General features: G+C 49.1%; 18 protein-coding genes, 2 long non-coding RNA genes and 2 pseudogenes across 82 annotated transcripts; 11 read left to right on the forward strand and 11 right to left on the reverse strand.

Moving 5' to 3' along the window:
* Positions 1-7562: 7562 nt before the first annotated feature.
* Positions 7563-49064, reverse strand: SPDYC (speedy/RINGO cell cycle regulator family member C). 5 transcript variants are annotated; one of them, XM_049096945.1, is made up of 9 exons: positions 48743-49064; positions 13899-14064; positions 10491-10886; positions 9557-9738; positions 9230-9288; positions 8685-8770; positions 8436-8583; positions 7987-8329; positions 7563-7794 (listed from the first exon to the last, which is right to left on the reverse strand). In XM_049096945.1, the coding sequence occupies exons 4-9, from the start codon at positions 9696-9698 to the stop codon at positions 7760-7762; spliced, it is 813 nt and encodes a 270-aa protein (XP_048952902.1). In that variant the 5' UTR covers positions 9699-9738; positions 10491-10886; positions 13899-14064; positions 48743-49064; the 3' UTR covers positions 7563-7759. The 5 variants fall into 5 exon arrangements, with proteins under 5 accessions (XP_048952902.1, XP_048952898.1, XP_048952901.1 ...); XM_049096941.1 differs by having other exon boundaries at positions 8412-8583; XM_049096944.1 differs by lacking the exon at positions 48743-49064 and adding an exon at positions 30241-30264 and having other exon boundaries at positions 8412-8583.
* Positions 49065-49251: 187 nt separating this feature from the next.
* Positions 49252-56612, forward strand: SYVN1 (synoviolin 1). Of its 12 annotated transcripts, none has more exons than XM_049096933.1 (16): positions 49252-49399; positions 50249-50400; positions 50632-50724; positions 50815-50967; positions 51109-51157; positions 51593-51696; positions 52502-52628; positions 52718-52817; positions 52905-52970; positions 53066-53182; positions 53277-53440; positions 53725-53853; positions 53937-54092; positions 54170-54371; positions 55148-55299; positions 55357-56612. In XM_049096933.1, exons 1-16 carry the CDS (start codon positions 49252-49254, stop codon positions 55524-55526), a joined length of 2082 nt encoding a protein of 693 aa, XP_048952890.1. In that variant the 3' UTR covers positions 55527-56612. The 12 variants fall into 12 exon arrangements, with proteins under 12 accessions (XP_048952890.1, XP_025301598.1, XP_048952894.1 ...); XM_025445813.3 differs by having other exon boundaries at positions 55383-56612; XM_049096937.1 differs by having other exon boundaries at positions 54170-54356.
* On the reverse strand, positions 56525-60613 carry MRPL49 (mitochondrial ribosomal protein L49). Its single transcript, XM_025445833.3, has 4 exons — positions 60458-60613; positions 59110-59260; positions 57957-58081; positions 56525-57829 (listed from the first exon to the last, which is right to left on the reverse strand). Exons 1-4 carry the CDS (start codon positions 60533-60535, stop codon positions 57683-57685), a joined length of 501 nt encoding a protein of 166 aa, XP_025301618.1. The 5' UTR covers positions 60536-60613; the 3' UTR covers positions 56525-57682.
* Positions 60614-60698: 85 nt separating this feature from the next.
* Positions 60699-62285, forward strand: FAU (FAU ubiquitin like and ribosomal protein S30 fusion). 3 transcript variants are annotated; one of them, XM_049096947.1, is made up of 5 exons: positions 60699-60794; positions 61057-61152; positions 61268-61402; positions 61832-61887; positions 62112-62285. In XM_049096947.1, exons 2-5 carry the CDS (start codon positions 61065-61067, stop codon positions 62235-62237), a joined length of 405 nt encoding a protein of 134 aa, XP_048952904.1. In that variant the 5' UTR covers positions 60699-60794; positions 61057-61064; the 3' UTR covers positions 62238-62285. The 3 variants fall into 3 exon arrangements, with proteins under 3 accessions (XP_048952904.1, XP_048952903.1, XP_025301620.1); XM_049096946.1 differs by having other exon boundaries at positions 60743-60794; positions 61057-61139; positions 61258-61402; positions 61832-61891; XM_025445835.3 differs by having other exon boundaries at positions 60743-60794; positions 61057-61139; positions 61258-61402.
* Positions 62286-65821: 3536 nt separating this feature from the next.
* ZNHIT2 (zinc finger HIT-type containing 2) lies at positions 65822-67172 on the forward strand. Its single transcript, XM_025445822.3, has one exon. It carries the CDS (start codon positions 65936-65938, stop codon positions 67127-67129), a length of 1194 nt encoding a protein of 397 aa, XP_025301607.2. The 5' UTR covers positions 65822-65935; the 3' UTR covers positions 67130-67172.
* A 144-nt stretch (positions 67173-67316) lies between these two features.
* Positions 67317-71708, reverse strand: TM7SF2 (transmembrane 7 superfamily member 2). 3 transcript variants are annotated; one of them, XM_025445821.3, is made up of 10 exons: positions 71502-71708; positions 70932-71128; positions 70766-70820; positions 70215-70364; positions 70032-70135; positions 68720-68839; positions 68464-68632; positions 68153-68233; positions 67946-68068; positions 67317-67671 (listed from the first exon to the last, which is right to left on the reverse strand). In XM_025445821.3, the coding sequence occupies exons 1-10, from the start codon at positions 71551-71553 to the stop codon at positions 67511-67513; spliced, it is 1212 nt and encodes a 403-aa protein (XP_025301606.1). In that variant the 5' UTR covers positions 71554-71708; the 3' UTR covers positions 67317-67510. The 3 variants fall into 3 exon arrangements, with proteins under 3 accessions (XP_025301606.1, XP_025301605.1, XP_035557566.1); XM_025445820.3 differs by having other exon boundaries at positions 70215-70409; XM_035701673.2 differs by lacking the exon at positions 70215-70364.
* A 139-nt stretch (positions 71709-71847) lies between these two features.
* Positions 71848-94006, reverse strand: VPS51 (VPS51 subunit of GARP complex). The gene is made up of 10 exons (XM_025445807.3): positions 93697-94006; positions 93077-93206; positions 75925-76071; positions 75625-75844; positions 74753-75470; positions 74185-74400; positions 73767-73985; positions 73222-73343; positions 73041-73128; positions 71848-72237 (listed from the first exon to the last, which is right to left on the reverse strand). The coding sequence occupies exons 1-10, from the start codon at positions 93919-93921 to the stop codon at positions 71977-71979; spliced, it is 2346 nt and encodes a 781-aa protein (XP_025301592.3). The 5' UTR covers positions 93922-94006; the 3' UTR covers positions 71848-71976.
* Positions 94007-96593: 2587 nt separating this feature from the next.
* TMEM262 (transmembrane protein 262) lies at positions 96594-99023 on the forward strand. Its single transcript, XM_025445837.3, has 3 exons — positions 96594-98556; positions 98662-98761; positions 98871-99023. Exons 1-3 carry the CDS (start codon positions 98383-98385, stop codon positions 98945-98947), a joined length of 351 nt encoding a protein of 116 aa, XP_025301622.1. The 5' UTR covers positions 96594-98382; the 3' UTR covers positions 98948-99023.
* ZFPL1 (zinc finger protein like 1) lies at positions 98994-103049 on the reverse strand. 3 transcript variants are annotated; one of them, XM_025445824.3, is made up of 8 exons: positions 102890-103049; positions 102416-102525; positions 102023-102134; positions 100730-100923; positions 100549-100621; positions 100331-100477; positions 99958-100081; positions 98994-99445 (listed from the first exon to the last, which is right to left on the reverse strand). In XM_025445824.3, exons 2-8 carry the CDS (start codon positions 102515-102517, stop codon positions 99259-99261), a joined length of 939 nt encoding a protein of 312 aa, XP_025301609.1. In that variant the 5' UTR covers positions 102518-102525; positions 102890-103049; the 3' UTR covers positions 98994-99258. The 3 variants fall into 3 exon arrangements, with proteins under 3 accessions (XP_025301609.1, XP_048952897.1, XP_025301608.1); XM_049096940.1 differs by having other exon boundaries at positions 98994-99501; XM_025445823.3 differs by having other exon boundaries at positions 102874-103033.
* A 74-nt stretch (positions 103050-103123) lies between these two features.
* On the forward strand, positions 103124-116898 carry CDCA5 (cell division cycle associated 5). 4 transcript variants are annotated; one of them, XM_025445816.3, is made up of 10 exons: positions 103124-103286; positions 103498-103592; positions 103670-103735; positions 103815-103850; positions 107864-108295; positions 114564-114677; positions 114886-114992; positions 115198-115296; positions 116314-116380; positions 116516-116898. In XM_025445816.3, the coding sequence occupies exons 1-10, from the start codon at positions 103241-103243 to the stop codon at positions 116828-116830; spliced, it is 1377 nt and encodes a 458-aa protein (XP_025301601.3). In that variant the 5' UTR covers positions 103124-103240; the 3' UTR covers positions 116831-116898. The 4 variants fall into 4 exon arrangements, with proteins under 4 accessions (XP_025301601.3, XP_025301603.1, XP_025301602.3 ...); XM_025445817.3 differs by lacking the exons at positions 103124-103286; positions 103498-103592; positions 103670-103735 and having other exon boundaries at positions 103817-103956; XM_025445818.3 differs by lacking the exons at positions 114564-114677; positions 114886-114992; positions 115198-115296; positions 116314-116380; positions 116516-116898 and adding an exon at positions 108460-110154 and having other exon boundaries at positions 103125-103286.
* Positions 116899-123959: 7061 nt separating this feature from the next.
* On the forward strand, positions 123960-136279 carry NAALADL1 (N-acetylated alpha-linked acidic dipeptidase like 1). Its single transcript, XM_025445993.3, has 18 exons — positions 123960-124258; positions 124350-124522; positions 124604-124725; positions 125056-125178; positions 126941-127224; positions 127310-127414; positions 129049-129134; positions 129263-129382; positions 133370-133455; positions 133538-133601; positions 133682-133749; positions 133995-134086; positions 134173-134263; positions 134831-134912; positions 134996-135169; positions 135245-135332; positions 135443-135535; positions 136071-136279. Exons 1-18 carry the CDS (start codon positions 124065-124067, stop codon positions 136255-136257), a joined length of 2232 nt encoding a protein of 743 aa, XP_025301778.3. The 5' UTR covers positions 123960-124064; the 3' UTR covers positions 136258-136279.
* Positions 136280-136492: 213 nt separating this feature from the next.
* On the reverse strand, positions 136493-139765 carry SAC3D1 (SAC3 domain containing 1). Of its 2 annotated transcripts, XM_049096948.1 has the most exons (3): positions 139661-139765; positions 138852-139432; positions 136493-137102 (listed from the first exon to the last, which is right to left on the reverse strand). In XM_049096948.1, the coding sequence occupies exons 2-3, from the start codon at positions 139423-139425 to the stop codon at positions 136600-136602; spliced, it is 1077 nt and encodes a 358-aa protein (XP_048952905.1). In that variant the 5' UTR covers positions 139426-139432; positions 139661-139765; the 3' UTR covers positions 136493-136599. The 2 variants fall into 2 exon arrangements, with proteins under 2 accessions (XP_048952905.1, XP_025301776.1); XM_025445991.3 differs by lacking the exon at positions 139661-139765 and having other exon boundaries at positions 138852-139576.
* Positions 139766-140391: 626 nt separating this feature from the next.
* SNX15 (sorting nexin 15) lies at positions 140392-152875 on the reverse strand. 3 transcript variants are annotated; one of them, XM_025445988.3, is made up of 8 exons: positions 152634-152875; positions 145773-145808; positions 145437-145557; positions 144031-144146; positions 143778-143925; positions 143316-143459; positions 140957-141214; positions 140392-140662 (listed from the first exon to the last, which is right to left on the reverse strand). In XM_025445988.3, exons 1-8 carry the CDS (start codon positions 152730-152732, stop codon positions 140556-140558), a joined length of 1029 nt encoding a protein of 342 aa, XP_025301773.1. In that variant the 5' UTR covers positions 152733-152875; the 3' UTR covers positions 140392-140555. The 3 variants fall into 3 exon arrangements, with proteins under 3 accessions (XP_025301773.1, XP_025301772.1, XP_025301775.1); XM_025445987.3 differs by having other exon boundaries at positions 140957-141310; XM_025445990.3 differs by lacking the exon at positions 144031-144146 and having other exon boundaries at positions 140957-141310; positions 152634-152747.
* LOC112659554 (U6 spliceosomal RNA) lies at positions 146057-146154 on the reverse strand (annotated as a pseudogene).
* On the forward strand, positions 152799-154879 carry LOC125752989 (uncharacterized). Its single transcript, XR_007403753.1, has 2 exons — positions 152799-152935; positions 153177-154879. It is a non-coding gene; the product is annotated as an uncharacterized LOC125752989 (long non-coding RNA).
* Positions 154880-156795: 1916 nt separating this feature from the next.
* ARL2 (ADP ribosylation factor like GTPase 2) lies at positions 156796-163532 on the reverse strand. 3 transcript variants are annotated; one of them, XM_025446078.3, is made up of 5 exons: positions 163164-163532; positions 159971-160081; positions 159713-159875; positions 158152-158232; positions 156796-157288 (listed from the first exon to the last, which is right to left on the reverse strand). In XM_025446078.3, exons 1-5 carry the CDS (start codon positions 163226-163228, stop codon positions 157154-157156), a joined length of 555 nt encoding a protein of 184 aa, XP_025301863.1. In that variant the 5' UTR covers positions 163229-163532; the 3' UTR covers positions 156796-157153. The 3 variants fall into 3 exon arrangements, with proteins under 3 accessions (XP_025301863.1, XP_025301862.1, XP_048952907.1); XM_025446077.3 differs by lacking the exon at positions 163164-163532 and adding an exon at positions 161836-162098 and having other exon boundaries at positions 159971-160117; XM_049096950.1 differs by lacking the exons at positions 156796-157288; positions 163164-163532 and adding an exon at positions 161836-162117 and having other exon boundaries at positions 159658-159875; positions 159971-160117.
* A 1190-nt stretch (positions 163533-164722) lies between these two features.
* Positions 164723-183898, forward strand: BATF2 (basic leucine zipper ATF-like transcription factor 2). Of its 4 annotated transcripts, none has more exons than XM_049096949.1 (4): positions 164723-165465; positions 177562-177842; positions 179088-179189; positions 182260-183898. In XM_049096949.1, exons 2-4 carry the CDS (start codon positions 177804-177806, stop codon positions 182935-182937), a joined length of 819 nt encoding a protein of 272 aa, XP_048952906.1. In that variant the 5' UTR covers positions 164723-165465; positions 177562-177803; the 3' UTR covers positions 182938-183898. The 4 variants fall into 4 exon arrangements, with proteins under 4 accessions (XP_048952906.1, XP_025301816.1, XP_025301818.1 ...); XM_025446031.3 differs by lacking the exon at positions 164723-165465 and adding an exon at positions 169966-170961; XM_025446033.3 differs by lacking the exon at positions 164723-165465 and having other exon boundaries at positions 172328-177842; positions 182263-183898.
* A 6362-nt stretch (positions 183899-190260) lies between these two features.
* On the reverse strand, positions 190261-192376 carry LOC112659480 (nucleoside diphosphate kinase A-like; annotated as a pseudogene).
* Positions 192377-198949: 6573 nt separating this feature from the next.
* GPHA2 (glycoprotein hormone subunit alpha 2) lies at positions 198950-231762 on the forward strand. 31 transcript variants are annotated; one of them, XM_049096962.1, is made up of 14 exons: positions 198950-199152; positions 201926-202046; positions 203108-203280; positions 208098-208215; positions 211927-212035; positions 217007-217052; positions 219950-220025; positions 220196-220321; positions 221155-221186; positions 221505-221596; positions 222769-222832; positions 230880-230982; positions 231145-231329; positions 231441-231762. In XM_049096962.1, exons 8-14 carry the CDS (start codon positions 220291-220293, stop codon positions 231540-231542), a joined length of 609 nt encoding a protein of 202 aa, XP_048952919.1. In that variant the 5' UTR covers positions 198950-199152; positions 201926-202046; positions 203108-203280; positions 208098-208215; positions 211927-212035; positions 217007-217052; positions 219950-220025; positions 220196-220290; the 3' UTR covers positions 231543-231762. The 31 variants fall into 31 exon arrangements, with proteins under 31 accessions (XP_048952919.1, XP_048952910.1, XP_035557569.2 ...); XM_049096953.1 differs by lacking the exons at positions 217007-217052; positions 231441-231762 and adding exons at positions 226390-226462; positions 227212-227329 and having other exon boundaries at positions 231145-231300; XM_035701676.2 differs by lacking the exons at positions 211927-212035; positions 231441-231762 and adding exons at positions 226390-226462; positions 227212-227329 and having other exon boundaries at positions 231145-231300.
* On the reverse strand, positions 231756-240258 carry PPP2R5B (protein phosphatase 2 regulatory subunit B'beta). The gene is made up of 14 exons (XM_025445958.3): positions 239913-240258; positions 238985-239440; positions 238038-238234; positions 237343-237444; positions 237112-237204; positions 236852-236982; positions 235742-235801; positions 235533-235641; positions 234940-234993; positions 234817-234867; positions 234574-234693; positions 233593-233720; positions 233266-233367; positions 231756-232549 (listed from the first exon to the last, which is right to left on the reverse strand). Exons 2-14 carry the CDS (start codon positions 239181-239183, stop codon positions 232402-232404), a joined length of 1494 nt encoding a protein of 497 aa, XP_025301743.1. The 5' UTR covers positions 239184-239440; positions 239913-240258; the 3' UTR covers positions 231756-232401.
* Positions 240259-245490: 5232 nt separating this feature from the next.
* ATG2A (autophagy related 2A) lies at positions 245491-265377 on the forward strand. The gene is given in 42 exon segments (XM_025445953.3): positions 245491-245777; positions 247957-248119; positions 248234-248386; positions 248541-248643; positions 249046-249181; positions 249320-249418; positions 249695-249791; positions 249880-250044; positions 250151-250291; positions 250813-251050; positions 251134-251278; positions 251375-251467; positions 251899-252057; positions 252162-252405; positions 252759-252855; positions 252979-253138; positions 253788-253930; positions 254036-254175; positions 254342-254502; positions 255180-255330; positions 255425-255624; positions 255728-255808; positions 256017-256123; positions 256205-256297; positions 257302-257372; positions 257585-257661; positions 258195-258365; positions 258502-258628; positions 258715-258843; positions 258846-258925; positions 259469-259677; positions 259939-260074; positions 261375-261581; positions 261778-261879; positions 261964-262048; positions 262139-262271; positions 262357-262429; positions 262641-262723; positions 262978-263099; positions 263249-263403; positions 264473-264625; positions 264705-265377. Coding segments are annotated over 42 exon segments (5790 nt in total). The 5' UTR covers positions 245491-245606; the 3' UTR covers positions 264942-265377.
* A 1239-nt stretch (positions 265378-266616) lies between these two features.
* On the forward strand, positions 266617-269565 carry LOC112659498 (uncharacterized). Its single transcript, XR_003136356.3, has 3 exons — positions 266617-266666; positions 266991-267654; positions 269315-269565. It is a non-coding gene; the product is annotated as an uncharacterized LOC112659498 (long non-coding RNA).
* Positions 269566-271186: the final 1621 nt, after the last annotated feature.

Consider the following 271186-nt stretch of genomic DNA (forward strand, 5'->3'; position numbering starts at 1 on the left):
ACCATGGGAGTTTCCATTTTATTCTATGTGGGGTAGAAGGCTGCTCAGATTTGTACAGATGAAGAAGGAGGCTGCAAAGGAGTGGGGTAAGGGGAAAATAGAGGAAGCAGGGAGTGCAGATAAAAGACCAGGGAGAGTGGTGGCTCAAGCTAGGGAAGTGGTAGGTGGGAGAGACAAGTAGATGGATCTGATAACCATTTAGGACACATCATCAAACTCTAACTCGGGTTAAACACCTAAATATAAACCCTAAAACTATAAAACTTCCAGAAGAAAGCACAGGAAAAATTTGATGATCTTAGGTTTAGCAAAGATTTCTTAAACACGACACAAAACACCACAAACAATAAGAGAAAAAATTAAATTGAATTCATCAGAATAAAACACTTTTGTTCTTTCAGAGGAACTATTTATGGAAATGAAAAGACAAGCCACAGACTAGGAGGAAATTATTTCAAAAATTGTATCTGATGAGGAACTAGTATTTAGAATATATGAAGAACTTCTACAACTTAAAAAATAATCCAGTAAAAGTGGGTGAAAGACTTGAACACTTTGCCAAAGAAGATATACAAATGGCAAATAAGACATGAAAAAATGCTCAACACATTAATTATTCACTGGGAAAATGCAAATTAAAACAACCCAAAGGACCACCACTACACATTTACTAAAACAGTAAAATGAAAAAGACTGACCATGTTGGCAAGGATGTGGAGGAGCCAAAACTGTCAAATGCTGCTGGTGGGAATTCAGAATAAAACCATTACTTTGGGAAACAGTTTGACAGTTTCTTAAAAAGCTAAGCATATATTTAGCAATAAATATAAATGATCTATCAAGCTACAGAAAGATGATGGAATCTCAAATGCCTATTGATCAGTAAAAGAAGCCAGGAAAAAAACTATATAGTGTATGATTTCAACTATATAACATTCTGTAAAAGGCAAAACTAGAGACAGTAAAAAAAAAAAAAATCAGAGGTTTGGGGATGAGGGGTGCTGAATAGATAAAAGACAAGGGCATTTTTAGGGCAATGAAACTTCTGTATGACACTATAATGGCAGGAACATGACATTATGCATTTGTCAAAACCCAAAGAATGTACAGCATTAATGAGTAAATCCTAATGTAAACTATGGACTCTAGTTAATAACACTAATATATTCATATTGGTTTATCAACTGCAACAAATATACCACACTTGTGCAAGATACTTATTAATAGGAGAATCAATGTGAGGAATGGGAGGACAAATGCGAATTCCCTATATTTTCTGAATCATTTTTCTGTAAACTCAAAACTGCTCTAAAAAAAGTCTCTTAAAAAAAGGAAAAGTAGGGATCCCTGGGTGGCGCAGCGGTTTAGCGACTGCCTTTGGCCCAGGGCATGATTCTGGAGACCCAGGATCAAGTCCCACATCGGGCTCCCGATGCATGGAGCCTGCTTCTCCCTCTGCCTGTGTCTCTGCCTCTCTCTCTCTCTCTCTCTGTGACTATCATAAATAAATAAATAAATAAATAAATAAATAAATAAATAAATAAATAAATAAAAGGAAAAGTTAAACATACACTTACCTGCCATATATGACCCATTATTCCACTCCTAGGCATTTACCCAAGAGAAACAAAAGCACATGTCCACACAAAGACTTGTGTGTGAATATTCATGAATTTGTGTGTGTGTGTGGTCAAATGATCCTTTCTTGAAATCTTCTACTTTGTGGCTGGGCATTCCACTGCACCACTGCTGATGTCATCTATGGTGTCATGAAATTGACAGCCACCAACAGCAGCCCACAGACTGGGCAATCCCCACAATCTGTTTAATGGTTCCTGAGAGCTCTAAAGATCAGTGGGGTATCTGTCCAGCAATGTTGACCATCTTTTCAAAAGTGAGGTTTCTACTGTGCTTAATGTTTTTCTGCTCTGTCTCTTGGTGGTTCCTTGAGGGTTTTGATGATCAGGGCAAAGGCAAAAGGTACCACCCCAACCAATGAGCAAAGGAATATCATAGCCTGATTTGAATTATTACATATATCTTACTAAATTAAATAAAATTTATTTTATGCCAAAATAAAAAGGAACGTACCACTTAAATTTGGTCCTTTCTGTTGACGGTCATCCTCAGTCCCTTGTAATCACCAGTTGCTTTTAGCAATGTCATCTCCAGTCCTTTTGGGGGACAGACCCAAGGGACCAGTTTTAGGGGGCAGGGCTGACATGGCACTGACCACCTGCCACTGTATCTCAGGTATACGATTTTGACCTCCTTGGGGTCAAACTTAGGCAGCATGATGAAGGTGGCTGGTGCCAGATGAAGCCAGATTCAGGACTAGCAGAGAAGTTGAACTGGGGCCTCCTCAGAGCAGAGACCTGAAAGCTATTCATAGCAATTTTAGTTGTAGCAACCCAAACTGGAACCAATCAAATGTTCATGCACACATTATGAATGGATAAACAAATGGTGGTATACATATACAATAGAACACTACCTAGTAGTAAAAAGGAACAATAGATGAATATCAGAATAATTATAACAAATGTAAGAAGCCAAACAAGAGTATGTACTATATAATTCCACTTACATGAAAAGTCTGGAGAAAAAGATGCCAATTTAGTGATAGAAAGCAAATCATTGGTTACCTGGGGGTGGGGCGGGGAGCTGGCAAATGGTAAAGGGTGGGAGGGAAGGATCACCAAGGAGCTTAAGGAAACTTTTTGGGGTGATGGATATGTACATTATCTTGATTATGGTAATGGTTTCATGGGTATATACATGTCAAAACAAAATGTACACTTTAAGTATATTTGGTTTATTGTATGTCAACTGGACCTCAATAAAGCTGTTAAAAACAGGGACACCTGGGTGGCTCAGTGGTTGAGCGTCTATCTGCCTTTGGCTCAGGGGATGGTCCTGGGGTTCCGGGATCAAGTCCCACATCGGGCTCCCTGTGTGGGAGCCTGCTTCTCCCTCTGCCTGTGTCTCTGCCATTCTCTCTCTGTCTCTCATGAATGAATAAATAAAATCTTTTAAAAAAAATAAATTAAATAAAGCTATTAAAAACACACAGAGGAAAAAAAAAAAACAAAAAAACACCCAGAGGTGTGACTCTTGATCTTGGGGTTGTAAGTTCAAGCCCCACATGGAGTGTAGAGATTACTTAAAAAATAAAAATCTTTTTAAAAAATCAGCCTAAAAAAAACACCACCACCACCAATAGGACTTAATTACTGGTTAGATATGGCTCTTGGAACACAGGAGGGTGTCAAAAACAACTCTAAACCTTGACCTGGCTTGACCACCTGAGTGGATTAATGAAGCAGAAGGGACTCAGCAAGCTGGTGGGGGATAGTGGAAGACCTTTGGGAACACTTTCTCCAAGCAGAGAAGCCCAAGGAGGGAACAGTTCTCAGAACAGAGGTATAAATTTGGGAGTCACTGGCCATTGGTACCACCTGAAAGAAGCAGAAGTCAGGGACAGACACTATTCTGGATGCCAACATACTTCTTAAAGATGTCCATTCTCCTTAAAGCAATCTATAGATATAGCACAATTAATATTTTAACTGATTGGAGGGGTGGCTAGAAAGGTTTTAAGGTTCGTGTGGCAAATTAAATAAGCAAGAATACCCAGAAAACTTCTGAAAACAAAGAGAAGTCATTGGAGACTAAATGACTCCAGATATTAAAACACAATAAATCAAAAAAAAAAATAAATAAAATAAAATAAAACACAATAAATCCATAAAAACACAATAAATCCAAAATAATTCGATGTAATAATTAAGGAGGGGTACTGATGCATGTAAGATCATTGGAAGTTAGAAAAATCTAGAAGTAGGTGGTGCCTAAGTAGCTCAGTCAGGGAAGTGTCCAACTCTTGATCTCAGCTCAGGTCTTGATCTCAGGGTTGTGAGTTCAAGTCCCACATTGGGTTCCACACTGGGAGTGGAGCCTACTTAAAAAAAAGAAAAAAAGAAAAATCTAGAAGTAGATCCAAATGCACAGAGGGATTTAATATATAACAAAAGTAGTATTTCAAATCTGTTGAGAAAGAGCTTTTATTTTTTTTAAAGATTTTATTTATTTATGAGAGACAGAGAGAGAGAGGGAAAAGTAGCAGGAGAAGCAGTCTCCATGCAGGGAGCCCGACATGGGACTTGATCCCAGGTCTCCAGGATCAGGTCCTGGGCTGGAGGCGGCACTAAACCACTGAGCCACCCAGGCTGCCCCGGAAAGAGCTTTTAAATAAAAGGCATTAGGAAAATGGGAAGGAATTTTGCACATGATAAATTCCAGATGAACTCAAAATTTGAATGTAAAAAATGAAAATAAAAATGTAGCCAAAGCTAAGGAAGATTTAGTCATCTCAGTGTGGAAAGTTCTTTTTAACAATGACACAAAACCCAGAAGCCACAAAAAAAGCTTATTTTGCTGCATTAAAAAGTCTGCACAGAGAAGTAAGCCATAAGCTGAAGAAAATACTTACAATTGACATCTCAAAGGGCTTTTTTTCCTGCAAACCCTTATATGCCAATCAGAAACCAAAAATGAGAGAAATGGGCAAAGAATAGGGTTGTTCACAGAAAAGAAAACAAACAGTTCTCTTAAAAATATGAACTTGAATTCACTCAAAAGAAGAAGAAATGCAAATTAGAACTTCACTAAGAGATCATTTTCCACTTAGCAGTTTGGCAAAGATAAAAAATCTGGTATGTCACTGATTGGTGAATGTTCTGGAAAACAGTCTTCACATATACTGGAGGAGGGGCCGGTATGATCTTGGCCTCTATAGAGGGACATTTGGCAAAAATTGTAGAAATGCCTATTTTGATGTGGCCTTGGGGCAATTCTTCTAGGAATTCATACTATAGATATCTTTTCACATTTGAATAATGATGTCTTTACAAAGTCTTAGTGACTCTCTGTAGTACTGTTAGGAAGAGCAGAACTCTGGAAGCAATTAAAATGTCAACAGAAAATAAATAAATAAATAAATAAATAAATAAATAAATAAATAAATAAATAAAATGTCAACAGATAAGAAACAAGTTACATTTTGGTACATCCATGAAGAGGAATACCATACAATTGTCAAAAGAAATGTATGGATAAGAAACCATCTTTAGATCTGGGGTGCCCACAACCCCCTCCTCGGGTTGTTAATTTGGTAGAAGACTCACAGAACTCAGGAATGTGCTTTACTTATGAGCTTTATTTTAAAGGATACAACTTGGGGCGCCTGGGTGGCTCAGCAGTTGAGTGTCTGCCTTCCTCTCAGGGTGTGTGATCCCAGTCTGGAGATTGAGTCTCCTATCGGGCTCCCTGCATGGAGCCTGCTTCTCCTTCTGTCTGTGTCTCTGCCTCTCTCTCTCTGTCTCTCATGAATAAATAAATAAAACCTTTTTAAAAATAATAAAATAAAGGATACAACCCTGGGCCACCTGGATGGCTCATTCAGTTGAGCATCTGCTTTTGGCTCAGGTCATGATCTCAGCATCTTGGAATCAAGCGCTGTGCTGGGCTCCCTGCTCAGTGGAAAGTTTACTCCTCCCTCCCCCTGCTCTCTCTTTCTCTCTCAAATAAATATATACAATCTTAAAAAAATAATAAAGGATACAACTCTGAAACACCCAAAGAGAAGAAATGCATAAGACAAGGCATTGCAGGGAAGGGTGCAGAGCTCCAGTGCCCTCTCTAGGTGGGCCACCCTCCCAGCACATCTGTGTCCAGAAATACTCCAATCTCCAGGCCTCCTCTCCTCCCCAGAGGTGGTGGGGAAGCTGAAAGTCCCCACTCTTGACTGATCTTCCTAGTGACCAGACACCACTCTGAAGCTAAGTAGGGGACCCACCCTGAGTCACCTCATTAGCATAAAGTCAGGTGTGGCTTGAAGGGGCTCATTGTGAATAACAAAATTCACCCCTATGACTCAGAAGGGTTTTAGTAACTCTGTGCGGGGAACCAGGGACAAAGACCAAACACATATTTTTTTATCATACCGCATTTGGTTATGTATGCTTATATTCTTTCTCTGGAAGGACATAAACTATTAGTTTTATTGCTTCCAGGAAAGGTAGCCAGGGGTAGGAGGTGACTCTTGGTTCAAAACTTAAAATGTACACGTGAACATATTCCCTATTTGAAGAACAAATTAAAAATACTTTTAGCCCTTGTCTTGGCTTCTAATGTCTGCTATCTCCCAGCTTTTTTACTTCCATGCTTCTTGGGAGCCACTCATAGAGCATGCATAGGAAGGGTGCCCAGATTCCCCTCTCTGACCCATGTGGACTTCAGCTTCAGCTCCAGCCACTCCCCAAACACACCCTTCCCTCCAGACCATCCCTAGGCAGCCATTTCCTCTACCAGGAACACGCAGGCCTCACATCTGAGCTCTGTTCTTGAGATTGTTCTTTTCTTTTTTCAAGATTCTATTTATTTATTCATGAGAGAGAGAGAGGCAAAGACATAGGCAGAGGGAGAAGCAGGCTCCATGCAGGGAGCCTGATGTGGGACTTGATCCCGGGTCTCTAGGATCATGCCCTGGGCTGAAGGCAGCGCTAAACCCCTGACTCACCCAGGCTGCCCGAGACTGTTGTAAACACTTCTAGGATTAATGCATTCGAATCTCACAACACCCAATTTAAGTATAATATCCATTTTGTGGATGACGCTATGGCGATTAAGTAATATGACAAGGTCACATAGAAACCTAGAAGTTAGATAGAAGCTGTCTGGCATCAGAGACCAAGTCTAATCTATTCCTCTGGAATAATCTTCTAGAATAGCCTACCTCATGACTTCTGCCCCTCCATGGGCAAACTTGACATTGGTCAAGGCCCAGCTCTAATGCCACCTCCTCTGGAAAGCCTTCTCTGCTCCCTCATTGACAAATTTCCTCTTGGGGACAGGGGACAAGTATTATAATAATTGCATTATATTTTATTGCAGCCCAGCGAAGGGACCAGGTCTTATTCCTAAGCAGACCTGGCCCTTGCAGGTATGTCTAGGCTAACTCTAGGGGGCTTCACCATTTAAGCTTTTTTTGTCCTAGAGGTTCCAGGGCCTCTTGTAAGGGCTGCATATACTTTTTCTCATTCAACTTCATCCACACTGTGTAGATTTCATCATTTATGGGTGACATTATAGAGGGGAAACATATAGAGGCCCAGTGAAATAGCAGTTCAGGATGACTGGTCATCAATGGAAAGGGGTCATCAATGGAAAGGGGAATTGTTATTACAGAGCCCGTGCTCACGAGTCTCAATCACTGGTACCTAAACCCGGCAGGATTCCCTCTCCAGGGATCCCTGGGTGGCACAATGGTTTGGCATCTGCCTTTGGCCCAGGGCGCGATCCTGGAGACCCGGGATCGAATCCCACGTCGGGCTCCCGGTGCATGGAGCCTGCTTCTCCCTCTGCCTATGTCTCTGCCTCTCTCTCTCTCTCTCTCTGTGACTATCATAAATAAATAAAAATTAAAAAAAAAAAAAAAAAAAAGGATTCCCTCTCCAATTTCGTCCCTACCCCGACCCTGGGTCAAGGAGCCAGGCCAGGGCCTAAGCACAGTTGGTGTCCTATAGACACGAGTTTATTAGAGGGGCCAGGGTCAGAGTGCATACAGTTGGGAGGAGGTGACAGGGGACCTGGGCAGCACTGCCAGCCTGAAGCCAATAAGACAGAAGGCCAGGGGGCCACAGCCAGTGGGGCTTAGGTCAGCAGGCAAGGAGGTGGGCTGCTCTTCACTCTGCACATGTCAGTGCCCAGGGCATGGTGGAGGCTTCGGGAGGACTAGAGAGAAAGGACAAAGAGAGGCTCAGAGAGGACACTTAGCAAAAGCAAACAAGTAGGAGTTGGCAAAGGTGGGACAGGTGCCCAGGCCTGCTGGACCCCAGGCCCTATGCCCCTCCTTCCCATTCTGTCAAGCCCCACACCCACCTCCCAGGCTCCTAAGCCCACCCCCAGCTGCTGTCCCCAACTCACTATAGAGAGTGTAGGTGCCTGGCTCTAGTTGCAGTTGGGGGGGCAGGATGATGAGGAAGCCCCCCCCCAAGGGGTCTCCAGCCACCGAAAGACAAGCTTGCGGGTCAGGGCAGTGTCGCTCAGGGTTTGGGGAAGGACACTTGAACAAGACAGGCAAGGGGTGGGGCTGGTGGCTGCAGTGGCTGGGGGAAGAGGGCAAACTACAGAGGGAACAGGCAGGTGGTGAGAGGCCGGGGCCCCCGGGGAGGGCAACTCGGGGTTTTGTGCAGCCCCTCTGAGCCCCACCGTGGTGGGGACGCCGCTCTCGAGTCCAGGCCCAGTGGGACGGCTCCTTGGCCATGACCTGGCATGAGTAGAGTACACAGTAAGTGGGGGTGGGAAGTCCAACCTTGTTTCCCCAACCCGGGTTGATGGTAGGGCCTCACCTCCTCACAGCACTGGCGGCTCACCATGGCCCGGAAGCCCATCCGGGCCCACAGCTTATCCCTTTGATGTAGGAAGTCTGCTACCCGACAACGCCAATCTTTTCCCAGGGCCCACAGGAAAATCACACATTTAGGGTCCTCAAGATCCTCCTCCATGTCGTTTGCAAGAAACCTAGTCATGGAGACAGCAGGCAGAGAGCAGAGGCCATAAGCACCTGCACTGCCCCATCCTACAACTCCTTATGAATGTCCCCACCACCCAGGGCCACTCACAGGGCCAAGAACAAGTTGCTATGGGTGTACTCGCTGAGCTTCAGGTTGGCACGCCGAAAGTAGACCAGCACCATGGCCAGGAGATACTGCAGACACAGAAAGGGGGAGAGGTTACAGTGAGGCCTGCAGGAGAGGGGACTGTGCCAGGCCCATTTACACCCAAGGAAGCCGCGGTGTGGGTCAGAAAACCCAGGGGAAGTGGTCAGGTAAAAACAGACTTAAAAGAGAGATGCTCAGGACTCCTGGGTGGCTCAGTGTTTGAGCATCTGCCTTTGGCTCAGGTCGTGATCCCAGGGTCCTGGGATTAAGTCCTGCATCAGGCTCCCCATAGGAAGCCTGCTTCTCCCTCTGCCTATGTCTCTGCCTCTCTCAGTGACTCTCATGAATAAATATATAAAATCTTAAAAAAAAAAAAAGAAAAAGAAAAAGAAAAAGAAATGCTCCCAGTACCAGACCAGGAGGCCCAGTGAAATAGCAGCATTCAAGCTCCACTAATTCAGACCGCCCCAGGTGACTCCCAGCCTCTGTTCCCAGTGTCACCTCACCTTATCCGAAATCTGGAAACAGGGATCTCTGGAAAGGAATTCCTGGAGGAAACTGTGCTCTGGAGTAGAGAAGAGGAATGGTGGACTGGGGTTACCACCAGCCCCCACGAGACAAGAGTGGCATCAGAGTTCCAAAGCTCAAACCTCCACTGAACCCACATTCTGACAGGACCCCTCCCCTCCCCTTGCCAAACTGGAGTCACCTGAGAAGGGAAGGGACAGAGATTGCTGATACTTGCATGGCGGGTGAATGTCCCCCCCACCTTCACTTCAGTTTCACACTTGGTCCTCACAGATGCTTCCACGCCAGTCCCTGAGTGAACTCACCCAGAAGGTTGAGAAAAGCCTGGAGCTCCTGGTGCCGGCGTGGATGAACAGACCCACTACCCCCACCTTGATGGCTCCAGCCCCCCAGCTTCACCTGGGTGGCAACCACTGGGAAAGTGGCAAAGTCTTGAGCGTCACTCATCTCCTAGGGGATGGGGACGGGTGGGGTGGGGCAGGATGGCCTGTAGAGAAAGTAGCCTCAGGATTAGCACCTACCCCCTCGCTCCCCACAAATCAAGGGGGTTTTTGAGGCTGGCCTGACAAAAGACCTCCAGGAAGTGGTGAGATGAGCATGGAGACTTGGGAGGGTGGGAGTGCAGTGCTCGGAGCAGACTAGAAATGGGCATACGTGTGGGGTGAGGAGACCAGAGAAGCAGCAGAATTCCTGGAGGCTGCAGCTCCCCCCACCCCATCCTGGGGCCCCAGGCCAAGCTGGAGAGTAAGCATAGCAGCAACAGCCACCACTGAGGGCTTCCTAAGTGCCTGGAGCTGTGCTCAATTCTTTGAGGGCATTATCTCACTTCATCCGGGTAGGTGGGTATAGGCCAATACTCATTTTGCAAACCCCGAAGCTGAAGCGTGTCAGTCTCACGGCCACTTAAAGGTTGGGCCTGCCTGACCTCCAAGAGCCAGAGTTTAATTGCTCCTCTTGCCCCCCAACTCCCAAATACCCCCTCACCCCACACCCAAGCGGCACACTTGGAAGGACCACCAACCCTCCTTCATGGAGAGGAAGCTGAGGCCCAGAGTGGGGATGTTATTAGACAAATGCCGGATTTAGAGTAAGGTTAGGTGGGGCCACCTTACCCTTTGCAAGCTACGGAAAGAGATGCCAACTACGGGGCTCAGAAGTTGCTGCTCAGCATCCTGCGGCCAACCTGGGGGCCTCCACCTACGCTCCCACAGACGCCCACCCTCCTCCAAAGTGTCTTACCTGAGCTAGGGGACGACCTACAGCGCAACTCCCCCGCGCTGGAGGGACTGCGCTTATATAGCCATGGCGCTGCCCCGCCCCCTCGCCCTTCACCAATCAGCGCCCTTTCCGGGAAGGGGGTGGGGCTTTGCGCCCTCTCCGCTCCCCCAGGTAGGAGCTTCTCCAAAGCTGCATCATCTGCAAGAGGGATAAAGCAGGCCGGAGGGACCCCAGGGCCTGAATGATGACACCGCCCGGGCCCCTCCCCACTTCCTCACAAAGGTGGAGCCAAGGTTGCGGGCCGGAAACGAGCCCTGGGCCCGATTCACCGGATTCACCGGATTCACCACCAGGGCCTTGGTGGGGCAGGGTCATTGGCAGTGTCTGTGTTTGTTTAGGATCCAGGAACCTCAAAACCTAGGAGCCGGAGAGGAGAGTGTCTTGGCATGAGAAATCCCAGAGTCTGCATCCCCCTCCCAAGATCCTTTAGCGGTAGGGGGAGCCTAGCCAGGGGCTCCAAGGTGGGAGACGGGGAGGCCTTTCCCAAAGACCACCAAGCCCCTTTCACTGCACCCCCCACCCCCCCACCCAACTCCCACCCTCAGCCCCAGCAGACCTTTCCGTCTTCACTGGCTCATTTACTCTGTCTACAATCCTATGGGACAGTCAGCACCTGCATTACTTTCCATATTTGACAGGTGACACTCTTCCCTCCTTTTTTTTTTTTTTTTTAATCGTGGCAAAATACACATAATGTACAATTTACTACCTTAGCCATTTTTAAGTTGATTATTTTTAAGTACATTCATATTGTTGTGCAACCATCGCTACCGTTCATCTCTGAAACTCTTCATCTTGCAAAACTTGGTGTCTAGGGGCACCTGGATGTCTCACTGGTTGAGCATCTGCCTTTGGCTCAGGTTGTGATCCCGGAGTCCTAGAATCGAGTCTGGCACCTGGCTCCCTGTGGGGAGTCTGCTTCTCCCTCTGCCTATGTCTCTGCCTCTCAGGAATAAATAAAATATTAAAAAAAAAAAAAAACCCTGGGTGTCTATAGCTATTAAATAGTCACTACCCATTTCCCCTCTTCTGGTGCAAAGCAACCAGCATTCTGCTTTCTGTGTCTGTGAATTCAGCTACTCTCGGGACCTCCTACAAGTGGAATCACACAGTAGTTGTCTTTTTTGTAATGGGCTTATTTCATTTAGTATGTCTTCAAGCTTTTTTTGTTTTAAAGATTTTATCTATTCATGAGAGACACAGAGAGAGGCACAGAGACACAGGCAGAGGGAGAAGCAGGCTCTATACAGGGAGCCCAATGCAGGACTTGATCCCAGGACTCGATTCAGGGACTCCAGGGTCACGCCCTGGGCCGAAGGCAGGTGCTAAACCGCTGAGCCACCCAGGAATTCCCATGTCTTCAAGGTTTATTCATCCCTAACATATGGCAGGATTTCCTTCCCTTTTGAAGGCCAAATAATATTCCATTCTGTGTAGAGACCACAGTTTGCTTATCCATTCATCCACTGATGAATCCATTGATGGACACCTAGGCTGTTTCCATATCTCGGCTATGGTGAATGAGGCAGCTATAAACAAGTATACAAATATCTCGAGATCTTGCTTTCACTTCTTTCAATTTCTTTTCTATACACCGAGAAGGGGAATTGCTGGGTCAGGGAGTAATTCTATGTTTAATTTTTTTGGGAAACACCAAACTGTTTTCTACAGTGATGGCCCCATTTCATGGTCCTGTAAACAGTGGGCAAGGGTTCTAACTTCTTCACATTATTGTCAACACTTGTGATTTTCTGTTTTGTTGATAGTAGCCATCCTAATGAGTGTGCAGTAATGACGGGTGACTTTTAAAATACATTTTTTGATAGAAATGGAGACCAGAAAGAAGTTGAATCACTTATGTTCCAAGTCCCACCACTGGTGACGACAGAAGTGGGCTCAAGTCACATGACCAACACATCTGCCCCACCCTCCCCACCCCCCAGTAGGTAGGTTTTGTGATTCTCATTGCCATTTTTCAGAGGGGACACTGAGGCTCAGGACCTCAACCTGCTGACATTTGAATGAAAGAAGAAGGAAATGTGGCTGAGCCAGGTGGGTGGTGAGCACGGAGCCAGGTTTGGAGACCAGGTCTGGGGAACCTAAGATGCAGACTCCTCCCTGTGGCCCAATTCATCTTCACTGGTTGGACACCCAGCAGCTGTGTCTGCTCCCAGTGTCAGGGCTTTGACTCTGGCTACCAGTGTAAATTTTCATTCCCTGGGACTGCCCCTCCTGCACTGTGCCCACCTCCCCATCCCTGTTGGTTTCTGAGTCCCTTAATCTCTTGATCTCTCTCTATTTCTCAATCTCCCCACATTTCTGGGTATCTGGGTATTTCTCAGAGTTTCTTGGTGTTTCTGGATCTCTCCAGGTCTCCAAGCCTCTAGACATATATAAAATCTCTTATATCTCTAGTCTTTTGGCATCTCTGGGTCTGTGGGTCTTTTTGGTGCTCTAGGTCTTTTTGGCTCTCTCAGGCTGTCTTTTCCTCTCTGGATCTCTCTCAGTCTCTGGGTCTCCCTGAATCTTTGTATCTCCCTCAGTCTCTGGGTCTCTATATGAATCTCTGAATCTCTTGGTCACTCTGGGCCTCTGGACGTCTTTCTATTTCTTGGTGCCTTAGAATCTCTAGGTTTCTGAGTCTCTATGAATGTCTGAATCTCGTCGTTTCTTGGTCTCTCGGTCTCTCTGGGTTTCATGCTCTCTTTGGGGCACCTCTCATGCTCCCTGAGGCTGCTGAGCCTTTCCCTGACTACTAGGTCTTCATCAGGCCACCCTGCTTGTATATGTGTATGTGTGGGGGGAGGGGTATATGTGTTTCCTTTTGTGTATTTTTTCTTGGCTTCCCCCAGAAAGGAAAGTGTGACCCCCATGGTCTCCACAGCAAACCCTCAAAACGTGTCACTAAAGAGTCTGTAATTGAATCAGCTCACATGTTCATGACTACCCTACAAAGTGGATAGTTAGTTGCTTCATTTTACCAAGGAGAACTACAACTAAACCACCGAGTTTGGGTGGTCTCTGAGAGGTTAAGTGACTCACAGTTAGCCACGCAGCTAGTGAGTGAAGGGCCACATTTTCAGCCTGGCTGTCTGGCCCAGGCCCCACGTTGAAGCGTAAGACAGGGAGCCTGGCTATTTGCTCTACTGCTGTTTCTGGACAGATCCTGACACACAGAGGGTATTCAGAACAAATGAATGAATGAATCCTGCAGACCAACTGTGTTGTGGACCTTTCCCCCTCAGTAAGTGAGTACAAAAAAATCTGTTGGGGGCTTCAGGCCCATTCCATCCATGCCAGCCTTGGGCTGCTACACTATATTTAAGAGAACTTTTTCATTTTTTATTTTGAAAGAATTTAGACTCTCACAGATGTCGCTTTAAAAAGTATGGAGCCTGGGTGTCTCAGTCGGTTTGCATCCAACTCTTCATTCCAACCTGGGTCATGATCTCAGAGTCATGAGATTGAGCCCCGCATGGAGACTGCTTAGGATTCTCTCTCTTCCCTCCGTCTCTCCCCAACTCCTGGTGCCTCTCTGAAAAAAGGGAAGTATGGAAAGTTTTTGTGTCCCTTTCGCCCAGCTTCCCCCAATGGTAACATCTTACATAATCAGAGAACAGTTAGAACCAGGAAATTGACATTGGTACAACATCACTATGATTTCATCAGTTTTCACAAGCACTCACTTTTTTTTTTTTTTTTTGGTGTCTAGTTCTATAATGTCATTATACACATGGATTGACATATCTACCATTTCAAGCAGGATACACAACTATTCCATCACCCAAAGCAACTCCCTCATGACTCCTTTAGAATCACACCCTCCTTCCCACCCCACCCCCCGCCTCTGGCAACCATTCATCTGTGCTCTGTCTCTATAATTTATCACATTAAGAACATTACATAATTGGAATTGTACTGTATGTTACCTTCTGAGGCTGGCTTTTTCACCCAACATAATGCCCTTGAGACCCATCCAGGTTGTTGCATGTATCAATGGTTCTTTCCTTTTTATCACCACATATTTTTATTACCACGTAGTATTCCACGGTATGGAATAGGTTGTCTCCAGTATGAGCTATTTCTAACAAAGCTACTACGAACATTTGTATACAGGTTTTTACATGGACATAATTTTTTTTCTCTAGGATAAACACCTAGGAGGAATCAGATGGTAAATGTATAAGAGACTGGAAAACTGTTTTTCAGAGTGGCTATTTTTCAGAGACAATTTTAGTATTGTCAGTATTCTTTATTTTAGTCCTATGGTTTATTTTCTTTTTTTTCACCCCTTCCTAGCTATTTCTACCTACAAGTGAATATAGACCTTCTCTACCATTTTTAAAAATTATTCTGACACCATCTACACATAAACTTTTGATAATTGGATTTCGTTTTTTTATGGTGAAAATATTGCATTTAGATTTATAGCCGACTAGACTCCGTTTAGATTATCCTAATTTTGTTGGCCACATCCAAAGCATGATAGGAGCCAGTCGAACATATGCTTTCTCCTCTCCATCAGGCCTGATTAAGGTGTTGACCTTGGCCACATCAATGTCATAGAGCTTCTTCACAGCCTGTTTGATCTGGTGCTTATTGGCCTTGACATTCACAATGAACACAAGTGTGTTGTTGTCTTCTATTTTCTTCACGGCTGACTCAGTAGTCAGGGGGAACTTGATGATGGCATAGTGATCAAGCTTGTTTCTCCTGGGGGCGCTCTTTCGAGGATATTTGGGCTGCCTCCGGAGATGCAGGGTCTTGGGTTGTTGGAATGTAGGTGATGTATGGATCTTTTTTTGTGTGACTGTTCACGTCTTTTAGCACTGCTTTCTTAGCTTTCAAAGCCTTTGCTTTGGCTTCAGCTTTGGGAGGGGCAGGGGCTTCCTTCTTCTCCTTCGCTCTTCCTTCTCCTTCTCCCTCTGCCTGTGTCTGCAATCCCTTTGTGAAAGGGATTCGATAATTGGATTTCTAAGCAACAAATTTTAATTAAACAATCTTTACTGGAATTCTTTGTGTAATGTGTTATATACTTCTGTGTCTAACTATATTTATTTTTTTGGTTTCCTTAGTCGTGTGGTTTTAATTTGCATTTCCCTAATGGCTAACAATATTGAACATGTCTTCACATGCTCATTTTCAGTTGTGGAGTGTTATTATTGTCCCCCTACTCCTGCAAAAGATATATTAGTCACCCCTCCCTCCACCATTTCCTGTGAATGTGAGGTCATTTGGAAATAGGATCTCTGCAGATGTAATCAAGTAAAGATGAGGTCATACTTGATTAGGGTAAATCCTAGTCCAATATGACTGTTGTCCTTAGAAGGGAAGAGACACAGAGACAGACACATAGAGGAGAATACCCAGTGAAGACAAACACGCAGTGCCCCTGGGTGGCTCACTCAGTTAAACATCTGACTCTTGGCTTTAGTTCAGGTCATGATCTCAGGGTTGTGAGTTTGAGCCCCATGTCTTGCTTTCCACTCAGTGGGGAGTCTGCTGGGGATTCTCTCTCTCCCCACTCCGCATCGTGCGCATGCTCACATGCATGCACTCTTTCATAAATAAATAAATAAATAAATAAATAAATAAATAAATAAATAAATAAATAAATAAATAAATAAGACACCCAGAGGGAAGATAGCCGTGTAACATCAGAGGCGGAGATTGGAGTGTTGTAGCTGCAAGCCAAGGAACATCAGGGATTGCCTGCACCCTTCAAAGAGGCAGCATGGCCGCACTAACACCTTGATTTTGGACTCCCAGCCTCCAGCACCTAGAGAGAAAGAGGCTTTCTCTTTGAAGCCCTCCAGTTCGTGGTACTTTGTTACTTGGCAGCCCTAGGACATGCATACGTTTTGCATCCGGGGGTCTTCTCTGGAGAAAGTCTGTTGCCTCTTTGTTAATTAGATCATTAGTTTTCTTACTGTTAGGTTTAGAGAGTTCTTTACATAGCCTAGATACAAGCTTTTGTCAGATGTATGATTGGTAAATATTTTCTCCCAAGCTATAGCTCATCTTTTCACTCTGTTAACATTGTCTTTCACAGAGTCTTCCATTTGGATGATGTTCAATCATCAGTTATTGTTAATAGATTGGGGGATTTCAAAGGTCAGGATTCTCCCATTCAAGGGCTTCAAGATGCCCCAGAGAGAGACAAAAGCCAGAGAGGAGAGAGGCAGCCAAAGGCCGACCGCTCTAGAAGAAGCCAGAAGCTGGCGGCTGAAAGCTGCCCTGGTTGGCTGTGTAGGAGGCAGCGCATTATCTGCCCCCCACCCCCAATCTGTTCCTTCCTCCGGTTCCCCATCTACTTACCAGTAGTTGCTCTAAATTAACATAGCAATGACAGAAAAGTAGGAATCATTGTTTTTAAGTAAATTTGTTATTGCAGCGCAGCAGCCACATAGAGAAGTACAGAGAACAGAAATGAGTGATGTGATGAATTTTCAGAACACACCTGTGTGGTCAGGGGCCCCACGTGCCCTGCCCAGTCTCTAATCCCCCCACCACCACCACCTCCCCCCACAGGCTAATCACTATTCTGGATTCTATCCTCATAGGTTAGTTTTGCCTGTTTTTAACTTTATGTAAATAGGAAGCACAGAGTAGGTTTGCTTTGGGATAAGATTCATCATCCTCCTTCTTCATTCCCCTTGCTGGACCCTGTTCTCTTGGGGAAGAATTTGGAAGTATTTTTACTTTCTTTCACACCCCCAATATCCAATTCATCACTAAATCTTGGGGACTCTAGCTTAAAAATCTCTCCCTAGTTCATGCTCCCCTCTCCCCCACTGCCTCCCTGGCCATCCCTCCTGCCTGACTCCACCAGTGGTCTGCTGAATGGTCTCTGCCTTTCTGTGCTCTTGGCCCTCTCTAGAGCTGCAGTGATCTTTATTAAATAGTCCTTTTGGGGCACCTGGGTGGCTCAGTTCAGCTCAGGTTATGATCCTGGTGTCCTGGGATCGAGTCCCACATCAGGCTCCCCACAGGGAGCCTGCTTCTCCCTCTGCCTGTGTCTCTGCCTCTCTACGTGTCTCTTATGAACAAATAAATAAAATCTTAAAAAAAATTAAAAATAAAAATAGTTCTTTTAATAAAATACAAACTTTCCCTTAACTGTGGTACCTTTGTGATCACTGATCCCATTGTCCCGCAATCCTCTCTCTTCCTTGTTACTGCCCACTAGGTCAATACCTTCAGATCGGGAAACTTGTCTGTCCCCAGATTTCCAGCCATGACTCAGAGCCTACTGTGTAAGCACTCTGCTCACATTTACTGGATTAATGGATGGTTCACCAGGCCCTACACCATCCGGTCTTGCTCCAATCTCCAACCACACCCCTGGCCCTGCCCTTGGGCCATTCTCCAGCCAGACCAGCTTCTTTCTGTTCTTCTGTCAACTACGTCCTCCACTCCTTGCCCCAGGGCCTTTATACATGCTAGTCCCTCCCCAAAAAGACAGGTGTCTTTCCTCTGGGACAACTCTACTCCCTACCCCATTTTATACTTTCCTGGGTGGCTTGCTTCAGTTAATGGAATCTGAGCATAAATGCTTTATATGCCACATCTAAGCAGAAGCTGTAAGAGCCCCAAGGAGGGCTCTTGCTCTTTCTTTTCCATCTGCACCGGGTGCCCTCCCTAGCCTGGAGTCTGGAATAAAGGAGACAGGAAACAGATCCAGAGCTAACCTGTAAATGGCAAATAATGTGAGCAAGAGATAAACTTTTGTTTTTGAAAGCCACTGAGATTTTGGAGTTGCTTATTATTGTATTGGATCTCTATTTGCTGCTGTGACAAGTTGCCACAAATGTAGTGGCTTTAAACAATACAAATTTATTATCTTACAGTTCTGGAGGTCAGAAGTCACTCTGCTAAAGTCAAGGTGACAGTAAGGTTGCATCCCGTGTGGAAGCAGCCTGCATTCCTTGATTTATGGCCTCCCCCTTCTATCTTCACAGATAACAGCACAGTGTATTTAAATCTCTAACTCTGACCCCACTTCTACTTGTAAGGACCCTTATGATTACATTGGGCCCACCTGGATGATCCAGAGTAATCTCTCCATCTCAAGATCCTAGACTTAATCATATCTGCAAAGTACCCTTTGCCATGTGAAGTTCACAGTCTCCAGGAATTGGGATGTGGACATCTTTGAGAAGTCATTATTCTGCCCACTACATTTATCACAGCATAATTTATGCTATGCTAACGAATCTACTATTTATAAAACCATATATTAGCACTGCATGCTATTTATAAAAGATACACATAAAACAGAAGGATATAGGGGTGCCTGGGTGCCTTAGTCAGTTGGGCTGCCGACTCTTGATTTCTTTTTGGTTCAGGTCATGATCTCAGGGCCATGAAATCAAGCCCCTCTGCCCCTTCCCCCATTGGTCCTGTGCTGTCTCTCTCTCTCTCAAAAAAAAAAGGATATAAAAAATTTGGAAGTACAAGGCAAGGATAGAGAAAAAATAAGGCAAATGCTAAAAGAAAGCTGAAATAGCTATATTAGTATCAGAAAAAAAAATCCATGTTAAAAGCATTACTAGACAGGGTCTTACGTAATGATTTTTAAAATATATAGCAATTTAAAATGTATTTATTATTAAAAATAAAGTCCATGGGGTGTCTGGGGCTCAGTTGGTGAAGCATCTACCTTGGGCTCAGGTCATGGTCCTGGGGTCCTGGGATCAAGCCCCGTGTCAGGCTCCCTGCTCAGTGGGGAGACTGCTTCTTCCTCTCCCTCTACCCCTCGTCTCACTGGCTCATTCTCTCTGTCTCAAATAAATAAATAAAAATATTTAGAAAAAATCTTTTTTTAAAAGATTTTATTTATTTTTTTTAAGATTTTATTTATTTATTCGAGAGAGAGAGAGAGAGAGAGAGAGGCAGAGACACAGGCAGAGGGAGAAGCAGGCTCCATGCAGGGAGCCGGATGTGGGACTTGATCCCAGGTCTCCAGGATCCCAGGCTGAAGGTGGCGCTAAACCGCTGAGCCACCGGGCTGCCCTTGAAAAAATCTTTGAACAAAAAAAGTCCATAAGCAATAAAGATATGTAAATATATACATATACATAGGTAGGTAGAACCACAAGGAAAAATAAATAGCAATAAAGCAATAAAAATATGTCAATGGATACTACATATATGGATAGAACCACAAGGAAAAACAGACAAATCACAGTTGTAGATCTGATGGCACATGCAGGAAAAAAATTGCCAAAGGTATAAAAGACGTGAAGAATGTGGTTAATGAACTTGACCTAGTGGATAAATACAGAGCATTGGACCTAAATGCAGAAAAACGTGCACAGAACATTTTCCAATAAATGGATTAAATTCTCAACCATAATGCAACTCAACTAATTTCAGAATATTAAAATAATTGTATTTTTTTTACCGCAATGCAATTAAGTTAAACATCACCAACAAACAGATAAATAGAAAGGGGGAGGGAGTATGTATTTGGAAACTAAGAAATATTTGATGAAATTTCTGGGCTAAGGAAAAAGAAAACACAACAAAAGTTAGAAAATAAATAGATTTGTGTTGTTTTAGATTGCAAGTCATGGTCAAAATATCATCTATCCAAATTAGAGAACAAGTAATAATTCTGAGACAGAAATTTATGACCTCGAATGCAAATATTAGGAACTAAGAAAGGGTAAAACCTAATGAGGGGTGCCTGGGTGGATCAGTTGGTTAAGCAACCGTATCTATTTGCTTTATTTATTTGAGAGAGAGCATGTGAGGGGAGAGGCAGAGGGAGAGGGAGAATCTTAAGCCCAGTCTGTGCTGCCCTGGAGTCCATCCCCCACCCATTCCGGCATCCAACCCAGGACCCTGAAGATCAAGACCTGAGCCGAAATCAAAGGTGAGCTGCGTAACCAACTGAGCCACCCAGGTGCCCCAATAAATAAGCCTTAAAAAAAATTTTTTTAAAGCTAATGAACAAAACCCTGAGTTAGAAAGTTACAAAACAAGAGCCGGGAGTCTCTCCGTTAGCTGAGGACCAGAGCAGCTGCCTGGGACCCCATTTCTCAATGTTTCCTCTCAAAACAAATCAGAATAAGAAGAGTGGGACTGACACTGCTGAAACCACAGCCTCAATGTAACTTAAAAGTAGAGTGTCCAATCTTCAAAATAACTAAATAAAAACAAAGCACACCAACTCACCCCGCCCACTAGCAGGCTTTGTGCCCAGAAAAACAGGAGGGGGCGGGGGCTGGCAGCTGGGCTCAAAGTGGATTTAGAACCTCCGTGGGAAAGACCTTCCATAACCTGAAAATACTAGGAGAATGTCTGAGGAGTTCAGAGCTTGCACCACAGGCAAGGTAAGTTCCTTGTGAGTAGGATATGAGGCATCAGTCTTTAGAATGCATAGGTTCTGGGGTGCCTGGCTAGCTCAGTCCCTGGAACATGTGACTCTTGATCCTCAGGTCATGAATTCAAGCCCCTTCTTGAGCACAGAGCTTACTTAAATAAAATAAAATATAAAATAAAACACATAGGTTCTGGAAGAAGAAAAAAGGCCAAAATTAGCAAGAGGTGTCCTTGAGCAATTGAGTAGTGGAGGGGGCAAAAAACAGAAGAAGAAAATTTAGGATCTTACAACACAAAAAAGAAAGAAACAAATTGGAAGCCTCCAACCCTTCCCCCACCAAACAAACAAATGAAAATCCACTAAACTGTGGACTTTGCTCTATTGGTATAAGTGTGCTATTGAACTAGAAATCTTGTAAAACACCCAATACCACAAAAATGAAAAAAGATTATTAGCAGATCTGTATGGAGCTATTATTAAAACCAAAAGGTTTGGGGGGCTCCTTGCCTGACTCAGTTGGTAGATCATGCAACTGTATATCTCAGGGTCATGAATTCAAGTCCCACGTTTTGCGTGGAGCCTACTAACTACAAAAATATGTACATACATACATATCCGCCCTACCAAAAATCAGAAAATAAAACACATCAACTGAAGAAGTCTCCTACTGAAAAAACAACCATGAATCCAAAGAAAAGTATCATTAAAATGAAAGAATGGAAAGAAATGAATATAATTCCCAGCTCAAAACTAGAGAAAGAGACACAAAGTAAACCCAAACAAAGCACAAATGGGGGCAGCCTGGGTGCCTCTACGGTTTAGCGCCGCCTTCAGCCCAGGGCCTGATCCTGGAGACCTGGGATCCAGCCCCACATCAGGCTCCCAGTGGGGAGCCTGCTTCTCCCTCTGCCTGTGTCTCTGCCTCTCTCTCTCTCTGTGTCTCTCATAAATAAATAAAATGGTAGAAGGGGAGGAGGGCGGGGAGTGGGAGTGAATGGGTGATGGCACTGGGGGTTATTCTGTATGTTAGTAAATTGAACACCAATAAAAAATAAATTAAAAAAAAAAGATAAAAAATAAATAAATAAATAAAATCTTAAAAAAAAAGCACAAATGGGAAAACAATTTAAAAAAATGAATAGACTAGAGAATAAAAATTAGACTTGGATTTTCGTAAAAATTAACAAACAAAAAGTATCAGCTCACTTATTTAAGAAAAGGGGGAGAGAAAACAAGTATAACAAATAAGAAATGACAAGAGGAAAACCATAGACCAAGAAATATTTTTAAATCTTAAGGTTGAGGGATCCCTGGGTGGCGCAGCGGTTTGGCGCCTGCCTTTGGCCCAGGGCGCGATCCTGGAGATCCAGGATCGAATCCCACGTCAGGCTCCCGGTGCATGGAGCCTGCTTCTCCCTCTGCCTATGCCTCTGCCTCTCTCTCTCTCTCTCTGTGACTATCATAAATAAATAAAAAAAATAAATAAATAAATAAATAAATCTTAAGGTTGATTTCCAAAATGTCAGAGTGAGGAGCTCAGTAGACTTCCCAGTGAAACAACCATTTCACTGGGAAAAAAATAGTTTTGAAAACCCAACTATTTAATGTCTGGAAATTATCCTACAGGCATATCCAGCGAATGTAGAATTCATTCAAGGAAATCTTAGTAAGAACAGTGAGAGCTTGTAGCATTTGAGCCACAGCCCACTCCTTTCTCTTCCCACCTCGTCCCCCTTCTTTTTTTTTTTTTTAAGATTTATTTATTTATTTATTTATGATAGATAGAGAGAGGCAGAGACACAGGCAGAGGGAGAAGCAGGCTCCATGCAGGGAGCCCAACGCGGGACTCAATTCCGGGACTCCAGGATCACGCCCTGGGCCAAAGGCAGGTGCCAAACCACTGAGCCATCCAGGGATCTCCCTCGTCCCCCTCCTGTCTTCTGGAAGACAGGCTGTGCAGCCAAGAAAACAAGGGCCTCTTTCTCTCACTCTATTCCCCATTTCTCAGTATAGAGCTAACGTCTCACTCCAGGAGGGGCAAGCCATTAATGTTTGTCATCCCCCTGTCAAGGAAGCTCTCTCTATTCCAGAAAGGTGCAGCAAAAAAAGAAACAGGCATCTTTTCCCCACACACAACCCGCACTTGTAGGGAAGAAGCTCTAGGCCGGGCATGACAGGCCTAAATTACTGGAACCCCATGACTGGAACCCCAGCTCTCTCCCAGGACAGATATTCCATGCCAGGAGGGAAAATCAAGAAGACCATGGGCTACTATCCCCCGCCCCCCCACCAGGTTATAGGGCAGAGACGTCACTCAATGATAATGGGCTGCTTTCCCCCTAGTTCCCACAGGGTGAGGCAGAAGTTCTGCCCAGGTGGAAAGACAGGCCATAAGGACGAAGAGCTCCATAGTTCTGCCTGGAGAAACTGATATTATTTGGGCCAATACCAGCCTGTGGCTTGTCTTCTCATTCCCAGCTCCTAGGTTATAAAAACTGAGGTTTCCATCTTGGGCCTTCCTCACCTTCCCTCTCTTGGATCAGTTATTCTGAGGAAAACCATGCTATGAGCAGTCCCACAGAGAGGCCATGCGGCAAGGAACTGACGTCTCCAGCCAGGGAGGAGCTGAGGCCTGCCCACAACCATGTGAGTGAGCTTAGAAGGTGACTCTTTGGGCCTCGGCCTCTGTGGAGTCTTGAGTTGACTGCAGCCTTGCCTACAGCTAGATTAGCTCATGAGAGACGGAGAGCCAGAGTCCTCAACTAGGTTGCTCCCAGATTCCTGTTGCCCACAAAAGCTAGAATATGGGAGATAACACAACAGATAGCTAGACAGAGGACCAGTCCTAGCAGACATTAAAACAAGTATAAAGCTTCTGTAATTAACACAGCATGGTAGTGTTACAAGAATAGACAAACCAGCAGAATAGAAGAGAAAACCTAACCCAAGTACAGTGGAAACTTGGTATAGGGCAGGAGGCATCTCAATTCCACTAGGGAATAGGTGACCTTTATAATATATGGTGTGGGACAACCCAGTAACCATTAGGATCAAGAAAAAAAAATAGACCTATACACTTCAGGTGGACAAGAATCTAAATGTAAAATATAAAACCATAGAAGCACTGGAGGAAAATTTGAGTGAATTCCTCATTAACCTATGTAGAAAAGGTCTTTCCAACTCTGATTCAAAAATCCTGAGACGGGGCATCTGGCTGGCTCAGTGGTTGAGCATCTGCCTTCGGCTCAGGTCATGGTTCTGGGGTCCTGGGATCGAGTCCTGCATCGGGCTCCCCACAGGAATCCTGTTTCTCCCTCTGCCCATGTCTCTGCCTCTCTCTCTCTCTCTCTCTCTCTCTCTGCATCTCTCATGAATAAATTTTTTAAAAGTTCCAGAGACAGTAAAAGAGAAGATTAATAAATTTGACTACCTCACATGAAGAAAAGATTTTTTTTTGCATGGCACAAACACCATAAACAAGCTGTGACAGTCATTTTAGGACCCTGAAAGGACAGGTAAGGAGACAAAAATCAACACACTGAAAACGTCTGAGAAGAAAGATAAGAAAATGCTAGACCTCTGATGACATCATTGAATCACTTAATTACTAGAAGAATTCACCACCTACTCAAACTTCTTGTTATATGAAATAATAAATGTCCTTTATTTTAAAGCCTTTAGAAGATGAACCATTTACTTGTTGAAATTATCACATGTTAATACTTGATCCTCATAAAACATTCCAGCAATAGAAAAATTGTGTATAAAATAGAAAACAAAAGCTCCCCACAGCTTCTAAACTAAGACAACTGACAAATCAGAAAAATTTTCAACCTGTATCCTTAATATAGAAAGAACTATTACAATTGAGAGACAAAAGACCAAAACCTAGATTTTTAAAAATGGGGAAAAGATCTGAACAGAAAATTCATAGAATAAAAGACATAAAAATCGTTTTCAAACATACGAAAAAATGTTTAAACCTAAATAAATTAAATCAACACCAAAACACCTATCAGATTGGTAAAAGTAAACAGTGCAATGACATATTTTGTTGGTGAGGCTGTGGTGAAACAGACCTCATGTTGCCAATTGAAACAGGAACTGGTATAAACTTTCTTCTTTTTTTTTTTTTTAAGATTTTATTTATTTATTCATGAGAGACACACAGAGAGGCAGAGACACAGGCAGAGGGAGAAGCAGGCTCCATGCAGGGAGCCTGATGTAAGACTTGATCCGCAGACTCTGGGATCACACCCTGGGCCAAAGGCAGAGGCTCAACCGTTGCGCCACCCAGGCATCCCAGTATAAACTTTCTGTAGGAAAATTTGTCAATATCTAACAAAGCTACATATGTACTTACTTTGTGACCCAGCGATGCCACTTCTAGGAATTTCCCCTGATGATACACCTCCAATGATATGAAAATATATACTCACAAGATTATTTATTGAAGCATTGTTTGTCATTGCAAATAACTGAAACAAGCTCTACATACTGCATCATACATGGGAGATGGATGAAGGGATTTAGTACATCCAGACAATAGAGTACTATGCAGCTGTTAAAGGGGAAAAGAAGGGGGCGCCTGGGTGGCTCAGCTGGTTGAGTGACCAACTCTTTATTTCAGCTCAGGTCATGATCTCAGGCTCATGAGATCAAATCCCGCATTGGGCTCTGCTCCCAACATGCAGTCTGTTTGAGATTCTCTCTTTCCCTCTTCCCCTATCCCGCCTCTCCCCACTTGCTCACTCTCTCTCTCCCCCAAATAAATAAGTAAATAAAAAAAAAGGAGGAAAATCTCTATGAACTACAAGGGAGTAATTTCCAGCAGCATATAGGATGCTATCGTTTATGTAAGAAGGAAGAGACTGTAAGAAGATATACCTATATCTATTCATTGTGCAAAAAGAAACACAAGAAGGATAAACCAGAACTAATGACATTTATTATCTTTATGGAGTAGGTGGGAATAGGTGAGAAAGAACCCAAGAATGGAACTGGCCTAGAAGGGGTTAGGGAAGAGTGACACTTCTCTGCGTATAGTTTTTTCTGTAGTGCTGACTCTTAGGCTCATATTAATGTTTTACCTACCCACCAAACAATAAATAAATAAATAAAAGTCAACTTGAATATGTGGGGGGTACCCCAAAAAGAAAATAAGCAGTGAGACGTGAACTTCACTGCATTAAAAATGAGTAACATAACCACACTAAAGGGAGTAGGGAAGATAAAAACTCACCTAGGTCACTTTGGATGCCAGTATTTTGACTACATACTTTAAGGCAAAAGACAGGTACTGAACAACACAGGTATTGCACTCAAATTACAGTATTTGTTTTTCAGAGGGTTATTGGTTAGAAATTCTGAAACTATCTGAGTATATACTTGTAGTAAGCATGTAAGTAATACACGATGGATTATGAGAACCAGATTTCTCACTGTTGAAATAAAGAGTTACAGATAAGGAAGAGGGTAGTGTTGGATTGGAATCAAAAGCATTAGTATAAACTTATCATCTGCCTATATGTTAAACACATATATGACGTGACACATATAACACATGCACACATATATACACACAGAGGGATAGATCCTACTGTACACCTTGAGAGGGCCTAGAGACAAAGACATCCCAGCAACAATGAACACAGCCAATACCCAGATCTTGGTTCTTAAATTCCATGCTCCAATAAAAGTAATCACGGCTCTTCGGAGATATGGTTCATTTCCAGGCTAGGGCAGAGATGAAACAAGATGAGTCTAGAACATCATGCAGTGACAGAAAGTAATGGAGTGCTCAAAAAATGATGGGGGCATTTCAGAAAAACAAGAGTCAACATGAAGGAGCTTCCAAGGGCCAAATCTGGGACAATTTGAGTAATTCAATGAATAGTGATAGTGTATTAGTCAGAGTTCTCCAAAGAAATAGAACCAATGAGCACCTGGGTGGTTCAGTTGGTTTAGCGTATGCCTTCGGCTCAGGTAATGATTCCAAGGTCCTGGGACTAAGCCTCACCTTGGGCTTCCTGCTCAGCAGGGAGTCCACTTCTCCCTCTGTCCCTCCACCCACTGGTGCTCTCTCTTAAATAAACAAACAAACAAATAAATAAATAAAACCTTTAAAAAAAAGAAAGAAACAGAATCACCAGGATATATATGTGAAGAGATTTATTAACAAGAATTGGCTTATGCAATTATGGAGACCATAAAGTCCCACAGTCTGCCATGTGCATGCTGGAGATCCAGGAGAGCCATGGTATAATTCCATCAGAGTCTGAAAACCTGAGAACCAGAAGCACTAAGAGCAGAAGATTGATGTCCGCTTCAAGCAATCAGGCAGGAAGGGGCAAATTCTTCCCCCTCCCCTACAACTTTTTGTTCTCTTCAGACCCCCAATGGATTGGATGATGCCCACTCACATTTGGGACAGCTAACCACTTCAAAGTCCACTGATTGATGAAATGTCTGTTTCATCCAGGAACACCCCCACAGATACACCCCAAAATATCACTTAACCAAATATCAGCATTCCTTGATCTAGTCAAGTTGACACAAAAAAAATATACGACAGATACTAATAATTACCTATAAATAAAATAAAGGTTCATGAGTCTATTCTAATATAAATAAGTAAATGGGGGAGAAGAGACATCTCTTCCTTACTGTAGGATTCTAATAAGTAAATATAGAAGGAATGATAGAAATAGAAAATCATCATTAAGCAAATTGCACAGTAATAATTGTTGCAGGCATGACTCATTGATAGATGTTAAAATTAATGGGATCCCTGGGTGGCGCAGCAGTTTAGCGCCTGCCTTTGGCCCAGGGCGCGATCCCCTCAGACCCGGGGTCGAATCCCACGTCAGGCTCCCGGTGCATGGAGCCTGCTTCTCCCTCTGCCTGTGTCTCTGCCTCTCTCTCTCTCTCTCTGTGACTATCATAAATAAATAAAAATTAAAAAAATAATAATAAAAAAAAATTAAAAAAAAATAAAGACATTTAAAAAAAAAAAAAAGATGTTAAAATTAATAAGTAAGAGGAGCCTGGCTGACTCAGTCAGTAGAGCATGTGACTCTTGATCTCGGGGTTGTGAGTTTGAGCCATGTTGGGTATAGATATTACTTTAAAAAAGGGCACCCCAGTGGCTTAGCAGTTTAGTGCTGTCTTCGGCCCAAGGCCTGATCCTGGAGACCCGGGATCGAGTTCCACGTCGGACTCCAGTTCCACGTCGGGCTCCAGTCCCACATCGGGCTCCCTGCATGGAGCCTGCTTCTCCTTCCGCCTGTGTCTCTGCCTCTCTCTCTCTGTGTCTTTCACGAATAAATAAATAAAATCCTAAAAAAAAAAAAAAAAGAATCATGATAAAAAAAAGACGTTACTTAAAAAAATAAAATATTTAAAAAGAAAAATCATATCTAAAAAAATTAGTAAGTAAAAGTATGATGAGAAACAAGATATCTGCATAAATTCAAAGTCTCTCTTCACGAATGTTTACTAATTACAAAGAGAAAAAGTGTAACCTCACAGTGGAGAAACCTAGAACACACTACCTTACCCAAGTGATCGAAGTTTACATGACCATTTATTTATTTTTAAGATTTTTGTTTTACTTATCCATAAGAGAGAGGTGGAGACATAGGCAGAGGGAGAAGCAGGCTCCTTACAGAGAGGCTGATACAGGATTCGATCCCCGGACCAGGATCACACCCTGAGCCAAAGACAGACACCCAACCACTAAGCCACCCAGGTGTCCCAACATGACCATTTATAAGACATACCAACATCATGTACCATCTAATATGAAGCACTTAGAAGAGCACTTCACTTCTGTAGTATTCTTACCCAAAGAATAGCCTCAAAGGAATCATTACAAAACATCAAAATATCCAAACTGAGGGATATCCTAGAAAACAACTGGTTAGTTACAACTCTAAAAAAAAATGTCAGGTTCATGGAAGAAAAATTAATCTGAGAAATTGTCCCAGATTGAAGACCAAGGAGACATGACAAGTATGGTAGCCAGCCTCCAAAATGGCCTCTGAGTGATGCTGCTGTCATGGAAGAGGGCTGACCCATGGGTATCAATAGGATATTGTGGAAATGACACAGGGTGATTTCTGGAGCTAGGTCAGGAGGACTTTGCAACATCAGCCTTACTTTCTTTGGGTGAAGCCAGCTGACATGTCATTAGGCCATTCAAGCAACACCATGGAGAGACCCACAAGGCAACGAACTGAAGCCTCCAGTATTTATGTAAATAGGCTATCTTGAAAACAGATCCCCAGTCCTAGTCAAGACATTATATAACCACAGTCCTGGCTGACATCATGAGTGAAAAGTCATCAGAGACCCTGAGCAAGAACTACCCACCTGGGACACCTGGGTGGCTCAGCGGTTGAACATTTGCCTTTGACTCAGAGCATGATCCCAGGGTCCCAGGATGGAGGCCTGCATCTGGCTTCCCACAGGGAGCCTGTTTATCCCTCTGCCTATGTCTCTGCCTCCCTCTCTCTGTTTCTCATGAATAAATATATACAATCTTCAAAACAAAACAAAACAAAACTACCCACCTAAAAGCAGCTCCCAAATTCCTGACCCATAGAAACTATGAAACAATAAGTGTTTGTTGTTTTAAGCTACTAACTTTTAGCATAATTGTTACATAACAATAAGTAAGGGATCCCTGGATGGCTCAGCGGTTTAGCGCCTGCCTTTGGCCCGGGGCGCGATTCTGGAGTCCCGGATCGAGTCCAGTGTCAGGCTCCCGGCATGGAGCCTGCTTCTCCCTCCTCCTGTCTCTGCTTCTCTCTCTCTCTCTCATGAATAAATAAATAAATCTTTAAAAAAAAAAACAATAAATAATATACCAGTGATATGCAATTTGGAAACATACATGTAAAAACCCTAAGCAAATTAATTATTAGTAATAATAATTACTGAATCTAGAAGTATATCGAAAAGGGGCACCTGGGTGGCTCAACAGTTGAGCATATGCCTTTGACTCAGGTCCTGATCCCGGGGTCCTGGGATCAAGCCCTGCATTGGGCTCCCCACAGGAACCCTGTTTCTCCCTCTGCCTATGTCTCTGCCTCTCTCTCTGTGTCTCTCATGAATAAATAAATAAAATATTTTTTAAAGTTATACAGAAAAGATAACACACTGTGCCTAAATTGTATTTATTCTAAAAAGGCCAGGTTAGGGCCACCTGGGAGGCTCAGTTGGTTAAGCATCTGACTCTTGATCTCAGCTCAGTTCTTGATCTCAAGGTCTCTTGAGTTCAGGCCCTGTGTTAGGCTCCGAGCTGCTCACAGAGCCTACTTAAAATCAATCACTCAATCAGCCAGGTTAGAGATGAGAAATTTAATGAATGCAACTTACCCCTTTAGTAGATGAGAGGAGAAAATTTGCACCATCTCAATGAATGCATAAAGTGCATCTTGCTGGGGATCCCTGGGTGGCGCAGCGGTTTGGCGCCTGCCTTTGGCCCAGGGCGCGATCCTGGAGACCCAGGATCGAATCCCACATCAGGCTCCCGGTGCATGGAGCCTGCTTCTCCCTCTGCCTGTGTCTCTGCCTCTCTCTCTCTCTGTGTATGACTATCATAAATAAATAAAAATTAAAAAAAATTAAAAAAAAAAAAAAGTGCATCTTGCTGGGCCCAGTGAAGTGTACCCCATAGGGCCCACTGCATCAATAGGGGATGTGTGGCCAAGAGCAACAGGAGAGTCAATGTCTGGGCAGAAAGTTTGATCCAAAAAAAAAAAAAAGAAAGTTTGATCCAAATGTTAAATAGGATCTAGATATTCGGAGGTTTATTGGGCATGCAGTCTGTTTTATACTGAAAAAGCAAACCCTTGCAATTCTTAACTGGAACATTTTGGTAAGTGTATTTATAATAAAATAGTCACTCATGTTTATGAGAGAAATGAAAGCAAGGTAATGAGTTTTAAAATATTATAAATTAGAGTTGTGGGGGTCAGGGAGATGTGTTGGGAGGAAGAAATGGGGGAAACGGCAATGTTGCTAATGTTCTGTTTTTCAAGCTAGGTGTCTAATTTATTATTTCACTCCATTGCTTGTGTATATTTGACATCAATTATTTTGTACATATCCAACAGTTCATAATTTTATTTTTTTATTTTTATTTTTTTATTTTTTCAGTTCATAATTTTAAAAGGTGAACTCATCAGGCTGCCTCTAAACCTGCAGTCTCCCATTATTCCCCATAGAGAATAATTCTTTCATACAGAAGCCTGGGGCTACTTAGCTTCCCCCACATTCACTCAAATACTGCATCCTGGCCCCCTCTATCCCTTCAGGGTGTCTGTCCACCCTGCACAAACCAGAGCAGGCTGTTTCTATCTCTGAGTGCTGCATCAGCTTCCTGACCACTCTTCCTGCTCCCGCTGGAGCCCCTCCCTCCTCCCTCTATGGTAGCCATGACGATATTTCCCAGTGCCAATCTGCTCTTCCATCTCCAGCTTAAACTCTGCAGCATCTTCCCACTGACTCTGGTATAAAGCTGGCTGTTTACAAGGCCGGATGTGCTCAGTCTCCACTCACCTCTACAGACTCATGTTCAGCCATTCTCAGCCTCACTCCTCGAGCTCATCACTCAGGGAGTCTCATTGTTTCCTAAAATACATCTGCACTTTCAGGCCAGGGGAGTCTTCCTACTGATGCTGTTTCTTTTTCCTGTCCTCCCGCCCTATGCTCTAATCATCTTCTGGTTCCATCCTAAATGTCACTTCCTCATCCCATTTTTCTTTTTTTTTTTTTTTATTATTCATTAGCAAGCATGACCTTTGAAAACCTCCCTAACAATCTCTCTCACTTTCTTTATCTGTGACTTCCAGCCCAATGCAGATCTCCAGGGAGCTCCAAGGGCTCCAGGGGATGGCCAAGTCGCAAGATAGAGGGAGCCCGGGTTCTTGCATAACTGGGTGGGAGCCTGTCCTCCGATTGCTCGTCACAATCAAAGATACCTGCTATATTAGTTATCTGTTGCTGTATAAAAATTACCCCAGAACTTTGGTTTAAATAAAAAAAACAACTTACCACTTCACTGTTCCATGGGTTAGGAAATTTAGGAGCGGGGATCCCTGGGTGGCGCAGCGGTTTGGCGCCTGCCTTTGGCCTGGGGCGCGATCCTGGAGACCTGGGATCGAATCCCACGTCAGGCTCCCTGCATGGAGCCTGCTTCTCCCTCTGCCTGTGTCTCTGCCTCTCTGTCTCCCTCTGTGTGACTATCATGAATAAATAAATAAAATCTTTAAAAAAAAAAAAAAAAGGAAATTTAGGAGCAACAGAGCTAGGAAGTTCTGACTCACCATTTTTCATGAGGTTTGCAGTTAAGATGTCAACCAGAGCTACTGTATCTGAAGGCTCGGTAGGGGCCAGAGGCTTTCAGGTCCCCCTCCCTGGGGACTCATTCACATGGCTGTGGGCTACAGGGCCTCCACCCCATACCATGTGGTCCTGTCCAGAGGGCTGCTCCAGTCTTCCTGCCATGGCATCTGGCTGCCCCCAGAGTCAGAGAGCCAGCAGGAAGCTAAAGTGCTGTTTGTGACCAAGTCTCACAAGTCACACCATTGCTTTTGTTTTAATCTGCTCTTTAGACACAAATTACTGAGACCAGTTTACACTCACAGAGAGGAGAACTAGGGGCACCTCTTGAAAAGAGGAGTATTGGGGCACCTGGGTGGCTGAGTGGTTGAGTGTCTGGCTTTGGCTCAGTTCATGATCCCTGGGTCTTGACCTGAGCCAGCCTCTGTCTGTGTCTCTGCCTCTCTGTGTCTCTCATGAATAAATAAATAAAATCTTAAAAAAAAAAAAAAAAAAGAGTATCAAGGGCACATGGATGCATCCTAGGAGCAGCCCACCCTGGCTGAACCCATTCATTTGCCTGTGTATTTCCGGCACCTGAGGGCTGCCTCACAGTGGACTTGGGCCGTGGGGTCCCTGGGCTCCCACCTTCTGGAATTCTCCTGTGTTTCTGTACTCAGATCCCACTCCTCTTTCTTTCTTTCTTTCTTTCTTTCTTTCTTTCTTTCTTTCTTTCTTTCTTTCTTTCTCTTTCTTTCTTTCTTTCTTTCTTTCTTTCTTTCTTTCTTTCTTTCTCTTTCTTTTCTTCCTTTCTTTCCTTTCTTTCTTTTAAAGACTTTATTTATTTATTCATGAGAGAGGCAGAAACACAGGCAGAGGGAGAAGCAGGCTCCATGCAGGGAGCCCAACGTGGGACTCGACCCTAGGTCTCCAGGATCAGGCCCTGAGCTGAAGGTGGTGCTAAACCGCTGAGCCACTGGGCTGCCCCCAACTCCCCTTTCTGATGTAACTGGGTGTGACATCTCATTGCTCCTCCCACTTCCCACACTCACTCCCTTGTCCTGGTCCTGTATCTACCTGAGCCCACATCTGTGCATACCTCCTGCAGAGAGAGGACTGTCCTCCCTTCACTTTGGGTCCTTCTCACCTGCTCCACCTCCCTTCCCTTCTTGATTTCCCAAAGTCAACACTTCTCTGTGTGTTCCCTTGTTTATTTGTTGTCTATTGACTGGAAGCTCCGGGAACAGGGAATTTTTTTTTAAGGATTTTTTTTTTTAATTTAAAATATTTTATTTTTTATTTATCCCTGAGAGACACAGAGAGAAGCGGAGACATAGACAGAGGAGAAGCAGGCTCCTCACAGGGAGCCCAATGTGGGACTCGATCCCCAGACCAGTATCACGGCCTGAGCCAAAGGCAGACGCTAATCTGCTGAGCCACCCAGACATCCTAAGATTTTATCATTATTGGAAAGAGAGACAGCACAAGCTAGGGGAGCTGCAGGCAGAGGGAGAGGAAGAAGCAGGCTCCCTGCTGAGCAGGAAGCCCAGCCCAGGGCTCCATCCCAGGACCCTGAGATCATGACCTGTGCTGAAGTTAGACACTTCACTGACTGAGCCACCCAGCTGCCCCAGAACAGGGATTTTTATGTTTTGCTCACTAATGCATTCTTTACACTTAGCATAAGGGCTGGCTCATGGTGGGCATGCAGGAAATACTTGCTGGATAAAGAAATGACTGAATCAGGGACACCTGGGGGGCTCAGTCAGTGAAGCGTATGCCTTTGGCTCAGGTCATGATCCTGGGGTCTTAGGATCAAGCCCCACATCGGGCTCCCTGCTCAGCAGGGAGCGGGATCCCTGCTCCCTCCTGCTTCTGCCTCTCTTGCTTGTGCTCTCTCTCTCTCAAAGAAATAGTCTTTTAAAAAAAAAAACTGAATCAGTGGCAGGAGGGAAACTCCATCCATTCTAATGGGAAAGAGGCAGGAGGAAAAGTGTGTGTCCCACATTTCCTGCACCAAGCAAGAAGGCTCATGAGGCCACAAAGTATCATTTTGGTCTCTACTGAGTCCCCAGCACACAGCCCTGTGCCTGGCACATAACAGGCCCTATAAGCTAATGTGTTGATTGGCCAAGTGCTGATTATCCAAGCCAGTAACTTATTGCCCCCAACACCTTTCTTTGTAATACACTTGGGTAACAGGTGCTGTCCCTGTCCCTGTATTCTGTGTCCCTTTCATAGATGTCCTCAGGTTCCATGTTCAGAGTTATGACCTGGCCTCACTCCTGGCCACCTGCTCCTTGCAGCGGTCAGAGACTTGGGTTCCCTGTCCCTGCTTTGTCCCTCCAAAGACACGCAGGTTGTCTAGCTCAGTGGTGATTCTTCCCTGGCTTTGCCCAGAGACTATGGGGAATGGCTGAGGCCCAGATACTCCTGGAGTTGAGAGTGGAACTCACCACAGGTCCTGGGGAGTTGGTGCACAAGAAGTGCAACTAGGGAATGTTGGGGAACCAGTGTCCTAGCTTGGCCACTCTCCAGCAGGGTGACTCCGCTAAGTTCCCTAGCCTCTCTGAGCTTCAACTTTCTCATCAGTAAAATGGCAACTTGGGGCACCTGACTAGCTCAGTCAGTAGAGCATGCAACTCTTGAACTTTGGGTCATGGGTTCAAGCCCCACGTTGGGCTTAGAGCTTACTTTAGAAAAACTGGCAATTTGTCATAGGAATTGAGAAGATGGATGTGTTACAAAGTAAAGAGGGTGAGAGTGGGGCTGTGGGGCTACCCTGCCTGGGTTTCAGTCCTGAGTTTGTCTTTCCCTATTAGTTGTGCAAACCTCAGGCAAGTTATCTAATCTTTCTGTACCTTAGTTTCCCCATTTATGAAAGAAGCATGATAATAGTACCTGGCTTATGGGATTGTTCTGATCCAGTCATACAATCAGAACTCAACACACACGGGCTGTGTGATCATCCTTACAGCTTACATCACACACATAGGAGTTATTATTATTATTCCGAACTTTGCGCTGACAGAGGTCACAGACACAGGAACAATTGCAATACAGCATTAGATGAGACTGTGTTCACATCGGCTCAATGCCACCATCAACAAGGGAGGGAGAGATTCGTTTAGGTTTACAGCTGATGCCTGAGAGTGTCTTTGGATGTGCACTAAGCATTTTCCGGGCAAACAGGAGGAGGAAAGTGTCTTACACAAAGGAAAAGCAAAAGAGAAGAAAGTTATGCTGAAGAGATGAGCAGAGTTTGAGGGAGGAGGACAAGTGAAGGTTGGCCACAACACAAAGTGCATGAGGGATGGCGGGGAGGCAGCAGGTCACGTAAGGATCCAAATGCCCAGTGAGAGCAGTGAGTGGATGCGGGTGTAGCCATCTGGCTCACCTGGCATCTGTCCCAGCCTCCTCCCAGCTTCCTTCTTGGACTGCAGAGTTTGTATTGGGGAAAAAAAAAAAACATGTTCCAGCTGTTCAATTGCAATCATGTGAGACTTAACTCTGGAACTGAGTGAAATGGAGGGCCACCCCTGACCCCCAGGCATTCCTTCTGCTGGTGTGACTCCAGCAAGCATGGTGTGGCTCTGGAACCACTGCACTGGGGAAGCTTCCAGGTCCCTGGATGGCAGTTATCACCTCACCAGGACAGCTGTCTTTGCACTGCCTGTGATATGTCACCTTCAGTGGCTCTGACTGAAACCTTGCCCAGGAAATGATTTAGAACAATTCCAAAAGAAACTGTCCCTTCAATCCTCCACGAAGCTGCTGTCTTGTGTCCCTGATTCTGCCAGAAACTACCACGCCAGGGCTGTCAGGCCTGAGTCAATGCCATTATCTACCCATCTATTCATCATCCAAATGTTTATTTATTCACTTTTTCAATATTCACTGAACTCTTGTTTTGTACCAGGCCCTGGGGCTGGGAACCATGAGATAAACCAGACATTATGCCCACTGTTGGAGTTATCTATTGCTATGAAACAAACCACCCTAAAATGTAAAGTTTTACAACAATAGCCACCATTTATTTCTTTACAACTTTGCAACTGGGGCAAGGTCTCAAGTGGAGAGCTCTTTTCTCCTGCATACAGCATCATCTGGAGCAGCTGGTTGTTTTACCAGCAAAAGCTAAAGATGGGTTTATTCGGGAACTGCTGAGAATTACAACCTGGAAGCTACAAGGAAGTTCCAGCAAAACCACAGGTAAGTAACTCCCTGAACAAAGAGAGGACCACTCTTTAATAAAGGAAAAAGGGGAGTTGGGAGTTATAAATTAAAAATCTATTGGAGTAAACTGGGAACTTGAACTATAGTGGCTTATAAATTAAAAATCTGGGGATAGTAGCTCAGCAGTTTAGTGCCTGCCTTTGGCTCAGGGCGTGATCCTGGAGTCCCGGGACTGAGTCCCACATCGGGCTCCCTGCATGGAGCCTGCTTCTCTCTCTGCCTGTGTCTCTGCCTCTGTGTGTGTGTCTCTCATGAGTAAATAAATAAATTTAAAAAAAATAAAAATCTATTAGAGTAAACTGGGAGCTTGAAGTATAGTGGCTTCTCAATGGCTGAACTGTGACTGTCTTTGACTGTTGCTGGGGCAGGAAGAAATTTTCCTTCCTCCCACTGGGATAGCACAGAAGTATCTACTTGCAGGATCCCACTCTTCCCTTTGGGTCTGCGGTAGACCCCTAGTGCTGGGCTTGAGAGCTCCCCCTGCTGGCCTCCTAGCTCCATCCTAAATGAGATTTCCTTTTATTGATTTTCACACCAGCATGAGCTTTGTCTAGAGAAGAAACAGAATGTAATAAGTATGTCAGATAAATGATGGGACAAATTCCTGGTGTGTGCCCCTGGAGCCAATACCCAGCTGAATTAGGAGTGGGCATGGCTGCTCAAGGAGTGCCAAGAATGTCTCCATTTCAATGTGTGCCCCATGCAACAAAGCTTATGTCCACAGAACTGGGACAGGTAACGAGCAGGAGTGACCTTGGCTGCTGGAACTGGAAAGCACTGGCCCCATCTAAGCAGCTCTAATCAGGAAGTTGGACTCAGTGGGGCCACACAGCCAAGTTTCCTGGAGAAGCCAGGCATCCTTACCTCTTATGTGAAATCTTATACATTTTAAGCAATGACAATTGATAAAAATTATCAGTGCTGTGCAGGTCTAACAAAACTCAACCATCTAGCTGGATGTGCCTATGGGCAGACAGCTGAGGTCTCTGATCTGAAGGCTATTTGTCCTCCAGAATACCAACGGTGCCCTCCTCCATGAAGCCTCAGGCTTACTCTGCCACGCAGCTCCCAACAACCCAGAATTACTGCTGTCTTTATTTTTAAATCCTTACTTTTCTGTTTATGAAAGGAATCCTCTTTCTTGGTGAAAAATTCAAACCTTACAGAATTTTTTTTTTTTTTAGAAATTTCTAATATAACCTATGAACACGGACCTAGTCCTACCTCTACCTTTCCACCTGATAGTTGGTGAATATTCCTTCAGATATTCTAAGAATCTTTTTTCCAGTTCACAAAATTGAAATCTTACTGAATAACCACTTTATAAACTTTTTTTATAATAACATAGGATGAACAACTTTTCATGGCAGTGGCATTGATCTAAATTCAATCTTCTTGGGATGCCTGGGTGGCTCAACAGTTGAGCATCTGCCTTTGCTCAGGGCATGATCCCAGTTTAGGGATCGAGTCCCACATCAGGATCCCTGTGAGGAGCCTGCTTCTCCTTCTGCCTATGTCTCTGTCTCTCTCTGTGTCTCCCATGAATAAATAAATAAAATCTTTTTAAAAATAAATAAAAATAAATAAATTCATCTTTCTTTTTTTTTTTTTTTAAATTTTTTTTTTTTTATTTATTTATGATAGTCACAGAGAGAGAGAGAGAGGCAGAGACATAGGCAGAGGGAGAAGCAGGCTCCATGCACCGGGAGACTGACGTGGGATTCGATCCTGGGTCTCCAGGATCGCGCCCTGGGCCAAAGGCAGGCGCTAAACCACTGCGCCACCCAGGGATCCCTAAATTCATCTTTCTTAATGCCTGTGTTTAGGAGACACAGTGGTCAAGGTGAATGATTGTGAAATCAGATAGACCCAAGTTCAAAGCCTATGTCTAAATAACTGATCAAATGGCTCAACCTCTCTGAGACTCCATTTCCTCATCTATAAAATGAGAGAAAAAATGGTGTCTACCTTGCAAGGATTAAGTGAAAACATGAATGTAGGGTCTTGTACATATTATGCATTTGATGAACTTTAGCTACTACTATAGCATTCTACTGTATGGTTATATAATTTCACCATTGATGGTCATGTAGGTTGTTTCTAAATTTTCTCTATTACAAATTGTGCTTCAGTGAATTCTTTGTCAAGATGGATTCCTAGATTGAAATTGCTGGGTCATGGGTATCTGCATTTTTTTTTTTTTTGACTTACTGAAATTCTCAAAATCATTTTATAAACGATCACACAAGTAATAGATGAATACATTCCCTTTCATATGGTTTTAAGCTGCTCATAGGTATGCAGGGTAAAACACAGCCATCTCTCTTCACAACACTCCTCTCTCCATCCCACCTCCTCTTCTTTTTCCTAGAGATGTCCCCTTTATTTTTTTAATTTTTTTTTTTTTAAGTAGACTAACATAAGGCTTGAACTCACAACCCTGAGATCAAGACCTGAGCTGAAAAAAAAAAAGACCTGAGCTGAGATCAGACACTTAACCAACTGAGTAACTCAGGTGCCACTAGTCATCCCCTTTAAAAGTGTATTCTTAATAGATGCATGTAATACGTAGTATGTATATAAATACACACAGCTTTTTTCTTTACATCAATGAAATCATACTTCTAACATTTAAGTTACTTTTTTAACCTAATAAAATGTCTGTAAGTTACTTTTTTAACCTAATAAAATGTCTTAGAAATTTCTCTACATTAGAGACTTACCTCATTCTTATTATTTAAGGAAATATTCCAGAACACAAAAAGAGAAAACTATAGGGTGCCTGGCTGATTCAGTGAAGCATGAGAGTCTTGATCTTAGGGTTGTGGGTTCGAGCCCCACATTGGGTGTAGAGATTGCTTTAAAATAAAGTCTTTTTTAAAAATCTAAATGCCTTATACATCATATACTATATATATATATAAATATATATGTGTGTGTGTGTGTTTATATCACTTTAAAAAAAATACTTGGTATTGGGGCACCTGGATGGCTCAGTCGGTGAAACATGGAACTCTTGATCTTGGGGTTGTGAGTTTGAGCCCTTCATTGGGTGTGGAGATTGCCTTAAAATAAAATCTTAAAAAAAAAAAAGTAGACACACCTATGTACCCTCCACCAGTTTAGGAAAGGAAGCATTTGTTTTTGTTTTTGTTTTGTTTTTTAAGATTTTATTTATTTAGAGAGAGTGGGAGAGAAGGGTAGAGAGAGCAGGAGAGAAAGAATCTCAAGCAGACTCCTCGCTGAGCTGGGAGCCCAATGCTGGGTTTGATCCCATGACCCTGAGATCATGACCTGAGCCAAAACCAGAGTTGAATGCTCAAAGGACTGAGCCAGGTTCCCCACATTTTTATAAAGTTTTATTTATTTAAATAGTTTCTACATTCAGCCTGAGGCTCAAACTCACAACCCCGAGATCAAGAGTTGCATGCTCTTCCAACTGAGCCAGCCAAGCGCCCCCATATATAGCTACATTTGAAAATAAACTCTAATGTTCCATGAAAAACTGTTTTTATCTAGATTGAAATGTTAGGTCAATTTGGAGGAGAACTGACATTTCCTGCCAGAAATACATGAAGGTACCAATACCTCTACATCCTTGCTAACATTTGCTATTGTTGGTCTTTTTGTGTACGTCTTTTTTTATTATAACCATCCTAGTGGATGTGAAGTGATCTCAGCGTGGTTTGGATTTGCATTATTTTCATGGGACTATTGGCCATTTAAAGAAATTTCTGCTGAGTGAAGTAAGCCAGTCGGAGAAGGACAAACATTATATGTTCTCATTCCTTTGGGGAATATAAATAATAGTGTAAGGGAATATAAGGGAAGGGGGAAGAAATGTGTGGGAAATATCAGAAAGGGAGACAGAACGTAAAGACTGCTAACTCTGGGAAACGAACTAGGGGTGTTGGAAGGGGAGGAAGGCGGGGGGTGGGAGTGAATGGGTGACGGGCACTGGGGGTTATTCTGTATGTTAGTAAGTTGAACACCAATAAAAAAATATATATATATATATAAAAAAAAAAGAAATGGGGAAAAAAAATAAAAAATAAAATAAAATTGGTGATGGAAAAAAAAAATAAAAAAAAATAAAGAAATTTCTGTTCAAATCCTTTGCTATTTTTGAATTGGGTTGTCTTTTTATTTCTGAGTTGTAAGAGTTCTTTTTATATTCTAGATACAAGTCTTTTATCAAATATATGATTTGCAAATGTTTTCTTCTGTGAGTTGTCTCTTCAATTTTTGGATGATTCTTTTGAAACACAAAAGTTTTAAATTTTAACGATGTCTGATTTTTTAAAAATATTTATTTATTTATTTATTTATTTATTTATTTATTTATTTATTTATTCATGAGAGACACACAGAAAGAGAGGCAGAGACACAGGCAGGGGGAGAAGCAGGCTCCTCACAGGGAGCCCAATGCAGGACTCAGTCCCCCAACCGGGGATCATGCCCTGAGCCCAAGGCAGACACTCAACCGCTGAGCCACCCAGGCGTCCCAATGATGTCTGATTTATCTAGTTTTTCTGACATTGCTGTGCTTTTGCTGTCATAGCCAAGAAATCATCATCTAACCGAAGGTCATGAAAATTTATGGCTGGTTTATTTCTAAGATTTTCATAGTTTTAGGTCTTACATTTAGGTCTTTGATCCACTTTGAACTAATTTTTTGTGTATGATGTGAGGTGGGGTTCCTAGCACCATTTGTTGACAAGACTATTTTCCCCCCACTGCATTATGTTGGCACTCTTGATGATAATCAATTGACTATAGGATGCCTGGGTGGCTCAGTGGTTGAGCATCTGCCTTGGGCTCAGGGTGTGATCCCAGTTGGGGGACTGAGTCCTGCATCGGGCTCCCTGTGAGGAGCCTGCTTCTCTGTGCTAATGTCTCTGCCTCTCTGTTTCTCATGAATAAATAAATAAAATCTTAAAAAAAAAAAAAAGGAAATAACCAATTGACCATAAATGTCTATGCTTATTTCTGGACTTTTTTTTTTAAGATTTTTATTTATTGGGCAGCCCCGGTGGCGCAGCAGTTTGGTGCCGCCTTCAGCCCAGGGCCCGATCCTGGAGAGCCAGGATCGAGTCCCACGTTGGGCTCCCTGCATGGAGCCTGCTTCTCCCTCTGCCTGTGTCTCTGCCTCTCTCTGTGTGTGTCTCTCATGAATAAATAAAATCTTTTAAAAATAATTTTAAAAAATAAATATAAAATCAGGAAGTGGGATCCCTGGGTGGCGCAGCGGTTTGGCACTTGCCTTTGGCCCAGGGCGCCATCCTGGAGACCCGGGATTGAATCCCACGTCGGGCTCCCGGTGCATGGAGCCTGCTTCTCCCTCTGCCTGTGTCTCTGCGCCTCTCTCTCTCTCTCTGTGACTATCATAAATAAATAAAAATTTTAAAAAATAAATAAAAAAAATAAAAATAAAATCAGGAAGTATGAGTACTCCAACTTTCTTCTACCTTTTCAAGAATGTTTTCTCTCTTCTGAGTTTCATGCATTTCCACATGAATTTGAAGATAATCACCTCGTCAATTTTTGCAATGAAGGCAGCAGGGATTTTGACAGGGATTGTTGAATTTTTAGATCAATTTTGGGGACTATGCCACCTAACAATATTAAGTCCTATAATCCATAGATATGAGATATTTTCCCATTAATTTAGATGTTTAATTTCTATCAACAATGTTTTATAATATTCAGTGTACCAGTCTTATATTTCTCTTGTTTAATATATTCATAAGCATTTTATTCTTTTCATTGCATTGTAAATGGAATTTTCTTGATCTTATTTGTGGCTTGTTCATTGCTAGTGAATAAAAATACAATTGAGTTTTGAATACTGATCTTCTATCCTGCAACCTTGCTGAACTCATTTACTAACTCTAGTATTTTTTGATGGATTCCTTAGGATTTTCTGTAGAAGATCCTACCATTTGCAAGCAGAGATACTTTGATTTCTTCCTTTCTAACTAGATGTCTTTTATTTCTTTTCTTACTTAATTACCCTCGCTAAAACTTTCAGTATAATACTGATTAGAAGTGATAAGGGTGGACATTCTTTTCTTGAATCTGATCTTAGAGGGAAAGCATTCAGTCTTGTACTGTTATGTAAAATGTTAGCTGTGCTAACACATGGCTGCGTGATAAATACCATTTATCAGGTCCAGGAAGTTTCAGTAGATTCCTACTTTGGGTTATTTTTTAAAAGATTTTATTTATTTGAGAGAGAGAAAGAGAGAGCACAAGCAGGGGGAGGGGCAGAGGGAGAGAGAGAAGCAGACTCTCCACTGAGTTTGGTGCTCGACAGAGGCTCCACTCTAGGACCATGAGATCATGACCTGAGCTGAAATCAGACACTTAACTGACTGAGCCACCCAGGTGCCCCTAGTTTTGGTTATTTTAAAAATTATTTTTATTTATTTTTATTAAGTTTTAACTTTTAATTACAATATAGTTAACTTACGGTGTTCTGTTTCATGTGTACAATATAGTGATTCAACAATACATTACTCATGCTTATCATGATAAGTGTACTCTAAATCCCCTTCATCTATTTAACCCATCCCCCTGCCCACCTTCCCTCTGGTAACCCTCTGTTCTCTATAGTTAAAAGTCTGTTTGTCTCCTTTTTTCCCCCTTTGTTTTTTTTTTTTTTTTTTTTTTTTTTTTACTTATTTATGATAGTCACAGAGACAGAGAGAGAGAGGCAGAGACATAGGCAGAGGGAGAAGCAGGCTCCATGCACCGGGAGCCCGATGTGGGATTCGATCCTGGGTCTCCAGGATCGCGCCCTGGGCCAAAGGCAGGCGCCAAACCGCTGCACCACCCAGGGATCCCTTTTCCCCCTTTGTTCGTTTGTTTTGCTTCTTGAATTCCAAATATGAGTGCAATCATGTGGTATTTGTCTTTCTCTGACTTATTTCACTTAGCATTATACTCTCTAGCTCCATCCATGTTGTTGCAAATGGCAATATTTCATTCTTTTTAAGGCTAATACTCCATTCTGTATATATACCACATCTTCTTTATCCATTCATCTATCAAGGGACATTTGGGCTGCTTCCATGACTTGGCTATTGTAAATATGCTGCAGTAAACATAGGGACGCATGTGTCCTTTTGAATCAAGTTTTCATATTCTTTGGATAAATACCCAGTAGTGTGATTACTGGATCATAGGGTAGTTCTATTTCTTTTTTTAAGATTTTATTTATTTGACAGAGGGAGAGAGAGAGAGAGAGAGAGAGAGCAAGCGAGCACAAGCCGGGGGAGCCACAGGCAGAGGAAAAGGGAAAAGCTCAGCGGGGAGCCCAATGTGGGGCTCAATCCCAAGACCCTGGGATCATGACCTGAGCCAAAGTCAGATGTTTAACTGACCGAGCCACTCAGGTGCCCCTATTTTTTTATGGACCTCCATACTGTTTTTCACAGTGGCTGCAGTTCGCATTCCCGCCAATAGTGCATTGTGGGTTCCTTTTTTCTACATCCTCGCCAACACTTGCTGTTTCTTATGTTTTTTTTTTTTTTTTTTTTTTTTTTTTAGCCATTCTGACAGGTGTGATGTGATATCTCATGATGGTGATTTTGAATTGCATTTCTCTGATGATGAGTGATGATAGCTCCCTGTGCTCTCTTCTAGGATTTTTACGGTTTCAGGATTCACATTTAGGTCTTTAATCCATTTCAAGTTTTTTTGTGTGTGTGTGGTGTAAGAAAGTGGTCCAGTTTTCCCAAAACCATTTATTGAAGAGACTTTTTCAATTGTATACTCTTGTCTCTTGTCAAAAATTAATTGATCATGTAATTAATTGATCATATAAAGGATGTTCACTCTCACCACTGGGTTTGTTTCCAGACTTTCTATCCTGTTCTGTTGATCGATGTGTCCGGTTTTAAAATAAGATTTTATTTATTTGAAAGCACCAGCAGGGGGAGGGGCAGAGGGAAAGGGAGAAGCAGACTTCCCACTAAGCAGGGAGCCTGATGTGGGGCTCAATCTCAGAATCCTGGGATCATGACCTAAGCCGAAGGCAGGCACTTTAACCAACTAAGCCACCCAGGTGCCCCTCATGTGTGTATTTTTGTGCCAGTACCATACTGTTTTGATTACTACAGCTTTGCAGTATAACTTAAAACCTGGACTTGTGATACCTCCAGCTTTGGGTTTTTTTTTTTTTTTTTCTTTTTCAATATTATGTTGGATATTTGGGGTGTTTTGTCATTCCATACAAATTTTAGGATTGTTTGTTCTAATTCTGTGATAGGAATTACATTATGTTTGTAGATTGCTTTGGGTAGTATGGACATTTTAACAATATATATTCTTTACAACCCCTGAGCATAAAATATCTTTCCATTTGAATCATTTTCAATGTCTTTTAAAAAAGACTTATTTATTTATTTATTTATTTATTTATTTATTTATTTATTCATGAGAGACACAGAGAGAGAGAGAAAGAGAGAGAGAGAGAGAGAGAGAGAGAGGTAGAGGGAGAAGTAGGCTCCCTGCAGAGAGCCTGATGTGGGACTCCATCCCAGATCCCAGGATCAGGCCCTGAGCTGAAGGCAGATGCTCAACCGCTGAGTATCCCTAAATCATCCTCAATGTCTTTCATCAATGTCTCATAGTTTTCAGAGTACAGGTCTTTCACTTCTTTACTTAAGTTTATTCCTATGTATTTTATTATTTTTGGCACAATTGTAAATAAGATTGCTTTCCTAATTTCTCTTTGTGCTTAATTTCTCATTATTGGTGTATAGGAATGCAGTGGGTTTCTGTACATTGATTTTATATGCTTTGACCTTAGTAAATTCATTTATCAGAGACTTCCTCCTAAGATGAGGAACAAGACAAGGATGTCCACTCTCACCACTTTTATTCAACATAGTTCTGGAAGTCCTGGCCACAGCAATCAGATAAGAAAAGGGAATATGGGATCCCTGGGTGGCGCAGCGGTTTGGTGCCTGCCTTTGGCCCAGGGCGCGATCCTGGAGACCCGGGATCAAATCCCACGTCGGGCTCCCTGCATGGAGCCTGCTTCTCCCTCTGCCTATGTCTCTGCCTCTCTCTCTCTCTCTTTGTGACTATCATGAATAAATAAATAAAATATTAAAAAAAAATTAAAAAAAAAGAAAAGGGAATAAAAGGCATCCAAATTGGTAAAGAATAAATAAAACTTTCACTATTTGAAGATGACATTATGGGGATCCCTGGGTGGCTCAGTGGTTTAGCGCCTGCCTTTGGCCCAGGGCATGATCCTGGAGTCCCAGGATCGAGTCCCGCGTTGGGCTCCCTGCATGGAGCCTGCTTCTCCCTCTGCCTGTGTCTCTGTCTCTGTCTCTCTCTCTCTCTGTGTCTCTCATGAATAAATAAAACCTTAAAAAAAAAGATGACATTATATTATATATAGAAAACCCTATAGTTATTTTTAATCATGCAAGTGTTTGATATTCTTTTAAATCTTTCTTTTTTTATTTTAAATATTTTATTTATTTATTCATGAGAGAGAGAGAGAGAGAGAGAAGCAGAGACACAGGCAGAGGGAGAAGCAGGCTCCATGCAGGGAGCTGGGTGTAGGATTCGATCCTGGGACTCCAGGATCACGCCCTGGGCGTAAAGGCAGGCACTAAACTGCTAAGCCACCCAGGGATCCCCTAAATCTGCCTTTCTAATGGATTAAACGTTATTGCAATAGATGGATCTAACCATTCTCTTCCTAATGGACATGTGGGGATTTTTTTTCTTTCCTATCATATCTTCTTCCCATTTTACATGTTATTATATGCAGTATTTTAATTTTTTTTATCCTCACTTATTAAAAATCTAATTTGTGGGGCATCTGGGTGGCGCCATCAGTTAAGTGTCTGACTCTTGGTTTCAGCTGAGGTCATGATCTCAGGGTCATATGATCAAGCCTCATGATAGGCTCTGCACTGTGTGTAGAATCCTCTTGAGTCTCTCTCTCCCTCTCCTGTCCACTCCCCCCCAAAATCTAATTTGTGATGAATTTATTTAGTTTTGAAAGAAATATGATTTGGTAAAGATACATTTTTACCTTTTTTTGTATTTATAATACATCTGGGGTCCCCACAAACAGAGCATATGCCTGATTGTAGGGAGTGGAGGCAAGGTGTGACCTGAGGTGTCAGAGGATCTTTCTGGCCACTGTGGGGACAATAAGCAGACAGTAGAGTATAGGAAAAGAGATCAGTTGGGTGGCTGTTAAACTGGCCCACGCAGGGGCACCTGCATGGCTCAGTTAGTTAAGCATCTGCCTTTGGCTCAGGTCATGACATGGAGTCCTGGGATTGAGACCCGTGCCAGGCATCCTGATCAAGAGAGTCTGCTTCTCCCCATCCCTGTGCCCCCTCCCTCCTGCTCGTGCACTCACGTGCATGCTGTCACACACACTCTCTCTCTCAAATAAATAAAATATTTAAAATAAAATGGCCTGAGCATGAAATGATGATGATGGACTGAAGATGGAAAAGAAAGAATGAATTCTGGAGATACTTTGGATATAGAATCAACAGGACTTCATCTCTTGTGTAATATATTGTAAGAGCCTCCTAACTGGTTTCCCTGCACCCCAGACTACTACATTCAGTAACACAGGTGCTAGGGTGACCCTTTTAGACCTAAGTAGAGCATGTTCACCTCTACTCAGCATCCTCCAGTGCCTCCTCATATCACTCAGAGTAAAAGCTAAAGCCCTTGTAATGGCTAAGGCCATCTGGTTTTGCCACCTCCTCCTCCTTACCCTTTTGCTATTTCCACTCCAGCCACACTCACCTCCTCCCAACAAACCAGGACAGGTCGACTCTTACCTAGCTCCAGCTCTTTACCCAGACATCCTTTGACTCACGCCCCTACCTCCTTCTCATCTTTGTTCAGCTTCTCACTGATACTACAACCTGCTTCAAGCACCCAACCAACACTCCTGATCCTTTTTTGTTCTGCCCTTTTTGCCTATAGCACTTATTACCTACTTATTATCTGTCAACATAGTAGATAATTCACTTACATTCTGTATATTGTTTATCACCCATCACACCCACTAGGATAAAACTTCACAGAGATTGTTATTTGTTCACGGACATCCTAATTTCCTAGAACAGGCTCCATCTGACACATATTTGTAGACAACTGGATAAATGATTTAATTACCAGTTTTATGTGGGGACAGATGGAGGGAGAGGGTGAACAAGATGCCCAGGTTTCTGAAGCTAGGGTAGGGCTGGAGGAGTAGGAACACTGAAATATTTTCCAAACAGGAGATATTCCAGCTGAAGACCTCTTGGGGGGCAGCCCGGTGGTGCAGCGGTTTGGCGCTGCCTGCAGCCCAGGGTGTGATCCTGGAGACCCGGGATGGAGTCCCTTGTCTGGCTCCCTGTGTGGAGCCTGCTTCTCCCTCTGCCTGTGTCTCTGCCTCTCTCTGTGTGTCTCTATGAATAAATAAATAAATAAAATCTTAAAAAAAAAAAAAAAAGACCTCTTGGGTTAGGGGTGTGGAACCCACAGGAGCAAAGAAAGAAAAGGAGAGGCCTGTGGGATTACAGAAGCCCAGGGAGGAGACTTATTAGAAGAGGAGAGAGGTCAGGTCAGGCAATAACTGAAGCTGACTACTGGATGGAATCACTAGAAAGTAATACCTGGCCTGGGGGAGCCAACTCTGTGACAGGTTACAAGCTAAATTGGTCAGGCCAATTCAGAGGGAAGTGAAGGTGGCTGAAGCCAACAGGACGGGAATTTAGAGTCGCACAGACCATATGCCAATCCTAGAACAGGTCCTGTTAAATCTCTGAACCTCAGCTGTCCCAGGTAAATAAGCAGAGCACCTCCTCGCCCATTAACCTTGATGCTTGATTGCCAAATGAGAAAGAGGAAAACGCAAGATGCAATTTGGGCGTATTGTCTTCATTCTGTCAATGCGCAGACTGGCTTGGCTGCGACTGCGTCATCAACTGAAATACTGGGCAGCCCAAGGCCAGTGGGAGCTGCGCTTACCGCGGGGGACTGGACAACACGAGGAGGGCAGAGCTGTAGGCCCAGGGAAGCTGAAGTCAATCCCTTTGCACAGAACACCATCCCAAGATTAGCCGGAATTAAAGGTCTGCCTTCCTAGTCCTACACACACCAGCCCGCCCTCCCTCTCGTGGCGCAGCAAACGCTGCGGCTGGGCAGGCACACAGCACCCGCCCACGGACTGCGCCCCCCCCCCCCCTTTCCCTCTCTCTCCGCCAGCTGTCCGCCCACTGGGCTTGGACCTAGACCTAGGCAACGCCGCCTCTCGTCCCTAGCAACCACTCACCTGCTTCTCCCTTTCCGTTGGCCGGCAAATTTCCCTTTTTTATTGGTCCGCGTAACTCTATTCGGCCAATTAGTAGCAGCCACGGGGACCCAACACACTCCCACACAATTTGGGGGTGATCGTGGAGGAGCAAATTTTTCTTTTCCGAATTTATTTGTTAATTCGTTGTGAAATATCCTGGAATGAGACTCTAAAACATCTAATTTCTGTTAAGCCTGTGGCGTCTGGCCCTTGCACGCGCCCCCCTCCAAGTGGTACGGGCCGCACAGGTCCCGCCTTCCTCCCCGCGGGGGAGCCGGAGTCCTTCGCTGGGTTGAGTCGCCTCGGAGACCGAGACGATACCATCCGGGGCGAATGCGCGGGGGGACCCCAACTACCTCCCTCGCTGCCCTATTCCACTCTGACCGCCTCTCGCATCTCCTGCTCCGGCAGTGGGCACGACGCCTGGATACGGTGGTGGGACTACGCTCCCGGCGCCACGGAGGGTGCGTGGTGCGGCCGAAGGAAGGATGCACTTGGTACGGTCCACACGGCGCCCCGCCGGAAGTGAGGTGTCTCACCCCCGAAGTTCCGGCTCGCAGGGGGTGGGGAGTGTCGTTAACCGAAGTCGCCTCCGCAGTCTCGGGGATCGAGCTGGCTCGCTGCGGTGGGCTCCTGGTGAGTCGAACGGGGTCGGGGTCGGGGTCGGGCCCGGGTAGTGGTTGGAGTCGGGACCTGGGTCCTCCCCTTGAGGGCTCCGGGGTCGGCGCGCCCCCTCAGCCCGGCTCGCGGCTTGTCAGTTGTCCGTCGACCGCGGGTGCCCGCGCGGCTGCTCTCCAGAGGCCGGGCCCCGCCTGCGACAGTCGCAGCTCCTGGCCATCACAGGTGCGGGGACGACCCGGGTCCCTCTCCCTGCCGCCGTGCATCGCGGAGATCGTCCGTTTCTCCGCTGCCCCCGAGTGGACCCTGCCCCGGGGGTTGGGGGACGCCAGGGATCCAGACTGACGTACCCCGCCCGCTCCCGCGGGGCGCGTGTCGCAGCTGCCCACCCTGGCCGAGCTGTCACCGTCGCTGTCGCCTGCCCGGCTGCGCCCCCCAGCGCCCCCCAGCGCCCAGCTTCTCCTAGTCCAGGCGGCACGTTCCTGCTTCCGGAGGTTTCTGCGTGTGCATCCTCCGCATCACCTTTTAAGAGGCTGTGGTAGTGGTTCCCCTTCCTCCAGCACGGTTGCCTCTCCTCGTAGCTCCCTAGAGGCGGCGGCATGGAAAGCCCTAGATTTGAAACAAGACTGATCCGGGCTCCAGGCTTTGCGTCATTGCGATCGCTTAACCCCTTTGAGTCTCCATTTTCTTATTTGTAAAATGGGGGAGCGTACGCTATTCTTGACGTCTTGCTATTCTTGATTATGAGGGTGAGGTGAGGCGAGTCTTTTTTTTTCCCCCTCCTGTGTAATGACACTGCGTTTCGGGCGCTGTGCTCCGTCTGCACGGTGCACGCATCACCCGGGTTATTCCTTCGCTCTCCCCAAGCAGGTCTCCAGGCCGGGGCGATGTTCCGCACCGCAGTGATGATGGCGGCCAGCCTGGCTCTGACCGGGGCCGTAGTGGCTCATGCCTACTACCTCAAGCACCAGTTCTACCCCACTGTGGTGTACTTGACCAAGTCCAGCCCCAGCATGGCAGTGAGTACAGACAGGGCTCAGGGTGGGAGGAACGCCCTGGGAGGGGAGGAGGCGTTTGCTTGAGGCAGGGGCGGAGCTAGAGGTCAGGTAAGTAGACTAGAAGTGAAGAAGCTGCTAGCTGTCGTATTTTGAACTAATTGTGATGGGGACATAGGGAGGTTCCCGGGTGATGAACCCCAGACATAGCAGAGCAGAAAGTGACCTCAAACCATAGTCTCTTCTCACTCCTAGGTCCTCTACATCCAGGCCTTTGTACTTGTCTTTCTCTTGGGCAAAGTGATGGGCAAAGTGTTCTTTGGACAGCTGAGGGCAGCAGAGATGGAGGTAAGATGTTCATGACTCCAAAAGTGAGGGGCAGGGGGCTGGGCAAGCAGAATGTCTTGTGTTCCTCATCATTCCTTATTCACCCCCCAGCACCTTCTGGAACGTTCCTGGTATGCTGTCACTGAGACTTGTCTGGCCTTCACTGTCTTTCGGGACGACTTCAGCCCCCGCTTTGTTGCACTCTTCACTCTTCTTCTCTTCCTCAAGTGTTTCCACTGGCTGGCTGAGGACCGTGTGGACTTTGTGAGTTGGGTCAGAGGGTTCTCTGAAGCAGATGGGAGCCAAGGAGTGGCTTGGTGGGTAGGCTTGTGCAGTGAAGGCTGGGTTGGGGATGTGGGGTGAGCCCCAGCCTTCCTGATGGGCCCCCTTTCTGCTCTGCCTCAGATGGAACGCAGCCCCAATATCTCCTGGCTCTTTCACTGCCGCATTGTCTGTGAGTGAGATCCATGGGAGGGGATGGAGGGAGCTGGAGGGAGAAGAGACACCATGGAGGACTGGAACATGGAACATGGAAAGTCACTAACCGTGGACCTGTACACTAGAGCACAGGCATCCCCCCTCAACCCACAGCTGTACAGGAAAGATAAATTGGGAAGTTAATTTGCATCATCTCTGCCCGGTTCCACTCCAGGGCTTCTCAACTGCCCAGCCCCTTAGCTCTTGGCCTCCTCACCTGGAGCTTGGGCCGCTCTGATACCCTCCTAGGCAAAATTGGGAGTTCCCAGGGGGCTGGGTTCAATGGAGTGTGCCACCTGACTAGATGGCTAGGGCCATGATGGGCTGGAGGGTAGCAGGGAGGGCTCTTAAACCAGGAAGTGGCTGTCAGACCCTAGGCTGACCCAACCAACCCATTTGGGGGTCCCCACAGCCCTCATGTTCCTCCTGGGCATCCTGGACTTCCTCTTCGTCAGCCATGCCTATCACAGCATCCTGACCCGTGGGGCCTCTGTGCAGCTGGTGTTTGGCTTTGAGGTAAAACTGGCTTGGGAGGTTGGGAGGGCAAGCCTGAGGTGGCAGTGAACATGCCTTGAATAACACGATAAACCCTTCCTGAGCACCTGTTCTGGGGTCAGGCCTGTGCAGGCCACCAGGGAGCAGCCATCAGCCAGTCTCGGCTCCTGCCTTCTACATGCTCACACCTGGGAGAGTGGGGGGAGCACAGAAAGAGGCATGTGTGGAGGAGGAGCCCTGACCTGGCACTCAGGGAAAACGTCCTCAAAGTTGACGCCAGGGGAGCTGGCTATTGATGGATTAAGGAATTGGCTGACAGGGATCCCTGGGTGGCACAGTGGGTTAGCGCCTGCCTTTGGCCCAGGGCGCGATCCTGGAGACCCGGGATCGAATCCCACATCAGGCTCTCGGTGCATGGAGCCTGCTTCTCCCTCTGCCCCTCTCTCTCTGTGTGACTATCATAAATAAATAAAAATTAAAAAAAAAAAAAAGGAATTGGCTGACAGCTAAGGAGGTGTGTTTGGTGATAACAGCTCACATTTGTTGAGTGCTAGCTGTATGCTAGACCCTGTACTGAGCGCTTGACTTGTATCTTTTCATTGGCAAAACAGTGTCATTACAAAGGGATAGTTAATTCTGTCACTTAACAGGCCGACAGGGTTGGAGGGGTCTGGTGAGTTGCCAGAAGTTGCAGGAGCTCGTGAGTGGAGGAGCTAGGAGGACGCCATTGTGTCCGAGCCCATGCTGGTATCACTGCACTGGCAGAGGGTGACTGCAGGAGGGGGTACTGTGTCTTACGGCCCCCCACCCCCTCGTCCTCCTCTAGTATGCGATCCTGATGACTATGGTGCTCACCATCTTCATCAAGTATGTCCTGCACTCCGTGGACCTCCAGAGTGAGAACCCCTGGGATAACAAGGCTGTGTACATGCTCTACACAGAGCTGTTTACAGGTGAGAAGAGCCCAGGCCTCCCCTGACCTGGATCGACATCCCCAGCCTTGCCTCCCAGGCCCTGTGACTGCACCTCCCCTTGCCCCCAGGCTTCATCAAGGTTTTGCTGTACATGGCTTTCATGACCATCATGATCAAGGTGCACACGTTCCCTCTCTTTGCTATCCGGCCTATGTACCTGGCCATGAGGTAAGCCCAGCTCAGCCCAGCCCAGCCTGCCTGACCCATACCTAATCCTACCCCATCACTCAACTTTCACTGAAACTGTCCTTTCAGACAGTTCAAGAAGGCTGTGACAGATGCCATCATGTCTCGCCGAGCTATCCGCAACATGAACACACTGTAAGTGGGCCGCTTTAGTGGTTCTCCCAAGCTCTGCCCCAGGTTCTCCCATCTCTGCCTCTGGTCTTGACATATCCTTGGACCATCCTAATTAGGTATCCAGATGCCACCCCAGAGGAACTCCAGGCAATGGACAATGTCTGCATCATCTGCCGAGAAGAGATGGTGACTGGTGCCAAGAGACTGCCCTGCAACCACATTTTCCACACCAGGTAGGAGGGGGCCCGGGGAGCCTGACACCAAGGAATACGGTGTGGAAGGCAGGCCCCCAGGGACCGCTGACCATTGCCTGGTCTTGACTCCCAGCTGCCTGCGTTCCTGGTTCCAACGGCAGCAGACCTGCCCTACCTGCCGTATGGACGTCCTTCGGGCATCACTGCCAACCCAGTCACCACCGCCTCCTGAACCTGCGGATCAGGGGCCACCAGCGGCTGCTCACCCCCCACCACTCCTGCCCCAGCCCCCCAACTGTGAGTGGCCCCCTCATTTGGCCATTCAACACACTCCGTTGAGTACTTGCCCTGAGCTGGGTATGGGAAATGCTGACGTGAATCAGACTCCCTGTTCTTCAGCCCAGTCTAGGTGGGGGAGAGGGTCATAGAGAGGAACATCAGTGGCTTGTAATCACGTGCTGAGCTCAGAGAGGCCTGTGAGAGCAGGGATAGAGTTCCTAAAGTTCCTAACAGTCAGCCCCTTGCATATATTTGCATTGATCTCACTTTGGACCTCTTCTCACTGCCCCGTTCTCTCGCAGTCCCACAGGGCCTCCTGCCTCCCTTTCCTCCAGGCATGTTCCCGCTGTGGCCCCCCATGGGCCCCTTCCCACCTGTCCCACCTCCCCCCAGCTCAGGAGAGCCTGTGGCCCCACCATCTACCAGTGCAGGTGAGTCCTTTGGGTACTGAGACAGCCAAGGGGTGGCAGGAATGGAAGCAGAGGTCTCTTAACTTCCTATTCTTACTCTCCAGCAGCCCTTTCTCGGCCCAATGGAGCAGCCACAACCACAGCTGCTTCTGCTGCCTCTGCCTCGGCCCCTGGCTCTGCCCCCACCCCTGAGGCTGGCCCCACCCCAGGCTTCCCCTTCCCTCCACCCTGGATGGGCATGCCGCTGCCTCCACCCTTTGGTGAGCTGAGCCACTCTCAGGGTTAATCTGGAGGGTAGGGGGTGTTAGGCCCAGGCTGAGCCTCTGCCTCTCTCCAGCCTTCCCCCCAATGCCCGTGCCCCCTGCGGGCTTTGCTGGGCTGACCCCGGAGGAGCTGCGGGCTCTGGAAGGCCATGAGCGGCAGCACCTGGAGGCTCGGCTGCAGAGCCTGCGCAACATCCACACACTGCTGGATGCCGCCATGCTGCAGATCAACCAGTACCTCACTGTGCTCGCCTCCTTGGGGTATGTCTGTTCCAGGTACGGGGGGCGGGGGGGGGGGGGTGGGCGACGGCAGCGTAGAGCTGCCAACAGAAGGCCCCTGGCCAGGGTTCTCGGTCTTTTTCTTTTCTGCCACTCCGTGACGCCTATGGATTCAGGCCAACCTATCTGTAGACAGACTAGGATCCCCAGGTTCTTGAGGCCTCTGTCACAGGACTGATGTTCATTAGAGAGCTAATTTTGAGTTTTGCTCCTTTATATTTTTCTAAAGTCAAATTACTCCTAATTCTCAGTGCTTTAGTTCATCATGCGTACGCTTCTCACATATGGTGACCCTGTGCCTGGGAACAAATGCCCCTGATCTGAGACAGTATATAAAAAAGTTGCCCAGAGCCAGCCTGGCCAAAGTTCAAGTCGTGGTCCCACCACTCACTTGTTTGGTGACCACTATCACCTTAGTTGAATAGATGGGTTCTAAGTCCTGTGCACAGGTCACATGCACAGAGTGCCTGGCACACAGCAGTGACGGCACAGCCTGGGAGGGGAGCTTGAGTCTGAGATTTGAGTGTGTACAGAGCCCGGCACCCCATTAGAAATGGCAGTTTAATAGTGAACGAGGCCTGCAAGTGGTCTACAGTCCATCTGTAGTATGGAATCACGAGAACTCACACATATTCTTGTGTCTGCTGCTAAGTCAGGCTGCAGAGGTACATCAGTGCTGACTCTACCCTACAATGCTCACAAGGGACCAAAAAGTATGCCCAGTTGTGCCTGGATATCAAGGCCTCACCTGCTTCTACCTCTTCTCTTCCTAGTCCACCCCGGCTGGCCACCTCAGTCAGCCCCACTGAGGAGCCTGCCCCTGTGGTTGTCACTGCTGCCTCCCCCACCAGCATCCCCAGCTCGGAGGCCACCACACCATCCCCAGGAGCTTCCTCACCAACCCCTGAGCCTGAAAAGCCTCCAGGTAGCCTGAGTCAGCCTCGGAAGCGGGGGGTAGGGAGTGGGGAAGGAACTTCTGTAGGTTCCACTTCTGAACTCTGTCACCAGCTCCTGAGTCAATGGGCACAGAGGAGCTGCTTGAGGATGGGGAGCCTGATGCAGCAGAGCTCCGCCGCCGCCGCCTGCAAAAGTTGGAGTCCCCTGTTGCCCACTGACACTACCCTGGTCCCACCCCTGCCTCCACTCTCCTGAGCAGCCCTTGCTGTAACATGTCCTGCCACCAAGTGCCCACTCCCTCTATCTGCACCAGGGAGTAAGAACCCCAAGCTCTGAGACAAAGGAGGCAGCATCCCCTAGGCCAAATGGAAAGAAGCCTGAGGCCCCAGTTGACTCCAGCCCTTCCAGTCCCAGGCAGCCATGGGGACCTCGGGTTAGTCCCAGCCTTTCTCTCCCACCCTTCAGCCTGTCCTGCTGGGGCCGTGAAGGCAGAGAGGCATAGTCTCTGAGAAGCCCCCTACACCCTCACTCCTCTCTGGGAGAAGGGGTTGCTCCTCCAAGCCTCACTTTTGTGTGTGCGTGTGTGTGTGTGAAGTCGCTTCAGTGCTAAAACAGTATTAGCTCCCCAATCCCATGTGTGAACTTCAGGAGCTGGAGGCAGACCAGGAACTTGCTCCCTGGGCCACCCACCAAGACTGGTACTGACGTCCCTTTTGACTCTAAACTCCCTATGAGCCCTTTGTGATGGTGGCTGTGTCACTTCTGCCCTGTGGTGTTTCCGTGTCTTACAACTGCACAGCTCAGGGAAAGGAGTGCTGGGGGTGGAGGAGCAGGTGGGCAGCCTTGAGGCACCCTGCCCTTCCCCCCAGGTCCCTCTCTCCCTGCAGTTTATAAAGTGAGACTGTTCCTAGTCTCACCCAGCAACCACTGCCCGGCCTCACTCCAGGCTGAGGGCTCATGTCTGCTCCTGAACCACTGCAAGCCTGAGAATCTGTGGAAGGTCACTTCTCAACTACAGAAATTTGAGTTTTGAAGAATTGGAATTACTTCCTTGCTGTTGTTTTTTGGCTTAAATTTTTGTCTTTGAACTTGAAATCTTGACCCTAAGAAAGAGGAGCAGGAGTGTCAGGCTCCTCCTGGTCTTTCCAGTTTAGAAAAGGCACTGGGCCAGGTAGGGACCACAGGAGCCGAGGTCTGCCTGCCCCTGTCTTTTTTTACCCTCGGTTCTGTGTTACAAGAGTTGCTGGAGACAGTTTCAGATGATTATTTAATTTGTAAATATTGTACAAATTTTAATAGCTTAAATTGTATATACAGCCTAATAAAGACTCGCATTAACAACTGGTGGAGCTGGTGTCATGGGATCAGTGTGCCAGGCTGCTTTTTCTTGCTCAGGCTGCAGACTTGAGAATCCCCAGGAACGTGGATTTAGACAAGCCATTAAACAATTGTGAAGATGTCCCCATTTTCCATATGAAGAAACTGAGCCCCAAGTCATAGAACAAGTAGGGGAGCCATGCTTTGAACCTTGTTCCTAACTAGTTTGAGGGTGGGCACTCAGGCCTCTGACCTTTGTAACTCCCAAGGGTGGGGCAAGTGTGAAGGATCATTGGCTGGGGTGGAATGGGATGGCAGGGGCAAACGGCCAGCATCTTTCTTCCTGCAAAGCCCCTGTCCAGCCTTGATAAAGAGGCCAGCAAGCTGGAAAGGCAGGCTGGGAGCTCCCAGGCACCCCCTTGTGGACACAACAGCTAAAGCTAATCACAGCTTCCCGGGGCTAGAAATACTGTCAGGCCCAAATCCTGCCTAGAATGGCAGAGGTGACTGGGCCTTCTACTCCACGGGTAAAAAGAATGAGCCCAGGGGCTGCCATGGGCGTTCTATGTCTGTACCAGCATTGCACTTGGAACTGAAGATCTCTGGGACCCAGGCCTGAGTCCTCTGTGTTCTCCATAGCCTCTACCAAACCAGGTCTGACCTGGAGCCTCAGGAATGTCTGCAGCAGTGAGGGTCTGAGGGACTAAGAAGGAATGTGCTCAGTGGGTTTACCCTGTGCTACCCTCCCCTAAACAGGGTTGGGCTATTACTTCCACTAGAGGGGCAGTTGTCAACCTCCAGAATTTGAACAGCAGAACCCAATGAGCTCTGATGAAGGCAGGGTCACCAATGTCACACAGCCCTCTCCCACTGCTGGCACCTGTGAAGAGAGTCCCATTACCCCTTAATATGAGCAAGGCCTGCTCTGAAGCTCTGAAGCCCTTTAGCCTAACTTCCTCTGCCCTGCCCAAGCTCTTAGGCCTGGCGTTTATACCTCCTGTCCTAATTGCTCCAACAGCCATCCCCCTCCTTCCAAGACACCCCTAAACTCTAGTCTGTGGGGGATGCTATTATTCAGGCTGCTCAGCTGAGCCTCAGAAGCCCTTCTCCAGGAGCCAGGCTTTGAGCTGCTGGTCAAAGTAGCCTTTGACCCGTAAGGTACCTGTCACCTCATTGATCTGGGTGACAGGTGTCTTCCCCAGCAGTAGACTCAGAAAATCTTCCACATCCTTCTGCAGGGCCTGGAGAGGGAGAGTGGAGGAAGGGGAGATGACAAATCAAACCTGGTCAGTTCATCCCCTCTAGTAGACCCCCATTCCTTCAGCCTTGAAAACGTCAAAATCAGACCTGACCCATGCCCTCACTTACCCAGATGTCTCCCTCCACCTTTCGGATCACAGTCATCTGGCGGTTGCCATGTGTGATGTCCTTGTAGACAGGGATGTTGTGCATTCGAGAGCGCCGCACAAAGTAGGGCAGGTTGGGTGGGGGGTCTGTTATATGGAAGAATGACAAGTCAAATCTTCCCAGGCCCACCTTAGCAAACACCCTTCCCCTCAGTCTACAGAGAATCCGCGCACCCAATGGTAAAGCCACCTCTAGATCTCATGAAGACCTGCTCTTTCGGGGGATCCCTGGGTGGCTCAGCAGTTTAGCACCTGCCTTTGGCCCAGGGTGTGATCCTGGAGACCCAGGATTGAGTCTCATGTCAGGCTCCCTGCATGGAGCCTGCTTCTCCCTCTGCCTGTGTCTCTGCCTCTCTCTCCCCATGTCTATCATGAATTAAAAAAAAAAAAAAAAAAGAAAAAAGACCTGCTCTTTCCCTAAATTTAGAGCCAGGACCAGCTGCTGGTTCACCCCGGTAACCTCACAGGCCCAGTGCCGGGTGTGACAGCAGAAGGTGCTCAAGAAAAAATGAAGTTAGGGCCATGCCTCCATGGATCTTTAGGTCCTTCATCTGGGACCAATCCTTGTACTTCTCCCCTGGGTCATGGAGGCTAATACCAATCTCCAACACAAAGAAATGGGGATTTACAGCACTGAACACCTACTACCACATACAGGGCTCTGTGCTAAGTGCTTTATGTACTGTGCAGATTATCTCCATTTTGCTGAAACTGAGGTTGGGAGAAGCTAAGTGACTAACTCATGATCACACTGACAATGAACAGCAGAGCCAAATTCGAACCCAGAATTGCCCAACTCCCAAGCTCTGTTCCCAATTACGCTATAAGGCCTACTGGGGTAGGGGTGGGGTCGAACCTCTTAGGTGTTCTCTCTATGCTTCATTTTTCCTGAATGGGAAGACCTCATCCTGGCAGTGTGAATGGACCGGTACTAGTGAAACAGGGCTGCATTCCCAGGCCCGCCCTTGAACATGAGACAGATGCTAAGCCCTTAGAGACCTCAACACAAATCCTGAACCCACTGTGGAATCCCAGAGCCTCAACTGGTGAGGTAGACCACTAGGGAGGGGGAGGTTTTCCTGTAAACTTCATGCCATCACCATTGCCCAGCTCACCTCTGGGTGGCTGCCAACCACTAGGAGTGGGATAATGTTCGTGCTTCGGGGGCTCCGGGATGCTGGTAGGGGGTAACAGGCGTTCCACAAACTGGTATTCATCCACAGACTCCACAAAGCTGGGGTAATCAGGAGGCCCCTGGGTCTGGCTCTGAGGCCAAAAACAAGAATAAGCAACCATTGCTCCCATCAGCCCATCCACCACACACCCACCCCACACAGAAGAGGGAGAACTTAAGTAAAAAAAAAAGAAACACTACAGGTGCAAAGAATGGCATAAATAAAAGCCTGGAGGTAGGAAAGCATCAGACTTAAGTTTGCCAGGGTAGAGGTGAGACTGGAAAAATTCAAGCACTCGGAAGAGCCCTCCTCTCTTGGGATTTCTCTGGGTCTCAAAAGCCAAAGCCAATTTACTGTAAGTCTGACCAATATACCATTTTTCAGTATCTTAAAGTCTCCTCTAAACATCCTACACAGGGATCCCTGGGTGGTGCAGCGGTTTAGCGCCTGCCTTTGGCCCACGGCTCGATCTGGAGACCCGGGATCGAGTCCCACGTCGGGCTCCCGGTGCATGGAGCCTGCTTCTCCCTCTGCCTGTGTCTCTGCCTCTCTCTCTCTCTCTCTCTCTCTCTCTCTCTTTGACTATCATAAATAAATAAAATTTTTTTTTAAAGTTTAAAAAAAATAAACATCCTACACAAATATTATAGTTCTGGATTGGACACTTCAGCAACCGTGATAACTTCAGCAAGTCACAATCATCCGATGTGACCCTCGCTTTTCTGGAACATTTTGGCCTCGTATAAACACCACTAAGCACTGGACTACAAGTATTAAGGGTACAGTTTTGACTTGATTTTTACAATGAATACAAGTTAGGTATTTTATTACTCCCTTTTTCCATCTAAAATAAAATAAGACATTAATAATCTACCTAGGGTAACTCTCCGCAATCCGTCCTCCCATCCTCCAGCCTGAAGATCCTTCTTGGACATTTCTCCCAAAAGATACCCTGGAGTCCTGACAGGCCCCGGAGTAACGAGAAGAGGGAAGCGGGATGAAGTAGCCTGTACATCATGAACTCTAGGTTCCCATTAGTGTCGCCAATGATCTGGGGTCGACCCCTACCTAACCTGTGGAACAGTAGCCCTTTTAAAAAATTAGCAGGAGTTAACGCTGCCCCTCCCAGTTCTGACTAACCTACGTTGTCCACCAATCAGGTTCTACGCCCCACACACCGAAACGCGCTGCAGGCTTTGCCTCTATCTTGTATCAGAGCTCCAGAGTTACAGGAATAACAAGACTGAAAGCAGCCCTCGTCCTCCACCTCCCGGCTGAGCGTTCTCACCAGCCGCCGTAGCCTGCAGCCCGGCGGGACGCCGGTTCTCCACCCTCTCAGCGTAGCGCGGAACACGGCCGCGGCCATCTTGAACTGCTCCCGTACACTGGCCGCCTGCGCGCGCAACCAGCTACGTCCCGCCCCTTCCTGGGCGCACCGCCTGGGACCGAAAGAACGCCTGCGCAGGCGTGAAGAGGCGGAGCTAAGCCCGCACAAAAACCTAAGGCCCTAGCGGTCGCTCCACAGTGACGTGGCACGCAGCAGACGGTGAGGACGTACGCGCCCTTGCCCCTTCCTCTTTCTCGACTCCATCTTCGCGGTAGCTGTTGCGGTGTCCGCGGTTCAGGTAATATTTCGGCCGTTGCTGGATCTGTAGGGCTTAATACCAGGTCGGCCGCGAGGTCAGAGAGCGCGGTGAAAATAGAGGGAGAGGATCTGCTTTGAGAGTCAGCTTCCGGTCCTCAGCCGACCTCACTGGCAGGCCCGGCCTTATCCACGTGAGATCCCGCGACCACCTACATCCCAGCGCGATCGGTCCCTGCCTGCCACCTTCCCCCAACCCCTTCTCTGCCAGAGCGTTCGTCTCTTACAAGCCTTTCCTTCTTCAGTCGCCGACATGCAGCTCTTTGTCCGCGCCCAGGAGCTACACACCCTCGAGGTGACCGGCCAGGAGACGGTCGCCCAAATCAAGGTAAGGCTGCGTGGTGCTTCCCGGGCATCGCCCTCTGGGGGGACGATGAAGAAGCCTTCCTGAGTTCTTCAGTCTCGCCCCCCGCGGGATCGCCGATGAGTCCTATTTTTCCCCGTAGGCTCATGTAGCCTCGCTGGAGGGCATCGCCCCGGAAGATCAAGTCCTGCTCCTGGCAGGCTCGCCTCTAGAGGATGAGGCTACCCTAGGTCAGTGTGGAGTGGAGGCTCTGACCACCCTGGAGGTAGCCGGCCGCATGCTTGGAGGTGAGTTGGGGAGCATAGTCCTTGGAAATGTTTGTAAGCCCATAATGAGTGTGGAGTGTGGAGTTCAGTATCCTCAACTCAGGGTGGTTCTTCCTGTTTACCTCCCTCATTGAGAGGTCCTTGGGAGACTGAGCCAGAGTGTAGTTTTATTTCAGTTACTTACCCTGTTTTCTCACAAAAATCAAGTCAGACTAGATTCCTGGAAGTGTTTTTCACTTCTTGTGTTTAAAGTCAGGGGCTTGAAGATCCTGAACTGAAACCTTGGAATGTACCATAGAAAACACTCTCGGCCAGAGGTTATATCTCTACAACTTTGTTCTCATTCCTTGTTGGTCTGGTTTCTTTAAAGACTTGAGTTGAGGAAGAAAGGATTCTGCCGGGCGGGTCCTTCTTGCACTCCTAACTGTCCTTTGACTGTTCCCACCCCAGGTAAAGTCCATGGTTCCCTGGCCCGTGCTGGGAAAGTAAGAGGGCAGACTCCCAAGGTAGGTGAAAGTATTAGCGGGGTGTTTAGACTTTGGGTTTTGTTGTTGTTGTTGTTGTTGTGTTTTGTTTATTTGTGAGGGGTTTTTATGCATTTTGTTTTAAATCAAAGCTAAGCCAAGCAAGACCTTTGGTCTTTCCTCTGTCTGTCTTCTCCCTCTAGAATTAAGACTGAGGGAATGCATGAAAGGTCAGCCAAGGTTTGATCATCCCTCCCTTTTCCCAGGTGGCCAAACAGGAGAAAAAGAAGAAGAAGACAGGCCGAGCCAAGCGACGAATGCAGTACAACCGACGCTTTGTCAATGTTGTGCCCACCTTTGGCAAGAAGAAGGGCCCCAATGCCAACTCTTAAGTCCGTTGTAATCCTGGCTCTCCCCAATAAAGCCACTTGGTTCAGTCATCTCATTGTTTCATCTTCACACGCAGAGCCTCAGGAAGATACACAGATACACGGTTTCTAGGGCTGGTGTGTTCATTAGAACATTGAGGCCTGAATCTTAATTCTTGCCACTGTCAAGTTGGAAGATGCAGGGGCTCTTGGCTAGGATGGAGAAGAAATGATAAACTCCATAAGAAAAGGCTTACCATGAGAATTGGTAATCCAAAGATAGTAACTTAAAGATATATTTACTTGAGGGAGGGGCAGAGGAAGAAAATCTAAAAGCAGACCCCCATCTGAGCATGGGGTTGGACACAGTTCCATCTCAAGATCTGAGCTGAAACCCAGAGTAAGACGTTTAAACAACTGAGCTGCCCAGGCACCCTGTTCTTGTTCTTTAAACAGACTAACAATTCTCAGGAGGATTATGAAGACATCAGTAGAGGAGTTTGAGTAAAAAGACCTATCAGGGAAGGCTAATCTGACCTTTCCTGAACTTGAGACCAGCTATGACTTTAATGGAGTCCAGGGCAGGGATCTAGTCTGTACCTATTTGGGAAAGTGTGGGCCAACCCTATTGGGTAGAGGCCAGTGCCAGCCCTAAAAGAGTTTGCCTAGGGCAGAACAAAAGAAATACACAGGTTGAATACTCTGGAGGGGGGGGGATCCCTGGGTGGTGGCGTCAGAGGAGAGACTTTCTGCCAGGAGGTAGTGGGATGGCCTGTAGTTAAGGGAGAGGGGTGGAGTTAGGGGAATGTGTGGAACTTTTAGTAGCTATCCCTTGTAAGCAGCTCATTGGTCAGCTAGGGCTATGGTGATGTGGATTGCTAATGGGCCTATTTTGGCCCGGTGGTCACTATGGGCCCTTCTACCTTATCCGGGCTTCCATTGCTCAAGCCTGTTGCCTAAAAGTAGTCTCTAGAATGTTGCCTGCCTGATTATGTTAACACTAAGCTTGTTTGTACCTCCACCTGACTAGCTAGCTTCCTTAACCTAATCACAGCTTAGGATGGTGGGTTGGTTAGTTGAGTGTTCTGGGAGTGGAATTCTCTGGGACTCGTGAGGTTCCCCTAGTAACATGGATCTCCTCTCATTTTGCTAAATTTTTTATGCTGCTGATTCTTGAAATACAGTGTAACATAAGTAAACACCTTAGATCCGGGCTTGGACTGCCTTGAATTTGAATCCTTCCTTCTGATTTTCTGACCTTAAACAACTTACTTGATTTCTGCCATCACAGCTTGAGAGTTGCTGTGAAGAATAAAAGATATGAAGGGCTTAGATTCAGAATCCTCCAGCTAGCAAATGTGCAAACATATAGCCTATTTTTATCTCTAGTAATCTTTTTAAAAAGAGACCTGGTGGGCAGCCCCAGTGGCCCAGCAGTTTAGCGCTGCCTTCAGCCTGGGGTTTGATCCTGGAGACCCGGGGTTAAGTCCCACATCCGGTTCCCTGCATGGAGCCTGCTTCTCCCTCTGCCTGTCTCTCTGCCTCTCTATGTCGTGAATTAAAAAAAAAAAAAAGATTGAAATATTAATGGTGGTACAATGAAAGGGACTGTGGAGTTGGACAGACATCCTAGGGAAGGCCTCTGAATCTGGGGTGTATGAGGCCTGAAACCTATCAGATAATGGAAGAGGTCCAGCCCAGGGGACTGTGTGCAGAGCTGTGTGGTTCATCAGACATGGAGAGGAGGAGTTCAGGTCTGAGTCCAAGTGCAATGAAGAGTTACCAAGTACAGGGAAGGGTTTAAGCCAGGGCCTGATGTGATCATGTGATCTGACTGGTGATCCAATTTGTGGCTGATTTTTCTGAACAGCTGGCAAGAAAGGGAGCCAGTTAAGGGACTAGTAGCTGAGACTGGTAATGGGGATGTAGAAAATGAAGGGACTTGAAGGTCATCAAATCCATCCAGATCTTTTTTTTTTTTTTAACTTTTATTTATTTATGATAGTCACAGAGAGAGAGAGAGAGGCAGAGACCTAGGCAGAGGGAGAAGCAGGCTCCAAGCACCGGGAGCCCAACGTGGGATTCGATCCTGGGTCTCCAGGATCGTGCCCTGGGCCAAAGGCAGGCGCTAAACCGCTGTGCCACCCAGGGATCTCCATCCAGATCTTGATAAATAGATGATCCATGTAGAAATAACGACAAGGTATTATGAAGGTCGAACTTACTGGGATGGGACTGTTGTGCCCAAGATTGTGAATCCGAGAAAACCACCAAGGAGCTGACACGGATGCAAGCACATAAGGGTTTATTAACAAGCTTGAGCTTGGGTCCAAGTATACCTGACACAGTGAAGCAGGGACTTGGACCCTGAGGTGGGTTACAGCTGGGTTTCTATGGGCTGGTCTAGGGGTAAGGGGGGGGGTTTCAGTAAGGGTGGGGGTGTGAGAATCTCCAGTAAAGAGGTCTCACAAGCTCTTGCTTCCTTATTCTTTTTTTTTTTTTTAATTTTTATGTATTTATGATAGTCATCAGAGAGAGAGAGAGAGAGGCAGAGACACAGGCAGAGCGAGAAGCAGGCCCCATGCACCGGGAGCCCGACGTGGGATTCAATCCCGGGTCTCCAGGATCGCGCCCTGGGCCAAAGGCAGGCGCCAAACCGCTGCGCCACCCAGGGATCCCTTGCTTCCTTATTCTGATAAGGGCATGCTTTGTGGTTTTTTTCTGTAGCTGGGGTAGAGTTCAGTACCTGGTCACAGTGGCCTGAGATGGCTGCCCAAGGTGCAATGGCTGTACTTGTGCCAATGTTAAACTTGAATGGCCCTAATTTTCTCGGCCTCCACAGGACTAGATGTGAGGGACTAAAGAACCAGAGCTCACTTCCCCGGGTGCCATGGATCAAGGCCTCAAACGAAGTTCCATCAGGCGAGGGATCCCATCTCTGCTCCTCGTGTTTTGGCACATAGCATGGATTCGGTACTAAAAGTCGGATGAACCGGGGCAGCCGGGCTGGCTCAGCGGTTTAGCGCCGCCTTCAGCCCAGGGCGTGATCCTGGAGACCCGGGATCTAGTCCCACGTCGGGCTCCCTGCATGGAGCCTGCTTCTCCCCCGCCCCCCCCGTATCTGTCTCTCATAAATAAATAAATAAACAAACAAATAAATAAATAACATCTTTAAAAAAAATAAAGGTCGGATGAACCATGGATTTGGAGGGGAAACCAAACAGGAGCTCAGTTACCTGTTCTTTCTTCTCAAGAGGGGAAACACCTCCAAAAACAGAGTCTCGGCCACGTAGTCCATATTCACCCTATTTCTACATCTCGCTTTACTGGTCTCTGTCCCGTAGGAGAACGGCTGCCCCTCAGCTCAACACGCCTCCTTCCCCAGGGCCCTGCGCAATTAGTGGCCCGAGTAGGGCCTCACGAAGATCGACTCCCCAAGGGCGTTTTATAGCGCTCAAAAAGGAGCCACTGGGGGGCGGGCGGGCACCAGCGGAGCTCCGGCTGCGCACCAGCCCCCTCGACCCACGCCGGCGCCGGCTCGAGCGCTACTAGATAGAGGGGTGGGGCTTGGCCACCGAGCAGGGGCGGAAGTTGCCGAGAGTCCTCGGGGGCTTTGACCACGCCCCGTCGGCCTTGCCCGGAGGCGGAAGTAGCCGGTTAGCGCCGGAAGTTGCCCCGCGCGGCCTGAGAGCGTTCGTAAGCGGCGCGGGGCGCCCGTTGCCATGGAGCCGGCCGGGCCGTGCGGTTTTTGCCCGGCCGGGGAGGCCCAGCCCGCGCGCTACACCTGTCCTCGCTGTAATGTGCCCTACTGCTCCCTGCGCTGCTACCGGGCGCATGGCACCTGCGCCGAAGACTTCTACCGGGACCAGGTGCTGGGAGAGCTTCGCGGCCGCAGCGCCTCGCCCAGCCGTCTGGCCAGCGCCCTACGCCGGCTGCGTCGGCAACGCGAGACCGAGGACGACCCCGAGGACGCAGGCCTGAGGCCTGGCCCGGCGCCAGGCGGGCCCTCCAGACTCTGGGAGCTACTGGCCCCGGCAGAGAAGGTGGCCTTCGAGCGGCTGCTGAATCGTGGCGAGGCCGGGCGGCTGCTGCCCCCATGGAGGCCGTGGTGGTGGGGCCGCGGGGCTGGGCCGCGGCTTCTGGAGGAGGTGGGTGATGCTGCGGACCGTGACCCTGCGGAGCTGGAGCCCACCCCCGCGAGGACGCCCCCGGAACCCGTGAAGGAGGCCGCCGCTGAGCCGTTTCTCGAAGACCCTCCCGAGGCCTGCGCGCCCGCCGTGCCCACCCGGATCCCCGTGCTGGCCAGTCTGAGCCGCGGCCGGGCCTCGCCGCTCGTGCGCTTCCAGCTGCCCAACGTGCTGTTCGCCTATGCGCACACTCTCGTCTTGTATCACGGCGGCGACGAAGCACTGCTCTCTGACTTCTGTGCCACACTGCTCGGCGTTTCCGGAGCCCTGGGTGCGCAGCAGGTCTTCGCCTCTGCTGAGGAAGCCCTGCAGGCCGCAGCCCAGGTGCTGGAAGCGGGCGAGCATCCGCCTGGGCCCCTGGGCACACGGGGTGCCATGCGCGAAGCCGCCCGCATCCTGATGGGTGAAAGCCCCGCCAACCGGAAAGGCTACACGCTGGCAGCCCTGGGGCACCTGGCACAGACCCTGAGCCAGGCCCGGAAGCAAGCTGTGGCTACGGAAGAGCGAGATCGCCTCTATCGGGCGCGGAAGAAGTGCCAGTTCCTGCTGGCTTGGAGCAATGAAAATGAGGCGGCCCTCACATCCCTGGCTCTAGATTGTACAAGGGCCCATCGAGCCCATGCTGTGGCGGCCGAGGAGGTGGTAGCCCTCACCGAGGAGTTGGAGCAGCTTTGGGGAGGACCCCTGCCACCTGCTCCAAGAATTCTCATTGAGGAGCTCCCTGGCTGAACTGGGATCTCTTTGTCATTAATAAAGCTGGTCTTCCCTGTCAGCAGTGCCTGTTTCTGAGGAACAGCTCTTGCCCACCCCACCCCCAGACTCTTGGGCCCATAGACCACTTCAGCTTTTCCTGGATCAGAGCTTACCTAGAAAGTTTTAAACGCCCTGGCCCCAGAAAGGGAGGGAAGTGGTACCATGGTTTCTAGATGTTTATCCAAGGAGAAAGAACAGCCCCTCCACTCCATTTTTGGGCACTGGCTTCATTTCTCCTTGCTCCAGAGCACCTCTCCCGGGCTGTTCATCCCTGCTTGTTGGAGCTTGGAGCAGGGTAGGAGTCCAGTCTCCTGGTGCTGAGTGCACATGCCCCAGTCTGGGGTGAGTGGAGCTGCTTCAGTAGATGTAGGGCAGGATTCGGTAAGGCACACGCCGACAGTATTCATGCCAGGCCAGGCCATACTTCTGCAGGCACTGCTGCTCATCCCGAGCCTCACGGTGTACCAGTAGTGCCGTGAAGTAGAGGAGGTAGAAGTAGGGTAGCAGGTGAGACACTCCTGTGGGGAAGTAGAGGCTGTGATCGCTCAGCAGCCCCTCCAGTTCACAAAGACTTCCACATCTAATGGCTCATAGGACATTGGGGCTGTGGTGAAAGGTCCAGGCTCTGCAGCAAGGTGCTGGCACAGCTACGCAGTCCATTCCCAGCCTCCTGACTGCTCCCTCTACTAGGGTGTATCCCTGTTCTCCATTCCACACCCAGACTGAGCATCCTGTGATCACCACCTCTGTCCCTGACGTGGTCCCTGTTCTGTGCCCACCCATGCCACTCACCACAAGGCAAGGACCAGGCCAGAGCCATGATGAGGTCTCCAAGGTAGTTGGGATGGCGGACCATACCCCACCACCCAGACACCAGCAGCTGTCGCCCGGTGGCTGTGGGGATGGTCTCAAGGTCTGAGGAAAGACAGGTAATGGGATGAGGGAACCTGTAGGAAGCCCTGCTGCACCACCTCGTAGCACCCTAGAAACCCAGCTCACCAGCCACTCTGGGGTCAGAAGGATTCTTTCGGAAGGTGTTCTTCTGGGAATTAGCTCCTCGGAAGATGTAGTAACCAACAGCTAAGGGAAAGCGTGAACAAGTGGTCAGGGTTAAGGTTTTTAGCCTACTACCTGACTGACCATCCACCCACAGCCCAGATTCAGTTGGCCTGGAGACCCAGGACCCAGTCCTCCCCGCCCCCCACACACCTCCACCCCTTCTTAAGGAAATGCCTGAGGCTTAGTACCTACCGGGTACTGAATAAACAACATGAATGAATGAAAGGGGTAGGAGCCCCTTCATGACTGACCATTGATGAGGCAGATGACTGAGGCCACAGGCAACCCCAGGGGCTGTGGGTGGTGCAGCAGGAATTGGGCCTGCAGGCTGTAAGTGAAGGGTACCCAGGCTAGGTCCCCAAAGGCCAGCATGAAGCCAAACCCATCATGTGTGATGTCCATGGTGGTGAGAACAGCTTCCTGCAGGGATGAGACCCAGAAACACTAGCTTAGTCCCCATGAGGTCCTCAAACACCCTCCCTGCCTCTTCACCCCATCCAGCCTCACCTCATGCCAGAGAGCATCACCCACATAGAGTAGCTGGAAGCCATTGACCAGCCACATGGCCAGTGAGGGACTCCCCCGAAGTTCTGCTTCCTGCATCAGCATGGCCAGGTTGATGAGGACCTGGGGTTGTGGGAGAGGGAGGACAGGGCAGTCTGTCCCCAGCCTATCTCCACAGAGGTGGCAGCACCTAGATGGGGCAGTGGCTTATCTGTCTTGGTTCTCAGTCACCAAGTCCTGGGCCCTTTATTGAATGGATCCAGCCCCTGTACAAAGACCAACAGATGCTTCCAGAGGTGCAACCTCCTGTTGGCTCTTGCCTTGTCCAGTAATGTTCCTTTGGGGAGAGCAACATAGAAAGCCACTGGACATTTTAGGCTTGAGGATGAAAACAGACCTGGTCTTAAATCTCAGCTCTGCCACTTCGGCAAGTAGCTTACCCTCTCCAAAGACACTTTTCCCCCATCCCATGTGGGAAATGAAAATAATCATGGACCTGCATCACAGAGCTGAGGACTCATTGACATGATGCATGGGCAGCACGAAACATGATGTGTCCAGCACATACTCATGATTAGCCAGAGGCCAGCCTCCATTCTGATATCAGTGGGTTTGGTGCTGTCATTAATACGACCACTTCTGATCCTCACAAGAACCTTCACAGGAAGGTCTGATCCCATTTCACACATGGGGAAATCACCTCAGAGGCCAGGATGCAGATCCATGGTGGATACTTGGCTCCTCTCACCTCTAGTTTCTAGGATGACATGAGCACCTTGCCCAAGAGACCCTTGGGAAATCTTGACCACAGTCCAGCCTGGGTGGTGTTAACCCAAAACCACAGTTGGCATGACATCAAGGCCACTAGTGATGGACAGCTTGCTATGCCCAGTGATCTGTCTCAGGTTCTGCACTGCTAGAACGAGCGGGCAGCATAGCATGAGCTCTCCTGTCCTCAAAATAGATTTTGAGCTGATTTATTTAAAGTTGCACCTGTTCACCTAACTCCCTCCATACTTTTTCTTCCTAGCACTTAGCATCCCCTGCCATGCTATATATATTTTATTTTTGTCTATCTTTCCCAATAGAAAGTAGGTTGAGAACAGATTTTTTTTTTACTATGCTTTCCTGTAACTTTTTTCTCTTTTGTCTCCTTGTACCTAGAGCAGTGCCCAGGGCACAGAGTGGACTCAACAAATATTTGTCGGATGAATGAATGATTAATGGTTTACATCTGTGCAATAGTGCCCTGCCCAAGCACTACTTACTCATCCCACCCCCCTCCTTCTGGCCCATGTAGCCATGCCCAGCATACCCAGCCGATGAGGCCAGGCCGCAGTTCACAGAAATATTTGAAGTCAAAGGACCAGACGCGCGGGTTGAGCTCCCGTCCCAGGAAGAAGTCGTAAATGGGATTGCCTGGAGAATAATGGAGGCTGAAGATTCAAGCGAGCACCCCCATCTACTCCTGTCTGCACCCTCCTGGAACCCCTCTCACCTGAGTTCCCCCCAGGTGCCAGGGCCGAGGCAGGGGCCACCAGGGCCTTCAGATAGAGAAAGAGGCTGAAAATGAAGGTGGTGAAGGTGGCCGCAAATGCCAAGGGCAGGAGCATTTCGGGGAGCGCCCCCAGAGGCAGACCTGCCAACACTGCCAAGCCCACCAACAGGGCTGTCAGCATCAGGGCCTGGAAGCCTGAATTGCAGTACACAATGAGTCCTGGGGGCTGCGTCCCTACACCTCTGCCCTTCCACTCCACTGCACCCCCCTCCATAACACACACAGTCCAAAGCCCAGGGAGGTCAAGGATCTTGCCCTTGGCTTTCAGTGGGTCACCACTGTTCTGGTGCATAGAGTAGTAGTAAATGCTGTGGGTAGGGATGTAGAAACAAAAGATGTGAAGAGGGAAAGTGAGATCCCCCAAGGCTACCCTGGGCACATAGCGTAAAATAGGCATCTAACGGAGCTTGGGGTTGGGGGCTAATCTCCACTGGGCCCAGACCTCCACCCCCAGCCACGACTCCAGCGAAAGGATCCATCCCCCCAAGCACCGTTAATGGGATAGAGCAGACGACTCTTGTCCTTCAGTTCCTGTCCCTCAGCAACCTGCAGGCACAAAGGGGGTCCGATAAGGGGTGAAAGTGTCTTCGTCTGGCGGAGCCGCCTCCCTCGGCCTGCTCCCCCCGAGCCCGCGAGCCCCGCGAGCCGAGTCTGCACCTTGCGCGCAGGCAATAGGTAGAGAGCCGCTTGCAGGCCGAGCCAGGTGAGCCACAGCAGTAGCATCCTCGGGCTCCACAGCACTTGGAGTCCCGGCAGGTAGGGGGGTGGGCCCAGGAGGCGCGCGGGGCCCGAGCGGACCACCAAGAGCAGGTGGAACATGGTGGCAGGGAGCAGCAGCATCAGCGCCGCCGCGCCTGGGGGCCGGGGACGATCGCATCGGGCGTCCGCTCCGCAACTGCCCTCCGAACCCCTCACCAGGCGCCCCGTGGTCTCCAGGGCCCCTTCGGCGTTCCCCCTGCCCTCCATGTCCCGGTCTCCGCCCTCAGTCCCTGCCCGGACTTCCATCCTGGCCCCCGCCTCCACGCTCCCCCAAAGACCTTCCTGCTGCTCTCGGTACAATCCTCCACTCAGCGCCTCCCGCCTCACCCCCGATCTCTCGGCCTCGGGAGACCATTCACAGGCTTCCATTCTCAGATCCTGCTCCTCAGTATCCCTCCCCACCCCCGCCGCCTGCGGTTCACCCGCCTTCGCTGAGCCTGACCCCAGATTCCACCCTCTCCCCATTACCCAGGGGTCCCCCGAATTCCAGCGGAGCCCGGGATCCCTGAGGAGAGGCCATGGTTTCCGCTCCACCGGGGGTGGGGGTACACAACAGTCGGTCAAAGAAACACAGTCCACCTCATCCCCCGGGACACGAGCTTGGTGATGCGGATCAGACCAGCACTGGAACCTGCTCGGTCTGAGCTCAGACTACTACCCACTCGATCCGGAGATCTCTAAGTGGACCCACCCCCGGCCCATCATGGGCCCAGCAATCCAGCCAATCGGCTCTGGGGGGTGGGCCTGACGCAGGCACCTCGGGAGCCTCCTCACAACCTCAACCCCAGCAAGCCCCGCCCCTGGGAGCCAGAGGAAGAGAACAACACGTCTTTATTGGCGGGTCTGGAGGCCGGAGGGGAAAGGCCAGCGGGCGGGAGACCAGGGGATGGGGAGGTTGGGGCGACCAACGGCGCAAGCGGGTGCGTGCATGGCAGCGGCTGGCCTAGCCACGCTCGCAGATGACCTCGACAACACTGGGTTCCATGGGCACTGGGTCTGGGCAGCGCAGGGCAGCTGAGGCCACCACTTCATCCAACAGCAGGTGCACAAGCTCCTCGTCCGCCACGAAGCGCCACAGGTAGAGCTGCAGGAAGTGACAGTCCACCTGCACCTGCTGCAAGCCGAAGCGACCAAAGGTGCGCAACCGCACACACTCCAGCAGCGTCTTCAGGCTGATCTTGATGATGCCAGTCAGCACCGAGACCTGTGGGCAAGGAACAGGAATATAGCTCTGGGCCAGCAGGTGCTGGGAGGGGGCACTGGGTCCCTGAAGGCATCCAGTTCTGGGCAGGGGCTACACAGAGAGTAAGAGGCCAGGAGCTGCAATGGGGTGTACAAGTCCCAGGACTCCCATAGATACAATGTTGGCACCATTATCTGGAGAACAGAGGGAGAAGGCCTAACAATCAGAAGCAGAGATGGGAGTCAGCACTGACATAGGGGAGCAGAGAGGCTTGCTGAGTCAGAGACAAAAGAACGCCAGGTCCCAATCGCTTGGGTGGCTAAGTAGTTGAGCTTCTGCCTTGGCTCAAGTTGTGATCCTGGGATCGAGTCCCACATCTGCATTGGGCTCCCTACAGGGAGCCTGCTTCTCCCTCTGCCTATGTCTCTACCTCTCTGTGTGTCTCATGAATAAATAAGTAACAACTAACTTAAAAAAAAAAAAAAGACCACCAAGTCCTGGCGTATGGGCTGGGTTGGGGCAGAGACTATGGTATGGACAGGAATCCTTGGGGAGGACCCAGGACTACTCTGATGACGAGGACAAGAGCAAAAGAGGCATTCTAGATCTACATCCAGACCCAGGCTGGGAACACACCAAGGTCAGGGCAGAGGGCCATGGCATACGGTGATGGTGGGGTTCCGGCTGACCATTTACTCCTAGAAACAGCCCACAGAGGCAGAGCCTGGGTGAGGACAGAGTCCTAGGCTTCCTGACTCTGTGGGACTGCTTCAGCCAACCTTCTCAAGGGCCCCTGGAAGTTGGTGTCATGGGGGACTTCAGACCTTGTTGAACTCCACAGGGCTGAACACATCAATACGTTCAGAGAACAGTTTCTGGATGTTGCTCAAGAGATTAGTGTCCATTGGGGCACTGGATGGGGGGGGAAGACAAGCAATCAGAACCCACCCTGGACCTCCATCCTCCTTTGTCCATTCCCCCTGGGGTTCCCCTGGCCAGCCAGACCTGGGTGTATAGCTGGGTGCATAGCGGCCCTGCTGGCGAGAGCTGCTATACACAGAGAAGGTCCTTTTGCTGGAGTCACTGCTCTGAGCCTTGCGGACACCCTCTTCATACAGAAGACCCACCTGGTAGTGGAAGAAAGCACTGCAAGGAGGCCAGAGCAAGGGGAGCCTCCAAGCCCATCAGGTGCCCAGGGTGAGGCCCAAGGACATGCTAAATTACAAACCCATTTGTGACAAGAATCACAGGATAGTGGGGACCTGGTAATGGGGACTTGGTACCTGGTCACTATTTATAGGTCTGGTGGAATGGGCAAAGGTGGGACATGAAACTTCGCACTGAGGCCCAAACTTCAGTGCTAGCCCGGCCCTGATTCCCTGGTTGACTCTAGACCTCAGCCTCATTGTAAGTAAAATGGGGGCAACAATGCCTTGAGCCAGGGCTGAGGAGGAACAAGCCACAGGCACTGGTGTCTTGATCCTCTGAGGACTGCTCCCCTCACACCCATAGCCTGCATCAGGACCCCCTGGCCAGCCCAAGGGTAGCACCTGCACGTCAATAGCCGTCGTGTCCTCCACCACCCGCTTCATGACAGCACGCACATTCCGGGGCTCCAGGGTACTGAGCCAGTCCCGTGTCTCGACACTCTTGCGCAGCATCTGTGATATGACCAGGCCCTGCACCTTCACATAGTGGGTCAATAACCGCCGTGCTGTCTCCCTGGCCTCTGCACACAGTGTGCTTACAGGTGTCACTGGAGACTGGTCCTGAGCCAGGGGTGCAGAGGACAGAGAGACAGTGAGTGCTGGAAGGGCCACTGCCAAGCAGGAGCTGGGCACAGGCTGGGCAAGGCAGAGGCTGGGCAGGGCATAAGCAGCTGGCCTGGGTCTGACCATGACAGCTCAGCCCAGCCTCCGGGATTCCCAGTACCACCATCCCCTACCCTGCTATGAGCTAGTGGTTCACCTGCACGAGAAACTGTTCATCGGTGAGGGTGAGGATGTAGGAGATGGTGGCTGTCTCATAGTCCAAGCAAAGGCGGGAGAGTAGCAGGAGCAGAGCAGGCGGTGTGGCACCCCCCTTCTCCCCAGGGCTGTCACAAAAGCTCTGAGCTGTCTGGCACATGGAGCGGATGAAGCCCACGATGAGGCCCTCACGAACACCTTGGCTGCAGAACTCGCCCTGTGAGGAGGAGGGTCACAGATACATAGCAGGTCCCCTCTTCCAGGCATGGGCTGCTAGCCACCCTCTATTTCTAAATGCCCTAGACCCTCTCCAAGGACAGCTTTATCCTGCATTCCAGGACCCAAGAGCAGCTCCCTTGCTTGGAGGAGGGAGTGCAAAGGAACAAAGCCAGCACTGGGGATCCCACTTGCAGATGCCCTCACAGCCTTCCTCATGACAGCCTGAAACCACATCCAGAGTGCCTGAGCAAGGACTGTGTGCTCTGATAGCTGCCAAACTGTAGGATGAATAAAAGAATGCCCAGGATTAAGGGGGAGGGGGGAATGGGAGGCCCAAAGATAGGTCATACCCGGAAGTAAGGCTTGTTGGAGAAAGACACCTCCTTGGCGGTGAAGAGGTGCACAGCTGCCAGGGAGGCTTTGATGTGGCTCAGGATGGAACTGGCCACATTGGCCAGCAACTCCGCCAGGCCTGGGCCTTCCTTTCCAGCCAGACGAGGTGCAGCCAATGCCTGCCTCACATCGGTCAGGCAACCCAGGAAGGCAGCCCGCAGGCCCTGCAGGTGGTGGCCTAGGCGCTCCCGGGCCACTCGCTCCACAATCTCCGTGGCAGCCTCAGCCAGCCCCGCAGCGGCCAGCAGAGCCCCAGGCGCCCGCAGGCGCCGATGGAAGCGGTCCAGTGCCCGCACCAGCAGCGAGTTGTCCCCGCTACCCTGCTCCTGAGCCAGCCGCCGCTCTACTAGCGCAAAGTAGCGGCCACCCAGCTCCTGGGCGAAGGCTGTGAGCTTCTCGGCACCCGCCGCGCCCTGGGCTGCAAACAGCTCCTGGTAGGCAGAGGCCACTTGGCAGAGGCCACCCACGAAGCCACTTCCCCCGTGATCGGTGAACTCTAAGACGTCGGGAGCGGGAGGGGAGGGCCCCAGCTCTGCCTCCAGGCTCTGCAGCTCGGCCTCCAGCCGCCCTCTGGCGTTGGCCAGGAACTCGTCACACAACTCCTCCGCAGGCTCGCCTAGGGCCAGCAGCAGCTCCACGCACTCTGCCTGCTCTGGGGCTCCAGAGCCGCCCTCCCTGAAAGGTGGAGGTGGCGGTGAAGGGAAGGCCCACAGACTTCTGGGTGGGGGTGGGGGTGGGGGTGGGGGCGGGGGCGGGGGTGGGGAGTGGGGCAGACAGCAGACTGGCAGGCCCAGGACCCCGGCGGGGTGGGTGAGGGCCGGGGCCACACCTGAAGCGCTGCCGCAGCTGCTGAGCCAGGCGAGCCGTGATCACCTGGCAGTCGTCCTGGATGGCGCGGAAGGAGGGCAGGTGCTGGTACTGCTGCAGCACGGCCCGCGCGCGGCCCTGGTAGCGCACCGCCTGCCCGTAGGCGCCCAGCTCCACACACTTGGTGAGGCACGAGGGCAGCTCGAAGAGGAACTGCAGCTTCCGCAGCAGCGCGTGGACCCCTGGGGGACGGAGGCAGGTGGTGAGGGCCCCAGGGCCCGGGGTGGCCAGCTCCGGCCCCTGCTTCCGGGGCCGGGCCCACCTGCCAGCTTGGTGATGCGCTCGTGGCGGTCCTGCAGGGTGGCGCTGATGCGCGCGCTGAAGTCCGTGATCACCGCCATGTTGGTGGCCAGCCGGTCCATTTCGTCTTCCATCTTCCGAAAGTCGTTCTTCATCTTCCGGATGGTGTCTGGGAGGGCAAGGGCACGGGAGAGGGCAAAGGAGATGACTTGGCACAGGCGCAGCACTCAGCTGGAGGCAGGACCCAAAGGCTTCCCCGCCGCCCACACACCGCGCACCCCCCCCCCCCGCAAATGCTCCCGAGCCAGCTCCTCAGGTCACATTGATGCTTCAGTGCAATGGTGCTTCGTCACAGAAATCGGGAGGGAAGGCCACATTTTCTGAGCACCCCCTGTGTGCACCGGTGCAGCAGGGGGACGGCCTACGGAGCCACAGTTCTATGCTGAGAAGATGCCTAAGGAGGGCACAGAGCACTTGGCAGGAACCTGTCTCCTCCTTCAGAGGTACATCCTCCATGCCCAGAACCCTGCCCGACAGGGAGGAGATACCCTTAAGTCCTTCCCAGACCTTCCAAACCCTTTCACTCCACCTTCTGGAACACAGCTGACCTCTAATGGGCCCTTTCCCTTTTATCTTAAGGGAAATCTGCCTGAGACAGTTTTCACACCCATGCCCCAGGGCCTGGCCCCTTGATACTTCTAGATAGTTTCTACTCTTCTTCCCTTTAAAACCCCAGCTTCTCTGAAGACCACGCCATCAAACTACACCCCTTTTGTTGCCATCTCTACTGTCCTCTTTGCCACACCTCTCAGGTGCTGATCACTGTCACTTCCTTGTAGACAAGAACATCCATATGGAGGAGGCTTCAGACATTCCTGACTCTCCATTCACAACCTCCCCAATTCCACCCACCCTTGCCTCTGTCTCAACTGTGCCACCCTCTCCTTGCCCTCAGAAAGAACTGCTTCCTCTCAATCTCAGCTTTAAGCGTTGCCACCTTCTGTAACTCTGATCATTCACCCTGTCTATTCACTCTAACAATCCTTTGGCCTCTTCAGGAACTCCAGACCCACTGACCTTAGCACCATGTCACTACTCATGACACCCTTATGGCTGCAATTCCCTACATTTCCTTCATTTCCCAGGATCTCTGACCCACCACTAGGGGATCATGGCATACTTACAAGCACCCTTGCCTCTTTTGCCCCCTTCCTCCAATACTTGCTAGTGAAACCGTCCCAACAAGCCACCAACCCCATGCAACTGAACAGCTAAAACTGAGCCACAAAATCATGCCAACTGCTTCCCTTTAAATTTATGACTTCAAGTTCAAAAGTGGCACTCCGCATCGTTCACCCCTCTATCCTTCTAAACCCTTTGCTTTGCCATTTTTTTAGATTGTATTTATTTATTCACGAGAGACACAGACATAGGCAGAGGGAGAAGCAGGCTCCCTGCAAGGAGCCTAATGTGTGACTTGATCTTGGGATCACACCCTGAGCTAAAGGCAGATGCTCAACCACTGAGCTACCTAGGTGCCCCTGCTTTTCCATTTTCTAAAGTAGTATCTTCTCCTGATATCTTAAAACTCCAATACATGCCCCCAGCTCTCAACTGGTACCTCTACTTCACACTTCACAAAGAAAATACAAGCAAACACCAACACCCTCCAAATCTGCAGAGTACAGGGACAGACCCATGCCTTCTGCTCTCCCTCTTCCTTGGGGGTCTGTCTCATCCAGTCCCATGGCTGTGGTGACCTGGACATTATTGTCTCCAGTCCTGACCAGAGTCCAGCCTAACGACCCATTTAACACCTTGATGCGGATGGTAAACAGGCTATTTAAGTATGACATGTCCAAAACAGAATTCTTGACTTTCCTAAAAACTGTTCTTCCACTAAAATTTTCCATCTTGCTCCTGGCCATTTTCAGAGTCATTTTTTATTCTTATCTTTCCTTCACTTTACATTCGTCTATCAACAAGTCCTGTAAGTTTTACCTCCAACAATTTGTTTCCAAGTCACCATCATCTCTTGTCCAACTATGGCCAATATTTCCCAAATAATTTCCCTAAATCTACTCCTGAACTTATCATCAGTATTCATAAAGGAAGGCTGCCTGGCTGGTTCAGTCAGAAGAGCATGTGACTCTTGATCTCAGGTTGTGAGTCTTTGAGCCCCATGCTGGGTGTAGCGATTACTTTAAATATATATTCATGAAGGAAAGCAAGTATGAAGCTAAAACATATTTGTCACAGGAGACTTTAATCTACTTCTACCGATCCACAACAGATCAAGTGTCAAGAGCCAAGGGAAGCTACAGAAGATCTAAAGAACTAATATAGGTGACCTATTTGATTGAAATTGGATTCTTTTCAGATTCCACAGAATACACTACAACCTTACCACATATTAGGTCTTCAAGAAAATCTCAATAAATTTACAAAGACAAGAAACTGAAGTTGTACAGACAGCATTTTCTGATTACAATGCAATTAAATTGGAAATTAATAACAAAACCACAAAACAAAAAGACCCCATCATTTAGAGGGGAAAAAAAACCCTTCATTTTTAATCAGTTATTGGGTCAAAAGGGAAATCAAAACAAAGTGCAGTATATAACAACAATGAAAACACTACAGATCAGAACCTATAGGACACAGCTGGAGCAATGCTCAGAGGAAATCAGTTTTTAATCTTTATATAAATAAGTTAGAATAAATTTTCAACTCAAGTTAGTAAACATACTACAAATAAAAAAAACAGAATTAAGGAATTAGTAATGCTAAAAGCAGAGATTTTTTTAAAGATTTTACTTACCTATTTATTTATTTTTAGAGAGAGTGAAAGTGAGTGCAGAACCCATCGCGGGAGTCAATCTTACAACCCTGAGATCATGACCTGAGCCAAAACCAAGAGTTGGATGCTTAACCAACTGAACCACACAGGCACCCCAAGATCAATACATCTATTACATGGGTGAACTAACGAAGATCAGGATCACTAAAAAAAAAAGGATAAAAATAAAATTTATAAAATGTTAGGTAAAGGGCACCTAGGTGGCTCAGTGGTTGAGTGTCTGTCTACCTTTGGCTCAGGGCATGATCCTGGGGTCCTGGGATAGAGTCACTCTGCCTATGTTTCTGCCTTCCTCTCTGTCTCTCTCTCTTTTTTTTTTTTCTGTGTCTCTCTTGAATAAATAAATAAAACCTTTAAAATTTTAAAATAAAATGTTAGCTAAATTAATTTTTTTAACAAGTGTTGATGAGGATATAGAATAAAGTGTTTTTTTACATTTTTATTTATTTATGATAGTCACACACACAGAGAGAGAGAGGCAGAGACATAGGCAGAGGGAGAAGCAGGCTCCATGCACTGGGAGCCCGATGTGGGATTCGATCCCAGGTCTCCAGGATCGTGCCCTGGGCCAAAGGCAGGCGCTAAACCGCTGCGCCACCCAGGGATCCCCTAAATTAATTTTTTAAAGGGGGAAATAAATACAAATACATAATTAGAATAATTACAAGATAAAACTTTACTCAATTTTATGTAAAGAAATTGAAAACCTGAATGAAATGAATAATTTGCTATGAAAACAGAATTTACCTATATGTGGGTGCCTAGGGGGTTCTGTTCTGTTGGTTAAACATCTGTCTTCTGAGCCACTCTTCTGAGCTATGGCGATACCCCTAGGACATTGGCCAGGCCTGGTGCCCATGTGTAGACGGGAAGGAGAATCTTTTGTTGACAATGTTCTCTTTTCGCTGTTTATGTTTTCTGTTGTTCTGGAATCCATATGGTTAATTTTTTTTTAAAAAGGTTGTATTTACTTAATTGAGAGAGAGAATGAGCACAGTAGGGGGGAGCAGAGGAAGAGGGAAAAACAGGCTCCCTGCTAAGCATCCAACTCTTGGTTAGCAGGAAGCCCAATGAAGGGCATGATCTCAGGACTCTGGGATCTTGACCTGAGCCAAAGACAGATGATTAACCAACAGAACCACCTAGCACCCCATATAGGTTAATGAGAACATTAACAAAAAGAGCTCAAAAATTAAAATGATACATTCATATCTTTTATGAATAGAGATGCACAGATAAATAAATGGAGAGGCTGAGGCAACTTAGCAAACAGAATTCAGCAATGTATTAAAAGAATAATTGGGGGATCCCTGGGTGGCTCAGCAGTTTAGTGCCTGCCTTCAGCCCAGGGCATAAAGCTGGAGTCCCGGGATCGAATCCCAGCTTATTAATAGATGAAAATTAAGTGCCTGGCTGGCTTAGTCAGTTGAGCATCCAATTCTTGGTTTCAGCTCAGATCATAATCTCAGGGTCATAAGATGGAGCCCTGTGTGGGGCTCCTCGCTCTGCACTGAGTCAGCCTGAGATACTCTCTCTCCCCCCTCCCTGCTCTCTCTCTCTAAAAATAAATAAATAAAAATAGATGAACAAGAAATAATTCAACACCAATTCTTGAATTTGAAAAAAAAAATTAAATATGAATAGCCGAAAAAAAAAATATGAATAGCCGAATATTTCTCTAACCTCCAAAAACCAACATAAACTTTAATGAAGCAATGCTGGAAGCATTCTCATTAAAACCAGAAAGATGACAGGAATGACCATGATCACCACTGCTATATAATGTTGTTCTGAAGATACTAGCCAACCCAGTTAGACTCAAGAAATACATTATAGAGAGACACAAATTGGAAAGGAGGTAAAATTATCACTATTTGCAGATGATATAATTATACAAATAGAAAAACCAGGACAGTCCGGGTGGCTCAGCGGTTTAGCGCCGCCTTCCGCCCAGGGCATGATCCTGGAGACTGAGGATCGAGTCCCACGTCGGGCTCCCTGCATGGAGCCTGCTTCTCCCTCTGCCTGTGTCCCTCTCTCTCTCTCTCTCTCTCTCTCTCTCTCTCTCTCTCTCTCTCTGTCTCTCATGAATTAATAAATAAAATCTTTAAAAAGAAAAAATAGGGGATCCGTGGGTGGCTCAACGGTTTGGCGCCTGCCTTTGGCCCAGGGCGCGATCTGGAGACCCAGGATCAAGTCCCACGTCGGATTCCCTGCATGGAGCCTGCTTCTGCCTCTGCCTGTGTCTCTGCCTCTCTCTCTCTCTCTCCCTCTCTGTGCCTCTCATGAATAAATAAATAAAATCTTTTAAAAAATAATAATAATTTAAAAAAATAAAAATAAAAAATAGAAAACCCAAAAGAATCAGCTGAAAATATCAGCACAAACAAGAAGAGAATTTTGTAAGGTGACAGTATGGAATTCATACAAGGAAATCAATAGTATTAAGTAGCAGCACTCACACTTACTAGTTAGAAGATACAATGAAAGAAAAGGACCTGTTTTAATACAATTTAAAAAATAAAAATGTCTAGAAATAAGTTTCAGAAATGTTCAACACATATGAATAAACCTGTATAAATTAGAGAGGAAGATACTAAAAGGCCTGAAGAAGTAGAAAAGCTTATCTTGGATAGGAAACCCAATACTCTGTCAATTCTCTCTAGAAATTTAACTTAATTCAGTAACATTTTAAGATATCACTTCTTGAAAGTATAACTTAATGTTCAGATGGAAGAATAAGCACACACAGGAAATTTTGGAGGTGAAAAATAGTGAGGGAGAACTAGCTTTCCCACAATGTAGAGCATTTGTAACTTTATAGCTACAATAATTTAAAGTGTGTGGCACTGGTATGTGGACAATTAGAGATCAGTTACATCAAACAGAAGATTTTTTATTTTATTTTGAGAGAGAGAATGTGTGCATGAGGGAAGGGAGCGGAGAGGAGAGAGAATCTCAAGCAGAGTCCACACTCAGTGAAGAGCCCAGATGGGGCTCAATCTCATGAGCCTGAGATCACGACCTGAGCCAAAAATCAATCCAGAGTCACTTAACTGACTGAGCCACCCAGGAGCCCCAAAACAGAAAGTTTTTGAAAAATCCAGAAACAAAGAAATTATGATAAGAGTACCATTCCAAGTCCATGGGAAAACGATTAATTATTCAACAAATAGTGTTGGGACAAGTGGAGAACCACTTGAAACAAAAATATAGTTGGATTCAGACCTCACACCTAACACGCACATGAACAAACACACACACAGTAGATGAATCCAAGTTTGAATGTGATTTTAAAATGTAATCACAAAGTATATGAAGACAATCAGGAAGAATTTTTTTTAAATTATTATTATTATTATTATTTTTATGATATTCACAGAGAGAGAGAGGCAGAGACACAGGCAGAGGGAAAAGCAGGCTCCATGCACCAGGAGCCCGACACGGGACTCGATCCGGGTCTCCAGGATCGCGCCCTGGGCCAAAAGCAGGCGCCAAACCTGCTGCGCCACCCAGGGATCCCAGAATTTTTAAATATTACAGATGGAAAGGTCTTTCTACAACACCTTAAACTCAGAAGCCATCGAAGAGGAGATCAATAAAATTATTTGACCAACAAAAACCACCGGAGCTAAATCAAAAGATGAACTTTTAAAAAATATTTTATTTATTTATTTGAGAGAGAGGGAGAGGGAGAAGCATATTCCCCACTGAGCAGGGAGCCAGACATGGGGCTCGATCCCAGGACCTTGAGATCATGACCTGAGTTTAATACAGATACTTAATCTACTGATCCACCCAGGTGCCCTGAAAAGATGAACTTAAAAAAAAAAAAAAATTCATGTCATTTCATCTAGGGCTAATTTTCCTTAGTATGTGAAGAAGAATTCTAAATCATTATGAAAAAGAACAACAACTCTATAGAAAAACAGGAAAAAGACATGAATAGGCAGTTCACGGACAAGGATAACAAACAGTTCTTCAACAGGCAAAAGATGTTCCACTGCACTCACAAGACAAATTAAAATTCCAGAGGTTTCCAATTTTCACTCATGGGAGTATCAAAGATGAAAAATTTTGGTAAGTGTTGACTGGGGTGTTTAGAAAGAGCTATTCTCTTAGTTGCTGGTGGTTGTGCAAACTGATGAATATTTATGGAAAGGAACCTGGCGTCATCTGTGAGCCTCTGCACACCCATACCTGGCTTGGGTGTGGCTCCTGGACCATGGGAATATTTTCTGAGCAGACCTGGGGCAGCAGCCCAACTTGGGGAGACAGCAAGAAAGGCAAGGTGAGGAGAAAAACATCAAAGACATGACAGGGAAAATAAAAGGGAACAGACACAAAGTTGCAGGAAACAAACAGAGAAGGTAAAAAAAAATGCACAAGAACCCACAGAGCTAAAATCTGTGGAGCAACTGAGAGATTTAAAAAATGTACAGGAGGAAGTAGACCATGAATTAGCAAAATAACCTTTTCATGTTAGCAACAATCTATAGCACAAAACCACTCACCTTTATTCTTTTTTTTTTTTTTTTTTAGATTTTTATTTATTTATTCATGAGAGACACAAACAGAGAGAGAGAGAGAGGCAGAGACACAAGCAGAGAGAGAAGCAGGCTCCATGCTGGGGAACCCGATGTGGGACTTGATCCCAGGACTCCAGGATCACACCCTGGGCCAAAGGCAGACGCTCAACCACTGAGCTACCCAGGGATCCCACTCACCTTTATTCTCACTTTATTCTTAGATGTTACCCTAGAAAGTTACTAAAAAATAAAATAATATAAAATGAATGGACTATACTTACTATTCTTTGGAGCCCCACTCTGGAGGTGCTTGCATTTTGTTGGAAAAAGATTATTCCATTGCCAATCCATGAACAATGTATTAAAGAACACAGCACACAGAGTACCGTATAGTTAAAAAAATGAATAAAAGCAGAGCAAAGGCAAAAGATGAAAGCTGAGGTACCAGAAGGATCATGGGCTAATGATCACGGAGGAGCTTGGAAAAGAGGCATTTCATCCTCCCCTAATTTCTGTCTTCGCTTAGGAACAGTTTAATCAAGGGATCCCTGGGTGGCTCAGCGGTTTAGCGCCTGCCTTTGGCCCAGGGCGCTATCCTGGAGTGCCGGGATCGAGTCCCATGTCAGGCTCCCGGCATGGAGCCTGCTTCTCCCTCCACCTGTGTCTCTGCCTCTCTCCCTCTCTATCATGAATAAATAAATAAATCTTAAAAAAAAAAAAAAAAAAAGGAACAGTTTAACCTGTTGACATAATCTCCATCCAGGTTTGTCAAATGATACCATCAAAAGAGCAAATTCCTTTTTGGGGTGGGTGTTTGGGCCCATGACACTTAGGTACTACCTCAAAAAGGAAACTTGAATCTGACTTCCAAAGGAAAAAAATCCAAAAACTAAGTTGTCACTCAAACGGAGTAAAAGAAAACCTACTGCTGGTGTCATTGTTGCTGAATGCACAGGCACAGAGCTATTAAAATGGAAATAAAAGTTGTACAATGTTAAAAAAAACAAAAAACAAAAAAACACCACTGAGTAATAGAGACTATACTGTATATCCTTGAACTATTTGAAGCTTGTTACGAAAAGCAGCTTGCACTAGGGCAAATGGTAACTAGACACCAAGATACTAGCTTGGGAGAGGAATGGGAGGTAAGTGGTAGGAGACTGGGGGTGGGGTGGGGGTGGGGAGCTAGCCAACCTGCAGCCTATTGGCCTCAGTGCTGACTTCCCAGACCTGTTCCATTTGTGAAATTCACAGAGCTCTGCACTTGTAACCTGTGTACTTTTCTGTATGTCTGTGAATCTTCAATAATGTTTACTGTTAAAGATTGATTTATCATTGCCTGGGGAAAGGAGTGGGAAGAGGCTTTTCATTGTGCAACCTTTGAGACCTTTTCAATTTTGAAACAGATAAATGTATTATTACATAAACTAACTATCAAGGCCAGAGGTTGGCAAAGTACAGCCTGGAGACCAAACCTGACTTGATCCCTGTTTAGCTTTTTGGATTTTAACTGGGATGTAATCAGCATACCCTGAAATTCAGTGGGTTTTAGTATTTTTAGTATATTCACAAGATTGTACAACCCATATCACTATCAAACTAGAATATTCATCACCCCAAAGAGAAGCTCAAAACCCTTGGCAGTGACTCCTATTTCTCTCATGCCTCAGTCCCTGCCAATCACTAATTTGTTTTGTTTCCACACATTTGCCTGTTCTGTACATTTAACACAAATGGAATTATACAAAATATAGCCTTTTGTGCCTGGCTTCACTTAGCACATGTTCAAGGTTCTCTACATTATAGAATGAATCAGTATGTCACATTTTCTTATGGCTAATATTCCATTGTGTGGCTCCACATTTGTTTCCCGATCTACCATCTGGTGGCCATTTGCATTGCTTTGTTGGCTACTATTAATGCTGCTATGAACATTCATGTACATGTTTTTATGTGAACATGTTTTCCGTTCTCTTTAGTATTGTCCCACGAGTGCAATTTATGGGGCATATGCTAACTCTCTGCTTAGCTGTTCGTGGAATGGCCAAAGTATTTTCAGGTGCACCATTTTGTATTCCTACCAGTAATGTCTGAGAGTTCCAAATCTTCCACATCTTCACCAACATTTGTCATATTCCACTTTCTGGAAATCCCAGTGGGTATATAGTGGTATCTCACTGTGATTTTGATTTGCATTTCCCCAATAACTAATGATATTGAACATCTTTACATGTGCTCATTGGTCATTTGTATATCTTCTTTGAAGAAATGTCGATTTAAACCCTTTGCCCATTTTTCTTTAATGATTTTTCATTTATGTATTCATGAGACACACACAGAGAGAGAGGAAGAGACATAGACAGTAGGAGAAGCAGGCTCCCTATGAGGAGCCCGATGCGGAACTCAATCCCAGGACCCCACAATCATGACCTGAGCCAAAGGCAGACGATCAACGACTAAGCCACCCAGATGCCGCCTTTGCCTATTTTTAAATAGGGTTATTTGTCTTTTTAGTGCTGAGTTGTAAAAGTACTTTATATATTCTGGACATTAGACCCCTTATTAGATATAGGACTTACAAATACCTTTTCCATTCTGTGAGTCATCCTTTACTTTCTCAATATTGTCCTTTATTATTTTTTAAAGATTTTATTTATTTATTTATGAGACACAGAGAGAGAGAGGGAGAGAGGCAGAAATATAGGCAGAGGGAGAAGGAGGCTCCATGCAAGGAGCCCAAAGCAGGGCTTGATCCCAGGACTCCAGGAAAATGCTCTGGGCCAAAGGCAGGTGCTAAACTGCTGAACCACCCAGGGATCCCCAATATTGTCCTTTAAAACATAAAACTTTATTTTTCTAAAAAGATTTTATTTATTTACTTTTGAGAGGGTGCATGCAAGCCAGGTGAGGCACAGGGAATCTCAAGCGGATTCTACACTAAGCACAGTGCCTGACATGGGGCTCAATCTCATAACCCCAAGATCATTACCTGAGCCAAAATCAAGTGATGGACGCTCAACACTGAGCCACCCAGTTGCCCTCACAAAACTTTTATTCTGATAAAGTCCAATTTACCTATTTTTTTTTCCTTTGGTTACTTATGCTTTTGGTGTCTGTAGAGAGAAAAGACACTCCTGTGTGTTTCCTCCACTCTCAATACTCCAACACTACTTCACATCTGACACCAGATTATGTGGGTTTACCACACATCAATTCTGCAACACCAGCTGAATATCCTACAATTTACCTTAATTGTGTGACTATTTTTTTTTATTTTTTATTTATTTATTTATTTTTTTTATCTATGATAGTCACACAGACAGAGAGAGAGAGAGGCAGAGACATAGGCAGAGGGAGAAGCAGGCTCCATGCACCGGGAGCCCGACGTGGGATTCGATCCCGGGTCTTCAGGATCTCGCCCTGGGCCAAAGGCAGGCACCAGACCGCTGCGCCACCCAGGGATCCCAATTTTGTGACTATTTACCTAGAGTTAGTGTCAGATCTTTTTTTTTAATATTTTATTTATTTATTCATGACACAGAGAGAGAGAGAGAGAGAGGCAGAGACACAGGCAGAGGGAGAAGCAGGCCCTATGCAGGGAGCCCAACATGGGACTCAATCCCGGGTCTCCAGGATCATGCCCTGGACTGAAGGCGATGCTAGACCCCTGAGCCACCCGGGCTGCCCTAGTGTCAGATCTTATAGGCTAAGGGCTAATTCACACAAGACTACACTACCCCAGGGCATGTGGGTCGATCAGTTGGTTGAGCATCTGACTCTTGATTTCATCTCAGGTCATGATCTTGAGGTCATGGGATCAAGATCCAAGTCTGGCTCCATGCTAGGTTGCAGAGGCCTGCTTGAGATTCAACCTCTCCCTCTGCCCCTCCCCCTCACTTTGTGCGCATACATGCTAGCTCTCTCTCTTTCTCTCAAATAACTAACTAAATAAAATCTTTTTTTTTTTAATTTTTATTTATTTATGATAGTCACAGAGAGAGAGAGAGGCAGAGACACAGGCAGAGGGAGAAGCAGGCTCCATGCACCGGGAGCCCGACGTGGGATTCGATCCCGGGTCTCCAGGATCGCGCCCTGGGCCAAAGGCAGGCGCCAAACCGCTGCGCCACCCAGGGATCCCTAAATAAAATCTTTATAAAATACAGCAGATTTAAATCTTTCTTTTAAAATTTTTTGTAAAGATATTATTTATTTATTCATGAGAGAGAGAGAGAGAGAGAGAGGCAGAGACACAGGCAGAGGGAGAAGCAGGCTCCATGCATGGGACTTGATCCCGGGTCTTCAGGATCACACCTTGGGCCATAGGTGGCCCTAAACTGCTGAGCTACCCGGGCTGCCCAGATTTAAATCTTTCTGTAGTAAATTCAATACCTGGGCTTCTGAAGAGACAGTTTCTTTCTTTTTTTTTTTTTTTTTTTAAGATTTTATTTATTCATGAGATAGAGAGAGAGGGAGATAGAGAGAGAGAGGCAGAAGCAGGCTCCATGCAGGGAGCCCGACATGGGACTAGAACCCGGGTCTCCAGGATCATGCCCTGGGCTGAAGGCAGGCGCTAAACTGCTGAGCCACCCCGGGATCCCTGGACACATATTTTTTTAAATACCTGGAACCAATACATCTCTTTAGTTTTTGCTGAGGGACTGTGTGAGTGTGTGTGCTGGGGCAGATCTTAAACACTCAACCAGGCAGTTTACAGCTCTGCCTTAGCCTTTACTTACTGTTTGTGCAGAGCCTGAAGGTGAGCCAGAGAAGAAACCTTAGAGCATTCTCAGGTCTTTCTTTTTTTTTTTTTTTTTTTTTTTTTAAATTTTTATTTATTTATTTATGATAGTCACAGAGAGAGAGAGAGAGAGAGAGAGAGAGAGAGGCAGAGACATAGGCAGAGGGAGAAGCAGGCTCCATGCACCGGGAGCCTGATGTGGGATTCGATCCCGGGTCTCCAGGATCGCGCCCTGGGCCAAAGGCAGGCGCCAAACCGCTGCGCCACCCAGGGATCCCCCCTCAGGTCTTTCTTAAATGCATGTGTACCACCTTACATATATGTGACCTTCAAATTTCAATATGAATGTCTCGTTCCTCAGCTTTTCCTGTTAAGCGTTTGAGTTAGTCTTTGTTTGCCCCATGTATTATCTATCACTTCACGCAGACACAGTAATTGCCTGAAATTTTCTGACAAAACTCTCTGGTGAGAGGCTTTTAGACCCAGGGTGACTTCCAGGGTCAGGTCAAGTAAAAACAAATCTATGGAGTGGAGTCTTTCGGGAAACCACCAGACAGGTTACATAAAGACAGTTCTTGGAATGCCTGGGTGGCTCAGCAGTTGAGTGCCTTCTTCAGCTCAGGTCGTGATCCCGGGTTCCAGGGATGGAGTCCCATGTCGGGCTCCCCACAGGGAGTCTGCTTCTCCCTCTGCCTGCGTTTCTGCCTTCTCTGTGTGTGTGTCTCTCATGAATAAAAAAATAAAATACTTAAAAAAAAATTCTTTCAGCATGAGGCTTTGAAAGAGCTCCACTTCTGTTCTGGTCACTTCAGTACCAGAAATAAATGGGCTACTACTGAGCTGGTTGAGATGGAGAGGAAATTGTGGGGTAAGCTAAAATATCACAGGGTGCTTGGGTGGCTCAGTCAGTTAAGCATCTGCTTTCAGCTCAGGTCATGACCCCAGGGTCCTGGGATCAAGTCTACTTCTCCCTGTGCCCCTCCTCCCTGCTTGTGCTCAAATAAATAAATAAATAAATAAATAAATAAATAAATAAATCTTTTTTAAAAATTTATTTATTTGACAGAGGGAGACAGAGTACAAGCAGAAGGAGCAGCAGGCAAACGGAGAGGAAGAAGCAGTCTGAGTTTCTCCCAATGAGGAACCCAATGAGGGGTTAGATCACAGAACCTGAGCTGAAGGCAGATGCTTAACTGCCTGAGCCACCCAGGTACCCCTCCCCCCAAAAAGTCTTTAAAATATATAAATTAAATACCACAGGCAGGGTGCCTGGGTGGCACAGTTGGTTAGGTGTCAGACTCTTGGTTTTGGCTCAAGTCATGATCTCAGGATCCTGAGATCAAGCCCCAAGTCGGGCTCAGAAGAGTCTGCTTGAGATTCTCTCTCCTTCTCGCTCTGCCCCTCCTGTTCATGTACTCTTTCTCTCTCTCTCAAACAAATACATACATCTTTAGGGGGAAAAAACCCACCACCGGATTCACTACTTTTACCAAGATTCAGTTGTTTTTCTTGAAAAAAGGGTCCTCAGATTGCTGCAAACTTTTGGTTAATTTTTAGAATTCCAAAAAGTTGATTTTGACAATTTTGACCAGTTTTTTGGTTGCATTTATGGAAGGGAGATTTTTTATTTTTTATTTTTTTTATTTTTTAAAGATTATTTATTTATTTATTCATGAGAGACAGAGAGAGAGAGAGAGGCAGAGACACAGGCAGAGAGAGAAGCAGGCTCCATGCCAGGAGCCCGACGCGGAACTTGATCCCGGGACTCCAGGATCGCGCCCTGGGCCAAAGGCAGGCACCAAACCACTGAGCCACCCAGGGATCCCCAGATTTTTAAAAAATATTTTATTTATTTATTTACAAGAAACACAGAGAGAGAGAGAGAGAGAGAGAGAGAGAGGCAGAGGCACAGGCAGAGGGAAAAGGAGGCTCCACGCAGGGAGCCCGACATGGGACTCAATCCCAGGTCCCCAGGATCAGGCTCTGGACCGAAGCCGATGCCATACCACTGAGCCACCTGGGCTGCCCTGGTAAGAAGATTTTCAAATACACTTGCTCCACTATTTCTGCTGACATCATTTTGGATGTCACACCTGTTTATGTAAATGAGCGTCACTGGAGCACAGCCATCTGCATTCATTCACCTACTGCCCATAGTGGCTTTCAGGTTATCACAGCAGAGACAAGTACAGAAACCAAGGGGCCTGCAAAGCCTAAAATATGTACTTTACTCAGAAAAGCTTGCGACCCTTCGTGTATATCCTATGCAGTCAGGTCCTGCTCCCTTCATCACGTCACTCTTGCTCTTGTCACAGCATTTTCAGGGTCTTTGCACAGGATGTTTCCTCAGCCTGAGCTGCTCTGCCTCCAAATCCTCACATGGTCAGCTCTTTATCATTTACCTTCACTGTCATTGCCTCACAAACCCCTTTCTCTGCCACCCTTTTTAAACTACCCCTAACCACCCACTTTCTCTATATTATCCTGTTTCATTTTCTCTGGAGTTCTTGTTGAGTGAAATGATCTATATTTATCATCCGTCTCTTTCTCTAGAACATATGCTCTGTGATGGCTAAGAAGCTTTCTTAGTCCATGCCGCTGGCATCTTGCCTGGACTGCTGCAACAGCCACCTAATGGGTGTCCTGGCCGCCACCCTTGCCTCCCTATAGTCCATTCCCCACAGAGTGGACTGAAAGGTCCTTTTAAAACAAGTCAGGTCACTCCATTCTTCTCATTTCCACTCACTCAGAGTAAAGAGCAGGATCCTTGTAACCACTTATAAGTCCCTACAAAATCTGGAATCCACTAGCCCTCTACCCTATCACCTACCACTCTCCTCCTTCCTCCCTCGCTCCCCCTAAACCCCATGCTGCACTCTGAATATGCCCACATGCCCTCTCTTCAGAGCCTCTGCCCCTGCTGTTTGCTCCCCTACCCATGGCTAGTTCTTTCTCATGAAAGCCCTGCTCAAATGTCACCACATCAGAGGGGCCTTCTCGTACTTACCCTAGCTAAAGGTAGACTCACACGCACATTACTCTTTTATCCTTATTCTATTTTCTTTTTCTGGCACTTACTACCACCTTTATTTATGTGTTCATTTATTGTCTGTCTCCTCAAATAGAATGCAGGCTGCAGGAAGGAGCTTGATCTAGCTGGTTTATTACTATATCCCCAAAATGCAGAACAGGTCTTGGCAAAAAAAAAAAAAAAAAGGCATTCAATGAATACTTCTTGAATGGATATAAGACTTTACCGTGTTATAGATTTAGAACCCCGATTCCAACACTCATTTTATAATTTTCTCCCTTTCTTAGAAAAAAGATAAGTCATCCTTTATTAAATAACAGTTAAATGTCAAAATTATACAAATTCTAACAAATGGAAAATGTAATGTTTGTAAAGTTCTTGTAAGAAATTTTGTAGCTCAGAAATTATCATGATTTCTTTTTTTTAAAAGACTTATTAAATTATTTTAGAGAAAGAGTATGAGGGTATGGGCAAAGGGAGAGAGAGGCAGAGAGAAGCAAACTCCCCCTGAGCATGGAGCCCCAACACCCGGCTCAATCTCCATCTCATGACCCTGAGATCATGACCTGAACGGAAATCAAGAGATGGACTCTTAACTGAATGAGCCACCCAGACGCCCCTAGGAATTATGATTTCTTGCTGGTTGATGCTGGTATTAGCAAATAAAGAGGTGCCTACTCACTGAACCTGTTTCAAATCAGATAAAAGGACAATGGCTACACCCAACCTTGTGACACTAGTAGAGTAAGAGATGTCAGAATGAGCCTCACAAAGGTTCACCCAACATTCTCATGGACCACCAGTAGACATTCGAGATCTGCCTCTAGAACTATGTACACACGAGTCCAAAATTATCACAAAAAAGTCTGAGTAGTGCATTTCACCAACATAAGACAGTAGTTAGTGTGAATGATAGCTGAACCCTGTCTAGCACTGTCCTGGACAGAGAATAAAGGAGGCAGGAGGAGAAGGAAAAAAAAAAACCCTTTTCATGATCTCTGTGCCCCTTAATGTCATATATTGTGTCTCTTTGCTTAATTTTTTTTTAAGATTTTATTTATTTATTCATGATAGACATAGAGACAGAGAGAGAGACAGAGACACAGGCAGAGGGAGAAGCAGGCTCCATGCCAGGAGTCTGACACCGGACTCGATCCCAGGACTCCCGGATGACGCCTTAGGCCAAAGGCAGGCGCTAAACCACTGAGCCACCCAAGGATCCCCCTCTTTGCTTAATTTAAAAGGGGGAAAGGGATAGAGGAAGGAAAGGAGCGAGAGAGAGAAAGAGACAGAGACAAGCCCACCCTCAAGATAGACCTGGGCAAGAGAAGAAAGCTACCACTAATCAGAGAAACTAACCCTTACTGAGACATCGATAGTGTCAGGGATTCTAAGTGGTTCAGATAAACCCATTTCAGTTTAAGGTTTCATTTTGTTGGGATGCCTGGGTGGCTCAGTGATTGAGTGTCTGCCTTCAGCTCAGGTTGTGATCCTGGGGTCCTGGGATCGAGTTCCACATAGGGCTCCCCCAGGGAACCTGCTTTTCCCTCTGCCTATGTCTCTGCCTCTGTGTGTCTCTCATGCATAAACAAATAAAACCTTTAAATTGTTTTCATTTTGTTTTTTTCTCCCCTTTGACCCTCAGAATAACCCTCTGAGAGCAGCTACCATCATTTGACCACAAAAGCTCTGAGAGGTGGGAGTGGATAAATGTCAGGGAGGGACTAGAATCTGGGTCTCGGGATCCCTGGGTGGCGCAGCGGTTTGGCGCCTGCCTTTGGCCCAGGGCGCGATCCTGGAGACCCCGGATCGAATCCCACATCGGGCTCCCGGTGCATGGAGCCTGCTTCTCCCTCTGCCTATGTCTCTCTGCCTCTCTCTCTTTCTCTCTCTGTGACTATCATAAATAAATAAAAATTAAAAAAAAAAATAGAATCTGGGTCTCCTCCCCCGACTCCCCAACACAAGACCAACAGGCAGGCGGGACTGTGATGGGTGTGTCCCAGCGGGAATCACCTGTGGCTGAGATGAACTTGTTGTAGTTCTCATAGACCAGGGTCTGCATGTCGCTGTCCAGAGCCCGGATCTGTCGCACCATGTCTGTCTCACTGTCCATCAGCTGGGCCAGGGGGCATTCCCGACGCAGCTGGAGGAAATCCAAGTGGTAGTGCTCAGGGCAGGGGCATTCATGTCCCTCAGGCCTGCCCCTACCTGGTAGGCTTTGGGTGCAAGAAAGCTCTCATCCCACTCCTGGCAGAGATACTAGACAAAGAGCCTATCAGTGCCATAGGTCAGGAGTTACTAGATTCGACTCTATTTGGGGTTTGTCAGCCTTTGAAACGCTCAGATTCAGCCACCGCCCACCCCTAAGCCTGTCAACGCCTGGGCCACGCCCCACGCCCCACGCCCCGGCCTATCAGAACATCAGCCCAGGACATCAGCACCCCGCACCTGCTCCGGCCCGTCCAAATCTGCCCACGCCCCCTTAGACTCCAGCTCGGCCCCTGCTTCCTGCCCTAGGGTCATCTGGTTTTTAGGAACCCCTGCGTCCCTCACCCCCGCAGCAAAGTCGAAGGCATGATCTGGGGGGTGCGATGTGTCCGGGGCCTGGTTCTCCCCAACACACAAACACACACCTTGTCCAGGTACACTTCCGGGTCGAAGTGTGCCCCGTTGAGATCCGTCGGGTCCAGGGGGTCCGACCCTGCGGGGCGCCCCGCGCTCTCCCCCTCCGAGAGACCGTAGTAAATCTTCAGCATCCCGTGCGCCTTCCGCCGACGCTCCGGGGCCTCCGCCTCGGGCCCCTCCGGAGAGTCCCCAGTTCCAGACCCCGGGCCAGGTCCAGCGGCTGCAGCCGCCATCACTCCAACTGCAGCCCACGGGTGTGAGGCTGGGAAAGAACTGGGAGGAGGCACTTCCGGGAGCCATAAAGTTCTTGTTGAAACGAGGCAGTCCTTCAGCTGAAAGGTCCCCCTGCAACCCTGGGTCCTTCGAGACTAGCGTTCCCCCTACCTTTCCTCCCTGAGCGGAAGAGGTTCCGGGAGAGCCCTGGGTTCCCGCAGCCTCCCGAGCAGATTGATTGAGAAGAACTCGTCTGGTGCTTCCCTCCCAGAAGGAAGGCGGGTCCTGGCTCCCAACCCCGCACCCCCGCAGGCAGGGGCCCCCGGAATATGTCCCCCATTCCTACTATACGGGTGCAGACTTCACAAGAGGCTGCGGGGGAGCTACGAGGTTAGATGCGCGCACAGTGCGGGCGGGGCCTCTAGCAGTTTCCCCGCCCGTCCTCTGACACGGGTCAGAACTGCCTTCAGACCCTGGGCTCCCCCAGTCCTAGCCTCTTTAAGGGAAAAAAAAAAAAAAAAGTCCCCAAGCACTTTAAGATACTTGCTTAGAAGACCGACTTGGCAGATCTTCAGCGACCCGTGGGATGTGCTGGGGGGGGGGGAGGGGCTGGGTGGCAGATGATGAGGGTTGTTCTCAGGTTTCCGATTTCAACAAAATGCAATTAATTGTTCACCAAGGCGCAGTGCTTAAGAGGACAGGTAATGAGGTTCAAGTATAGATACGATGAGTTTTAATAGAGAAAACGACTTTATCGACATGGTCCTTGAAACATTACTTGTGATGGGCTGGCGGCTGGGCGGGGCGGGGTGGGGGGTGTTGGAATGGAAACCACCGTGTTTAAAGATTCTTTGGCTGGGGTGCGGCAGGCCAAACACATCCCACCACGTGTTTTCATTTGGCCTGTGAGCTAAGACTGGTGTGTTTGGTTTTTTTGTTGTTGTTGTTTGTTTTCATTTTTAAATGGTTAAAAAATAAGAATGGCATTTCATGATGTGAAAATTATGTAAAATTCATATAATCAGAGTAGATCTTAAAAGTGCTCATCAGGAGAAAAAATAATTTGTAACATTAATAATTTGTATAGTGACAGATGTTAGACTTCCTTGTGATCATTTTGAAATATATACAAATACCAAATCATTACCTTGTACCCTTAAAAATATTGGAATATGTCTATCTCAATTTAAAAGATGATTTTCATAAAATCAAATGAAAATTATATGAAATATTCCAGTGTCTATAGTTTTATTTGAACACAGCCATGCACATTTGTTTACATATTATCTGTGCCTGCTTTTGCACTACAACAGAAGTGTTGAGTAGTTGCAACAGAGACCTTATGGCTGACACCTAAAACATTTACCATGAAGAATAGTTGGCTGACTGCTGAAATCTGTGTTGAAAGATTTCATCTATGTTAAGAAGGATGTTTAGAGGCTGTTTAAAAAATAGTGTCAGCTGATGATGCTATAATCTCAAAAAAAAAATGAGTATAAAGATTTAGATCTACTCCAAGTCTATACACTTAAAAAAAAGTTGCAGAATAATGGTTAAGAAAAAATATTCAAAATTTGGAAATAAGACCAAGAGTGTAGGCCACTTGGGTGGCTCAGCGGTTGAACATCTGCCTTGAGCTCAGGTTGTGATCCTGGCCTCTGCCTCTTTCTGTGTTTCTCATGAATAAATAAAATCTTTAAGAAAAAACAAACAGGGGATCCCTGGGTGGCGCAGCGGTTTGGCGCCTGCCTTTGGCCCAGGGCGCGATCCTGGAGACCCGGGATCAAATCCCACGTCGGGCTCCCGGTGCATGGAGCCTGCTTCTCCCTCTGCCTGTGTCTCTGCCTCTCTCTCTCTCTCTCTCTCTATGTGACTATCATAAATAAATAAAATTAAAAAAAAAAGAAAAAACAAACAAAAAAACCCAAGAGTGTAGCATGTTCTGCTAATGCCACACTGGGGCTTGTTTTACAAGCCTATCCAAGGATTATTTAATTACCCACAGGAATGAACATTTGATATTGCTATTTACCATTATGTGTTCAGATGCTGATATTACAAGTAGATATTGTCCAGGAAATATACAAAACATTTATATCCAGCAGAAAAAGTAACTTCAAAAGTTCTATTTATCATCCTGTAGGATATCAAGCAGTTTTGTGTCTAACCTAGAATCATATTTTAACATTGCTCTTTATTTTTCTTTAAAGATTTTATTTACTTGAAAGTGAGAGACCGTGAAAGGGAGAGTGAGAGCACAGGAGAGGGAGAAGCAGACTCCCCGAACAAAGAGCCAATGCGGGGCTCAATCCCAGGAACCTGGGATCATGACCTGAGCCAAAGGTAGCCGCCTGACTGAGAGCCACATAGGCACACCAACATTCCTCTCTAAAGGAATGCTTATCAATATCCAAGTCCCCAAGATACATTATCACCTTACTGAGGGGGGACTCCTCACTGATAGGTTAATACATCTTAGTTACATGTTCATTCCAGACCTAGCATCATGTTAACTTTTTTTTTTTTTTTTAAAGATTTTATTTATTTATTCATGAGAGACACAGAGAGAGAGAGAGGCAGAGACACAGGCAGAGGGTGAAGCAGGCTCCATGCAGGGAGCCCCACATGGGACTCGATCCCGGGTCCCCAGGATCACACCCTGGGGTGAAGGCGGCGCTAAACCACTGAGCCACCCAGGCTGCCCCTAACTTTTTGAAAGTTACACTTTGACAACACATATGGTGTGGTTCTCCATGATGCTTTTTAAAATTATACATGTATATATACAGGTAGGTATATGAGGTTTCAGTAAGAAGGGATCCAAAAGATGCCCACTCACTAAACTTTTGAGGGATACCTCTGTGAGGTAGGTAGGAGGCGGGCAGGTCGTTGTCTTTTCCTCTGTATGCTTGTGTATTATGCAAATCTTTTACAAGAACAGTCATGCACTACTTGGATAATTTTTAACTGGTTTTGAGCCAGAAGCCCTAATGTATAAAATTTCATTTGTATTTACATGAGAATGGAGATGGAAACAATGGGTTTTTTTTGTTTTTTTTTTTTGAAACAATGGTTTTAACATTTGGCCAACAAGTGGGCGTTGGGGGTCACTACTGTAATGTGTCAGGATGGGGGTCTAAGGGACGGTTGTGATTAATGACACTGGGCAGCAAGCATGGATGTGGCAGGAGACTTTGGGTCTTGGCTGGACCCTGAACCTAACTTCCGAGGCAGGCAGATAGGAAGGAGGTCCTGGAGGTGGCTAAGTTCAAGCTGTCCTTCTTCTACTCTAGTTCCTGGGAGTTTCCATGTCCCTCCATACCATTTCTGCCCATTTTTCTGGATGATACTGCTGAGGATCCTAGAGTTTTCACCTTTTCCACATACAAAGGAAACGTTTTCTTGTTGCTTATGAGTGTCCCTGCCCAATCACAGCCTTGGGTAGAACTGGATCTTTGTCTCAATACTCACTCCCTCAGGGGGATCCCTGGGTGGCTCAGCAGTTTAGAGCCTGCCTTTGGCCCAGAGTGTGATCCTGGAGACCGGGGATCAAGTCCCATACCGGGCTCCCTGCATGGAGCCTGCTTCTCCCTCTGCCTGTGTCTCTGCCTCGCTCATGAATAAAATAATCTTAAAAAAAAAAAAAAACCTCACTCCCTCATTCAATGGCTCTTAGTGCCTGGGCTGACGCTCCTTCTCTGTACCTCAAACTTGTGTGCAATATAAGATTCATGCCACCAGCTTAGCCTGGGAACTCTTGGAAAGGACAGAGGTGATGGATGTGAAAGTCCTGAGTGCTTGAAGGTGACAGAGAGGGGAAAGCTGGTCAGCATCACGTCTTAGAACATGTGAGGGAGGATGGAAAAGCCAGTTGCTCTCTGGGCCATGCCTAGAGAGGGCATGGGGAAGGTCCCAGGACAGCTGTGGGCATGCTCTTATCTCCCTTTTAGGGAATGGAGCAAATATTTAGAGCTTACAATTCAGCACAGGCCTCCCTTGTACTGGGAATGCCCTCCAGCTACACATCCGGGCCTAGTCTCTTGCTGGCCTAAGATTTGCTGTGGATCTAGGATGTGCCCTACCACTTTTCTGAGCCCCGGCTCTGTAGAAGAAATATGCCCACAGTGCCTCCTCTGTGGAATTGTCAAGAGGACTCAGCGAGAAGATAATGCACAAGACCACAAAGTGTGCAGGCAGGATAAGGGACACTATCCCTTCATCGACACTCCTGCTGGTCTGTACCTTTAGCCCTCCAACCTTCGATAATTTGGAACTCCCCCAGCCACCCATGAACCACTCCTGTATTGGCTGGAACCAGACTGTATTCTAGAATCTTGTCCCCTCCAATGTTCTCATGGTTCTAGCATCCCACCACTATTCTAGACTGTACGCTCTAGAAGTGGAGGGGTCAGTTGCTTCTCCTAAATAGTCTTGGCTTAGTCAAGTTCCACTGGCTCACTTGAGTCTATGCTCTTGCCAGGATGCGGTGGCGGGACCGACTGGCTGTGCTCTTCTTCCCCCAAGGCATGGTTCTCAGTGCTGCCGCACTGATGCTCTTCTTTATACACCTTGGCGTCTTTGCCAGCGATGTGCACAACTTCTGCGTCACCCACCACTATGATCGCATGAGTTTCCACTACACTGTTGTCCTGATGGTAGACTGGGGCCAGGACTCAAGGGCTGGTCGGGGGAGGCCCAGGGGTTGATGGAAACCCCGCTGTTGTCTCAGGGGGCCACTCTCCCCCGGATGGGGCCTACAGTTCTCCCAGGTGATCAGCATCTGCTGGGCTGCCATGGGGTCACTCTATGCTGAGATGACAGATGACAAGTTTTTTCGGTGCTTTGCCCTGACCATCCTAAGTGAGTAGGGGAGGGGGATGTATTAAGGGCGGAGGAGGGAACTTTGGATCCCTGAGACATAGCAAAGAACAAACAGGGAATGCTGATGGGGGCTCTCTCCTTTGCCCAGTGCTAAACGGAGCCATGTTCTTCAACCGCCTGTCCCTTGAGTTTCTGGCCATCCAGTACCGGGAGGAGAACCACTGAAGTCTGAGGACCAGGCTGACAAGGGGGAAGGAAAAGGAGGCTTCGGTGTTTTAATAAAGTCTGTCGTTTATTTCCACCTGTCATCTCCTTCATGGGGAGGAGGGTGGGAGGCTGGAGACCCATAGTAAGCAGGTCAAGACAAATGTTTGACCTGCAGGGGCCCCAGGCCCAGCCAGCAGTCATTCTAGTGGACTTGACTGGGCCTGGGATCTTAGTGTCTCAGGCTTGAAGAAGAGGAGCAGGAAAAAAGCCTCCAGACCTCCCTACCTCAGGCCCCCAGGTCCTAGGCTGGCCTAGCTACAAGCAAAGGCTCAGGAGGGACCCACACGGATGTGCGGGTTCATAAGCGGGTCCAGGTTGGGATCGCTGTCAGCAGCAGCTCGGCCCAGGCGAGACATGAGTGCAAGGAGAGCCAGGAAGCCCAGAAGCCCCAGGAGCAGCAGCAGCCCTGCCCGCTGGAGCAGGGTCAGCGGCCGCTTACGAGACCCAGCCCGGCTCCTGGGGGGATGAGGGGAAAGTCAGGTCAGGTTCCCAATCCCTGATGACTCCTTGTCCTGGAGAGGAACCCCAGATATTAACACTCGTCTCATCTTCTGGCCCAGGGGCCACCATTACTGAGTCTTGTTCCTTCAAGTGTGCAGGGTCACCCCTGTACTTGCTTGTTACACAGGGGACCATGCAGCTCAAACCAGCTGAGCCAAAACTGCTCTGGAAACTAAAATGTGTCAGGCTTGGTAGCCACTAGGGTCAGGTGGTGTCAGAGCAGGAAGGGACCTCAAAGAGCCCAAACTCAAGCCTCAGATACCCAGTAGGTGAGGAAATAGCTCCACAGGGGAGCAGACCTGGGACTTCTAAAGCTGAGCTGAGGCCTCTCTGCACAGCCCAACACCAGATACTACCATTACCCAGAGAAGCCCCTCTTATCATGCAATCACCATGCCCAGGGCCTCTGGCTCTCACTTCCTCTCCTCCCTCCTTCCTGGCATTTGGCCCCACCTGACCCTGTGTACCTGAGCAGCTGGGCCAGCCACCCCAGGGCAGGCCGGCGACGGTACTTGTCTTCATCACAGTCCCCATGCAGGCCTGGTGAACGGTCATCGTCCCGCGTGTCATACACCTTCCTGGGGGCCGAGGCTGCAGGGGCAGAGCCACCAGTATCCACAGGCTCAGAGAAACTGGCCTGTAGCAGGGTGGGGAGTGGGGAGGGCAGGAGGTCCTTGCCCTCTTAACCTGACAAAACATCTCAGGATCATGGGGAAGGTAATGACTATGTTAGTGAAAAGGGAAGCCACCCGGTGGGCCTCTGGAACCCCAAGCCCCCTCCACATAAGTCACTCCACTCCCTTTCCATCCTCTTCCAGACTGGAAAACTCCTTGGCTCACCATGAGTCAAGGGCTCAGGATTGCCCATGTGGATCACTGTGTGCTGCTCGGGCCGGCTCGGGGAAGCAGGGGGCCGGGGGGCTTGGCTGTAGAAGGATGGGGCAGCAGAGGCGCTGGCTACCTCCTCCTGTTCAGGGCTACCATTGGCTGTGGCAAGAAGAGAGCTGTCAGCAGAGCAGGGAAGCAAGGCCCCAAGGGCAGTGCAGACCACTACCTACCATTAAAGCTAGACCAGTCAGAGAAGTCAGAGGTGTTGAGGGGCTCAGGTTCCGGGCTCACCACTTCATCGATCTGGAGGAAGGAACCTGTGTCACCAGCCTGCTCAATGCTGTCCCTACCCACCCATCTGGCCCAAGTGGGACCCAGGGCAGACGGTCGGTCAGACACACAGATTCTCACCAGAGGAAGGCCCAGTCCTGCCCGGGCCCAGTTGACCATGGCCAGCTTCTCTCTCAGTGTGGAAGCAACAGGGCCAGCCAGGTTGGTTGGGGGGAAGATGGGGCCACTGCAGATGGGGCACTGGTAGCCAGCAGGAGCTGTGTTACGGGGTAGCTGGGCGGCACGTTCATTGAGGCAGGCCCAGTGGAAGAGATCTTAGGGCCAATGAAATAGGGGAGGAAAGGCATGAGGAAGAAGATATGTAGGATCTCTAGCCCGGCAACAACCCCCAGTCTGCTATGTGGATGTATGTATACGCGCACATGTGAGCTCATAGCCTTCTCCTTCCTGTCCTCACTCAGGTCCATTTTATCAGTGTTCCCTAAGATTTCAGCCTTCTTGGCCACCACTACCTGACTCAGTCAAGGGAGATGCTACCAAGATCCCCAGCCCACTAGAAGGGAGAAGCCTACTTCTCCCTGGGGTAGTAGGGATGAGAAGAAATGCCAGTGACCCTTAAAGTGAGTCCTCTCTGAACATGCACTTATCACAAGCTCCTCAAGCTAACAGCTAATCAGGAGCAGTTTCATAAGTTCCTAGACACACACAAGTACACGTATGCATGTACACACCCACACCCATGGGCACAAATGTATACATACAATAAAACACAAGTACCATCCCTGTATCTACACTTGTAGGCACACTAACTCCCACACAGAAGCTTTTATACAATCACATTTGCTAAAATTCAAGCACCATAACCCAAGCGTTGTCCTATAACCCCACAACACACCTGTGTTCATACTTCACACGTTTACCCATTCACTCATGTGCAGGTACTAAGGAACACATTAACACACATAAAGTAAAAAAAAGCTGAGCCTAAGCCTCTTACATCAGTCAGGTCAAGGTCATGATACATATGACTAACTTCTTTTAGCTAGTTACTGTGGGAAACTCCCTTCCTCTCTGTTTAGTTGGAATGAATAATAGATCCCAGATGTCTGAAAGCCTCATGCCTTCAGCTCCCTGCTGGTCCAGCCAGCTACTGCTCACAGCCCAAATGTTACAAGTTTGATTGGCTCTCACTCAACCCTGTAAATGGGCAGGTAAGAAAGTAGGAGCTTTAATTTTTAGGGAAAAACACTGAGGCCTAGAAAGGGAAAATGACTTGCCTCAGCTCACACATCAGGTAAATAACACAGCAGGACTAGAATTTGGGGTTCCAGCCTCCCAAGCCTGGGGAGGTCTCCATTGCCCTGCTGCTTAGAGAGGACGTGGAAACTGGTCACCAAGCTGGGCAGGCCTCACCGTAACAGACGAGGCGGGTGGTCTCCCGGTTGGCCAGGGGTGTGCTGCACAGGCGGCAATTCGGGTTGTAGTCGCTATCTTGAAGCCACTGCAGATAGGACTGGACGATGCACTGGAGTGGGAGACAGAGGTCACAGCGGGGGCCCAGCTGCTTCTTTTTCTCTCATCACAAACAAGAATCATACTTTCGTTTGTTCAATCAATAAACATTTATTGAGCACGCAGTGTGCCAGAGTCTGTCTTAAGTGCTGGGGATAGAGCCGAGAACAAAAGAAACCAAGTTCCCGCCCTCCTGGAGCTTCCATTCCAACCCCAGGGCCTTCTCGGAGTTGGAGAAAACCGACACTGCCGGCCCACCCACTGCCCTGCTTCGCCCCTCCCCTGAAGCCCCACCTTGGCGTGATTGGCTACCAGGCAGTGCTCGCAGACGTTGACCCGGTGTTCGAAGCAAAAGAGATTGGTCACCTTCCTCTTGGGGCACTTGCAAAGTCCCATATTCGACCCTGAGCAAGGGGTCGGAGTTGAGAGAGCCAGCTTCCGGTGTCCGCCACTACGAACTCACAAGCCCAGATCGTCTCCACTCCTAAATCCCCTAAACACCTCTCATGATCGCCCCAACCCCTAATTCCTGCCCACCGCCCTTCTACATTCCGGGCCACGCCTCCTGAACGAATTCAGCCTCCAGTGACCCCTCATTTCTCCTGGATCCCGCCCCCGGCCAGGTCCCTCCACCAGCGAGTCTCCGGTACCACCGGCCCCGCCCCCAGGGGCTCCACCTGAGCCCCACCCCCTCCAAGCCCCGCCCCCTGCTTCAACACAGACCCCCCCCCTCGCCCCCCCATCCGTGTTACCGATCGACCGCCTCACCGGTCCCGACGCGCGCGAGCGCTGGTCCGAGGCGCGGAAGGACAGACACTGCGCTCAGCCGTGCTCCCGCTCTGCGCGCTCTACCTCGGGCCGCTCCGATTATCCCTCCGCTGCCACGTCTCTTCCGGGTGCGGCGCCCACTGATGACGTAAGTGGACCGCTGACCCCGCCCCTGCTGACGCTACGCGCGAGACGGATGGTAAACGGAGCACGGCGTCCCTCCCGCCTTGCGTCATTTCCGCTTCCTCCAGGCAGGGCGGGTAATTCGAACGTTTCGGTCTCTGTGATCCCTCTGGGTTGGCGCGAGCCCCGGCGGCGGAGGCGGCGGCGGAGGTCGAGACCAAGGCTAGCATGTCCGAAAGGCGAACACGGTCCGGAGGGGCCACACGGCACTCCGGTGAGCCGAAGGCGCGCGGGAGCCTGGGGCCGAGCCGTTTGAGGGATGGAGTCCCACGAGGAGGCCCCCCCCCCCCCCCCCCGCTCTAAGAGGCTCATTCCGCCGTTAAGGAGCTTGTTTGGGGAACCTTCTCTCGCTCTCTCCTGAATCTCTTCTCTAGACTCTGAGGCCTAGAGTCTTACCTTTACCTCCTAACTTCTTTCTCTGCCAGGGTCCAGGACTTCATCTCCTACTCAGTCTCTGCGGAGGTCCCAGCGGAAATCAGGCCCTGATCTCCCGAGCACCCTCCCTGAAATCTGGCCCAAGGTGAGCCCTGCTTTCTCAGCTTCTGTCCCGGGGGCCGCTGGACTAATGTGGAGCTCATATTCACTGTTCTTTTCCAGGCTCCCAATGCGGCTCCAGTCAGAAAGCCCATCGTGTTGAAGAAGATCGTAGCCCATTCTGTAGAGGTGAGGACTGAGAGAGGGGTTGTGGGTTGGGAGCCAAAATTGCGTTTGAGTCTTTGATCAGTTATTATTGTCTCCACAGATCCCATCTATCCACACGCCTCGAAGGAGCCCAAGGGTGAGTTCATTTTCTTTCGTCGGCTCAGTGGAGTGGAATCCAGGGCACTCTCGAGATGGGGCAGGATATACTGGCTGCTCACATCTGCCCAGGGAGCTGTTTTGAGGTACAAATCTTCCTGCACTTAGGACAGGGTTACTTTCTGATAAAACGGTCATGAATTGAACACGTAGTATGTCAAAAATGCAATTAATGCGCCGAATCTATCAAACGTCGTACTTTAGGTTATCATGCCTTAAACGTGTTCGGCACAGTTGTATGAGCGTATAGTTAAATTATCCTGATTCAAAGCCTATCCATAATAAAAAATTGAATACCACTTAATTTTATCAAATACTGAACTGAAAACGAACGACAGAATGGTTGTAAATTTGTCAGTTGTTTCCCCACGTGATGGCATGGCTGACTGGGAGCTGCAGCTTGCTGCCACTACCAGCATCATGAGAGAGGATCTTAACACATTTCACTAGCCTGGGAAAAGATCAAAATTCGAAGTGCGATTTCTATGGAGTGCATATCAATTTTGCACCGTCATAACACAGAAATCATAAAAACACAGAAAAATCTTAAGTCAGACCCTCATTAAGTTGGGAAGCATCTGTATTTTGAAACAGTTTGCCTTTGGACAGCTATGTGCATGGCCAGTTTTGCTCACTCCCTGTGGATTTCATACGTTTAGGTCTTGATGTCCTGATATTCTCTGCTTTTATTTTTTCTTTTTTTTTTTTAAGATTGTATTTATTTATTCCTGAGACCCACACAGAGACAGAGACGTAGGCAGAGGGAGAAGCAGGCTCTCTGCAGTGAGTCTGATGCGGGACTTGATCCCAGGACCCCGGGATCATGACCTGAGCCAAAGGCAGACATTCAACCACTGAGCCACCCAGCCATCTCTCTACCATTTTCCTAAGAGCTGAGCCGGGTCCAAAGTATTCCTTCTTTCCAGCCTATCTCCTCAATTTGTAAGCACAGGTTGTTGTAAGAGGAGTATGGCATTTTTACTATCTTAGCAGAAGTTACTGAGGATGTTTTACGATCAGGAAACCTCGGCCTGAAGATACAAGTGAGAAATGCTAGGTGCCTGTTAGGAGCACATGGAGCTTATGGTCAAATGGGGAGAAAGACAGATGAGCAAGTGATAATAGCACATCGTGCTGAGGACTGCGGTAAGAAAAGTACTAGGTGATGGGGCACCTGGGTGGCTTGATTAAGTGTCTGCCTTCAGCTCAGATCATGGTCCCAGAGTCCTGGGATCCAGCCCTACCTCTTGGCTCTGCTCAGCGGAGAGTCTACTTCTCCTTTTCCTTCTTCCTCTATCTGCCATTTCCCCTTGTGTACTCACTCATTCTTTCTTAAATCTTAAAAAAAGAAAGAAAGCACTAGAGGTTATGAAGGCACCTAACCCAAACCAAGTGGCACTAGAGCTGTTTCACGGAAAAAGAAATGTTTCAACTGAGTCTTTCTAAGGACAAGTAGTAATGTTTGGGCAAAGGAAGCTGTGTTTTCAGAGACCTGGAATTCACAAAGAAAATCTAAAGGTTTGGAGAATGTCAGTTTGTTCGGTGTGGCAGATCTTGCTAGGTGATGGAGCATGCTAAGCCAGAGCCGTTCCTGATGAGGCATGAAAGCCTTGGCACTGTGGGAGCCTTTGAGGAGTCTCCAGCAAGGTAGTCACTAAGGCGTGCTTGAGTGCTTCAGAAACAGCACTCTGGGGTCTGCGTGGAGACACGGATGGAAAAAGCCTGCTGGGGACCCCTAGACCAGGTAGGAAGACTTAACAGGAGTCCTGCAGTGAGATGGTGGAGGCCTAAAGTAAGGTGAGGGCAGAGTGATGCTCTGCCCCTCATCTCACCACATGACCTTCCCATCACACAGTTCTCAGCTGAAAAGACGCCTCCTAGAAGCCTTCCCTGACCACTGTACCCTGTCACTATCCTGTTTCTCTTTGTAGTTCTCTTTAGGCCTTCTCAATACTCTGAATATTTGCTTGTTGTCTTGAGGGCAGGGACTTCTGCCTCCCCGTGGCAATCATTCATTCTTGTTGGTTGAATGGTAGATCGATGACATCGAACAAAAAGAGCTGCAAGGACTTGCATGACTGCTTGCCATAGGGGATGGGGAAGCTATAGTCAGAGCTAACCTCCATTTTGTTCAGCGTCTCTTTTACTAGGAATTGTTACCAAGACTCAGATTTCCAGTGCTTGTAGCCAGGAAGGGTCTCTCTTGATAACAACTCCTTACAACTCCTTTTCTCAGACCATGGGAGTGACTGAATTTGTCCCATTTCCTACCCTTGCTTGGCTGCCAGAAAGCCCAGTGCCAAGTTTTGTTACAAGAATTCAGTGAGCATCAAACACCAGCTGCATGCAGGGCTCTGAAGGCTCAGGCTGTAGGCAGGGGCAGCTAGACAGATGAAGACCCCTGCTTTCAAGAAGCTCCTGTTTAGTTGGGTGACCACTGAGCAAGTCAGAATCAGACAGCGATGGTAGCTGTACGAGGGAGGTGGTTGTGGCAGAAGTAAAGAGCAGCACCAGAGGGGCTGCTCTCTATTCTGCAGTGAGAATGGTTTCTCTGAGGAAGCAGCATTTGAGCTGAGAGTGTAATTTTAAGGAGCCAACACATGAACGGCTTCATATACATCCCAGATTAGGCCTTTCCCCATTCACAACCTTGCCATGGCTCCCTGGGTCTCCGCAAGGGTCTCCTTGGGCTTCCACTTACAGTGTCCTACAAAAGACCCTATCGCAGCTCCCACTATGTCTCGAACCCCATCTTCATTTCCTCTCCTCCCTGTCTCTCACCTGGCCACACTGGCTTTGTTCCTTTACCTTTCCAGGCATACCTTCACCTCAGGACTTTTGCCCCTTCTGTTCCCTCTGCCTACAACACTTGGCCTCCGTGTTGCTCCTTCCCTCACCTTCAAGTTCTAGTTCAAGATGTCCCCTCAGACCTATGTTGACCTTCACCTACTTAAATCAATCAAAAAAAAAAAAAAAATCCCAGTTCACACCCAGTACTCTCTTGTTCTGTTTTTTTTTTTCCCCAAAGTGTTTAATACTTCTAACATGCTACATGATTTTTCCATGTTTTACCCCATGAGAATGGAAGGTCCCATGAAGACGGGGGGCTTTCTCTGTTTTATTGCCTGCTACCTATTGTTCTCTGAGCGCTTGTAAAGTACCTGGAACAGGTGGCCAGGAAGTACTGACTGAGTGGACGGGCATGTTAGGAACAGCGTTGGCAGCTGTGTGGCATTTGGGCCACGGAGGGCACACATGGTAGCAGGAAGAGCAGTCAGGAGCTTGACCTGGTCCAGATTACCTGTGATTGTGGTTCAGGTCAGTCAACAGGGGCAGCTAGAACCTCACTTTGTTGGAGACAGAGCTGACTACAAGGGGCGAGATGCCTTCTTGACCTTACAAAAGTAGACTCAGAAACAATGGCAGATTCTTCTTTTCTTCCCCACCTTAAATCTTTCCCAGGATCTGATTTATTTGATCTCTTTTCCTTTTAAAAGTATCCTGCAGGGATCCCTGGGTGGCGCAGCGGTTTGGCGCCTGCCTTTGGCCCAGGGCACGATCCTGGAGACCCGGGATCGAATCCCACGTCGGGCTCCCAGTGCATGGAGCCTGCTTCTCCCTCTGCCTGTGTCTCTGCCTCTCTCTCTGTGTGACTATAATAAATAAATGAATGAATGAACGAACGAACGAACAACAAACAAACTAAAAGTATCCTACAGGGGACGCCTGGGTGGCACAGTGGTTGAGCATCTGCCTTTGGCTCAGGGCGTGATCCCAGGATCCTGGGATGGAGTACTGTATCGGGCTCCCCACAGGTAACCTGCTATTCCCTCTGCCTGTGTCTCTGCCTCTCATGAATAAATAAATAAAATCTTTTTTTTTTTTTTTTAAGTGTCCTATGGGTCTTTCCACCCTGTATCTCCTCAGACCTCTCTGGAAGTAAATAAGACGGCTAACTAACAAGGAGGCCTTCTCTCTTCTGTCCTTGTACAGATTGCTTTTTTCTTGGAGAAGGAAAACAACCCTCCCACCAAGGAGCCTGCTAGGGAGGATCTCTTCAAGTCATGTAGCATCCCTGTCACCCCCACTACCACTCCTGTGCTGTACCCCGTGAATGTTGAGTCTAATTCCAGGGAAGAAGACCTGGATGCCAGAGACTTGGAAATGTCTAAGAAAGTCAGGAGATCCTATAGCCGACTGGAGACCTTCGGCTCTGCCTCCACCTCCACCCCAGGCCGCAGGTCTTGCTTTGGTTTCGAGGGGCTGTTGGGGTCAGAAGACTTGGCCAGAGTCTCACCTGTGGTGTATTCCAAGCTAACCGAAGTCCCCAGGGTGAAGCCGTGGGCCCCAGATACAACTCTCCCTGGAATCTCCCCACCAGTCGTGAAGGAGAAGCGAAAGAAAAGAAAGGTGCCAGAGATCCTGGTGAGTGAGGGGCAGGGCTTGGGTCTGCTGTTGCACCAGGTGTGCTGGGAGACCACCAGGCCTTAGGCCAGCCTGGGGCTCAGTGCCCGTAGGGTCAGGGTACACATGCCCTGGGCAGCATGCTCCCTTCCTCCCTCACCTGTCCCCCTTTTTTCTCCCCCTAGAAATCGGAGCTGGATGAGTGGGCTGCAGCTATGAATGCGGAGTTTGAAGCTGCTGAGCAGTTTGATCTCTTGGTTGAATGAGATGTCAATGTCAGGGGGTATCCCTGGCCATCCTCTCCTCTCTCCTGTACATAGCTCCTCCTACCCATGGAGAAGACACTTGGGGTCCTCTCTCCTGGCCTTATTACCTGTATTTATGCTGCTGCTGCGTGAGGCCTGTATTCCTCTGAGGGTTGTGTGGTGGTAGCAGCCGTCTCAGGAAGTGGGGCTCTCCAGGCCTGGCCATGCCCTGCAGTCCTATGTTTGGTCCTGTGACCCACCAGCCTCTCCCTGCCTCCCAGAGGAGCCTCTTCATTTTCCAGCTGGGCTGCACACTAGGGAGTAGGATTGCTTGCAAAGCTGCAGGAAAGGGCTTGGGATTGCTGGTGAGAAGGGGCCTGGGCCGTTTTTGGGAAACGTAGCTGCTCTGTACCAACCCCAGAAACCAGCACCAAGGCAAGGCATCCACAGGCATTCCCCGCTGAGTTGTCTTCCACTGGAGGCCTAGTTCCCAGCCATGGAGCCCATCTGTGTAAAGAGGCTTGGGTTCCCTGTTAGATTCTGTAGATGGTCCAGGAGAGAATTTGTGGGTTGGGTAGAGTTCTATTTGCAGGAAGATGCTGGACACTATAATATAGAATTTTATGTTTTGAAGAAAAAAAGAGAAGCCGTGCTTAGGTCAGACCAGAAGCATTTACTCCAAGAAGGTGGGTTTTATTTCTCTGCTCTGCTGTTGAGATGTTCAGTTAGATGCCAGGCTGGTGTAGCACTGGCTGCTTGGGGCAAAAAAGGTGCCAGAAACTGAGGCCCGGGGCTCTGGACAAGACACCTGCACAGGGCTGAGAAGGGGGCTATGGCAAGAGGTGCCCTTCATCATTTGCACCTATATTTTATCTTACAAAATAAAGTACACAGAGTCTTCTCCACTCTAGAGGGAAAACAGGGTTGAAAGGTCCTACTCCTGAAGTCCTGCTAGTTTTGCAGCTACACTCATGAAGTTCTGGAAGATGCTCTTCACTTGCCAAGAAGGGGCAAGAAGTTTTAGCTTTCTTAGTGTCTTCTCACATGAGAACACTGAGGAGATGTGAAGAGCAGATGGGGGGGGGGGGTCTTGTTTCGTTTCTGGGGAACCCTACCCCCTTTTCTTTTGTCAATACTAGTAAAAATCATGCTCTCAAAGGCTGCCCTAGCACCACTTTGGCCATACCTCATGCAGGTGCATCTTTTGACGTTTACGGGGTCACTGCAGTAGAGGCTGAGGAGTGTGGTGGGGCAAGTGGGTGGCAAAATGTCTGGGAAGATGCACTCATGCTTGGGTAGGGGACTGGATGCACCAGTGCAGGCCTGGTGGGCACTAATGAAGCCCTTGCAAGGCCCGGGGGTCCCGGGGCTCCTGGTCAATGCTTCGTGCTTGGTCAGGCTCTGTGAGCAAGCCCCTTGCCAGGGCAGGCCCAGGTGTTCCAGAGCTGGACAGCAGAAGAATTCTTGTCCTCACTGGCTGGTGGGGCAGAACGCCCGGGAAGGGTCCCAGTCGGGGAGTAGCCAGGTAGTGTGGAGTTGATGGCATTACTGCAAATCCTCTCTTTCCCTGAAAAATTAAGACTGTGGAGTTTAAGGAAAAATTGTTGCTTGAATTAAAAAAAATCTGAATAAAAAGTTTGCTTATTTGAGACTTTTATTGAGGCAGAGGTGAAGGTGGGGGCCCCAGGAAGCTGACCCTTATTTGGGCTGTTACCAAGGGACAGCCAGCCTTCCCTCCAGCAACCTAGTGGTCACTACTCTGCCCTCACCTCTGCCGCCTCAAGGTGGGGCTGCCTGCAGAGGAGGCCTCCAGGCAGCCCCACCCCCCAGTGCCTGGAGACCCAGTCCCTACAGGGTCCACCCCTCCTTCCCTTGAATGCTCCTGTGGAGGAGCTGACTCCTCCCACTGGCCCAAGCTGCTGCGGAGCTGTGCAGAGCCCCCTGGGACTCAAAGGTACAGATTCCTGGAAATTCTCCCACTCAGCTCAAGGAAGTGTGCACCTTGGTACAGGTGACACAAACTGGCCTGCCTCCCAACGTCTTTCACTTGTCCTTGCCTCCTACTTTTTAGAACAAATTAAGTTTTTTTTTTTTTTTAAGATTTATTTATTTATTTATTTATTTATTCATGAGACACAGAGAGAGAGGCAGAAACATAGGCAGAGGGAGAAGCCAACTCCATGCAGGGGTCTCCGGGATCTGGGCTTAAGGTGGCGCTAAACTGCTGAGCCTCCTCGGCTGCCCACAAATTAAGTTTAAATCCTCCAATTCCCACAGCTTTCCCAACCCCCATTTCTACACACATACACATATACACACACACACTCCACCTCACCACCCTGGCTGAGGAGAGCAGTCCTCTCATTTCAAGGCCAGCTTTCCACTTTGGCTTTAGGTTCAGTTTTCATCTCTGAGACCTTGGTCTTTTTCCAACAGTCCTGAACAGTCTTCTGTTCTCTATCGTCAAAACAACCACCAAGAAAAGTTGACCAGCATCTGTTTTTAACTACTACCATTATTCCTTTTAGGGTTAAGCTTTTTGAAAGAATGTTCAAAAGCGTCTGTTCCTGTCCATTTAGCAAGTGCTACCGCCACCCCATTTACTTCTCAGGCAGAAGCAGCCAGTGACCCCTGCCCCTAATGACCAGTGTGATAGGCTCAGCTCTGCTACATCCTCAGACTGACTGGGAACTGCTGGCACCTCTTTCCTGACTTCCCCTGAGATATCTAGACACCCAGGTTCAGTCCTGGGCCCTTTTTTCCAACCTGCTTGTTCCTGCCAGTTGAAGACAGGCTCTCTGGGTCACCACCTTGCTCATTCATGGCCAGTCTATCTCCATCCCATTCCTCCTTCCCGAGCTCCAAACCAGAATCTAGAGCTGTCTTCTAAAACTACATCTCAATTTAGAATCTGTCATCTCAGACTCCGCTCATCCATCAGCTTGCCTCTTCCTGTGCTCCCTATGCTGGCAGTATCACCCTGGGTGACCTAGCTACTACACAAGCCAGGAGCCCAGGGGTTGTCCGCAGCTCTACCCTCTTCCTCACCCCTTCCCATCAGCCCTAACTTAAACACCTCTTTGCCCCACAGCTATTGGGCAACACTGGCCTAGCAGTCTCCTTTTAACCTCTCCCTTCTCCAAACTACACTGCAGCCAAATAGTTTCCTAGACAAAATATCCCGTTTCTCCCTTGCTTAAAACTCGATACGGAAAAAACAAACAAACAAAAAAAAACAACTCGATACGATTCCACTTCTGGTTGTAACACCCAAAAGAATGGAAAGCAAAGTCTCAAAAAGAGGCTTCCTTTTGTGGTGTAACAGCATCTCTGGCATGTGTTCCCTGGTATTCACAGTGTAGACACATCACATGGAGCAATTGCACTTGCCTGTCTCCATTCCCAAGGCCTTTGACTTCCTGCCCCCAGTGTCTCCTTGTCCCACCCATCCTCCCAGTTACAACTCAACCTGCACAGAAACACAGAGTTCTCCTGTGCCTTCTTGTCACCCGGTGGCCATACCCCAGGCCCATTTAACTATGTCCCATTGAGAATGCCCTTTGGCACTGGCCTGCCCAAACTGCTCCCTCTTGGATTGCCCTCCTCTTGCCAAATCCCCCACTTCTTGATGCTCAAATAGCACCTTTGTGGTAGAGTCTCTGGAGCTCTAAGCCAAATGCATGGCTCCCATTTTTCATGGCCGGGGCTGTCTGTATAGGCTTCTTTAAAGGCACATCTCCCTGCACTGTGGGCACTGGGCACTTGGGGCCTCCCCGGCCCCGGGAGCTTCTGGGCAGAACCAGGTCATGATCACCTGTCTGTATATTCTCAGGACCCCACTGAGACCCGTCCCACAGACAGCAGTTGGTCAACCAATGTTTACTGGGAACCATTAAAGGCAGAGTGACGTGTGTTCTAGCATGTTCCTGCCATTATTTACTGACTTTTTCTTATATTTGGGCCCTTTAGGCTGCTTCCAGTTTTTCTTCTTGGTATAAATTAGCTACTGTGGACCTCTGTGTAAATTATTTTATTTCCTTTGGAGTCATGTTTTTAGGCCTAGTTACCAAAGTGATGTTATAGGGCCAAAGGTCTTGGCTAGTTTCATAAATCTTGCTTATAAGCTGCCAGCTTGGGCAGCCCCCGTGGCGCAGCGGTTTAGCGCCACCTGCAGCCTAGGGCATGATCCTGGAGACCCGGGATGGAGTCCCACATCAGGCTCTCTGCATGGAGCCTGCTTCTCCCTCTGCCTGTGTCTCTGCCTCTCTCTCTCTCTCTCTGCATCTCTATGAATAAATAAATAAAATCTTAAAAAAATATATATAAGCTGCCAGCTTCCCCCTGGGACGAGTCAGACCCAGTGATGGAGCTACCCGCCTGTGAGCATTGGTATCACTGTGGAGCTCAGTGAGTCCCCAGAGTTAGCCGCCCCCTGCCCCCTGCCCTGCAGGGTATTGCTGGCCACCAAAATTCTGTTTCCATCATGTGGATAGGAATTACAATATTTTAGGCTATCTGGAAAGGCTTGATGCACTGCAGAGAGCACACTATGTAGGACCCCTGCTACAACCCATGGGCCTATCAAAAGCCCAGAGGGAGCTCAGTGTAAAGGACAAATCTGAGGTCACTATTTGTCTTCCGATTGGATTGTCCTCCATCGCTGAGCCAGCAGATGTGCAAGATTCTGAAAAATCTGAGACCAAAAGAACTAGTGAGGATTCCATTTGTTGACTTAAGTAAGACTTTGTCACTTGGAGAGAAGCTGCTATTTCAAGCCTGCTCAGTGGGACATCTAACACTGCCGTAGAGACAACCGCATCCTCAGGCTGAGCCCAGCTCTGGCTCCACTGTGAGCTAGTCCAAGGGGGCCTTGGGGTGGGGGTGTGAAATGCTCAGCAGAGGAAAGACTGAGTCCAGTTCAGATTGCAGAGCAGGGAGGGAACAGGAGAGGGCAGGACAACATGGGCCAGAGTGTGGCAGTGGGGACAGTTCAGGCTGGTGTTGGAAAGTGAGGCTCCTGGTTGGTCTGAGCAGACACTTGTTTGGGGTCAGTGGGATATTGACAGGGTTACAAACGAGGGTGTTCATAACAGGGGGTCTTGAATGCCACACTATTTGCTTCTCTGTGTCTGGTCAATAGATGATTGTAACACCAAAAATGGGAGGGATTCTCTGCTTTCTTACAAGCTTCTATAGGATTCCTTTCAGTAGGGCGCCCCTGATGCCTGGATACCCAATAACTTGCATTTGCAGGAATTCCTTTTTTTTTGTTTTTTATTTTTATTTTTTTATTTTTATTTTTTTATGATAGTCACAGAGAGAGAGAGAGAGAGAGAGGCAGAGACACAGGCAGAGGGAGAAGCAGGCTCCATGCACCGGGAGCCCGACGTGGGACTCGATCCCGGGTCTCCAGGATCGCGCCCTGGGCCAAAGGCAGGCGCCAAATCACTGCGCCACCCAGGGATCCCAAGGAATTCCGTTTATGAAATATTGTCAGCATGTAGCATGTCACCAGATAAAATATAGACCACCTAGAGAAATTTGAATTTCAATAAATAATGAATCATTTTGTAGTATAAGTATTTCCCAAACATTGCATGGGATATACTTATACTTTTTTTTCTTAAGATTTATTTATTTATTTATTTATTTATTTATTTATTTATTTATTTGAGAGAGAGAGACAAAGACAGAGGCAGAGGGAGAAGCAGGCTCCATGCCAGGCACCCGATGCGGGACTCCAGGATCACGCCCTGGGCCGAAGGCAGGCACTAAACCGCTAAGCCACCCAGGGATCCCCCAAGGATATACTTATACTTTTAAAAGCACTTGGTTTTCAACTGAAATTCAGATTACACTATGTGTCCGTGTATTTTATTTGCTAAATGTGGTCACCCTAATTTTGAGGGATCTCATTAGCTGGGCAGAAGTGGTAGAGGCTCTCCAGACTGGAGGCTGCCCCCAAGAAGACCAGATAAGGCTGGAAAGGGGAAATCATCAGGATGGTGGATGTGGCTCCCCAACTGGGCTTCTGTCTCCTTCAGTCTCCCAGGGGCAGTAGAAGAGCTTACTGTAAGCCCATGGTGAAGCCAGAAGCACAGCCTGTTGAGAAGCAGAAGCCAGAAGACCCTCAGGTCTCCGAGGAGCCAGTCTTAGAGGTGACAGGAAGGCCCAGGGCTTCCCAAGGCAGAGAGCAGGGGTGGCAGGTAGGGTGGCAGGTGGCCAGAGAAATTCTTCCTCTTGGGGACTAGACCTCTGAACTGCCAGCCATCATCCCTGCTGTCTTACTGTCTGGTGTGCGAGGACCCAGTCTCCTGGGCTGTCCCCTTATGCTGTTCAGTTACTGTGGCACCTTCTCTGCCAAAGCCATCTTCTTCAGAGCAAAAGCTGGACTCACAACCAGAACCTACTGTCACGTTCCTGTTTACACTCCTGAGCACAGCGGAGCCCACTGAGTCCAAAGACCCTGAAAAGTAAGGCTGTGTGAGTGTGTGTGCGGGGGAGGGAGGCAGAGGGTGCTTCTCTCTGTTAACATGCAGACCTGTGCCCGGACTCAGCCCTGGAATGGGCAGAGGGGAGACCCGTACAGGATGTGGGCCTTGGGCTCCCCCCTTCCTCCATGCTCCTCACCCTACCCTCCCCCAACCTCTAGGCCCTCTGGTCCAACCCTTGTCCCAGGGCCTCAGATATCCAGGAGTGCCAGTTCCTGGACAAGGAAGACTGGGGGCCCCGGCGCACCTCAAGGGAAATCAGCCATTTGCAGAATGATTGCAGGAGGTGAGCTGGGCCGTGGCAGGTGGGGGCAGATAGGGTGCCAGGGCTTTCCTCCCACTGAGGTCAGGGCCTGGGGCTCGATGGCTATGGGTTTGCACCTTCCCTTGGCCCTCCTCATTCCCTCCTTCCCTTGCCTTCTCACTGTTCTGCTCTGGATGATCTCCTCACTAGCCAGTAGGTCCCTTCTTTCCCAAGTACCAGTGTCCTCCTGTGTGAGGGGGACCTGCCCCAAAGGCAGAGGAGCCATAGTTCCTTCCCATCAGTCAACTTCATGCCTACACACCTGGTCAGTAAGCAGTCTCTAAGGCTGCCTGTCAGGAACCCCCACTTTTAATGGTCCAAGAACCTGAGGGGGTAGTTTGGTCGGAGGAGTAGCAGGGGTAGGGGTCTGTTCTCTGGACACCAGGCTCTAGACTTTGGGTCTGTGTCATTCCACGGCCACCTGCCCCTCTGCAGTGATGCCAGGGTCAGATCTCTACCTGGAGACAGAGGTTTGGGGGTGGGGCAGTGTGACCTGGTCCATCGGGGCTGCAGGTGGGCTCCTGTAGCATCAATCTGAGTGGTCAGCACTTCTGTTCATGCACAGAGCCCTCAGGCAGGATGAGTTCCAGGGTTGTCCCTCTTGCCAGCCTGGAACCACACAGAATTCTGTCACGGTCCCCACTGCACCCCAACAGGGTGGGATGGCTAGCCTGCACAATGGAGTCCCCCACCCTTCTCTTCCAAAGAAGAGAAGAAACACGCTTTCGTCTCTGGCTGGAGTCGCCCACCTTTCTCTTGCTAAAGAAGAGAAGAAGCATGCTTTGTCTTTGGCTGGGTCTCCTGCTGCCAATCCCTTGGGAAGAACAACTCCCTCCCCATGTGGCTTTGCCAGGACAATAAGACTAGGCTCTGGCGAAACCCTGTCCCCTGGAGGGCTGGTCCAGGTCACACAGCTCGTGCAGGAGATGCATGTTGGGGCTGAAGGAAGCTGCTTAGGACAACAACCCGGGGGCTGAAGGGGGTCTCTTACAATTCTAGACTTCGGGAGTCCCTGAGCACTATCCAAGCAGACAACCGAGCCCTGAGGGAGAAGCTGCAAAACCTGGTAAGACCCTGAGACCAGGACCCTCTTTCTTTGTTGTGCTGCCTCCTCCCTGCCTCCCAGCCCAGCTAGGGGGGGCTTGGAACAGCCTTGCCTAGGGTTGGTACCCACCTCTGGGCCCTGCAACCTTTGTTCCAGCTGACCGTGTCATATGATAGCCTGAAGAGGGAAGCAAAGGCCTTCTTGGAGGAGGTGAAGGCCGCTCCAGAGGATGCCCGGGCTTTCCCCGAGGATGCCCAGGCCATCCCAGGGATGGCACTGTCCCAGGTGCACTGGCAGCACCCCCATGGCACGAGGGGAGAAAGGACATGCCTTCCCCAGCCGGTCACTCAGCTCCCCTTGCCTGTAGCAACTCAGCTCCCAGAAGGCGGCTCTGTTCATCCCGCAGCCTGCTGCTCCCATGACCCGCAGATACCAGTATCAGCCCTGGCAGGGCCCAAGGCTGGAGACTAGACACTTCTTGGGGAAGCCATTCCAGGAGCTCCTCTCCAGGTCACAGTAATAAACTACTCCAAAGCTGAGACGCCACTTGCCGCATGTTTGTGGGCCCTGGAATCGGGCAGAGTGGGAGGTCACCAGCTCCAAAAGGAGCTTGGCCCCTGGGCTCCCCTTTGACATGCCCCCTACCGCTGGTTCTCTGGTCCTGAGCTCCCACCACCCCAGAAGAGGTTCCAGGTCTGGTTGGTGTCTGCCTCAAGGGCAATGTTCCAGTGATAAGACTGGAAAGAGGCCACCCCCCCCCCAAAGATGGAGGCCCCTGGTCTAATTCCAAAGGGCAAAAAAGAGACTAGGAGAGGCAGAAAGAGCCACTGCCCACCTGGAGGCCTAGAATAAATCTCTTCCCCTTTGTAAGTCAAGTTGAGGGCAGGGATGGGGCCGGTAGTGGGAGCTCCACGAGGGTCCAACACCAACACCTGTCACTCGCGCCCTGCACTGATGGAACTCTTCCCGCCCTGGCCTGCAGATGGCTGCCTGAGGTCTTAGCTGAAGCAGAGAGAGAAAGGGAGACAGGGAGAGAATTCCCACACAACTAGACAGGGAGCGTGCTTCAGGTTTGTTTTGTGAGGAAGACAATGGAGCCAGCAAGATGACAAAACCAGTGTAAAGGAGGATATAAGAAATAGGCATATATGACAATATATATGTAGTCAAGGGAAAAAACAAAAGAAGTCCTGAAATAAGATTGATAAATTAGATAAAAATTGGTCAATATCCTATGGAACAATTTTTTTGTTTTTTTAAAGATTTTATTTATCTATTCATGAGAGACACACAGAGGCAGAGACACAGGCAGAGGGAGAAGCAGGCTCCCCATGGGGAGTCTGGTGCAGGACTCGATCCCAGGACCCCAGGACTACTACTTGAGCCGAAGGCAGATGCTCAACCACTGAGCCACGCAGGTGTTTCCTGAAATGAGTTTTTTCAAAGCCCCATAACCCAAAGGGTGATAATATATGCTGGGCACAAATCCTCTAGGAGGACATGGGAAGGACAGTGGCCATCTTTCTGCCCTTGCACCCGGTGCAGGGGACACGACGAAAGGTTGGAAATTCAGCCTTGTGGCCCCCCTCAGACCTACTGGGACTTCCACTACACCTGGTGCGATCCTGCCAGGACCACTAACTACTAACAGATTTTATTGGTGAAGGTTTGGTTTGGTCACAGCTGCAGGCTGAGCAGAGCTGAGTCTGACTCAGCAGCCACCTCTGGCAGTTCTCTGCCCTCCCAGCCTGTGTGCTCTGGGAGTCCCCACCACTGGCTTCCTGACCAGCTCTCCACCAGGGCAATCTTGTCATTTCCCTGAAGGGGATCATCTGATCCTCAGACCCAGCGGGGATCTTGGGACAGATGGCTAAAGGGTTAAATCAATGGGGACCACTTAAGGACTTCTACCAACAAGGCTGAGTCCTAAGCATGTTTCTGTTTTTTTTTTTTTTTTTTTTTCTAAGCATGTTTCTGATTGAACCTGCTTCCTCTAAAAGCCTCCAGGATTGGGGCACCTGGGTGGCTCAGTGGTTAAGCCTCTGCCTTCGGCTCAGGTGGTGATCCGGGAGACCCGGGATCTAGTCCCCCATCAAGCTCCCTGTACGGAGCCTGCTTCTCCCTCTCCCTCTGCCTGTGTCTCTGTGGCTCTCATGAATAAATAAATAAAATCTGGGGATGCCTGGGTGGCTCAGCGTTTTGGCACCTGCCTTCAGCTCAGGACGTGATCCTGGAGACCGGGGATCGAGTCCGACATCGGCTCCTTGCATGGAGCCTGCTTCGCCCTCTGCCTATGTCTCTGCCTCTCTCTCTGTGTCTCTCATGAATGAATAAATAAAATCTTTAAAAATAAAAAAAAATAATAATAAATTTAAAAAATAAAAATAAATAAATAAAATCTTTTTTTTAATAAAATCTTTATTTATTTTTAAAGATTTTATTTATTCATGATAGACACAGAGAGAGAGAGAGAGAGGCACTGACACAGGTAGAGGGAGAAGCAGGCCCCATGTAGGGAACCCGACGTGGGACTCGATCCCGGGACTCCAGGATCACGCCCTGGGCCAAAGGTAGGCACTAAACCGCTGAGCCACCCAGGGATCCCAAATAAAATCTTTAAAATAAATAAAAGCCTCCAGGATCTCGGCCTGGGGCAGCAGGCATATGTAGCTACATGAATACAGGAAATGGAGTCTGTTCCAGAGCCTTCTCCCCAGGTGACTCGTAACCACAGAAGTGCTGACTGATGCCCCAAAGGCCCCGGCCTTGTACTGACTACCAGAGCTCAGTCCCTACAGCCATTCCTGTGGACACAGCATCCCTCCAGTCCTGCTGCCCCATCAGGAAGGCCCTTTCAAGGGAAGGTCCCACAGCAAAGCTACCAACACAGGCATGTGCGAGTGCACACACACACACACACACGCACGCACACACTTCCCCAGAGCTGCTAGTCACAGCAGGCTGCTGTGTCAATCACAAGCTATGCCCAGATCTTCCAGTCCTCTCTGTCATCAAGGCATGGAAGCGGGGTTAGCAAATCCCCCTCCCCTGTCCCCATGATTCTGTTTCTTGTGAGGGGCAAGCACGATGCCTCACCCTGCCCTGAGGCAGAGAGCTGGTGCAGCTTTGTGGACAAGAGGCCCCCTCCTGGGCACTCATCTCGGCTCCGCTGTGTGCAGCCTGTGTGACCTTGACTGAGTGACCGCGTGTTCTTTTTTGTCTGTAACATGGGGTTAATTGCAGTGCCCACCTCAGAGGCCCTTCAGAGGACTAGTGACCTAATGCGGGCTTGGTGAATGGTTGGCATTGCAGTGAGTTTTGGCAATTTGCCGACACTCCCTGGAATCCAGCTAGTGGATCTACCCAGGCCTCCACCCTGGCTTCAGAGGCCCCTGGAAGCAGGGGTGAGGTGGGGTGGGGTGGGGTGGGCAAGGACCCCAGCAGTCTCCCAACTCTTGCCCAGCCTAAAGGGGCTGCTCTCCCTGCCTGAGAAGGTGGCCTGATCCTGCAGCCTGGCAGCAGCATCCTCTAGAAACAACCTGCTCCAGATTCCGCATCACCATCTTGTGAAGGCAGTCGTGTAACGAAGTCCCCTCCCCGCCCATGGCTGGCTCAGCAATCCCACTGGGGCTCCTTCAGATGGAATCTGTTTCCCAGGTGTTCTGAGGCCACCTTTTGAATCCCTTGAGGTTGCACCTGACACACCTTAAATCCGAGACAGCTGGAGCATGAGTGCTTGGTGTTGAGGAGCTGAGCTGAGAAATCAGCTTCTCATCCATTTGACAGGCATTTGCTGCATGCCTCCTGTGTGCTCTGTTCTGGGCTCTGGGGATTCAGCGGTGAATAAAGTAAAGACCCCTACCCCAGTAGGACTTCCGTTCTAGAAGGGGAGACAAGAAATAATGGGTAAGTCAGATGGTGACAAATGCGATGAAAAAAAATGGAAGGAAAGAGGGAAGAGGGGCAGCCCAGGTGGCTCAGTGGTTTAGCACCTGCCTTCAGCCCAGGGTGTGATCCTGGAGACCCAGGATCAAATCCCACGTCGGGCTCCCTGCGTGGAGCCTGCTTCTCCTTCTGCCTGTGTCTCTGCCTCTCTCTCTCTATCTCTCTGTGTTCTCATGAGTAAATAAATGAAATCTTTAAAAAAAAAAAAAGACGGAGGAGGAAGCCTGAGGGAGGTTTACGTAGAGCAGCAGGGAGGATCTCTTGGAGAAGTGACATTGGAGCAAAGATGTGGAGGGCCTGAGGGAGGAGCCCTGAGGATGACTGGGGGAACAGTGTTCCAGGAAGCTGGAGCAGCAGAGTGAGAGTAGAATTGCCCTCTAGAGACAGGGAAGAGTGAGCAGACCAGGACCAGGGAATACAGCGGGATTGCTGCGCAGTGCTGAGGGCCTGTTTGAGGTTTGAGATCATAAATTTATTCATTCATTCGTTCATCCATTCATGAGAGACGCAAAGAGAGAGGCAGAGACACAGGTAGGGGGAGGGCAGGCTCTCTGCAGGGAACGCGATGCAGGGCTCCATCCCAGGACCCCAAGATCATGATCTGAGCTAAGGGCAGAGAGTCTCAACAACCACTAGGCACCCAGGCATCCCAGGGTCATAAACTTAAAGCAAGACCAGTGAGATCTTGTGACTCTGCAGGCACATTAAGAGTCAAGGGGTACAGGTGCAGAGTGGGCAGAGAGTCAGGTTTCTTCCCCCAGTGAAGGGGGCTAAAGCAGAGAGGACTGGGGGGTGGAGAGGCTTTGCAAGGAGCTGGGCCAGAGGGAGAAGAGGGAAAGCGGGAAGAGCTGGCACCGATGGATCAGGGGCCCTGTAGGGACCCCAGAACTCTTTCAATCACTAGGACCCATGAGCGAAGTAGGAAAAGAAAAGGAAATGCCTTTGCTACCTTCAGTGGTTTCATCAACACCACAATCTAGAATGTCCAGGGAGGGGCCTCACCACCCACCTAGCCAAGATGAGGAAAGGAAAATTTTTTTTTTTTTTTTTTTTTTTTTTTGGGAAAGGAAAATTGACCAGGTTTGCGTCTGGCAGCACAAACACCAGCAGTGTAGACACCAGCTGACTCCAATAGCCTGAGCTGGAGTTCTCAGATGTCACACACAGATGTTACACACTCTTCTCCACGTCTCGTGTCCAGAACTTCCCGTGTCCCAGGGGCTAAATCCTTCCAGGAGGGGGCGGCGTGGGACCTCAGGATGGCATTACCTTGTCTGCTCCTCAATTTATCAACGGATCTGGATGTTCCTCCCACTGACGGCCTCCTGTGTCCTCAGGAATGTATGTGCCTCAGCCACACACACACACACACACACACACACACACACACACACACACAGATGGGCTTCTGATAAGATCCAAGGTCATAAAAAGAAAAAAAAAAGATCCAAGGTCATATCCGGAACGTTGATCATCACCTGGCCCCAAACTGTGGTGTGCCTCCCTCAGGTCACTGATCACACTAAACCCCATCCATAGTCCTCCCATGCTAGCACACTAATCCTCCTGACCAGCAGCACAAGGGGAGTTGGACATGGGAGGGGGAGGGGCAGATGGCACCCACAAAACAGGGTTGTGAGCAGGAGTGGGGCTGCTCTGAGCATGGGCTGTGAAATCCCTCTCTCACACACACAGAGACACACACACACACACACACACACACACACAAATGTACTGTGGCCTAACTCTCCAGGCATCTTTGGGAAAACCAATGGGCTGCAGCCTGGCTGGGCAGAGGTCCAAGGCAGGATAGACTATGGAGGGTAGGAGAACTCACAGCTTGAGCCCCAGGGACCTCCCCAACCCTGCCTGGCTCTATGGGGCCTGGAAAAAGCTCAGTAGTTGTACTGAGTACTTGGTGTTTTCCTCTCCCTCTCCCAGTGCACCTGCTGGGTGATTTGCATGGATGGTCTCCCCCTCGCCTTCTCAGCCTGCTGAATGCCTTCTCAACCTTGGAAGATCCACTCAAATGTTCCCTCTTAGACTTTCTCATTCTCCCCACTGGGAACACACTGGTGGTCCTCCTTTTATAGGGGCACTTACCACATGGTTGAGTCCAAGGCCCGCCTGTTTCCCTGCTGGACTTGAATCCCTGCATCTCCCAGTGCCTGAATCTAGGCACCTTTTCCTCCTCAGGACCTAGCATGGGTCTTGCACAGAGATAAATGAATGGATGAAGCTTGCAGGTATTAGTGAAGGAGTGAATAATGGATAGATGGGAGGGTGGGTTGATAGGTGGATAGGAAGGGGGATGGATAAATGGGTGGGTGAGTAAATGGCTGGATGGGTGGATAGCTGGGTGGTTGGACAGATGAATACATGGACTGATAAATGGATGAATTGATGGATGGAAGAGTAGGTAGTTGAGTGAATGGCAGAGTGGGTGGATAAATAGGTGGATGGATGGATGAACAGGTGAATGGATTCCAGACAGGGTCAGGGGATGGAGGAAGAAATCAACTTACCAAGAGAAAGTGGGCTTTACTGGCTCTGACCTCTAGAACAGCCTCCCTCTCTAAGAGTTCCATATCCTCCCATAAGCTGGGCCCCTGCAGGATACACACAGAGAATTCTCCCGGAAGCCCTTTCTTCCTTTAAGTCCAGGCTTTGCCATTTTAGGGAGTCAGATGAGGCAGGAGTGGCTAAAATCTACTGAGCTCCCACTATGTGCCAGACACTGGGCTATATATTTCTATAGGTGTGGTCTTGTTGAATGAAAACAGCACCAGTTTTGTGAAATAGATCTGTTATCCTCATTTTACAGCTAAGAAAACAGGTTCAGGGAAGCGAAATCATGGCCTATGTCTAGCAAGGTGATGGCATTTAAGCTCAAAACCTGCTCAGGCAGCCAGGGCTGGGGATGCTGGAAATCAAATGACACCTGTTGTGCCCAAGATTGTGAATCCGAGAAACCACCAAGGAGCCGACACCGATGCAAACACACGAGGGTTGATTTACAAGCTCGAGCTTGGGTCCAAGTGGACCCGACACAGCAGAGCAGGGACTTGGACCCTGAGGTGGGTTTCAGCTTAGTTTTAAGGACTGGTCTGGGGGACCTCCAGAAGGGCTGGAGCAATTCCTCAAGTTCTGTTTACATTTTGATATGGGGCCTTCAAGGGCATTGAGCTCTGTTCTCATTCTAATAGGGGCTTCCTGCCCTTGGCTTGGGCTCTGTTTTTATTATAATATGGGGCTTTCTAGGACATTAAGCTGTAAGCTGTTTTCTTCCTGTAACTTAAGTAAGGTAAAGTTCAGCTCTTCTTCACAGGGCCCTGGGATGGCTGTACTTGTGATAACGCTGAACTTAAAGTGGAATGGCCTTAATTTTCTCGGCCTCCACAGCACCGAGGAGACAGAGGTGGGGATAGTAGGGAGCAGGCCCAGTCTTGCTCTGAACAGGGGTCTGAGTTCCCGTTCTGGCTCGGCCTGTTTTACTGGGAGATCTGGCTGAGACCTTGTCCCTCCCTGGATCTCAGTGTGTCTGTGTGCACTTGACTCCCCGGGGAGTCCCTTCCAGGTAACTGCTCAGCAAACGAGGTAGATGTAACTGCTCCTGGCCCTCCCTGCAGGATGCTCCCTGACGCTTCCTGACTCTCCCTGACAGCTGGAGGCCAAAGGGCAGGGCCACCCACAGGGTAATGGTTAACTAGACCAACACTCATCTGTAAGGAGTGACTCCAGCTTGCTAAGACTCCATAGGATGAAGTGGGTGAATGTGCTTGGGGGGATAGTGGGGGCCGCTGCCCTCTTAGGGCTGGGGATCATCCTGGGCCACTTTGCCATCCCCAAAGGGTCCTATGTACCAACTCCCAGCATCTTCCAGGACCTGGATCTGGAGATCCTTGAGAGCATCATGCAACAGCTGGATGCCAGCAGGATCCGAGAGAACCTTAGGTGAGATGGCTGTCTCCCCTCCCCTCTGGTGGGCCAGAGAGGCCTCCCTAACCCTGGTCCTGGCCGTCCTGTCCTTCCTTCCACCCTACAGAGAACTCTCCAGGGAGCCTCACCTGGCCTCTAGCCCCCAAGATGAGGCACTGGTGCAGCTGCTGCTGCAGCGCTGGCGGGACCCGGAGTCAGGCCTGGACTCAGCTGAGGCCTCCACCTATGAAGTATTGCTGTCCTTCCCCAGCCGGGAGCAGCCTAACCGCGTGGCTGTCGGTGAGCTGCTGCTCAGGATTGGGGATGCCTGTGGGGGGGGCAGCTGCCAGGCCCAGCCCTGACACTGCTCCTCCTCCACAGTGAGTCCCACTGGGAATGTCCTCTTCTCCTGCCGCCAGAGCGAACAGAACCTGACTGGGGAGCAGGGGGGGCCCGATGTGGTACCCCCATACGCAGCCTACGCTCCCCCGGGAACCCCACAGGTGGGCCTGGAACATCCTGCCCTCCACCCCAACTCCTCCCTTCCTGGCCCAAGAGCTTACCCTGCCCCCCATTCCTCCATTGCTACTCCTGTTGCCCATCACCTAGTCATTCTACAAATACTAATGGCCCCTACTCAAGACCAGGCCTGCTTCAGGGTATCTGGACATGGAGAAAGCCACGGGTGACTCTCTTCCTGGGGAGCTTACAAGGTCTGGGTGAAGTGGGAAAATAGAATCCAAATCCATCATCCCGCCACTCAGCCTCCCTCTCCTTTCCTCACTCCCTCTTTTCTGGGCCTGGCTCTAAGGACCACCTCCTCTTGGGACTAGGGCCTCCTGGTCTATGCCAACCAGGGAACAGAAGAAGATTTCATGAAGCTACAGGCTCAGGGCATCAAATTAGAAGGCACCATCGCGCTGACCCGATATGGGGGCACAGGACGTGGGGCCAAGGTGAGTGGTAGTCCCCAGTGCAAGCAGCCAGGTGGGGTGGGGGAGGGGGCGGAGCAGCATTGGGTGGAATGTGGAGCCCTGGGCTAGGCCAGAACAGGCGAGCTGGATTTGTGCTGTTACCATTGGATGCCTCCCCTGACCCCACAGAGCCTGAGGAAATAAATGCATCAGGCAAAATTTTCAGCTTTTTTTTTTTTAAAGATTTTATTTATTTATTCATGAGAGACAGAGAGAGAGGCAGAGACAAGGCAGAGGGAGATGCAGGCTCCTTGCAGGGAACCCAGACTCCATCCCAGGACTCCTGGATCATGCCCTGCCCTGTGCTGAAGGCGGCACCAAACCGCTGAGCCACCCAGGCTACCCACATTTTCAGCTTTGATATGCTGGGAGTCTAACTAAAACTTTTGACTAAGTATTTCACATCTGTAGTTTTTTAAAAAATGTGTGTGTGTGTGTTTTCTTTTAATTTAAGAAGGTAGAGACTGAGAAAAGGGAATAGAGAGTTAGTGTTTAGTGAAACTACAGAGTTTCGGGTTTGCAAGTAGAAGACGTCAGTGGATGGTGGTGACAGCAGTGCAATAATGTGGATGTCTTTAATTCCTCTGAACTTTGTGCTATAAAATGGATAGGGCAGTAAATTTTATGTTATCTGTATTCAATGAAGTACCCATAATAAGAGCTGAAAAAAAAGAAAAGAAAAAAAGAGAGAAGAGGTGTGGTGGAATTATACAGATTATAGACTTCCCAGTTAAAAAAAAGTCTAGAGTTGAAAAGTTTTCCTGCAATGCCATCCTCCAAAGAGGTAACTACTTTTTTTTTTTTTTTTTAAGTTTATGGGTGATCTACCCACAGTTACTTTTGGAAGAAGCACATATAAATATATATTTTTATTTCCCCTTTTTCTATAGAAGCAGCATACTATACCCACTGTTTCAAGCTGTGCTTTTTTTCACCGTAATACGTTCTAGAGATTATTCTTGATTGGTACATAAATTGTGTCCTTGTTCTTCCTTTTTTGATGTACTCTTTTATTTTTATTGTGCTAAAATATACCGACATAAAATTAAGACCAATCTAATCATAAAATAAATCTAAATATATAATGTAAGGGTGTTATGTACCTTCACAATGTTGTGCAACCATTACCACCATCCATTCCCAGAACTCCTGATCATTTCAAATGAAACTCGGTGCCCATTAAATACTCACACCCCCACTTCCCCACTTCTGCCTCGCAGGCTCCCAGTAACCTTTGCCCTCTTTCTGAAGGCTGTATGAATGTGTCTGTTCTAGAAATGTCACATAAGATGAAGCACACAGTTTGTCTTTTTGTGTCTGGCTTCGTCACTGAACATAATGTTTTCAAGAGCCATCGATGCTGTGTCAGAGCTTCCTTGCTTTGGAACACTGAGTAATAGTCTCTTGCACGTTGGCTACCACATTTGCTCGTCCACTCCTTCTGTCGGTGGACACTTGAGCTGCTTCCACCTGTTGGTTCCTGTGAAGGTGCTGCTGTAACCACGGGTGCAGGAGCACACCCTGCCTCCGTTTCCCTGCCTCCCGTTTCTGTACCAGCCACACTGATAAGCATCGCCAGCCTATGCCCCAGGGTCGTTTGCAAGCAGTGCTGCAGTGAAGGATTGGTATGAATATCATCTTGCCTGTAGGAAGACAGATCTTTTACAGCGAGGAAGGAGGCAGGGAACAGGACCTGAGCCCACCTCCCCCTTCCCCTAAACACAGCCTCATCCACCTCCTGCAGGCTGTCAACGCTGCCAAACATGGGGTCGCTGGGGTGTTGGTGTACACGGACCCCGCAGACATCAATGATGGGCAGAGCTCCACCAATGAGACCTTCCCAAACTCCTGGCGCCTGCCTCCATCAGGGGTGGAGCGAGGCTCCTACTATGAGTATTTTGGGGATCCCCTGACTCCGTACCTTCCAGCCAATCCCTCTTCCTTCCGCCTGGATCCAGATACTGTCTCTGGATTTCCTCCAATTCCCACTCAACCTATTGGCTTCGAAGATGCAAAAATCCTTCTCTGGTAAGCTCTGGTGCTCTGGGGGTTCCCTGCCCACCCTCCAGTGGCCGTCAACCGTCAATCCCCACATCCTTCACCTCCTCCCCAGCAACCTCCAGGGAGCCTCGGCCCCAGCTGCCTGGCAGGGAGCACTGGGTTGTGACTACAAGCTGGGACCTGGCTTCCAGCCAAATGGTGACTTCCCAGCAGACAGGTGAGGTGGGGCCCTCCTCCTCAAGGCTCCTTTCCTCTTCCCTTGGTAGGCTTCCCTGCCCATCTCAAGGCCTAGCCTTTCCCTTTCTTCTGTCTTCCAACTTTCTCGGGATACCTGTCCTGTCTTTGGGGAAGCCAGTGAAACAATTGCATGGCCCACAAGGCCCTGTGGAGTTTCACCCCCACTTCATCTATGACCTCCACTCTCCAGCCACCTCCTGTCTTGAACATGCCAAGTGCAAACCAAGACCTCTGCACTTGCTGTTCCCTTTGCCTGGAACACCCTTCCCTACACTCCTGCCATTCCTAACTGGGACCAACATCCTCAACCTGCCACCAGGTATCCTCTCACAGGTGGACTTGTTAGTGTCCTTCTCATGCCACTTCATCGCCTGCAGTGGCTTACTTCCTCGGGGTTTGCCTCTTTCAGGGGAGGGAGGTCCCACAAGAGCAGGGCTGTGTCCAGTCACTGCCCAGAGCCTATTATGATGCTGGCATACACTAAGTATCCAAAAAATACCTAACTGAGGCCATGAGAAGAACTGGAATCAGAAGAACAGGACTTGCTCCATTTTTTTTTTCCCTGGTGAATAGAGTACATTTAATATTTCTGTGCTGGTCAAGCAGGACACAGGTGGGCAGTACACGGGGGAGAGGGGCAGAGGGCCCCCTCCTCTCAGGAGGGGCGGCTTGTGAAAGGGTGTATGTGGAGGGTTCTTGGGAAATAGTCCAAGGAGTCTTCTCAGCAAAGAGGCCTGGCCGAGGGGGATCCCTGAGTGGCTCAGCGGTTTAGGGCCTGCCTTCCACCCAGGGCATGATCCTGGAGTCCTGGGATCGAGTCCCACATCAGGCTCCCTGCATGGAGTCTGCTTCACCCTCTGCCTGTGTATGTGCCTCTCTCTCTCTCTCTCTCTTTCTCTGTCTCTCATGAATAAATAAAATAAAATAAAATAAAATAAAATAAAATAAAATAAATAAAGAGGCCTGGCAGGGGTACCATGAACATCCAACACACCCAATCCTCAGCCTAAGTTGGGGTCCCCCACAAGGGGTCTGTGGAGTCTTAGCATTTTTCTGGCTCCTTTGCTGGAATCCACACACCCAGCGTGATGGGGGACCTGGTCCTAGCCTGGGGTCTGGAAAGGTCCCAGGATGCAGGCAGGGTTGGGACTAGGGCTCAGAGCTCACAGCCCAAGGAAATGAGAACCCCTCGGGCTGTGCATCTTCTTTCCTCTGCCCTCCTTCCATCCTCCAGGCTGGCCAAGACCAGAGTCGGATGAGCAGAGCCCCCAGAAGCTCTTCTGACTCCCCCAGCTTCTCCTGACTCCTCAGGGTGGGGTGGAGGAAGGGTGGAGACAGGGTCTGGGCAGCTGACACTGTAAACTTTGCTTTGAAACAGTAACTTCAGTGGAGGAAGGGCTTCCAGCCTGAGGCCAGTGTGGGGAGCAAGGGGGAGCAGGGGGTGTGGGAGGCAGCACAGGAAAAAGCCAACAAAAAGTTTTGGGGTTTGCTCGCGGCTTAAGAAAGGTCTTTGATCACTGGATTAACTTTCTGGCCCTGGGCCTCAGTTTCCCCCGCACGGGGGGGAGGGAGTGGGCAGGGCCAAGCCTCTGGTCGCCCCCTTGGCTCCCCAAGCCAGGTGAACGTGAGCGTCTACAACCGCCTGGAGCTGCGGAACTCCTCCAACGTCCTGGGGATCATCCGTGGGGCGGTGGAGCCAGGTGAGCGCCCCGTCGGGGCTCCCGGAGACTCCGGGCCTGTCCTCCCCCCCCCCCCCCCCCGCCCCGCCCGGCTGGCCCCACCCATCTCCCTCCTAACCGGGTCTCTGCGTCTCTGCTGCCCCCGCCAGACCGCTATGTGCTGTACGGGAACCACCGGGACAGCTGGGTACACGGGGCCGTGGACCCCAGCAGTGGCACTGCTGTCCTCCTCGAGCTCTCCCGGGTCCTGGGGACCCTGCTGAAGAAAGGTGAGGCAGCCCGGCCCGCGGTCTGGGGGCTCAGCGCAGGCGGGCACCCACACCTCGGGGTCCTGCCCCACCTGCCCGGCCTGAGGGCCCTGGGGGCCGACCTGCGAGGACGCGGCCCTGGCCTCGCTCAAGTGGCCCCGGGGGGATATGGCGAGTCGTGCAGTGGCTTCTGAGAGGCCTGTGCCCCTCCCGTGGAGTGAGGCCAGGTGCGGTTGTGAGAAGGGGGTGCCCAGGTTCTGCCTTCGGGGAGCTTCAGCCCAGTTGAGGCAGGGATTTAACTCAACATACATGCCTTGTGCCTACCATGTGCCAAGCCAGTTCTAGGTGCAGCAGACACCCCCCCCCCCCCCCCCGCCCCCGTGAACATCTGAGTTGCTGCGTGTATAGACAACTGTGGTCCCCGCTATTATAAGGAAAAATGTCCAAGGGGCTGTCCTGGTACAAGGCCCAGCTCAGGAAGGCCTCGCTCCGGAGCTGGCAGCTTGGGGTGAGGTGGTGATCCAGGTGGAGGGCAGAGCATGTGGAGAGGAGGGCCCGGACCAGGTGGCAGCCCAGCTGGGGAGTTGTGAGTTCAGTGTGAGGTTGGTGGGAAGATGGTGTGGGATTCTAATCAAAAGAGTGACATGATGGAGTCCTGATTGTAAACTCTTTCTCCTGTTCCAGTTGGGGAGGTTGTGAGGAGGCTGGCCCTGTGGCAGCGGTGGCAGATGGAGGATGGGGTGGGGGTGGAGGGATGGGGGGATGGAGTGGGGGCTCCTCATCCAGTCAGAGGCCTTGTCATCCTTAGGGCCAGGAGGGATAGTGTGTTTTGTACCAAGGAGGGAGCAGTGGGAAGGAGATCTTTGGTGACAGAGGTAAGGGAGATGACAAGTGGAGGACTCCTGGATCCTTGATTTCTGGTTTGAGCAACCTAGTGTATGGCAGTAATATTTATGAAAACCAAATTAGGGGCAGCCTGGGTGGCTCAGCGATTTGGTACCTGCCTTTGGCCCAGGGCCTGATCCTGGAGACCCGGGATTGAGCCCATGTTGGGCTGAGCCTGCTTCTCCCTCTGCCTGTGTCTCTGCCTCTCTCTCTCTCATGAATAAACAAATAAAATCTTAAAAAAAAAAAAAAAAGGAAAACCAAATCAAGGTCAGAGAGCAGATCTAGGGGGAAGAATATGAATTCAGTTCTTCACATGTTTTTTTTTTTTTAGCTTTTTAAAAATTGTTGTAAAATATGCATACCATAAAATTTACCTTTCTTTTTCTCTTTAAAAAACAATTTTTTAAAAATTTTTATTTATTTATGATAGTCACAGAGAGAGAGAGAGAGAGAGAGAGAGAGGCAGAGACATAGGCAGAGGGAGAAGCAGGCTCCATGCACCGGGAGCCTGACGTGGGATTCGATCCCGGGTCTCCAGGATCGCGCCCTGGGCCAAAGGCAGGCGCCAAACCACTGCGCCACCCAGGGATCCCTTTAAAAAACAATTTTTAAAAAAGATTTTATTTATGCATGCATGAGAGACATAGAGAGAGAGGCAGAGACACAGGCAGAGGGAGAAGCAGGCTCCATGCAGGGAGCCCGACGCAGGACTCGATCCCAGGTCTCCAGGATCACGCCCTGGGCTGAAGGCGGCACTAAACCCTGAGCCACCAGGGCTGCCCAAAATTTTATTTTTAATTAATTTTTTTTTTAGAGAGGGAGAAAGAGAGGCAGAGAGAGAATCCCAAGCAGGCTCCACTCCCAGCACGCAGCCCAACATGGGGTTCGATCCCATAACCCCTAGTTCATGACCCAAGCTGAAATTAAGTGTCAGACGCTCAACCGACTGAGCCACCCAGGTGCCTCTAAAGTTTACCTTCCTAACCATTTTTAAGTGTACAGTTAAGTGGCATTAAGTATATTCAGTGTTGTGCACCCATCACCACCATCCATGTCTAGAACTTTTTCATCTTCCAGTCCATGTAACATCTTAAAGTTACAACTATATAATTTGAATTGATACCCACTTAATCTCATACAAAAGTTCTACTTCTTTAAAGCTCTGTCCTTCTCGTTTATGGTACTGATGTCACAAATTACATCTTTATACATGCATGTCCCTTCACATGGTGCTTTTGAGGTGCCTAAGAGACATTTCTCAGGGAGAGGGCCAGCAGGCAGTTGCAAGTGCTGGTCTCCAAGGTCAGGAAAGAGACTCTAGAGATAAACTGGGGAGTTGGTGGCATAAATGAGATGTGAAACCACAGGTGTGGTTAAGATCAACTGATAATGGACTAGCTTGCAGAGAGAAGCTGGGCCTGTGGCTTTACCCCCTCTGGTAGTGTAGGAATTTCTGCCTCTATTGTTGTTAAAGTGTTTTATTTTGAAGTAATTTCAGACTTACAAGAGACTTGCCAAAATAGTACAAAGAAGCCAGATATTCCTGATATTAAGATTTTACCACCTTGGCTCTTTTTACATGGTTTTCTGGAGTGTTTGAGAGTTGCAGAGATGCTGCACCTTTACCCATAAACATATCACTGCGTATTTCCTAAAAATAAGGACGTTTTCTTTCATGGCCGCCATATAATGATCAGAATCAGGAAATTAACAATGTTGCTGATTGTTCTTATAATGACCTTTAGAACAAAAGGAAATTTCAGATCCGAGGGCCAATCCAGGATCACACATTGCATGTATGGTAGTGGCATGTGTCATCTGTAATAGTTCCTTAGTTCTTGTCTTTTATGATCCTGATATTATTTTGTTGAGTGTCCCTCAATTTGGATTCATCTGATTAGATACAGGTTATGCATTTGGGGCAGGAAAGAGTGTGAAAATTTGTTATTGCAAGCATATAATCCTTACATACTTTTACAATTTTCATTTAAAACAAAAAAACTAAGGGGCGCCTGGGTGATTCAATTGGTTAAGCATCTGCCTTTAGGTTGGGTCATGGTCCTGGGGTTCTGGGATCAAGCCCCGCCTCTGGCTCCCTGCTCAGCAGGGAGTCTGCTGCTCCCTTTCCCTCTGCTGCTCCCCCTGCTGGTGCTCTCTCTCTCTCTCTCTCTCTCTCTCTCTCTCTCTCAAATAAATAGAATCTTCAAAAATCAATCAATCAGTCGATCAATCAAAAGGCTGAGAGGGGTGTCTGGGTGGCTCAAGCAGTTAAGCTCAGGTCTTGATCTCAGGGTCATGAGTTTAAGCCCCATGCTGGGCTCTATGCATGGAGCCTATTTTAAAAAATAAAATGAAAATGAAAATGAAAAGCTGATAAATGGTCAAAGGTTACTGAGTTGGAGCTCAAGTTGGAAGCACAACTGGGAACATGTAGTGCTGTGGAAGCTGAGGGGTCTGGAGGACGTAAGGGGCAAGGGAGCCAGGGCTGCCCGGAGGTGGCTGGAGACCATGGCAAGAGCGATGTGGGCAGAGACTAGAGATGAAAAGGAGGCTGCCAGAGGCTGTGAGAGGCAGTATGGACCATTCGTTAGGGCCCTGGACCCCGGAGCCAGACCCTAGATTTGACCCTGGCTCTGCTGCCCACCAGCTGTGTAACTCTGGGTGAGTCATTTACCTTTTAGGCGGCTCAGTTTCAACTATGAAATGGAGATAAGGCTCTGTCCCTCAAGGTGTTGTTATAAGGATTGGATGGATAATGTATTATCACCGAGTGGAGAAGGTTGCGGGAGAATTCAGCTTGGGATTCCCGAAGGAGACCATTGGAGATGGAGGGTCCGGAGGTCTACTCAAAGCATACCTGTAAGGACGGGGAGGCAGGGCACTGGGGCAGAAGGGAGCAGCTGAGATTGGTATTGTGGGCAGTGTTGGAGCAGGGTCCCAGCACAGGTGGGAGGCTGGAAGGAGGATGGCACCTGGAGAAGGCTGGGCTGGAGAGGCAGCAGGACCTACCTCCTGTCGCTAGCTGCCTTGCCCAGGGGCCCTTCCTCCTCTCCGAGTCCCCAGAATTTCCTCCAAGCCACTCCTAGATCCTGACCTCCAGGCCTTTATCCTTCTCCCCAGGCACCTGGCGTCCCCGCAGATCAATAGTGTTTGCAAGCTGGGGGGCCGAGGAGTTTGGGCTCATTGGCTCCACAGAATTCACCGAGGTGAGCTGCCAGACAAGGTGGGCTGTGGAGAGGATCCCGGTGCTGGGCCTGGCCGGGCTCACGTCGGGCCTCCCTCCCGCAGGAATTCTTCAGCAAGCTGCAGGAGCGTGCAGTGGCCTACATCAATGTGGACATCTCGGTGTTTGGTACCTGGGGTGGATGGGCTGACTGGGAGAGGGGAAATGAGGGGGCGGCGGCCCGAATAGTCTTTCTGATCTTCCCACAGCCAATGCGACTTTGAGGGCTCAGGGGACACCCCCGGTCCAGAGCGTCATCTTTGCGGCCTCCAAACAGGTGAAGGGGGGTGGGGTGGAGAGGATGGTCCCTGTGGGGGGCAAGAGGGGGCTGGGTGGCTCAAGGGGTAATGGAGGGGAGGCACGGGTCTGGAGCTGGTACTTATTAGAGGGGCTGAGGCTGGGGGCAGGCCTTATAGGACCCACAGGCCTGTGCATAGGATGGAGACTTGGGTGGGCCTGGTGGCAGATGCCTCTTGGGTCTGGGGAGGGGTCAGCCTCAGACTGAACTCCCCTCCGGGTCAGATCCCTGCACCAAGCCTGGGTGGCCTCAGCATCTATGACAACTGGATCCGGTATTTCAACCGTAGCAGCCCAGTGTATGGCCTGGTCCCCAGGTGAGCCCATGGCCAGGGCTGGGGCCCTGAGAGAGGAGGGCAGGCTGGCCCAGCACCCTCAGCCTGACCATCTTTCCTTTTTGCAGCCTTGGCTCTCTGGGTGCTGGTAGCGACTATGCACCATTCATTCACTTCCTGGGCATCTCCTCCATGGACATCGCCTACACTTATGACCGGGTGAGTGGCCACCCTTCTGTTCCCCAGTCCCTTCCTCTCTTAAATCCTCTCTAGTGCAGACTGAGTCCAGCTCCACCACTCATTAGCTATGCTCCCTGGGCTGTTTCTCAACCTGAGGATCTCTTTATGCTCGCCAATGCTATTTTATTAAATTTAAGATACTACTGAATTTAAAATACAACACTGTGATATGCATTATGAGGGGTGTGTGTGACACACTGCCAGTTAGTTGGAGGATGACATTGACTTAAAAAGCATCCTGGGCACCTGGCTAGTTCAATCAGTGGAGCATGCAACTGTTGACCTTGGGGTCAGGAGTTCAAACCCTATGTTGGGTATAGAGATAATTTTAAAAAAGAAAATTTAAAACAAAAGAGGAATTCTGATTCCAGAGATCTTAGTTTCCTCCTCTGTAAAGTATGAATTCTAGAACCTATCTCATGGATGTAGCATTCCCATGTTGTAGAGTTCACTGTTGGTACAACTCCGACTTCTCTCTTTCTTTTTTTTTTTTTTTTAACTCCGACTTCTCATCCCAAGCCTGTAACCTTGGCCTTATTCCCCTAGAGCAAGACCTCAGCCAGGATCTACCCCACCTACCACACAGCCTTCGACACCTTTGGCTATGTGGACAAATTTGTGGACCCTGGTGAGGAATGGGGAAAGGGGAATCCTGAGTCTGGGGAAGGATGGGCTGAAGACTGAGCCCTGGCCTGGTCACCCTCCCTGCAGGCTTCAGCAGCCACCAGGCTGTGGCCCGGACAGCAGGGAGTGTGCTTCTCAGGCTCAGCGACAGCCTCTTCCTTCCTCTTAACGTCAGTGACTATGGAGAGACGCTCCGAAGTTTTCTGCAGGCTGCCCAGCAGAACCTTGGGGTCCTATTGGAGCAGCACAGCATCAGCCTGGGTATGGATCCCCCTTGACATGGAGGTACGGGGAGCCCTGCACCTCCAGGGCTAAGATGCTGGCTATTCCTGACAGTACCTCTGGTGACTGCAGTGGAGAAGTTTGAGGGGGCAGCTGGGGCCTTGGATCAACGCATATCAGCGCTTCAGAAGGCCACCCCTGAGTGAGCAAGGGCACCAAACAGATGTCTGGGAGGGTGGCATCCAGGGCAGGATGCAGGCTGGCAGCTGGGCTGCTAGTTCCAGGGTGATGAGATGGTCCTGCCATTTCCAGCCCCCTGCAGGTCCGGATGCTCAACGACCAGCTTATGCTCTTGGAACGGACCTTCCTAAACCCACGAGCCTTCCCAGAAGAACGCTACTACAGGTGAGCCTGCTCCAAAGTTCTTGGGAAGTGCCATGGGGAGAGGCTGGGCAATGGGCACCCATCTCAGGGAGGAGAATCTTTTTTTATTTAAAGATTTTATTTATTTATTCATGAGACACACACACAGAGGCAGAGACACAGGCAGAGGGAGGAGCAGGCTCCATGCAGGGAGCCCAATGTGGGACTCAATCCTGGGACTCCAGGATCACGCCCTGGGCTGAATGCAGGTGCTAAACCACTGGGCCACCCAGGGATCCCCTGAGGGAGGAGAATCTAATAGTTTTGGTGGCCTTTGCTGTTAGCTGGGGAATCACGCTCAAAGGATGGGAGGCAAATCAGTCAAGGTCACCTTGGGACCATAACCTAGATCTCGCAGGGCCATTGCTGTAAGGTCCCCAGCTTTCAGAGACGGTGGGGAGGCATTTTATACTTTATACTGCCTAGCTGTATACAGGACAAGAGCCTGTTCCAGGCTGAAGCTCCTCTCTTCCCCATTTCCCAAATGACTTTGCTTCTCCCCCATATTTCCTATCAGCCATGTGCTCTGGGCACCCCGCACCGGCTCCGTGGCCACATTTCCAGGCCTGGCTAATGCCTGCTCCAGGGCCATGAACACAAGCCTTGGATCTCCCGCCTGGGCTGAAGTGCAAAGGCAGCTCAGCATCTTGGTGGTGGCCCTGGAGGGCGCAGCAGCCACCCTAAGGCCTGTGGCTGACTTCTGACCCCAGCTCCCCACCATCCTTCATCTTAACCTTCTCCCACTCCAGTTTTTTTTTTTTTTGGGGGGGGGTGTTATTTCCCAGTCTCCCTTGATGCCAATTTGAGGACAATCATAGAACCCTATCAAGCTTCTGAGGCAACAGCTTAGTCCCAGTACGGCTACTCTGAGCTCTTTCCCCCCATATGGCTATCATGTCTCAACTCCTCCCTGCCCTCTCCCAAATAAATCAAGCATAGTTATAGTCCCTACAAAACAAGTTCCTTTTATTGTGTAGGAATTATGAAAAAAGAAACCTGAGTGCTTGGATCCAGTCCTGGGCTCTGGGAGAGTGCACAGCTCCTCCTCATGCTGGGGACTTGGGTCTGTCCACACCCTCATCTTCCTCCTCTGCCATGACCACCTCCTCCAGGGTGCGCCCTGCGAGTTTGCTCCCTACCAACACTTTGCAGGTCCCAGCAGGTGGCAGCCCTTCCTCAGTGTAATGACCCCTGAGAAACACAACTCTTTCCTGTCCATCCAAGGGCAGTCCGTGGGCCTGGCACAGGTCCCGTGCCTCTTCAGGCCCATCCAGGGCCAGCAGGTGGACTATGAAGCCCAGGGGCAAGGTCTGGCCTTTGGGGGTGCTCAGGGCACGAGCGAGGCGGGCCAGGGCTCCTCGGCGGGCGCGGCCGATGTGGCACCGCACAGCACAGCTCTGCAGGTAGGGCAGGATCCGCAGCAGGCGGAATAGGCGGGCGGTGTTGCCTTCGCGAAAGGCCGAGTCCACAGCCAAGGCCCTGCGCAGGGCCGGGCAGGAACGCAGGGCATCAGGCAGCTGTAGAACCTCGTGAAGGGCCTCCACGGAGCCTGTAAGCGAGGTGCCCGGGTGAGAATTCCAGAGTCTCTCCAGGGCCCCGCCCGCCTGGCACCCCATCTGCTTAGGCCAACCCCCATCTACCCTCCCACCAGCCGGGGTCCTCTGCCTCGTCGCCCGCCTCGCCTGGCCTACCACCAAGCTCATCTCCAGCCTTGGCCCACCTACCTTCCACTCTGGGCGCCCCCCCCTGGGGGGGCCAAGTTCCCCTTAGGTCCCCTTTTCTCTATCAGCTGCTTCCTGAGCCTATTCTAAGCCCTTTCAAACAGTCTGAATCCTCCTAATAAAAGGAGGCATTGTTTTTGGATGAGGGAGACAGACCCAGATAATTTCGTGACTTGTCAGAGACTTAAAGAGTTCGAATGTAGGGATCCCTGGATGGCGCAGCGGTTTGGCGCCTGCCTTTGGCCCAGGGCGCGATCCTGGAGACCCGGGATCGAATCCCACGTCGGGCTCCCAGTGCATGGAGCCTGCTTCTCCCTCTGCCTGTGTCTCTGCCTCTCTCTCTCTCTCTGTGACTATCACAAATAAATAAATAAATACCTTAAAAAAAAAAAAAAAAGAGTTCGAATGTAGAATTCAATACAACAAAATTCAAGTTTTCTGACTTCAAACCCAGCCCTTTCCGCACTGCCCCAGGGGCTGCACAGATTAAGAAGCTGGCTCTACCACATCTTCCCTATCTATCTACCTGGTAAGGCCTTTGCTTTGAGGACATTCTGCCCCTACTTCCCTTTCAGGAGAATCACAGATACCGGAACCTTGGGCCACTTTTGTAAACTGAGGCTTCTGGCCCATTAGTAAGTTTTGAAATCAAGATCATTTTATTACAATAAAAAAAAAAATATATATATATATAAAATAAATAAAATAAAATATAAAATAAAATAAATAAAATAAAAAAATAAAACTTATTAGAATGCACCATCCATCGATAGGAAGGATCTAATGTCTGAGACATTCATGGGCATATGTTCTTGGCTGCTTTGCAACACTGATGAAAGTCTTTTTTTTTTTAATTTTTATTTATTTATGATAGTCACACAGAGAGAGAGAGAGAGAGAGAGAGAGAGAGGCAGAGACATAGGCAGAGGGAGAAGCAGGCTCCATGCACTGGGAGCCCGACGTGGGATTCGATCCCAGCTCTCCAGGATTGCGCCCTGGGCCAAAGGCAGGCACTAAACCGCTGCACCACCCAGGGATCCCGATGAAAGTCTTAAAAAGTTTGAAAATCACCAGGCCAATTTTTCCGTTCCAACTCCGTCCTCTCCACTTTTATTAGGAAAAAAAAAAATTGAGACCCAAATAGGGGAAGGGACAGGCCAGAAGGCCCACGTCGGGGATTGGTGGGTGTTGCTCATTAACTCTACCCATTTAGAAGTTAGGGGGACACCTGGGTGGCTCAGCGGTAGAGCATCTGCCTTTGGCCCAGGGCGTGATCCCAGGATGCTGGAATCGAGTCCCACATCGGGCTCCTTGTGGGGAGCCTGCTTCTCCATCTGCCTATGTCTTTGCCTCTCTCCCTCTCTCTCTCTCTGTCTCTCATGAATAAATAAAATCTTAAAAAAACAAAACAAAACAAACAGAAGTTAGGGATGAGGAGGGAGCTAATGGTGAGACTCTAAAGCTTCTCCTTCCTTCCTCGGCCTCCACTGTCCCCGTGGAGGCACCCTCCCCTCCCCTAAGTAACCCCCGCACCCCCGCACCCCGCCGTCCTGCCGCCCCGACTCGACTCGACTCACCCAGGTTATAGAGCAGAAAGAGACCCTGGAAGGCGGCCTGGCGGGGACGCGACCCGGCGCCCCGCGCGTAGCAGCGCCGCAGAGAGCCGAAGCCCTCCTGCACCTGGGCCTGCAGCAGCACCGGGTCCGCTGGCCCGCGCGTCCCGTCGGGTCCCAGCCGCGCCACCACTGCCAGCAGCACGGCCAGCGCCGCCTCCAGCACCGCCGCCGCCTCGACGCCGTCCGCGCCCTGCAGGGCGAGGTCCAGCCGCACCGCGCGCAGCCTATCCGCCACGAAGCTGGCCACCTCGGCGCGGGATGCGTCGGCGCGCTCGGCCACCTCGCCGGCCAGGTAGCGCACGGTGGCCAGCAGCACCCTCGGCGGACGCAGCTGGCTCGGCAGGGGCCGCGCCTTGCCGGCAGCCGGCCGTTGGTACTCCTTCACGGCGCGCCGTGGGTCCGCGCGGGGCGGGTCGCTGCGGCACCCGGGCGCCACCTCGAAGCGGTGCAAGCGGCGCTCCTTTTCGCGCTCGGCGCGCTCGGCGGCCGGGCACATGTCTGGGCAGGTACCCACGGGCAACTCGCAGCCGGGCATGGGGGCGCTGAGGGGAAAGGACAGGCTCTCAGCATCCCCGAGCCGGGGGCAGCCACTCGCCCCATTGCATCCGAGAGCGGGCCGAGGCCGGCCGGGGCTGCAGCGAGCCGGCGGGGTGATCCCGGCCGGGCCCCGCCCCCCGCCCCGCCCCCCGCCCCGCCCCCGCAGTCCTCTCCCCGGGCTCGTCCCCTCCCACGAGGCCTGGAGCGGGCCTCCCGAGACACCCGCGTCGTACTTCACGCCGCCACCTCCGACTCAGGCGCCTACTAAAGGCTCCATGATGCACTGCGCGCAGGCCACGGAGCGTCCCACTCCCATGATGCACCAGCGAGCAGCCCCTCCCACGCACGACCAATCACCTTGCCGGAGGGGCGGGGCCACGCCCTCCCGGGCTTCAGCCCGCGGCCCTCGCGCTCAGCCTTTGGGCGCCGCCCGCAGTGGGTAACCGGAACCCGCGTTCTGCTTCCTCCTCCCCGTCCCCGTCCCCGGATAGCCTGGTTCAATTGGCCTCACTGTCACTCTCTACTACTCCTTTCCCTGGAGACTATTCTCCCCATTTTCTAGATCAGGTGTCAGCAAACTTTTTCTGCAAAGGAATTTGCAGGTCGCAACTAGGCAACCTGCTGGCGTGGTGGGAAAGCAGCCGCAGACCATGTGAACTGAAGGAGTGTGACTGTGTTCCAACAGAATTTTTAGACACTTAAGTTTTATGTGATTTTCATCTGTCACAGAATACTATTCTTTTGATTTTTCTCCCAACTATTAAAAAATGTAAAAACCATTCTAGTTTATGGGCCTTACAAAAAAAAAAAAAAAAAAAAAGCCATGGGAGAGAGGTGGATGCAGGCCATAGCTTGCAGACCCCTGTTCTAGATGGGTAAACAGCTAGTTTACAGCAAGAGATGCTGCCCACACAAGAGGCAGGATCAGAAATGTTTTGTCCTGATTCCAAAGAGGCAGGTGTGGTCAAGGAGCTTTGAATTCATTATTTGTGTCATTCTTGGTCCAGTTACACACAGAAATGACCCCCAGAGTTACAAGACCAGGATATAGGGCCAGGCCCCAGGGAGAGTAAAAGGGAGTAGCTGGCAGTGCTGAAGCTAGAGTCCTGGGTAGGGGCTCACTCCCTCTCAAGATGGGAGTTGGGGCAGGTGCAGGTGCAAGATTTCTTCTGCTCTCTTCAGGTACTCAGCCGCCTTCTTCTTCACACCCTCCCGGCGGGCAGGTGACGGGTCACCTGTGGAAAGAAAATGGCTCAGCGGAGGTCTCTGGGTTCAAAACCCCTGGTCTAGCCCCTTACAGTTCACAGAGCACCAACACATGTCTTTTTCTACCTCCCTGGGAATCAGAGCTATTCTCCCCATTTTACAAATAAGAAAATTGAGGCCCCAAGAGGTAAAGAAACCGCCCAAGGTTACACAGTTGGTCAGTGAAGAGAAATTCTGATCCTCTGAGTCTTTCATTTTCCCTTCCTTTCACTCCACCATCTGAAAGCTTAGGCCTGACCCTCCACCTTCCCATCCATACTCACCAGGAACTCCCTGCAGCAGGATATGCACGCCATCCCGATAGCCCTGCAGAGCTGCAGGGTAGGCACCTGCCTTCTCATCCCGAAGAGCCTGGGTGATAAGCTCTGTGGCTTGGCTCAGATAGGCAGGGACGGGCCGTCCTTCCTCGTCCTCTTCCTCCTCCTGCCCTCCAGGCTCCCAGGGTTCCTGGTCCAGCCTTTCAGGCTCTGCCTCCATCGCTGCCAGCTCACCCATGTGGGTTGGACTGGGGCCTGAACTTTCTATGATCAGATGTGGAGGGCTCAGGCCACACTGTCCTCCATTTCCCAGGGCCTGCCATCTATCCCCAGACTTCTCTTGCCCAGCAAGGTACCAACCTGCCCCAGGTGGACAGAAGCAGAGCCTGAGCAGTTCAAAATCCATTTGTACCAAACAGACTAGCCATGATCTATTTAACTGGTAGAATTCCTGTGCTTTTGTAAAAAACAATTTTACCTTCCCAATTCTTTCAGTAATTCTTTTGTATTAACATTGTTTTGTGAGGTCTGGGTCACTGGGCCTCCCTCCCTCTTGACTATCTATAAATTCAAGAATTCCATCTGAAGGATGCTAGACCAACTAAGCCAGGCCAAGGGTAGAAATGCTCCAAACCTTGGAATGGTAAAATAATAGATTCAGAGAATCTCAGGTGTTACAACATCAGCTGAGGACACAAATGTGAAGATAGTGGGTGGTGGGTATCCTCACCAGATACCCAGAGAGAAGGTCTCATTATGTACCCCGGGACTGGGTGGCCAAACTCCCCTCTGCAGCTTACACAAAAGAAGGCTAGAGATTTGGCCCATCTTTGGTGAAAAGGCCTTTGAAGGGAAGGAGCTGGAACAGAAAGCACCATGGCACACCACTGGCCTGGAGAGGGAAGGGTGGCATTTCTCCAACCTCACCCAAGTGACCCCATGAAGAGACTGGGGCCTCCTGCAAGTGGGAAAGATGACCTCTCACTTCCCAGCTGGACATAGAGCCCTCCCTGTGTTGCTCACGGAGCCAAAGGCAGAAGTATTCTTGGGATGCCGTAAAACATTGATTACAAGCGTTCAATATATGTGCTGAAGAGAGAGACAAGTGCCAGCTCCTTGCCTGGAGGATTCTGATAGTGAGGGACTTGCTGGAGGTGCCCAAACAATGGGGCAGGGAGATGAGGCAGCATCTGAGCAAACTGCACTTCCAGGCTCTGGTGGGACAAGAGTTTGGGAGCTTTCTTATGGGCTGAAGGAATGTGTTATGGGAGCTACATTCTAGGAGCCACAACAGGCTCCTCTCCAAGCATCTGACCACCACACACCCCTGGGGCTTCAGCTAGAGCAAAGCAGGCAGGCGTGGTGACACCACCCCCACCTTCTCTCTCTAATCTCTTCTTCCCCCAACCCAGCTGGGGAAAGGCCGAAGGAGCAGGGACGGGAGGAAGCAGAACCAGAAGAGTAAAAGGATACTCCTCCCAGGCGAGCAGGGTGGTGGTGTGGAGCTGAACATTGGATGGAAGATTGAGGTCCCGATTTGGAACTGATCTGGGGTGAATGAACTCAAATGCCTGTCACTGATCACAAAGCTGAGAGGCTGCCCCAGGAGGTCCCCGAAGGGCAAAGAAGAAAAGCCAATAAAATGGGCTTAAAAATATTGGAGGATTCCAAACTGAAACCCTTTCGTGATGATCCTGAAGCAGAGGAGCCACTTCAACACCCCAGCTGGAATAAGCACAAAGCCAGAGACTTGAAGAATTTAAAGGTCCAGTGTCTCAGAGCCTGGGACTCTCAGCTCCCCTGGATCTTATCAAGGAGGTCGGGACCCAGACGTCCTTGTGGGGTGGGGGGATGGAGGGAGGGTGGGGGAGGGCGGTTCCGGCTTCCATGCTAGGTCTGGGGTGCCCCCATGTGCTAGCAGCTGCTGCAGGGCGTCCTGTGCTGCCCTCTGGGCCCAAGCCTCACCCACCCCCTGACCATCAGGCCTCTCCTGCCTTCAGGATCTGCATCTCCACCCTGAGCTGGCCAGGACGCCCCTCCCTTGGGCTTCCAACTGAAGGAACTCCGACCCTCCCCCAAGACAGTGTGATCCCTGCTTGTTCCAAAGCTTTCTCAGGGAGAAGATCTACCTGTCCCTGAGATCTCCCTTTCCTTCCTCCAGGCTTGCACTGTCCAGGGGCAGCCAGCTCATGGGTCCTGGCACCAGGGTGTCTGCTTCCAATTCTCACCAAGGCTGTCAACTGCCTGTCATGGGGCACCTTTCTAGGACTTACCCAAGCACTACACAAGCTAGGTGGTGGCTCTGCCCATCCTCTATGCCCCTACCTCAGCCCCCCTCTGCCCTCTGCTAGCCCCAGCTCGTTACCTTCCCTGGAGAAGGGGTCGAAGAGGGCAAGCTCGGCCTCTGTGAGGGGGCCTCGGGCTGGGGAAGTGGATGCTTCCTCGGTGCTCCCGCAGTTAAAGAGGAGATCCAGGGCCTCCTGGGCAGGGCTGGATGGTGGGGGATCCACTGTGGAACACATCATCGGGAACATTCATGCCTGCCCTTATCATTTCCTAGCTTTCAAAATGGAATCACCTTCTCACTAATTCCTTGTGGCACCCAAGGGCATGGACAAGCCTACTCTTAGGGTTGGCACCCCTCTTACAGATTAAGACACTAAAGCCTAGAGAAGGAAAGTGGCCTGGCTAGAGCTTCTCAGCACCTTAGTGGTAGAGGAGCTGGGACATAGCCCAGAATTTTTCCTAAGCTCAGTGAGCAGCAAGTGCATGCCCTCCATCACCCCCAGACCCGCCAGTCCTGGCTCCCTCCCCAACCTCAACATACCTGGCACTTCCAGTTCCTCAAGGCCTCTCCTCTCTGCAGGGAGTGGCTGTGGCAACCAGGGCTCCTCTGGAGGCGGTGTGGGGATCAGAGGGGGTGGCAGGATGTGCAGGTCTCTGGATATGCCAGAGGGCCGGGTCACCTCCCCACCCTGCAGGAGAGAAAGACAGGGACCGGGTGGGGGGTGTCTTGGGGTGCAGCCTAGTGGGCAGGCAGGCTTCCCAGGTGCTGGGGAGGGACAAGCAGGGACACATACCCGGAAGAACTCCTTGAGTTGGGGGCTGTTGTTGAGTGCAGGGATGTGAACAGTGAAGCGAAGCAAGTCCTCAGCCCCCTTCCGCCGCTCTTCAATCACTGAGGCCTCAAACCGGCCTGCAGCCCCCCAGAACAAGGGGTGGGAAGAGAAGCAGTGATCCACAGGGGTCACTTCCCTGCTTCCGCAGGAAAGGATCCCAGCAGCCAGCTGCTGTTCTCCCATCTTCCCCGGCTCCTCCTGGGGGGCGGGGTCCTTGTAAGCAGGGACCAAACTCCCTAGTCCTCCGTTTACCAGATTTATCAAGCACCTACTAATGTGCTAGGCTCAGAAGGTGAATGGGAGGAAAGCCAGGTCTCTGGTCCCATGGGTTCACATCCTAGACAGTAGAAGCAGATGGGCAACCACCAAGAAATGAAATAATTTCAGATCATTCTGATGGAAGCGGGAGGAAAGTAAGACTCAGAGAGAGAAAGTGACTTGCCCAAGGTCACACAGCAAGATGCGCCTTTGTCATAGTTTTTGGGTATGCTGTATACCTGCATAACCTGCCAGCAGCAACCCTTGACCTTGCTGTGAAAAAGTATCTCACGTGAGTCTAGAGATTCAGATAACAGATCAGTCTGGTCCCCCAGCAATACATCACGCATGGCATGTGTAATTTCTAATTTTCTAGTAGCCAAGTTAAAAAGAAACAGGTTAATTTTATGTATTTATTTTAAAGATTTTATTTATTTATTTGAGAGAGAGAGAGAAAGCATGCCCAAGCAGGTGGGAGGGGCAGGGGGGAGAGGGAGAAGCAGACTCCCCACTGAGTGGGGGCCTGGAGGCACAGCTGGATCCCAGGACCTTGAGATCACTGCTAGAGCCAGAGGCAGATGCTCAACCAACTGAGCCACCCAGGTGCTCCCAGGTTAACTCCATTTTAATAAGACCTTCCACTTAACTTAGTGTACCCGAAATAGTCTCATTTGAACATGTGACCAATACAAAAATTACTGAAATAGTTTCAGTGTGCATTCAACCCATCTGGCCACCTCAGCTCAGACTCACCGCATCTGGCTCACAGATGCTGTTTTTGGATAGCGTAGATCTTGAGGTGACACCAGCTCCTAGGGAGGAATTCTGGTTCTGCCTCTTACAGGCCAAGCCCCTTTATCACCCTGAGCCTAGCTCCCTTGTCCTGAAAATGGGGCTAAGGAAGACGGGATGCTAAAGGGCCCCACACACACCAAAGGCGGGCTGCTCTGAGCCTCAGTTTCCCCATGTGGGAAGTGAGGCTCTAAGGGCCCTCCCCAGATGTGTTTTTGCTAGGGGTTGTGGCTCCTCCATCCAGCTCCCACCAGCAGGGGTCTCCTCTGCCCACCTCTCCCTCCATACTGGGCCTGCCTACCTAGATCAACACTCACCAAACACCTGGCCACGAGGAAAGGCCGGGAACTCCTCCAGGCGGCGGAAGAGGTTCCGATGGGTGTAAGCCAGGTCCCCATGCAGCTTGCGGAAGTCGCTGTACCGCTTCCAGACCACCACCTAAGAGGGATAGGACACTTGTCCCAGGCCAGTGGTAGTAGAAAGAGGCTTTCCCCACCCCCAGCCTGGCCCCAGCACACATGCATGTGTGTGTGTGTGTGGACTGGGATGTAGCACCTCCTCCTCCTCCCAGGATCAAGGAGTTACCAGCTGTTCCTTCACTGTTATTGCATCTGGAATTGGGGAAAAGTCCCCCTTCCTCCCAGAAGCCTCACCTCTTTGACATCCTCTGGGTCCCTCTTTGAGATGAACTGAGGAAGAAAGGCAAGAACCAGGTGAGACCTGAACTGACATCCGATGCCCCATCACCCAGTAAAATCCAGGGATACCCCAGGTACCTCCCGGCCCTCCTCAAAGGAGCAGTGGACTTTGGCTGTTGGCCACTGATTTTAAGACATCCTGGCTTCAAGGCTTTGTGTAACTTGAAGCAGTTTTTCTACCATATGCCAGTTTCTTCATCTGTCCGATCCCATCCAGACCCCTTGGTCCTCAGCCCAACTTTTATCTCAGTTCCTTCATGAGTTTGTGTGTCATCCTTGTGCAGGGGCCATGCTAATCTTCTATCGGCCCAATCTGACATGTGTGCGGTAAAGGCAAGAGCTACCTCACTTCCTTCAAAGGGCCAAGTCCCTGCATCTCCTTCGGAAACCAAAGCACCTCCAGTTCTCTGAAGAATGAGGTTCTTTCCCAGGAGCCACTCCTTCCTTAAATGAGGAAGCTTCTGTGGGCAAACACTCCTGAACACAGATGAAAGCCTTACTGGGGTTGTGACCCACGAAGAGCAGAATGGGGTCTGAGCTGGAAAGAAGACCCTGTACTTACTACATTATATTCATAATAATTAGAAAATGACATTCTATAGCATGGACTACTTGATAGTTTTCCAAACATCTCCTTTTAATTATCCTCGATCACAAGGTGGCAGACACGATTAACACGCCCACTTAACAGATGAGGAAGTGGAGGCACAGAGAGGGAACATAACCTGTGCAAGATCACACAGCACGTTTTGCAAATGATCTGATAATGAGTTAATATCCAAAATATGTAAAGAACTCCTATGACTCAACACCAAAAAACCAAACAATTCAATGTAAAAATGGGCAGAGGGGGTGCCTGGGTGGCTCAGTCAGTTGAGTGTCTGACTCTTGATTGTGGTTCAGGTCATGATCTCAAGGCTGTGAGATTGAGCCCTGTATAGGCTTGGTGCTGGGCATGGAGGCTGCTTAACATTCTCTCTCTCCTTCTTCCTTTGCCCCCAAACCCATGCCACCCCCACTGCCACTGCTTGTGTGTGTGTGAGAGAGAGAGAGAGAGAGAGAGAGAAAGAAAGAAAGAAAGAAAGACACAATAAATAGCAAAAAAAAAAAAAAAAAAAAAGGCAGAGGACCTGAATAGATGTTTCTTCAAAGAAGATATACAGATAAGCAACAAACACATGAAAAGATGCTCCACATCACTAACCACCAGAGAAATACAAATCAAAGCCACAATGAAATATCACCTCATTTTAGTTTCTAAAAAAATTAAAATTAGAAATACCACTGGATCCAGTAATTCCATTTCTGGATATTTACCCAAAGAAAACAAAAACACTAATTCAAAAAGATATATGCACCCCTATGTTTATTGCAGCATTATTTATAATAGCCATGATATGGAAGTGACCTAAGTGTCTGTCAATAGATGAATGGATAAAGAAAATGTGGTAGATACATGCAATGGAATATTACTCAGCCAAAAAAAGAATAATGAAATCTTGTCATTTGTGACAACATAGATAAACCGAGAAGGTATTATCCTACATGAAATAAGTCAGACAGAGAAAGACGGGGACACCTGGGTGGCTCAGTGATTGAGCGTCTGCCTTCAGCTCAGATCGTGATCCCAGGATCCCGGGATCCAGTCTTGCATCAGGCTCCCCATAGGGAGCCTGTTTCTCCCTCTGCCTGTGTCTCTGCCTCTCTCTGTGTGTCTCTCATGAATAAATAAATAAAATCTTAAAATTATTTAAAAGACAGAGAAAGACCAATATTACCTGATTTAACTTATATATGAAATCTAAAAAACAAAACAAAATAAACAAAACCAGAAACACTCATACATACAGAGAACTGATGGTTGCCAGAGGGGAAGTGGATAGAGGAGATAATGGAAATAAATGAAGTGAATTAAGAGTTACAAACTTCCAGTTGTACAATAAATAAGTCATAGGGATGAAAAGTACAACATAACGAATATAGTCAATAATATTGCAATAACTTTGTACGGTGATAGATGGTCAACTACACTTTTTTTTTTTTAATGATTTCATTTATTTATTCATAGAGACAGAGAGAGAGAGAGAGAGGGGCAGAGGCACAGGCAGAGGGAGAAGCAGTCTCCATGCAGGGAGCCTGATGTGGGACTCGATCAAGGGTCCCCAGGATCAAACCCCGGGCTGCAGGCGGCGCTAAACCGCTGTGCCACCAGGGCTGCCCTCAGCTACACTTACCATGGTGAGCAATTCATAGTGAATATAAATGTTGAATCACTATACTGTGCACCTAAAACTAACATTATATTGTATGTCAACTATACCTCAGTTAAAATAAAAATTAAAAAAAAAATCACATAACAAGTAAGACGGACTGCTAGAACTGATACCCTGGCCTTTGCCTTTCACAACAGACTCCACCTAAAATATCTTGGGTAAAAGAAGCTAGATTGATTGATGGATTGATTGATTGAAAAATATTTTATTTAGGGCAGCCTGGGTGGCTCAGCGGTTTAGCGCTGCCTTTGGCTTGGGGTATGATCCTGGAGACCCGGGATTGAGTCCCACGTCAGGCTCCCTGCATGGAGCCTGCTTCTCCCTCTGCCTGTGTCTCTGCCTCTCTCTCTCTCTGTCATGAATAAATAAATAAAATCTTTTAAAAAATAAATTAAAAAATATTTTTTATTTTATTGTATTTTTTTTTAATTTATTCATTCATAAGAGAGACAGAGAGAAAGAGAGGCAGAGACACAGGCAGAGGGAGAAGCAGGCTCCATGCAGGGAACCTGACATGGGACTCGATCCTGGGTATCCAGGATCATACCCTGGGCTGAAGGCGGCACTAAACCGCTGAGCCACCCAGGCTGCCCAAAAAATATATTTTATTTATTTATTCATGAGAGACACACCAAGAGAGGCAGAGACAGACAGAGGGAGAAGCAGGCTTCATGTAGGGACCCCAATGCGGAACTCGATCCTGGGACTCCAGGATCACGCCCTCGGCTGAAGGCAGCCACTCAACTGCTGAGCCACCCAGGCATCTCAAGAAACTAGGTTTTAAAACTATTGAGGATTATATATAATCATATATATAAAGAAAGAAATCATATCCAGAATATATAAAGAACTCCTACAGATCAATATGAAAAAAGACAACTCATCTTTTAAAATTGAGCAAAATATTTGAGTAGGCACGTCCCACAAAAGAAGGTGTTTGAATGGCCAATAAGGTTATAAGCATATGCTCAACATCATTAGTCATTAGAGAAATGCAAATTACACTCCAGTAAGATATTACACGCCCACCTGCCCAGCATACCCAAATTTGAAGATGCCGATGATATCAAGTACTGGTGAGAATGGGAGTATAAAACAGTACTTTGGAAAGTACTGGTAATTTTTGGAAAACTGGTAATTTTTTTTTCAGATTTTATTTTTAAGTAATCTCACCCAACATGAGATCAGAACTCAAAACCTCAAGATCAAGACTCGCATGCTCCACCAATGGAGCCAGCCAGGCAGCCGTGATGTTGGTATTTTAAAGAGATGACCCAGGTAAAATTTCCTGGAGAAGACCAGGCAGCACACTTACCTCTCAGAGGCACAAGGACAAGCCTTTGGAGAGAAATAGGGGAGGTTTAGGGATTGGTAAAAAAAAAAAAAAAAAGATCAACAGCCTTTGAATTGTTTCTGGAGCCACATCTGTGGTCCTGTGAAGATCTGGTTGTAAAACAAGGACAGCTGTTTTTAATTCCTCATGGAATTGGATTGCCATCTAAAAGATATCAAAAGACTGACATAGCCATCTATCCATGTTAGAAAGTTTTTCTGTCCCGTTGGGTACATTTAGCATAGGGGTAAAAGCCAAAAAAAAAAAAGTTATCAGGCTCTGAATATCAGCCACCAACTTGGCCAATTTCCAACCACAGAGCTACTTAAAAAAAAAAATTTCTTTTTTTTTTTTTTTTAATTTTTATTTATTTATGATAGTCACACACAGAGAGAGAGAGGCAGAGACACAGGCAGAGGGAGAAGCAGGCTCCATGCACCGGCAGCCCGATGTGGGATTTGATCCCGGGTCTCCAGGATCGCACCCTGGGCCAAAGGCAGGCGCTAAACCGCTGCGCCACCCAGGGATCCCCAAAAAAAAAAAAAAATTTCTTTTAAATATTTTGTCTGCTTTGGCTAGGACAAACAGCAAACAGCATCCCCAAAACTGGTAATTTCTAGGACAACTACACTTGTAGCTATCAAATGACCCAGCAAGCCCACTCCTAGGTACATACTAAGAAAATATGGGTGCACATGTCCATAAAAAGAATTGCACATGAATGTTCATACAACTCGTAACAACTAAACATTAAAAAAAACAAAACAGAAAACATTTTTTTAGACATAACCTAGAAGTCTAGTAACAAGAAAATTAATAAAGAAATGGTGGTATATTTATACAAGGGGCTACCATCACATGGCAATAAAAAAGAACAAACTACTTCAACACGCAACAACATGGATAAACTCCAAAAAACATTATATAGAGAAGGAAAAAGGCCCGACACAAGCGAGTACTTGCTGTGTATATGATTTCATTTGTATGAGGCTCAAGAACAGACAAAAGTAATCTAGGGGAACAGAAGTCAGGACAACGGTTACCTCTCTGAGAGGAGGACTATAGATGAGAAACGTACAAAGAAACTCTCTGGGGGAGGGAAATGTCTATATCCTGATCTGAGCACTGCCAGTGCAGATGTATCCATATACAAAAATTATTGAGCTATACACTTAGGATCTACGTGCATTACTTACATAAATTATGTTGTGGAATTTTAAAAAATATTTTATTTATTTATTCATGAGAGACACACACACAGAGAGGCAGAGGCATAGGCAGAGGGAGAAGCAGACTCCATGCAGTGAGCCAGATGTGGGACTTGATCCTGGGACTCCAAGATCATGCTCTGGGCGTGAGGGTAGGCGCTCAACCTCTGAGCCACCCAGGCGTCCCTGTTTTGGTTTAGAAAATTTACAAGGCGAAACAACAAAAAACTGAGGAATACCAGCAAGTGACCGGTGAGACTGTGTGTAAATAATAAACTAGGTACACATAACTGCTTTTAAATATAAGGTTTATATGCAAGGATAAAGAAGGACCTAGTGGCATTAATTCTCACCAAGATGGTAGATGAATGGGGATGGTAAAAGAGGGAAAATTACTTCTCTTTAAAAGTTATAATAAAAACATATCAAAGTAATGAATGTTTAAAAACTAACAGAAAGGGATCCCTGGATGGCGCAGCGGGTTGGCGCCTGCCTTTGGCCCAGGGCGCGAATCTGGAGACCCGGGATCGAGTCCCACATCGGGCTCCCGGTGCATGGAGCCTGCTTCTCCCTCTGCCTGTGTCTCTGCCTCTCTCTCTCTCTCTCTGTGACTATCATAAATAAATTAAAAAAAAAAAAAACCAACAGAAAGATTTATCAGAAAAGAGTACAGTCCCTGGCCACCCTCCAGTCTAGTCTTCTTAGGGACTATCTTTCTGCATGTGTGTCTTGTTTTTATTTGACAAGGAAAAGACATAAAAGAAATAGGGAAAGTTCCTTTTAAACATCTAGGATTCTGCACCTAAATCACTTTGCAACTTCCCCTTAATAGTTATTAATGTACCATTTAATAGTCGCCTAATTAAAAATTCTTTTTTTTTTTTAAGATTTTATTTATTTATTCATGAGAGCCACACAGAGAGGCAGAGACATAGGCAGACGGAGAAGCAGGCTCCCTGCGGGGGAACCCGATGGGGGATCCGATGTGGGGCCTATCCCAGGACCCTGGCATCACTGGCATCACAACCTGGGCCAAAGGCAGATGCTCAACCACTGTGCCACTCAGGTGCCTCTAGCTTAAAATTCTAAAAGTAATAAACAATTTACAGTGAAAAGTCTCCCCCAACCAGCTCTCCTATATATCATTCTGCAGATACTCTTTTACACTGTTTTTTAAATCCTTCTCGTGGTTCCCCCTATGTATCTGTAAAATGTGCCTATAACGTTGTTACTGCTCCATAATCAACTTCACTCTTTCTGTCTTCCAGCTCTGACTGCGAAGCTGCAGACCGACTTACTCTTTTTTTTTTTTCTGACTTACTCTTTAAAATTCTCTTTGAGCTGTAAGGATTTTTATTTTTAATTTTTATTTATTTATGATAATCACAGAGAGAGAGAGAGAGAGAGAGAGGCAGAGACACAGGCAGAGGGAGAAGCAGGCTCCATGCACCGGGAGCCCGACGTGGGATTCGATCCCGGGTCTCCAGGATCGCGCCCTGGGCCAAAGGCAGGCGCCAAACCGCTGCGCCACCCAGGGATCCCTAAGCTGTAAGGATTTTTAAAGTCATAGAGTTTTTTTGAAAGAAAATTAAAAATTAAACTAAAGAAAAAAAAGGGCTTTTATGTTAATATCAAACCAAGCGGTTCACACAAACCTAATCCAAGAAACTGGAGAACTAACATTTGCACGGAGCCAGAGTTTCCGTGCTAATTTGAAGAAATTCACAGCCCGCAGTGCTGACGCCACACGTAGGGCGTGGGAACCCGCCCCTCCCACTCCAAGAACTACGGTCCAAGCCCTTTTAAAAGGACAGCGCCCTCCCAGGGCCGCTCCACTGGACCGCTCCGAAGTAAGCCGGGGCTCTACCCGCAGGCTCCCCTTAAAGGGGAAATCCATTTCTGTCGTCTAAAAAGGGAGCGACCAGCGGCGCCTTGCCTTAAGGTAAAACACTGCCCCACCTCTTGTTAAAAGGGTAAAGGTCCCCACCCGGGCCCACCTCACCTGCGCGGTCACTTTATACTCGGTGTAGCCCTTGGGGTGGGTCCGGGGGTCCGAGACTGTGTAGTGTCGCAGGAAGTCGTCCTTCGCCTGGCGGGACATGGCAACCGAACTGGAGTGGGGCTGACCGCCGGCCTCTGCCTCCTCAACGCCGCCCCCGCCCCTCCAGGTCAGTCTCCGCCGGGCCCCGCATCTCCCAGGCCTGCGCCCTTCTTCCTCGAGCCTAGGGAGCGGGTCGCAAGTGACGGCGCAGTCCTTGGCCTTGGCGTGCGGCCAGGGAGCGTCTAAAAAGTTCTCGGTGGCGGGTAAGGCGTGAACTAGGTAGTTTAAGAGATAAGAACCCGGGAGGTGGGGAAAAAAAAAAAAAAAAAAGAACCGGGGAGGTGGGATCACTTAGCTGACAGGTGCTCGAGCTTTCCCCATCAAACGTGTCCAAACGACTTCTCCTCTGCTTTCTGGTCCCCTTCGTTCATCCACTCACCCAACTTTTATTGTGCCGAGTGTGTGGCAGATGTAGCCAAATCATTTCCCTGTTTCCTTCCGTAGGATTCGCTAATTCATGTTTTCTGCAAGGGTAGGGGAAGCAAAAAAGAACTCCAGAGAAGAGGATGGCCTCACAGGTTCTGAAGTCACACTTCTTACCAGTTGTATGAGTTTCCCTTAACTACCTGAGCTTAAGTTTCTCCTCTCTAGAACGTTTATAATGTTTCTAATAGAATCTACTGCAGTGGATGTTTCTTTCTTTCCCCTCCTGGTCTGTCCAGCATTCACCCCCACCTCTCTGTTAGCACCATATCTTTGTTTGGAGGTAGTTCTCTAATAGGTATAGCCCATCAGCCTCCTACTCCTGGAATCCAAAGGTGCCAGCTCCTTTCCTTGCCCCAAGTCCTGGGTAGGGGAGGAGGACTCTCCCCAGAAGCCTAATTCTTGAGTTTCTTGAGGGAGAAACAGAGTGCACAGTGCCTAGCAAGGGGACTGATTTGTTCATGATGTGCAATGTTGGCTGTGGGCTCAGCTGCCCAGCCTCTGGGCACCCTGTTTGTCAAACCTGATGTCTGGCATCCTGAGAGCTCCATCAGGATGCTGTCCCAAATCAGCGTTAGTATCTTAGTATCTTCCCAAGACCATCCTTTCTGCGGAAGGCAGTTGTGATCATTTCTGGGACAAGCTGTTGAGGACTCTGATGGATACCACCACAGCCAGGTTGTGAAGTTTAAAAGTGATAGCGTGGGTGAAGCGCTCAAGTGCTCACGGCCGCTCTTATGGTGGGCACCGTACTGCCAGTTTCCAGAAAGAGACAAAGGAAACTCCCAAATGAGACGGGTGGAAGCTCAGACATAGGGTAGATTATCCAGGAGGTGTTTGGGAGGAGACTTAGATGGGGTGGTGTCCCCTTGAACAACACACACCTCTAGAGATCCCTTTTATTTTTATTTTTTTAATTTTTAAAAAAAGATTTTATTTATTTATTCATGAGAGACAGAGAGAGAGAGGCAGAGACACAGGCAGAGGGAGAAGCAGGCTCCACGCAGGGAGCCTGATGCGGAACTTGATCCCGGGTCTCCAGGATCACACCCTGGGCCAAAGGCGGCGCTAAACCGCTGCCCGTAGAGGCCACTTATAGACATTATTTTTGCTCTCTCAAGCTCTCCCAGCAGGACTGGCTCCAAGTCTTCTTGACCATCATTCCCTCCCCTCCCTGGCCCTGCAGCTCCCAATTCTCTCCTTTCTGTCTTCTTTCACCCTGTCCCCTCCAAGCCCATTCCCATCTAGATCAGCTTGTCCCCCAGCTTTCAGATGCCAACTCCATTTCCATCACCAGGAGAAACAAACAGAAGAGTCCTCATAGCCAGCAGGAGAGAGGAAAGCTGCAAATACACAGCTGCCAGCCTGGCTCCCCACATTCCCACTGGGTTGACCACAGGATGCAGACGTTCTGCCGCAGCTCAGACTCCTCATCTACACACCTTGCTAATGAGTACAACCTTGTTATTTTCTTGTCTCTAACCATGTATAATTCACACTTTAAATCAAGGATGCGGGCAGCCTGGGTGACGCAGCGGTTTAGCGCCGCCTTCCGCCCGGTGTGATCCTGGAGACCGGGGATAGAGTCCCACTTTAGGCTCCTTGCATGGAGCCTGCTTCTCCCTCTACCTGTGTCTCTGCCTCTCTGCCTCTCTCTCTCTCTCTCTCTCTCTCTGTGTCTCTCATGAATAAATAAATTAAAAATCTTAAAAAAATAAAATAAATCAAGGATGCTGTGTACTATGGGCCCCAGGAGGACTTGAACCCTGGGGTGACTCATCTGGATCAGTGGGTGGCTGAGTTCCCATTGGTTGGATGGATCTGCTTGAGATTCTACCAGTCCAGCGGCGCCTGGGTGGCTTAGCGGTTGAGCATCTGCCTTTGGTTCAGGACGTAGTCCCGGGATCTGGGATCGAGTCCCATATCGGGCTCCCCGCAGGGAGCCTGCTTCTCCCTCTCCCAATGTCTTTGCCTCTCTCTGTGTCTCTCATGGGTAAATGGATAAAATCTTAAAATAAAAAAAAGATCCTACTGGTTCAAATAATGAACATTATAGCTAACATTATACGATGCTTGTGACCAACAAGAGACCCACCCATTTGGTCCTTGTCCTAACCTTAGCAGGTGGGGGCCTTATCTTTCTGCAGATGGGGACATTGAGGCACAAACATGTAAGGTGCTTGCTCAGCATCATCCAGTGAGTGGCAGGGCTGAGATTTGGTTCTGGGCCTGGGCGTGTTCACTCACCACAAGGTTTGGGTAGCATGGGGACCACGGTGTCTGTCCAGCATAGAGAACAGAATAGGCAGTTTTAATTTTTGACACAGAAGGACAGTTTATATTTTAAGATTGTCTATCCAACATCAATTTCCCTTCTTCTACCCTAACAGAGCCCACATTTTGCACCTATCTGTACTCTCCAGAAGGGATTCTAGTGCCAGTTTAGGAGCAAATCTCGGTGTCTCTTCCTCGCCTTTTCCTTGGGAAAACCACTCTTTCCTCATTAGACCCATTAGGCCTCCTCTCTCTGGCATCTGAGCTTTGAGCAGAGACACAAAAGTCTCGAATAGTGTGGCGTAGTGGCTCGATGTGCTGGGTCTAAATCCCAGTTCCCCTACTTCATAGCCGAGTGGCTTTGAACAAGTTGCCTAACCTCCCTCCTGGAGGTTCAGTTCCCTTGTAGACGGGATACTGAGAGTCTGTCCTGCTTAGGGCTGTTCTTCAATGCGATGATACTGGAGAATGCTTCGAACAGAATCCAACAGAGTAGGCAGCCACTGGTAGGACCAGAGCAGGGAGAGGGGGGTGCTGTGAAAACACCTGTTGGGCCACCTGCATGACAACCCTGCTTCAGAGAGCACCTTAGTCTTCAGAGGACTCTTCCCTGCTCTGCCCGGTTAGCAAGCTCTGCTTGATGCTCACATGCTCTCACACCTGCATCCTCTCCCCTCCCCACTTCCCAAGAGCCCTTGAGCGTTGTTTCTTGGCCACATGGGTCCCTCTGCTAGAGCCAAAGCTGCCTATACTGCAGCGGTGTAGATAGTCCACTGCAAGAGGGTACCTGGCTATGGTGGGGAACCGGGAGCTCAAGTTCAGCCTGTATTCCATTCAGCAAGCCATGAGCCCCGATGTGGAGCTGTGTCCCTTTTCCTTTTTTTTTTTTTTTTAAGTTTTTATTTATTTATTCATGAGAGACACAGAGAGAGGCAGAGACATGGGCAGAGGGAGAAGCAGGCTCCCCATGGGGAGCTTGATACGGGACTCGATCCCAGGACCCCAGGATCATGACCTGAGCCAAAAGCAGACACTCAACCACTGAGCCACCCAGGAGTCCCTGTGTCCTTTTTTCTTATCCACTCCTCTGAGGACAGCTGTTGCTCTGGTAAACCGTCCACGTCCTTGCTCTATGCAAAGAACTTCTACTTACCCTTCACGCCTAACTTTAACGTCACTTCCTCTGGGAAGTCTGCCTGGACTCTTCCAGATGGAATTAGTTACAGCCCTGTCCTGAGCTTCTGTAATTCTTTGTCTCTCTGACACAGAAGTTAACCCTCTGACCGAAATGATCAGTGCCCTGCTACACCATGCACTCCGGGTGGCCTCGTGATGCTGTAGAATCAACAAATGACTCTACAAGGAGTTGAGGGCAAGAAAGGATTTATTCTCACAGCTGAGCAAAGGATGAGGCCCACAGCCTTGGTAGCAGCAGAGGCAGCTCCACCCCCCACCCCCCCCAGGCCCAGCCCTCTACTCTTGGCATGGCAGCTGCAGGTGGGCTGGGTCAGGAGCCAGGGTGACAGCCAGGGCAGCAGCCCTCCAGCCATGGGAGCCAGCTGGCCACAGAGCAGCAGTGGGCAGTACTAGCAGCAGCAGGTTACAGAGTGGGGTGGGGGGTGTTTGTCAGGCTGGCTGACTCCCGTTCCCCCATGGATGGTGCTTGATGAGGGCGGGGGTAGGGGGCTGGACTGCAAGGTGGGGTGGGGGGCATCCGGAGTGGTTCAGTCGGCCGTGAAGATGCGGCTGGAAATGTCATCCAGGAGCCAGTCAATGCCAGGCAGGAGGTTCTCCCCAGTGACGGCACTACAGCCCTGGATACACCAATGGTGGCTGTGGATGGAGTCCAGCTCCAGGGCCTGGGAAGGTGGGAGAGGGTGGTGGGCCCCGGTGACCATGGGCCCTGCCACTCACAGCCCCCTTCCCTCTCCTGGTCCAGGGGAAATCCGTGCCTCCCTCAAGGGCCTGCTTTCAGAAGTCTCCCCCGGCCCCTGGTGAAGATTTGTCAGTTCATCAGGGCACTGGGGCTCTCTGTGCAACACCACACCAATACTACCCCTTAGTAACTGAACAGCAACACAGGATCCAGCATCTGCTAGGATCCAGGCATTGTGCTATAAGCCCCACAAATATCCTCTTCTCATCCATTCCTCCTAGGGCCCAAAGAGCCAGGGATTGTTGGCCATTTTACTGAGAATGCCTCAGAGAGGTTAAGCAACCTGCCTAAGTTCACACAGCTAGTAAGTGACAGAATGAAGATTCTAACCCCATTCTTTCTCATTCTGGTGCTCATGCTCTAGAGCAAGAGGCAGGATACAATTTGGGGTCACACAGGCCTGCACTGAAATCCCGTTTGTCTGCTTACTGTGTGACCCTGACCACATTAGCTCACTTCTCTAAACCTGCTTCGCCATCTGCAGAATGACAGTAATGGTTCCTACTGCAGGAGGCTGGGGTGGGAACTGAATGAGTTAATCCACGCAGAGCCTGGCACAGAAAAAGTACTCACTACTGGTTGGCTGCTGTTATCCTGTAGGATAATGTTTGCATGTCTGCCTTCCCCCAGGCTGTGGGGCACAACTAGCTCTTATTAATTACTGAATCTCCAGTGTCCTGCATAGGTCCTGCCACACAAGAGAAGCTAATAAATGCTTTTTAAATACGTTAACAGAGAAACATGTGCCCCTTTTGTCCACAGGCCTATGCAAAGGCTTGGACTCACCTCACGGATGGCATTAGAGGACAGTGCTCCAGGCAGGTCTTGTTTGTTGGCAAAGATGAGGAGGGTTGCTCCAGCCAGGCGCTGGGGGAGAGAAACAGGGGGTGGGGAGTGGGGGCTCAGAGGGCACCCCGGCCCCTCCTCTAAATACCCAGAGCAGGTGGGATCAGAGATCAACCTGGAATCAGGGCAAGGCCCCAGGGTGGTAGGAGAGGCCCTACCAAGTAGGGCAGACAACATGGACACGGTCTGTGAGTCCAGCCACACATGGTGGGGGAGAGCCCTAGGTAAGGGCCCAGTGGGCACCTCCCTCCTTTATGCCTCAGTTCCTACCACCATAAATGGAGAGGGGAAGATGGACAAGAAGATCCCTGAGCTCTCTGGTTCTAGACTGCTCCCATTTGATGACCTGAGCTGCATAAAGAATGCAACCATCCTGGGGTTATGGGGTCTGGTGGAAGTGACCTTTCCCTCTTCCAAGTTCATGTAGCACTTTAACTGTTCACCACCCTGCAGGCCTAACTCTCTGCCTCTGCTTCCAGTTACTTCCTTGTGTTACCGATTGGGACTCCCTCCATGTAGGTAGGTCGATCTAGGCCTGAAATAGGGCCTCGAGGTGACAGGCCAGGGCCAAACATGGACAGCCATGATCTCACTAGACCTGCCTGACATGCTCTGGAGGTGGCTAGCACTATATCAGGTGGCCATATCCCTGTGTACCCCAAGCAGTCCTGTTTATGGCTATTGTCCCTGCATAATTTTTCACAAATCCCTCTTTCATTCTTAAAAGTGTCCTGCTTTTCAACTAAAAGCAAGTGTAGTAACCCAGATCAAATCCTGGAACAGAAAAAGGGTATTAATGAAAAAAACTAGTGAAATCCAAAGAAAATCTGTAGTTAAGAGTAATTTACCCATGCTAATTTCTTAGTGTTGACAAATGCATGGTGGTTACGTGTGCTGTTAACATGGGGGAAACAGGGTGAAAGGCATATGGGATATCTCTTCACTATCTTTGCAACTTAGCTATAAATCTCAAATTTTATTTCAAGGAAAATGTTTTGGGCCAGATAATAAGTTATAAGATCACCCTAATTATAAAGCCCATCCTAGAAATGAGGAAATGGAGATTCACAGAGTTAAGTGTCTCGCCTGAGGTTACACAATGAAGAGTCCAACTCCTAAGCCAGGCTCCACTGCCTCCCACAGCTTCATAAATGGGCCTCAAGTCATCCTCCCTCAAGCCCATTCAAGGTACAGAAACTGAAGCTGAGGGTGGTGAAGCAGTGACATCAAAGGGACATGAAGCCAGGTCTCAGTTCACAGCATGTCCTGTTCACAGCATGGTGGGTCTCCCCTGGACCAAGTGTACAGGTTGCCTCTGCCCCCAAGGGTGCTGGGCACATGGTGAGGGCTCAGGGAAGAAACAGACCCCACCCTAGGTGTCCCTTTGGGGTCACAGGCCCCTTAGGGACTCCACTGAGGAGAGTGTTTACCCATCCATGTATGTACACCAGGATGCTGATGGAGGCCTGGTCTGGCCTGCTTGGCCAGGCACCCTGCCCACCTCCTCCACCAACAAGCTCTGGAGCTCCCGCTGGCAGTCCTGCATGCGCTGGCGGTCGGCGCTGTCCACCACCCAGATGAGGCCATCGGTGCTCTCAAAGTAGTTCCGCCAGTAGGACCGCAAGGACTTCTGGCCTCCCACATCCCAGATGTTCAGCTTGAATCTGGACAGGAAGGGAGTGGCTCAAGGGTCAGCCTGGCCCCTCACCCACCCTCTCTGCCTACTCCTGGGCCAGCCCACTGAGGGGTCCCCACTCACCCTCGATGTTCCAGGGTCTTAATGTTGAAGCCTAGTGTTGGGGAGATGGTGTCAATGTCTTCCCCGTTGAACTTCTTGAGGATGGTTGTTTTGCCAGCATTGTCTAGGCCGCTGGGGCGCACTAGGTTAAGGAGAAGTCCCTGAACTCTGCAGAGTGGTGACATCACAAGGGGACAAGTTATTTTCCACCCTGTATCGACTCACTTGAGCAACTGTATCGACTCAGTTGAGCCTGACCCACAATTTATTGGCTCACGATAAATGGCAAAGAATCAAGAAATAAAGATTTTTTTATCATCTCTTCCTAACTAAAGTTTCCTTAATTTACTCTACAATATTTATTGAATACTTACTTTGTGCCGGGCCCTCTTCTGGTGCTGGGGGTACCCCAGAATACAAAGTCCCCACCCTTGTGCAGCTTCTACTCTAGTGCGGAGACAGTCGATAGAGTGCAAACAAATGAGAAACAAGGTACCATCAGCTCCTGGTGAGTGTAAGAAATACAACTAAGAGGCTATGGGCGGGGGTCATTGCAGGAGCTTCCTTTAGCTTGGGCACCTCTCTCAGGGTCTCGAGCTGAGGACCAAACTACAAGGAGCCAGCTTTCCAAAGGACTAAGGGAAGAGCATTCTAGACAGAGCAAACAGCAAGAGCAAGGACCTGGAGGTGGCCACCCTCACCCGTTTCTGGAAAGTTCCAAACCCTTTGCTGTTCAGTGAGTATGCAAACAAATGGGTGAGTTCAGCAGCTGGAGAGAACACCCCCGGGGTCCCTCCAACCCTTAAGGGTGCTTGCAGCTGGGAGGGGGCCCCAGGTGACTCAAACCAGTAGAATGAGTGTGACCAGAGCTCTCCTGAGACCCAGGCTTCGATTACCTCCTTCACACCCCAACTCCATCATCCACTGGATCATTCCCATCAGCTAACAAGCTGGTGTCTCCCCCACCTTAAAAGCAAACAATACCCTCTCTTGATCCCTCTCCCCCTCTACTCACTCCTTTTTTTCTTTACCTTTATAGCAAATCTCCTCAAAACCGTTGTCCCTACTCACCCTCTCTGATTTCTGTCCTCTTGCTTTTGCTTGGACCCATGAGATTTTGCTCCCCCTGCTTCCCTGAAACTGCTCTTGCCAAGATCCCTAAAGACTTCACATTGTTCTCTGGCAGGTGGAGGGCAGTACTCAGCCCTCATCTTCCTGCTCCATCATCAGCACCTGACCCCTCCTCTACTCCTCTGCCGGGTTCTCATTGCCCTGACCTCTTAATTTTTTTTTTTTTTTTTTTTTTTTTTTTTTATGATAGTCACAGAGAGAGAGAGAGAGGCAGAGACATAGGCAGAGACATAGGCAGAGGGAGAAGCAGGCTCCATGCACCGGGAGCCCGACGTGGGATTCGATCCCGGGTCTCCAGGATCGCGCCCTGGGCCAAAGGCAGGCGCCAAACCGCTGCGCCACCCAGGGATCCCTGCCCTGACCTCTTATCCAGATCTGTCTCAGTTCTCCTCCACCCATGCTCATCTCTTAGCGCTCCCACCCAGGATCACAGCTTCAAATACCATCTTTATGCTGGTGACGCCCAAATGTACACATCCCACCCAGCTGCTCCCCTGGACTCCCGGCCCTCTATCATCTGGCTGCCAACTGGATACTTATCGGATGTCTCAGGATATCTTGCTTGGCCAAACCTGAGCTCTCATCTTTCTGAACCTGCTCCCTGCCCCCTCCTCAGCAAGTGGTTCCTCCTTCTTTGGAAGTGCTCAGGCCAGAATCCTGAAGTCAGGCTTGACTTCACTCCCTCTCACACTCGAGTCTAATCTAGCAGCAATGCCTGCTGGGCCTCGGATCAACTGTCCCCCAACTTTCATCACCTCACTGTTTCCGTCCTGGTCCAAGCTACCATCCTATCTCGCCTGTGGTGCAGCAACCAGATCATGCTTCTCCTGGGCACTTCTCCTCTTAAGGAAAAGCCAAAAACCAAAAGCCACGTGAGGTGACGGTTGTCCTCTCTGTCATAATCTAGTGCTCTTCTCCTTGCTTACGCTCTCCAGGGACACGGCCCTCCTCGACATTCCTTTGAACACACCAGTTGAGTTCCTCCTTCCAAACCTTGCATTTGCCCTTCCTTTTGCATAAACAAATTTTGCGATGACATCTACATGGTTCATCCCTCACCTCCTGGTCTTTACTCAACTGTCACTTTTTCATGGTGGCCTTCTTTGACCTTGTTTAAACTGCATTCTTCTCCATGCATCCTATACATTTTACCTATTTGCTTTGTTAACATCTTTCTCCCCATGGCATTACAGACCGTCCACGACGGTAAGGATTTCTTTTGCTGTTCTACCCCAGCCCCTAGGACAGTGCCTAGCACATACATACAAGGCACTCAGTAAATGTTTAACTGGATGAGTGAAGGCTCTGTGCCTCTTCCTCAGTATTATAAGGTGATCCGCGCACTTTAAGGTCTTCTCTCCGCTGCTCGGGGAGCTCCGGCTGAGACCCGCCCAGCCCCGGGATCGCGGAGTCCCCGCGGGCCCCTGCACCGGCCCCTGCACCCAGAAGGGAGAACGAGCGCAGGCTCCCGCTAGCGGGACGCAGAAGGTCGGCGGGGCCCTCGGGCCTACAAGCCATCAGCCCGGGGGGGGGGGGGGGCGGGAATACCGACGCGGCGTGCGGCCAAGGACACCCGCGTGAGCCCCACGGAGAAACAAGCCAAGCCGGGGCGTCTACCTCCCCTAGGATCGCAGGGCGGGGCCCCACGCCCCGGGGATTCGGGCCTTGAGGGCGGGGCCGGGGCCTGGCACCCTCGGAGGCGGGGCGGGGGGGGGAAGGTCAGAGCCAGGGAGGACAGCGGCCTCACGCTCTAGCCCGACCGCCGGGTGGTGGCCTCCGAGTCGCCTCCGGGACTCCCTCCCCCTACATAGGGACATCTGGTCCAGCCTCTGCGCTTTTAGACCCTCACCTTCGGCCTTGGGAACGGAGTCCTCCCCGCCCCGAGCCGGTGGTACGGTCTCCTCCCAGCCCCCCCCCCCCCCGCTGGGGCGATTGGTAGGGCCCACGTGCGTGACGCACAAAGGGCAGTTGGTACGCGCCGGCCGCGCACCTCGCGCCCAGCAGGGGGCGCCTGGCACCGCCCACCCGGCGCGCTCCCCTTCGCCCCCCGCTACCCTCGCGGCTCCGGCGCCCGGGAGGATACAGCATGAGCAGTCGCAGCTCCCGCTCTTTCTGCTTCATCTTCTTCAGAATGGTCAGAAGCCCCATGGTCCCTGCGGCCCCCTCCCGGCCGCCGTTTCTTCCTAGTCCCGGGACCCCTCTCCCTGCTCCTATTGGCTATCACGCCCACCGACAGCGCGGCCTATTGGCCGGCCTCTCGCTTGGTCCCGCCCTCGCCCCCACGTGACCGCGCAGCCCCTGGCGGTGCCACCGAGATAGTCCCTCTAGCGGCGCTGGGGGCTTCTGTGGGCCACCTGCCTTAACCCTTCTCTTCCCGAGACCTTGGGGGCCGAGGGGGCCGCCATTCCTCCCTCTCCGGGAACCCAGGCTCTGCTGGGAACGGAAACCTGGGTTGTGTTCTGACTCAGGCGTCGGAATCCGCAAGGATATGGACAAGCTAGTTCCGGGGCCGCTGTAAGGCCCGGTTTCCCGGAAACGGGGTGCAGATGCTGCTCTTCTTGGACCTTGGCATCATCCTAAACCTGCCACCTACAGGGCCTTCCCCTTTCCCTGTCTTCTGGAATCCTAGTGTGGGCCGGGGTTTCTCCATTGGGGCGAAAATGCCTCCTAGGGGCCATTTCGAAATGTGCGGGATGGGGCGGGGGAATTTTTGGGTTGTCCCAATTACCAGGTGCAGTCGCCCCCGTTTAGAGGGTAGGGGGGAGCCCTACACAAAGAATATCCCGCCCAGGATGCCCGTCGTTTGTCTCTTCAGAAGCACTGTTTTTCATTTTGCCAGTGAGACTGTTGAGCTGTTGGTGATGGTTAGTTAGCAGTGACTGGCATATGTTAGGTGCTCAATAAATACCTATTTTTTTATTTTTATTTTTTAAAAGATTTTATTTATGAGACAGAGAGAGAGGCAGAAACACAGGCAGAGGGAGAAGCAGGCCTCCCGCAAGGACCCCGACGCGGGACTGATCCCGGATCCCAGGATCACGCCCCAAGCCGAAGGCCGACGCCCAACTGCTGAGCCACCCAGGCGTCCCCCTACTTTTTTTTTTTTCTTAAGATTTTATTTATTTATTCATGAGAGACACACAGAGAGAGGCAGAGACACAGGCAGAAGGAGAAGCAGGCTCCATGCAGGGAGTCTGATGTGGGACTCCAAAACCGGGACTCCATCGCGGATTTGAGGATTACACCTTGGGCCGAAGGCAGGCACCAAAACGCTGGCCCACCGAGGGATCCCCAACAAATACCTATTGTTAAATGAATGACTTTGTCTAAGAGTTTGATTCTTTACCTTAGCGCTCAAGTCCTGAAGAAGTGAAGAAAATGAGGGCAGAGACTAGGCGAACTGTAAACTCTGAAGGGTGAGCTGAGCTTACTGCTCTCCGTTGAACCCTTCCCAGCCCACTGCAGGGTAAATGTGAGTAGGCAACACAGAGTAGGCTCTGTCTACTATTTGGGAAAGAACAGTCTGGCCTGAGCTGAAGATAATGGCTGATTTCTGTGAATTGTTTTATAAAGCACCCCATGTTTTCTATTTCATCCTCCTGGCAACCCTAAGAGGTTTGTTGATGTAAGATGTACTGTTTTTCAGGGTCTCTCCTAGTGTTTGTCTAGAGAGGGAGAAGTCCGGGGCAAGCCTGAGCTTCCAATCCTGCAGAAGAAGGTTGTGAACAGGGCCCCGGACAGAACAGGGTCCCTGGCTGAGCGCCCTCATTCAGTACTATTCACCCTCCACCAAGCACACACAAGGGAAGAAAGTGAGCCTAACTCCTATTCAAAGGCTTTGAGATAGCAAGTGAGAGAGCAAGATGCCTGCTATCTTGCCCTCATGAGTCTGTACTACAAAAATTGCAGCACCGGCAGGTGAACGTTTATGACAAGGAAGTTCACTGTGGCATGGTTTGGAACAACAAGAAATTGAAAAAAAAATCTAAGTGCCTTCAGTGGGGGTCAGTTACCTAAGCTGGGGTAATTGTGCTGGTGGATTCCGTGAAGCTTTTGGAAGGGTGAGATGGATCATAACGTACCTGTGTGGAAAGATGTCTTGCCAAGTGAAAAACAAACAAACATTTCAATCCCATTTTAGTTTTGAAAATAATAATAATAATAACAATAACCCACTAGACAGTATTTTCCTACAGGATCACAGCGCACTAAATAGAATGTGAAACTACTTCGGTGTCACAAATTAGTTGAGCCATATGAAATCTCCCATATTTAATCATTTTGACTGCAAAGTTGTCAGTTTCATATGGTTAAACCTAGCAGCATTAGCAAAAAAATTATGTGGAATGAACAGAACAGACACTGCCTTTGCCCATGAAGTAAAGGTAAGTAATGTTCGTTGAAAAATCCAGATATTTATATGTACATGGGTACTTCTTACTGAGAGTCCTAGTCATGAAGTTTGAAAATCACTGCATTTTGAGGCACCTGGGTGGCCCAGCGATTGAGTGTCTGCCTTTGGCTCAGGTCATGATCCTGGGATTGAGTCCCCCATCAAGCTCCCAGTCGGAAGCCTGTTTCTCCCTCTGCCTATGTCTCTGCCTCTTTCTGTGTGTCTCACTTGAATAAATAAATAAATAAAATCTTAAAAAAAAGAAAAAGAAAAAATCACTGCAATTCAATTGTTAACTCGAGTAGGTTGAGGGAAACTTAAAATTATTACGTTAAGCAGATCTGGATCAATTTTCTTTACTACCATCACTAGTATCAAAATCCTTATTTATTTATTTTTTAATTTTATTTATTTATGATAGTCACACACACAGAGAGAGAGAGGCAGAGATACAGGCAGAGGGAAAAGCAGGCTCCATGCACCGGGAGGCGAACATGGGATTCGATCCAGGGTCTCCCTGGTCACACCCTGGGCCAAAGGCAGGCACCAAACCGCTGCGCCACCCAGGATCCCAAAATCCTTGTTTAAATGTCAGGATGAAAGCCCTGCCCTGTGCAAGCTGTTGTAGCTTCCCAGCACCCCCAGAGTAGGATTATAATGAATACTGATAAAAACACAAACAATGTGCAAGCTCTGTGCACATTTAACTTTTGAATAGCAAATGCCTGGGAGCACCTGGGTGGCTCAGTTGATTGATTAGGTATCAAACTCTTGGTTTGGGCTCCTGTGAGATAATCTCGGCATGGAGTCTGCTTAAGATTCTTTCCCTCTCTTTCTTTCTTTTTTTTTTTTTTTTAATTTTTATTTTATTTATTTATGATAGTCTCACAGAGAGAGAGAGAGAGAGAGGCAGAGACACAGGCAGAGGGAGAAGCAGGCTCCATGCACCGGGAGCCCGACGTGGGATTCGATCCCGGGTCTCCAGGATCGCGCCCTGGGCCAAAGGCAGGCGCCAAACCGCTGCGCCACCCAGGGATCCCTTTCCCTCTCTTTCTCCACCTCTGCCCCCCACCTCACACATGGATGCTCTCTCTCTCTAAGATAAATAGTAAATAAAATCTTTAAAAAGATAATAATTGCCTATAAAAAAAAATTGCCTATAGCTAGAAATCTAGTCTGGAAGGTGAAGAGGAGGGGTGAAGGGGCTTTTAAAGACAAGTGCAGGGGTCTCGTGAGTGACAGGCAATGTTTTCATTTGCCCCATTTAAAGGAGGAAAGGGTGCTCTTAAGTAAAATCTTTAGGGAATACCTTTGGAAGAAAACTGGGAAAGATCTATAGAGCTGTAGCTATATATAATTGTGAATATATATATATTCACAAGAGAGCTTTGGGAAAATGAAATACCAAAGCCTGACAGCTGTGAAACCTGCTTTCGAAGGGAGAGTTTCTTGAAGCTAAGTAAGAGGATTGAAACTTGAGGATACAGTTCTAGATGCCTTTTAAAAAGGCATATGTGTTTACCCAGTCTGGAGAGGAAATTCTGACATAATTTTAATTTTAAGAGGAACAGCCTTTCTGATTCAGCTATACATATTGTGTATTGCCTTTATAATTGTCAAAGAAAAGTAACAGAACTCTTTTCATCCTGGAACAACAGCAAGCAGGGGAAAAGACCTTGCTTTTTTTTTTTTTTTTTTTTTTTAAGACCTTGCTTTAATTAAATTGCTGTTCATTAAGCAATAAAATACTAAGTATTTTATTTATTTGCATATATAAATATTTGTTTTTAAGATATCTAGAGGACTTTTCTATTTGATTCTTCTAAAGTACAGTGTTAGTCGAGATTGTTTAAAGTTACAGTTTTGATAAGAGAAGTCTTGTTTTTCTCCCTGGTGAGATACATCTGTGGAGCACATGCATATGACAAGAGCATCAACTAGCACTTGGTGGCAGCATACCCAAGTGTAGGCTTTGTCCTACTAATTCGTAAACAAAGAACTGGAAGGTTGAGGGTGCCACCTAATCACTGGAATGACGGGGATCCCTGGGTGGCGCAGCGGTTTGGCGCCTGCCTTTGGCCCAGGGCGCGATCCTGGAGACCCCGGATCGAATCCCACGTCAGGCTCCCGGTGCATGGAGCCTGCTTCTCCCTCTGCCTATGTCTCTGCCTCTCTCTCTCTCTCTCTCTATGTGACTATCATAAGTAAATGAAATTTAAAAAAAAAAAAAAAAAAAGGAATGGCCACGGCCTGTAGACCACAGTTCTGCGCTGGCCTGTTCTAAGACTCTCACCCCTTATCTTCCTGTAAACCTTACGTATCCAGAAAAGGCCTCGTCCCCAGTGGGTGTGTACAAGGTACTGGCCACAGCCAGATGCCTCACATGTACAAGCATCCTCGTTCCAGGCCTCAAGTGGGAGGCAGAGGAGTTATCCTCTCTAACTGACAGATGACAAAACAAGCTGTTTACACACGCCTTTGTCATCTATCCAAGGGCACGTGGCATCATCAGCCTTGTCCAGAATCTTAGGGGTGCAGGGAAGGCCTTGAAAACCCGAGCATTTCCAACAAACATGTCCACGCCCACCTCATCTGTGCCTGTGGTGTCCTCAAGAGCCAGGCTGTGCCTAGGCTTCTTGTTTCCTGGCAGGGTGAATGGGGTGGTGGGGAGCATAGTGGCTGTCCCTTTACTTGGCTACTCTTTTCACTTCATTAACAATAAACCAGGGGCTCCACCTGCCCAATCACTACAGCAGCCTCTCCACCCCCCATTTTCCTATTCCTTCTCCCCAAGGCAGAGGGACTTTTTTTATCCTATGCTCAGATTTTGTCCCTCCTCTGCTCAAATCCTTCCCCTGCCTGCTGGATGCTCCCTGTATCTTCCAGAGTTAGAGCCCGGGATCTCCAGGGGCTTATAAGCTCTGCATGAGTGGCCCACGAGACTCTCTGCCCCCATCACCTACTCCTCCCCTGCCCCTATCAATCCCCCAGCACACCAGCATATTCCCACTACCCCTAACCCATTCTTCGCTGTCACCTTCCTCTCTTTGATTCTTTGTTCAAATTCCCAATGTCTCAAAACATTTTTTTGTTGCTGTTCAAATGTCTTATTAAGGCCCACCCTGACCACACTTTTTAAAATTGAAACTCCTTAGGACGCCTGGGTAGCTCAGCGGTTAAGCGTCTGCCTTTGGCCCAGGGCGTGATCCTAGAGTCCCGGGATTGAGTCCCATGTGGGGCTCCCTGCATGGAGCCTGCTTCTCTCTCTGCCTTTATCCCTGCCCCTCTCTCTGTGTGTCTCTCACGAATAAATGAGTAAAATCTTAAAAGAAAAAATTTGAAACCCCTTAATCCCCACCCACATTCCCCAAATCATTTACTTAGCTCTGCATACCCCAAGACACTTAGGCCTTCTGCCAGCCCGTGTGTGTGTGTGTGTGTGTGTGTGTGTGTGTGTGTGTGTATTTTTTTTTTAGATTTTATTTATTTATTCATGAGATACAGAGAGAGGCAGAGACACAGGCAGAGGGAGAAGCAGACTCCATGAAGGGAGCCTGATGTGGGACTCAATCCCAGGACCCCAGGATCATGCCCCAAACCAAAGGGAGATGCTCAACCACTGAGCCACCCAGGCGTCCCTGCCGGCTTATATAATTTCCTTAAGTTGTTACATTTATTCTCCCCTACCCCTCCTTCCATTCTAGGATGGAAGCTTCACAAGGACAAGGATATGGATTTTTTTCCAGTTTTATTGCAAAAAATTGACTGTATATATAATAATAATTCACAGTGTAAGTTTCTGGTATATAGCATGAGGGTTTGATTTCTGTATCTTCCAGAGTTAATAATATCCATCTAATATTCGTCTTCTCATATAAATACAATAAAAAAAAAAAGAAGAAAAGGGAAAAGGAAAAAAATTCTTCCTGTGATGAGAACTCTTAGGATTTTTTCTCATAACTTGCCTATATCTCATGCAGCACTGTTAGCTATAGGTCTGGGGTCACACATTACATCCCTAGTACTTAGTTATCTTGCAACTGGAAGTTGATATCTTTGGACCACATTCCTCCATTTCCCCCTCCCCTGATCATCCACATCTGGTATTGGATCTGGATTTTTTTAAAATGCTTTTTAAAAAAAATATTTTATTTAGGGGGTGCCTGGGTGGCTCAGTCGGTTGGGCATCTGCCTTCGGCTCAGGTCCTGATCTCAGGAGTCCCACATCAGAGCTCTCTGCTCATCAGGGAGTCTGCCTCCTCTGCCTCTCACCCCTGAACCCCCTCATGCTCTCTCTCTCTCTCTCTCTCTCTCTCTCTCTCTCAAAGAGAGACAAGCAGACTCCCTGCTGAGCAGGGAGCCTGATGAGGGGCTCAATATCAGAGCCCCAAGATCAGGACCTGAATCCAAGGCAGATGCTTAACCATCTGAGCCACCCAGGTGCACCTTTTTTTTTTTCTTTAAACAAATGTCTCCCAGAACCTAGAGCAGGGCTGCCACATAGTAGATGCTCAGTAAATATCTGCTGAGTCAAAGAGACAGAGGTGGAAGTCCATTAAGTGCTTCCTAGCTGTTGTTAGCCTTGTTCTTAACTATCAGGCTTCTTGGCCTCCAGACCAAGGCAGGCCTGGCCCCCACCTCTGCTGCTGAGATCTGACAGATACCAACTCCCAGACCAAGCCAACACTGAAAAGGGCATCTCCTGTGTACCTCCCTACCCCCAGTTGTACAGCGGGGGAGCTGAGGCCTACAGTGGGAGCTGGGCAGATGGCAAGGCCAGGAGAGGGCCAAGGCCTCTCGTGCCTGGATACCCACCCTCAGTTTGAAGTCCCTTTGCCTGATAGAAAGCCTCTGTTGTCTCAAATGGCAGTCTCCTCTGGCTACAAGGTGATCATCTCCCGGAAGGCATCAGGCTGGCCCCAGCCTCCAGCCACAGCAAGAGGGGCCCAGGAAGATGGGTTATCACAGTCTTTCACTGGCCATATGGGAAAACTGGGCCCCAGGGCCTGAGTGGCTTAGATGTTGAGCGCCTGCCTTAGGTCCAGGGTGTGATCCTGGAGTCCTGGGGTCAAGTCCCACGTTGGGCTCCCTGCATGGAGCCTGCTTCTCCCTCAGCCTGTGTCTCTCTCTCTGTGTCTCTCATGAGTGAATAGATAAAATCTTAAAAAAAAAAGAAAAAAGAAAACTGGGCCCCGGAGAGGGCACCTGGCTGCCCGAGGCCTCGTGCCTGTGGCACGTGAGCTGTGGATGGATCCGGTTTTCTTGGGAGCCTTTCCTGACCATTGTTCTGCATGGGGATCCCCTTTCAGCCCAGGACCTGTGGGAGGCCCCATCTTCATAGGTGCCTCATTTTTCCCCCCCGCAGACCCATAGCAGGTTTCCTCCACAGGAAGGGGGTACGTGCCCTATTCTCCCGAGGGTGCTCTGTGCCCTCATTATTTCTGCTCCGGAGCCAGGAGCCGTGAGTTGGATCCAGAGGAGTGTGAAGGTAAGAGAACCTCTCAGCCTGATTCCGCCATGTCCTTGCCCTGGGCCGAGTCCCTTCCTCTCTCCGAACCTTAATTTCCCCACAGATAAAGCAAAGAGGCTGGATGGCCAGTCTAGAATATTCTGATCATGACTTGTCAAAGATCTTGGTGCCCTTGGTGCAGCACCTGGGATGGGTCAGCTAGGCAAGCACTCTCTCGTCTCCTGTTTGGGAGACACCGGCCACACTGAAGTGGGATTTTGTGTCCTACCCCTCTCCAGCCCTCCGGGCTCTTGCTCGTGACCCTGGCTGGCTGTTTCCGTCCACCAGCCTCCAGGTAAGGCCTTCTTGCCTCTCTGAGCCTTTATAGGAACCCACACCAAAGCCAAAATGAGGGAGAGCCATTTGAGGAGTGAAAAGCCTCCCTCAAAGGTCAAGGTGACAGTCCTTCCTCTCCGGTATCTAGGATCTTAGCAGGGTACCCAGCCTGGGCTTCTCTGCCATCTGCAGTGGACAGTGGAGTGGTGACATCACAAGGGAGAGCCAGCCAGGGACACTGGGCCAAGAGGGAACTTACTGATGGCTGCTTTCTCTCTTTCTTTTTAAAAAATATTTTATTTTTATTTATTTTGAGAGAGAGAAAGAGTGTGTGTGTGTGTGGGGGGGGGTTGGGGGAAGGGCAGAGAGAGGCAGAGAGAGAGAGAGAATTTCCAGCAGACTCCTCTCTGAGCACAGAGCCTGATGCGGGGCTTGATCCCATGATCCCAAGATCATGACCTGACCGAAACCATGAGTTGGACACTCAACCCACTGAGCCACCCAGTGGGTGACTGCTTTCCATATGTGGTTTCATTGAGACTGCTCTGGCAAAAGAGGGTATTATTCTCATTTTACAGACAAGGAAACTGAGACCCAAAGAAACCATGGGCCATGTCTAAGGTCACACAGCTGGAAGTGGCAGTGCAGGGATTTAAACCTTAGACTGCCTGGGACTAGGACCACCTGGAAAACCCAGGAGCTGTTGTCACCAGGGTCACATCCTGCAGAACCCTGGGCGGCTTGCTGACTCTAGGCTCTAGCACTCAGTTGTTTATTATTTATACTCCCTGACCACTTCCAAAAGTTTGAATCAGTTTCCTGGAAAGATGTGTATGTGAAAGGAATAGCCGAGAATCAGCAGCACAAAGCTTTGGGGGCAGCCAAGGGCCCGGCAGGACGAAGGATGGACACATATAGCAGCTCCTACTAACAACCGATCAGTGACAGCGTCACAGAACCCTGGGGAAGTCACCTGGTTCCTGGGAAGCCTGGATATTTGCAGATTGCAGCTTGTGGAGCACTCACAGGGTACTGTGCTGAAGTGAAAGTCAGTCCTCTCCTCCCTCTGCCCTGGGGAGTCCCCACAATGTCACGGCCCTAATCCCTGCACAGCATTCATTTCATCTGGAGTCTTCCCCTTGCCCAGCCTCTGCTTTCTCACCCATGGGTCCCTGTGAAACAATGGAAAGAGGGTGTAGGGTCGGTGTCAGAGACACATGGGGGCATTGAGTCCATCCCACCTGGGGATGCGACTCTGCAAAGGGATATACTGCTAGGAGCAGCTTCCTCATATCTGAATTTGAGCCAAGGTGGTGGCATCAGCCCAGTATCCGTTCCCTCTTCTGCCAACAGCCTTTGGGGGTTGCCCTTCCCTCACCCCTAGTCCCTAGGGCTGACCCTTCCTCCTAGGCTCCAGGATGGGCGGGGACCCCAGCCTTGCCTATCTTACTTTATCTCCTGGCCACAGTAACTGATCAGGAATAGCTACATGATTTAAGCCAAACCAAGTTCTGGCCCTTTGTTGGGAAAGTGGCAGAGGTGGAGGGATGCACTCTCCTCATGGTCATCTTACTAGAACAGTGAGGATGAGACACTGGCTCTTGAGGAAATTGTTTGGGCATTGTGATCCAGCTGTGCATGAAGCTGGTACACTCTAGACTTGTCTGTCAGTAACTTAAGCTTGAGTTTAGATCATTTAGAAAACCAAGAATCCTCCTATTGATGATACTCCTTTATAAGCATGAGAAATTTTGAGCAATTTTCATCAAATATTAAGTGCTTCTGCTTACACATGGGCACCAACACTTTTTTCCCACTAAAAATATATTATATTGGAAAAAAAAAGTCATCCATCATGTACTCCACCATTTTTTTCTTAAATAATAATGAAATAAAATACAAGCCTTTGGTTGGGTGAACAAAAATTTATCAAATATTTATTGAGTGCCTTTGTTAGAAGTTTAACAGATGTTTATGTGACTCTCTGTTGCCGGGCGCTGTTCTAGCCCTTTGCAACTATTACTTCATCAAATCCTTATATTATTATGCCCATTTGAGAGAGGGGCATGAAGAGTTAAATGACTTGCCCGAGATCAAGTTCCAGGTCCCAGGATGGAGCCTGTCCACCCTCCGATGTCCTTGCTAAAGAGTTTCTTCAGTGGAAAGATCTCCCCAGTAGGAAGTGCCCTCTGCGGCCATAGACTCCCTGTCCCACCCTGCCAGCTGACCTGCTGGGTGTGTGTCTTACACCCCGGTGGGTTGTGGGCTTGTACCAGCTGAGGTTTAGCTCTTAAGTTGCAAGTGGGAAGTCGATAGCCTCAGTCCCACTAGCAGCCTCTTGGTCTCTTTCTCTGCTATCCACCAGCTGAAGCTCCCCCAAGAATACCAGGCCTCAAATAAGGGGTACACAGGGTGGGGAGACCTAGAAAGAGAATCCTCATTCCTGGACATCTGGAGATCCCCAGCATCTCTCCAAGCCTGGAAGGTGTGGAAAGGAACTGAGATGGGCTTCTCCCAAACCAGCTGTGTGACTGCATCCTCACTGTGCCTCAGTTTCCTCACCAGTAAAATAAGGAGGTTGGTCAAGGAGAGTTCCCCCCACCCCAGGAAGCCAGGGCAGGCCCAGTAGGAATGAGTAATTCAGAAATTTCTTTACTCATCAAGAAGGCTTTTGGGGTTTCTGGCAAGCTGTCTGCAGGACTTGTATTCATTTATTCATTAGCTGAACACCTATTATGCGGAGGCAGTGTTTGAGACCCTGGGGATACTTCAGAGGGTGAGAAGGGTAATGACTTTGTTGCCCAAGAGCTCACTCTGTAACTCTGGTTTAGGGAGGCCTCCCAGCCTTCACCCTTGGGGGCTGCTGGCTTTAAACTGGATGATCAGGAGCACCTGGGTGGCTCAGTGATTGAGCATCTGCCTTCGGCTCAGGTCATGATCCCTGGGTCCTGGGATCGAGTTCTGCATTGGGCTCCCCACAGGAAGCCTGCTTCTCCCTTTGCCTATGGCTCTGCCTCTCTCTGTAGATTTCTCATGAATAAATAAAATCTTAAAAAATAAAAATAATAAAAAAAAATAAACTGGAGGATCAGGCCCTTCCACACTGCCTGTGGACAAGAGAGGTGTGTCCTCCCTCCAGCCCTGCCGCCTCCCTCCAGGCCACCTGGCATTAGTCTCTCCAGGCATTAGTCTTATCACCTTCTAAGTAAGAGGTTGGACCGCATGACCCCAAAGCCTGCCCTGCCAGCATGGGAGGCTGTCCACCCCTTGGGGAAGCCATGCACAGCCATTCATGGTTAAACATTACCCATCCCGTGTCCCTCATCCCTGCCACTCCTCAGGGAGAGCAAGCCATAAACGCTGCCTCCTCCAGACTTCCTCCAGGGCTGTAGCCTCCTGAGAGGGGCCAAAGGCACACTTGCTGACTGCTGACTGTGTCCTTTCCACCCAAAGCTAGAGTCTGCAGAGGAAAAGACAGGAGGTCCAAGCCTGGGGCTGGGGGCTGAGGTGGAGAGTAATTGGGCCCTAGCCACTGGCCCCCTGCCACACAGATTCTTTTTTTCTTGGTTGTATCATGTGTGTGGCTTCTCCAGATCCTTCCCTGTGGAGCTCATGGACTGGTTTAATGAGTCCCTTAGGTGCCTGCCTCAGGCAAGATGACCTGGCCCTCTTGGTTTCCGAGAAACAAAAATCATCCAGAGAAATTGAGGCAGCCCACTGAATGGGGGTGCTCCACTGTAGTCTCTGCTCCCAGGCTCCTTTCAAGCAAGGAGGGCCAGGCCCAACTGTTATGCCAAATCCACCCACCTGGGCATTTAAAATGATGAGCCTTCGTTAATCCTGTGTTCTCACAAATCTCACTACTGGGAACGGATTCTAGGGGGAAGCACTTTACAATATACAAAGTGCTTCTTCTCAGCTCATTCTTTTTTTTTTTTTTAATTTTTTATTTATTTATGATAGTCACAGAGAGAGAGAGAGGCAGAGACATAGGCAGAGGGAGAAGCAGGCTCCATGCACCGGGAGCCCGACATGGGACTCAATCTCGGGTCCCCAGGATCACACCCTGGGCCAAAGGCAGGCGCCAAACCGCTGTGCCACCCAGGGATCCCCCCCTTTTTTTTTTTTAAGATTTTATTTATTTATTCATGAGAGACACAGAAAGAGACAGAGGCAGAGACCCAGGCAGAGAGAGAAGCAGGCTCCATGCAGGGAACCCGACATGGGACTCGATCCTGAGTCTCCAGGATCACGCCCTGGGCTGAAGGTGGCACTAAACCGCTGAGCCACCAGGGCTGCCCGGCTCATTCTTTTCCATCTTCAAAACAACTTTGTAAAATGGGTACGGTCTCTTTGTCATCTGCAGTGTACATGTGACAACGTTGAGGCTCCTGGTCATCGACCTTTAAGTGCCAAGTATCAGAGTCAAGTCTGACTCTAAAGCCTAGAGCAGTTGCCTGCCCAATTCCAGGCAGAGCAAGCCGGTGGTCACTCTCCATGCCCTGCTCAGGACAGACATCACTAATCAATCGTGGCATGGCAGATGCTGCCACTCACCTGCAGGGCTCTTTCCTAAGAAGCTCGGACGCAGCAGCTGTGAACTCCTCCACACAGCATTGCAGGACACCATTACCTATTGGAAGATCACATCTACACTATTTGCCATCCCTGTGATCTCACAGCATCAGCCATGAGCCCTGAGGACTCAGGCACTATCCCCAGGTGCTCTAGTCACCAGACCACGGAACCCTGGGCACTGCACATCTAGTTACTATGTTCCAACTGGGGTTACTGGCTCCTCTGTCTCCCAAACAGATGTCCCGTCCAAGCATGGTCTCTGTTAGAGAAAACACCATGCGGGTTTGCCTGAGGTTTCAGGCCTTGCTAGGTCGTTAATAGAGGTTTTTATTAGGAAACAGTTCAGGTATACCCCAACATGTGGATAATAATTTTACCATAGAGTTTAAGCTACAAAACACCACAGACATAACTGAAATCCCTGTGTGTCCCCCTTGGTGCACCCTGCCCCACACCACCACGTTCTGAATTTTGTATTTCTCATTCACATGCATATTTTTTAGACTTTTATTACATATATACATATCCATATTATTAAACCCTACAGAAATGATGTTGTTCAGATTTCGTTGCAGCTTGTGTTTTTCAAACAACTGGACATGACAGACTCTCAGGCATGATGCTAAGTGCACCTTTGAATTGCCCACCAGATCAAAATTGCAAATATTTGTTGAATTCTTTTTTTTTTTTTAATTTATTCATTCGAGAGAGAGAGAACATAAGCAGGGTGAGCAGCAGAGGGAAAGGTAGAAACAGACTCTTCGCTGGGCGGGGAAGCCAATGCAGGGCTCCACCTCAGAACACTGGGATTGTGACCTGAGCCCTTTGCAGGTCTAGACTGCAGCCACCCAGGCGCCCCTGTTTGTTGAACTTTTATTCTGCACCAGGCATAGTTGCAAGCGCCTTGCCTGCCTCAACTCACTTCATGTTCACGACAGAATTATTTTCATCCCCACTTTATAGATTTGAAAACAAAGGCATAGAAAGGTGAAATTATGTACCCAAGTCACATAGCTTGGAAGCTGTTCTCCTAACTGCTAGACATCACTCTCTCTACTGCTGCGTGGTCTGTTGAATGAAAACACAGTAATTTATCCATCTGTTCTCCTATTTAAGGGGCATTGCTTATTTTTGCACACTCGCCTCAACATGGGCTCAGAGGGTTTGGAGGTGGTTGTATTATCTTGCTTGGTTCCTACATGAAGCTGTGAGTAGATATTTGTGCCATCCCCCTACATCCTTCAGAGATGAGGAAACTAAGACTCAGAGAGGTTGAATCACATTCTCAAAACAGCACAGCTCCAACGGGCCAGAGATGGGCTGTGAACCTGGATTCCTTTTTTTTTTTTTTAAAGATTTTATTTATTTATTCATGAGAATACACAGAGAGGAGAGAGAGAGAGAGAGAGAGGCAGAGACACAGGCAGAGGGAGAAGCAGGCTCCATGCAGGAAGCCTGATGTGGGACTCGATCTCAGGTCTCCAGGATCATGCCCTGAGCTGTAGGCGGTGCTAAACTGCTGAGCCACCGGGGCTGCCCCTGGATTCCTATAATTCCAGAGCCCAGAGGCTCTCCCATGTCCCATATGAGCCCTCGGTTCCCCATCAGCTTTGCCTCTTGGCTTTGCACCTGGCAGCCTGCCCTCCCTCCCCCAGAACACCCTCCTGGTAACAGGATTTTGGTCTCCCCTCCTCTGGCCATTATCCCTTGTTGTTCTCCTTTCAGAGAAGGGGCCCAACCGGAAGGCCAGTTCGTGTTAGGAAATTCCAGCCACGTGAGCCAACCCGAGCCAGGGATTCTGAGCAGCCAGTGGCTTTAGAAGAAACTGAAACTGGGTTTGCTGGGGGCGGAGTGGTCACCAGGGATTTAAAAGAGCTGCCACTTCCTTGGGCCCCCAGAGGGCACTGGGAGGTCACAGTGACAGAGGGATACCTGAACCGAGCCTCTGCCCACCCCCTGCCTGAGCCATGCACCTCTGCAGGGACAATGAGCTTCTGCCCAGGACGGTGAGTACAGGGAACCAGGGACAGGGGATGAGAAGGGGCCAAATATCCCCAGTTCCCAGGCAGGGAGGGATGTGGTCAGAGCTTCTAGTCCCTGCTCTGTACATAGAGGTGGTGTGATTGTGGGCTCCACATACCCCCTTTCTGGGCTTCAGTTTCTCCAGGTGATTGAAATGAGGGCTTTCTGGCTCTCAAATTGCATAGCCAGGCTCCAGTGTAGAATGCAGCCTCCTGAATAATGTGTCTCCTAACCCTAACCCTTCCCTCATTGCCCTTATGGGAGCATTCTCTCCCCTCCCCAAATTCTCTACCTTGGCTCCCCTTGGAGGCCCTGCTCCTCATCTAGGACCCAAGGACCAGAATCCCACCCCTTGCTATCCACTGCAAGTCTTTCCCCCAGGCTCTAGTGTCTTGGCACTTCCAGCACCTGGAATGGGCCTGTTGTGACCATGAGCAGCATAGGGTTTTCAGCCAGGGAGGGCAAGGTCTTGCCTGAGCTCCCTACAGTCAGAATACAGCCCCAGAGTGACATAGAGGAGGGGGATTTGGACTGTGGGGTCTCCAACATTCTCTCTTGCCTGACCTTCCAAAACTTTGGGCATTTAGGTTAAATATTTTGTGTAAGTTTCATGGATCTCCTAATGTGGGGTCCAGGGAATTGGGAGGGCACCTCTGGGAAGCTCTGAGTCCACTCATGCATTTTTGCCTGTTTTATTTGCTCTTCTGTCCCCCTAGCTCAGCACCTGGCACATAGTAGTTGCTGAATAAATATTCATTGAGTAACTGAATATCAGCTTTGGGTCAGAGCTGAGCACGGGCTCATGGAGCTGAACCAGACCATGGCCCTACCCTTAATGATAAGCTCGTGGCTGCTTTATGGCCCGTGAGGAAGGCACCAGTGCCTCTCTGTACAGATGAGGCAGCTGGGCTCAGAGAAGGGAGTGATTTTCCCAGAGCCAGATGGCTGCTAAGGAGAGTGTGGGTGTCAAGTCAGTTCTGTCTGCGTTCCCATTGAGGCTTTGGGCTTCTCCGTTTGTCCTTCCCCATCGTGAGCTGTAAGCAGGACGTGTGGGTGAGGCAGGTGTTTCCACAAAGGTGTGCCATGCGAGCGATGCTGCATGTGGGTGCCCAGGGAGCTGCCAGAGGAGACCTCTAGGAGAAAGGAGACCTTCAGGGAATTGAACTGGGAAGGGTGTAGCTTTACAGCACCTGCCAGGACCCCTGAGCCCTCTGCCTCACACCCTACAGGACCCCGAGGAGCATCAGAGGCTGAAGAAGAAACAGAAGAACCGCGCAGCCGCCCAGCGCAGCCGGCAGAAGCACACAGACAAGGCAGATGCCCTGCACCAGGTGGGGTCCTTTCCCTACCCTGTCTCCCCTTACCTGGCCTGGTCCCCTCTTCTCCATCCCTAACTCCATGTGAGCAGCTCCCCCTCCATTGCTGTATGTTTCCAGGTCACCTGAGTTTGAGAGAGGTGCTGACATGCACTGGGCTCTAGGGACACAGAGGTGTGTCTGCGGCCCAGCCCTGTACTTGAGGCGCCCCAGATCTAGGGAGAGGAGACAAGCATGCACCCTATGAGAAACTGGTTCAGGTTAAGATGGGCTGGCTTTAGAGTCCCAGCCGTGGCATTTGTAGCTACAAGTCACTTCCTTCGCTGAGCTTCACCGTCCTCATCCAAAAAACCAGAACAATAATCCTTGCCCACTGGCAGGACCCTCATGGAGGCTAAAGGAGGTAAAAGAGCCCAGTAGGGGTGCAGGAGGGCTCCACTACACTTGCCTCTTAATCTTGGATGGTAACTTGACCTTGGATGGTAACCTGACCCTTGGAGCTTTTCTTCTTCCTCTGGGCAGAGAGAAAGGACATCACTGGTTCCATCCCAGGGAAAGGATTAAGAGCTGGGCTTAGGACCTGGCCCTTGGGAAGGCTGCATACGCCTTAGCGCCTTAGCTTATGAGTGAAATTCCCAGCCCTCCATGCCTAAGGCTCTGCCCTGTCTGCGAGGCCCCCCCATCCACCCTCCTCCCCTAACGGCCCACATCCTCTTCTCCCTGTTCTTTCACTGAGCAAGCACATCCAGCCCAGGGCCTCTGCAGAGACTCTCCCCTCTATCCTCAGACCACAGTCTGGCTAGATCCTCCCTTCTTTCCAGCTGTTTGGTTTAAACATTACCTCTGCAGAAGTGCCTTTCTAAGCCACGTGATCTAAAGAGCTGAGTACTTATTACTCTGCTCTACTTTTCTTCTTAGGCCTGAACTTTGATTACATGTGTAGAGGTCCGTTGCTTGTCTTCCTCACCAGACTGGAAGTGCCATGAAGTCAGGGAACTATGTGCTCCTGCTCTTTCCTTTTCCCCATCACCTGAAACAGTGCCCAAAAAAGAGAAGGAACTCAGTCATGCCCTGTGGAGCAGATGCTGGTGTCAAAAGAAAGTGCTCTAGGAGCACATAGCTGGGGCAACACACAGGTAGTGGCATCAGAGTGATGACAGAGAGGGAGTCTGAGCTGGTCTTGAAGGACGCATAGGAGTTTTCCAAACGATTGAAGGTAAGAAAAAGCATTGCCAGCAAATGAAGTAGGGTTGGCCTGGACATGAGGAAGCAGCACCTAGTACACTGTATGAGTGAGGACCAGGATAATGCCTGCCTGGCAGGGGTAGAGACTTCATGCATTCATGTGTTCATTCCTTCCGGAAAGGCCTATTGAGTGTCTCCTGTGTGACAGGTACAGTTCTAAGCATCCGTGATACATCTGTGAACGCAGCAGACAAAAGCCTACCCCACACTCTCTAGGGCTTGTATTTTCATTGGGGAGTCAGACAGACAAATAAATTATCCATGAGGGATTGGGGAATGTCAGCTGGTGATAAGTGGTGTGGGGCCAAATGCAGCAGGGACAAGGCAAGGGAGGGCGGGGGGAGTGATGGAAACCTAACTGGGGAGGCCTTCCCTGAGGAGGTGACCTTTGAGCAGCCTGGAGGTGGCAAATGAATGAAGGAGGGAACCATCAAGTGATTCCGTTTCTGCAGGTAAATTGAAGCCTTTGGAAAATTTAGGTGATTGGTGACCTAGTGATAATGTTTTAAAAACATCATTCCCCTTGCAGAGACCAGCCTGGAAGTCGGGCTGCTAGTGGCTTTGAGGCCTGTTAGAACTTTGAGTTAAAAAAAAAAAGAACTTTGAGTTCATGCCCTAAGCAGCATTTTTACATAAAACACCCTTGTGGGTTCTCTGTTTAAAAACTGTCCTGGAAGGGCTCAGTCAGATAAGCATCTGGCTCTTGGTTTCGGCTCCGGCCATGATCTCATGGGCTGTGAGGCGGAGCCCCGCATGAAGCCTGGAGTCTAGGGCCCTGTGCTAGACAAGGAGTCAGCTTGAGATTGCGTTTCTGCCCCACCCCACCCCCGCACACACGCACGCACCCACGCAGTCTCTCTCTCTTTCTCAAATACATGAAAAAAAGAAAAAAATAAATAACAATTGTCCACAAAAGGGATGAGGTTGGGAAGGGAACCAGAGGAAGTCACTCAGCCTTAGTTGCTGTGGAAAAAAAGTTCTTTCATTGCTGTCAGTATAAATGGTTGTTTTGAGCTGCATGCTAACTCTCAGTGGGTTCTCAGAACCTGGAGTCCAGAAGAACAGAGCTTACCAGATGCTGATTCAGGGGTGCCGAATAGAACATACCAGTGCTGCCACCCTGTGAAATACTACTCTGGGCTCCTCTCACAGTGCCTCAGTGAATAAGTTCTGGGCACTGGGGAGGTCTGATAGTGGCATGAAGCAGCCTAGAGGTGTGCAAGACAGAATGACCTCTAGGTTGTCATGACAAGTTCAGGATTAGGCCAGGGGAGAAGGTGCTGGCAGTGTCCAGGTAGAGGAGATGGGAAATGTGGTGAGGAAGCAGAGTTCACTTGAGGGACAGAAAGTTAAGGGGAGCTGGAAAAGTCAGAGAGATCAAGCTGGTGGTGTGAGCTGGGGCAGCTGTGCCCAGGGAGGCGGGGAAGTCTTTAAAGGACTTTAATGTTCAGTTGATGATATAATTGCCAAATGGTTCCTCTGGGCCAAGAAAACAGAGTGGTTTCAGAGGCGCCCCAGTTAGGAGGCTGGTGGGGTTCTCAGGTGAGTGGACTTGGCTGGCTTGGTAGAGACCAGCTGGCTTAGGGAACTGGTGGCAAGGATGCACAGCAGGCCAATCTGAGCCCTGGTAGAATGGCCTCAGGGGTAGAATGGACAGGGTGGGCTGGGTAGTTGTGCAGAGTTGGCCAGAGAGGAGCCAAGGGGCCCTAGTTCAGACATTTGGATGGCAGCAGTATCTTTCTCCCTAAGTTAAGGACTCTGGAGACAGGGGACAGGACTCATGCTGGGCTCTGGATGCTGGCTGACATCCCCTTCCCCACCCATCTGCTTCTGCCCCCAGCAGCACGAGACACTGGAGAAACACAACCATGTGCTGCGGAAGGAAATCCAGGCCCTGCAGACGGAGCTGCTGTGGTGGAGCCGGACCCTGCATGCCCATGAGTGCCGGTGCCGGATGGACTGTGCCACCTGGTTGGCTCCAGTGACCCCTGGCCGCTGGGCCCAGACCCAACAGCCCCCGGACCCTGTGCCCCACGGACAACATGGCTGCCAGGAGCAGCTGGGCCTATTTCAGACCCCAGTCTCTTCTCCCTTGGCTCACCGGCTCTCTCCAGATCCACAGCCTCATAGTTCACCTAGCCTCCCCCTGTCCCCTTTGCCCTCTCTGTCACTTGGCTCCACTGAGCTCACCGCACCTCCTGCCCAACTGTCCCCTAGCCCCATCCAGTCAGCCTCACCCATTGGCTCCAGCCTGCTGAGGCCTTCCTGCAATCTCGACACTCTACTGCCCAGCCCCTCAGCCCAACCTGCCCCTCTACAGCCCCCTGTGATGGAGCACCCCACCAGAGGGAAGCTGGGCCCTGACAGCCTCTCAGCTGCCCTGGGGCTGGCCTGCCTGGAGGGTGGGGAGCACAAACCAGCGTTATTGGCAGCAGACCAACAAGGGCTGGGTGTGGATCCCAGCCCCCACCTACTCTTGGCCTTCCCCCTGCTCTCCTCTGCTCAAATCCACTTCTAAGGCATCCCTGGGAGCTGAGCTAGCCCCTTCCTTGGGCTGAAGTGGCAGCCTCAGCACATAGGCATCTCCTCCCTTACCATTGGCAGTTGCCTCTCTTGGCTGACCAGCTGACCCGGCATTTCACCAGGAAAAGAAAGTCATCGCTGCTGCCCAGCACTCTACCAGGCCCTGTCACAGCCATTATCTTATTTTGACTTCATGGTCATTCAAAATCCGGATTATCACTCCACTTTTTAGATAAAGGAGACAGTGGCCAGAGAAGCCATGTGACGTGCCCAAGGTCACACAGCCTTTTTTTGGACCTGAAATACTACCATCTCCTCCTTCTCCTGGTGGGATACCCTAGGAGTATCTCCTGGTCTAGGCACCCTAGGAGTTGAAGTCCTAGAAATTGGGGGCTGGTGTGAGAAGGTTTAAGTGCTGGGAGTGGGGAGGAGCTTTTTCTTCTGGTTTGTCATTCCCAGGGCCACAGAGCCCTGCAGTTCCTGAAACCTCGCCCTAGCTGGGGCTAGTCCAGAGTTCAAGCCTGGATGGGGAGAGGCCAATCAGGAGCCCAGAAGTGGACTCTTTCTTCCCTAGCAGTGCTTTCAGTGCCAAGGAACTGAACCTGTGGGTTGGATTTGCGGAGAAGCCTGGAACAGTCTCCCCAGGGATTTCTGCAGGAGGGGCACCCATAGCCATACCAAGACCTCTGGGAGATTCTCCAGGGTCAGCTCTGAGGGCTATTCCCAAAGAGCCCCCTCCTTCTCCCAGGCTAGAGGTCAGAGCAGCAGTATCTGGTGGGGTGGGGGCATGGGGGACCGAGTTCTTTATAAGGGACCAGAGATGAGAAACTCCAATTCATCACCCAGATTTTCATACACCTGTAAACAAACACTATGCTAGTATTTGATACACTCCAGGATGCTGAGGACAAGTCTCAGCACACATGTTATAGCAAATAAAGTGTTTTCCAATTCTTTTTGCTTTGGTCAGCTCTTTAAAGCTCTGGTTGTACTCTGCACAGTTGAAACTGAAGAGCCTTTGAAAAAAGAGGGAATAGTCTAGAGTTTAGAGGTGGGCAATCCTTCGTGGGCCTCCCAATCTAGCCCTCTCCTTATATTGCAAATGAGGAAGCTGAGGCCCAGAGACAGGATGGACGTGCCCAGGGCCACACAGCTAGAGCAGGTGTGATGGTTGCAGGATTATGGAGGATGCCAGAGCCAGGGTCACCACAGGTTCATGGAGAGCGGACTGATGGGAGGAAAGCCAAGGTGCTTTTGATTGGAAGTCAGCTGGAGTCTGGGACAAGAGTTGATACAATGTACCATGGACCAGGACCCAACGAGGAGCAGGGTGTGTGTGTGAGGATATTGTGGTCTGGCTTGTGTCCACATACCCTAAAATTTATCAGATACTGTACTGTTTTACTTGGATTAACTCCAGGTTATGCCTCTAAAAACTCAGGTAGGTGTGGTTACTATTCCAACTGTTCAGGAGGGGAAACTGAGGCCTAGGAGTGTTAAGCAACAAGCCTAAGGACACATAGCTAGGAAGTGGTACAGACTTGATGTGACATCAGGAGACTTAGACACAGATGATCCTGCCTTCTACCTACCTCATACTCCTCCTGTAAGCCCAGCTTGATGGGGTCAGGAAGTGCTAATAGACATGACCCAAGGAGTTAAAACCCTCCCTTAAGCTCAAAACATAAGAGAGAGGGGTGACTAAATTAACGTGGGTACACTCCTATAACGGGCTGCTGAAGAGGTGCTAGGAATAAAGAATGCTTTGAAGAATAGTTAATGAGTTTGGAAATGCTCACAACACAGGAGGCAGAATAAAATAGAAAGTGTAACTGTCACTATAGTTTGGTATTATGTTTCCTTAAAATATAAAAGGAAAAGGAGTGGGAGGAGATGTTGTAGGTTCTTGAGAAAGGATATGAGCTAATATCTGTGAATCCTCAAATTTGTAAATAGCATGAGGCTTCCACATGGTCGAATATATCCTAGGAATTTATATCTGAGTGTATCTATCACTGCAAAACAAATTGCTCCAAAACTTAGTGGCTTAACTGACAAATGTTTTACTATCTCAAAGTTTTTGTCGGGGAAAATCTGGGTACAGCTTAGATGGGGGCATCTGGTTCAGGATCTTCTTCCACAGGCTCTAAAATGTTGGCCAGGAAAAACGACAGCAAAAACAATAAAGTGGTGGCCAGAGCTGCGTCATAAGAAAGCTCAACTAGGGCAGGGAGGTCAGCTTCCAAGCTCACACACAAGGTTGTTGGCAGGCTTCAGTTCCTTGAGGACTGCTGGACCAGGGACCTCAGGTTCTTGTAGGCTATTGGCTGGAGAGATTAGTTCCTTGCCACATGGGCCTCCCCACAGGGCAGGTTGACATAGGAGGTGGCTTCCCTCAGAGCAAGAAATCTAGAGAGTGAGAAAAGATGAACAATACAGAAGCCATGACATTTCAGAAATAACACCTTGACACTTTTACTGTATTGTATCCCTAGCCCAGGCCTGAGAGAAGGGGATGATACAATGGCATAATAACCAGAAGAGGGGGATCATTGGGGAACATACATTGTAAAGGCTGCCTACCATCCTTGGTAAGAACCAGCACTTTCTTGGATCCCTTCTTTTTCCTTTTGTCACCAGCAGAGCAAATAGCTAGCTAGCTAGCTCTCTTTGGGGAGGTCATTTTTCAGAAGGAAACTATTTGACCCCTTAGTAGCAGTGGCAATACCTCTATCAATGATCTGGTGGGTTTGAGGTTGCAGCAAGGTCGTTGGCTAAACTCACAGCCCCAAGTTAGTCTTGCAGCAAGCACAATGCAGACACTTCCTCCTCCGAATGACCTTTGAAGTGACGCATGGACAGTCAGTGCTGAGATAGCAAGTATGTGCGGGCCAAGAGTCTTCTACGCTTTGAAAAGTAATCACTCACTGGAGGACTAAAGTTTAAACTCAATTTAAACTCTTTTAGCAAAAAAAAAAAAAAAAAAAAAAAAAAAACCTCTTTTAGCTTCTGAGATTCACCTCTGTACCCAGTTGAATGATGATTCCATAAAAGATATGTCCACCCAGGACCTATGAATGTGACCTTATTTGGAAAAAGGATCTTTGCAAATGTAATTAAGTTAAGGATCTTAAGATGAGATCATTGTGGATTATCCAGGTGGATCCTAAATTTAATGACCAATAAAAGGAGGTCATCAATAATGGGAAGAAAAGGTGCAAGAGGAGGCCTTGTGGAGACAGAGGTAGAGATTGGGGTTAGGAAGCCCTAAGCCAAGGAACATCTGGAACCACCAGAAGCTAGAAGAGGCAAAGAAGGCTTCTCCCTGTGGCCTTCCAAAGGAGTGGGGAAGCAGGGAGAACAGCAAGGAGGCTGTTGCAGCTGTCCATGTGAGTGATGGTGGTAGTCATGACCAAGGTGGTAGTGGGGAGGTGCTAAGGAGAGTATGCTTTGTAAATATAGCTGGTGGGACATGTTCATGGATTGGATTAGGGAAAAGGGAGTGAGGAAGGATGGTGCTGTGGTTGGGGGCCTGAGTAGTTGGTGGCTGCTAGTTCCAAAAAGCAAGAAATATTGGAAGAGGAGCTGTTTGGAGAGTGTAGGGACAAGATCAGTATCCCTGTCTTGGCAATGTTAAATTTGAGATGCCTATTTGTCATCCAACTAGATAGAAAAGAGTTTAGAGATCAGGGTAATGGTTGAGACTGGGTATATAAATTTAGAAGCCAGCAATGTAAAAATGGGTGAGTGGACAATGGAGACTCAACAAGGTGACCTCTGAGGATCCTTGCAGCTGTGACTCTATGAGGACTTCTTCTTATGCCCCCAGACTCTCTCACCCTGGCATACCTTCCCTCATCACTCTGGCATGCCCAGAATCTGCCTCCCATCTTTTTACTTTAGATGCTTTTTCCTCTAGGAAGCCTCCTGTGATCTTCCAAAGTAAAAATGACCCCCTTTTACTCAGGTTCTTTATCACACCCATCTATCATTTTCTTTCTTGCATGACTGAGCCTTCCTATCTTTTATCTCCCTCGATGGCAGCAACCAGTCTGGCACATCATGAATTCTTTTTCTTTCTTTCCTTTTTTCTTTCTTTCTTTCTTTCTTTCTTTCTTTCTTTCTTTCTTTCTTTCTTTCTTTCTTTCTTTCTTTCTTCTTTCTTTTTCTTTCTTCTTTGATTTTATCTATTTATTCATGACAGACACACAGAGAGAGCCAGAGACACAGGCAGAGGGAAAAACAGGCTCCCAGCAGGGAGCCCAATGCGGGATTCTATCCCAGGACCCCAGGATCATGATCTGAGCCAAAGGCAGACACTCAACCACTGAGCCACCCAGGTGCCCCTACTTTTTTTCTTTTTAAAAGATTTTATTTTTAAGTAATCTTTACACCTCACATGGGGTTAAAGCTCATAATCCCAAGATCAAAAGTTGCATGCTGAGCCAGCCAGGCACCCCAACATCATGAGTATTTTAAATGGCCCATGCATTGGGAGGCAGTAAAGCATGATAGTTATTGGAGCTTGAGCTCCAACACCACACAGGATGGAATTCATGTCCCAGCTCCACTACTTCCTGGCTTAACTTCTTCAGGCCTCAGTTTCTCAACTGAAAAATGTACCACATTCCACCCAGTGTATATATGTATGTGTGTATACATATCCATATATACATGCATATGTAATATATATAATGGAAAGGCATATGTTCATCTAAAGCTATGAGCAAGAATGTTTCTATCAGCAATATGCATAGTGGCAGAAAACTGGAAACAACTCAAATGCCCTTCAGCAGTAGAATGAATAAATTGCAGAATGTTTTACACAGGGTAATGCTATATTGCAACAAGGGTAAATACACTACAGCTATCTAGAAGGATATGAAAAAACTTCACAAACATAATGTTGGCCTATAGAAGACAGACACAAAAGAGAAGGCAATTTGTATGATCCACTTATATAAATTTCAAAAGTAGGAAAAAAGTAATCTATGCTGTTAAAAGTCAAGGTTGGGGCCACCTAGGTGGCTCAGTGGTTGAGCGTCTGCCTTTGGCTTAGGTCATGATCCTGAGGGATCGAGTTCCAAATCAGGCTCCTTGCAGGGAGCCTGCTACTCCCTCTGCCTGTGTCTCTGCCTCTCCTGTGTGTCTCTTATGAATAAATAAATAAAATCTAAAAAAAAAAAAAAGTCGAGGCAGTGGTTACAATGGGAGGACAGCACCTAGAAGGAGAGATGAAGGGCCTTCTTGGGTGCTAATAATGTTCTATTTCTTGATCTTCATTTTGGTTCACTGTATGAAATACATTCACTGTATGTATCATTAAGCTGTATGTTTATGATCTGTGCTCTTCTTCATTATGTCTGGTAGACATCAGTAAAAAGAAGCTGAATATAAGGGATCCCTGGGTGGCGCAGCGGTTTGGAGCCTGCCTTTGGCCCCGGGGCGTGATCCTGGAGACCCAGGATCGAGTCCCACGTCGGGCTCCCGGTGCAATGGAGCCTGCTTCTCCCTCTGCCTGTGTCTCTGCCTCTCTCTCTCTCTGTGTGACTATCAAAAATAAATAAAAATTAAAAAAAGAAGCTGAATATAAGGAGCATATCACAGTCTCTGGCACTTATTAAGTGCTCAATAAATGCTAGTTATCACAAATGAATGAATGAAATAACCCATGCCTTGCCTTCCAGTGAAATCTATTAGCAATCAGAACCATGGACAGATCAGAGTCTGCTCTCAAGGAAAGCTGAAGGGAAAGAAAATTGATCTTAGGTCAACTACAAAGGACTGGAAGCAGGAGAGAATCTGAGACCTTTCCTCTTGGATTAGTGCATCAGTGCCTTCTGGGTGGGGGGCATCTTACAATGCAGAAAGGAGACTATTCTTAGGGGACTGTGGGTATCTGTGTGTGTGCTCATGCAGAATTTTGTTCCATTTTTAAAGGTCTGCAGCCTCCTGCTTTTCTAAGCCAGTGAATACTGAAATCTCCCTAGAAAAGACATTCCTGGATCTAGCATATCCAACGGCTTGGTCAGACTCTGCAGGCTTTGCTCACTGTCATGGGCTTGTGTTTACCTGGTTAGGGGAGACAGGGAAGAGACCCCAGGCAGGGTAAACATAACTTATGACAGAAGATCTTCTCTCAGTCATGCGTAGGCTCTAGGAAGAAAGGCACATTTTGTTATCAATTTAATGAGCTGCTTCATTTGATAGTGAGTTCTCTGTCACTAGGAATATCCACACAAAGGCTGCACAACTACCTATCAGGATATTGCAAGGAGGACACCTGCAAAATGAAAAACTTACATAGGTGACTGCCAAACCTAAAATTCTGTTATTTAATTCAACACGATATTTCCTTGAAGGCATGAATTGTTTCTCTATGCATTGCACTCTCCGCCCCCTGTCAATACTTTTCTTTTTTCCTAAGAATTAAAATATTTCATGCTAAAAAAAAATATTTCATGCTTAGTAGGAACTTTGAAAATTGTGTGTGTGTGTGGTGGTGGGGGGGGATTATCCATACTGTTGAATACTACTCAGCAATAAAAAGGAATGACTACAGATACACCTGATAACTTTGATGGGTCTCGAGATCATGATGCAGAGTGAAAAAAGCCAATCTCAAAAAGCCACATACTGCATGATTCCACTTATGTAACATTCTCAAAATGATGAAATTATAGAGATGGAGCACAGATTAGTGATTGCAAAGGGTTAGGGATGGTGGTGGAGATGAATGTGGCTATAAAGGGTTGCATCTTTGAGGATGGAACAATTCTGTACCTTGCATGTGATAATTACATGAATTTACACATCTGATAAAATTATTCTGAATCACACACACAATTTATAGCAATGACATTTTTCTAGTTTTAATATGGTACTAGGTCACGTAAGATGTAATCATTGAGGACAAAGGATGAAATGTATAGGACTTCTTTATACTACCTTTGCAACTTCTTGTGAATCTATAATTATTTATAAAAATAAATAATATAAAACTAATTAATAAAAACAAGGTTTTAGAGCATAGCAAAGCCCACGTTAACATTTTAGCATATTTACTACAAATTATTTTCTTCACACAGTTAGGATCATATTGCATATAAATTTTGTATCATGAAATGTTTTCTTAATAGAATAGCGTAGGCATTTCTTACGTCATTAGCTACTCCACAATGCAATTGCTGTAATAGTTATGGCTATCAATTGGAAAAATGCACAAATGAACTGTAGTGTATTCATACAATAGCATATCATTTAGGGATTAAAAGGAACAAACTGCACTGATATGAATAAAGCTCAAAAATATGCTGAGTGGAAGAAGCTTTATGCAAAATAGTATACACTATATGCTTTCATTTATATAAAGTTCTAAAATAAGCAAACAATTTATGATAGATAAAAATTAGGATAGTGGTAACTTCCAGGGGTGGTGGTGGTGGTGGAAGTGAGGGCAGGGATTGACTGGGAAGGGGCATGAGGGAGTTTTCTGGTGTGTTGGTAGTATTCCATATCTTGATAGGGATTTGGGTTACATAGGTGTATGCATTTGTTAAAATGTAGCAAATGTACACTTAAGATTTAGACATTTCATTTTATGTAAATTTTATTTCAAAAGAAAAAACTCATAAATCAATATGATTCCTATTTAATGAAGTACATGATAAAGTATTTATGGGAAGAATACCAATATCTGTAGTTTCTTTGAAATTCTCAAAAAAGAATGGCTTGATAGATGGCCGAAGGATGGGTAGATGAAAGGGTATGAGATGAAGCAAGTAGAGTTAAATAAGAATGATAGTCCAGAAAGGTAGGTGTACAACTTTTCTATATGTTTGAAGATTGTCATAATAAGCATATATTTTAATTTAGACAAAACCCACTTAGAATCCTTGGTACAGGAGCATCTGGGTGGCTCAGTGGTTGATCGTTTGCCTTTGGCTCAGGTCATGATTCCGGGGTCCTGGGATCGAGTCTCTTATCAGGCTCCCTGCAGGGACCCTGCTTCTCCCTCTACCTATATCTCTGCCTCTCTCTGTGTGTGTCTCTCATGAATAAATAAATAAAATCTTAAAAAAAAAAAAAGAAGAATTCTTGGTACAAATACAGAATGCTGCCCAGCCCCCAGCAATGTGACGCCCTGGACTGGCCTGGGACCTAGTGTCTAGATTAGGTTCTCTGGAGAATTCTTGGCACACTTGAGCATCTAAGGGCTCAGTCACCCAGCTAGGTCCAAACACAAAGCCTTTCCAAGGATAAGTCTTCTAAAGGGCTCTCTCCAGAGTCTCTCTCACCTCCTTTTTTTTTTAATATTTTATTTATTTATTCATGAGAGATACAGAGAGAGAGGCAGAGACATAGGGAGAAGCAGGCTCCATGCAGGAAGCCTGATGTGGAACTCAATCCAGGGACTCCAGGATCACTTCCTGGGCTGAAGGCAGCCGTGCTTAACCGCTGAGCTACCCAGGGGTCCCTCTCTCTCACCTCCTTGCTGGAGTTCTCTGTTTCTGTCTTGTGGTAGCCACAACTGGCAGAAATCAACTCTCTTTACTAAATCCACAAAGGCCTCCAAGGTCTAAGCTGAGCCTAGAAAGATTCTCTTATTTTGGGGTGAGGGGCTGAGGGGGATGAAACATTTTAATCTGATGGTAGCACATAATACTGAACAGGGAGCACTCCCAGTTACCCTCCTGTTTATAAGGAAGTTCTCAAAAATAACTGGATTTGTTAGAGCCTGGCCCCCTGCCCATAAGAGGGAAAGGGAACAGAGTAGGCAAAGCACTAAGGTCTGCTCTCTCATCACTCATAGAACCAGTTCTGTGCACAGTTCTTCTAATCCACCAACTCTTCAGGCCGAAACCATAAGCCAATCTCCTTTTCTGCACTCTACACGGAATTGTTGCCGTGGGTAATGTTCTTGACAACTTGGATGCAGAAGTCCCCAGGGATGGTCCCAGGCTTGGAGTACGAAGGGGTGGTCTGCCTGAGCATCACTTGGCCTGTCTTCAACACATTCAGCCCCTCCCAGGCCATGGCACCCACAGACTCTGACTGCAAGTACTTTACCAGGATGGCAGAGAATGAATGGTCCTTCAAGTCGGTGTTCTTTGAGAAGGTCTTTCGAAGCCTGAATTAATTTCATAGCAATGAGGAATAATCCCTTTTGCTTAAAATGCTTGATGATCTCTCCAAAGAGGCTGCACTGGACTCTATCAGTCTTGATGGCAATGAAGGTGCATTCACTGTTGGCCATGGACCTCGAGATAGACAGCCCACCAGCTGCTTGGGTTGCAATTCCATCTAGGGCTGCTGGCACTGGAGGAGCCAGGAAGGATTCTGAGGCCTCTTTGAGCAGACCTAGCCCAACGCATTGCATCCCTGAGCTCTACAAGGCTCACGCTTGAGTAGTCTCACGGTTTTACAGCCTTGCAGAGAACCTAGACAACCAAAACGCAAAGCAGAAAAAACCAGCCGATCAAATGAGTTTCCCTTAGGAAACCTCCCTGCTCCTACCCCCTAGGACTGCCTCTCTGCACTAGTCAGTTTTCCTGTGGCCCTGCCAGGCCAGACTCTGGCCTCCAGCCTTCCCCAGCTGAGGGTTGAAGACGTCACCTGGCTCTGGTAATTGACTTGGGAAGCCCAAAGAGCCCAAAGGGAGGTGGCAGGAGCTCAGGGGAGGGGAAGCCCCAGGTGCTGCAGGAAGTGGAGCTGTTAATTAAGCAGCTTCTTCCCACCCAGGAAGAGGGAGATGGGGAGCTGCCAGAGGCCCAGGAAGCAGGTCTCTTAAAGGGGACAAGACCCCTTTCTGAACCTATTAGGAAGAGCCATGATATATCCCAGGCTTCTTCACAGGTCACACTCGGGATTTGTCCTGTCCTCTGGAGCTCACTGGTGAACTACTCAGTGGGAGAGAAGACTGTTAAGGAACCCATGTGACCCCCTGGGAGAAAAGGAACAGGAGAGGGCACTGTAATGCCCAGCTCCAGCTCTAAGGGATGGAACAGAGTCAAGACTAAGGAAATCCTGTGAAGGGATCCTCTGAAAGGTCAGGTGGTCAGACAACTGTGATAAACAGCAGCGATGAGGGCCCCATGACAATGCCTGGCTTAGGGCGTGGCTATGAGAAGCACGTGAATTGTAACCACAACCACATCAAAGGTTCTCTGAGTGTGGTCCTCTCCAGCAGCATCATGATCACCTGGGAACTTACTTTGCTTGTTCAACATGCAAATTTTTAGGCCCCTGAAATTTAGAGACTAAGCTTAGCAATCCACAAGCCCACTAGGTGATTCTGACACATGCTCAAATTTGAGAAGCACTAGTATAATCTGACAGATTCTGGAGCTGGGCTGCCCAGAAAACTTCCTCCATTCACAAATTCATTCACATTCATCAGGTATTTATTAGCACCTTCTATGTGTTGCCCCGTGTCAAGTGTCATGAGGAGCCCAAAGTGGGACAAATTATAGTCCCACCCTCCAGGCCGACTGATTAGTAAGTACAAAGTGGGCAAAGAGCCCTAGGAAGGAGCCAATCTTTCTGGTTAGGGGGATTGGAGAGGACTTCCCAGAGGAGGTGGACTTTGAGATGTGCCTTGAAGGATGAGTTAGCAAAATAGAAAAGGAAGGCACTTCTAAAACCAAAATCTAAATTTTATTTTAATTATTATTATTGGTGTCTCAGCGGTTGAGCATCTGCCTTTGGCTCAGGGCCTGATCCCGGATTCCCTTGATTGAGTTCCACATCAGGCTCCTTGCATGGAGCCTGCTTCTCCTCCCTCTGCCTGTGTCTGCCTCTCCCACTCTGTGTCTCTCATAAATAAATAAAGTCTTTCAAAACAATAGTAATAATAATTATTATTTTTGAGAGAGAGAGAGAGAGCGCATAAGTGGGTGGGGTGGGGGCTGAGGGGGAGGGAAAGAGAGAATCTTAAGCAGGCTCCACATGTGGAGCCTAATATGAGGCTTGATCTCAAGACCCTGAGATCATGACCTGAACCAAAATCAAGAGCCAGACACTTAACTGACTGAGTCACCCAGGCACCCCACACCAAATCTAACTTTCAAAAGTACCTTACAGCTTTGGGGATAAATTCAAGATTGTCAGCACAAGCTTCTCCATGATCTATCCCCTATCTCCTTCATTGTCCCCATCTCCTGCCATGCCACACCACCACACAGAGATCTGAGGAAAGCTGAACTTCTCACAAAAGTGTACACACAGCTTGCTATTTCTTATTGCTAGGCCTTTGCGCAGCCTGTCTTTCCACCTAGAATGTCCTCTTTGTGTCTCTTAGCCCAAGAGCCACCCATCCTTCAGGACTCCTTGCAGCTGTTTTCTCTTCCAGGAAGCCCTCTCAACTCCTGGCTGGTTAAGAATCATCCTCTAGGTCCCCAAAGGCCTGGAACACTGATGTATCAGTGCCCTTACTGCACTGCATTTACAAATCTGCTTTATGTCAATACCCCCATTAGAATGAGAACCTACTGTGAGTTGGCATCTTCTTCAACTTTGTGATCCTAGAGCCTAGCACAGTGCCTGTCATGCAGTGAGCTTCCAATAAATAGTTATTTAGCAAAGGAAAGAAGAAAGGGAAAATATTAAATAGGAGGCCCAAGCAAAAAAAAAAAAAAAAAAAAAAAACCCCACAAAACTTTGCAGTGATGATGTAGAGTCTGACAAGGAGCACATCCCAAAGGCAAAGGCAAAAAATATCTTCCTCTACTTAAAACCTGGAACAGAGGAGACAGTGCTAGCAGCCAGGAGCCTCTTGCCGCCTGCTTGTTGGCTTGACAGATCTGGCATGTGTGCTTTCAAGCCAATTGTCATCTGCTAAGCATTGCTGCTAAAATGTTCCAGTATGCCAGGCCAAATATGAATCCATATAAGTCTCTGGGCAGCCTGGGTGGCTCAGCGGTTTAGCGCTACCTTCAGCCCAGGGCATGATCCTGGAGACCTGGGATCGAGTCCCACATCAGGCTCCCTGCATGGAACTTGCTTCTCCCTCTGCTTGTGTATCTGCCTCTCTCTCTCTCTCTCTGTCTCTCATGAATAAATAAATAAAATCTTAAAAAAAAACCCAAATATGAATCCATATAAGTCTCTTTAGCACTGTAGGTTGGTTTGCGAGTTGGGGTACAGGTTTATCAATTCTCAAGAATCCCAAGAACACATGAAAAGATGCTCAACGTTAGTAGTCATTAGGGAAATATGAATTAGATCTACACTAGATACCATTAACATCTATTATAGTGGGCAAAAAAAAAATAAAACTAACATACCAAGTGCTGACAAGGATGCACAGCAATGAAAACTCTCATACTCTGCTGGTAAGAATGCACAACGATACAGCCAATCTGGAAAACAGTTTGGTAGTTTCTTATAAATCCAAACACACACTTGCCATACAATCCAGAGATCCCCATCCTAGGTATTTACTTGAGAAATATGAAGACTTAAGTTTAAACAACTGGTATGTCAATCCTTATAGAAGCTTTATTCAAGATTGCCAAAAATTTAAAACAACCCAAATGTCAAGAGCCAAATAATAAAAAAGTGGTGGAATATCATGCAATAGAATACTTCTTGGCAGGGGCACCTGGGGGGCTCAGTGCTTGAGTGTCTGTCTTTGGCTTAGGTCGTGATCCTGGGGTCCTGGGATGGTCCTGCATCGGGCTCCCCACAGTGAGTCTGCCTCTCCTCTGCCTGTGTCTCTGTCTCTGCCTGTGTGTCTATCATGAATAAACAAATAAAATATTTAAAATTAAAAATAATAAAAAAGAATATTTCTTGGCAATAAAAAGTAATGAGCTATGGATATATACAACAGCATGGATAAATTTAAATGTGTCACCCAGAGAAAGAACCCAATTCCAAAAGGTTACATCCTGTATGAATCCATTTATGTGACATACTGGAAAACTAGGAATGGGGGAACAGTTTGCCAGTGGTTGGGGTAGGAAGAGGGTTTGAGTACAAAGTGGTAACCTAAGGTAATTTTTTGAAGTGACAAAACTATTCTTTCTCTCTCCTGATCTACCCTTGAATTTATGCATATGTTAAAATAACAGACTTAATACACCAAAAACAGTGAACGCTACTACAGGGAATTTTTTTTTTAAAGATTTTATTTATGGGGATCCCTGGGTGGCTCAGTGGTTTGGTGCCTCCCTTTGGCCCGGGGCGCGGTCCTGGGGTCCCGGGATCCGGTCCCGCGTCGGGCTCCCAGCGTGGAGCCTGCTTCTCCCTCCTCCTGTCTCTGCCTCTCTCTCTCTCTCTGTGTCTCTCATGAATAAATAAATAAATAAATCTAAAAAAAAAAGATTTTATTTATTTATTCATGAGAGACACACACACACACAGAGAGGCAGAGACTCAGGCAAAGGGAGAATCAGGCTCCATGAGCAGGCTCTAAACCACTGAGCCACCCAGGGATCCCAAATTTTTCTTTTTAACGTAATGCCAGTTTGGGGCACCTGGGTGGCTCAATCAGTTAAGTGTCTCCCTTCAGCTCAAGTCATCATCCCCAGGGTTTTGGGATCAAGCCCCACGTTGGGCTCCCTGCTCAGCAGGAATCCTGCTTCTCCCTCTCCCTCTGTTTACCTCTCCCCCTACTTGTACTCTCTCTCTCTCTAATAAATAAATAAAATCTTTAAAAAAATAAATGCAATACCAGTTTAAAGTAAAAAAGAATATCAAGGTACAAGGCAGCCCTCAAGCCCACAAGCATTGCCCCTTCCACTGTCTTGTCTATGGTGGCCAGTGAATGGGCCACCTGTAGCTCTTTAAGCAAGGTCAGTCATACAGCCCTCCTGGGTAGCTCACGAAAGCAAGCTACGATCCTCCCATCTAGTTTAATCTCAGGGTTATCTCCATAATGAGAGTTAATTTTGTCTTCTTCACCAAGGTATCCCCAAAGGGCTAGAATAGTGCTTGTTAATAGTTACTCAAATAAATATTTGTTGATTAAATATTTGTTATCCCTTTATCTGACTGGCTCCAAATTCCTGAATCCACTCTCTTAGTGGAAATACTCACTGCAACCTCCCTTCTCTAATAATATTACTTGCTCTAAGTTCCTCCTGAAATTCTGGGCACTTAACATTCCTGCTCAGGTGTCAGCTTGCCCCTTCTCTGGCCCTTCTCTGCCCCTTCTCTTCTTAATTCAGGTAAGAATTCCTCCCTCTAGCTGCATCCCATTAAGGGCCCTCAGCCACAGCCCCAGTGGAAGCAGCCTTGACCTCATCATAAAAGAAAGTGCCCAACATGTAGTTGCTACCCTGTGCAAACAGGAAGGAAATAACAGTGGACCACGTGGGCTGGGAAGCCCCCTCTGGCTTACCAGGTGCTGCTCCAAGCCTCAACAGCAGTGTGTGGGTCTGCCAGGAGACACTTCAGTTCCATCTTACTCAAAGTGTCAGTGTGTTCCTTTTATTTCATTTGGCAACCCATAATTGTAGATGGCAAGAAGTGGGATGTTTGGTCATTTGGGATTGTAATAAGTAAGGCTTTTGGTTAGAATCCCCTGGGTTTCTGCCTATTTCCCTTCCGGCTGGTTGTAAATAAAGAGTATTTGTGTCCAGTGATTATTTCCTCTGTCTTTCACCCTTGACCAGGGTCATCCTCCATAGGAAATCATGTACATCACAAGTGGCCATTTAAGACTCACAACCTTGTTTACCACAATCTTAGGTACAAGTAATATCCAGGTAGGTGGATTATAAGTAAACAGCACAGGTACAGAATAGTTTTCTCCAGCCTCAACAGAATCCTGATTCCTTTACCCTGCATGGACCCCATCCCCACTCTGCCCAAAGAAGGGTCTTTCGCTTGGTTCCCCAGCATGGATTGTGCAAGGGATGTGTTCACAACAGCTGTCAGAAGGCTGCCCTGCTCTGGGACTCACCTCCAACTAACTTGGTCAAATTCTACTCTTTGCCAAACAAGGTCAGAGTCACAGATGGGTGGCTTAAGACCTGTGCACACAAATGTGTTAGTTTCAGTCCACAAATCAGCTGCCAACATTTTTAAATTGGGAGATTTCCCATGAAAATCAGATCTGGCATTACCAGTTCACACTTCTCAAAAGGCCTCCCTTCAGTGGGACACTGGGTAACAGAGGCCTTCTTTAGGTGGGGCAAGTGCCTACCTGAGATCTATTTTCCTCTTCCCCGTGCCCTCCATCCACTTCTTTCTTTTCCTGCCTTGCTTTTCCAGGTCTTTGCATGTACTACCCAATAAATAGTAGAGGCTTAATTTCTTGTGTATAAAAAGATGGACAAGACTCAGCCTTCAAAGAGTTGGGCATGTGAAATAGTTTTTAAGTGGGGTGAAGGAGGCATTCCAAGCATGGGAACAGCAAGAGCAGTGAAGAGGACCATTCCCGGGACTCTTTAAAATTAGGATATATATATATATATAAAGATTTTATTTATTTATTCATGAGACAGAGAGAGAGAGAGAGGCAGAGACACAGGCAGAGGGAGAAGCAGGCTCCATGCAGGGAGCCCGACGTGGGACTCCATCCGGGTCTCCAGGATCGCGCCCTGGGCTGAAGGCGGCGCTAACCGCTGAGCCCCCCGGGCTGCCCTAAAATTGGGATATTGATGACTGCTTTACAACATGGCGGTCAGGGCAGAAGGAGAGCGAGTATGGAAGTGCCTGCACGACGTTTGACACGTAGTAGGTGCCCCGCGGGAGGCAGCTCCCGACCGGACCACCCAAGGGACAGAGCGTGCGCTAATCCAACAATTGGTGGACAGGCTGCGTAGCGACCAAAAAAAGCGCCCGGGGCCGGTGCTCCGACGCGTGGGCCCGAAGGCCTCTCCCAACCCCGGCTTCGCGCAACCCAAGGGCGGTGTCGCCACGCAGCGCACGCGCACATCGTGGCCAAGCCTGCGCGCGCGCGCTCCCGCTACGCGAGGCGAGGAAGCGCGTTTGCGCATGTGCAGAACGCCCGGCTGCCGGGGGGGGGGCGGGGGGAGCGCAGCTACGCGTGCGCAGAAGGCCTGGCGGGCGCGCGGCAAAAGCCAAAGCGCCCGCGGGGGTCTGAGGGAGCTCCGGAGTCGCGCTCCTCGGGCTGTGGCCGCCCGCCGCTTTTGGGGGCGCTCTCTAGTGGCAGCTTCGGCTGAGGCCTCTTTTACGAGGCGCGAAGAACTCTAAGCCTGTGTAGGAGCCCGGCCGGGCCTGGGAAGTTCTTGGGTCTGAGGTAATGGCCCACAGCGGCCTGGTGCTCCCCTGAGGTTGGCGCTTTCTTGCCTTTATTTTCCGAGGGAGAGTTCGAGGCCCGGCGCCACCGTCCCGCAGATACCCCCAAGGGCTAGGCGGGGTGGCCGCTTGCGGGCCGCGGGAGTGCGAGAGAGTCCGGGGTGGGTGGGGGTGGGGGGCGCCTCGTACAGACCCGCTTCCCGGGCTGAGCGCCCCGGGGCCCCAGCAGTCCTAGGCCAGACCCTGGCCGCTCGGCCCCTCAGAACGCCTCCGCCTCCCTTTCCCCCCTCCCGTTCCCCCTCCTTCCCCTCCCTCCACTTCTTTTTTTTTTTATTTTTTTATTTTTTTTTATGATAGTCACAGAGAGAGAGAGAGAGAGAGAGGCAGAGACACAGGCAGAGGGAGAAGCAGGCTCCATGCACCGGGAGCCCGACGTGGGATTCGATCCCGGGTCTCCAGGATCCCGCCCTGGGCCAAAGGCAGGCGCTAAACCGCTGCGCCACCCAGGGATCCCCCCTCCCTCCACTTCTGTCCCCTTCTCCCCTCCCTGCCCTCCCTCTCTGTCCCCCTTCGCTTTCCCCCACCAAGGAAAACACCTGCTCTGGTCTGCAGCCTTCCCTGGACCCAGGCATAGCGGTTGCCATGAAAGCAAGGCTAGTCCCTTTGAGACATTTCTTGTCACATCACGTTTTAGTAATCTGTGAGTTTCTGCTTTTGAATGCCTGACTGAACCTCGGAGGTGAAGAGTTGAGTCCTGGTCCTCGATGAGGCTTCTCCGGGCTTTGAACCTCGGCGTCTGAGAAAGCGCGAAGATGCACACGGGCATCTTGTAGATGCACATCTACACATCTACATCCTTGGTGTTTCTGAACTTTAGTTCCTTCATTTGCACCTGTGCTGGTAGTAAATCTACCACAGTATCCCAACAGTCTACCCCAAATCTTTCTCTGGGTATCTCATGGGGCACCTTGAAATGGAGCATGTCCCAGTAAGGACTTCATATCGTCCCCTCAAAAATTTCCTAAGGCTACCTTTTCCAGGAAGTCGCACTTTTAAAAGTTTTATTTAAATTCCATTTAACGGGCAGCCCGGGTGGCTCAGTGGTTTAGCGTCACCTTCAGCCTAGGGTGTGATCCTGGAGACCTGGGATCAAGTCCCACGTCGGCCTCCCTGCATGGAGCCTGCTGCTGCTTCTTTCTTTTTTTTAATAACTTTATTTTTTATTGGTGTTCAATTTGCCAACATATAGAATAACACCCAGTGCTCATCCCATCAAGTGCCCCCCTCAGTGCCCGTCACCAGTCACCCCCACCCCCTGCCCACCTCCCCTTCCACCACCCCTAGTTCCTTTCCCAGAGTTAGGAGTCTCTCATGTTCTGTCTCCCTTTCTGATATTTCCCACTCATTTTTTCTCCTTATCCCTTTATTCCCTTTCACTATTTTTTTGTATATTCCCCAAATGAATGGAGCCTGCTTCTTTGTCTCTGCCTCTCTCTCTCTCTCTGTCTGTCTCTCATGAATAAGTAAATGGAATCTTTAAAAAAAAATAAGTAAAAATAACTTCCATTTGCCATCATATAGTGTAACACCCAGTGCTCATCATATCACCTGCCCTCCTCAATGCCCATCACCAGGTTACCCCATCCCCCCACCCGCCTCCCTTTATGCAACCCTTTGTTTCCCAGAGTTAGGAGTCCATGGTAGTTTGTCTTCCTCTCTGATTTTTACCCACTCTGTTTCCCCCACTTCCCTTAAGGTCCCTTTCACTATTGGTTCTATTACACATAGGAATGTCACCAAAGGATAATTGTCTTTCTCTGATTGACTAATTTCATGCAGCATAATACCCTCCAGCTCCATCCACATTGATGTAAATGGTAGGTATTTGTCCTTTCTGATGGCTGAGTAATATTCCATTGTCTTTATCCATTCATCTGTCAAAGGACATCGTGGCTCCTTCAACAATTTGGCTATTGTGAACATTGCTGCTATAAACATTGGACTACTATGTCATTGCACTACATCTGTATCTTTGAGGTAAATGCCCAGTAGCTCAACTGATGCATCATTGGAAAGCTCTATTTTTAACTTCTTGAGGAGTCTCCACACTGTATTCCAGAGAGGCTGCAAAGTGGCACTTTTTTCTCTTCAGTAAGTTGCTCAAGCCACTAGGAATCATCTTTGTTCTTTCTCCCAACCCCCCATCAAGTCACCAAATCATAACTAGACAGCCTCATAGGCATCTTCCAAACCAGTCGACTACTTACTAACTTCTGCTTCATACCACGGGCTGGTCCTGGTCCTTTTTTTATCTGCTCTTGTTCTGGATTATTTCCCACATTACAACCAGAAATATAAATAGTATACTTTACCTCACAACTATGTGGTCATTTATCCTTCAGTACCTTCCCATTGCTCTTAGGATAGACTCCACAAATCATAACCTGGACTAGAAATAAGGCCTTCATCCGTTCTCTGGCTATACCCTCTTAGATGATCTCATCTGTTCACTAGCCTTAAATACTGTCTAAACACTGATGACTTAAATTTGTATTTCTGGGACCCCTGGGTGGCTCATGGTTGAACATCTGCCTTTTGCTCAGAGCATCATCCTTGGATCCAGGATCGGGTCCCACATTGGGCTCCCCGCAGAAAGCCTGCTTCTCCCTTTGCCTGTGTCTCTGCCTCTCTCTGTGTGTCTCTTAGGAATAAATAAAATCTTTAAAGAAAATAATTTTATATTTCCATCCTGATTTACATCCCTTGCATACTAGGTGACCATCCTCTTGGTATATCCACTGAGATGTCTAATGAACTTCTTGGACTTAACCAAAACAAAATGACTGACTTACTCCACAAATCTTTATCTAGAATCCTTCCTCATCTTAGTAAAGGGTATGTACCATTATCCACCTAATATGATAGCAAAGGCTAAAAACATAAGAGTCATCCTTGAATCCCACACTTAGTCCATCAGTCTCAAATATACCCCAGATTCAACTATTTACTAACCACTGAGACTTTCCAGTCAAAATCAGCAGCATCTTTCTCTTGGACTACTACAAAAGCTTCCTGAGTGGTTCCCTGCTTCTACTCTTACCTTTGTACAGTTCATCTTTCTTTTTTATTTCTTTCTTTTGTTTTTAAGATTTTATTTATTTGAGAGGCAGAGAGAGAAGCAGACTCCCCACTGAGCAGAGAGCCTGATATGGGGCTCACTCCAGGATGCTAGGATCATGACCTGAGAGCCAAAGGCAGACACTCAACCAACTGAATCTGCCCTCCCAACTTCAATAGAAGTTTTTTGATCTTGTGAGATAGGGATAGGAAAGCATTATATACACTGAATGTGCTTTTAAATATGAGGTTTTTGTTAAGGCCTGTTCACCATTAGATCCCAATGGTTTTTTTTTTTTAAGATTTTATTTATTTATTCATAGAGATGCAGAGAGAGAGAGAGAGAGGCAGAGACACAGGCAGAGGGAGAAGCAGGCTCCATGCAGAGAGCCTGACGTGGGACTCGATCCAGGGTCTCCAGGATCACGCCCTGGGCTGCAGGCGGCGCTAAACCGCTGCGCAACCGGGGCTGCCCAGATCCCAATGGTTTTGATGGTTTTTCAAAGTACAAAGCTTTATGTTTCTTAGCAATTAGAATTTATTTCATTATTTTAGAGCTAGGCTTAGGTGGTAAAATATAAAGAGTTGAAGCTAATATGGAGTCTAGGCCAGTTCATAGTCAGCTGGACTATCTTGCTTTAGCAATACATATGAGTTTTAATCTTATCCTGATGTATGACCTTTGCCAAGATGATGATCTCAAGTCAGGTATATCTTTTTGTAAATACAGTTCTTATCTTCCCAGTGTCTCAACAGAATTGGATTAAAGTTAGTAAAATATTTCAAATTTCCTGTGTGAAATTTTCTCTCTTTACATAAAACGTAATTTTTTTTTTAAGATTTATTTATTCATTCATGAGAGACAGAGAGAAAGGGGCAGAGACAGAGTCAGAGGGAGAAGCAGGCTCCTCACAGGGAGCACAACGTGGGACTCGATTCCAGATCCCGAGACCACGACCTGAGCCAAAGGCAAATGCTCAACCGCTGAGCCACCCAGGCATCTCCGTAAAAAGTAATTTGGTTTTCTTATTAACTTGATTTCTTCAGAATCTGCCATTGTTTCATGGCAAGAACACAGCTGTAATATTTTAGAAGCTTTCTTTTCACACTTGCCTGTATCAGTCTTCTGTCACTAAGACCCTTGACATATGTACATCGTGGACTCAGAGTTTTTAGCTCAAAATTGTAAAAGTCATTCCTTTCTCTCTACCTAAGGATACTTTCTCCATCATTTGCCCTTCTGAAACTACTGATGCTCTTTACGCTGATTTAAGTTTTTCTTCCTTACATGTACTGCTTCAGGGCAACTCACCCAGTGGTATAACCGAAAAATAAAACGTCTTTTATTGCCTGCAGTTTTACATCCAAATGCTTTTTGGGTTCCTGGGGGTGGTAGGATGTTTAGAGTGCTGCAAAATGATGTGAATTCTAATAGGTTGGTTGTCATTAAACAAGCCCTACTACTGGGCAGGATAGTGAGATGAGATACCATTCTATTGCTTTTCTAGAATAAGATGCACAGTTCTGGACCTATTGACCAATGGTAGTTTTTCCAATAGCTTTTAGGATGGTTAAGATGTAGGTGGAAGAGGTACTTAGGTGCAAAGGGTAGCTTAAGAGATTAATTTAGTCTCCTTTCTGGTCTGTTAAGTTGTCCAGTAGGCCTTTTGGGTTGATTTTAGGGCATCTTCTTACCTCTCTGTTAGGTTTAGTTACTTTTCTCTCAAACAAAACAAAACAAAACAAACTCTGATACAGTTCCAAAGGCAAATCTATTCCTGAACAAATGCCAAGAGCATTTTAAAGATTGTATCTAAAGAGTAGGAAGAAACCTAATGAGAAAGAATGACATCAATAAGCATGAAAGTGTCCTGGGTAGTCTTAGATTAGTCTCTTCTTGTCCCATATCTTAACTCTTTGTTTTTTTTTTTGTTTTTGTTTTTAAATAAAGAATAACCTATGTGTAGAGCACTACAATAAGCAATTATACCTGCATTATTTCATTAGCCACACTAGTCACCCTGAAAGGTGAAGAAACTGAGAATAGTTCCTTTTGAAAAATAGAGCTTGAAGACAAACAAATGTGAACGTAACCCTTTAACCCCAAGAAGTAATTCTAAAGCTTACGTTTTGGTTTTTTTTTTTTTTTTTAAAGATTGTATTTATTTATTCATGAGAGACACACGGAGAGAGAGAGAAAGGCGGAGACACAGGCAGAGAGAGAAGCAGGCTTCATGCAGGGAGCCCGATGTAGGACTCAATCCCAGGACTCCAGGATCACACCATGAGCCAAAGGCAGACATTTTAACTGCTGAGCCACCCAGGCGTCCCTTACATTTTGGTTTGATGCCTTTGTACCCAGGTTGAGTTTGTCTTGAATTATCCACAATTACAAGAGTGACCAGGGTTACAATTTAATAAAGTGACTGACAGGGTGCTGTGTTGTAATGGAAAATATGTGGGCCAAAGGAATCAACAGTCTTGAGGAGTGCTAAACCTGGTTCCATACTGAGTTACATGACCTTGTGGAAGTTATTTCCTCTTTGGTGAAATCAGTTTCTTCTCGTACCCTAAAACAAAGGGCACTTCAGGCTATAGGCAACCATGAATCTCTAATTGGAAATACTCTCTAGTATAGAATCTCTAGTCTAAATATACTTCAGTAGACCCAGGCAGACCTCTGAGACCAGTCAAAGATTTGTGAAGGTGGAAGGAAAAGCTAATCATCTGTCTTCAATCTCAGTTCTGAAACTTGGGTAGTAAATTCATAGTATCAGTGAGATTTCTCTATGTTGTTGCCCATACTCAGTGGTCACAAAGCCTGTCATATTAGACCTGCCCAGTAAATGTAATTTGAATAAATGCTTATGAAAGTCTTTTATTCTTTAACTGTGGAGGATTTTTGCATCAAATGTCACCAGATATATTTAGTGACAGTACTTTCTCATCATCTCCTTCCATCTCAGTAGTCAATATCATTATCCTCATGTAACAATCAGCCCTGGTTTAGATTCTATGCACTGACCCAGATATTTCTTTATGTGAAAAAAAATTACTAAAAAACTTTAAAAATTTAACATCATTGCCTACATATCATTTAAATCTAATTATTGGGAATTTTCAAAGAAAGGTTCTTGATTGGGATTTGCAGACTTTTTGCACTGAGATTAAATATAGTTTTCTTTTTAAATTTGCTTTTTTTAGTGAAGCATTAAGAGAGAAACATCAAATCTATCAAAACAGCTAATGTTTATACAATACTCTAGAATTTATGAAGTGCTATTTACAATGTAATCTTATTTAATCCCACAGTAACTCCAGGGGTAGATGGGATCCCCATTTGTTGGTGAAGAAACTGAGAAATGATGAAGCTAAGTGACATGCTCAGGGTCTAATGACGAATAAGAGGCAGAGCTAGGACTCACACCTTGATCCTCCAATTCCAAATCTTATGTCTTTCCAACTGTTGCGTATTGCCTCTACACTTTTCTTTTTTGTTTTAAACCCATCTTGTTTTTTGATCACCTAAAAATGGGTTGAGAGTCTGACCCTTCATCTGTTACGATTTCATAGTGTCATCATGACTACAGTACTCAAGTTGGAAAATAACCTTGTGAAACCTCTGAACCACTACTACTATGTGGTTCTTTTGGATTATGCTGTCTAATCTTTATTTTCAAATGAGGTAATTAGTGTGTGGTGTTTGTTTCTGAAGCAGGCAGCCAGCAATTAACAGGCAGGCCCCAGCCAGAGAGGGCTGTTTTTACCTCTTTCAGACAGCCAGCTGTAGCCCAGTACATGAAGTTTCCTTGCTGGATTGTCATTTCCAGCAAATGTTCTTCATTTCCTTTGCTCTGATCCCCCAGACTTCAGTCTGTGGTCAGAGGTGACTGCATTTTAGGAGAACCCTCTGAATAACTGAAAGCTAAATTTTTGTGGCAGCAACCTAAGTCTCACCAGGTGGGCTCCTTTCCTGCTACAAAAGTCACCTTGGCAGCAAAAACAATCAAATCTAGCTGGGTTCTTGCCATGCTTTGGGCATGGGAAACAGCAAGCTTTTTTTCAGGATATGAACAATATTTCCCCTCTGGTAACTTTGCAATTGGCACCAACTATTTCTTTTCATTTTTGACTGCAATTCTAGTCTAAATAGTCTCATGGGTTCTGGCTCCAACCTCCTGTCATTCTAATCCCAAGTAGCCGAGATCAGACACTGGGATATCTCTTTACTGGCAGCCCCAGACATGAACTTTGGAAATTATGGGAAATTCCATTCTTTGGGCACATAGATCTCCTGACTCCACCATACAAGAGATTTCCCTCCTGAGTAGAAATGGGACTAGGGTAATATGAAGGAAAGAATAATGAAAATAGTCCTTTATTTGTATATAATATTTTAGTACTTACAAAATGATTTTATATTCATTGTATTATTTTTTTGTACTAACCCCTCCCCCCCATAAAAGCAGAGTGGAAAAGTGGATAAGAGCATCAAGTCTGGCCTTATATTACCTCATTTTGAAACCTGATTCCAACATTCATATAGCTATGGAGAGGTTACTTCATCTCTCAGTACCTCAGTTTCCTTATCTATGAAATTTAGACTATTGATTTCAGGCTTATTGTGAGGATTGAGTGAGATAATATATATAAAGCACTTTGAATAGGGCAAAACAAACAGTTGTTAGTGTTGTTATTATTGTATAAGTAAGAAAACCAAGGTTCAGAGAAACTAAGGGATATTTGAGCTTAAGTTCAAACCTAAATTATTCTTTGTGTCTGTTCTGTCTGCCCCATCTTAGCTGTCTCAGAAACCAATACTTTGTGTTTGTGTGTAGGTAGTTTTTATCCTTGGGAACTCTGGATCTCTAATCTCATTATTTATTACTCAAACTTTCATATGAAGAGACAGAACATATCGGGTTTATTATCTCTTCAAGTAAAAAGGCACAGAAAAGTCCTAGGGACTTAGAAAATCACGAATCACTGTGCTTGATTCTTTCTTCTGAGTGTACCAAATGCCCTCTTGGAGGAGAAGAGACATGCCATTCTTCTTTTTTCATCTTTCCCCTTTCCTGAGTTTCCCTCAGAACCTTAAGTGAGCAGAGATTCTAGAATAGGAAAAGTAAAACTAGTAAGCTCTAGGAGGATGGTAGGCACTCTTGTAGCACAGGGCGGTCTCAAGTGGTGAAGAGGAAGAGTGGTTGAGAGGTAGGAAAGAGTGTTCCTCAGCAGAACTGGGAAACATTAGTGTACATCCTTATTTGCTGTATTAGCTGTGGTAAGAAGTTGTGTTTATCCCTTAACTTTAATCTAAAATTAACAGCAGAGGTCTTACTAATTGTGCCACCTATTGGTGCATTTGGATTGTTTCAGTATTTGACCTGAGATCTCTTCACATTGGCCTAGGTTCCAGGGAAAGTGGGGACAAGGGAGGAGAATAGATTCAAGAGATATTTGAGAGATAGATTTAATCCTAACAAAAACCTTGTGAGTCGTCAGATGTTAGTATCAGTAGTCTTATGGAGAGAAGTGATTTGCCCAAGGTTGTAAGGTAAACTACAAACTTGAACTCAGGTCTTTTGATTTCAAGTAGAGACATTACCCACCATATATCATCCCCAAGTAGGTAGGAAAATGGTCCAGGTGATTAATATAGATGATTAGTATAAAAACTGAGCCTAGGACATAGGCAATGGTGCTGAGTGTTGGACATTTTACTCATGAAGAGAAGCTACAGATTGGGCAGGCTGTCTTTCCCATACCATAAAGTTGGTAAGGAACCATCTTAACTTTTTAATAATTCTCTAATATTTTTGTTTTATTTAGGCTATCATTTGGGAGCAATGAGTTTAAAACCCTTCACCTACCCGTTTCCAGAGACGAGATTTCTTCATGCAGGACCCAATGTGTATAAATTCAAAATTAGATATGGCAACAACATCAGGTAATTTTAAGGCTAGGAGGGATCCCTGGGTGGCGCAGTGGTTTGGCGCCTGCCTTTGGCCCAGGGCGCGATCCTGGAGACCTGGGATCGAATCCCACATCGGGCTCCCGGTGCATGGAGCCTGCTTCTCCCTCTGCCTGTGTCTCTGCCTCTCTCTCTCTCCCTCTCTCTCTCTGTGACTATCATAAATTAAAAAAAAAAATTTTAAGGCTAGGAGAGTAGTCTTTTCAAATACAGGTTAGTATATTTCCACAGGTCATCTCTTCTCTGCCTTCACTCAGTCCATGAGACTGGCTAAAAATAGCATCTTGTAGGACTCTCTTTCCCAGGTATTTTATATTCCATATGTTATTATTCATGTAAGTTTCTAAATTAGTGATGGCATACCTCTGGAGCAGTGGTTCTCAAGATTTTTTATCTCAGGATCCCTTTTTACTCTTAAGATTATTGAGAATCCCAAAGAGGTTTTGATTATGTGGGTTATACCTGTCAATATGTATCATATAAAGATTTTTAAAAATCAAAATAATATACTTATTAATCTAAAATAATATTAAATGTTAACAAATAACTCATTTTATTAAAAATAACTATATTTCTAGGGGCACCTGAGTGGCTCAGTTGGTTAAGTGTCTGACTCTTGATTTGGGCTCAGGTCATAAACTCAGGGTCATGAGATGGAACCCCACATCAGGTTCTGTATTCAGTAGGGAGTCTGCTGGAGATTCTTTCTTTTCCTCTCCCTCTGCCCCTCCTCTTGTTTGTTCTCTCTCTCTCTCAAATAAAAAATATTTTAAAAAAGAACTATATTTCTAAAAAAATTAATTGGCATTAAAACGATTGGCATTGTTTACATGCCTGGGATTTACCCCAGGAATGCAATGATGGTTCAACATACAGAAATCAACCAATAAAAAAAAATCAACCAATATAATACACTGCATTAATAGAATGAAGGGGGAAAAACACATGATCATCCCAATTGATAAAGAAAAGGCATTTAAGGTAAATGGCTTCTCCTTTGCTGTCCTGCCTGCTGCTCCCTTTTGATGTATTCAGTAAACTTCTACCTACTTAAAAAAAGAAAAAAGAAAAAAAAGCATTTGACCAAATCTAGAACCCTTTCATGATAAAAACACTCAGTTAACTAGGCATAGAGGGGAACTTCTTCAATATGATAAAGGCCATATATGAAAATCCCACAGCTAACATCACTCATTTATGAAAAACTTCAAAAGTTTTTCCCTTAAGATCAAGAACAAAACAAGGATGCCCCCTTTTACCACTTCTCTTCATCATAGTACTGGTTTCTAGCCAGAGCAATTAGGAAAAAGAAATTAAATCATACAAATTGGAAAGGAAGAAGTGCAGCTATATCTGTGGAAGACATGATCTTACATGTAGAAAACCCTAAAGAGTCCACATATGCACAAAAAAACCCTGTTAGACCTGATCAATAAATTCAGCAGTTTCAGCATACAAAATCAACACACAAAATCAGTTGTATTTGTATGCAAAACAATCTGAAAAAAAATTGAGAAAATTCTGATTACAATAGTATCAATAAGAAAAAAAATAATTAGCAATGAATTTAACCACAATGCAAAATTTGCACACTAAAATCTGCGAAAAGTTGCCAAAAGAAATAAAAGACTTAATAGATTTATGTTTGTGTATTAGAAGACTTAATATTATTAAGGTGACAAAGCAATCTACAGATTCAGTGAAATCTCTATCAAAATCCCAATGGCATATTTTTCAAAAATGGACAAGTGCCCTCTGAGGAAGATGTGGTTGCACCCACAGTGGAGCCCTTGGACACCCCACTCCTGCTCCTAACTCACCACTGTTCACTCTGGCCAAGGAACAAGTCAGTCAGGAACCACGCCACAGCCATGGCTTTTAAAAACACCAGGGAAACACTTGTGGAACCAGAGGTGGCAATTCACTGAATTAGAATTACACTCACCAGGGGAACCTGGGTGGTTCAGTGGTTGAGCATCTGCCTTTGCCTCAGGTTGTGATCCGAGGGTCCTAGGACCAAGCCCTACACTGGGCTCCCCTTGGGGAGCCTGCTTCTCCCTCTGCCTGTGTCTCTGTATCTCTGTGTCTCTCTCGAATAAATAAATAAAATCTTTTAAAAATGCCAGAATTATGGACGTCTGGGTGGCTCAGCAGTTGAGCATCTGCCTTCTGTTCAGGATGTGATCCCACAGTTAGGGATCGAGTCCCACATCAGGCTCCTTGGGGGAAACCTGCTCCCTCTGCCTATGTCTCTGCCTCTCTCTGTGTTTCTCATGAATAAATAAATAAAATCTTTAAAAAAAATTACTCTCACCAGCTACAACAAAAAAATCTCTGGAAAAGGTATATGCTGACTTGATCAGAGGTGCAAAGGAAAAGAATCTCAAAGTAGAAGGACCAGTTCAGATGACTACCAAGACTCTGAGAATCACTATAAGAAAAACTTCTTGTGAAGGTTCTGAGATTTGGGATCATTTTCTGATGAGGATCAGCCCTTCTGAGATTGTTAAACAGATTACTTACATCAGTATTGAGCCAAGAGTTAAGGTTGAAGTCACCACTGCAGATGCTCAAATCAAACTTTTTAATAAATTGTTTATAAGTTACTTAAGAAAATGGATAAGCCCATCTAAAAAATTGATAGGAAATTTCAAGAGACCCTGAATAGCCACAATAATCTTGAAAAAGAACAAAATTGGAAGACTAATACTTCCCAATTTAAAAATTTACTACAAAGCTGCAGGTAATCAAAAAGTATGGTAATGGCATTAGGACAACTTTATAGACTGTAGAATAGAATTGAGAGCCCAGAAATAAACCTTCACGTCTATAGGTTTTTTACTAGAATGCCAAGACCATTCAATAGAGGAGGAACAGTGTCTTTAATAAATGGTTCTGAGAAGAGTGGATATTCACATTCAGAAAAATGAAGTTAGACCCTTAACTATACTGTATACAAAACTTAACTAAAAATAGATCAGAGATCTAGGGGTACCTGAGTGGCAGAGTTGGTTCAGGGACCAACTCTTGGTTTCAGCTCAGGTCATGATCTCAGGGTCGTGAGACTGAGTCCTGTGTTGGGGTCTGTTTTCACCAGGGAATCTGCTTAAGACTCTCTCTCCCTCTGCTCCTCCCTCCTCTAAGTAGATAATAAATCCACCCCCCCTTTTTTAGCTAACCTTTTGGCCTCTTTATTGATCTTGGGTCATTTACTTGACTTGGAAACAATGTACAACAAATAGTTCCGATTAAGATACCACAAACTAAATTTTTTCTTCCAGATTTCTAATTGCTCATGGAGAACCAACTTCCATGGTACATGGCATACAGCATAGACTTGAGAGTCAATCCCACAGAAAATATTCATGTAAGCCAAACAAGAAAAATGCTATTTGTTTCTCAGTACATAAACATCACCTGAATTTATCTAACCAACAGACATATTTAAAAAAATTTTTTAAAGATTTTATTTATTCATGAGATACACAGAGAGAGAGAGGCAGAGACACAGGCAGAGAGAGAAACAGGCTCCACGCAGGGAACCTGATGCGGGACTCGATCCCAGGACCCCAGGATCACGCCCTGGGCCGAAGGCAGGCGCCAAACCACTAAGCCACCAGGGATCCCCTAAAATTTTTTTAATTTGAAAAGAATAACAGGAATTACAGGATTCTTCTTGTTTTCAAGAGAACTTCCCAGAAGGAGGTGGAGGACCAAGAAACCACCTGCCTGCTTGGTGACACCTCGTGAAGGGGCAGGATCAAGAATCTTCTGGATGTTCTGTGGAATTGACATGGTACAGAAAATATACAGAAAGATGAAGGGACAGTCTGTGGTGTCATCCCCCAGCAGGTTTTGATAAGGTAGACCTTGGATATAGGAGAGAGGGGTGAAAAGTAGTTTTGCTGCCACTCTACCATCAAATATGGAATTGAACATTCTCATTAGGACAGTAAAATAAAAGCCAATTGCAAACATGGATTTCATTCGGATAGGTCCCTGTTGTTATTTTTCAGTTTTGTGTTGTCTACCAAATGACTGTCATTGTTTCCTTCTTATTTCCATTTTTAAAAATATTTTATTTGTTTATTCATGAGAAACAAAGAGAGAGAGGCAGAGACACAGACAGAGTGAGAAGCAGGCTCCATGCAGGGAGCCCAATGTGGGACTAAGACTCGATCCCGGGTCTCCAGGATCACGCCCTGGACTGAAGGTGACGCTAAACCATTAAGCCACCCAGACTGGCCCCGATTCATTCTTTCTTTCTTTCTTTCTTTCTTTCTTTCTTTCTTTCTTTCTTTCTTTCTTTCTTTCTTTCTTTCTTTCTTTCTTTCTTTCTTTCTTTCTTTCTTTCTTTCTTTCTTTCTTTCTTTCTTCTTTCTTCTTTCTTTCTTTTCTTTCTTTCTTTCTTTCTTCTTTTCTTTTCTTTCTTTTCTTTTCCCTTCCCTTCCCTTCCCTTCCCTTCCCTTCCCTTCCCTTCCCTTCCCTTCCCTTCCCTTCCCTTCCCTTCCCTTCCCTTTCCTTTCCTTTCCTTTTCTTTTCTTAATTCATGAGAGACATAGGCAGAGGGACAAGCATGCTCCCCGCAGGGAGCCCGATGCGGGACTTGATTCCAGGACTCTGGGATCACCACCTGAGCCAAAGGCAGATGCTCAACCACTGAGCCATCCAGGTGCCCTTCTTTTCCAATTTTTTACTCTGTTTTTCCACCTCCACTTTCAGTCTCTTGTACTTGTCTGTCCTGTAAACCAGGACCCAAGTGATACCCTCGGCGAGAAGAGCCATACACACAGAGATAAAAACGATGAGCACTGTGTCTGCAAACATGATGTTCATCTTGGACTTTCTGCAGTCTCACCTGTCGGGGGGGAAATGCTTGAGAGCTCCCAAAAATGAAATGACAACAACTTCTCTGGATTTCTGGACCACCAAATAACATGCTAGCAGACTGGGCAATAATAAAATCATTTAAAAAATAGATCAAAGAGGGATGCCTGGGTGGCACAGGGGTTGAGTGTCTGCCTTTGGCTCAGGGCATGATCCTGGGATCTGGGATGGAGTCCTGCATCCAACTCTTTGTGGGGGACCTGCTTCTCCCTCTGCCTATGTCTCTGCATCTCTTTCTTTCTGTCTCTCATGAATAAATAAATGAAATCTTAAAAAAAGATAGATCAAAGAGCTAAAACTATAAAACTGTTAGGAGGAAACAAATCTTCATGACTGAATTTGGCAGTGGTTTCTTAAAATACAATACCAAAGGCATAGGCAACAAAAGAAATTAGATACATTTGAACTTCACTAAAAACTGTGCATCAAAGGACACTATCAAAGAGTGAAAGGAAATCCACAGATGGGAGAAAATACTTGTAAATCATATATATGATAAGAGTTTAATATATAGAATACAGAAAGAAGTATAACTCAACAGCAAAAAATAAAATCAATTTAAAAATGGACACGGGACTTGAATAGACGTTCTTCAAAGGAGATATTTGAATGGCAAACAAGCACATGAAAAGATGCTCAATATCATTAGTAACTAGGGAAATGCAAATCCAAATCACAATGAGATGCCACTTCACACCTACTAGGATAGCTATATTAAAAAAAAAAAAAGCAAAATAGCAGTTGGCAAGGATGTGGAGAAATTGGAAGCCTTGTATAGTGCTGATAGGAATATAAAATAGTGCACCTGCCATGGAAAACAATTTGGCAGTTCCTCAAAAAGTTAAACATAGAATTACCATATGACCCAGCAATTTCATTCCTAGGTATATGCCCAAAAGAATTGAAAATGGGGACTCAAGCAGATGCTTGTACAAACAATGTTCAAGCCTGTATTATTCACAGTAGCCAGAAGGTGGAAACAACACAGTGTCCATCAAATTGGTGAATGGATAAACAAAATGCAGTTCGTATGTGTGGTATATACATATATACAATAAAATAGTATTTAGCCATAAAAAGAAATGGCAAAAGCAATGAAGTTCTGATACAGGTACAACATAGATGAACTTTGAAAACATTATGCTAAGTGAAGTAACCCAATAACAAAAGGAAAAATGTATGGCTCTGCTATGAAATATTTTTTTGCTTCTATGAAATATTAAATAGGAAAATTCATAGATACAGGAGACTAGGAGTCACCAGTGGGGAGGTGGAAGGCAAAATAGGGAATTATTGACTAATAATTACAGTGTTTCTGTTTGGGAAGATAAACTTTGGAAATAGTGGTGATGGTTGCACACCATAGTTATGAGTGTAATTAATACTATTGAATTGTATACTTAAAAATGGTTACAATGACAAATTTTAGGTTATATGTATTTTACCACAATTTAAAAATAATAATACATCCATTAAATATTAACACATTTTTATTTATTTATTATAGTCACAGAGAGAGAGAGACAGAGGCAGAGACATAGGCAGAGGAAGAAGCAGGCTCCATGCACCGGGAGCCCGATGTGGGACTCGATCCTGGGTCTCCAGGATCGTGCCCTGGGCCAAAGGCAGGCGCCAAACCGCTGCGCCACCCAGGGATCCCTTAACACATTTTTATTAAAAATAACCATATTTTCTAAGAGAAAATATTAATGAGAAGATTGGCATTATTTAAAATTTTGGCAAATTTCATTAGTGTCTGGTTTAAAAGAAGGCTGCTAGATTATATCTGCTTCTGCATTCAATCTGTTGTGAATTTTTTTTTGGTGGGGGGTTGAGTTATATGAAAAAAATCCAGCCCCACATAGATTTGTAGTTGGGAAGCATAGAGATTTGGTAATAGATTTCACAAATCATTGTGAATATTCTTTTGACCCTGCATCAAAACTTAGCAAATGGTAGTTGTTTTGTTTTAACATAGGTTTTTTTTTTTTTTTTTTTTTTTTATTTGAGAGAGAGAGCAGGTGGAGAGGCGGAAGGAGAGTTTTTAAAAATTTTTATTTATTTATTTATTTTAGAGAAAGAGAGAATGCATGCCCATGCATGAGCAGGGGGAGGGGCAGAGGGAGAGAGAGAGGCAAAGAATCCCAAGCAGACAGCACGGAGTCTGGCTGGGCGGCTCTATCACATGTCCCATGATATCATGACCTGAGCCAAAAACCAGGAGTTGAACACTAAACCACCTGAGCCACCCAGGCTTCCCTAATGCAGTAGGTGTTTGTTTGTTTGTTTAAAGACTAAAGAGAATGGGCGATCAATGTGGGGGGGCACAGAGGGAGAGGGAAAGAGAGAATCTCAAGCCGACTCCACGCTGAGCAAGGAACACAAAGTCAGGAACCCAAGGTGAAGATTTATCCCAGGACCCTGAGATCATGACCTAAACTGAAATCAAGAGTCAGTTGCTCATCCAACTGAGCCACCCAGGTGCCCCGTTAATGTGGTAATTTTTTAAAGGTTTAGTTGCAATATGGAATCTGAATTATATCAGTGAACTTTTTGAACTCTGCTACATTAAAAGCCATCGATCTGTCTTGTTCTGTGAATGAATCTTTACCTAGAATGATTTTGTAACATGATGTGATTTGTGGTCATTTGGAAAATACTGGTTTACTGACATATAGATCATTTAAATGTCAACACATTTCATTATACAATATCAAAAAAATCATATTTGCTAATATCACTACCAATCTTAGAAAAACATTAAAATACTTGAAAGTTGTCAACCTCAGTGTGGTGGATAGAAGTTTTTCAAAGTTTAAATTTTTGCTTGAAATCTCAAAAGTAGGGATGCCTGGGTGGTTCAGTGTTTGAGCATCTGCCTTTGGCTCAGGGTGTGATCCTGGAGTCCCGAGATCAAGTGCCACATTGGGCTCCCTGCATGGCATCTTTCTCTCTCTCTCTCTCTCTCTCTCTCTCTCTCTCTGTCATAAAATCCCAAAAAGTTATCATTGACACAAACACTTTCAGTTGCTTTTGTTGAATTGATAAGGTCACTGTTCATTTTTGAGAAAATGTCACATTCCTAAATCCAAATAACAACTATAGTTTGTCTGTTAGCTGGCCATTGAAGTAAAATAACATTCCATGAAAAGACCAGCTAGTTCAGTTTGCAATTTAAACAGTGGCACAAGTGCTTTTCCTCAAGACAATCATCATATTTCAGTATGCAGCAGAAGTGCTTTATGAGTACTTTCCACTTTATCACATAATGTATTAAAAAGGTACTTAAGGGTTGAGGTTTTATAAAATTATTAATATATTTGATTTGTTTTTATATTTATATTTAATATTTTTCCCCGTGTGGCAGTAAGGATTACCACAACTGCTAGTACAGTTTAGTGCAACTGGCTAGATTTGCACAAAGGCACCAGCAATTTTGCCCCCCATTGCTTTTGCAGTAATGATTGAAATGTTAACACAAGGAAAAAAAGGGCAAATAACATCTTATTATTACTATAAAAATAGTTTTACCCTTCGAGATCCCTTGAAAGGGTCTTGAGGATACCTGGTGGCCCACAGACTACACCTGAGTACGACTAGTCTAACAAATTATTAATTCTCACAATGGGAATTTCAGGTCTTGGCTGGTTAAAGAAGATACTTTGGTACAGCCTTCTACCGATTCTCAGACCACACCACCTAGGTGATCACTTCTTCCCGTGAGCCCTGTGTCAACACACACAACTGTTACTTAGTCATGTTTCTGTAGCTCAATGGAAGTGTCATTTTTGCTCTGCTGTCTTCTCTACTGACAATAAAGTCTACTGTCTTCAGAGCTTTCCTTCTTGGTTTACTTATGTCTTGTCTGTTTACCTTCTAGAGGGGAAGAAATAGAGGATAAGGAAGTCATCGTCCAGGAGCTGGAGGTAGGGAAAGAAGCAAATGACTTCTGGGAAAGTTATTCTTTAAGCCAAGGATATGTCCATATTCAGATTTTAATTATTTCCTGTGAACTGAGTCACAACCTCCATTTGATCACTTGGCTTCTCCCTGCCATGTTTTCTCTGCAAAGAAACTTCACTGTTTTTCCAGGGAAATTAAAGCCTGTATCCTTTCTCAGTGCTCCTAGTTGAAGTGTCAGCATCTTTGAGGCTGAGTTCTATTGTTTCCATCAGAGTTCCCAGCCCTCTGCAGCTCTCTTTTGTGGCAGCTGGCGTAGAGAAAGCTTCTGGAGGACTGCCGCCTTCCAGGGCCCTGGGAAACCTCACCCTCCCAACCACTGCCTGGTACTTGACGTTCAGGAAACTCAACTGTAAATAGACAAGACTGCTGTGTCTTCACTTTAATTGGAAACATTTGCAATTTGCTTTATTCCCACTTCATTTTCATTCCTTTTCTACCCAGCTTTAGGTTCTCCCACAGGAAGAAGACTGAGCAAATGAACAGCTTTGTAAATTGATAAAAGCATTGCCCAAGGAGTTAGAGCTCTGAGTGCTGGCCCTGGATTCCATCTGTGTTGAGCCACTGATTAGCCATGCGACCCCTTGCAAATAATTCTCTCTCGTGGTCTTAATTGCTTCATTAGTAAAATGAGAGTGCTAAACTAGTTTATTTCTTTTCTAACTTCACAACTCAGTGATTTATGACTGTTCTAATTTATGAAGACATATACTGCTGTATTTCAAAGAATTTGAATACAATGACATATACAAACAAAACTCCGTGAAACTAAAATTTTGAGTCATAGCCTTAATGGTATTTATGTATAGCTCTTTGGTTAAGTGTTGAAAGATGCATTAAATTCTTACAGGAGCTCACAGACATTGTTATAAATAATAATTATTTTAATATAAGACCCTAACAGTTTTCTGCTTATTTTAATTGTGAGTAGAGCAGAGTTTATTTTACTTTGCTTCCATTAATTTGGGCAGAGAAAAGCTCAAGGCACCATAGTAAAGTGGAAAGAGTGTAAACTTAGAGCCAGTCACACCTGGATTTAAGTTCTGCCTTCACACTGGGATTTTGGGCAAGTCACTTACTTTCTCTGAGCCTGTTTGCCTACCTGTCAATGCGGTTGATAAATAATACCTATTTCCAAGATTCTGGTGAAGATTAGAAATAGATGTGTGCAATGCCTACCACACAGTAAGTAGCTCAATAAATAGTAGCATCAGTATACATTTATAATCCTACCAGATTTTTCTTTTTTTTTTTAATTTTTATTTATTTATGATAGTCACAGAGAGAGAGAGAGAGAGAGAGAGAGAGAGAGGCAGAGACACAGGCAGAGGGAGAAGCAGGCTCCATGCACCGGGAGCCTGACATGGGATTCGATCCCAGGTCTCCAGGATCGCGCCCTGGGCCAAAGGCAGGCGCCAAACTGCTGCGCCACCCAGGGATCCCCCTACCAGATTTTTCAAAGAGCTTTTTATACATTCTTACTCTCAGTTTTGAGTCAGATGTTATCATCCTCTTTTATTTTTTCAGAAAAGGTTTGTTGATAGGCAGTGAGCCTAATGGTTAAAAGAGTAAGCTCTGGAACCCCACTGGGCCTGGGTTCATATCTTGGCTCTACCGTTACTAGCTGTGTAGCCCTCAAAAAGTTATTTCACCTCTCGTCTCAGTTTCATTGTCTGTAAAATGGAGATAGTAGAAGTGCCTATTTCATGAGGTCTCTGTGACTGTTAATACATGTAAAAACAATAACACTTGCTATTGTGTTATCAATAAATATTAGCTATTAAAATTATAAGCCAGGGGCAGCCCTGGTGGCACAGCGGTTTAGCGCCGCCTGCAGCCCAGGGTGTGATCCTGTAGACCTGGGATCGAGTCCCACGTCGGACTTCCTGCATGGAGCCTGCTTCTTCCTCTGCTTGTGTCTCTGCCCCACCCGTCTATGAATGAATGAATGAATGAATGAATGAATGAATGAATGAATGAATCTTTAAAAAAAATTATAAGCCAGGGGCTCCTGGCTGGATCAGTCAGTGGAGCAAACAACTCTTAATCTAAGGATCATGAGTTGAAGCCCCATGCTGGGCATAGAGATTATAAATAAATAAACTTTAAAATTTTAAGCCAGGTACTATGATAGTACAGAGAATACAAAGATAAATAAGGCACCTTCTGTGAGCCCTAATACAAGGAAATTGAGGCTTAGAGAGAGGAAATGACAAAGCTAAGACTGAAATTCAGATGTTTTCCCCATAGAAATCCAGTAGTCTTTTTATGATACCAAATTGTTTAATTGATATATACTAATAAGCATGGATTAATTAGAGACTAATCAATTAAGATTTTAAAAGAGTGGAAGAAAAGATTGGGCTTAAGCTAAAGTAAAATTATATATCAATAAATACCAGTATTATTCATTCATTCAGTATACATTTACTGAGGATGCTAAAATAGAAAGGATGCTAAAATAAATCAGGTATATATTCTAGCTCAAGGATATTTCTTCATAAAAAAAATAAACATAAAGTATGGATAGAATGTAGTAAAGACTCAAGACTAACTACTGTGAAGTTTGAGACTAATAGTTAATTTCCAACTTGGGGAATCAGGGAAAACTTTCTGGAGGAGATAGCTTTTGAACTGGACCCTAAAGGATAGGTAGGATTTGGACATAGTAGAAAGGGCATTTCAGGCAGAGGGAACAGACTATGCAAGAACACAGAAATGAAGAAGCAGAAGACATGTTCAGGAAACAGTAAACAGTTCAGCTTTAATAGAATATAGAGCATGTGAAAAGCAGTGACAGGTATAAATGAAAAGATTGGCTGGGACCAAACAATATTAAAGTTATTTCACTTTTTTTTTTCAGGATTCTATTCGTGTAGTCTTGGGAAACCTGGACAGTTTGCAGCCATTTGCTACAGAGCACTTCATTATATTTCCCTGTATCCTTTCATTTCTGGATAGAAATGAGCAGCAAGTCACATTGTAGATTCAAATGGAAGAAGCAAACCCACAGGGCAAACCAGGGAAAGGAGAGGGCCTTATCCCTAAAATAGTACTGAGGGATTCACATGACTAACTTCTTTCCTCATTCCTTAGCACCATTTCCCAGATAAAAGCAAATGGGAGAGCATATCCCACCTGAAATTCAAACATGGGGAAATTGTCTTGGTCCCCTATCCATTTGTTTTCACTCTGTATGTGGAGATGAAATGGTTTCATGAAAGTCTGTCAGCAGGTAAGTAGAATGATGGAAGTGTGAGTGGAGAGAAGAAATAGGGAAGGTTGAATGTCCATGGGTTAGCAATGCAAGCTCAATATGGCAAAATGGTCAGCCAGACTGAGCCCCAATACCACACAGTGCAGAGGTTAGGAGCAAAGTGCTCCAAGCCAGACTGCCTGGTTTAAATCCTGGTGGATTTTCCACTTAATAGTTGTATGATCTTAGATGAATTAGTTCATCTTTCTGTGTCTCTTGTGAAATGGTGAAGAAGAATAATAGCACCTATCTTGTTGGGTTCTTAAAAGGATTAAGTATATATAAATACTGGTAGATGGAAAGTAGTAAAAAGTCTGACAGTAATCACTCAATGAAAGTGATCTATTATATAAAAATACTTCCATTTTAGAGTGTGCAGTGACTTTCACCTATGGGTATCTTAAAGGTGTCTCCCAGTTTTTAATCTCTGAAGGCTATGGCTATTTTTATTCATAGAGGGACAAATAGATGCCTGCCAGTTTGATTTGAAAAAGTGCAAATGCCTTGCCTCAAAATATCTCCCCAATTCATTTGTCACTGATATCTGAAGTTCCATTCCCTTTTAAGTGGCATATCATTAGAATACAGTATGACTGTAATACTTCTGAGCTTGTAGATGACAATAGTTCTAAAATAGGGGAGGAAGAGAATTTGAAGACACTGTATCTCTAGCAAAAGTGGTACCAGACAGAAAGGAGAAGGGCAGACACAGAGGTTTTTGTCTAGAACCAGTTCTGAGAAATAAATGATAGCCAGAAATCCAGGTGAAACAGCATCTTGATTCATTATGACATTCAAATTTCCTGTTGTAGGGAAACCAATAAAAGACAGTCCTCTTGGATTGGTAAGTTTGCCTTTTCTGTACAAGATGAAGATTGCCTTTATTGCCTTGTATTGATCAAAAGGTCCTGCTCTTATCTTTTCCTCTTACTTTGCTCTTTGGCCGCTGCTCAGATGCAGTCAGGATTGTATATATGAGACCATCTTTTTCTTCATGGCCAGAGTTCTGAGCTGGTCTCTAACAGAATATCTATTCTTACTTGAAAAGCGGGTGTTAAATGTTGCTCTTGGCAATTTAAAGATGGGGAGTTCTCCTCACTGCCCTCATGAACTGTGAGCAACTCTGGAAAAGGAGTCACAGGAGTGTGGTTCTTCTCTGAAGGTCCTCACAGAGAGGAAAGCAGCAGGAGCCATGATGAGGAAACGAAAACAAGTGGAAGTGCTCAGCTCCCCCAGCAGGCCAGGGCTGGACAGGTCAGTGGTGTTGAGAGAGTCTAAATCCTGCACCCTCGTTAGACTTTGCCAGCTATTGCTGCCAGTTGATTTTATCCTTTAGTGAGTCACTTTTTGTCTTGGGGCTTCATTGGTACCTGCCTGTTTCTCTGGGGTGGACTACAATTTGAACACAAATCTTTCCTCAGCAAAGTAGGATTCTTCTGTTCATCAGACAATGGCTGGGAGGAAATGCAATCATATCTATACAATTGAATCCAATCCATATTCAGTGAGTATTAATATGGTCATACTACCAGAAGGCATATGACTTAAGAAATCCCAGTATATTATACAAGAATATAGAGAAACCCTCAATAGAGTGGGAAAAAATAAAGTATAATCCTACTTTAACTAGTAAGCTAACTTTTGGAACTCTACCTTAAGAGATAGAATAGGCTAAATGTAAATGTCTGCAAGATTATTGCATGGAATGCTGCAATATTAGGGGCAATGTTGAACACATCCCTAACATGTTGAAGTTGCTATTGTGGAGTCTACTTATTTTCTTCTTTTGAATCTCTGTCAGGGACAGAGTGAGTCAGTCAGTAAGGTAATTCAGTCATTCTCATTAGCCCCAGAGAAGACAGCTGGAATAATCCAAGATGTGGTTTGCTCCCTAGCCCAACATGCTTTTAGCCCATGTTCACAGAGAGCAACTGCTCCTTTCTGAGGACCATGTGGGCACACAAGAGCAGTGAGTGTGAACCATGAGGGAGCTGACCCCTCTACCCTCCAAATGCATATGTCAGGGAAGAGTTAGGAAATGTCTTTCCCAGCCAGGTGGAATGTGAAGGTACTTAGAGGTGTGAAGCTTTGCTCAGTTCTATTTGATTGAATTTTCCATGGGGATGAGGCCTCACAGCTTTTCTTTCTCTGGGTTTTGATGTAGTCAAATATTTCAAAATCTGATTACCTGATGTCCATCACATTTTCCCTTTCTCAACCCTTAGATCGCTAAATGTCTCAAATTGGGATTCTGCTGTGAATTAAAGCAGCACCCAAAGAGAATTTGGCCACACAATTTATTCTGCAGGCCAGGAGTGGTATAAAAATAGCTAACCTGCTGAAATATTCATTTGGGCCATATTTGCTTAAAAGTGGTGATGTTGCTGCTGCCAGTAACATTTCCTGGGCTTTTCCCCCCACTTCAGGGCCAAGATCGGGATTTCCAGCCAAAGCCCCAGCAAAAAGAAGCCCCTTATGGAAACCAGGAGGGTAAGCACCAAAATGGAGGCTTCAAGGCTTCTGGCTGTTCCTGCTCTGTTACAGTCAGGATTTCCATTACCAGCACATCTTCATCCTATGTACAGCCTGAACTGACTGAATTCATTCTCAAGTTTCACCATCTGCAGAACATCCAACCATTCCATCCTTGCCACAACCTGTCCCAAAAGTGGCCACGTACTATACACATCAATGAATCCTTTTGTCAAAAGGTCTTTTCTTCTCAACTTAAAAAGCTGCTTCTTATACTCTGCAGTAAGATAAGAAAACAGGTCTGTTGAATTGTGGTGTGATCCAGTAGAGAATTCCTTCATTTTAGAAACCTTTTTGCCATCATCTACACTGGGGTCTGAGCCTGGGAACATGTAGTTTGTGTGTGTGTGTGTGTGTATGTGTGTGTGTGTGTGTGTGTGTGTGTGTTTGGAACATGTAGTTTTGATAGATGAGGTAGGCATGTATCAGCATGGGATACTGGTAAGAGAAAACTTCATTTAGGGCAGTGATGGGCTGGCCCCAATAGTATTTGATTTCATCTGTGATATTTATTCCATTTTAGATATTCCTGTATCTGCTGCTCCTCCATTTCAGAGCTGCTTTTCCAAAGGAGGCTCTAAAAGAACACTTTTTAAATTTTCTTTTCCTCTTGAAATAGCTGTTATTTGTGCCTTTTTTGTACTTGTTACTTACCTCTCTAAAGTATCTCTGACCTTAAGTATTTAAACATTCCCAGTTAGCCTTCCTCACCTTCCTAAGACCCATAACATGATCAGTTACAGAGCAAGCATCTATGTGTGTATTTATTTATTTATTTATTTATTTTATGATAGTCACACACAGAGAGAGAGAGAGAGAGAGGCAGAGACACAGGCAGAGGGAGAAGCAGGCTCCATGCACCGGGAGCCTGATGTGGGATTCGATCCCGGGTCTCCAGGATCGCGCCCTGGGCCAAAGGCAGGCGCCAAACTGCTGCGTCACCCAGGGATCCCCCTATGTGTGCATTTATTCAACAGACTTACTGTGTGCCAAGTATTAACAATACCATGCTCTCCTCCAGGATGCCAACGGTATGAAACTAGGCAGACAGTTATTGATAGATGTGCTCTGTGTGGGAATAAAAGAAGCACCAGGAATGAAGGGACCACAAAGGAGAGCCTCACCTAATTTAGGTGGTTGTGAGGGAGAGTTCCCAGAGCAGCTCAGACAACTAAGGCCAAGAGGAAAGAGTACATACAGTTGAGTGCATTTGGTGCCTGCAAGCCAGGGCACCTGGAGCTTAGTTAGAGTCCAGTGCTCAGACATGTTACTGAGGAGGTCAGCACAGGCTGGATCATGAAGGACTTAAGGCCACCTTCAAGTTCACAGGATTTCCCCAAAACATTTTTTACATAGAAATATAAAGCAATTTTCATTTCTAAGTGATTATTCTGCCTCCTGTTTGCAAGGTATCATGTTAGCTGCTGAGGTACATGCTAACACATAGTTGGGGGAAGAGGGAACCCTCAGGGACTCACACTTCTGCTCCTGCGGGTAGAGGCAGGGTAGAGGACCCATTGTACCAAGGCCAGCTGGCCCACTGAGTGATTATAGGCTGATGATTGCCCTCTACTATACTCCAATCCTTTCAAGAAGGAAGATAAAGAAATGAGAAAGTACAGGAGTACATGAAGATCTTAAGAACAAAGACACTTTATACAACCAAGATAATTACTATTAAAAGAACATTTCCCTCACTCTCTATCCTTCATACCTTCCTATTCTTAGTTTGACACATCATCTCCCTGAAGAACAGTACCCACAGTTTCTTACTCAACATAATTACCTTTCAACCTGATACTGGGTTTAGAAAAAACTGAGAAAAAAAAAAGGAACATGTTTATTGATTTTGACTCAAAGCCCAGTGATGGTCTCCACCGTAGACCCTATTCCCAGAGAGAGGATTTCTCCTGAATTAAGTGATCACAGTGACTCTCAGTGTAAGTCACTTGAGCTGGAAAAATTGAATTTCCTCCTATGGTCCAGTGGTTAATATTTTCTGTCCCCTTTGGGGAACTCCTGGTATAGGTTCACAGTCAGTGTGGACTGTCATGTCTGAACATGACACCACTGGGAGCTGGTACAAGGAAAGCTTAGAAGAACACAGCACATATTTGAATAAGGTCTCTGTTTCATAAGAGGTGTTTTGGGGAGAATGGGAAGGAAAGGCAGACCCATTCCTTTTATTACTTCAGGCTTCAGACTAGAGATCTGGACTTTGTAAGGATAAAAAAGTGGGGGAGGGCAGATGAATGGTTCAGAAGTAAAACAGACTGTCATGTGTGTAGTTTTTTTGTTTTTGTTTTTTTTTTTGCCACCTCTCCCTGAACTGTACTTCCAAGCAGATCTGGCTCTGAACATACAGAGAACAACCTTGTGTTGGGTTGTAAGTTTATAATGTCTTATTGGATGTCCCAGATGATACTCTCAGTCTTATTTCAGGCTGTGTTTTTCCTTTCTTATGACACTTGTCTGAAAAGACACCTGTCAAGATTTCAGAAGAGCACAAATGCTAGACTATTTTGTGAGGGGAATCTCCCCTGGTTGGGAAATCTTTACCTCTGCTCTGGGGGGCCTCTGCCCTTCTGTTTCCCTCTGCCGACCTAAGTAGAAGCTTACATTAGGGCCAATGCAGCAGAATTTAAGCTCTAAATCATAGTTTAATTAAATTTGTAAGAATCATTTCTTCAAACCACAAATCAGAGCTGTACCCCTGTAAGCCAGTACACCTGGAGACCTAGAAGAGGTAAGAGATGGTTTCCTTCCTCCCCAGAGTTCACTTTCACTTTCACAGGAATCTGGCTTAGGTAGCAGCCTATGTGTTCTGAAATTTGAAGGTTTGTGGAAAATCTTCTCTTAGAAATACAGCTTTTGCTTTGGATGGGGGTTATATCCTAACTTTCCTAGAGGCTCATCATGCCTCTGCCTGCTGACCTACCTTGACAGTCTATAATCCTTTGCTATAGAATTCTTCACCAGCACAATGGCTCAAGGAACTTCCCAGCACTGCTGGGTAGTCAGGTCCTCAGGTTCTTTCCAGGGAGGGTAGTGGCCAGTTGGCAGAGAATACTAAATATATGAACCATGATTCTGAATATCAGGGTGTCAACTGAAAATGTTGTGGGCTTGGAACCAGATTATATGATGTCCCCTCCACAGTACAAAAGAAGTTCTATAAAGGAGTAGCACAGGGAGAAGATTGAGTTGTATTGTGCTGGTTGCTTAGGCTATAGTCATGTTTCTACCACCCCAGCTCTAGCCATGCTCATCACATTTACTTGTTAATGGTACTTTGCCTTTGTACATTATATCTCTATCAAGAATGCCCTGTTCTCTCTGACCATCTCCCTGCCTGGAGATTATGACAAAATCTCACTCATCCATCAAGGCCCCATTCAAATACTACTTCCCCTGTGAAGTCTTCATTGACTAACCACCAACCATCAAATAGCATTCAGACCACCAAGCTATATAGGAGTAAAGTTTAAAACTTTTCTTGATCTTCTTTTAATCAGAACAGGGAAGGAAAAACCCATCAGGAATGGCAAGAGACCCCAGCATTTAATATCACTGATGTCCAGGAACAGGGTAGGTTCTGAGAAATTTATTCTCTTTTAATAATTGTCCTGTCCTCTTTAGTTCTCTGAGGAGCAGAGGAGCATAGAGCTCTGAGTCTGGGCACACTTGCTGGGTGATGTGCCTTGCTCCTGTGGAGATGCCTATTGGCCAATCTCTGGTCTTGGGGCCTGCCTTTGAATAGTAAAAGCTGACCCAGCACCCAAGAGAAGTGAAGGGAAATAATGCATGTCCTTCCCATGCTTCTAATGGTGAAAATGATGCTCCTGCTATTTGAAACATTTCCATGTGGGGTAAAAAGTTTAACACAAAGGTTGGGAGGGATGTATTTCACTTGTCTTATTGGAGAATAATCTTCCTACAGGGCATTAGTGTTAATATTGAAGGTGCAGTGGATATTTGGCAAGGGCTAGGAATGCATGTTAAGGTGTTGTCTAGCATAAGGCTTCAGTATGGACTGTAGATATCAGATTCAGGGATGTAAGCACATGACTTCTTCAACAAGTCATCATTCCATGATAAGACACCATCCGTGGCAGGTGGCTAGGACTTGAGCAGTGTAAAAATCTCAGGGGCCCAACTAAAAATACTCCAAGGTAAGAATAGCATCTCAGAACTGAGCTGAGATGAAACTGGGAAGGTCAGAACAAACAATTCACCTGGCTTCAAACCAATCTTGGTATGAGGCTGCCCTTGGCTCATACTGGATGTCACATGAAAGTAGCCCACAGACTAATACTTTTCCCCTGTTTTCCTTGCAGATTCTAAGTCAGAGGACAGCCCAGCAGGGCAGATCATTCCCCCACTGCAGCAAAACAATCCACTTCCACCTAAAGGACCCACAGAGCTGGCAACTGGTGGCTTCTTTGGGTTTCTAAGGTAGGACAGATGTCTCTCTTACCATCAATCTGGCTCTGGCTCCAGAGTCAGCCTCATTGTCTCCCAGGGAAATTAGAAAAGAAAGCAGATTACCTGCATAATCTCTATTTTCCCCGAGACACATGACGGAAATGAGACTCAGCACAAGGGCCCTAACTGAATTTAATAAAGACTATGTATGTCTTGTTCATTTTTATCCAACCCACCCCAGTGTGCCTAGCAATTGGACCTCGTTCCATAAATACTGCTTGGGCAGAGACTATTCTTATTGTTGGGTCATTCAGATGCTTTGGCTATCAAATGCTTCCATTCTCCCCTCTGAATCTTGGCTGTGTTTTCAGAGTCCTTTTTGCAAAAGACAGTTAGCAAATCCCTTTATCTCTCTAGAGCTCAGCAACCCCATTGCAGTTCTCCTTCTTCATGCCCCACTCCTAAGTATAAGCTAATTTGGGTACCTTTTCAAATGCTGCTCCAGACTTGAATCCATTCAGTGGTTTCCCCAAAGCAAAAATGCCCTAGGTAATGGAGCCCTAATGGGACTGGGAGAAGGGAGGGACCTTTAGAAACTTAACCCATTCTGCTCTCCTTCCCACAGCTCTCTCTTCCCCTTTCGCTACTTCTTCAGAAAGAGCAGCCAGTGAGCTTTCCAGATGCAGCAGTGGGAGAGTGTCCTCTTGCAGTGACTCTTCCCATTCCATCCTGTGTATGACATTTCAGTCATGGGCAATGTTGGCCCCAAACTCCCAGAGTCCTCTTGCTGATTTGCCCTGTTCTTTGCCCCTTTACAATGGATTTTTTTTTTTAATTTAAAACACTAAGAAAAGAATAGAACTTCCTAAAATGTTCTAGTCTGAGAACTGTACTGCTCTGAAGGCCAGTTTAGGTCTTTCATCTCCAGCACTTAGGATCTCAATGAAAATAAATTATTTATGAAGAATTATTGACTGAATTTCATGAAGTAGAGAGAAAGCAAACTCTTTCCTGAAGATACAGGGAAGCAATGCCTGAAACCTTCCTTGGGTCTACCTGGTTATTGTTGGCAGGATGCTTTGGGAGAGTGGGATCTGTACTTGACCTCAAACCTTAGTCTTAGCCTCCCTGCCAGGGCTTAGGGAATGGGGTCTTATAATGGGGTCTTTCCTGAGCCCTGCTGACCCTCAAGATATCATCTATTCCCAATTCACCCAGTTTGGCCCCAAAGCACACTCTCAGTAGGTAAATGCTTTCCACTCACCTATCCCTCTGGCTTTTAACAGTAACTTAGTTTAGATTCTCATATTAACTGCAAGTCAGCCCAGGTTAGGGCCCCTAGGGAGAAGACCAGGGCACCTGAGCTCTGACTTCATGTAACCCAAGGGCTGACCTGGGACAGACAGGTTAGACTTCTGTTGTGTGGCCACAGAAGATCAAATAGGTGGGAATTTAGGGAAACTCAAATTAGCTCAGAACAAAGGAATCTGTTATAAATGTCCAGTATTAGAATGGGCCACCTTGTAAGATAGTCCTTGTCACTTCTAGTCTTTAAACAGAGCTGATGGTCTGTCACATGCTGGAAGGTTCCCATGATGAATGGCAGAATTGGGGCTGGGATGTTGAGGTCCTTGGAGTCCCCTTGTTTTGGTTGCCTTACCCTGAATAGGGAGATGTGGCTGCTGTAGACAGGCCCAGGTCCTGAGAGGAATTGGCTGAAGAGGAACTGGAGGAATAAGGACAAGTTGAGTTCATTGCCTTTGTCCTACTGTCCCGAACAAGGCCTGCTTTACAAAGCCACTGAAAGGTTCAACTCCAGAATCTAGAGATCTGCATGCCATTTTGACTCTGACTAGCTTACAGTGAAGCCTTGACAAAGTCACTTTCCTCTCTGGTTCTGATGTTCTCTTCTGAAAAATGAAGGGATAGGATTCAATGAGCTCTTAGGCACCTTCAAGCTATAGTGGTGTGTGTGGCCGGTTCTGCCTCTCTGAGCAAATCAGTGAGGCAGTGGCCCTGGTGTGTGTGTGGGGGTGTCTGTGTGTGTGTGTGTGTGTGTGTGTGTGTGTGTGTGTGTGTGGCAACTACCATAGACTTCTTTCTGATCTCTGGCCTGCCCTAGCCCATGCAGCTAGTACTGACAAGGGGAATCTTTTCCAACTTGCTACATTCTTGCCCCAAGTGTAATTTAGCACCATGTATGGAGAACAGATTTGGCCTGACATTAACTCTGTTACCTTTAGTAGCTTTCCTTCTCTAAGCCTTAGATGCTTTACCTGTAAAACCAGAGCCAGAGCTAGATGAAATAATGGGATTTGCTGGGGTTGACAGCTTCAGACAGTTCTAGGAGTCAGGTCCCTGTTATTCCAGGGACTAGGAGGAGCCCCACTCTGTGCCTGACCCCCAGGATGAGTCATCTGCCTAACAGTGAAAATGAAGCTCTGAAATGGACTTAGAACCCTCCATTCTCCCCAACTCCGCCACTAAGCTTATCTCAGGAGGCTCTTACTGGTGTCATTTCCCTTGTCTAAAAAAATATCCTCCCCACACTTTTCCTATATAGTGGATAAGGTTACAAGCAGGAATGAGTTTAGTAGCTTCAAGGTTGGGGTAGCAAGGCCCTGAACAGGGGAGTGTCTTGGCCCAAGGTCACACAGCAAAGAAGGGAAGAGCCCTGGTGGCCAAAACGCAGCCCAACTGGGGCAGTCTCTTTCCCCAGTCACACATATGCTACCCGCTGCACCAGCTCCTGGTTTTTTTTTCCACATCTCACTTCCCCCAACCCTGGACCTCAGGCAGCAGAAAGCAGAAGCCTCTCTCTGAGGACCACACCTCAGAGAAGAGCTGGATCTCCCAGGTGGGATTGCTCTGAGGCCTCTGGCAGGGAGGCAGGCCTGTAAGCTGATCTCCAAGAGGGCGTGGCTCCAGAATGCTGGCAAATAAAAATCCAGAGAGCCAGCACTGTCTGGAGACCAGCAGAAGACCTGAGGAACCCATTCAGCAAACCATTCAGTTCCTGGGCCTTGGAAGTGGTAAGCCCCCTGAGGAGGGAGAAGCTCTGGGAGGCCCTGGGGCCTGCAAATGGGGGAGATGGAGGTAGATGTTTGTGCTTCAGATAGTAGAAGAAATTCCAGGGAAGAATCACAGCAGTGGGCTGACAGCTGCTCACACTCACACCCATCATGAGAGATACACAGGCAAACACAACATGCACCCAAAGGCAGACACAGGGAAAAGACATCCCCACTCACTGGCTTGCCTCACCCCAGTCAGAAAGACCAGCCTAGGGGCACCTGGGTGGCTCAGCGGTTGAGTGTCTGCTTTTGGCTTGGGTCGTGATCCCAAGGTCCTGGGATCGAGTCCTACATCCGGCTCCCTGCAGGGAGCCTCCTTCTCCCTCTGCCTGTGTCTCTGTCTCTGCCTCTCTGTGTCTCTCATAAATGAATAAATAAAATCTTAAAAAAAAAAAAGAAAGAAAGATAAGCCTAACCCTGGCTCATTCACCTGGAGGCACACAGTAAGGAACTCCCCCTCCCACCTGCACACTTATCTAGAGATAGATATCCACCCGCTGTTTCAGATACCCATGGCATCTCCCCAAACGCTGTTCCTCTGCCTGCTGGTCCTGGCGGTCACTGAAGGTTGGGGTCGGCAGGCGGCCATCCCAGGCTGCCACTTGCACCGTGAGTAACCCTGAGGGCAGACAGCTGGGTGGGAGCAGAGAGCTAATGGACAGGTCCAGAAGGGCGGGCAGCACCCTCAATGGACCCACACTGAGATTCCAGTGACAGAACTAGGTGAGGCTTCGCAGAGGCACTGTCTCCCACTTGCCTGTCTCCTTCTAGCCTTCAATGTGACAGTGCGAAGTGATCGCCAAGGCACCTGCCAGGGCTCGCATGTGGCACAGGCCTGCGTGGGCCACTGTGAGTCTAGTGCCTTCCCTTCCCGGTACTCTGTGCTGGTGGCCAGTGGATATCGACATAACATGACCTCCGTCTCTCAGTGCTGTACCATCAGTGGCCTGAAGAAGGTGAGAAGGCCCAGCCCAGCAGTGGCTCTTTGGCGGTGGGGAGACAGAAGAAATGGGAACCTAAGATGGCCCAAGGAAGGTGAGTGAAACACGGATACTTCTCTCCCACAGGTGAAGGTGCAGCTGCAGTGTGGGGGGGACCAGAAGGAGGAGCTGGAGATCTTCACAGCCAGGGCCTGCCAGTGTGACATGTGTCGCCTTTCGCGCTACTAGCTCATCCTTTCCCTTCCTCCTTTGCCTTGGTCAGAGGGTTTGAGTTGGAGTATATCTTGTATATCCCAAGCCTCATTCAGGACAATTCCAGCTTCCTTAAGATTCTGTGATTGTCGCCAGTTTCTGCCTCTCTCCTACCTCTGCCTGGCCTCCTAACCAGACTGTCATCACTTCACTCCCCTCTTTGTACCTACCCCTAAATAAAGCAAGCAGTTCTCAAGTTTCTCTCTTTATTAAGTCTACCCCCAGCCAGGGGAAGGGGGAAAGACCATGGTAACTGTGACACCCCCCCACCCCAGGACACGGGGAATCTCTTCTGCCTGTGCCCTCACCCCTCCCCCTGCCCAATAAATAAAAAGGGGACAAGGAAGTACAGGGTGAGGGAGAGGAGGGAAAGAGGATGCCCCAGGCCCAGGACAGTGTCTGTGTTGGGGGTGAGCTGGGGAGAATAAATAGACCATGGATCCCATGGTAGGGTGAGGAAGGACCTCATGCTGGCACGAGGCGGGGCAGGCAAAGGGCTGAGTCCCCTTGTTCTAGGCAGGAGCAGGGTGGGAACCTGCCTGCAGTCTGGAGCCCAGCTTTTCAGGGCAGGTACAGTACCCAGTGGCAGCTTCCTGGTCAAGCCTGCCCTGGTCAAGTCCTGCCACATAGGCCTGAGAGTTCTGTTGCCAGGACCACCATCTCCTCTCCTCCTCTCCCCACAGTGAAAGCTGCCCACAGTGGGCCAGACAGGGTGCCCTCCAAGCCCACTCTGGCAAGGCCAGGGGTAGGTGTGTGTCTCTCTGGGCCCCTGGGTAGGAGAGGGGATGGAGGGGCTGATAGCTCTGGATTTAGCTCCTCCCCTTCTAGGGGATCTCTAGCTCTGACCCCCACTGGTGGCCACCTGGGGTGTAAGCCGTTGGAGGGGTGTCTCTTTGGCCCCTTGGGTCCCCTGTAACCGGCGTAGCCGTAGCTCCTCCAGGCCTTGCCATAGTTCCTGACGCTCCCGGGCCTTCTGCTGCTCCCTGGGGAGAGAGAGTGAGGCAGTTCCCCTGCCCGGGCCCACCCACAGTCCAACCTCCCTCACCACCACCCAAGTATAAACGGACTCTAGGGCAGCCCTGGTGGCGCAGTGGTTTAGCGCCGCCTTCAGCCCGGGGCGTGATCTTGGAGACCTGGATCGAGTCCCACATCAGGCTCCCTGCATGGAGCCTGTTTCTCCCTCTGCCTGTGCCTCTCTCTCTCTCTCTTCTCTCTCTGTCTCTCTCTGTCTCTGTCTCTCATGAATAAATAAATAAAATCCTTTAAAAAATAAAATAAAATAATAAAATAAAATAATAAATAAATAAAATAAAATAAAATAAATAAATAAATAAAATAAAATAAAATAAATAAATAAATAAATAAAATAAAATAAAATAAAATAAAATAAAATAAAATAAAATAGAATAAACGGACTCTATGGGATCCTCCACTTAGGGAAGAGAGCACAGGGAAACTGTCCCCTGACCGCAGTCATGAAGCTGAAGGGGAGGAAGTTCCATACCTGTAAGAAGACTTGGGAGCATGACTGGAGGGTGCAGTGGGGAGCCAGGCATGGATGGCCCAGCAGGAACACAGGGAGAGACTAAACTTCTGATCACACAGGACATGGGCCATCCTCCTAGGCTCCTTCCAACCCCAAGGAGCCAGCTCCTCCCTGCCTTTTCCCCTCTCCCCCCATGCCCAGCCCAACACTCACTGCTGCTTTTCAAGCTTGTAGGAGGCTGTGAGCTCATCAAACAGCTTTCCATTCATCTCCATGAACGTCTTGAGCACATTGTAGATCAGAGACACGATGGTTCTTGGCAAGGTCCAGGGAAGGGTGAGGAAATGGGAACCACTTCAGTTTGGCGCTGCCTCCCTCCCTTGCACTCTGCCTACCCCTGTTCCCCAAAAACACATGCAGCTCTGAACACCACAGGCACTGCTCTCTCCCTGCTCCTTTCCCCTCCCTGATCCTCCCAGGTCTGAACTGCCTGGCCCTGGACCCAGCTTCTGTGGGTTAGGTCAAGGCCTAGGCACTCACTGATTCCAGTGCTCCTTAGAGACTTGGTAGAGGGTCCCAAACACAGCAGGCAGCACAGTGTGGCAGTTGTCCTCGATGAGGCTCAGGATATACTCATTGTTCCAGAAATACAGAGCCCGCTCTGCAACCTGAGGCAGCAAGATGGCAAAGGGAGTGCCTCGTAGGGGCTTCCCTGAATGTGCAAGGCCTGGTATCCACCCCCACCCCTAAACCCAGGGTGCCCTGCCCCCAATCCTCAGGGCTCATCTGACCCACCATAGGAGGCAATGTAGTGAAGAGAAAAGAGCTGGATTTGGAGTCCAATGCTCAGGATTGAATCCTAGTTCCACTACACACTGGACATATGACCTAGGGTGAGGCATTTTAACTTCCCAGCCTCAGTGTTCTCAGCTATAAAATGGGGCTAATAGTAGCTATCTCCCTAGGGCTACTGTAAGAATCAAACAAAGTGTTTAATAAATGTAAATGCCAGAGTCACCATGAGGAAGACCTGACTTCCACCACATTAAGGCCCATAAGAATGGGCAAAAGTCTGCACACATGTATAGGAATATAGCAATTACAGCCAGCCCGAGGAAGTGGAACCAAAGGCTGGGCACTGGAGGGGGACTAATGAAATCAAAAGCCACTAAGAAGAGGGGAGCAGAGATAACAGCTCCTCTGGAGCACATTTCAGTTTACCAAACAGGCTGGCACTACACTCATCACCACCTTGTGAAGAGGTCACTGTGGTCCACTTTACAGACAAGGAAGCTTCTATCAGATTGAAGTGGCAAAGTGATTGCCCAGGGCCCCTCAGCCCATGGGGAGCATGTCTGAGGCCTGACCCTAGGTCTCCTGATCTTAAATCCAGCATCTCCCCCATCAGACCCTGGTGGGTCCAGAGGAGAAACTGAAGGTGAAGAGAGCTGTGTTAGGTGGACTGGTCAGCCCTCCTAGTCCATACCCCAGCTCCCACCCTTCCTTCTTCCCACCCCATACCTGGAAATGGGGGCTGGAAACACAGCGGGCCACCTGCTTAAAGAGGGGCTCCTGGATCTTCACAAACTGGGAGGGCTCAATGACATCAAGAATCTCTTCCATCTCCCCCAGAAACATCACCTGGGGGTAGGGACACAGGAAACAGCTGTTCCCATTTCCCCCCCACACACATTTGACTCCTCTCCAGAAACGGAGCCCTCCTGACCCCCCGCCTCTGGAGGACATCAGAGCCTTTCCTCATACCTCTTTCTGGGTACAGGTTTTTGGCCAGTATTTGAGCAGTCCTCGGATCACCTGTGGGAGTTGAAGTAGAAAAGAGTCAGACCTGAAGGGGTGGGGCCTGCCTTTCCCCCCAGAGGTACTCACATGCTCTGTCAAGGTGGCATCCTTCTCCAGGAACTGCACCACACAGTATGCCAGCTGAGGTGGGGTGGGGGTAGGGGGAGAGGAAGACCAAGGTCAGGAGGGGACCATGACAGGACAGATGTTTGCTCACTTACTGTGTCTCCTCTCTCATTCACTGAACATTTACTGACTGACTACCTAGGATGTACCAGGCACATGCTCTGTGTGCAGGGACACAACCATGTTCTCCCAAGGGGAATATTCAGCAAACTAGACCTTGCAAATTTTACAGAAGTTTCCATAATTGAAATCTACATCACAATCTGTGGGAATATGGAAAGAGAAGAGTTTAATCTTGCCTAGGGCAGGTCAGGAGGGAAAAGGCTGGGAAGGCTTCACAAAGCTGATATCCAAGATCAGCCTTAAAACATCATGGAAATTCTCTAATGTAGATGACGTATATGGAACAGAATTAGCAAAGAGAAAGAAGGTGAGGGAGGATCCTATGAATTCATGACTTAGTGTGGCTTGGAGCAGAGTGTTGGACTGACTGAATGGATGCCCTAACTCTCTCAGGATCTCTTTGCTGTGGCAGGGCCAGGCCTAGGCCTTACCTGGGCATGAAAAACAGACAGTGACTTGACAGAGTGTAGGGGAATCAGGACCCGGACCAGGAACTGCTTGTGCTCAGTCTTCAGGGGCAGTGCAAAGCCATTGATGATGCTGAGAAGGGGACAGAAAAGAGGAGGAGGGCTCAGATGACTGGGCCTCAGTCTTTTCTCCCAGAATCCTGACGCTCCAGCAGAGGCCCAGAGACAGTCACCTTCCTAAGATCTCCAGCAGTTCAGCCACACCATTGAAGTGTTCGAATTCATAGATGAATCTGTGAGAGGAACAGGAGGATGTGGAAAGGCTCAGAACAATGATAGCAGGCCCAGGCTCCTCTCAGCCATCCTGCCTGCCACCCCACCCTGCACAGTAATCCAACTCTCTCCCCACCCAGAGTCTTAGCTCCCTTCCCAAGCCAGGCCCCACTGAGATCCACACCCTCCGCTGAATCACCCTCCTCAGCCTAGGCACTGGTGCTCAAACCTCTCTTCTATGAGGCATTCCAACCTCTTTCTCCCCTAGACCCTAACTCTCATTTTCTGGCCCCCATCCAGTCAGCAGACACCTAGCCTGCAACCTTTGTTCATGCCTCTCAACCAAAAGAATGACAAACATAGTATCTACTCTGCATTACGAACTTCCCAAAATTATCCTGAAAGATATGGCTTATTAGATCCATTATGCAGATGAAGAAATCGAGGCTCAGCAGTTCAATGACACCCGCCCCAAAGTTAATAAGCAGAGGATCTAATGGACTCTGAGATCCTGGAGGACAGGGATCATGTGTCACCTATTTTGTAGCTAACAAGCACAAGAGCTAATGTTTCGGAGTCCCAGCCTTGGTCAAGAAGCTACATACTGTATGCTTTGGAGGCACTGTCTCATTTCACCCTGATGACTGTCCCTGGGTGAATACAGCTATCATTCCCATTCTAGAGATGAGAGAAAATTTGCCCACATTCCCCTAAACATTTGAACCAAACTCAAAAAGGCCAGTGAGCTCCAAAGCCAATCTCAACTATAAGGCCATATGAGCCTCTATGCCCATGGGGCACTGCTGCTCAATACACACCTGCAGGAAGAATCCCTTTATTTGGGTTTTTACGGCCTGGCACATCAAGGGTCAGAAGATTCGATCCCAGGCCCCCAGGACTGACCTAGTTAGTCCCTGCAAACCAGTTCATCTCCCTCAGTCTCCTCATCTAGAAAATGGAAATAAATACCCTTCCCCTGCTGAGCTCATGGGAGCCTCTGGCTCCATCTTCTCCCCTCCAGCTCTCCCCTCCCTCCCCAGGCCTCAGCTGGGCAGGCAGCAGGCACCCACCGGAGAAAGATGTGGCTGCACTGTTTGCGGATGTAGGCCCGGAGCCCCAGGAACTTGCCATAGACCCGGTGCAGGATGGTCTTGAGGTACTCACGCTCCCGGGGGTCCTCACTATCAAATAGCTCCAGGAGCTAGGGGACCCAGGGTCAGGAGGTCAGGGGAGAGAGGCCAAGCCCAGGTCACTTCCATCCTAGCCCAACACCCCTCAGAGAGCTTGCCCCTGTCCCATGGCACCCCCCAGCCTGGGCTCCCCACTTCACCATCAGGACAAACTTTTGATCCACATATCTCTTGGCCACGGAGGGTTGGAAATCTGGACTTTCCAAGAAACGCAGGAAAAACTCATATACCAGCTGGGAGTGGGGACAGACAAAAAGGTGAGTTCAAGAACAGCCTCCTTCTTCCCCTTGCCCTACTGCCCTCCTCCTCCAGTCTAGAGACTCTCTCCCATCTCCTGAAATCCAGCTCCCTGCCTTCCCCAGGCCCCATACCTGCAGATGTGGCCAGGAAGGCTCAAGGTTGGGTTCATCCTCTTCAGGATCAAATTCAGGGTTCTCACTGGGTGGTAGGGTCCGGAAGATATTCACTGAGATCTGAAGAGCAGGAGCAGGGCTCGTTTAGGAAGAGTCCTCAAAGGCAGAAGCCAGGAGGTCCCTTATCCAAAGTTCTAATGAGCCTCAGCACCTGCCCCAGCAAGCAATTCACTCGTCAACAATCACTACCTGAACACATGGAAGCCCTGGGCTGGGGGCTGGGGACCCAGGAGTTAACAGGATACATCTTGCCCTCTACTGGGCACAGTCCAGTAGGGAAGACAAGATGTTAAGTGGTAAGGTCTATCGACATTCTAGTCAGCAAAAAGGAGAGTTCTAGCTTGAGCACAGAGAAACTTCATGGAAGAGGCAGCACCTGAGCCAGACCATTGAACTAAGGGATGTGGGGTAATGCACGCCAGGCCTTGGGAGAGCATAAAACAAAGTGCAGGGTGGGACAGGCCCAGCAGGCACAGAGGTGCCTACTTGGGCCAGATGCAGTGGGGCTGGGGGCAGGAGGAAGAAAGATGCAGGCCTTGAGGCTAAGCCAAAGAGTGTGGGGTTAGTCTTCATGGAAGAAGGGAGCCCTGAGCAGGTCAGTGGGGTTCCATGTCCCCCAATCCTCCCCCAGAGGTCAGGGGCCAGGTGCTTACCATGCGAATGATGTCTGGGTAGACAGGCTCAATGAGGACTCCTCGGGTGCTCCCCACACACTCCACCAGCTCATTGAGTGCTGCCCGCTTCACCTCCTTCCCCTTCAGGTCAGCCACACAGTCCAAAAAGTCAAACATCACCCCACATTGGGCCAGCTTCCGGCTCAACAGCTCATGCAGCTCAGAGGCTGGCACATCTGGGGAGAGGGAAGGGGGCTGAGCCTGTGCCCCGGTGCCAGAGCTCTGGGCATGGGCGTACCCTCCAAATCCATAGAGCAGCCTCCCCGGGCCCCAGGCCCATTGCCCTTGTGTCATCCCCCACTCTCTGCAGAGACCAAATCCTCCATTCCTGCAGGGTAAAGGAGCTGCATCTCTTCTTCCTAACCCAGGCTCAGAGAGCATGATGGCCTGATTGAAAGCAAGGTAAGAGACCCCAGATGCCCGGGCTTTCCACAGGTGCCTGAAACAGCCGTGCCTCCCTCTCAGAGCTGGCACGCTATTCTAAGAGCCAGAAATGGGAAGGAGGTTGGGGGCTGAGGATCTCTTGGGTGCTCTTTGACTCAGCTGGTCGGGGGCCCTGTGGCCCAGGGATGGGGAGACTACATAACAATCCACAGGGAGCCATGCTGAGTACCTGCTCCAGGACCCAGGCAGTGGCCTCCTGGAACCCAGGCTGTGAGCCCCACCCTTGGCCCTAGTCTGCCCCCCAGGGTGGCGCCACTTCCACATGCCCCACCTCCAAGGATGACAGGCCAGTCAGGCCATGCGTCAGCAGAGAGGGCTGGAGGGCTGGGGGGTGGGGGTCATCTCCAGTGCCGGAGTCCCTCATCTGGAAGGGGCCATCTAAACCTTCTAAATGCAACTGCCAGCTGCTGGTCACCACTCACTGCAGCTTTGCTTGCCTTCCCTGGGACACAGGTACCCTGGTAGCCAGCAGCAGGGCTCACCTTTGAGCAGGGGCAGTGGAGTGAGCTCTTGCTGGTTGCTCTGATAGCGGAACTGAGAGGAGCTATGGGAGCGCCGGGGCCGGGCTCTGCGAAGGGAACGGCGGGAGAAGCCATCCACCTTGTCGGGTGGGGGCACAGGCGATAGCCCTGGGGAAGAAGGGCTGGTGGGGGTGCTTGCTGGGGGCAGTTTTGTCTCCATGGTGGCCAGGTGGTGGGTCAAGCCTTCAGAGCCCCAGGGGTTCCCTCTGGGCCTGGAGGATGCCAAATGAGGTGAGGCTGACTAACTTGGGCCCATCCTGGAGGGGGGGGTGCACACAACCACAGTCCGGCCCCCCCCCCAGGGCCTTTGGCAACTGCCCAGGCCTGGGGGGCAGGCAGAGTAGAGAGGAGGATGGCTCAGGTCTCAGGTCCTTCCTGGGGGTCCCGAAGAGTCCAGTTAGGGTTCTCACCCTGGACCTTTTGAAAATGAAGTCAGGGCAGAGAGACCAGCAAAAGAAACAGAGAGAGCCTATCAGTTCTTCCAGGAGAGACTGTGTAGGGCTGCTCAAGTCTAAGTGCTTAAGTCTTCTTTTTCCTCCTACCCGCACCCAGACCCTAAATACAGGCACAGCCCCTTCCCACAGAAGCATGTTCCACCCTTCTCCCAGACTGAAAAGCCCCAGGTTCCAAAACAATCCCTCTTGGAATGGGGCCTATTCCCCAAACCAGCCCCTACCTAGAATGGGGAACCTCGTCCTCATCCCTGGCCCCTAACAGAACGGCCCCCTTCGGCTCCGCTAATCCAAGCTACCAGCGACTTCCCCAAGAATGGGGGGCTCTATCTCCAAGCACCCCTCCCTCCTAAAACCTAGCAACCTCCCCCCACCTCAGCTCCTCCTTCTTGGCTCCCCAAATCTCATCTGCCTCCCGGTGCGGGGGGGACACTCACTTCTCAGAAGCCCCGACTTCCGTCCCCAACCACCGGGGGCTGCGGGTGGGGAAGGGGCGGCTGCCGTTCAGGGCTCTTTCGCAGCGGCTCCGCTCCGGGCGCTGGCGCTGGCGCTGGGTGGCGGCGCTCCTGGGTTCTCTCTCGGCTCCGCGGGCCCCGGAGCATGCCCCCAGGTCAGCCCCAGGTCGGGGTGCGGGTGTCCGGGGCGCCCTAGGCTGCCCGGGCAGCGTGCGGACCTCTCCTCAAGTCTTGGGGCCAGACCGAGCGCGGCGCTGCGCCGCGGGAGCTCCGGCTCTGTGCGCACCGGCACCCGCCGCCCAGCAGCTCAGGATGACATCAAGTCACCTCCCCCCGCCCCCCTCCCCCGGCCCGCACCTCCCCGAGGGCTGGGGGGGCGGAGGCGCTGCGTCAGGAAGTTCCTGGGGCCGCTGGGAGATGTAGTCCCTTCGCCGCTTAAAGGGGGCTGTCAAACCAAAGAGGTAACCCCTGCAGGGGCCTGGGGTCAAAGCTTAAGCAGAGTGGGATGGGGTCCACTGGGGCTAGGCCCCCGCGTTCTAGAAGAGAGACTGCTTGGAAGAGAGGACTCAGGACCCTGCACCAGGAAGATGGGGGTGATGCCAGGACCCTGGCAGGAAAGAAGCTCAATCCTATACCAGGCCAAAGATGTGGTCGGCTTCATCTGTGCCCCAGACATCCCACCCGCAGGGGAATCCCACCCTTACCCCAGAACTGTGGACACTTCAGAACCCATTTGGATACTGGCACGGAATTAGTTAATAGTCTGCAGTGAGCCGGCGCCTGCTGGGAGAGGTGTGGTGCACCCAAGACTGCTGGGAAATGCAGTCCGCCCTCAGGCCTGCAGTCCCCCTCCCATCCTTCGCGGTCTATGGTGACATCATGGTCTGGAGTTTAAAGAGCCAGCTTGGAATGGCAAAGCATCAGAGCAGGAGGTGCTCCCTGGTGGCGCTGCCATTCCACCCCAGGCAAGCTGGCCTCTCTGGACCTCCTTTAGCCCCTCTGGGCCCTCAGATGTGATAGTGGGGTCTCTTGTTCAAAACCTTACTGCAGGGTATCCAAGGTACAGGTGGAATTCCAGGAGTTTGGCATTCTGGACAAAAAGTTCCTGGCCTCCAGTCGTGGGTCTCCTTTATGGGACCCGAGACCTCAACAACGGTTATTTCTCTTAACTCCATCCCCCACACTACACTGTGAAATCTCCACCCAGGACATAGAGGTCAGGGAGGGGTCTAGGGCCATTTTCAGAATCTTCTCACTCTGCCTTACACCTTCGTGACCACTCAGCTATCTTCCCTGCTACAGAGGGAACCTGGGTGCCTCAGTGATGATGCCCACCTACTGTAGCAACAGAAAGCGAAGACCATAATTTAACCAGGCTGGTGTACAGGGCTATACGATTAAACAGCTGGCCAGCAGCCTCCCTGCTCAGAAATCTTCAACATGCCTTGTCCACCTGACCCTTGATGTCCTCATCTGTCAAAGGAAAACCCATAATTTTCTCCTTGCCTACATCCCAGGCTCAGAAGGTGAAGCCCATCCTGCATCCCTGCAGAAAAAGCTGGGAGAAAGCAGGCCCACAGAGCCTTCTACACCCAAGGTGAGGACCCCCAGGCCCAGAGAAGAGAAGTGCTTTGCCCACAGTCACAAAGCTGGGGCCATAGGCCTTCCAGCCTAAGTTAGGAGGGCACCAGCTCCCACCTCTACCCTACACTCCCTAGGGGCTAGTGCCCTGAACTCTGAGTCTGAGGGTCTCCAGGCCAGAATGACTGTGGAGGGTTCATGTTTTACAGAAAGGGTGTGTTCTGTTTGAGGATTTGGGGGCCTGAATGGTGGAAGACATAAAACTTCCTATAAGTGGTATTGGAACTGGGTCTCAAAATAGATACAATGTCACCTGGGGGGTACAGGGTAAAAATTCTTTTTTAAAATCATCATTATTGAGATGTCATTCACTTACTATACAGTTCACCCATTCTGGCATTGTTGTTTGATGAGTACAGAGTTTCGGTTTTGCAAGATGAAAGAAAAAATTCTCGAAATTGGTTGCCCAACAATGTGAATATCCTTAACACTACTGAATTGTACACTTTGAAATGCTTAAGATGGGCAGCCCGGGTGGCTCAGTGGTTTAGCACCACCTTCAGCCCAGGGTGTAATCCTGGAGACCTAGGATCGAGTCCCATGTCAGGCTTCCATATTCCATGCAGGAGCCTGCTTCTCCCTCTGCCTGTGTCACTGCCTCTCTCTGTGTGTGTGTGTCTCTCACAAATAAATAAATAAATAAAATCTTTTATTTATTTATCTATTTATTTTTTTATGACAGTCACAGAGAGAGAGAGAGAGAGGCAGAGACATAGGCAGAGGGAGAAGCAGGCTTCATGCACCTGGAGCCCGATGTGGGATCCGATCCCGGGTCTCCAGGATCGCGCTGCGCCCTGGGCCAAAGGCAGGCGCCAAACCGCTGCGCCACCCAGGGATCCCAAATAAAATCTTTAAAAAAAAAAAAAAAAAGAAAAGAAATGCATAAGATGGTAAAATTTGTTATTTGTATTTTGCCACAATTTAGACAAAATGCAAAACCCAGGCCCTCCACCATGGACCAAGTAAAAAACCACAGCCCCCAGGCCATCTTCCATGATCCCTTCCACACCTATCCAGATGCCACTGAAGGAATTCCCAGAGGAACTTCTGGGAGGGCTATCTCTGGGAAAGGGACAGCCCCTGCCCCCTCAGGACCCTTGAGGCCTACAGCCCCTGGTTTGCCTGATTAGTTTCTACCTAATCTAATAAGGAGAGGCCCCCAAGGAACTCCACAAAGCCTGACCCTCCCCCTTTTCTCTCTTTGGAATGGAACCATAGCCTGAGCCTTCATACCAGAAATACCCCTGTGGGGCCCCCACACCACCTTCCCTCCCAAGAGTATACCGTCTTCTTTCCTCTGTATTTTTATTCTTCCATTCAGCTCCTGCTCCAAGGCTCCGGGCCAGGTTGTGGAGTGACTACGTCTTTGGAATTGGTCTTTGGTGGATCCCATGGTGCATTGAGGGACGCAGTGACACTTTTGTGCTCCCGAGTCCTATTTATTCCTCTACTGTGATGCAGACACAGTGGTATGTCACAGATATGAGTACAGCCTCACTGGAGGGAAGCTGACCCAAGAAGCAGCTACCCCAGATTGGGGGCCTGGATATTGGGAATGGCTCTGTATTCCCAACTTTTATGCATAATGCACCCTGTTTTCACAGCAGGGGAATGACTGCGTCTCTTAGTCTGGACATCAGGACAACTTTTCCTAGACTCCAGAATACACTCTTCCATTCCTACTGCCTTTGGGAGAAGTGATGCTTGTTCGTTCACTTGCTCCCTAGGCTCTTGGACACACAGCCTCAGTTTTCCTGTCCTGTAAAATGGGGATGTTGGTAGTACCTCCCTCCAAAGGTGTGGTGAAGTAATATGCCTATAAAGTGACAAGCCGGGATCCCTGGGTGGCGCAGCGGTTTGGCGCCTGCCTTTGGCCCAGGGCGCGATCCTGGAGACCTGGGATCGAATCCCACGTCGGGCTCCCGGTGCATGGAGCCTGCTTCTCCCTCTGCCTATGTCTCTGCCTCTCTCTATTTCTCTCTCTGTGACTATCATAAATAAATAAAAATTAAAAATAAATAAATAAATAAATAAATAAATAAATAAATAAAGTGACAAGCCTATGGCCCAGGACATCACACAGGCTCAATTCATGGTGTCTATCACTTTAATAAACATGTGATGAACACAACACTGCCCCTGGCCTGTCATGGGGAGAAGCTGATCTCTCAGTTCATTCCACGGGTATTTTCCTATTAGCCTGCCTCCTTTTAGGGAAACTTCCTTCCCAGTGCTTCACGAAATTCTTTGAGGCTGTTCCTTAGCGCCCTCCAGGTAAAGAAGTGTACCACCTACTAACCCAACCCTAGGTTACAGGGGATGGCTCCCAGAGGAACAGTGACTTGCCTGAGGCCACAGAAGACAGGAATCCAGGTTCCTGCCCCTCAGGCCAGGATGGTTGCCCTTGCTTCAGACTGGCTTTTGGCAGTAGACTGCAGTAGAGGCCACCTCCTTAGTAAGGCTAAAATAGGATTATTTTACCTTTACCTGTGGGTATCCTTTAAGTCACCCATGATGCAAGAGGGCTTGGGTGACCAACCCCGTTGAGCAGGAGTTAGCAAACTTTCTGTAAATAGCCAGAAAATAATTATTTTTTTTATTTATGATAGTCACACAGAGAGGCAGAGACACAGGCAGAGGGAGAAGCAGGCCCCATGCACCAGGAGCCCGATGTGGGATTCAATCCCGGGTCTCCAGGATCGCGCCCTGGGCCAAAGGCAGGCGCCAAACCGCTGCGCCACCCAGGGATCCCCAGAAGGTAATTATTTGAAGCTTTGCAGTCTCTCTCTTCCCCTGCCAAGTGCTCAATTCTGCTACTGTAACACGAAAGCAGCCCAAGACAGTACTCAATTGACTGTGGCTGTGTTCCACCAAAACTTTATCGATACTCACATGTGAATTTCATAACATTTTGTGTCAGGAAGTCTTATTCTTTTGATTTTTTTTTAAAAAAAACTACTTTAATTTTTTTAAAGGTATTTATTTATTTATTTGTGATAGTCACAGAGAGAGAGAGGCAGAGACACAGGCAGAGGGAGAAGCAGGCCCCATGCACCGGGAGCCCGACGTGGGATTCGATCCCGGGACTCCAGGATCGCGCCCTGGGCCAAAGGCAGGTGCCAAACCGCTGCGCCATCCAGGGATCCCAAAAAACTACTTTAAAATGTAAAAAAAAAGTTGTACAAAAGTAACAGACCCCTGCATAAGGGATTTGGAATCCATTCGTTATTAATTTTAGGTTAGAGATAAGAAAAACTTTTTTATTTTTTATTTTTTATTTTTTTTTTTCAGAGAGAAGCTGGAGGGCTGACCAAATGCAGGGAGAAAGGGTGGGGTGGGGTGGGTAAATCTCCTGATCAGCACTTCCAGGTGAGGGATGGTGAAAAAAAGACTTCCCTGGTGATGGACTTACCGCAACCGTGATAAATTTGTTTTCTTACTTGTAAGATGTTTTTCTTAACTGTAAAATCGCCACCTTAGAGGGTTATGAGAACCGAATGAGATAAAAGATGGTAAAGTGTCTCGCAAAATGCAAATGCTTACTCACTTAATTGTTTCTACGACGCGCCGGAGCTCTCGGAGTCTCTTCCTCCGGGAAGCTGCCTCTTAAGTTCGGTGGGACACTGTCCCTTTAAATCTCCCCAAGTCGTCGGCCGCGCCGGCACCTGCGCGTTCCTCGGCGGGGCGGGCACCTCCAGTCCCAGCCTCCCAGAGCCCCTCCGCGGGGAGGCTAAAGGTCCTCCCACACAGGACTTCTGCGCAGGCGTAAATCAACCTCGGGAGCACTTTATCGTGCACCGAGCCCAGTCCCTTTTTCATGCTCGAAGACTCCGCCCCCCGCGGCCAATCAGTAGGCCTCGCCCTTTACCATGGCGAATGGCAGGGAGCGTGGGGGGCGTGGCTGAGGGTCCGGGGGCGCGGCCTGGCGCTGAGGGAAGCGGCGGGGACAGCCGGGGGCTCTGTTGAACAGCGAAGCCGGACGGGGCTCGCCGGCGGGCGGCGCGCGGAGGCGGTCTGGGCCCGGCGGTCTCCGAGATGTCACGATGGCTGTGGCCATGGTCGAACTGTGTCAAAGAGCGGGTGTGCCGCTACTTGCTGCACCACTACTTGGGGCACTTCTTCCAGGAGCACCTCAGCCTGGACCAGCTCAGCCTCGATTTGTACAAGGGCAGCGTTGCCCTGCGGGATATCCACCTGGAGATCTGGGTGAGGAACCAGGCCTGGGACCGGGGCGGGGGGGGGGGGGGCCGCGTAGCGCGCAGAGGCCTGAGGACCCCGGCCAAGGGGTCGGGCTGGGGAGACCAGGCGGAGGGTGTGGAGAGGCCGTGGGAGTCAGGCCCTTCCCAGGCGACTGATTGGCTTCAGAGCCAGAGCTGGGTGGGAAGGGGGTCCTTGCCTCCACTTCACGGCAGGAGAAACTGAGGCTGGGGAGGGGGCTGTCACTTGTGTGGAGAATGCCAGAACGAGCACATCGAGTTTGGGGCCTGAGTTGAGAAGTGTGGTCCTCAGGGGCTAAGGAGAAGGTGAAGAGGAAGAGGAGGAATTTGGGGGCCCTGATAGGACCAGGCCAGGGCAGGGACACAGTTGGGGCCTTGCAGCTAGCCAGGCGGGCAAGGCTGGTAGGGGGTCCGGAGGCCTGCTGAGAGCACCTGTGGGAAAGGTGCCCTGACCTCCTGACCCTCCGATCCTGGGCCAAGTGGGTGGGGTTCACCTCCGGACGTGGATGTCAACAACCCGCGTCAGCAGCGCCCGCCCGTGTTGATCAACACCTCGTGTGACTGCTGCAGCTGCCTACTTCCTGCTTTTGGGAGAGTGGGATGGACCCGGTGGTGTTTGGGGAGGGGCTTGGGAATCCTGTCTCTACCTGCTTGGAGGACTGTGAGGAAAGTTGGAGAGGTTTAGCTTCAGGCAGGGAGGAGGCCAAGCGAGATGCTGAGGAAGCTGGGAGGAATAAGGTCTGGATCAGAAGAAGCCTGAGGCTGGGGGCAGTGAGGGGCAGTGAGGGCAGTGAGGGGCAGTGGCTCACAACTCAGCCAAACTGGGAAGTTGCAAAGGAGTCACCGGTTAGAGGCCCCAGCCCCGAGCTGGCACTGGGTCAGCCCCCCACTCCAGAGCAGCAGGGGTGGGCATGGGGTCAGGGGCTTCTCAGTTTTCTGGCTGGGCAGACAGAGTGCTTGGCCTAAATGCAGTCTGGGGCGGGAAGAGCTAAGCTTTAGGGGTAGGCCAGGACTTCCTGAGGACTACCCCAAACATAGGGGTACAGGGGGAGACATCCAAGCCCAGAGGTGGGGACACTTGCTGAGAGCCTCTTGTCTAGGAATCCTAGTAGAGGCCTTTTCTGATCTCTGACTTTGAGGCTGGCCTGAAAGAAATGGCCAAGACCTCTAGGCTGCCTCTTTCTACTTCCAGTCCCAGGAAACACTCCCTGCCCTACCCTGCCCTGCCCTGCCCTCTTGGTGGGGATTGAAATGGCTCCTAGCTAGGCTGCGTTCCTTCGGGCTGGCCTCCAGGGAGGAGTTATCCCTGGTGGAAAGCAGGTACTTTCCCCATAGCCAGCCCCTCCCCCAGCTGCTCACCCTGCAGGTCTTGTCTTGAAGACCCCAGAAGAAGCCGAGTGCCTGGGGATCCTGGGATGGGGTAAGAAGAGAGGTCTGTCTCACAGTTACACTGAACCATTAAACTGGTTTCTTCTGTCTAGGCCTCAGTTCCCATCTAGCGACCTCTGGGTAAGGAGTTTCAACTTGCTCTCTGCAAGCCTTCTGGTTCTGCCATGTGTCTGTTTATTCTTGGTTCTAACAAGAATTTACTGGGAACTATTCTGGGTGATACCACACAGCACCTGGGATCACACAGAGCAGGCAGGTGGGCTCCTGCCTTCAAGGAGCTTCCTGGATGGTGCTGGTGCTCTTTCCCCATTTGTAACCTGCGGCTCTCAGCCTTGTACCTCAGAGAGGCACAGCTATATCAAGTGTTTGGAGTTGGTGGGAGGGGGTCCCCCCTCTCAGCTGAGCCCTCTGCCAGCCTCTCCTGTACACTCCCCTTGAACTCCATATTTGCCCAGAGAGGACATGGGTGCTGCCACACCCTGCTGGGCCTTGCCACGTGCTGTTCCCATGCCTGGGTCATGCCACTTCCATCCTCTCCGCTTGGCTCCTTCTTTTTCATCCTTCAGCTCCCCCCTTCTCTGGCATTAAGGATGGAACACGTTTGGGTAGACCAAGAGTAGGAATCAATTAGAGCAATGGTAGCACTCAGGTAGCATGGGGAGGGGCAGGGAGAACGAGGGAGTTCTCCAAGGTCAGAGCAGACCAAAAAGTGCGGCCGCCAAGGAGACAGCCACATTTGGAGTTTCCCTAAGCCGGATCTGTCCCTTCCCTGCTCCCAGTCTGTGAACGAAGTGCTGGAGTCCATAGAATCACCCTTAGAGCTGGTGGAAGGCTTCGTGGGCTCTATCGAGGTGGCCGTGCCCTGGGCTGCGCTGCTCACCGACCACTGCACCGTGCACGTGTCAGGCCTCCAGCTCACCCTGCAACCTCGCCAAGGCCCAGGTGAGGGCAGGGCAAGGCTGGGGTTGGGGGTTGGGGAGCAAGTGGTAGGAGTAGGACTGGGGACTCAGTTGCTGACTAGACCTGCCTCTCCTGAGACCCTCTTCCTACTCGCAGGGCCAGGGGCTGCCGACTCGCAGACCTGGGCCTCATGCATGACCACCAGCCTACAGCTGGCTCAGGAGTGCCTTCGGGACGGGCTGCCTGAGCCCTCTGAGCCACCACAGCCCCTGGAGGGACTGGAAATGTTTGCTCAGACCATTGAGACAGGTAAGTGGGCCTCTAGTGGCTACCCTGCTCTCTATACCTCCGTTGCCCACAAGACGGGCCCCAGACAACAGGATGGCCACACTGCTGCCCCAATGGGGAAACTCTGCCTGCCCCCTGCTGTTCCACCTGGCCTGAGACCCCTTTTACCACTTAGTGCTGCGAAGGATCAAGGTGACCTTCCTGGACACTGTCGTGAGGGTAGAGCACTCGTCGGGTGATGGGGAGCATGGCGTGGCAGTAGAAATCCATGTACAGAGGTAGGAGCATGCCAGGCGGGGTGGGCTAGTATGAAGAGGAAGGGGAATGAGGGACTGCTGAATGGTGTTGGCCTTGCCCCTGCCCCTTACCCCTGCTCAGGCTCCTGGGAAGTAACAGGGCAAATCTTGGGTGGGCCTGGGTGATAGTGGCTATGGTGGTAGAGAGACCATATTGTGGAAATGGAGTCCAGGGGCCGAATTGTTGCGGCCCCAAGGATCAGGTTACACACTGAGGGTCTGAAGAGCAAGGGCTGGCCATGGGGGTCCAGGATGGCCTGGCTATGGTGGGGCAGCTCTGCTGGCCAGACCCTCTGACCCCAGACCCCTAGAACACAATGCTGCATAGGGAGAGGGGCTCCAGCCTGGGGTGGCTGGGGTAAGGGCTGATCCTACACTCCCCAGACTGGAGTACTGTGATGAGGCAGTGCGGGACCCAAGCCAGGCACCTCCAGTGGACGTGCACCAGCCTCCTGCCTTTCTGCACAAGCTGCTGCAGCTGGCAGGAGTCCGCCTGCACTTTGAGGAGCTCCCCCCACAGGTGGGCTGACTCTGATCCCTAGTTTCTTTCTCCTAATCCCTGTCTTCTCTCCTGTCTGCCCCACTGCACCCCATCCCTTCTGACCATCTGTGACCTCATCTTCTCAACCCTTTCCCTCCTGTATCCTCTTGCCTTCAGGAAGAGCCCCCGAAGCCCCCCTTGCAGATCGGCAGCTGCTCAGGGTATATGGAGTTGACAGTGAAATTGAAGCAGAATGAAGCCTTCCCAGGCCCAAAGGTGGGTCCCCAGCTCCTGTGGAGGAGGCAGTATGCCCCGTTTCAGAAAGTCCTCAGCAGTGGTGATCCCCACTACAAAGCAGGGTCATTGTGTGGAGGAGATTACTGACTTCTTGGCAATAGAGAACCAAGCTCAGTGGACAAGTTTTGGCCAGGGTCACACAACTAGTTAGTGACAGAGCTTAGCCTGGGAACTGGCATCCCGAGGAGGTGAGGGCAGGTGGGTGGTGGCTCTCAGAAGGCCGCATTGTTGCCCCCTGGTCCCTTTTATCTCCAGCTGGAGGTGGCTGGACAGCTGGGCTCCCTGCATCTGCTCCTGACCCCTCAGCAGCTCCAGCAGCTTCAAGAACTGCTCAGTGCCATGAGCCTTGCAGGTGAGGCCTCTGGATGCTGCAGGGGATGGGATGGCTAGGGAGGGGCCACCCAAGCTGGTCTGACACAAAGAAGTGTCCTCCTCCATAGACCCAGAGGGCCTGGTTGGCAAGCTGAACAAGAGCCGCCCACTAGGTGCTGAAGACCTGTGGCTGATTGAGCAGGACCTGAACCAGCAGCTGCAGGCAGGGGCTGTGGCTGAGCCCCTCAGCTCAGAACCCCTTACCAATCCTCTTGTCAACCCGGACAACACTGGTGGGTGTGGGGCCAGACCTGGCAGTTGACTGGGCAGCTAGCCTGGGTGCAGGAGTCATGGGGGCCAAGTACAGCTTTCCCTGACCTCCCTTGCCCTGGCCCACAGACCTCTTCTTCTCCATGGTGGGTCTCACGAGCAGTGTGGCCTCAGCCCTCTCTGAGCTCTCGCTCTCGGATGTAGACCTAGGATCCTCTGTGCACAGCGACATGGCCCCCCGCCGGCTGTCTGCTCATGCCCACCCAACTGGTGAGTGCTCCCAGGGCAAGAAGAGCTGGAAGAGGCCTCAGTGCCCACGTGATGGCATGCACATGCAGGAGGCCTCCATCGATGCTTTGAGGATCACTGTGGTGACTTGGTTCCCTTGGGACGCTTGGGGAACCTGATGGGTAGAGGCTGGGTTTCAAAGTCAGTGATCCTGGGCCGTGCACTTAAATTCTTAGAGACTCAGTTTCTCCTTCCATAAAAAGGGCATAAGATCTGACCTTGCTAGGCTATATGTTTTTGGCCGATGTTTATCGCGAGATTATGTATGTCAAGTGCTGGCCTGAGTGCTTTATCACCCCTAATTCTTCCAGCTCCCTGAGAGAGTGGAATTGAGCCTAGGCTCAGTATCTGGCATAACGAGGCTCTGCATCACCCCTGACCAGCCACGCCCCATGCCAGAGTCACATAGTCCATCTGGGCCAGGGCTTCTCCCAGCCCCCAGCCCAATATCTGGGGTACTCATGAGCTCTGGGAAGTCCCTGGTGAAACCTCTGTCCTCTCAGGCAAGATGGCCCCCACGCCCCTCCCGGACACCCTGCGCCCTGACTCGCTGGTGAAGATGACCTTGGGGGGCATGACCCTGACTTTGCTTCAGACGACTGCCCCATCTTCTGGACCACCTGACCTCACCACCCACTTTTTTTCGGAGTTTGATGCCACCAAGGATGGGCCCTTCGGCTCCCGTGACTTCCACCATCTCCGACCACGCTTCCAGAGGGCCTGTCCCTGTAGCCATGTCCGGTACAAGCCCAAGGCAGGGGCCCAAGGAGAGACTCCCTCAGCCCCACAAGCCCAACCTCTGATGCCCAGCTTCTTCCTTGCAGACTAACGGGCACAGCTGTGCAGCTATCCTGGGAGCTGCGGACAGGCCGGGGCCGGAGGACTACCAGCACACAAGTGCACTTTGGTCAGCTCGAGGTGCTGGAGTGCCTGTGGCCCAGGGGTACCTCAGAGCCTGAGTACACAGAGGTGAGGGCTGAGGGCGAGTGTGTATGTGGCAAGGCCTGCAGGTACAAGTGGGTGTGGAGGCTCAACCTGACTTTTGCCTCCTGTATCCCATCCCAGATCCTGAGCTTCCCCAGCAGCCTAGGTTCCCAGGCCTCAGCTCGGCCCTGTGCCCACCTGTGTCATACACAGACTCTACGCAGGATGTCCAGGGTAATCCACCCCCTCCTATGCCTGACCTTTGGCTGTTTCCCGTGGTACATTCACCCCTCCCCACGTCTTGGCCTCTGCTGGTACCTCCCTGTTCCTACCTCCTTCCCCCTTTGCCTATGCTCCAGGTAGAGCATACCTCCCAGTCTGGGCCCTACATAAGGCATCCTCTTGGCCTGGTGGTCTCTTCCCTGGCTCATCTTGGCAAATCCTTGCCAGTTTCCAAATATTAGGTGGCTTTTATTAAATAAACATGGTCATCTTTCTCAGACAATGTGGTGAAGATTTCCCAATCCCCTGTTCAAATTTCCCTTCCCATCACCACAGAGGACTATGTGTTCTGTTTTTGCTCAAAGGGGGGGGGTCCCTTCCCATCCTACCCTCTCTGACCCCCCCACCACAGCCCTCACTGACCTGAACACCTTCGCCCCCAGAGCCGAGCCCGGCGCCCAGCTGCCTGCCATTGCCACTCAGAACTGGCCCTAGACCTAGCTGATTTCCAGGCAGACGTGGAGCTGGGGGCCCTGGACCGGCTTGCTGCCCTGCTGCGTCTGGCTACCATATCCCCTCCTGAGCCACCTGCCGGCCTCCTGGTAAGATACCCAGCTGGGACAGCGATCTGGCATGGCCCCTCTGGCTCACAGCCACGGTGGTGAGGCCCCTGGCAGCGGCTCTGATGACCACCATCCTCTCACAGACAGAAGCCGCACCAGCTGCTGAGCAGCAGACAGTGGTGCGGCTGTCAGCACCCCGGGCCACACTGCAGCTGCGCTTCCCCATTGCTGATCTGCGGCCGGAGCGGGACCCCTGGGCAGGCCGGGCTGTGCGGACCGAGCAGCTACGGTTGGAGCTGAGTGAGCCCCAGTTCCGGTCAGAGTTGAACAGTGGTCCTGGTCCCCCGATCCCCACCCGCCTGGAACTTTCCTGCTCCGACCTACATGGTGAGAGCTCCCCAGGGAACAATACCCAGGACAGGGCCCCAGGCCTCTGGGAGAGGTGGGCTCAGGGTTACAGAAGGGACTGAGTCGCAGTTAGGACAGACTCTGGCCCAACCCTCACCAGCTCTGTGAGGAGCCAGCATTGCCTGTCTCCAGGCTTGTCTGAGAATGATCAGAGTGGACCCTTTATCGCTGGACTGCTACAGATTGTGAGTGTGAGCGAGGGCACAGGCCTGTAAGCGATAAGGACAGTCACCACAAGGGAGGTTCCAGGCCCCTACTAACCCCATCTGACACTGGGGAAGAAATGGGGAAAAGCAGCAGTGACAACACCCCATTCCTCCTTATCCTCCCAGGTACCTATGAAGATGGAGAGAAGCCACCCATCCCCTGCCTGCGGGTCTCCAAAGCCCTGGATCCCAAGAGCCCTGGGCGCAAATACTTCCTGCCCCAGTAAGTGGGGGGCTCTAGAAGGGACAGACAGGAGAGGAGCACTTTGCTACTGAGAGTGGCACTGAGGTGGGATCAGGGGCTAAGGGGGCCTTGCAGGCCAGTGACAGGCCTGTGCCCTGGCAGGGTAGTGGTGACCCTGAACCCCCAGCTCAGCAGCGCACAGTGGGAAGTGGCCCCTGAGAAGGGAGAGGAGCTGGAGCTGTCGGCTGAGAGTCCATGTGAGCTGCGGGAACCTGAGCCCTCACCCTTCTCCTCCAAGAGGACAATGTACGAGACGGAGGAGGTGAGGCCCTGAACCAGGGGAGCCACTTGGTAGCTGTGGGACAGGAGGACAGGACCACCTGGGGCACCAGCAAGAGTTTCATCTCTTCCATCATCTTAGACCAATGGAGAATCAAAAGCACCCCAGCTCGTGGGGCTTGGGGGGTGAGGACACTGGTGAGGGTCAGCCCCAGGAGGCACAGGTCCCTGGTTGGGAAGATCAGAACCCCATCTATTGGCTGTGTACATTTGAACATCACCTTCTCTGAAGGTGAAGAGGTTTGAGTGAGAGACAGTTAAGGACCTGGCCTCTGGGGCAAATGGTCTGGGTTTGAATCCAGGCTCTTCTATTCAGTGGTTTCATCCTCTTAGAAGTGGTCTAATCTCAGAGAATTAGACACAAATGAGTTTCCTTGTCTTGAAAGTGGATACAATGACCTGCATCATAGGCTTATCATGAGGATAAAGGAGTTTAAAATATGTGAGACTCTCATAGCAGGTTTGGCACGTGATCAGCGCTTCACATGAGCTGGCCGTCACATATCCCAGCAGAGAGAGGTTCCTGTGAATGAATAAATGATAGGAAGTCAGGATGTAGACCAGGGTCTGATTCCTGAGCCAGCAGCAGACCCTGACGTCTCTCAGATGCCTTTCCCTGCTCCCCTGTCTAGATGGTGATTCCTGGAGACCCTGAGGAGATGAGGACCTTCCAGAGCCGGGCTCTGGCCCTGTCCCGCTGCAGCCTGGAAGTGGTCCTGCCCAGCACCCACATCTTCCTGCCCAGCAAGGAGGTCTATGAGAGCCTCTATAACAGGTGATGCCTCGGGCGGGTAGGGGGAAGGCAGGCCTCCTCACTGCTGCTGTCCATCTGCCTGTGCTGGGCCAGGCCACCCTCACTGCTGCCGTCTATCTGTCCCAGGATCAACAACGACCTGCTCATGTGGGAGCCTGCGGATCTGCTTCCCGCCCCTGACCCCGCTGCTCACCCCCCTGCCTTCCCAGGCCCCTCAGGCTTCTGGCACGACAACTTCAAGATGTGCAAGTCAGCCTTCAAGCTGGGTAGGAAGGCTGCCCCAGCAGGGGTCCCAAGCACCACCACCCCCCAGAGCTGGGCAGGGCTGGGGCAGCAGGGAGCAGGGTTGGGCAGCCCCCCCTGGTGCTGGGCAGGGCTGGGGCAGCCCTCTCAGGTCTCCTTCCCACTTCCACTCCTTCCATCTCACCCCAGACTCAGACTCGGATGAGGAGGATGCCCACTTCTTCTCAGTAGGGACGTCAGGCGCTCCCCAGCCCCCTGCCCCTGAGTCCCCAAGTCCTCGCTCCCAGAGTACCGTCTCTACATTGGTAACAGTGCTGAAGGGTCGGATCACAGCCTTCTGTGAGACCAAGGTGAGGGCAGCCTGGGGAGGTGAGCCCCACTGACTGCAGTGCCCCCCACCCACCACTGCAGGAGAGCAAGACCAGTATGAACAGCTCCAATTTGGGAAACTGGGAAGAAAAGAAGCCCCAGTGTGACTGAGAGTGGTCTGTTTGGCCAGCAGCACCCACCCACCACCCACGGACCCACACATGCCACTCCAACGATCCATCTCACCCCATTAGTACCTGTTGTGTGTAAGGCGCAATGCTAGGGATCCAGATGGGCACTGTCTCGTGCTGGATGGCAGATAAAGCAGGGATGACTTCCCTTCTGGCAAAAGAGACAAGTGATGGGGCGCCTGGGTGGCTCAGCCAGTTAAGGGTCTGTCTGACTCTTGATTTCAGCTCCGGTCATCTCAGGGTCATGAGATCAAGCCCCACATCAGCCTCCACACTGCATATGGAGCCTGCTTAAGATTCTCTCTCTCCCCCACAAAAAAGATTCTCTATCTCTCCTTCTGTCCCTCATCCTCTCCCTCTCTAAGAAAAAAAAGAGAGAGAGACAAGTGCTGTCCTAGGCCTTCAGTGGAGTCCTGATAGAGCTAGAGCTGGTCCTAGTCGGGCCAGGGCTCCAGGAGACAGCCCCTCTGAGGGAGTGGGGGCTGCTGTGTGCTCTGGTGAGGCCACGCCACATCCTCTTTCCACAGGATGAGCTTGGGAGGCGGCTAGAGACTTCACACGGGGAACTAGTGTTGGATGTGGAGCAAGGCACCATCTTCAGCGTCTCCCAGTACCGAGGCCAGCCGGGACTTGGCTACTTCTGCCTAGAAGCAGAGAAGGCAAAGCTCTACCACCGAGGTGTGAGGGGAGGGGGCTTGAAGGAGGGATATGGGCCCTGGGTGGAGGGGACAATAAGCCAGCTCAGCAGGGGGCTCACCAGCTGCCTCCCCAGCGGCTGTGGATGACTACCTGCTGCCCAGTCACCTGGAGCTGCCCAGCTTTGCTCCTCCGGCCCAGCTGGCCCCAACCATCTACCCATCAGAGGAAGGGGTGACTGAACGGGGAGCCTCAGGCCACAAGGGCCAGGGCCGGGGTCCCCACATGCTATCCACTGCTGTGCGCATCCATCTGGACCCCCACAAGAATGTCAAGGTACAGCAGTGTCTGCTTCTGATCTACCCGCTTGGCTGGGGCAACTGCCTCCCTGGTGCCTGGTAGGCTGGGCCCCACTATGCTGACTATGCCCCACCTCCAGGAGTTCCTCGTGACACTGAGGCTCCACAGAGCCACCCTGCGCCACTTCATGGCTCTGCCAGAACAGAGTTGGCACTCCCAGGTGAGCATAAGTGGTGTGGGCAGGCAGGTCTCTGAGCTGGGGGGAGGCCAGTGTGAGGGACCTGGGCTGGGCCAGAGCTGACTTCCAAGTGAAGCCCCTGAGAAAGGGGTGCGTAGCAGGTGGGGGGGGCATGCTGTGGTGGGGGCAGGGGTTAGAGGAAAGAGGAGGCCCCTGATCCTCACTGCCCCTCCTGTCGTGGCCCCCAAAGCTGTTGGAGTTCTTAGATGTGCTCGATGACCCAGTGCTGGGCTACCTGCCCCCAACCGTCATTACCGTCCTACACACTCACCTGTTCTCCTGCGCCGTGGACTACAGGTACCCAGGCTAGGTGGGCTAAGAGAGAGGGGCAGGCTCTCATGTGTAAGGAGCCTGCCCTGGTGCATGTGTACCCCTCAGGCCCCTCTACCTCCCTGTGCGTGTCCTTGTCACCGCTGAGACCTTCACCCTCTCCAGCAACATCATCATGGACACCTCCACCTTCCTACTCAGGTATGTACCCCCCTCACCCGGCACAATTTCCATTCCCCCTCAAGCTGAGCTGCAGCTGCTACTCCCCCAGGGTCCCACCTACATGCTGTGTGTCCTCAGGCTGGTCTCTGAGCCCTCTGTACACTTGGGTGATGATCCCTCTCTCAGGAATGGGAATTGCTTTCACCTTCCTGGATGACAGTTGTGCCTGTGCATCAGAGCCTTCAAAGCGCTGGTGCTCTCTAACCTGATGTCTCACGGAGGTACTTGTTCTAAGGGTACAAGGAAAACAGGTGGAATGCGATGACTTTGTAGTATAATTTAAAATTTATAAACAGTCTAAATGCCCCCAAATGACAACTTGAGTCAGTAAACATGGCTTACCCAATGATTAAAGTCAAGTCAAAGAGTGACATTGAAAAATATGGGAAATGCAGTAATGCAACACATCCTGAAGAATCTAAGATACAAAGTTCTATGGGGCGTTGTTTTCTTAAAGATTTATAAGGGTTTATTTGTATATATGTCTGTGGCTTCACAGAAAAGTTGAAGAAAATATATATGATGCTTTTCTCAGAATTTGAGATTAGGGAATACGATAAGAGATTATTTCTTTTTTATTTTAAAATGTCTTAAAGGAGCTTGTGTTGTGTTGCCATTAGAATAAGGACCTAATTTGAAAGAACAATGAATGCTGTAGCAGGGAAGCAGGACACTTGCCTCCTGGGGCCACTGTGAGGCCTGGATGAGGTAGAGAAGCGGGAAGTACTTGGAGAGCACTACCTGCCTTCTGACCTAAGCGAGCATGCACTGTTTTGGGCCTGCAGCACAGGAGATAGGACCAGTCTCCCCAGTGTACAGACAAGAACACTAAGGCCAGAGAGGACCCAGCGCTAGTTTCCTGTGGGCTCGGGACCCCTTGTGGCTTCCCCTCTGCCTGTCTCTAGGAGCCCCACCCTTCTGGCTCCCATGGAGCTGCAGCCTGCAGTGGCTCCTGGGCCCTTCTCAGCCCTGTTCCCCACCAGGTTCATCCTCGACGACTCAGCCTTATACCTGTCCGACAAGTGTGAGGTGGAGACCCCGGATCTGCAGCGAGGTGGGCAGGGCCTGGACTGGGCTCCCTCCCTCTGAGGGTACACAGCCCCCGGCCACACTCAGAGCAGCCAGGTGTCCTCACCTAGCTGCACCCACACATTTGTGCACGCACACAAGGGCTATACTCAGATAAAGCCCAGATTCTCCCCTCTGGTGGTGGGCCAGGGGCTGGGTGTGAAGAAGCAGTTGGAACTTCTCTTGCTTCCTGCTCAGATTACGTCTGTGTCTTGGATGTTGACCTTCTGGAGCTTGTGATTAAAACCTGGAAGGGGAGCACCGAGGGCAAATTGGTGAGTGTTGCCCAGAATCCCCTGGAGCCAGAGCAGAGCCAAGGGCCGAGGGAGCCTTTCCCCTTGCACTCTCCTCCCTTCTGCTCCCTGGGCCTGGGCTTAGGTTACAGTCACTACCTGCCCTTTGTGCTGGGCTCTGGTTAGTGGCCCTCCTGGAAAGGGCCCGGCCTACCCTGGGTGTCCCATAATATGAACCCCACCACTAGAGGGCGAAAGCAGGGCCTAGGGAGTCAGATAGCCTTTGCGGGACCTGCTTCCTCCTTTGTAAAATAAAGATAGTAGGCTCCACCTGGCCAGGCTGAGGTGAGCAATAAAGGACTGGGCACTTGAACACTTTCACACGGGGAGTGCACTCCTGCTTCCTTGAGTGACTCTGGACGAAGTCCCTTTCACCCTCTGGACTCAGTTTGCTCCATAATTCAGTGGGTTTGTTGGGCAGCAGGCTGAGCAGCCTGGGGAAGACCTGGCCAGGTCCTACGTATGTGTGGCGTGGATAGAGCCTGAGCTGATGGCGCCCCACCCCTGCCACCCAGAGCCAGCCGCTGTTCGAGCTGCGTTGCTCCAACAACGTGGTACACGTGCACAGCTGTGCAGACTCCTGCGCCCTGCTGGTCAACCTGCTCCAGTACATAATGAGTGAGGGCGACCTACACCCCCCTCCCCGGCCCCCCAGCCCCACAGAGATCGCCGGCCAGAAAGTACAGGTGAGGCCTGGCCCTACAGGCTGCTAGAACTCTGCCAGGCCCACTCCTCTGCCTCAGCCCCCAGGGGCCTGGCTTTGGGGGAGAGGCACCCCTTCCTCCTGTGACTCACTCATCACTCCTCCTCTGCTTGGCCCAGCTCTCTGAGAGCCCTGCCTCCCTGCCCTCCTGCCCTCCAGTGGAGACAGCCCTCATCAACCAGCGGGACCTGGCCGATGCCCTCTTGGACACTGAGCGCAGCTTGCGGGAGCTGACCCAGCCTTCAGGTAGGGTGGGGCGTGCTTTGGGGCCAGGGGACACAATCAGGCACCCAAATCAGACATCCCCCCAAAACTGACATCTCTCTCCACAGGTGACCCTCTCACTCAGGCCTCGCCCGTGTCAGTCTATCTATTCCCAGGGGAACGGACTGGGGCCCAGCCCCACTTGGCCCCTGCTGTGACCCCTGCTGGCAGCTTGGGGTCCTGCTCAGAGGCCAAGAAGGTGAAAAGGAAGAGGGAGATGGAGACACTCTGGACAGTGACGAGTTCTGCATCCTTGATGCTCCTGGCCTGGGCATCCCGGTGTGTGGGGGGCAGGCTGGGCAGGGCCACAGAGTGGTGGGAGAGGGTGGCTCCTTTCTATGCCCCTTCTAGAGCTCCTGCTGTTAGAGGAGCAGGTGCACCTGGGTCTGTGGCAGAGTTTGGGGGTGGGGTGGGTCTCTCTGACTCTGGGCTTTGAAGGAGCAAGTTGATTTTCAGAGGAAGAGAGAAAGAATGGCATCCAGGACAAAGGGAAGGACATCAAGGGGAAGGAGAGGGAGGAGCAGGGTGGTTAGCAGGAGCGGGAGAAGAATTATTTGACTGCAGGGGTGATGACCTGCTGGCCTCCAGGAGCCAATGAAATGTCACATGCAAGCAAGACCCAGGGAGATAGGGCTGGCGAGAGCAAGGGGCACTTTGGTCCCCCCTGGACAGAGCACTGTGATATAAGTTCGGGGGAGGGAGCGGGCAGGAGACTCATCTTTTGTAAGAAACAGGAAGGGAAGTGTGAGGATGGGGAAGAAATTGGGCCTAGACTGGGAAAAGTATCTATGCACATGTGTTCACTTGGCCTCCTGCCTACAGCCCCGAGATGGGGAGCCCGTGGTGACACAGCTGCATCCAGGCCCCATCATCGTGCAGGATGGGTACTTCTCACGGCCCCTGGGCAGCACAGACCTGCTACGGGCGCCTGCCCACTTCCCCGTGCCTAGCAGCCGTGTGGTGCTACGTGAGGTCTCCCTTGTCTGGCACCTCTATGGGGGCCGAGACTTTGGGCCCCACCCTGGCCACAGGTGAGTAGGACGGGTGCAGGTGGCAGCTATGGCAAGGGGGCCCACCCACCTGGGATATGGGACGCAGCCCAAGGTCCAGCTCTGACTTCAGCCACTGATAACCTTGAGCAGGATCCTTGCCTCAGTGGCCTCCGTTCTTTCTCTTCCCCACCCACCTCCCACAGCTGAGGCTGGAGAGGGTTTCCTGCCTCAGGTAGAAGGGTCTACTCTGAGGTGAAGGGGGTTCCCCCGAGTCACCTTGTCCCCTGTCCCTCTTTCCAGGGCAAGAGGCAGCTTCATGGGCCCTAAGGGCTCTCCTTCTCGCTGCTCTGGCCCCAACCGGCCCCAGAACTCTTGGCGTACACAGGGGGGCAGTGGGAGGCAACACCAAGTCCTCATGGAGATCCAGCTCAGCAAGGTGAGCTGGGGGCTCAGCGTGCAGAAAGCCACCTGGGTGGGGGACAGGGCAGGCTATCCCATCCCTGGCACCCAGCCAGCACTTCACCGTGACAACTTACCTCACGGTCCCTAGTCATGCACCAAGTTACAAGTAGTGTTTGCAGAGTGGCTGCTGTGCTGCGCACTAGGTGCTGTTGTAGATGTTAGACATAGCATTGAGCAAAGCGGACAGAAGCCCTGCCTTCCTGTCACTCGTGCGGTAGTGAAGGGAGCCACAGATCTATGCTGTGTGGAATGCAATAAATGCTTGGGGAAGGGGAGCTGGGGAGGATCAGGAAAGTCTTGAAAAGATGTCGTTGGTACAAAGATCTGAGGAAGGGGGCAGGAGGAGGGCAGTCGAGGCCCCTGGGAACTAGGCCGCATACAGCCCTGCAGACCACGGGACGGTTTTGGATTTTCCTGGAGTGAGATGCAGTCAGCAGGCTGGTAGCTGCAGAGCCAGTGACAGCAGTCAGATTCTGGAGAATGCGGATAGGGAAGAACCACAGGTTGGGTGGGCTACCGGGTCGACCTGAGATGGTGCAGGCAGAGGTGCTGCTGCAGGCAGAGGTGCTGCTGACTGGGAGTGAGTCCATGTGGGTCCTCTCCTCAAGCACACAGGGCTGTTGTGCCAAGAAAACTGGGGCTCTCTGCAGCCCACTGGGCAGGGGAGCCAGCACTGGGTGTGGGAGAGAGGGGAGGCCAGGGCAAAGTTCTGAAGATGAGAAAGGCCTTGGCCTGTTTAAGGAGCAGAAGACAGGCCAGTGGGGCTGGCAGGTCAGAAGCAAGGTGGAGGATGGGCTTTGGAGGGAGAGGCTGGGCCTCACCAGGCCAGGGGGAGGTGTTTGCAAGGTGCAAGGTGGGTGGGCATGTGCTTTATGAAGATCCCTCTGGGTGTGTGGAAAAGGGCCTGAGGGACCCAAGCAGGGAGGCCATGCAGGGGAAGAGGGGACAGCAGCCCTCAGACCAGGTGGCAGCAGTGGAGATGACACAAGTGTAGAGGGATTGGAGAAATGTGCCGAGGAACCAAGCCAGATGGCCTTGGTGATGGAGAGGCTGGAGGGCGGTGTTGGTGCTTGGTGACAGGCAGATGGTGCCTCTTAAGTGACAGGAAGGGAATGGGAGCAAGTAGATGCAGGGAGGTCAAGAGTTCAGTATGCCAAGTAGAGTTTGAAATGCATATGGGACAACCATGGGGAGGCAACCAGGTGGGGGGCTGAGGTGTGGCTGGGAGAGACAGGGCCCTGCCTATCTGGCTTAGGCCTCCATCCAACCCGCAGGTGAGCTTCCAGCATGAGGTGTACCCAGTGGAGCCAGCCACAGGCCCTGCAGCCCCGGGCCAGGAATTGGAGGAGCGGCCGCTGTCCCGTCAGGTGTTCATCGTGCAAGAGCTTGAGGTCCGAGACCGGCTCGCCTCCTCCCAAATCAACAAGTTCCTGTACCTACACACGAGCGAGCGGATGCCACGTCGCGCGCACTCCAACATGGTACCGGCTGCCCCCACTGCCCACCTGGGCAGGGCCATGTGTGCACATAGCAGGTGGTTTGGGGATGCTGGGAGAATGCTGGGGCTCAGGCAGGCCCAGCTGGGGGAACAGTGTATGCAGATGCAACACCAGCTGGGCACAGGGTAGGGCAGGGCTGAGGCCCAGCAGCTACCCAGAGCTTGCCCTCTGCCCCCAGCTCACCATCAAAGCACTGCACGTGGCCCCCACAACCAACCTGGGTGGGCCCGAGTGCTGTCTCCGTGTCTCTCTGATGCCCCTGCGGCTCAACGTGGACCAGGTGAGTAGGCCAGGTGGAAGCAGAGCCTACAGTGAGCCCCACTGCCTCTGGGCCTCTGAACCTGACCTGCACCTTCTCCTGTAGGACGCCCTTTTCTTCCTCAAGGACTTCTTCACCAGCTTGGTGGCTGGCATCAATCCTATGGTCTCGGCAGAGACGTCCGCTGAGGGTGAGGGGCTGAGCTGGGAAGGGAAGGCCCAGGCCTCCCGCCTCCCAGCCATCCCTGGACCCATCCTCCATCTATGTCCCCCCACCCTAGCTCGCCCTGAGACCCGGGTCCAGCCCAGAAGCCTCCAGGAAGGCCAGCTCGAGGACACAGAGATGACTGGCTCCCGGGAAGCCGCAGGCGGTAGACACAGCTCCTCTGCTGAGCAGCAGCCTATCTACTTCAGGTAGGGCTGAAGACTGGGGTCTTTGCCCAGGCTGCAGGGGGCTGGGTCAGTGACCAAAAGACCCCTCCCCCAATTCCCCCTCCAGGGAGTTCCGCTTCACGTCTGAAGTACCTATCTGGTTGGATTACCATGGCAAGCATGTCACCATGGACCAGGTGGTAAGTGGCGCTGTCAAACAGAGTTGCTGCATGTGCCATCCCTCTTGGGGGGCCCCATTCTGCCCAGGTGTGGCTTAGTCTTTTGGAGGCTAGGGCTTGCATCCAGGCAGTAGTGGCTGCTAGTCGGCCTCCAATGGCTCCTGGGTGCCGGGGCTGGGCCAGTCCCTGTCCTGAATTGTGAACCCCAAATACCTACCTTCTCCTTCCCCAGGGCACTTTCGCTGGCCTCCTCATCGGCCTAGCCCAGCTCAACTGCTCCGAGCTGAAGCTGAAGCGGCTTTGTTGCCGACACGGGTGAGCCCTCCATGCCCTCCAGCATTCCTAGCCTCTCTTCAGGGTTCCCTATCTTCCCTTTACTGCATTCCTGACCAGTTGTGTGGCCTTGGCCACACTCCTCTGGTGCCTCAGTTTCCACTCCATAAAGTGGGCACAATCATCCTTCACACTGGGCTGGGGGGCTACTGTGGACAGTGTTGGGGTGCCTCCGGTCCTGGCCCTGTGACCCCTCAATGTGTGGCTCTGCCCCTGTACCCTCCTCTCCTTCCCAGACTCCTGGGTGTGGACAAGGTGCTGGGCTATGCTCTCAACGAGTGGCTGCAGGATATCCGCAAGAACCAGCTGCCTGGCCTGCTGGGGGGCGTGGGCCCCATGCACTCAGTTGTCCAGCTCTGTGAGTGGCTGGCTGGCTCTGGGGGCTCTGGAAATTGCTCTTACTCTTGGGAAGCCTAGAGGCTGCCCTGGAAATAGGGAGAAGGTCCTAAGTCAGGGTAGGTGTGGGCAGCACAGCCTTGGGCTTCTCTGAACTCCCTGTTCCTGCAGTCCAAGGGTTCCGGGACCTGCTTTGGCTGCCAATCGAGCAGTACAGAAAGGATGGGCGCCTCATGCGGGGGCTGCAGCGAGGGGCTGCCTCCTTTGGCTCATCCACGGCTTCAGCTGCCCTGGAACTCAGCAACCGGCTGGTGCAGGCTATCCAGGTGAGTGGGCATCTGGTTCCAGGCCTAGTAGGGCAAGGAGAGTCTGCTCTACAGCACCTGATCTGTTCTCAAAGCTCTACTAAGGATGGACAGTCTGGGTACGCGGTCTCACTTTTATGAGACACAGTCATGGACAGGAGAGGCCCAGTGACTGGCCTGGGGCCCACAGCAACTCCTTGGAGGGTAAGTGCTCTCCAGGCTCTACAGCCCACTGGGTGACTGCTCATGGCCACCTCTTAAAGAGGAGAGAAGGGGGGCTGTGGCTCTGTTTACAGACAAAAAAACTGAGGCACAGACTGGCCCTCACTCATTTAAGCCCCATACTTTGCTAGGCCCAGACAGATCCCCAAGGAGGCCAGGGAGTTGTCCTGTAAGCAGCTGCGGTTCATGAACTCTAGTAGAAGGGCTAGGATGGGCAGGCCCTCGTGGGGCAGGCATGACAGAGGAGGGTGAGCGTGCAGATGCAAGGGGAGCTCACTGCTTTCTGGGATCTGCAAGCCCACCCCCTTGCAGGCTGGAGGCAAGATCTTTAGAGAGGAGGCTAAGGATGAGCAGGCCCCAGAGAGTCCCCCAGAGACACCGCTAGGTGAGGCAGCTGGGTGAGAAGTGAGGGGGCAAAAGGAACAGAGACGCCAGAGTCATGAAGTAGATCAGACTCAGAGGGGGTAGCCAGGGGAACCCGGCACTCTGCCCGGGCTTCCTCTGGAGCTGGCAAGGCCAGACCAGGTACAGGGTGGGGAGACGGCACAGTCTCAAGAACGCTGCACGTGGGGCACCACACAAATGGGACAAGGGTGTACATGTGGTCCACACAAGGAGGGCTTGGGGTCCAGAGGATATTAGGAGAATCCCCTCAGGAGGCATGCACTCCACCTGACCTGGGTGCTGGAAGCCTCCCCAGGACCCCAGGAGTAGCACCATAATACACAGCTGTGGGGGAGGCAGAAGTGTGATGCCCCCCGCCCCCCGCCACCCAGGCTGGCTGTCTGGGGCTGGCTTGGGGGCCATGGGGCTGGGTGTGTGTGCCCAGACTGGCTGTCCTCATTTGGTGTCCTCTGTGTCCCCTCAGGCCACCGCGGAGACAGTGTACGACATCCTGTCCCCAGCAGCGCCCATCCCCCGCTCCCTGCAGGACAAGCGCTCTGTGCGAAGGCTACGAAAGGGCCACCAGCCTGCTGACCTCCGGGAGGGTGTGGTGAAGGCCTACGACACGGTTCGAGAGGTGATGAGGCCCTGCCCTCCTTCCAGTCCCACACCCACCTCCCCACCCAAACCCCTGCACTGACCTCCGACTTCCACAGGGCATCCTGGACACTGCTCAGACCATCTGTGATGTGGCATCTCGGGGCCATGAGCAGAAGGGACTTACAGGCGCCGTGGGGGGTGTGATCCGCCAGCTGCCCCCAACCGTGGTGAAGCCCCTCATTCTGGCCACGGAGGCCACGTCCAGTCTACTTGGGGGGATGCGAAATCAGATTCTTCCTGATGCACACAAGGACCACACTCTCAAGTGGCGTTCGGATGAAGGCCAGGACTGAGCACCAGGCGCCCAGGACCCAAGGCACTGCTGCCCGCCTCGCCCAGCCAGCCCCAGTGGCATCATGGCTCGTGCGCCTCCCCAGAGCTTTGGCCTACAGCCGGGTGGGCCCTCAGGGGAAGGACCTGGAAGGCCCCCGCCTGGCCTACCCTGCCAATCGCTGTGAGAATGAGGCCTCCCCGCCTAGGGCCTCGGCCCCATCTCTGCACTTTTCTTCTGGGGAGAAAGGACACTGCCTCCACTGCTACCTGGGCCCACACTGCCGCCTTGTCCCAGACGGAGGCTTTTGGACCCTCAGACCCCAACCCCACTCAGCCAAGTGTCTCTGTGTCTGGGGGAGGTGGGGGGCAGACACTGTGGTTCAATGTATTTCTAAGCTCCTTGAGCGTGTGGGTCAGTGTCTGCATGGAGTGTAGAATAAACTGTGCCCACCGCCAGCCCCCTTGTCCTGTGTACCTGTGCTGCCCCGGCCTCCACCTTAACCACATGCCACCTCTGTGCCCAGCACCTCTGGTGTTACCGCCAGGGGTCACTGCACCCACCAGCAGGTTCAAGCTGGCCTCCAGCTACCTGCCCACCCTGTACTCCTTCCCCTGGCTGGCCTGTCTCTGCTCTGTGCTCCTGGCCCTAGTCTACTGTGGCAGGAGCTGAGTGAACTGGGGGAGGAGGAGGCCTGGAGCTGACTTCACCCCCACCATGTTTCTTGGCTCTGTCCCTGCAAAGCCCAGGATCCAGCCTTACCTGGGGCCAGATGTGAGGGGACAGCTAAGAGGACACTGGACCAGAGCAGAGGGTTGGGCTGTGGAGTGCCCCAAGAAGGTTCAGACCCTGACCATGTGGTCTGAGGCTGTGCCCTTGTTCTCTGAGCTTTGGGTCCCTCCTGGTAATTCCTACCTGGGATCTGGAGGGTCAGTCCAGGCCATTCCTGGAAGGCTGCCTGCCGCCTGCCCCCCACCAGAGGCTGCTCCTGCCACCTGTAGCAGAAGGCTTTTCAGGTGACTAGAGCCTCTGCCCTGGGGTCCCAGCTCCAAGGTACTAGATGGGGAGGGCGCTGGGGGTAGCACTCGCTAGCAGGGGTCAGGCATTTGCACATAGACTGACATGGGGGTAGGGAAATGCCCATTGTAAAGCCCCCCCCACACACACACATAACCTGTTCCTTCAGAACAAGGGACTAATCTGTTCATCCCCCACCCCATCTTGTTCCTCAGTAGCACTGCACTGAAACAGGTAGGCCTGTGGGGAAACAGGCTCAGGTTAAGAGGCAAGACTTAGAGAACCCTCACCTGCTGGGGTCATCAGCAGACCTCTTCCCCCTCCCCCAATCCCCTCTGTGTCCTTGCTGTCCCCTTTGTCTGGGCACCGAATAAACAGCAAAAGTTTTTCCAGGTGGATCCTGGGGTCCTGGCTGCCCAGGGTTGGTCACCTGGGGCAATAAGCCAAGCAGAGAGAGGGGGAGTGGAAGAAGACAGACTGCAGGTGGCTGGGGTCTGATGCTACAGAAGGAAACATATGGAGGCCCAGCCTTATGCTTCCTAGAAGTGCCCCACCCTGCCTGGGCACAGTCCAGGGTTTCATGCCCTTCGAACCACACTTGTGATCGGTATTGACAAGCAGCAGGATAATCATTAACCACCACCAGGGGCTGGGCCAACGGCTCAAAAGGCACTGGGCCCAGGGCGTCCCTGCTTCCTCCTTGTGCCCAGAGGGCCAGCCAGGCGCCCAGGTAAGAACCTGCCCAGACAGTCAGACCCCCGCAGCCCCCCTGCCTCAGGGCTCTCCTGAGCCTGGCCACCTGCAACAGGGGCCCCAGCCCTTCTGACAGGGAAAGGAAAGGGCCGAGGCAGCCGCTGGGTAACCTAAGCAAGTCCCTTCCAGCCCGGGGCCTCCATTTCCACCTGTGAGATGAAGGAGCTGGGACTCCTGCTTGGGGGGTCACCACCGCTGCCTCCACCAAGTTTGGTGCTTGGCCTTGCCTGGTGTCTTTGGGAGGGCCTTCTGGGCTTTGGAAGGGGGGAGGTGTCACCTGCTCTGGTGTCTTCATTCACAGGCTTGTCCTCCCGGGCAAAGGACTCCTGCCCAGGGACCTCCCATCCCGCCTTGACTGCATCCCAAGAGGAAGGAGGCCACTTCAGAGAAGCTGCCAGACAGGAACAGACCTCACGGCCCTGCTCTGTGACCTTGGGCAGCCTCCTTTGCCTCTCTGGGCATTTCCACTGCCAGGAGAGGGAGGCATGGCCCAAGTCTACTCTCGAAGCTCAGAATCCTAGGTCCCCTTCCTTTCCAGAAGCGTGGGTTCTCTAAAGTGTCCCCTTGGTGGGTAGACTGGCATTGGAGCCTGTCCCTGAAGCCTCTTGAGCCAGATCCTATCTGTGGGATGGGAGGGTAGGTGAGAACACACTTTGCAGGAGAAAAGTCTGCTCCCTCGGGGGTCCTGAGCCAGCTCAGGGACCAGAAGCAGAAGTCCCTTCCACTCCCCACAGCAGGAAGGGAACCAAAGGTTGAAGGGAGGGTGGCTTCCCACCAGCCAAGGCCAGAGTGCAGGACGGGCCCATATTTGCATGTGAGGAAGCAGCAGCGACTCAGAGAGGTTAAGCCAAGTGCTCAAGGTCACTCAGCTCTCAGACCCCTGCTGGCTCTCAGGCCACAGAGGTGCTAAGTGTTCCTCCGGATGGCGGTTGCTGACAGCCCTGTTCTTAGCACTCTGCCAGCAGGTTTGTGTATCAGCATCTTTTCATGGTTCCTGTTCTCCCTCCCCCCATGGCTCTTTCTGTCCTGTCCCTCTTTGCTCTGTTCCTTTCCAATCCTCTCTTGTTCCACATCTGCTGCTCTCCTGACCTCTCTGCCTCACACTCCTACTTTCTGTGTACCCCCCTCCACAGCCTCTGTCATGTCTCCAGCTCCTCATCTGGGGCCATCCTCGGGAATCTGAGTAGTGGAGTGGGGGGTGGGGGTCCCTGCCCTGGAGGCCGACCGATGCCCTGCCATCCCTTGCTGTCCCTCTGTCCTGTGTCTGCGGCAGGAAGGGTGGGCAAAGGGCAGAGGGTGGAGGCTGTGGTGGCCCAACCTGGGGCCCAGCTCTGGTTGGGAAAGAAAGGAGGAAAGAAGGAACTTGGGGACTGAGGGTGTGGGGGTGTCAGTGGGCAAAGGCTGCCCAGGAGCTGTAAATTGGAGCCACTCCCGGCTTTATGAGCAGAGCTGGGGCTGAGCCCGGACTTCACCCAGAGAAGGAGGGCTGGTGTGGGACTCTGGGTGTGGGCCCTGGATGATAAGGAGCTTCAATAAAAAGACCATGAACCTCGAGGTGTTAGGACCCAGGAAGCCCAGATGGATGGGCATGAGGTCCTCCCCAGACTTCTGCCCAAGGGGAGATACCAGGCAGGCAGGGCCAGGCCTCCAGTTGGTTCCTACCCCCTGTAACAGCAACTCCATGTGGAAGTGCCCACTGGTTCCAGTGGGGCTGCTGTTATCGGGGATGGGGACCTGTACCCACGGAGGAGGAGAGGTAGCTGCCACCAGCAGACCAGCAGGGACCTCCATGGCCACGCTCCCGGGCCCAGGATGGCAAAGGGTGGCGGGCTGTCAGCAGGCTGCTGAGATCGAGTGCACAGGGCTCTGACCTATGAATTGACAGCCAGTGCTCTCATCTCTCCTCTGGCTGCCAATTCCATAGGTCACAGGTATGTTCGCCTCAATGCCAGCCACCAGGATCTGCGGGGGAAGGGACGGGGCTGGGGTGTCCAGAGGGCAGTGAAGACTTGCTACCCCAGTGCAGCGCTCAGGCCCAACTCCCTCCTGTTTCATTCCTACCTTTCCTCCTGGGAGCCTGCACTGCTTTAGGTCCCCACCTAGACGGACTGTGTGTGACATGCCTCTGTGCTTTACCCGTCCTGTTCCCTCTGCTTGGAACACCCTGCTAGCTTTTTTTGCCAGGTTCACCTTTACTAACTGTTCCAAGATCTGTCCAAGCATTTGCTGCCTCCAGGAAGCCTTCCCGAAGCCCACTTGGTCCCTACTGCCCACCTGGGCACCCCCAGCACCCTGGGCTTCCCCAGAGGACTGAACTCCCCCGGTGTTTCCACCCTCCCCACCACCTGTGAGGTCAGCTTCCAGCCCAGGCCGAGCCCAGGTGCGTGCTCAATAAATGTCTGAACAGATCCTAAGCCTTCATCTTGTACCCCAAGGAAGCACCACCAATGTCCTGTGTGGCCAAGAGGGGGCCAAGGGCCCTGGGCCCCAGTCTGTGTCCTCCCCCACCCCCAGACAGGGACCCAGAGCTGCCTCCCGTCCACTCACCCCCTTTCTCTTCCTTTTCTCCTCCCACTCTCCTCTCTCTCTCTCTCTCTCTCTCTCTCTCTCTTTCTCTCTCGCCAGTCCCCAACCCTGCAGGCTCCCCCAGCCCAGGTAGCAGTTGTGGTGGTAGCAGAGAAGGCACCTTAGGGGGCAGGACTCCGACCTAGCCCCCGCTCCAGCTTCCCACACAGCCTCACCCCTGCCTGGCTTTAATATGATGCAGCTCTGGAGACATCCTCATTGGAATAAGAAGGCTTCTGCTGCAAAAGATAAACTTTTCAAACCTGGAAACACAGACCTAAGAATAAAGTTCGAATTGCTTAATAACAGGATCCGGTTCTTGTGTCCTCTCTGTGCACTGGGCACTTGCACACAGTGGTCACGTGGAATTAACTTGACAACCTTGCAAAGCAACTGTCATGAGCCTGTGCAGGAGATGAAGACAGACTCAGAGGGTGAGCATCTTGCTAAAGTCACAGAGTCGTTGAACCTTCCATGGGCTATGCTGCTGACAAGCCTCTGGCCACCCTCTCTGGCTCTTGGTGACGCTGTCACTTATCCCAGTGTGGCTGCTTTGCTCACGCTGCCCCATCGGCTCCGGATCCCTGGGCCCCCGTCCCTATGGAGGCCCAGCTCAGATGTCCCTCTCATGACTGCTGGAGCCCACACCTTGAGCTCTGTGAGCCTCTCCCACCATCCCCTTATCTTATTTCTGCGGGGTTGAGAGCTCTGTTGCACTTATCTTATCCTTGTGCTGGTCTGAGACTCCTTGAGGGCAAAAGTCCACTATTCACTCATCCTGCCTGAGCCCCCCCACCCCTGCCACCGCCCCTGCGTGGTAGGTGTTCAAGATACACCAGCCAAATGGCAAGGAGTTGAACTCTGACCCTCTTAGGGGTTGTCAGGCCCCAGGCCCAGAGTACAGGCTTAGGCTGGAAGGTGGTGGGAGGCAGCCACCCCTGCCTTGGGGGTCCACCTCCATCAGCCTCCGCAGAGCCTCTGCCAGCCCCAGCTCCAGCAGATCAGGTCCCAGGTCCCAAGCAAGGCAGACCCAGCTGCCTCTGACTGGCTCCTTTCTCTTCACTGACTGGTGGCCGTTTTTGGACAGGCCCTGGGCCTGTGCATGTCTTGCCTAGCCTAGGTCCTGCTCCCTTTCTCCTGAGCCCTCCGGGACAGGAGGGCTCCATCCTCTCCCTTGCCGGCTCCCAGGATGTTCTGTGACCTATCTCTCTCTTTTTTTTTTTAAGATTTTTAAAACAGATTTTATTTATTTATTCATGAGAGACAGAGAGAGAGAGAGAGAGGCAGAGACACAGGCAGAGGGAGAAGCAGGCCCCCTGCGGGGAGCCCAACATGGGACTGCATCTCGATCTCGGGTCTCCAGGATCAGGCCCTGGGCTGCAGGTGGTGCTAAACTATTGCCCCACCGGGCTGCCCTCTGTGAACTCTCTTAAGAGTCTCCATCACACCTGCCACCGGTGCCTAGCTATTTCCCGCCCAGCTCTGAACCCCCCGCCCAACACCCCGCCGCTGCCTTTTCGTTTCCTGTGGCCTCAGACTGGCACAGAGTAGCGTCTTAATAAATGCATGGTTAAGGGCTGACCCACGGGGGGCGGGGGAGGGGCAGGCGGGAGGCGCAGTAATTGCCGCCCGTGGGCTCCCTCTCCAGCACCACACATCTGTGAAACAGCAGGATGCCCACCAGGCATCCTGAGAGTATATGCAAATCCACTGTTCAACAGCAGAGAAGGGCTACGGGGATGGAAGGGTCAGAGAACCGGCTTCGAGGGGGGCAGTCTCCTTAGAGCGGAGGCTGAACTTAGCGTTTGCTGAGGTGAATAACGGGGAAAAGCGCAGAAAGGAGATGGGGCTGGGAGCTGGGGGCAGGGGTGGGGGGCCTGGGGGCCTGCTCTTCTGCGAGCCTCACTCCCTGCGGCCACCACCAGGGGGCGC

This window comes from Canis lupus, chromosome 18, assembly GCF_003254725.2.
Source record: "Canis lupus dingo isolate Sandy chromosome 18, ASM325472v2, whole genome shotgun sequence".
In the NCBI taxonomy this organism is placed as follows: domain Eukaryota; kingdom Metazoa; phylum Chordata; class Mammalia; order Carnivora; family Canidae; genus Canis; species Canis lupus.

Coding starts and splice junctions, on each gene's coding strand:
- SPDYC (XM_049096942.1), bottom strand. CDS start 9,698: ATGAGTGACGCTCAAGACTTTGCCACTTTCCCAGTGGTTGCCACCCAG. Junction 8,330..8,411: donor GCCGCCAGTGCTGTGAGGAG/GTGAGGCCCTAC, acceptor TACTCATGCCAG/GTCATGGCCAAGGAGCCGTC. Junction 7,795..7,986: donor AGGCACCTACACTCTCTATA/GTGAGTTGGGGA, acceptor CTTTCTCTCTAG/TCCTCCCGAAGCCTCCACCA.
- SYVN1 (XM_049096933.1), top strand. CDS start 49,252: ATGCACTTGGTACGGTCCACACGGCGCCCCGCCGGAAGTGAGGTGTCT. Junction 50,401..50,631: donor AGTCCAGCCCCAGCATGGCA/GTGAGTACAGAC, acceptor TCTCACTCCTAG/GTCCTCTACATCCAGGCCTT. Junction 51,158..51,592: donor CTTTCACTGCCGCATTGTCT/GTGAGTGAGATC, acceptor GGGTCCCCACAG/CCCTCATGTTCCTCCTGGGC.
- MRPL49 (XM_025445833.3), bottom strand. CDS start 60,535: ATGGCCGCGGCCGTGTTCCGCGCTACGCTGAGAGGGTGGAGAACCGGC. Junction 58,082..59,109: donor TGGTTGGCAGCCACCCAGAG/GTGAGCTGGGCA, acceptor TCCATATAACAG/ACCCCCCACCCAACCTGCCC. Junction 57,830..57,956: donor AGGTGGAGGGAGACATCTGG/GTAAGTGAGGGC, acceptor CTCCCTCTCCAG/GCCCTGCAGAAGGATGTGGA.
- FAU (XM_049096946.1), top strand. CDS start 61,065: ATGCAGCTCTTTGTCCGCGCCCAGGAGCTACACACCCTCGAGGTGACC. Junction 61,140..61,257: donor AGACGGTCGCCCAAATCAAG/GTAAGGCTGCGT, acceptor TTTTCCCCGTAG/GCTCATGTAGCCTCGCTGGA. Junction 61,403..61,831: donor AGCCGGCCGCATGCTTGGAG/GTGAGTTGGGGA, acceptor TTCCCACCCCAG/GTAAAGTCCATGGTTCCCTG.
- ZNHIT2 (XM_025445822.3), top strand. CDS start 65,936: ATGGAGCCGGCCGGGCCGTGCGGTTTTTGCCCGGCCGGGGAGGCCCAG.
- TM7SF2 (XM_025445820.3), bottom strand. CDS start 71,553: ATGGCCTCTCCTCAGGGATCCCGGGCTCCGCTGGAATTCGGGGGACCC. Junction 70,821..70,931: donor ACCTATTGCCTGCGCGCAAG/GTGCAGACTCGG, acceptor TTGTGCCTGCAG/GTTGCTGAGGGACAGGAACT. Junction 68,840..70,031: donor GGCCTGGCCTCATCGGCTGG/GTATGCTGGGCA, acceptor CCACAACCCCAG/GTCCTCATCAACCTGGCCAT.
- VPS51 (XM_025445807.3), bottom strand. CDS start 93,921: ATGGCGGCTGCAGCCGCTGGACCTGGCCCGGGGTCTGGAACTGGGGAC. Junction 73,986..74,184: donor ATGAACAGTTTCTCGTGCAG/GTGAACCACTAG, acceptor CCCCTGGCTCAG/GACCAGTCTCCAGTGACACC. Junction 73,129..73,221: donor GCACCCAGCTATACACCCAG/GTCTGGCTGGCC, acceptor CCCCCCATCCAG/TGCCCCAATGGACACTAATC.
- TMEM262 (XM_025445837.3), top strand. CDS start 98,383: ATGCGGTGGCGGGACCGACTGGCTGTGCTCTTCTTCCCCCAAGGCATG. Junction 98,557..98,661: donor ACTACACTGTTGTCCTGATG/GTAGACTGGGGC, acceptor TGGGGCCTACAG/TTCTCCCAGGTGATCAGCAT. Junction 98,762..98,870: donor CTTTGCCCTGACCATCCTAA/GTGAGTAGGGGA, acceptor TCCTTTGCCCAG/TGCTAAACGGAGCCATGTTC.
- ZFPL1 (XM_025445824.3), bottom strand. CDS start 102,517: ATGGGACTTTGCAAGTGCCCCAAGAGGAAGGTGACCAATCTCTTTTGC. Junction 100,924..102,022: donor CACCCGCCTCGTCTGTTACG/GTGAGGCCTGCC, acceptor ATTGGCCCTAAG/ATCTCTTCCACTGGGCCTGC. Junction 100,478..100,548: donor TGACTGGTCTAGCTTTAATG/GTAGGTAGTGGT, acceptor TTCTTGCCACAG/CCAATGGTAGCCCTGAACAG.
- CDCA5 (XM_025445816.3), top strand. CDS start 103,241: ATGTCCGAAAGGCGAACACGGTCCGGAGGGGCCACACGGCACTCCG. Junction 103,736..103,814: donor TCGTAGCCCATTCTGTAGAG/GTGAGGACTGAG, acceptor TTGTCTCCACAG/ATCCCATCTATCCACACGCC. Junction 115,297..116,313: donor TTGCAGAATGATTGCAGGAG/GTGAGCTGGGCC, acceptor TTACAATTCTAG/ACTTCGGGAGTCCCTGAGCA.
- NAALADL1 (XM_025445993.3), top strand. CDS start 124,065: ATGAAGTGGGTGAATGTGCTTGGGGGGATAGTGGGGGCCGCTGCCCTC. Junction 129,135..129,262: donor CCGTGGGGCGGTGGAGCCAG/GTGAGCGCCCCG, acceptor TGCCCCCGCCAG/ACCGCTATGTGCTGTACGGG. Junction 135,170..135,244: donor GCAGCACAGCATCAGCCTGG/GTATGGATCCCC, acceptor TATTCCTGACAG/TACCTCTGGTGACTGCAGTG.
- SAC3D1 (XM_049096948.1), bottom strand. CDS start 139,425: ATGCCCGGCTGCGAGTTGCCCGTGGGTACCTGCCCAGACATGTGCCCG. Junction 137,103..138,851: donor CTTTCTGCTCTATAACCTGG/GTGAGTCGAGTC, acceptor CCTCGCTTACAG/GCTCCGTGGAGGCCCTTCAC.
- SNX15 (XM_025445987.3), bottom strand. CDS start 152,732: ATGTCCCGCCAGGCGAAGGACGACTTCCTGCGACACTACACAGTCTCG. Junction 145,809..152,633: donor AGTATAAAGTGACCGCGCAG/GTGAGGTGGGCC, acceptor TTTCTTCCTCAG/TTCATCTCAAAGAGGGACCC. Junction 145,558..145,772: donor ACCCAGAGGATGTCAAAGAG/GTGAGGCTTCTG, acceptor TATCCCTCTTAG/GTGGTGGTCTGGAAGCGGTA.
- ARL2 (XM_025446077.3), bottom strand. CDS start 161,900: ATGATCTGGTTGCTGCACCACAGGCGAGATAGGATGGTAGCTTGGACC. Junction 160,118..161,835: donor ACCAGGACGGAAACAGTGAG/GTGATGAAAGTT, acceptor ACCACTCTGCAG/AGTTCAGGGACTTCTCCTTA. Junction 159,876..159,970: donor AAGACCCTGGAACATCGAGG/GTGAGTGGGGAC, acceptor CTTCCTGTCCAG/ATTCAAGCTGAACATCTGGG.
- BATF2 (XM_049096949.1), top strand. CDS start 177,804: ATGCACCTCTGCAGGGACAATGAGCTTCTGCCCAGGACG. Junction 177,843..179,087: donor ATGAGCTTCTGCCCAGGACG/GTGAGTACAGGG, acceptor CACACCCTACAG/GACCCCGAGGAGCATCAGAG. Junction 179,190..182,259: donor AGGCAGATGCCCTGCACCAG/GTGGGGTCCTTT, acceptor TTCTGCCCCCAG/CAGCACGAGACACTGGAGAA.
- GPHA2 (XM_049096951.1), top strand. CDS start 201,955: ATGTCTAATGAACTTCTTGGACTTAACCAAAACAAAATGACTGACTTA. Junction 203,281..208,097: donor CCCAGGCATCTCCGTAAAAA/GTAATTTGGTTT, acceptor TGTTTTATTTAG/GCTATCATTTGGGAGCAATG. Junction 220,322..221,154: donor TCATGAAAGTCTGTCAGCAG/GTAAGTAGAATG, acceptor TTCCTGTTGTAG/GGAAACCAATAAAAGACAGT.
- PPP2R5B (XM_025445958.3), bottom strand. CDS start 239,183: ATGGAGACAAAACTGCCCCCAGCAAGCACCCCCACCAGCCCTTCTTCC. Junction 237,445..238,037: donor ACCCAGACATCATTCGCATG/GTAAGCACCTGG, acceptor CCTGCTCTTCAG/ATCTCAGTGAATATCTTCCG. Junction 235,642..235,741: donor CTGCTGGAGATCTTAGGAAG/GTGACTGTCTCT, acceptor TCCCCTTCTCAG/CATCATCAATGGCTTTGCAC.